At 43.4% G+C, this 268,431-nt stretch overlaps 3 protein-coding genes, 1 non-coding gene and 2 pseudogenes across 4 annotated transcripts; 5 read left to right on the plus strand and 1 right to left on the minus strand.

Moving 5' to 3' along the window:
• Window positions 1-303: 303 nt before the first annotated feature.
• MYO5C (myosin VC) lies at window positions 304-118,772 on the plus strand. The gene is made up of 41 exons (XM_027553992.1): window positions 304-506; window positions 17,974-18,084; window positions 20,761-20,926; window positions 21,472-21,616; window positions 24,947-25,103; window positions 27,241-27,384; window positions 28,087-28,168; window positions 29,628-29,735; window positions 39,675-39,781; window positions 43,183-43,448; window positions 47,578-47,659; window positions 49,835-49,975; window positions 51,862-51,987; window positions 55,435-55,518; window positions 57,763-57,897; window positions 58,732-58,829; window positions 60,429-60,515; window positions 60,977-61,088; window positions 64,114-64,325; window positions 66,799-66,964; window positions 68,228-68,374; window positions 71,558-71,722; window positions 72,971-73,064; window positions 73,880-73,943; window positions 77,790-77,970; window positions 82,205-82,298; window positions 82,586-82,649; window positions 82,731-82,811; window positions 84,244-84,424; window positions 86,603-86,696; window positions 87,452-87,515; window positions 89,303-89,471; window positions 93,035-93,122; window positions 96,558-96,656; window positions 97,928-98,082; window positions 100,622-100,711; window positions 103,596-103,746; window positions 104,798-105,080; window positions 115,461-115,635; window positions 116,131-116,211; window positions 117,407-118,772. The coding sequence occupies exons 1-41, from the start codon at window positions 480-482 to the stop codon at window positions 117,557-117,559; spliced, it is 5,229 nt and encodes a 1,742-aa protein (XP_027409793.1). The 5' UTR covers window positions 304-479; the 3' UTR covers window positions 117,560-118,772.
• An 11,841-nt stretch (window positions 118,773-130,613) lies between these two features.
• GNB5 (G protein subunit beta 5) lies at window positions 130,614-164,834 on the plus strand. Its single transcript, XM_027553993.1, has 11 exons — window positions 130,614-130,919; window positions 140,273-140,409; window positions 144,292-144,333; window positions 147,127-147,203; window positions 150,803-150,935; window positions 154,117-154,260; window positions 156,058-156,149; window positions 158,426-158,474; window positions 160,081-160,177; window positions 161,063-161,229; window positions 162,557-164,834. The coding sequence occupies exons 1-11, from the start codon at window positions 130,808-130,810 to the stop codon at window positions 162,566-162,568; spliced, it is 1,062 nt and encodes a 353-aa protein (XP_027409794.1). The 5' UTR covers window positions 130,614-130,807; the 3' UTR covers window positions 162,569-164,834.
• A 6,743-nt stretch (window positions 164,835-171,577) lies between these two features.
• On the plus strand, window positions 171,578-176,216 carry BCL2L10 (BCL2 like 10). The gene is made up of 3 exons (XM_027553994.1): window positions 171,578-172,039; window positions 173,763-173,881; window positions 175,582-176,216. Exons 1-3 carry the CDS (start codon window positions 171,605-171,607, stop codon window positions 175,652-175,654), a joined length of 627 nt encoding a protein of 208 aa, XP_027409795.1. The 5' UTR covers window positions 171,578-171,604; the 3' UTR covers window positions 175,655-176,216.
• Window positions 175,680-178,336, plus strand: LOC113899635 (annotated as a pseudogene).
• A 7,824-nt stretch (window positions 178,337-186,160) lies between these two features.
• Window positions 186,161-187,796, minus strand: LOC113899518 (annotated as a pseudogene).
• A 4,081-nt stretch (window positions 187,797-191,877) lies between these two features.
• LOC113900573 lies at window positions 191,878-191,984 on the plus strand. Its single transcript, XR_003513203.1, has one exon. It is a non-coding gene; the product is annotated as a U6 spliceosomal RNA (small nuclear RNA).
• Window positions 191,985-268,431: the final 76,447 nt, after the last annotated feature.

Here is a 268,431-nt window from a genome sequence, read left to right on the forward strand (position 1 = left end):
GTTCTCCTGGATTTTCTATGCAAATAGTTATATCCTATGCTCTTTCCACTAAGCACGCAGAGACCTAAAGAAGCTAAAACTTGGTCGGGAACGCTTTGGAACACACCTTTTTCCTGCTTTGAGAGCCCGCGAATCCCCAGCGGACTAGTTCTTGGCTGAGCGCTCTCTGACCCCGCCAGGTGGACCCACTTAACCGCGGGAACCTGCCGGGCGGCGGGGCGCCCCGCCCGCAGCCCCCGTCCCGCCAATCACAGCGAGGCCTCGCCAGGTGGGCCGGGAAGGGCCAATCCGGGACTCCTTTCCTCCCCCGCCGCCAGCACTCGGGAAAGTTTCTCGGCTGCTGGAAAACTTCTCCCACAGCAGGATCCGGTCGTAATTTGTTGGGCCTGCAGGACGGTTGCCTTCCGCTGGGCCGCGGAGCCGCCCGCCCAGCCCCCGAGCCTCTCATCTCCGCAGCCCTCGAGCTGCCCTGTCTGCCCATGGCGGTAGCCGAGCTATACACAAAGGTAGGCGGGAGGACCAGACCTAAGGGAGGGCGCGTGGGAGGGCAGCGGGCAGGCGCTAGTGCTGACTGTACCTGGCGGCCGGGCCAAACCTGTGCACCTGGCGTTCTCGCCTCGGGGAGGGGCTGCGGAGGAACTGCGGGTCCGGGGAGCGTCGCCCCCTCGAGAGCTCCGGCCCCTGACCGTGGGGAAGGCCCTCTCTTCCCCACCCCTCCCCCGGCAGCCAGAGTCCCCTCGGGCTGGGAAGACCGAGTGCGAGAGGCTGCTGCTCCGGACCCTAGCTTCTCGGTTTCCGGGGGGTCGCGTGTCCTGTTCCTGCGCCTCTCTGCCCCTCCTCCTGAGCCACAGGTGGAATCAGAGTTGCCCATGGAGACTTAGAAACCTCAGACATGGGCAAATAATAACATCCATAATCTTTCCTCTTGGGAGCCCCTCTGAGCACGTTGGCACAGAAGCTGGAACTGCAGCATTCAGGATGTTTTCTAGAATTCCTGCATTCTGACTCTGGGAATCACTCCAGAGCATTCCTCTGAAACCTCCTCTTCGCCACCAGAGGGTTCCCCCCCTACCCCTCCCCGCAACCCCACCCCAGTCTAGGAAGGCCAACATACCCACACGGTGCCCAGAATCTTCTGAGATGAGCTTGGTTAAATACTAGGATAAAAAGTGTGAAAGTGTTGGCCCTTCTGAAAAAAATCCATTCTAATCGCTATAAAGCCATCCCCTACCCCAGTGGAGGAAATCTGTGGTCCCTGGTCCCCAGTATTCAAATGGAAAAGACTAGAATTCAACAATTTCCCCTGACATGTGCCCTAGATTTATGTTTAAAAAGACACTTTTGCTGTAGAAATAAGCACTGGCTGTAAATTTGTTTTAGTTGTTTAAGCAACTTTTTTTCTTCTACTTTGTTTAGTTAATAGTAAAAATATAAATTAACCAAACTATTTCCCCCTCTAATGCATTTCCATTAACCAGAATTCTAAATGGCAGTGTTGGAATAGTTTTACCTGGGAGAATGTGAGTCATCAGATCTTCAAACATGCTACTTAGGGCTTCAACTTATTGAAGGTAAAAGAAAATTCTTGAACAAAAGTATTCTTGGAAGCTACTTTGGAGGACAGAGAAAAAAATTTTGATTCATCCATTTGTAGTAATTTTTCTTGAAGCAAAAATACAGGGATGTGAGGACACCTGTCATCAAGTACCTCACACTAGAAATATTTATTAAATACCAACTACTAGGTACCTTGCCTGGAGAGTCCCAGGGACAGGGAGCTTGGTGGGCTGCTGTCTATGGGGTCGCACAGAGTCGGACACGACTGAAGCGACTTAGCAGCAGCAGCGGCAGCAGGTACCAGGCACAGTGTAGAAAAACTACTATGGACGAGTTTTCTAGAGGTGAGCTTGGATGGACAAAGACTGAGACTCCCAGAGCCGAAGGGCACCTTGATGGCCATCTCCACCCATTTTGTGTCCAAGTAAGTCCTGTGTCCGTAAGCTGCTACCTTTCTTCCCGGTAGCCAGTCAGCCTCCACTTTGTCAGTTTCAGAGCTACCCATCTGTGAAGCTCCCTGTTTAGGTTTTAGTGAACTTGCTTTGTTAAAGAGTTCTTCTTTAAACTGAGACAAAAGCTTACACTCTCTCCCTTGCTTCCCTATCACTCCCTCCCTCCACCTTCCTGCTTGGGGGTGGGGGGCGGGTAGAAAAAAATTTTAAGTGATAGTCTTGCCTCCAGGAGGTTTCTTTTTTAATTTAATTTATATATTTTTGGCTGCACTGGGTCTTCATTGCTGTGTGCGGGCTTTCTCTAGATGCAGTGAGCAGGGGCTACCCTTCATTGTGCTGCTCAGGCTTCTCATTGAGGTGGCTTCTCTTATTGCAAAGAAGAGGTTCTAGGCACTCAGGCTTCAGTAGCTGCAGCATGCGGGCTCAGTAGTTGGGGCTCCCAGGCTCTAGAGCACAGGCTCAGTAGTTGTGGCGCATGGGTTTAGTTGCTCCTTGGTATGTAGAATCTTTCTGGATCGGGATCAAACCCATGTCCCCTGCATCACCAGATTCTTATCCACTGCACCACCAGGAAATCCCAGAAATTTTCTGGTTAATGAGATGTGAGTACTGTCGAGGAATTCAATTTGCTGAGGCCTGGAAAGCCTGCTCAAGGGTAGGGCTGAGAAGCGGAAAATCTTGACTGCCAAAGAGTTAAGTCAGGGCTTCATACTCCAATGAAGATTTTGAATGGGGTGTTTTAGGAAGTCAGATATGCCAGCACTGACCATGGGACTCTGTGCCTGTGGGAGAGAGGCTGGAGTCAGGTAGCTGAGTTCTCAGGTCATCCTAAATGTCCGGGAAAGAATCAGGGCTGCAGTATTAGAAGTGAAGGATGCAAGCTGATTCCAGAGAGCTTAAGATAGATAAAGAAGAGAGACTGAGCTAGGGCCTCTGAGTGGGAGGGGTGAGCCAAGAACGACGTGAGATTAGAGTCTGGATGATGGAAGCAGGATGGTGCTGTTGACGCAGGGACTTCAAGAGGAGGAGACGTTAGGGGAGTTACGAGGCAAGGTTTGTATCTGCAGAGGCTGAGGTGTTTGAGGGGGCTTCCTGGGAGCATTGCCCTGGCTGATTGGAGCCTGGTGTAGAGGATGGGCCAGGAGTTTCTGCCCAGAGGTAGCCACTGAAGCCCAGGCAGTGAGGGCCTCAGCAAGATGTGAAAGAGAGCCAAGACAGGACACTAGGGCTGCATCCCCTCAGAAAGGGAGAGGAGGCTGAGGGGAGGCAGATGGAGCCACTGCAGGGAGGAGGACACAAGAGACCTGGCGTGGGAACCACAGGAAGAGGTTCTGAGAAAGGAGACTCCTGCGAGGCAAAGTGTTGAGAGTAGTTGCTGACAGTTGGAGTGTAAAATGACCCACCCCTTTTCAAAATCTGTTTGGCAATATGCCTTAGAAATGTTCAAAGCGGTTGCTGTTCAGCAGCTCCACTATTTGAAATCTCTCTGAGAAAAACCGGTCCGGCCATCCTCTACTTGAGCCACTCTGGGGGCCCTTGTCACTTTCAGACTCAGCAACCAGCCACAAGCCCCCCCACCCCCACCCCAACCCCCGCATCGTCAGGAGCCACCTGCCAGCTCCTACCTTGGCTCATGCTTTGCCAGGCTTCCTGCTGCCCTGCAGTGCGTTCCTGCAGCTTCACCACTCTGTGCCCTGGTACAGTATCTGTCTGTGCTGCTCACCGGAGCCTTACCTTTACAAATGCAATTTGAGCAGTGCCGCATCGCTCTCTCTCTTTTTAATCGAAGTACAGTTGATTTACAATATTGTATTCGTTTCAGGTGTACAGCAAAGTTACTCAGTTATATATCTTTTTTCAGATTATTTTCCTTGATAGACAAGTGCAAGATATTGAATGTTGTTCCCTGTGTTATACAGTAAACCCTTTTTGCTTATCTATCTTATCTATAGTAGTTTGGATCTGTTGATCCCGTGCTCCTAGTTTATCTCTCCCTCCTCCACTCCTTTCCCCCGTTGGTAACCATACGTTTGTTTCCCGTGTGAGTCTGTTCTGTATATAGATCCATTTGTATTATTTTTTTGATTATACATGTAAAGGTATAATATTTGTCTTTCTCCAACTTAATGTGATATTCTCTAGGTCCATCTGTGTTGCTGCAAATGGAAGTATTTCATTCTTTTTTTATGGCTGAATGTGTGTGTGTGTGTGTATGAGAAACACATCTTCTTAAGCCAGTCATCTGTTGATGGGCACTGGATTGTCTCCATGTCTTGGCTATTATGAATAGGGCTGCTATGAACATTGCAGGGCATGTATCCTTTTGAATTAGAGTTTTCATCTTTTTCGGATATAGGACGAGGATTGGGATTGCTGAATAATACGGTAGTGCTATTTTTAGTTTTTTAAGGAACCTCCATACTGTTTTCCATAGTGACCATCAATTTATATTCCTACCAACAGTATCAGAAGGTTTTTTTTTCCACACCCACTCCTGCATTTATTAGTTGTAGACATTTTGATGATGGGCAGTATGGTCACTATGAGGCGATACTTCATTATGGTTTTAATTTGCATTTCTATAATAATAATTAATTATTATTAGTTGTTGTTTAGTAGCTAAGTTGTGTCCAACTCTTGTGACCCCATGGGCGGTGGCCTGCCAGGCTCCTCTGTCCATGGGATTTCCCAGGCAAGAATACTAAAGTGAGTTGCCATTTCCTCCGAGGCATCTTCCCAGCCCAGGGATTGAAACCACATCTCCTCTGTCTCCTGCATTGGCAGACAGATTCTTTACCATTGAGCCAACCAGGGAAGCCCAATCATTATTAATTAATTGCTAATAATTAGCAGCATCAAGCATCTTTTCATGTGCCCATTGCCCATCTGTATGTATTCTTTGGACAAATGTCTATTGATGTCTTCTGCCCATTTTTTCATTGGGTTGTTTATTTTATTTTGAGTTGTATGGGGTACTTGTGTATTTTGGATATTAACCTCTTGTTGAGGTTAATTCACATTGTTGAGCAGTGCCTCTTCTGAGAAATTTTTGCAGCCAGTCCCTCCATCCAGGCACATTTCATGATGATGTAGCAGCTCCTTAACTCTTTCTCCCCTGTTGACCAAGAGTTTCTAGAGAACAGGGAGCAGTAAGGACTCAGTAAATGTTTGATGTGTGCATGCATGAATGAGTTTTTCTGCTTTCAGAAAGAGCTATGGGCATGACAAAGATGGTGTGGATCATGGTTACTTTTATCTTATAGTCACTGACTACTTCTTATGTGCCAGATGCCATCCTCAGAGGTTTGTGAACTTTATCCTCAGAGCATCTTTCATTTAATCTGAATGCACTGGTCATAACAAACACCCTCTTCCAACAACACAAGAGAAGACTCTATACATGGACATCAAAAGATGGTCAACACCAAAATCAGATTGATTATATTCTTTGCAGCCAAAGATGGAGAAGCTCTATACAGTCAGCAAAAACAAGACCAGGAGCTGACTGTGGCTCAGACCATGAACTCCTTATTGCCAAATTCAGACTGAAATTGAAGAAAGTAGGGAAAACCACTAGACCATTCAGGTATGACCTAAATCAAATCCCTTATGATTATACGGTGGAAGTGAGAAATAGATTTAAGGGCCTAGATCTGATAGATAGAGTGCCTGATGAACTATGGAATGAGGTTCGTGACACTGTACAGGAGACATGGATCAAGATCATCCCCATGGAAAAGAAATGCAAAAAAGCAAAATGGCTGTCTGGGGAGGCCTTACAAATAGCTGTGAAAAGAAGAGAAGCGAAAAGCAAAGGAGAAAAGGAAAGATATAAGCATCTGAATGCAGAGTTCCAAAGAATAGCAAGAAGAGATAAGAAAGCCTTCTTCAGCGATCAATGCAAGAAATAGAGGAAAACAACAGAATGGGAAAGACTAGGGATCTCTTCAAGAAAATCAGAGATACCAAAGGAACATTTCATGCAAAGATGAGCTTGATAAAGGACAGAAATGGTATGGACCTAACAGAAGCAGAAGATATTAAGAAGAGATGGCAAGAATACACAGAAGAACTGTACAAAAAAGATCTTCACGACCCAGATAATCACAATGGTGTGATCACTGACCTAGAGCCAGACATCGTGGAATGTGAAGTCAAGTGGGCCTTAGAAAGCATCACTACGAACAAAGCTAGTGGAGGTGATGGAATTCCAGTGGAGCTATTCCAAATCCTGAAAGATGATGCTGTGAAAGTGCTGCACTCAATATGCCAGCAAATTTGGAAAACTCAGCAGTGGCCACAGGACTGCAAAAGGTCAGTTTTCATTCCAATCCCAAAGAAAGGCAATGCCAAAGAATGCTCAAACTACCACACAATTGCACTCATCTCACACACTAGTAAAGTAATGCTCAAAATTCTCCAAGCCAGGCTTCAGCAATATGTGAACCGTGAACTTCCTGATGTTCAAGCTGGTTTTAGAAAAGGCAAAGGAACCAGAAATCAAATTTCCAACATCTGGTGGATCATCGAAAAAGCAAGAGAGTTCCAGGAAAACATCTATCCCTGCTTTATTGACTATGCCAAAGCCTTGGACTGTGTGGATCACAATAAACTGTGGAAAATTCTGAAAGAGATGGGAATACCAGACCACCTGATCTGCCTCTTGAGGCAGGTCAGGAAGCAACAGTTAGAACTGGACATGGAACAACAGACTGGTTCCAAATAGGAAACGGAGTTCGTCAAGGCTGTATATTGTCACCCTGTTTATTTAACTTCTATGCAGAGTACATCATGAGAAACGCTGGACTGGAAGAAACACAAACTGGAATCAAGATTGCCAGGAGAAATATCAATAATCTCAGATATGCAGATGACACCACCCTTATGGCAGAAAGTGAAGAGGAACTCAAAAGCCTCTTGATGAAAGTGAAAGTGGAGAGTGAAAAAGTTGGCTTAAAGCTCAACATTCAGAAAACGAAGATCATGGCATCCGGTCCCACCACTTCATGGGAAATAGATGGGGAAACAGTGAAAACAGTGTCCGACTTTATTTTTCTGGGCTCCAAAATCACTTCAGATGGTGATTGCAGTCATGAAATTAAAAGACGCTTACTCCTTGGAAGGAAAGTTATGACCAACCTAGATAGCATATTCAAAAGCAGAGACATTACTTTGCCAACAAAGGTTCGTCTAGTCAAGGCTGTGGTTTTTCCTGTGGTCATGTATGGATGTGAGAGTTGGACTGTGAAGAAGGCTGAGTGCCGAAGAATTGATGCTTTTGAACTGTGGTGTTGGAGAATACTCTTGAGAGTCCCTTGGACTGCAAGGAGATCCAACCAGTCCATTCTGAAGGAGATCAGCCCTGGGATTTCTTGGGAAGGAATGATGCTAAGGCTGAAACTCCAGTACTTTGGCCACCTCATGTGAAGAGTTGACTCATTGGAAAAGACTCTGATGCTGGGAGGGATTGGGGGCAGAAGGAGAAGGGGACGACAGAGGATGAGATGGCTGGATGGCATCGCTGACTCGATGAACGTGAGTCTGAGTGAACTCCGGGAGTTGGTGATGGACAGGGAGGCCTGGCGTGCTGCGATTCATGGGGTCGCAAAGAGTCGGACACGACTGAGCGACTGATCTGGTCTGATCTGATCTGATGTGTTAGATATTGCTATCCAATTTTTACAAATCACTCAAACTTTCATGCATTGGAGAAGGAAATGGCAACCCACTCCAGTGTTCTTGCCTGGAGAATCCCAGGGACTGGGGAGCCTGGTGGGCTGCGGTCTATGGGGTCGCACAGAGTCGGACACGACTGAAGCGACTTAGCAGTAGCATCAAGTAAGTTGCCTAAGGTTCCATAGAAGCAATCAAACTAGGATTAAAAGCCTGTCTTCTTAATACATCCTACTGTTACCACCTATTCAACCGCCTTCATCATCTTCAGTTTCTTCAAGGGATCTGACCTTTCTCCCCACAACACAGAGGAGTTTTGGAAAGTCCATCCATTTCATGGCTACCTCCTCCAACATCTGGTTATTTATCAGATCAAATAACCTTCTAATAACTAATTAGTTATTCTAATTACTTCTGGTAACTAAAATGGAACCAATCCCAATGTCCAGCATAGGGCTAGAGTTAAGTGAATTACAGAAAAAAGAATAGTATGAAGCCATTGAAAATGCTACTTATGAAGAGTTCGTAACAACATGGTAAAATGAAGACACAAGAATGTATCCGCTGTGTGATCATAAACAAAATATGCAAAGTATGGAGACCATGTATATCAGTAACAATTCGGCAGTCAGTTCTCTAGCTGCAGAGGAGTCAAGGAGAATGAAGGCTGAGGAAGTATCTTTAGGTTCGGCCTCCAGGATGTCCTTGGCATTGCTTCTCTTTTAGTAAAACTGTGAGGGCAAGAGGGGACACCTGGGCATGATCACAGACTGAAGGTATGGAACTGGTAGAAGACTGAAATTTGAAGATATAAGAAAGGCACCAGGCATGGAATAGCTTCAGAAGGGACTGGTGGACCTGAGGCAGGGTGGCAGGAGTTGAGACATGGAACTCTTTAGAATGAGGTGTGGGCAGGACTGAGAGAGCGTGAGCAGAGTGACACTGCTACCAAACTCTTTCTTACAGTGTCATTCCAGACCTGTCACCATCAAGGCCACCTTCCTCTGGAACATTTTCAATTTCTTGATGCCCATCTTAGTGGCACAGCTCTCCAGGTCTGGCCTGCTCAGCCAGAGGACTGTGGAACTCGTAGGGCTGCAGCCTCTGTGAGCAGCCCTCTGTGCAGGCGAGCATTAAGTCGTGTTCTGTTGGTTTTAAGCAGAGCTGCTGTGTGCTGCTCCTGGAACGCACTGACAAGGTGACTGGGTTAAGTCTTGGCTCCGCTGCTTCCTAACTGGATGACATTGACCAAGTTACTTAACTTCGCTGAGTTTCCACACCCATAGAACGGATTTAAGTCTTGACAGTCATTTTCATTGATTTTTACACAAGTCAATAAATAACTTATATAAAATCCCTAGCACAATACCTGACACATAATGCTTAATAGAGGTTAGTTTTTTTTTTTTTAATATTAATCCTATTGTAATACAGTTAATTTTTGGTACCTAACCATTGGATGTTACATTTATTCCTGTTTAATTTTCCATCTTGTTGTTCAGTGTTCTGCAGCTTATCAAAACCTTTTTGAATCTTAAAAAAAATTTTTTTTTAATCTTGATCATCTTTAGCTCATCATTTAATGTGCATATTTGATACACGTGTTCTGGTTTTTTTATCTAAGATATTGGTGACAGTGATGAATGCAGGGTGCAGCAGTAGAGCTTTATAGCATGCTTCTAAAGACCTTAAATTGCTCTTTCTAATTAATCAGGACTCAGGTCTTAGCCGCAGATTCACAAGTTACATTATCCTTTACCCATCTCTTTCTCTTTTTTGAGCTTGAGGAATTCACAAGGCATCTTCACAGAAGTTCTGCTGAGACTCAGATATGCAAGGTCAAGAGAAATGCAGCCCAGGGCCTCAGTCTAAAATAAGGTCAAAACTGAGTTGAGTAATTTCCATTTGGGTATTCTAAACAGTTTTAGACTTCTATATATCATTAACCACTCTGGAAAATTAGATTTATCTATCATATTATATTTATCTATTGTATTATATATGAACAGTTTAGGGATTTCCTTGGCAGTCCAGTGGTTAGGAGTCCACGCTCCCGATACGGGCGGTGTGGGTTCAATCCCTGGTTGGGAAACTAAGGTCCTGCATATTGCATGGCGTGGCCAAAAAAGAAAAAATTAAATTATATATGAGTAGTTCAAAAGAGTATAAAAAGGAGGGTGTAAAGACTAAAATACCAAGTTTATTTGTGCAAACTACTTGGAATTTGAATTTTTGTTCATAAATTTTTATGTTTTACACTAGCTATGGGGAGATCACTGTACTGAGTTCCAGGGCACAGAGACAAGGCTCCTGAAGCTCACATGCCAGTGGTGGAGAAGGGAAGCTACCAGAAACCTGGGGAAGGGGCAGAGAGAGCTCTGAATAGGAAGCATCCAGTCCTGCCTGGGTGGAAGGTATAGTGGGGGGTCGGGGGGAGCTACCACATGTGGGAGTCTTGAACTGACTCCGACTGCTCAGAGCAGTTGCTCACTGCAGGGGGGACGACGGGTGACACTGTGGGTGGAGGAACAGAAAGTGCACAGCAAAGAGCCAGAAGAGTTTGGCATGTTCCACAGTCTGCTCGTGGTTCTCGTGGCAGCAAGCAGGGGATGGACTGAAAATGAAGGTGAGTGAGGCCTGAGTAGGAGAACTGGCTTGACAGTGGTTCCCAGGCCTGATGTGTACCACCATCCATCAGGGGGCACTTCTAGTCTTCATCTTGCTGGGCCCCACTCATGGAAATTCAGGTGTGGGGAAAGGACTCTGTGTGTCCACAGAAACCCTGCGTTCAGCCTGGTGGAGGAAGCACTCAGCAGGCTGTGGGACCCGTCGGGAGAGTGGTGGGGGCAGCACAGGGGAAGCGATTGGTGGCCGTGGCATGGGGGAGTGGATGGGGCACACAGGTGAGCCCTGTTTAAGACGTAGGCCTTCTAGCACCTGGTGTCCACTAGATTGTTAGGGGGGAAGGGAAGGCAGGTGGGGGTGCCCAGCAGTGTCCCAGGTTTCTGATTTGAGGAGTAAGAGAACTGAGGAGGAAGATCGCATTTGAGGCTGGTGTAGTGATCACTTGAGCCCGGCAGTTGTGTGTCAGAAGACATTTAAGGGGTGACGTATGGGAGACAGGTGGAAATGTGGTCTAGACCCACTGAGAGACCTGGGCTGGAAGAACTCCATGGTGCCGGGGGTGGAAGCTGTGGGCATGGCTGAAAGGCTCCAGAAACAGTCTGTCTTGAGGAGAGGCCACAAGGACCTTGGGAGACACGGGAGGAGGCTGGGGAGCTGAAAGGAGCCTGGAGGAATGGCTGAGGTGGAGGAGGAGAGGAGAGGGAGTATGGGGCCACTGCTCTGGCCTGGCTGACCGAGAGTGGGAGACCCCCTTCCAGTTCAGAGAGTGGCGAGGAAGAAGACCCCCAGCACCCTACATGCCGAGTAAAGTCTCCAAGCCATTCAGTGCCTGATGCTGGTAGATCCCTTACATGGGCAGGAGGCATGAGCAGGTGGGGGGAAGGATGCAGCCTGTCCCTGGGGACGTGTCACTTCCTGAGGGTCAGGACTCCTGAAGCCTTTGCCTCCTTCCCCAGCCTCCTGGGCTGGCTGCTGCTAAGTCACTTCAGTCATGTCTGACTCTGTGCGACCCCATAGATGGCAGCCCACCAGGCTCCCCCGTCCCTGGGATTCTTCAGGCAAGAACACTGGAGTGGGTTGCCATTTCCTTCTCCAATGTGTGAAAGTGAAGTCGCTCAGTCGTGTCCAACTCTTAGCGACCCCATGGACTGCAGCCTACCAGGCTCCTCCATCCATGGGATTTTCCAGGCAAGAGTACTGGAGTGGGTTGCCATTGCCTTCTCTCTGGGCTGGGGCACAGCATGATTTCCCTCTGCGGGAGGTAGGCCTCTCCTCTCTCCCGGCCCCACTGCAGGTGGCCCTGGAGGGCTTGGCAGGTGCCTGAGTCCGGGGGCACCTGCCCTAATAGGAAGGAGCCATCCTGAGGAGATCATATGAGAGCTAGTCACAGTGTTTGTCCAAACGCTGCAAAGGTAGCTCTCCTGCTTTGAAGTGTGGCCTTGTGGGTCGAGGAATGTGCGGCAGGAGGGCGGGACCTAATGGGTGTAACTGAGGTGGAACTGGGTAAACTTGGGCTGTTTACTTACCAGGTTGGGTCTCAGCTGCGGGGCTCTAAACAGCTGATAGCCTTGCCGGCGGAGACACCAGGCTTGGTGGGGTGTGGGCAGCCCGGGGGTCCGGGGCTGAGGAGGACATTTGTGTTCTTGCTGGAGAAAAACAGACTTTGGTTTCACGCGACCTGTTACATTTCATGCTACTTTGAGCTAAAACAAACCAGCCTGTGCACTCTCAAGGAGACGGTTGCGTTGAGAGTTCAGGATTATTTTCTAGGCAGGCTCATTTAATTAACAAGTAGTTCAAAGAAGGAGTCCCAAGCTTTGGCTCCCTGGAGTCCTGGCCTTTGAGATGCTCTGTGTGGTATTTGGCGAGTTACTGACCTCTCTGGGCTGGAGTTTGGGAATCAGTTAAACAAAGGGCTTGGGTTGGTTTAGTGATTTTTGCATCACTTCTCAGAGCCCAAGGATTCCATGGAAAGGCCTGGGGGACCTCAGCTGCAGAACATGGTAGGCTACCACCATTTCGTTTGAAGCGATCTCTAAAAAGAACTTTGACTGACAACTTGGAAAAGACAATCTCCCGGGACCCTTTCAGCTATAAAATTCTATAGTGGCCAACTCTTGATAAATGGGATAGTCTCAAATTATTTTTATCATAAAAATATTAGTGATTTATTTTATAATAAAAAAATTTTATTATAAAAATTTCAGTTTTATAAAGTTAGTAATAATGTTTTCGATAGCAGATCTGATGTGAAAAACAGTAGCCCATGGCTACAAGTATGTGTGGAGTGTGGGTGTGGGTGTCTGCTTGTGAGGCTTCTGTCCACCTGTTTGCCTGGGTGTGTATTTCAAGTGTGTGTCATCACCTGCCAGGTCATTCTTTTTTAATATTTGTTTATTTATTTGTCTGTGCTGGGTCTTAGTTGCAGCATATGGTATGTAGTTCCCTAATCAGGGATGGAACCCCAGCCCCCTGTATTGGGTGCATGGAGTCTTAACCACTGGACCACCAGGGAAGTCCCTGCCAAGTCATTCTTTCTTTCTCTTTAATATTTAGTTATTTATTTGGCTGCACTGGGTCTTATCTGTGGCATGTAGCATCTTCGATCTTTGTTGCAGCACTGGAATCCTTTAGTTCTGGCATGTGAACTCTTAGTTGTGGCATGTGGGATCTAGTTCCCTGACCCCCAGCCCCCTGCGTTGGGAGTGTGGAATTGCTAGCCACTGGACCGCCAGGGAAGTCCCTGCTGGGTCATTCTTCCATTTTCTCTCTCTCTCTGTTTCCCTCCCACCCACCCCACCCCACTCACAAATATTACTCACCCCATGCCACATTTCAGCAAGCTCCTACTCTTAGCTAGCTGTCAAGAATTAAAGCAACCCAGACAACTTAGGGAGTCATGATTGATATCAAATCAATGATATACATACATTTTTGTTTGATAAGTGAGGTAGCTTATATTAACTAATAGATTAATAAATGTGCTTCTCAGCCAGCTTTGTCCTAATCTAGTCCTAGTACCTGAAACTTTGTTTTATACTTATTCTTTATTTCCCTCAACAACTTATTATGAAAATTTAAAGTATATAAAAGAGTTGAAAAAACTTTACAGTCAGCCTCTGTCCCACCACCTAGATTGCAGTATGAATATTTGACTGTATTTGTTGTAATGCATCTGTGCATCTTTTTATACTTCTGTCCACTCCTCAGCCCATCTTATTTTGGGAAGCATTTTAGGGTAATTGCATACATCAGTATGTGTCCTCCTCAATATTCCAGTATGCACATTGTTCAGAGTTGCATATTCAGGTTTTGGGTTTTGGCCACACCACATGGTTTGCAGCGTCTTAGTTCTCCGACCAGGGATTAAACCTGAGTGATGGCAACGAAAGTGCCAAGTCCTAACCACTGGACCACCAGGGAATTTCCAAGAGTTCCATATTTGTTTAGTTCTTCATGTAAAATTTCCAGACAACAAAATGTACCAATCTTAAGTGTACATCCTCTGAGGTTTGAAAAGTGGTAACACCTATTAACCAAAACCCCTTCAAGGTACAAAATGTTGCCATTGCCCACAAGAGTACCTCCCTGGACCCACCATACCTGGAGGCGACTATTGTTCTCAGTTTTTCTCCACATTATATTTGTTTTACTTGTTCTAATACTACATTTAAAGGAGTCATACAGAATGTACTCATTTGTGTACAGCTTCTTTAACTCAGTCTAACACTTGGAGATTCACTCATGTTCTTGCTTATATCAGTAGTTAAGTATTTTTATTGGTAAGTAGTAGCCAATTGTATGAAGATACCACAGTTTTATGTTTTTTTATTCTCATGGACACAGAGTGGACACAGAGTCTAATTTTCAGCAGTTATGAATAAAGTTACTATGAAATGTTCACGTACAAGTCTTTTTGTAAACATATTTTTAATTTTTGCCTTGTTTTGTTTTGGCCATGATGCACACATGCAGGACCTTAGTTGCTTGACCAGGGGTCGAACCTGCCCCTTGCAGAAGTCTTACACACTGCCAGGGAAGTCCCATATTTGCCTTTAAAGATGATATATTCTGATTTATATTACTTATAAAAGTAAAATATGCAAAAACAGAGAATATATAAAATCATAGTGAAGAAGAATGAAAAGTCATAATTATTGCCCAGAATTTTATATAACTGAAATAAGTATGATCTCTCAACCTAAGGAAATATTTCCCCATGGTGGAAAGGCACCAGCAGACCATGGGCCACGTGTTCAGACCAAGCCATCGTTTGGTCATGACATTTGCCTTCTCAGCTGTCCAGAAGCAGAGGTTCACAGAGGACAGTGTCTTGTGCGTGACTGTCCCCAGAGTCAAGGGTGGTGCCAGTGCCAGTTCAGTGACCAGGGACTATACTCAGCAGGATGGCAGGCACTTAGGCAAAAGTGCCTTGACTTTTTCTCCTACAGGCACAAACATTGCCTGTTACAAGAATTTACACACTTGACAATTACCTTCAGACAGTCCATCTGTCCTGGTGAGGGACAATGCCAGAGGACCAGCATTCCTTTGGCCTGTGAGTATAAGGAGGTAGAACAGGGTGCCACTGTAGGCACCAGCCTGAACTGGTTGCTCATCTCAGGTCTGCTTCTGGGGAACCTGGAGTCCCTGAGGCTAGTTTTCTCTGGGAAATGAGGGTTAGATGCTGGATGGCCTATTAGGCTTCATCTAGATCTGGGATGGGTTATGAGCTATCCAGCTTCTGGATTCAGGAATTTTTCTAAGTGCTGCTTCATGTCTCCATGTGAGTGCTTCCCAATTCTTGTTCCCTTTGGCCTGGTTATGTCTCAGGGTAGAGGGGTATCCCGTAGGGGTACCCCATTGCTAGAAACCACTGATATGTGAGCAGAGAGATGCAAATATACACATATGCACATACAGCTCTAGGTTAGAGATTGGCTGAGTTAGCAAAAAAAACCATGTTGACAAACCAGCACTGTGCCAGACACATACATGATAGTTGCCTAGGTGTTGAATCTGTAAATTAATGGCTAGATAGATGAATGAACAATAGAGTAAAGAACAAATAAATGAATGGATGACCACAGAAGAATGTGAGATGTGGGGTCCCGGTCAGAGCAAAAGCAGTCAGTGTATGATGCTGACAGCACGCATGGAGGAGAGAGACGAATGGCTCGTAGAGTCCTATCACAGCTGCCTGGTAGGGACATGGCAGTCACTTTGTGTTTATCTCAAGCAGCATTCAGGAACCACTGGTGAATTCTGGCGAGTGAGGCTGCCTGCTTCCCAATTTATGAGTGTGAATTGTTACATTGTGATAACATACCATAGACTGGGTGTTTCAGCAACAGAGGTGTATTAATATTTTCTCACAGTTCAGGAAGCTGGACAGCCCCCGATCAAGGTGTTGGCAGGGTTGGTGTCTGGTGAGGGTCTTCTGTTTGGTGCAGACAGCTGTCTTCTCACTGTGAACTCCCATAACCTTTCTTTTTGTGCATGCAGGTAGAGAGAGTGTGTTTGCAAACTCTGTTGTATCCCTTCTTCTTATGACATTAATCCTATCAGACCAGGGCGTTGTTACCTCATTTAGCCTTAATTATACCTCTTAAAGACCCTGTCTCCAACTACACTCACATATGGTTTAAGGCTTCAACATATGAAGTCTGGGGAGTGGGAACAATTCAGTACATAGCAGTGTGGTTCAAAAGCCTAAGGACTTGTACATCAGCACAGAGCCAGGTGGGAAACTGAGCTTGGAACTTCTGCACTTCCCATGGAGGGAATCCCTGGCTGCTGACCAGTGCAGTAAGACTGTGGTAACACCGCTGTAACAAGACTTCCACAGCATTTTACAAAGTGCCATCAACTACACAGCTACACAGTCTTATTTAATTTTCCTGGCAAACCTATGAAGTAGGTCTTGTGCCCATTTTGCAGATGAGAAAAGTGAGCAGGAAAAGTGTCTGGCCCAGAGCCACATAGTCCATTAGTGATGAAACAAATCCCTCTGCTCCAATTCATGTCACAGTGCTCAGATCTTCCCACTGAGGGACTCACGGATTTCCCCTCCCAGGCTTTCCTTTTCTTTTCAAGATATATTCAGGAGGCTTTGGGAATTCTGGTACTTGTGACATGAAGCAGCTAGACCTGGTGCGTTGCAGATACACTAAAAATTACCTCAGGGGCTTTCCTGGCAGCTCAGTGGTAAAGAATCTGCCTGCCAGTGCAGGAGACACGGGTTTGATCCCTGATCCGGGAAGATCCCGCATGCTGCAGAGCAGCTAGGCTCATGCACCACAACTATTGAGCCTGTGCTTTAGAGTCCAGGAGCTGCAACTACTGTAGTCTGAGTGCCCTAGAGCCTGTGCTCTGCAGCAAGAGAAACCACCACACTGAGAAACCTGTGCACTGCAGCTAGAGAGTAGCCCCTGCCCTCCACAGTTACAGAAAAGCCCACATGGCAATGAAGACCCAGCACAGCCAATAAATACATTTTAAAAGTTCAGCTGGTGAAGAATCTGCCTGCAATGTGGGAGACCTGGGCTTGATTTCTGGATTGGGAAGGTCCCTTGGAGAAGGGAAAAGCTGCCCACTCCTGTATTCTGGCCAGGAGAATTCCATAGACTGTATCGTCCATGGGATTGCAAAGAGTTGGACACAACTGAGCAACTTTCACTTTCAAAAATTACATCACAAGCAAAAATTAGGTAAAAGTATTTCTAATGAACTTTGGTTCAATTCAGTCACTCAGTCATATCTGACTCTGCGACCCCATGGACTGCAGCATGCCAGGCTTTCCTGTCCATCACCAACTCCCAGAGTTTACTCAAACTCATGTTCATTGAGTCGGTGATGCCATCCAACCATCTCATCCTCTGTTGTTCCCTTCTCCTCTCGCCTTCAATCTTTCCCAGCATCAGAGTCTTTTCCAATGAGTCAACTCTTCACATGAGGTGGCCAAAGTACTGGAGTTTCAGCTTTAGCATCATTCCTTCCAAAGAAATCCCAGGGCTGATCCTTCAGAATGGACTGGTTGGATCTCCTTGCAGTCCAAGGGACTCTCAACAGTCTTCTCCAACACTACAGTTCAAAAGCATCAATTCTTTCGTGCTCAGCTTTCTTTGTGGTCCAACTCTCACATCCATACATGACCAATGGAAAAACCATAGCTTTGACTAGATGGACCTTTGTTGGCAAAGTAATGTCTCTGCTTTTGAATATGATGTCTAGGTTGGTCCTAACTTTTCTTCCAAGGAGCAAATGTCTTCTAATTTCATGGTTGAAGTCACCATCTGGAGCCCCAAAAATAAAATCTGCCACTGTTTTCACTGTTTCGCCATATATTTGCCATGAAGTGATGGGACCAGATGCCATGATCTTCGTTTTCTGAATGTTGAGCTTTAAGCCAACTTTTTCACTCTCCTCTTTCACTTTCATCAAGAGGCTCTTTAGTTCTTCACTTTCTACCATAAGGGTGGTGTCATCTGCATATCTGAGGTTATTGATATTTCTCCCAGCAATCTTGATTCCAGCTTGTGCTTCATCCAGCCCAACATTACTGACATAAGTGAACAGAGAAAACTTTCCCTGAGTCTAGTCATCTAACAATTTGTATTTTGCTTTTAAAGTGCTGAAATTAAACCTGTCTTATTCTCTTGGTCAGTACAACAGGGTTTGGATTCCTGATTCTGAAGAAGTTTGGAAGTCTGCTGAAATAGCAAAGGACTATAGAGTTGGTGACAAAGTTTTGCAACTCCTGCTGGAGGATGGAACGGTGAGGGTCCTTGGTCCTGGCTACCTGTATGTATAAAAGCGGAGCTGTGGGTGTGTACAGGAGGGACAGGCAAATGTTGCTGTGGGTGCAGCCCATGGGTGGGCACGTGAGGGGCAGCTGCTGCTGTGGATCCAGCTGTGTTCTTATGCCCCTCCCGCCTGCCCTGCCCCCACCCCACACTACCTTAAGATATCAAGTTTCCTACATCAGCTGAGTCTCTCTCTGGAGTGAGAAACAGTGGATAGGTCTGTGTTCTGTGCTGCCTTTCTGGGGATTCAGCAATGTTGGGAGGATGCTGAAATACGATTTTATTTTGGTTTTATGAGTCTCAGCAGAGAGACTGGGTGAAGATGAGAAACTTGGAGAGGAAGTTATTTGAGTTGTTGAGCTATAAAGACATCTTACTAGATTCACAGCTAGGCTGACCTTAGGTTTTTAGAATCAAGTCTTTGGGTGCAGAGCTGGACAAAGGATTTTCATGATCTATCTGGATGTGGGAGTTAGTCTGGGGAATATCACGTGAATATTAAAGTGGATTTCCAAGGTATGGAAATGTCTCTTAAGAGACAGAACACGATATTGCCCATCAGTCAGATGGACCTGGATTCGGGGGTCATTTCCTGAGATTCTGGGAAGGGAGACAAAGCAGTTTAAAAAGGGCACATGCTCTATAATCAGACTATCTGGATTCAAGTCCTACCACAGCCACTCACTAAGTCTGTGCCCGTGACTCCTCACCTTCGTCATGTGTCAGCTGAAGTTAGCAGCAGCGGGACCTCACAGGGCTGCTGGAGATCAGGTGAGATCATGCTTGGGGGCATATGCAGGTGCAGGGGATGAGGCTGAGATGCTGTTCTTTCCACTTAGCCTTCCCATTCCCAGCAGATACTCCTGGGGGGCAGTTGTTGAGTCTCAGTCATCTGATTAGGGATCAGATGGCTTTGGAGAGAAAAATCTCAGGGCGGCAGCTGCAGTGGCAGTGTGCTGCTTTAGTAACATGAGCAGGGCTTCAGGTGGCCACATTCCTGGCCCTGAACCAGCTGCCCGGATGGAGGAGGAGGGGGAGAGGCAGGTAAGGTAATAGGCGGCCACACTGTGCTTTATTTAACCCATTGTCTACACCATGAAGGACAAAGCCTGCTTTGTGTAAGAAAATGTCACCTCTGTCTCCATTCTCCATGTTCTTCACATTCACATTTCCCCCCTCCCCCAAAGACTGTCTGTTCCATTTGTCTTTCCCTCTCTGTTTCTTTTACACATAAAATGTACACGTGTGCACACACACAGTGGCTGAACTGGAAAAGGAGGTTGTTGATTTAAAATAGAAAACAGAAAAACTCAGGAAAAGTAAAAAATTATAAACGAGTAGCACTTTTCTTTATCTTATTCTTGAAAGTGTGTAGGTTAAGAATAGCCTGCTTGGGGCAGGTCCATAACATAACTGCACTGATAATGAGCAGGCAGCTGCTCTGGGGCCCTGTGCCCAGTCGTCCTGGAGTGCTCCGAGCTGCTCTCCTTATGGAAAACGGCCCAACAAGTCAAACCCCCTGCCAGCACTGACTGGAGGCATCACGACACAGGCCTCAGAGTCAGCCAGACGCATGTTAACTGAGTGACCTTGGACAAGGATCTTTACCCCTCTGAATCTGTCTCCTTAAGTCTTGGTTTGGGATGCCAAGCCCTCCTTGGAGAGCAGTTTTGAGAATCAAGGGGAAACCAGTGCAGAGTACTTGGCCCAGGGGCTGCAGAGCAGGTTCTTGCTAAGGGGCAGCTGGCTCGCCTTTTCACCTTGTGCCTTTCTGGGAAGGAAGGCAGCCCGGGAAGGTGGAAGAGAAGCAAGCCTGCTGGGTGACTTTGCTCAAGTCCCTTCCCAAAACTGAGAAATGAAAGTACAGGAAGGTAGAACAGGTGGTGAAAAGGGCCCTTAATGCTCTGACACCTACAAGACCCACAAGACCTTTATTCTGCTCAGGCAGTTACTTCCAGAATACACACTGGTGAAATCCCACAGAAGAGGGGCCATCCTGAGCCGGTTACTCGGCCCAGGGCTGAGGTTGATAGAAACAGGCAGCCCTGCAGCAGGAGACGTGTGCCCCTGGGAACACAGGCAGCTGCAGACAGGAGTCACCTGCACAGGGAGCTGCCCACAGACAGACTCACCCACATCAGCTCCTTTGGACACTCCTCACCACCAAGAATGTCAACTTCATACAGAGATGCAGTAACCTTAGAGCTTCAAGGGCCCTTAGATCACTGAGTCATTTAGCAACAAAACCTTGTTTTCAAATGAAAGTTTTTGTGGTACCCAGCAGCTGAATCACATACAAATAGAGCCCCTGTGTCAGAAATTGGACAGGGTACCCAGGTCCCTGGCCATATGGCTTCTCTGTCACCCCTCATTGAGGGTTCTGTAGCTCTGAGGATCCCCAATCCAGTCCAGCGCATCTTTTCACAGATGAAAGAAGAGAGACCCAGAGAGGATAAGTGATACACCCTAGGGCACACAGTCAATACCTTGATCCCCTGGCTCCCAAAAGTCAGATTATTTTCTCACTGCTATACATACATTTGTTTTCCAGAGTGCCAAAGAGGGGTAGATAGGAAAGAGGACAGTGATTCAACAGAAACACTCCAAACCTTTTACTTCCAGAACTTTAATTTCATCTTTGTCCAAAGGAGCTGGATTATTCCATTGATCCTGAATGTCTGCCTCCACTTCGAAATCCTGACATCCTCGTGGGTGAGAATGACCTCACAGCTCTCAGCTATCTCCATGAGCCTGCAGTGCTCCACAATCTCAGAATCCGTTTTGCAGAATCCAAACTCATTTACACCTACAGCGGTAAGGAAAGCAATTCCAGGAGAGCAGGAACGCTTGCTGTCTAGAGCATCCTGATTACGTTTTAGATTATGTTTATATTAGAAATGTTGACTTCTGTCAAAATGCGTAATCACACCTAAACATTTGCCCAGATTGCTATCTAAAAGGTACAGACATCTGAACTTAGAGAATCTGTTATAAAATGAACTATCTCGGTGGGAAGAGTCTTCAACAAATACTAAGCTTGGAGTACCAAGAAAAATGTATGTAGGTAAAGCTTGTGTTTGAGTTTCTATTGGCTATAATAAGTTTATTACTGGAGCAATATTATCATTGTGTTTACGCTGAGGATGGTAAGAGCCTCTCAGTTTTAGTGCATTGCCATCTGTCATCTTGTCTAACCTTAAGGGTGGCCTAGAAATGTAGGTGACATCAGCAGGGAACGGAGATTCAGAGCATAAAGTGACCTACCCAGACTCGCACAGCAGGTTTAATAAGTGGCTGATCTGAAAGTTTCTCAAAAGACCCAAAGAGGTGACATCACTGCATCCAACATCTTTCCTCAGGAATCATCTTGGTGGCCATGAATCCTTACAAGCAGCTGCCAATATATGGAGATCCCATCATCCATGCCTACAGCGGGCAGAACATGGGCGACATGGACCCACACATATTTGCCGTGGCGGAAGAGGCATACAAGCAGATGGCCAGGTGGGGCTTCCTCTGATTCTCCCAGTGCTCCTACATCTGCTGGGCCTCATAGTGGCAGGGAGACAGCTGGCCCAGTCTCATTAAAAGTGACCCTCAGGGACTTCCCCGATGGCCCAGTGGTTAAGAATCTACCTTGCAATGCAGGGAATGTGGGTATGATCCCTGGTCTAGGAACTAGACATGCTGCAGAACAACCAAGCCCACTGCTACAACCAGGGAGTCCATGCGCCACAAAGTTCCTGCGTGCTGTTCCTAAGACCAACAGCTAAATAAATAATTATTTTTAAGTGACCATCAGGCTGGAGGGGGTGCTTGGTAGAGCAGACTGGCTTGTACCGAATAGCAAATGTTGGATATAGCTGACCTGTCTCCACCAAGCCTCCTGGTTTTACTCCTAGATAGTCCTGTCGGTCCTACCAACCTGGGAATAGTCAATGCTTTTCTTGCAATGTGTTTGGTTGGAAGAAAACTGATTTTTTTCTCCACTGTGAGATGTTTAGGCTTTTTTGCCCAGCCAAGGCAGAAGATTCTGATGATAGATGAGCACAGGTTTTAGCTGTAGGATATTTGAAGTTTTATGCTAATATTGCCTCCTCTTTCTTGTGTGGTATGTGAAGTTCTTATTTTGTTAGCACCGGACAAGGCACTGTGCACACACTCCCACACATCACCCTGAGTGCCCTCAAAAGAGCCCATGATGAGGATGCCCAGGCAGTGGTCAGATGACTGAGATTTGAAGCCATCCACCCAAGGTCACTCAGCAAGAGAAAGGCAGAGCTTGGATTTTCCCTCAGATTTCTAGATTCCATGTGTAATTTTTTTTCCTTATAACTATTCTGTTTTGTCTTCAACATCCTGATCTGCAAAAGGATCTTTGTAGATCCTTACAGTTTGCAAAAGAACTTTCATAGACAGCGGTCTAGTTTGAGTCTGGAAACACCTCTGTGAAGTCTTCTGAGCTGCCATCATTTCCTTATTTCCAGATCAAGACTTGAGACACAGGACCTGAATCTGCTACTGTTTACTGCATAACCCTGGACACAGCCCTGAGCTCCCTGAGCTTCAGGGTCCTCATCCGTGAGCTGGATGCTCAGTGACTTAAGCAAGATAGAAATGCATGATTCTCTCATGCAGAAAAGTCTGCTGGGCAGTCCAGGACCAGCATGCCACCTCTACCAAGTCATCAGGGACCCAGTACTTCCCAGCATCCTGATCCTTGGGGCAGGATGCACATCCTCAGAGCCAAGCTAGTGCTCAGCTCTCTTCTCTCTTTTCTAGGCTAGAGTGTTCCAGGGAAAGAGTGTGTCCCTCCTGGTTAAGGAGCCCTCCCAGAAGCCCCACAGAGCACTTCTGCTTATAGCTTATTGGTCAGGATCTACTCACATGACTGTCCCAGCTGCAAGGGAGGCTGGGATATGTAGTCTTTTGTATGGGCAGCAACATGCCCACTAAGAACTGGAGCTTAGACCCTAAGAAGCATGGGGAGGATGACTGTTGGGTCTAGAATTATCAATTAATAACCAATCACCTGGGACACCTGAACCCCATGTCCTCAAGCTCAGCAGGTGTCCTCCATGTTCCAGTCAGGCCATGAGGGACTCTGTGACTCCCTCTTCTTTGAAACACATCAGAGGCAGGGAGACAGGCCAGCTTTGCTTTTGAGGACACCAGTTGGCCCCGAACCTGCCATCCCTACTCAGGTGCTGTGACAAATGATGTGAATTCTCCTCCTTTCCTGAGCCCTGGTGGTAGCATGGAGACTCATGAGCAGAGGGCAGCCAAGCCTGACAGTGCCAGAAAATAAAAGATCTTGAAGGTTCCCCCCAAAGTTGCCAATTACCTTGGCTTTTGCTGCAGCAAGTTTCCTTTCAATCCTAAAACACCATGGATCTAGGATTTACCTTGGCCCCTGCAGGTCTCCAGGGCATCTGCAAGATTAGAATCTGTGTGCCTCAGAGCATACAGGACTACTCCTGGGTGTCAACAGCATGAGCTTATTGGAGCTTCAGAGCTGAGCCAGGTTCAAGCTTGAAGAGCCAGTTTCCTCTGGAGGCCTGTCTAACTGCAATAGCAGAATTGAACATAAAGCAGGCTCTTCTTGGACTTGTGGATACTATACTGGGAATCAGGAGAGCTGGCTTCAGTAACCCCAGGGTGTCATTCATGTCCTCAGCATCTTAGCATCCTCTGTGGAACCAGGGACTCTCGCTAATGTCCTCTCCAGAGTTCCCAGAGAGGCTGTGTGTTCTGTGCATCACCGGGTCACTGTTATGTTCATCTGTAAAATGGATATACAGTATGTGGTGTAGGATTTGTGTGAGGTTTAAATGAGAATCCTTGTAAATTATTCACCAAGAACCTCACACACAAGCAGTGCTAGGATGGCACTGTAAAAAGGTTCCACCATCATCATCTTATGATATGGAAAGTTTAGTGCATTTTTTTAAGATCTCCATGTTATATAACAGAGTATGTTGGCTTATGGAGCACAAGTTTCCAGGCACATCTCAAGTAATTGCTCTCAAATAATGTCTTAAAAATGTTTTTATATTGAAGTGAAAGGAGAAAGGAGGTGACATAGGCCTGAGACTGCTGTCCTTAGAGACTTACGTGCAAGTTTGGCCCATGGTGAGCCTCTGGGAACTTGGATTTCAGGAGGGTTCATAGAACTTCCTAATTGCTGAGTAACAATTGTGAGTGGCTCACTATACCTAAACTGTTTGTGTAAACAAGGTGGTTCAGGCTGAACATCCGCTCTCCTCCTGGGCATCTGGAATTTTGGTATGTGATAGGAGAGGATATGTGACCAGACCCCAATAAAAACCCTGGACACAGTCTCTGTTGAGCATCCTGGGTAAACAGTGTTTCCCATGTGTTGTCATAATTCATTGCTGGAGGAAGTAAGTGCATCCTGTGTGACCCCCCGGGAAAGGACTCTTGGAAGTTCACACCTGGCCTCCTCTGGACTCGGCCCACATGCCATTGACCCTCGCTGATTTGCTGTCTCCTTCTGGTGTAGTAAGTCTTGGCCATGAGTACAAACGTGTACTGAGACCTGTGAGTCCTCCCAGTGGATCACTGGTCTGGGACTGGCCTTGGGAACTCTCAATACAGGGGACACAGCAGGAGACAGAGTTGTGTGTTCAGCAGGATCACAGAGAAAAAGACTAGAAGGAAATTCACTGGCATGTTAAAAAAGTTCCTTTAGCATGATAAACCAAGTCCCTTCTGACTTATCTGCATTTTTATTAGTGCGCATATATTGCCTTTTTAATGGAAAGAAATGAACATTTTAAAAGGATTTTTTAAAAATCCTTCTGTTTGCCTTAGAAACAATAAAAACCAGTCAATAATTGTAAGTGGGGAGTCGGGTGCTGGAAAGACAGTGTCTGCTCGCTATGCCATGAGGTACTTTGCCACCGTCAGCAAGTCCAGCAGTAACACTCACGTGGAAGACAAGGTCCTCGCATCAAACCCCATAACCGAGGTGGGTACCCTGTGGGCATGGGGAGCGGGGGCAGAGGCGTGTATATGGAGAGGTGGGCTGGTTCATGTATACAGGTGTACCTTGTTTTACCGTGCTTTGCTTGATTGTGCTTTACAGATATTTCTTTTTGTTTTTTTAAAAAAACTAACTGAAGATTTATGGCAACTCTGTGTCAAGCAAGCCTACGAGCTCATTTTTCCAACAGCCTTTGCTTATTTTTTGTCTCTGTGTCCTGTTTTGATAACTCTCACGGTGTTTCAAACCCTCCACTAGCAAAAAGATTACAGCTTGTTAAAGGGTCAGATGATGGTTAGCATTTTTTTTTAGCAAAAAAAAATTTTTAATGTGTGTGCATTGTTTTTTAGATACAATGCTATTTCACAGTTAATACACTATATAGTATAGTGCAAACATAACTTTTATCTGCACTGGGTAACCAGAAAATTCATGTGACTTTTATTGTGACATATGCTTTATTCCAGTGGTCTGGAACCAAAACCATAGTATCTTCAAGGTATGCCTGTATGTGGTCCTTTAAAGACCAAAGAAGTAAGAGCAGGAAAGAGCCAGGAAGTCTGTTCCCTAGTGGGATTTGTAGGAGACTGGAGCACGGATTGCTGGTTCCAAAGCTTCTCTGCTCTACCTGCTGGGCTAGAAGTTCTACCATCAGGATTTTAGGAGTCCCCTGTTTACATTTATATCCCAGGGGAAAATTCCTCAACCGCAGACACAACTGGCACACTGAGACCAGCAGTGTTCTCTAGCCAACCAATACCAGCTTTCATAAGCTGATTTTTAAATATTCAGGACTTTTTTTGCAAGTTGTTGTTAAAGCCTTGGTAGTTTGAAATCAGTCATGGTGGAAGTATTTATACCTTTCAAATTGGCAAATGTCACATATCCAGGCTCTTCCTCCTCCCTTCCCCAAGACTGACTCATTAGCACACCACTGACTTGGGCAAACATATGGGCAAGGCCACCCATGATGGCACCAAGGAGTTAAGGAAACAGCCCTCAAGGAAGAAAGAGCATCTGACAGCTCAGGGGAGAGGGAAATGAATCGATTTGGATTTATTTGGAAGCGTAGCAAATAGTTAAGACTGTTGGATTCTTAGACCTTTTCTTTCTGCTCTCTCGAATCAAAATCCTCAATGAATATTTATCAGACCACCTATTTTGTTCAAGTCACTATGCCTGATAATACAGGAAGTAAGGAAAAGATTAAGGTCCAATCCCCAAGTTTAAAGACTCCTCTAACATATTTTAAACTTAAATAGAAAGATAAATCACAACCCAAGATAGCTATAAAAAGGTGTCAAGAAACACTGCGCTGTTAAATGCCCGCAGGATAATATTGTGTGGCTGTTTCTTTAGGGTTGGTCTCACCTGCAGTTATAAGCTCCGTGAAGGCGGGACCGTGTTCCCTTGGTCCATCTTCACCTACCGAGCATGTGGCCCACGGCAGGTGCTGAGCAAACATATGTTGTCTGAAAGTGTAATGACCTGGACAGGAGCGCAGTAGTTGTGCATAGGAAAGGCACTTTGATATGGAGGGTGCTCAGGAAGGGAGAGGGCAAGAGGAGAGACAGAAGTCAAGAGCAGAAGTAAAAAGCAAAAGTCATCCTCAGCATGGGAGGGATGGGAGAGGGCTGTTTTTTGGTTGAGTAGAAAGTTTGAGTAGGGAAGTGATAAGGACAAAAATAAAGGTTGAATGAAGGAAGTGGACTTTAAGCATCTCTAATATTTTAGGCATAGATGAGTTGAGGCACTTTATATTGATACTATCTCATTTAATCCTCCCAACTCTGTAAGATGCATGCTTATATTACAGATAGAGAAATTGAGGCTTAGAAAGATGCTTGCTAGCATCACCCAGATAGTAAAAATGAACCTGGGGCCATAAAACATCAGAACCCATGCTTTCCCTCATCCTGCTCAGTGTCTACCAGTAAGATTGAGGAGAGCCTTGAAGTAAGATTGAGGAGAGCTAAGGATATGTTTCATTCTCTGCAAGCCCCTGCCTTCCAGCCTCCCTCTCTAATCAGATCTTCCCCTAGCATACAGGATTGGATTTTACTATAACTGCTCCAAGAATATGGATGCAAAGGTTTTTTAATGTTGTTGCTATGTTTTGTAGGCTGTTGGAAATGCCAAGACCACCCGCAATGACAACAGCAGTCGGTTTGGGAAATACACGGAAATTAGTTTTGATGAGAGAAATCAAATTATAGGAGCGAACATGAGAACTTACCTGCTAGAGAAATCCAGAGTTGTCTTTCAAGTAAGGATAAAAATATTAGTTAAATTTCCTTTTTCCCGACTTTTATAGTATGGCTCACATTTATGTATTCATTACACAACCTATGTTGTTTGGTGACTTGAGGTAGAATTTTCCTATCTTTCATTTGCAATGTGGGTTATTTTTTTCTGTTTCTTAAAAATGAAAATTGATGATAGGTACAGTATCAATAGAATTTCACAATCAAGGGAAAAGTTTATGACTTTCAATTTTAGGCACTTTAAAAATTCTTAGCATTTAAAGATCGTTTGTCTTTCTAGAACACAAAAACTATTTAAAATAAACGAAGTTGTTTTTTTTGTATTAGGAAGAGAATGGGATCAGAGCTAGTGAGGTGGGGTTTAAGAGAAAGATTCTTCTGTCCATAAAATGGAGAAAATTATCTTCATTTTGACGCAGAAGGAGAGAAAGTAAGCCTTGTATTGCAAGGAGTTTCTTTAAAATTTCAACTAGTACAAATTACATTATTCCCATTTCGTAGCATGTTTTCATTTAATATCATTTTCTCTGAGGGTGGTTATTTGGAAGGCGATCTTGGACCACCAGGTTGGGTCACAGCAAAAACACAGGTAGATGTCCATATCTGTGAGATCAGATTAGCCATCTAAGACCCTCTTATGGAAAACCTCACATTTTCATTTGATAAGGTCTGGTGTGATTTCAGGATTCCTCTTTATTTTACAGTCAGAAAATGAACGAAATTACCACATTTTCTATCAGCTTTGTGCATCCGCAGAGCAGTCGGAATTTAAACATCTTAAATTAGGTACGTAATGCATGGTGTGTAGAAGAGTCTCTTTTTTTGTGTAAGAATTTAAATTCTAGGTTAATCTCTTCTTCTTATAATAACATCACTTTAAAAAAGTATTCTGTCCAAAAACATAAGATCCTTCAGTTCCAGGAGTGGAATTGATGCATTTAACTAAGCAGGTAGATTAGTTAGGGGCAGGTTGGTCCAGGAATCAGGTACCCTTCAACCCCAGGGTTCTTTTCAAAGCTCCAGAGCAATGGAGATCATCCATCTAGAATCACCTGAAGAAGGCTTCTGACTGCTAGGACTTACTGATTTAAGTCCTTAAATTTTATTTTTATCTGAATTTCCTTGGATGGTCATTTTTCTAAGGTATGACATATTTCCCTTTCTCCTGAGACAGAGTATCTATATATATCATAATTTGAACATCCTTGAAGATTCAAAATCATTATTAATTGTAATCATAGTTAACGAGCCACTTTTCCTTCAGTGCAAACAGCCCAGCTCCTGTGGTACCTTAGCTCTCCTGTCTTGGTCACCCGGGCTGAGTTGGTAGATAGAATTGTCTAGTGTATTGGAGTTGAATATACACTCTCTGCTGCTAAGTCACTTCAGTCGTGTCTGACTCTGCGCAACCCCATAGACGGCAGCTCACCAGGCTCCCCCGTCCCTGGGATTCTCCAGGCAAGAACACTGGAGTGGGTTGCTATTTCCTTCTCCAATGCATGAAAGTGAAAAGTGAAAGTGAAGTCGCTCAGCCGTGTCTGACTCTTAGCGACCCCATGGACTGCAGCCCACCAGGCTCCTCCATCCATGGGATTTTCCAGGCAAGAGTACTGGAGTAGGGTGCCATCGCCTTCTCCGACACATACTCTAATCCTGAAGAATTTGTTTGCACTTGTAGAATCTGTTTCTTCAGATGTTATATAATGATAGTATCCATGCCTTATCTGCCAAACAGAATGCAGATAGTGAATGTGGAAGGGCTTTCTGAAGCATCACTTACTATTCAAATTTAGGTGCACATCTGGGCTGCCGTCTATGGGGTCACACGGAGTCGGACACGACTGAAGCGACTTAGCAGCCGCTGGTTATTATCTTGACCATGGTGATGTTTTTGTAACAGTATATGTATGTCAAAACTCATCAAGTTTTCTACAGTTCATCATACATTCAATGAACCTCAGTAAAGCTATATGAAATTGTTAGCTGTGGGAACAAAAACCATGTGCTCTGGAGTCACGCCTGCATTTTACTTCTCGCTCTGCCACAGTCACTTACTGTGAGCGGGCCATTTCACTTTTCTGAGCCTCAACTTCCGAGTCAGCAACGTAGAATTCTAAGGAGTCAGTGGAAAAACATTTGTGAAGTGCTTAATATAGCACATTAAGTGTGAACTGCTCTTCTTGCTTCTGATAAACATGTATGTTCACCTTCTTGTGTCACAAACATCATGATCTTTTGATTTCAGGGAGTGCAGAAGAATTTAATTATACGCGAATGGGGGGCAGCACGGTCCTTGAGGGTGTGAATGACAGAGCCGACATGATAGAGACTCAGAAGACCTTCACACTGCTGGGTGAGCGAAAACATCCTGTCCCAGGAGTGGCCGTCTTCTCTAAGAACACGGGGATGCCCAGCATGCGTGTGTTCTGAAGACATCGAATCAATTCTAAGTTTAGGATGTTGTTGTTGTGTTAGTTGCTCAGTCATGCCCAACTCTTTGTGACCCCATGGACTGTAAGCCACCAGGCTCCTCTGTCCATGGGATTCTCCAGGCAACTGGAATGGGTTGCCATTCCTTTCTCCAGGGGATCTTCCCAACCCAGGAATCAAACTCAGGTCGCCTGCTTTGCAGGTTGAATCTTTTACCATCTGAGCCACCAGGGAAGCCCAATTTTAGGATGAGTCAATCAAAAAACATATTTAGAGGCCAAATGATCTAGATTGTGCGTTTCCCTTGACAGATCTAGAAATCAACTCCTTTGCACTCAGGCTCACTGGCTTGCTGTGAGAAGCATGAGCCATAAACCCTGTGGATGCTCATTAGCTCTTCCAGGCTGACTACAGAGAAGACAGGTGAAAGGAAAGGTCTGAATCAGTTTAGAGGTGTGATGTTGAGCCTACTTGGCCTTGACAGGTATCCTGATGATCATGGTAAAATAAGGGACACCTATATGGAGTTCAGTATGCACCAAGCACCATTCTAAATACTTTGTTGCCTGTATTAATTCATTTAAACCTTATAACCACCTTATGAGGTAGCTGCTTTTTTTTTTTTTTTTGCATTTACAATAGGAAAACTGAGGCATGGAGACAGTAAGTGATTTACCCAACGTTGGGGTGGCTAGTAAAGAGCAGAACTGGAATTTATACCCAGGGTCTTTAGACATCTCATTTGTATACAGAAAACCTGATCTTTAATTGCTAGGATGCTGACCCAGGTGAAGTAGGTACTCTTCAGTTTTTTCCCACCTTGCCTTTCCCAAATGGAGCTCAAGTTTGAAAAGACTACAAGTGATATTTATAAAAATAGTCATTCACTTTCCCATTTTGTGTTAGTCTAGACATACATACAAAACTGCCAAAGCTTCTGATCAATGTGAGACTATAGACCATTTTTACATCTTACAGAAAATGTTTATCTCTTATTAGCCCTAGCTGTTTTCATTGTTGTGGCCTAGCTGATGATATTTGAATGCAAAAGGCAAAGAACTTGAGGTTAAATATATCAGAGTAATAGGTGAGATGAGCACAGTTGTGTAATCAAGAATGAACACAAGATGGTTTCCTAAGCACAATTTCCATCCAGTTCTGCTCCTTCAAAACTGCTTTAGGATTCCCCTGGCGGTCCAGTGATTAAGACTGCCTGCCAATGCAGAGAATGAGGGTTCAATCCCTGGTTGGGGAGTTAAGATCCCACTTTCCTCGCAGCCAAAAAAACAAAATATAAAATGGAAGCAGTATTGCAACAAGTTCAATAAAGACTTGGTCCTTACCCTTTGGGTCCTTACCCAAGTTAAATAAAATGGTCCACATGAAAAAAAAACCTTAAAAGTGACTGCTTTAAGAAGGGCAATTTAGACAGTGTCTAATAATGTGATAAGCAGTTCTGGTGCTTATTAACATTTTCTTAAAATAATAATCATGATTTCAATCTCTGTGTAACGTGCTCCATTGAGAGGCAGCATGAGGAGGGGACAGGCAGCCTAGCTCTAGCAGGGCTCCCAGGGGACCTGTCCTTCCTTCCCACCTCTAATGGCACCTCACAGTGAAATGATGCAACAAGAGGAGGCTTTGCAATCAAATAAGCAAGAATTAAAAGCCAAGCTGGCAGGACTCTGGAGGTTACCCTCTCTAAGACTCAGCCTCTTGATCTGTAGAATGGCTGTATTCCTTACCCACAGGACACTCAAGACAACTGGTAGGGAAATGCACGCAGCACCAGGCTGAGCACACAGCAGATACTTGCTAAATGTTCCTGCCTGCTTTCTGTCTCTATGAACTATACCCTGTCGTCAAAGTCCTAACCATCCTTTGAACAAAACCATCCCCTCCTCCAGGAAACCCTCCCTAATTACTGGAAGTAGCAGCAGCAATTTTCTTCCAGTTTATCACATACATTAGATCATTTTACAAATGTCCACGCCAGCAAGGCCAGGACTAGCATGGGACAAGAGAGGCAACTGGGGTGCAGAGTTTAAGGAGTGCTTGCTCTCACCATGGCATAAGTGCAGAGCTGGCGCTGGGCACCTTGCTTGTGTTACCATGACCCCAGCCCTGCACACCGGGCCAAGATGTTTTAGGCAAAGCCCCCAAATTTTGTGGGGAATAAGGATAGCAGTCCGCTGCCTCCGATGGCTGATAAAGGTGATGGCTGCCCACTGTGCTGTGCGAGGGGGGGCTGGGAAGAAAGAGGCAGAGCTGTCCTGCTTCAGTCCTTCCCGGGATTTGTCTCAGAGAGTGACTGGGTGTGGCTGGCAGGGCAACCGTAGAATCTGTACCTGCTTACTTCCCACCAAGTCTTATTATTTAAAAACACTAGCTTGGTGACCTCCTCTCCTCTGATGGCCTGCGCTTGCCCATTAGACCTCAAAGTTTAGCCCTTAACTATCTATTGTCATGAATTTGCTCAGGCTTTTCCCCATGCCTCATAGAATAGGTCTGTGGCCTCGCACGTGTGTGTGTGCTAAATCGCTTCACTCATGTCCGACTCTGCGACATGGACTGCAGGTAGACCTCCAGGCTTTTCTGTCCTTGGGATTCTCCAAGCAAGAATTCTGGAGTGGGTTGCCGTTTCCTCCTCCAAGGTATCTTCCCCACCCAGAGATCGAACCCACGTCTCTTGCGTATCCTACATTGGCAGGCAGGTTCTTTACCACTAGCACCACCTGGCACAGGTCAGTTATTATCTCTGGGCATCAGTTTCCCCATCTGTACACTGGGGCAGCAATGAAAATACTCAGTCATTTCAGTTATCTATTGCTGTACTCCAAATCTTGGTAGCTTAAAATGACTATTTTTGATAACATATGACATAATTTATCATAATGTTCCTCTATTACAAACATTCAGGTTATTACTGGATTATTGTCATTAAGATGAAACTTTAATGAACAATTAATTCCATTTAACAAATAACCATTAAAATTGCAAACAATCCAGCACTGTTTTAAATGATCTTAACTATGAGTGCTACTCTTTGAGAAAGTGACTTATGCCAGTGGCTCTCAATACTGGAATATCAGGTCACCTGAGACTTTTCTTTTAAACATATCTAACATCTAGATATCACCCCAGACCAACTAAATCTGAATGAGAATATCTGCAAATAATGATATATCTGAAAGAGAAAAAAATAATCATGCAGAAGCTTCTCATTCTAATCTATGAACTGTGTGAAAACTTCGAGATAGACATTTCCAATTAAAAATATCTAACTCTGGGCTTCTTTCCATCAGGAATTTATGAACTAACATTCAATTTCTAACCTAGTCAATGGTTCTAACAAAACTTCTCATTTTAAAAAGATCAGGGACTTTCCTGGCGATCCAGTGGTTAACACTTCACCTTCCAATGCAGGGAGTGCAATTTCAATCCCTAGTCAGGGAGCTGATATCCACCTGCCTCATGGCCAAAATAAAAAAACATAAAACAGAAGCAGTATTGTGACAAATTCAGTAAAGACTTTAAAATGGCCCACATTTTAAAAAATCTTTTAAAAAGTACCACTCCTTAAAAAAATCAAAAATTTTTTTGCTACAAAATTTTATTTTCCAAAGTTCACTTAAACTCAACAAAAGAAAATCGTTATAGAGAAATATACAGTTCTTAATGTTTCTCCACATGCATGCATTGGAGATGGCTGTGAGTCCTCTAAGAATAAGAACTTTATCAATAAGCCAGATATAAAATAATAAATATTGTATGATTCCTCTTATATGAGGTACCAATAATAGGCAAATTCATAGAGACAGAAAATAGAAGAGAGGTTACCAAGAGCTAAGGAGCGGGAGGAATAGGGAGTCATTCAATAATGACTACAGAATTTCTGTTTGGAATGATTTTCTTTAAAAGTATGGAAATGGATAGTTGCACCATATTGTGAATGCAGTTTAACTGCATTGAATTAGGCACTTTTAATTGGTAAAAAATATAAATAAGTAATATGACAATTTATCATTGTCTCTTGTGACTCTGGGCTGACTGGGCTCAGCTGGGCACTTCTCACGTGGGGACTCTTGTCTGGTGGTGGCAGGGGCTCGATCAGCTGAAGACTTCTTCTGTTACATGGGCTGGGGTGACTGGAACTACTGGGCGCAGGGCAGGCATTTCTCTCTCTCCGTGTGGCCTTCCTCACGCATGCTGGTCTCAGGGTAGATGGACTGCACACGAGCTGGCTTCTCCCAGAGCCAGTTCCAATAGGCTCAGGTAGACTCTGTGGGTCTTTTTATGAACCAGCTTCAGAAGCAGTGCAGCATCACTACTGCTTATGTGCTTATAATCAAAAGCAAGGCATAGGATCAGCTGAGTCATGACCCTCAGGGAGGGAACCACAGAGGGTATGAACAATTGGAGGGTGATGCATTGTGGGGGGGGTCATCATTGGTAGCCACCATAGTAGCTGTTAGGGATGATGTGGGAATTAAGAGAGAATGTCTTAAATGGTTTGTGAACTGTGGTATGCTCTGTCTGTAAGAGATCAGTATACGTTTAATGAAAGCGTGACCTCAGTGCATGAATCACTAAAAAAATGTCTTTGGTCAGAGGTTGGCAGATTACAGCCTTTTTTTATAAATAAAGTTTTATTGGAACACAGAGACACTTTTTAACTATGATCTATGGCTGTTTTCATGCTTGATGCTAGAATTGAGTTCTTGTGACAACCTCTACAGCCTGCAAAGCCTAGTAAGAAAACATTTGTTGAACCTTGTCCCAGGTGATAGAGTGAGCATAGTTGATGGGTTCCTTTGACTTTTATTGAAATTTGTGAAAGGACTTGTGGGTGGAGTCATGAGCCTAGCTTCAACCCCAGTGTATCTAAAACATGGACATCTCCTGAGGGCCCCTGACCAGGCAAAGAAGTTTCAGCAGTCTTTGGAGACCTGTTTCCTGCTGTGGAGTGGATTCACATATGGAACTCACTGTAACTTTGAGATTGCCATCATCCTGTGACCCCCACAGCCAATAATCTCATGCTTTGTGTCAATTTCATGGTCTGTGAACCTTCCTTGTCCAACTCAGTAAGCACTAGCCACAGATGATTGTCTATGTTAGTTAAAATGAGATAAATTTTAAAATTCAGTTCTCAGTTGCACTAGGTGTGTTTTGAGTGCTCATAACCATATGTAGCTAATAGCTGCCATGTAGTTCAACACAGATAAAGAACCTTTCATCCCCAAGGAAAGTTCTGTCCAACAGCACATCTCCAACAATGTGAATACCTCGTGTACACTACTTAGCCCATAGGTCGTGTCCTCTTGTTTGTGTCTCAGTGTTTTCTGTCTTAGATGTTGATTCCCTCATGAGCAGACTACCCAGTGTGAATCATACATAGGCTTATAACACATTTGGGCAGATACCTTTCTTAAAATGTCATTGCTAAATAGGTACTTGCTGATTGATTTGTCCATTGCTGTGATTTGTTATGGAGACAGTTTGGAGAGACAGGCAAGGTTAGCAGTGAGGTCATCCAGCTCAGTACCCAGATCCACTTCACAGCACACCCAGTAAACAGACCTCTGGAGTCTGCTCACACTTCTTTGCCTGGTGTGGGGTTGTCAGGAGAGCATCACATTTAGATACACTGGGGTGACCTAGGGCAGCTTTGTGATTCCATGGGTCTTTTCATACACTGCAGCGGTCACTGGCAGTAAATTGCTTAGCCATGACACATGCAGTGTGATTGTGACCTTGGCAAGTTCACTAGACTTTCTGTGCTTTAGTTTCCCCCTCTGTAAAATGGAAACAGTTCAGTTCAGTTTAGTTCAGTCACTCAGTTGTGTCAGACTCTTTGTGACTCCATGAACGGCAGCAGGCCAGGGTTCCCTGTCCATCACAAACTCCTGGAGCCTACTCAAACTCATGTCCATCATGTTGGTGATGCCATCCAACCATCTCATCCTCTGTCATCCCCTTTTCCTCCCACCTTCAATCTTTGCCAGCATCAGGGTCTTTTCCAATGAGTTGGTTTTTCGATCCAGGTAGCCAAGTATTGGAGTTTCAGCTTCAACATCAGTCTGCCAGTGAATATTCAGGACTGATTTCCTTTAGCATGGACTGGTTGGATCTCCTTGCAGTCCAGGGGACTCTCAAGAGTCTTCTCTATAAAAAAAAAAAAAAAGTCTTCTCCAACACCACAGTTCAAAAGCATCAATTCTTTGGCACTCAGCTTTCTTTATAGTCCAATTCTCACATCCATACATGACTACTGGAAAAACTATAGCTTTGACTAGACAGACCTTTGTTGGTAAAGTAATGTCTCTGCTTTTTAATATGCTATCTAGGTTGGTCATAACTGTTCTTCCAAAGAGCAAGCATGTTTTAATTTCATGGCTGCAGTCACCATTTGCAGTGATTTTGGAGCCTAAAAAAATACTAGTACTTTATATAGTTGTAAGGATTAGATGAGGTGACATGTGGAAAGTACTCAGGATAATGCTTGATGCAGAGTTTCATGCTCTTTCTCTTCTGGCTCTGTTTCTGACGTGCTAAAATGATTCTGGTACCCAATTCCAGTGTGTTGCTGGGACGGGGGTCTCCCATACCGCGCTATTCCCTGGACACCAGCCGAGTGTCCTATAGTTCAACTCAGTGCTGACGTTGTCTGCCTGGAGAAAGCATCCGATCTCACAGGTTGAGGGCTCAGCCCCGCCCCTGGCCATGTCAGGTGCCAGCCTCCTGTCCAGGTTGTTACTTGTGCTCCTGACTGAAGGGCTGTAAATCAGAGGTTCCCTTAACCACCTCCTTGAATTCAACCAATTTGCTAAAGCAGCTCACAGAACTCAGGGAAACATTTTACTTAGTATATCACCAGTTTATTATGAAAGAATATAAAGCTCAAGAAAAGCCCATTGGAACAGATACATAGGAGCAAGTATGTGGGAAGGAGCAAAAACTTCTGTGCTGAGTGTATCACTCTCCCCAGTCCCATGGGTTCACTCCAGGGCTCTCCAAACCTTGTCCTTTTGGGGTTAATGGAGACTTCAGTACAGGTACACTGATTAAATCATTGGCCATTGGCAGTCAGTCCAACTTGCAGTGCCTCTCTGCTCCCCGAAGGTTGAGGGGTGAGACTGAAAGTTCCCACTCTCATCGCAGGGTTGCTTCCCCTGGCAACCAGGCCCCATCCACACATGACCCAGGGGGCATTCCAAAATTGCCTCATTACCAAAAGACAGAAGTCTCTCTCACCACTTAGGAAGTTCCCAGGCTTTTAGAAGTTCTGTGCCAGAAACTAGATGAAGGCCAATTTATATATTTCTTAATACAAACCACAATATCTCAAGGAACTTAGCAGACCACAAGTTACCCCCTGAGGGAGCAGAATGGGGTGCATTTTGATCAAGAGCTTACTTCCTTTGTTCTTCTGCTGACTCTCATTTAATTTATCCTTTGATCTCTGCCTGACCATTAAGATCTCTGTCAGAAAGAAAACTCTGGAAACAGATCTTTCCTGGACCTCAGGTTCAAGGAACTTGACCACTGTGTTTCTTGTTGAAACCCACTTCAAGCCATCAGTGCTTTTGCAAGGATTTTATCTCACTGAAGAGAATTACTTAACTAAGGTCTTAAGTTCTTTCTTTGAGTCATTGCTTTGGAGTTGTTATTTCAGTTTTGTCAGTTCTGGAAGGCATGGGCTTAGTCATGGATTATGCAGAGAGTGGGAGTGCCAGAGCAGATTCTCCAAGTTTGCATTTTTAGTTGCTTTTCCTCATCACTTACCTGTCATTTATCATGGTGTTGCCCTGGAGGTTATTTCTTTTAGAATCTGCTGTCCTTCAGGTGGAAATGTTAGCTTGAAATGGGGTGACTGCAAATGTCTGGACTCTGCTTGAACTGGAGGCATCTATGTAATTTTGGTTTGAAATCATATCTGACTTTTTAAAATATTTGTTTATTTTTAATTGAAGGATAACGGCTTTAGAATATTGATTTGGTTTCTGCCATACATCATCAACATGGATCACACATAGTTGTACATATGCCCCTCTCTCCCACCTCCCACCCTTTCCCATACCTCTAGCATGTTACAGAGCCCCAGTTTGAACTCCCTGAGTCATATAGCAAATGAAATCATATGTGACTTTGATTTTGTGTGATCTTTGAAGGAGAGAAGACTCTCCAGGTTTTGAAATTCTTTTGGAACATGACCTAGCTGCTATTGAGATATTCCAGGTATCTTCAAGTCGGAAGCAGCAGTGACCACAATGGCTCTTTCTGGGCATTGAGGGCCTGCTGCTTTTTTGCTGGAGTAAGTGAGGGTCTCCTGTTGGCTGAAAAAAAATACACAACCTTAAAACTGAAAATTATGTTTTATTCAGTAGACAAAGCAGGGCTTGAGCCCAGGATGCAGCCTCTCAGACAGCTCTGAGGGACTGCTCTGAAGAGGTAAGGGAGGAGCCAGGATATATAGGAGTCTTACAGCAAAGACCAGGTAGTCAGAACATCAAAATATTACTGTTAGTTAAAGAAAACCAGGTATCTCAAATTAAGGAATTCAGCGCTTTTCTATCATATATATGGGAAGGTGCAACAGTCTGGGCTCAGTGAAATCATTCCTTTGATAGGCACCTTAGCTACCTAGGACCAGTATTCTGCTTTTCTCCATCCTGAGTCCCCTCAGGGTGCACCCCTGGGGGCAGTGATAGTGGCTGAGAGCTTGATGGCCACAGCATCCATTGTTTGCTGATACGGCAGGCAACTCTTTTCATTCACAAGTGATAATTCCACCTGTATTGGTCAAGGTCCCATGCAAGGAACATGGGGCACATTTAAATAAGATAAAAGGAGGAGAGTTTATTTACCAAGGGAGCAAATACAAATTGCAAATTGTGTGGGGCTGAGAGGGCTGCAAGAAGCAGTAGGGACCTGGAAATAACAACTCTTTCTGTTTGGGCACAGGGGTGTTAGTTGAGCCTGAAAGGAGGGTTGGGAAAAGTCAGCACCAGATCTGGAATAGATACCTCCTGCACAGCCAGCCTGAGGCAACTTCAAGGAAAGAGATGGGGAGATGTACCAATACCTTCTCCTCCTGTCCTCTGATCTCCTGACAGGGTACCAGTTGGCCAGACCCAACCAGAGGGCATGAAAACCCATCACCTTGGTCCAAACAGACCAGCCCCCTGGGTCAGAGAGCAGGGTGCAGAGCTGGAGGGGCAAATGGAGTCCTTCCAGCACCACCATAAAAAGCATTTGGGGAGCTTGTGAACAAAAAAGAAAAAAACATACCAGTAAAAAAAGCACAGCAGGGACTTCCTTGGCAGTTCAGTGGTTAAGAGTTTGCCTTCCAAAGCAGAAGCTTGAGTTTGGTTGGGTAGCTAAGATCCCACATATCTTGCAGCCAAAAAAAAAAAAAAAAACATAAAATAGAAGCAATATTGTAATAAAGTCAATAAAGACTTCTAAAAAAATGGTCCACATTAAAAAAAAAAGTTTAAAATTTTATTTATTTAAAAAAGTAAGCACAACATACAGAATAAATGACAGCCAATTCTCCCAGGAACCTGACATGAAATAGTTTCTCAGATATTAATTTCTGGGTTGAACTTCCTAGCAGCCACCACAGAGGGGAAGCCTGGTGGGCCGAACAGTTTACATTGCGTGTCTGCACACGTCACACTAGAGAGACAAACTAGTGAGCCAGATTCTCCCTGGGGTCCACTCCCTTGTACCCTGTCCCATCTCTTGGCACTGACGGTATTAGAGGGTCCTGAAAGAATTCACGTGCTTATCTTACTAGTGATTATGCAAGAGAAGAAATGGAATATTCCTAATTTGGGAAACATTTTGTTTTCAGGTTTCAAGGAAGATTTTCAGATGGACGTTTTTAAGGTTCTGGCGGCCATCCTACATCTGGGCAATGTACGGATTGCAGCAGTGGGCAACGAGAGATCAGTGATCAGCGTAAGATACGTGTTTGTTTCCCCCATCCTGTGCTGGGAGGATGATCAGCAGAAGCTCTCAGGGTTACCCTGCTTTTGTATTTCAGCACCAGGCACACTGGACCTACTAGGGAGACTAGTTTAACAGGAACAAGGAAGATTGGGGTTTCCATGCGTTACCTTCAAAGAGGAAAGCTTCTGCCCCTTGCAACAGCAGAGAAGGGGGAAACACAACCCCTGTGTGGTTTCCTTTTATTCAACAGATTTTTACTGAAAGCCTGCTATGTGCCAGACACTGTTGTAGGCTCTGGAGAAACATCAGTGAACTAAACAAAATCAGAAGGCCTTCATGAAGCTTTTGATCAAGGGGAGAAAATGGAGGTGAGGAGACACAGTAAAAGTTATAGGCGCTGGCAGCTGGCAATAACCATTAAAAATGAAAATAGGGGGCTTCCCTGGTGGCTCAGTGGTAAAGAATCCACTTGCCAATGCAGGAGACGCAGGTTCAATCCCTGGTCAGGGAGGATCCCACATGCTGCAGAACAACTAAGCCCATGGACCACAACTGTTGAGTCTGCTCTAGAGTCCAGGAACCACAACTGCTGAGCCTGAGTAGCACAGCTACTGACGCCCACACTCCCTAGAGCCTATGTTCCTCACCAAGAGAAGACACCTCACTGAGAAGCCTGCACACCGCGACTAGAGAGCAGCCCCTACTCACCACAGCTAGAGAAAAGCCTGCACAGCAACAAAGACTGAGCACAGCTCAAAATAAAAATAAATACAAATTATTTTTTTAAAAGAAGGAAAATAGGGACTTCTCTGGTAGTCCAGTGGTTAAGACTCCACACTTCCAATGCAGGGAGTGTGGGTTGACTCTCTGGTCAGGAAGCTAAGATCCCACATGCCACAGGACATGGCCGAAAATTTAAAAAAGGAAAGTATAGCAGAATAGGTGGGGACAGGCTATGCCTTTTGAATAGGGCATCCAGAGAAAGCCTTTCTAATTCAGTAAGCAAGTGAAATTGTGTCTATATCTGGAGGAGGAATATTCCAAGTAGAGGGAACAGCAGGTACAAAGGCCCTTGGGCAGGAAGTGTTATTGAAAAAATAGCCAAAAGGTTGGTAAATGCAAAGACAGTGAGAGAAAGGAGAAGTGGCGGGTGAGGTCAGAAACTGTGTATGGGGGAGGGGCACAGATCATGAAGAACCTCAAGGGCTCTGGAGGTGTCTTACCTCCTGACACGTGCCTGAATGAAACCCCAATGGTGCTGGCTTCCTCTCTGGAAATAGGCTTCCCTGTAAGTTTTGTGACCGATTTCATCGTTTCATGGACACAAGATAAGTTTCTGTATATGTGTGTTAGGCAACAAATGCTATGTTTTGGTGTGAGGTATGTGGTTATCCTCAGCAATATCCATGTAACGAGGACAGTCACATGTTAACAATGTTTCTGTGAAATGCAAAATCTCCTTGCTGTTAAAGCTTTGTACTAACAATGTGTGTCTTGGTCAATTCCAGTTGTCATAACAAAATATCACAGGCCGGGTGGCTTAACAACAGAAATCTATTTTCTCACAGTCCTAGAGTCTGGAAGTTCACAATCAAGGTACCAACACAGTTGAGTTCTCAAGATGCTGGCTTGCAGACAGCTGCCCTCTTGCTGTGTCCTCACAGGGCAGAGAAAAGCCAAGCTCTATTCTCTTTCCTCCTCTTATAAGAACACTAATCCCATCAAGGGACCCCATCCTCATCTAAACCTCATTACCTCCCTAAGGCCCCACTTCCAGGTTAAGACTTCAACACATGAATTTTTCATATGACTGAGACATTCAGTCTTACAACAATGCCTCCAGAACAACCGATGAGAACAATTGTTAATTTTGTACACCTGTTCATTTCTCAGCTCTGGTACCTACGGTTTAAGGGGAGAGAGCGCTGAGCAGATGTGGAGGATGTGTTTTTTGGCTCAGTGCATCAGTCCTGTTGCCCTGTAACTAGGAAGTAATTCTTCAGATTATCACACTAAGTGCCTTGCCCCATCCCCACCAGTATCCAGTCCTTGCAGAGTCAGTTCACAAAGGACTGGGAAGTTTGGAGGAGGTGATGACAGCCCTGGAAGATGTGCGGGGTAGTTCTCCCACTGGGTCCTGGCTCATTTACCTCAGAAATGGGCTTCTGCACTTTTTCTTCTGAAACTCACATAGACTGAAGATACGACTTTCAAATACCCTGGCTTTGAACTCTGTTCTGTGAAGTTTGTTGTGAAGGTAGCATTTTGGAGAAGGAATTAAAATTGATAGACTAAAAATCCTTTGTCTATCAATCTTAGAAGACAAATCCCACACACAAAAAATGTCAGATCTTTGTAGAAAATAATTTTCATTCATTTGCATCAAGAATGTGAAATATTGGGCAAATTCAATCTGAATGAAGCCATCTTACATTTTAAAACTTGCTGCCCCTTTGCATTTCCCCCTATAGCTGGGTGTTTTTGTCTCAGAAGGTTGGGTTCCTGCTTAGAAGGAAGGAAACCAATGGCTCAACCAAACCTCATAGTCCTGACATGCTTTATTTTATTGTGATATTGGTCAGAAGGGATGTGGGTGGGCAGTAGGGAGGTGGTAGGACTTTTTAGGTTGTTAGAGCCACTATAACCTGATGCTTTTTAAATGCAGTCATGTGATTTTCCCAATTGACTGAGATGCTGTCTACAGATGAGCCCATCTGGGAAGTTTTCCCTGCCCAAGAGGAATGGTGGTATGCAGTCACATGGGATTGCATCTCCTTGCCTAGTGACAGGAACCCCTAGTTCCTGCTGCCTAAAGCAGGAGCAGACCTTTCCTCGTCTGCTGGCCAGTGGGGCAGCTCTCATGCCCAGGCTTGGGAGAGAAACAAGATTCACTTTGTACATCCAGAAGTCCCCCACCACAGCCCTCACGTTGGCTGGAAAACCACTTCAGTTCAGGGAGCCCACCACGTTCTCCCTGACAACACGCTGAGGTCCCTCCTGGGCCAGACCCCACGCTGGGCAGACCCCAGCTACACAAAGAGTTACAGGGCAAGTGTTGGCTCTGACAGGTGGCCTGGGTGTGATACAAAAGGGCAGAGAGAGGCCTTAAGGCTGTGTCCACAAGCACGGGAGAGGGGGAGGATTGCTTCTGTGGCCTAAACATCACTACTGACATTCTTTGGCCAGAAGGAAAATCTGGGTAGGACACAGCCTGGGATCTCCTGGCATCACCACAGCGGTGCCCAGCCTAGGACCAGGTGCAGGCTCCATGCCCCCACGGGCCCTCCTGCTTCACTCCCAGCCCTGGCTCTGTGTTGTGAGGCCTGATCGTGCCTAGGTCGAGGGGCACAGCTGAGTGGGCCAGTGCCAGTTTAGATGGCCTGATGGGGCTGTGTCTTTTGTTTCTGAAGGAGGATGATGATCACCTGGAGGTGTTCTGTGAGCTCCTGGGCCTGGAGAGTGGCAGAGTCGCTCAGTGGCTGTGTAATCGCAAGATCGTCACAACCTCCGAGACAGTGGTGAAGCCCATGACCAGGCCCCAGGCTGTCAATGCCAGGGATGCACTGGCCAAAAAGATCTACGCTCACCTGTTTGACTACATTGTGGAGAGAATTAACCAAGCCTTGCAGTTTTCAGGCAAGCAGCACACTTTTATTGGTGTTTTGGACATTTATGGGTAAGATTCTCTTCGGTGAGCTTGTCTTTCCTCATTTAAATGTCAAATGCCTGTTATCTTTAGGTCGTTTTTAGTCTGGTTGTTCTTTTGTGTTTCACATGATCAGGAAGATGGTGTTCTCTGGTTTTGCGTCTATGGATGTTAAGTATAGTCTCCTGGGCTACAGTGTCTTTTGTGGAGGGTGCATTAAAAAAATTCTAAATCAGGAATGGCCAACATGAAGAGTGCATGCCAACTACCATGCTGAGTGGTTTCCATGCACTTTTTTATTCCTTAAACAACCTTATAATTGTCCCCATTTTACAGATAAAACAACCAAGGCTTAGGAAGACTCATTCACGGTTGCGCTGCTGGTGGGAGAACCCAGTACCACGTGAAGATTGCACCCACCTCTGTTTTCCTGCAGAGGCCACATGAAGTGTAGAACCCTGACATGCCTCTCCCACTTGACAGCCCCACAGGCCCTGCACCTTGCCCACGAGCACAGGGCCAGAGGCAGGCTCAGACCCGAGCCTTTTACCAACCAGGCCCCTCATGCCTACATCCTCTTCCATTCTTGGATCATAGGGGTCATGTGTTTGCCCCATTCTCCATGAATTCTGATATATTTGGTGGATCAAGCTACCACACTGGAGGGTTTTTTCTAGCTTCTTTTCTTTGCCCAGTCCTGCTTTTCTGGGTCAGACTCATCCTAAAGACACTTAAAGAATAGAGTAGCCAGAGAGAGTGAGGGAGGGAAGCCCGGCCAGCATGGTGGCCAGCTCTGAGAGGAGTTAGCACTTGGGCTTTTGTTTGTTAGAGGCTGGCCTCAAGCGCCTAACCCCTTCCCCTCCCAGGACCAACCCTGGTTTCTCAGAGCGGGAGGGCAGATTTTCCCAGGGAAGGCATCACGGAGTATTCCACCTGGATTGGCGAGTAGCCCCTCACACCCTGGAGAAAGCAACTCACCCTCCTCCCTTCCCATATGGAGGGGCGAGCTAGCTCTGCTGGCCAGCTGCTACCTGCTGCAGGGTGAGGCAGGCAGAATTTCTACCCAAATATAGAGAAATAGTTATTTTGTATGAAATAGACTCAGGGGTGTTACCTGTTTAACACGGTGGTGGTTTGGTGGTTTAGTCACTAAGTCTTGTCAGACTCTCACAACCCCATGGACTGTAGCCCGCCAGGCTCCTCTGTCCATGGGATTTTCCAGGCAAGAGTACTGGAATGGGTTGCCATCTGGGTTCTAAGTTAATACATGTGACTCCCAATTAATAGTATCTGTCAACAGTTATAAAACTCTTACATTGCTGGGGTAGTCTAGTAAATTATTTACCTTAAAAGTAAGGATTTGAGCAGCCAGTAATCATCTAAGTAGACTTTTACATGGAAATAGTCCTGCTTAATAACAGTCTCTCTCATTGTGATGGAAATAAGTGATTGTTATATTTTTCTCTGTTCTTTTCTGTGTTTTCAAAAATAAATAGCCCTTTATTTTTAAGAATATATTATCTCATTCAAGAACACATATTCATGTGCCAGGAACTGTGTCAGGTGTGATGGGTGAACAGAACAGACATCTGGCCCCTGCCCTGTTGGGACTTAAATTTTAGTGGAGGAAGAGGCCATCAGAGATTGGGGTGGCTCCTGGGAAAGGAATAAGTGGATGGATGTGCCACTGGTTAACCAGGCACCAGGAAGAGAGGGGGCAGCTGAGAATTAGGAGTCAGGAGAACAGCAGGCAGGCATCCACAAAGCTGATAGACCACGGTAATCAGGAATTTGAATTTTTGGCTAAGTGGGCTAACTTTAGACAGGAGGAACTGTAAATTTTTAAGAACTTGTTAGAGTATGTTTTAAATTTAAATTTTAAAATTAAACCCCTCTCTAAACATTTAAACGGTAACATGCTCACTTGTCACCCATGAATTCATTTCACCCTCCAAAAAAGTAAGCTCTCCCCTTTAAATAAGAGTGGTACTGTCTGGAGTGAATCCTTTCATGCCTTTCTCCAGTATGCTCATGGGTGGATTAGCCCTCATTCCTGCACACCTGGAGCTGCTGCGAGAGCTGAGCTCAGGGTGAGCTGGGAATAAGGTGGCCTGAAAGGGAAAGTTACCCTGCATGAAGACAATGAAAGCCCAAGCTGTGAGCCTTGAGATTTCAGCTCCGGACGTCATGGAGGCTTGTGGTTCCCTAGCCAGGCAGGTGTTTATGTTCTCTGGACGCCTAGCTGGAAGGGCTTGGGGCCAGGAGTCACACCCCAGGGAGTAAGCACTGCACCACACCCGTTGTGTGGCCTGGAGGGTGTCACTGAACCTCATTTTCTGTGTCTGTAAGATGGGGCCTCTCTCGCAGGGATATCACCAAGGTCAAATGGAAGAAATTGTGAATGCGTCTTTACAAACCATAAGGATTATTCCGATGTGAACAGGAAAAGGAATGTCACTGATGTTTGACATCCCGCCTCTACCCTAGGAAGTCCTGCCTTTGACCCCAGCTGTGGGCTTCAGGGCACAGTGAGGCCCTTCTGCCTCCCCTCCAGGCCCAGCTGTGGCCTGTCTGCAGTGTCCAGCCGGCCGAGCCTCTTGATCACACAGGGCACTAGTGGAATGGGGCTGTCAGGGCTCTGGGTTCTCCTCTTGCTCCATGGACAGTCTGGGACCTTAACCTCCCCAGAAATTCTGTACTGAGCCAAATGGGCTCAGCCACGTGAGACTCCCAGGGGACCCGTGGTTGAAGCTGGCAGGAACCTCTCAGGATTAGAGCGATTAAGAACTAAGGCTTTAGAGTCACCACGAGCTGGGGTCAGATTTCGCGTGTCTGGCACCACTCTGTGATGGTCACCATCTCTTCTGACCGTCATGTGTAACAGTGGGGTGAGGGCAACCCCTCACCTAGGGTGGTGTTAGGGTTAAGTGTGGTGATGGGCATCAGCACCAACACCTAAAGTGCTCGGATTCCTCCTGGCAGGAACGCTCCTCTGCCCAGGTGGTGGATCGGGTGCCCCAGTTCTGTTCAGCCTACATCGTGTTTTACTGCTGCTGCTGCTAAGTCACTTCAGTCGTGTCCGACTCTGTGCAACCCCATAGATGGCAGCCCACCAGGTTCCCCCATCCCTGGGATTCCCCAGGCAAGAACACTGGAGTGGGTTGCTGTTTCCTCCTCCAATGCATAAAAGTGAAAAGTGAAAGGGAAGTCACTCTGTCGTGTCCGACTCTTTGCGACCCCATGGACTGCAGCCTACCAGGCTCCTCCATCCATGGGATTTTCCAGGCAAGAGTACTGGAGTGGGGTGCCATCGCCTTCTCTGACATCGTGTTTTACAGAGTGGGGTAATTCACATAAAAGTCCAGGTTTCTGGATTCTTTGAGAGTCAGGTGACCAGACATCCTGATCTGATTAAGCCATGGCCACAGCTGGCTCGAGCTGAGCAGCAACCATCCTGTAGGGCAGACCTGGTTATCACGGGTCCCACACAGTTCCAGCCACTCTCCATGCTGTTATCTCCTGGCCTTCTCAGCTCCTGGGTCTGCAACTCCAGCGGCAGCCATTGAAAAGTCTGAAGACGGAGGTGGGGCCATGTCTTCCTTGGGCCTGAAGGGGTCTGCTGGGCTGTGACCTTGCTCTTTTCCTCTGAGGACTATGAAAGCGCCCCTCTGGGAGGCAAAACTGTGCTGCCTCTGCCTTCAGCAAGGAGTCGGGGCACAGGAGACAATGTTGCTGTTTTCACTGGGAGCAGAAGTGCTACAGTCAGGTGGACTCATAGCTAAGTCTGACACTGACTGTGTGACCCAGACACATTTTTGAACTTCTCAGTCTTGTTTCCTCATCTGTGAACTGAGGATAATAAGGCTGATGTCAGTGTTGTTGTACAGATTATGTGATATGCCATATTGTGCACATGCCTGCGTTAGTGCCTGCCTCAAGTAGGTGTGTTGTACACACCAGATTCCTTCCTGGGGCAGCCTGGAAAAACGAGACTTACAAGCTGACTGCTAGGATGGTTAAAACAAGAATTGAAGCATGTTTAAAACTCACAGAAAACATAAAAAACAGTTACACTATTAAAGTTGTGAAGAATACTAACCTATAAGCAAGTATGTATGTCCTTCAAGTTATGTCTTAACTAGTTTAAATTGTATTTCAGTTTTGAAACCTTTGATGTGAACAGCTTTGAACAGTTTTGCATAAATTATGCTAATGAAAAGCTGCAACAGCAGTTTAACCTGGTAGGTGACTTTTTTGCCTTCTTGAAACTTGCTCTCAGCTGTGTCTGTCTGTCTGTCTGTCTGAACAGGGAGCGAGTCCGAGTCTGGCTCTTGTCCTCCTCAAATCTCACCAGCATTAAAGAGTCACATGCTGGCTCACTGCACCATCTTGTGGCTGTTTCTTGAAACTGCACCTTCCCATCCGATGTCATTTTTGTGGAGGCACCTGCCAACGTTTGTTTCAGTTCATCACCTGCCATTCTTGGATACAGACCCATTCCAGCCAGACCAAGTCACTTAGTTTCCTGCAGGCTCCGGTCCTTGTGAGCCTCGGTATCTGCACATACTCTCTGCCACAACCCCCCTGCCCCTGTCCTTTCCCATCCCTTCCTCTTCACCTGGAGAACTCCTGCTTGTCTTTGAAATTCAGCTTCTCCCACACAACTCATGAGGCAAAGATAGTGTGACATCATAGAGAGCATGAGCTTTTGCTGAAACGGAAGTGGATTTGAGTCTCAGATTTACCACCTCCTTCCTCTGGGGCCTTGGGTTCTCTGAGCCTCAGTTTTCTCATTTTGAAAATGAGCCAGTTGTATTTTCCTAGTATTCTTGTGAGGAGAAGACTTAATATTGAATAATATTCAGTAAATGCTTCTTTTCTTTCTTATTCCTTGCTCCAGAGTTAATCCATGTATAAGCATTAAATTTCACCCCACATTTGTACTCTGTTATCATTCTCATGGATTCCCTGGAAGTTTAGCATTTAAAACTGAAACTAAGATTTATTCCAAGTGGATATGCTGCATAACTCACCTGAAGTCAAATAGTACATGTGGATCCTGCCCCTCTCCGGACTCCAGGGCCACCTTGCTTCCCAACACACACATTCACCGCAACCTTAGAATGATAAATATGCGAGACACTCTGAAAATAACACATCAGAGGCTGAAATTCCATTCTTTTCTTTTTTTATTCTGCCTTTCCTCCTCTTCCACTAAATCCTTATTTTTCCCCCTTTGATGTTGTTAGAGTCATCTATCAATAGGCAGATCCTCCTGGGAGGGGTAATGACTTAAAATATAAGTATAAGCCCTAGTGAGTTCTCTCCTGGCTCCTGTCCCATAAATCTGGCCTCTGCTGGACCCCTGCATCTGAGTAGCCTCTGGGAGGTAAGCCATGACAAAGGGACCCTGCCACCTTCCTCTTTTGGCCTCGGTGTCGTCTATGCTCCCTTCTGTGGTTAAAGCCCCACCCCTGACCCGGTGTCCTGAGCCTTGCATTCACCCAGCCTCTTTGCTCTTACTCCCCTTCCTTGCAGTGTCCGGCCTCTGAGGAGCCCTGGGCTGAGTCCTGTCTAGGCTCTCCCCTCCAGTACTGGCCTCTTCAAAGCCATTCCCACCCCCAAACTGAGTTACCTTTCCAGAACCTAAGTCTCGACATGAACTCCATGGGTGCTCACTGCCCCCAGGAAAAGGCCACAGGACTGAGATTCTCTGGGGGTTCTCCACGAATCTGGTCTGGCATGATTTCCCCTCTGCCGTCCTCCGCAGCCCCATCTATTACTCCAGCCATTACCATTGTGTGTTCTCTCTCTCTTTCTAGCTTGTGTGGGCACTGTCCAGTTCCCAGCCACCTGTTGGGCTTCCTGCAGTTCCCAGTGGGATTCTCCCATGGGAGCCTTTCTCCTCGCAACCCCTCCCCCTTCTGCCACCTGCAGCCAGGATGAGCCTGAGCCAGCCCTCTGGGAAGCCTTTCCTGTACCCCTGTGGCTCAAACAAGTAATGCACAAAGCTCTTCAAGTTGTTAGCCTCTCACACTGGCCCCACAGCCAGCCCTCTTGGGTGGGCTTGCTCTTAACCCAATCAAAGAGACTGGCTCCATGTTTGACAGCAGCAGTGGCTGAGCAGGGAGAGGCTCCAGGACCGCCTTGAGTGCCAAAGGTGGCAGGCTGGCCCAGAGTTTACACCCCAGGATGTGGGGACCCACTCAGCCTGGGCAGCAAGATGACAACTAGACCCAGGTTAGGACCCCAGCAGCATTGATTGTGGGAAAGGGGAGTGACATGCACCTCAAAGGCTTCCATAAACATTACAAATCAAGTCATGTGCCTACATTTTCCAAATGTTTATGTCCTGTTCTTCAGAAGCACACTCTAATACTCTCTTTTACTTTCTATATTAACTTGTGGGTTTCCAGCATGTCTTTAAACTTGAACAAGAAGAGTATATGAAGGAAGACATTCCTTGGACTCTGATAGACTTTTATGACAACCAACCAGTCATTGACCTGATTGAAGCAAAAATGGGCATTTTGGAGTTACTGGATGAAGAATGCTTGGTAACTTTTAAAAATAATTTTCTTTAACTTCAGAGCAATAATAGATGAGCCTATTTCCAAATAGAATTTTTAAAAATCTACATGTAAATTCCTGATTGATCAATTACCAGTTGATTGGCTGTTAATTCTGGGACAGCAATCCATAGCAGGAACCCCAGGAGGCCGGGTAAATCTCCCACCCTCAGCATGTATAGCCCACCCATGGGTAACATGCATGACCTCTTAGGTCATGTCCAGCAGGGAGGAGCCCTTTGAAGCTGTCTCTGGGTGTGTATATAGAGTAGACATGGAAACAGCAAGTGACCACACTCCAGTTGTTAATGACTAACAGGAATTGAGTTTTCTCTTACTTCCTGATTCCATGAGTCATCCACTGGGAGGTACAGCTGAAAAATCAACATCATACAATTGAGAAAAGAGTCTCTAGGAATTTTCCTATTGTTATTACCCTCTGGGAGGAACAACTTTATAGTGAGTCAGCCTAGCAGTGGCCTTCATGGGGCCATAGGAAAAAATAACCCTTAGGACGATATTTGGTCTTTTTGGTTGGAAATTGATATTTTAATGTTTAAACACATTTTTTTTCCAAAGATTTATCACCCCCTTCCATGCTCAGATGGTAAAGCGTCTTGCTTACAATGTGGAAGACCTGGGTTCAATCCCTGAATCAGGAAGATCCTCTGGAGAAGGAAATGGCAACCCACTCCAGTACTCTTGCCTGGAAAATCCCTTGGACAGAGAAGCGTGGTAGGCTACAGTCCCTGGGGTTGCAAAGAATCAGACACGACTGAACGACTTCACTTGTCCATGATTATAATGTTGAAGACGTACTGGTATTTTCTCCCTATAATTCTCAATTCCATGGTTCTTCTCACAAACCATCCTTTCTGATGCCACCTATGTTTTAGTCCCTGCAGTGATGTAAGATTAAAAGGCAAGCACCAAGGCCAAACATTCTGGGATGATCTACTGGAGGCAGGGTTCAGAGGCCAGTGTGGGCTCTAGGAATATTTGTACCAAATCTACAGAGCTTCCCTGTTGACTCAGATGGTAAAGAATCTCCCTGCAACACAGGAGACCTGTGTTGCATCCCTGGGTTGGGAAGATCCCCTGGAGGAGAAAATGGCTGCCCACTCCAGTATTCTTGCCTGAAGAATCCCATGGACAGGAGGAGCCTGGTGGGCGACAGTCCCTAACATCGCAAAGAGTTGGATTCAACTGAGTGACTAACACTACAGAGATAGTCCCTAGGTGACCAGTGTCACAAAGAAGTTTGCAGATGTCATTTGGACACTATGTAGTATTAGATTCACAGAGTTCAGGCTGAATATAGCTGGTGATAGCTTCAAAATCACCAGTATCAAGAACAAGTTCTGCAACTAGCTTAGTTCAAGGAGGGAGTTATTAACTAGGCAGTAAAACAAAAGAAAAATTCTTCCTGAGGCAGGAGATGGAAAGGACTACATTTCGGTGCCAACCTTTCTCCATTCAACCAAGAATAAAAATTGTTTTCACCTAATGGAATTTATGCTACTTTTTCCTGAATCTTTAGACTACTTTGGGAAAAAATATTAAAATACTGCCAGTTTTGCAGAAATAAAATCCTTCATCCTTATATGATTATATCACTGTTTCCTTTTCATTGGTAACATCTTGTTCTTCTAAAAGAGCAGTGATAAAATGTCTATTGAAATATCACTCTAAAGAATAAGATCAAAGACAGACTCTTGCCTCTATTGCTGTTAAAAAAGGAGCCTCCCGTGTCGAGCAGTCCACTTGGAAGTGCAGCTCATCTTGGTTTCTTAGAATTAGCACTTTTCCTCCCCTTGGTTAATCTTTTGTCTCTAGTTGTCTTACTTGCTATTTGGTTTGCTTTTCTCTTCCAGTTACCACATGGGACTGATGAAAACTGGCTTCAAAAGCTGTATAATAATTTTGTCAACAAAAACTCTTTGTTTGAAAAACCCAGAATGTCAAACACCTCCTTTATCATCCAGCACTTTGCAGATAAGGTACAGTGAGAGTCTGGAGCAGAGCTGTCTGCCCACGGCTGTCTAGCTGTCCCCTGGGATGAGCAGGCAAGCCAGGGGCTTTTCTGGTCAGAATTGTCACACTTAGCGTGTGGCTGTGATGAGGAATACTTGTGTGTACGCAAGTGTGTGTGTGTGTGTGTGTGAGAGAGACAGTTCTCAATTTGGCTTTATCACATAATACATGAGTTTCGATTATATTTTTTAAAGATAAACGTATTGCCAGTGGACCTCATTTCTGATTTGGGGCTTATCGTAAGTTCATTAACCATTTATCAGTTTATTTTCTCTATGAAATTGTTCTAATCAAGACTGGATAGGGACCTCCCCGGTGGTCCAGTGGCTAAAACTCCATGCTCCCAGTGCGGGGGCCTGGGTTCAGCCCCTGGTCAGGGAACTAGATCTCACATGCCACACATAGAGTTTGTGTGCCACAACTAAGACCCAGCACAGCCAAAATACATTAAACTTTTAAAAAAGACAGAGTAGTTGTTTCCTACACTGAAAGCTATGTCTTGTTTTTGACCCTTTGCTTTTCTATTGTCATAATTTATTTATTACTTTGGTAACATAGATTGACTCAAGATGATGGGTTTTCTAGGTGATCTTTGTTTTCTTTGTATGTCTCCAATTTCTTATGGAAAAATGTTACTTTAATTTCAAAAATTATTTAAAAAAATCAAATTAAAGAAAGCTTAGAAGATGGAAGGATAAGAAGACAATTCACCATAGCCACCTGCCTAAACATGCTTCCTCATCTTACTTTCCTTCCTCAAGAAAACTCCTGCTGTCTGCTTTATTACCCAGCTGGGTGTTACTCCTGTGGCTTGGCCTGCACCTTGGGATTGTGGGGACAGCCTGGGCTTGTGTGTCCTAGCCACTGATGCTGTGGGTCAGTCTGCTGGTCGTGCCTGGGTGCCCACAGGGGCAGTGGAGGGGACAGCCAGCTGCTCAGCTGTAATAACCTGTGTGGGCGAGAGGAGCGCTGTTAAACATGATCGCCTTTTAGTGCTTTAGTTTTTCACATAGGCTCCTGAAGAGATGCTCATGAAACAAGTGTTGATGTAGCAAGTTATATTTTCTAGCTGTCCTTTATAATTTCAGTTGTGATCCCAAGTTTAAAAAAAAAAAGCTATCAGACTTCCTGCAAAGCACATATATGGGATTTACTTCAAGAGACCCTGTCTATAGTACATGATTTCTGTACATTTAATTCTTGTCATTTGGTACTTCTAAGAGGATCCTCTTAAGAGAGCTAACAACGCTGCATTTTGTGTGGACTGTGGATTGGAGGGAAGAAACCACACATGCCATAGCGTTAGCTTACGTTCTCAATTTAATTAGCCAGGAAAATAAAATTGTTTTCAGAACAAGGCAGCTGTGCTTAGATACAGTACGTCAGCACACTTTGCTGTGGTCTTCAGAGCCCAGACAGAGACACTCAGCTGCCTGGGACACAGTCCCTGCAGACAGTCTCCTGGGAAAGCTCTCTATTTATTACACCATTGCTTGTTTATCTAGTGGCTCACACACCAGCCTGGAAGAACTTACACAACAGTGCTCGTGCTTTATTCACACGGGTGTGTTTACAGCCAGCCAGCGTTCCTGGTTCCTAACCCAACTGTGCACCAGTAAGGATACTTTCCTCCCCATGGGACAAAGCAGAGTCCTTGTCAGGGGTCCCTGAACACCCTCTCTGCCTCCACATTCCAGCACCCCAAGAGCCTGTTTGTTCACAATTTTTAAAATGTTTTTTTATTTATGAAGAATATCACATTTTAAAATAACAGTCCAGAAATTTGACTATTGTAAATAGTGCTGCAATGAACAACAGGGGTGCAAATATCTTTTTGAATTAGTGTTTTGGTTTTCTTGAGATATATATATACACACACACACACACACACCCCCCAGGAGTGGAATTGTTGGATCAAATGGTAATTCTATTTTTAATTTTTTGAGTAAACTCCATACTGTTTTCCATAGTGGCTGCACCAATCTGCATGCCCACTGACAGTACACGAGTGTTCTCTTTTCCCCACATCCTTACCAACACTTGTTATTTGTTGTCCTTTCAATGATAGCTATGCTGACAGGTGTGAGGTTTATCTCACTGTGGCTTTGATTTGGATTTCTCCAGTGATTAGTAGCCCTGAGTATCTTTTCATGTGCCTGGTGACCATCTGTTTGTCTTTGAAAAAATATCTATTCAGATTCTCTGCTCATTTTTGAAATAGGATTCTTTTTTTGTAGTTGAGTTATCTAAGTTCTTGTATTTTGGATATTAATCCCTTTTCAGATATATCATTCACAAATAACTTCTCCATTCTGTAGGTGGCCTTTTTGTTTTGTTGATAGTTTCCTTTGCTGTGTAAAAACTTCTTAGTTTGGTGTAGCCCGATTTATTTTTGCTTTTGTTTCCCTGGTCTGAGGAAACATATCCCCCAAAGTATTACTAAGACCAATGTCAAAGAGCATGCTACCTGTGTTCTCTTTTACAAGTTTTATGTTTTCAGGTCTTACATTTAAATTTTAATCCATTTTGAATTTATTTTTGTGCATGATGTGGGAGTAGTCCAGTTTGATTATTTTACATGTAGCTGTCCAGTTTCCCCAACACCACTTACCGGAGAGGCTGTCTTTTCCCCACCGTATGCTCTTGCCTCCTTTGTCATAGATTAATTGTCCATAAAAGTGTGGGTTCATTTCTGGGCTCTCTGCTCTGTTATATTGATTTATGTGTCTGTCTTTATGCCAGTGCCATACTGTTTTGATGACTGTAGCTTTGTCACTAACTAGAGATTTGAATATTTAAGGAGCCACTCTGGCTATTTTGTTGTTACAGATTCAAGAAGCCTTATGAATCAGAAAGGGCTTCATGGAGGGTTTTTCTAAACCAAACTCTAACCCACTGTAAATCTGACTCTAAGGGTTTTGTGCCTTGGAAAGCTGTGTGGTCAGCTGGTCAGTTTTTCTTTTCTTTCTACCACATTAATGCTGATTCAGGAAGACATTTCTGTTTGAACTCAGAGGATACCACTGAGCTTTTCTGCTCCTCCTGGTGACTTCAAAGGCAAAGAGAACCCTAAGTGAGGTCTTCGTTTATTAATTGCACATATAACAGGGAACAGTCACCCACCTGTGGCCAGTGGAAACTAACAGGTGAGTGTAGGTGAGTGTAGAGTGGCCAGTGAGAAGTCCAGGCAGTGGGAGAACACAGTGCTTCCCATCAGATGACACAGCCCCAGCTTTCCAAGATTTCTATAATATAATGAGGTTGCTGAGACAAACAGAAACTGGATCTCTTTTTAAAACATTGCTTTTATAGCCCCTTCATTAATCTTTCTTAAAAAAAAAAAAAAAGAAACTTGTGGTACTTAGATGCTTTCAGCTTTTGCCTCTTTGGAAATAACGCCTTTGTTTGCATAGGTAGAGTATAAATGTGAAGGTTTCCTTGAGAAGAACAGAGATACCGTCTATGACATGCTGGTTGAAATCCTGAGAGCAAGCAAGGTTTGTAAAGTACTAAAGGGTAATTGATGTTATTCATTGTGTACTTGACATGGACCTAGATGTGTATCAAGAGAAAGAAACATGTGCATGTTATCTGTCTTGTAACAATAAATTGTAGCTTCTACATACAAAAAATCATCCTCATTAGTATAGTGATGAGTATTTTATTTTGTTTTATTTTTATTTTTAGAGAGCTTTTTAAATTATAATTTAAAACTATTTTGTGCCAGTACAGTATATTAATTTTACAAATCTAAAATTTTATCTACTCTTTAAGTATTTGCAAAAACCATACATCCTTCTTCAGCTTTATTGCACACTATAAGAAAATACTAATTTTTAAATTAGAAAATATAAAAATGCTTTCAATATAGAAGAGACAATCTAATTTTAAAGACAATACTGTATAAGAATGTCTACCCAGAAAACAAAAAACTTTCACAGGATACCAAGCTGGCCAGATGCTTCAGAAGATCCAGTACTAGTCCAAGATACTTAATCCCAACTGTATTGTCCTTCTTCATTAGAAATCTAGATGCCACTCAAGGTGGTTTCATATACAAACAAAAAATGACCATTTTAGAATTGGCACTAAAATATGCTTCTAGCTTCTGAAAGCATTCAAATTTTTACTACATGCAAAATCAAAAATCAAATGTGCCGATGATAGAGAGGAAGGACAGTGAAGAAGATCATTTAAAAAGTCATTCACACTTTATACCTTCACTCACAGATATTTATAGGGCACCTACCATACACCAAGCACGGTCCTAGACTCTGGGGAAACAGCAGTAACAAGACAGATAGGGTTCCTGACCTCAAGGAGCTCACATTGCACAGGGAGCAACCTACCTCCCAGATGAGAGCAATTCGTGGAAGGCAGTGCTAAGTAAGTGCTCAAGGAAACCAAAGCAAGGCAGGATGCTGCTCTGCGAACGTGGGCTCCTTGAATCCATGGTACCATGTGCTGAAGTGTCACCGTAAGAGTAACTTCTGGCTTTTTCTTTTCCTCCTTAAACATTTTTCTCAATTTAAGAATTTTAAGAACTCAAATTCTTAAAGTTTGAGAATAAGGATGTTTCATCCACAGTCCTTCATTTTTTGTGAAGATTTGATTATCATACTTATTTTCCTTGTTTTTGAAGGTCTCTTGTCCTTTGTTAATGCTCAGGTGTTTTGACAGTTTCCCAAATAAGCCTGAGCACTTCCCCTAATGGTCATAAATAAATCACAGGCCATGGAAACTTCAGTTATTAACATTGATCTATGACAGAGAATTCAATGTAGAAATAGTCTGTATTTTGTGTACCAAATTAGTTGACGTAATTCACCGATTGTATGTATACTCACCCCAGGCCAGCTTGGGGTCCAGCATGCTGAATTCCTCAAGAGGGATTCAGATTGCCATGAAGCACAGATGGGTCTCTCCACTAAACCCACAAGCTATCAGAGGCCTGGGAATTTCGCATTTACTTGTTCCATGGGGGCTACAGGATACATCAGGCAAGAACTCTCCCCCAAAGGAGATTCTCAATGTCTGATTTAAAAGAAGAAAACATAAGGTCTTCTCTAAGAGATAAGGCATTTAAAGGAAAAAGTGATGCAGAGTAGAAAGTAGTGTCTTAAAAAAAGGTACAGATTAAAGATTAAGATAACTCAGAGGAAGTTGGAATTAATACATGCTGGGATACCAGGAAAGGTATTCTGAAGGGAGTGGGGCTGAAAATATTATAATAGAACCTTAAATAATGGGTAGGGTTTAGATAGCATCACCAACTCATTGGACATGAATTTGAGCAAATTCTAGGAGACGGTGGAAGACAGAGGAACCTGGCAGGCTGCAGTCCATGTGGTCACAAAGAGTCCAGCACAACTTAGTGACTGAACAACAGTTAAATCTGTGGGGCTGAGAATGTGAGGTTAGGAGGGAAGAGGTTCCAAGTGCAGAAGCAACATGAGCCAAGGCACAGAAGGAGGAAGATTATCTCGTTTTCTGACTGGTGGAGCGATACCCACATACAGATATTCACATGGTTTCCTTCCTGCTCTCATTCCTGGGAAAGAAACCATCAGGCATCCCCAGTGAGGGCGGTCCCCTTGTGGAACTGAGATTTGGCCCGGATTGTTACTTTACCCACCACTGGTTTAGACAGGTTGGGATTATGTTGACCTTTTCCTCGATTATACCAGCTGAGGACTGTGGGCAAACACTTTTGACATTAAAACCCTCTCTGTTCTTCCTAGTTTCATCTCTGTGCCAACTTTTTTCAAGAAAATCCAGTTCCTTCTTCCCCATTTGGTTCAGCAATCACAGTGAAATCTGCAAAGCCAGTCATCAAGCCAAACAACAAGCATTTCCGGAGCACCGTGGGGAGCAAGGTACCCAGAGAGTGGCTGAAGGCCCAGCCAGGCTGAGGGCAGGATCAGGGCTGGGTGGGACCATTCTGGGCCTGGACACTGTGCTGTGCTCAGTTGTATCTGATTCTTTGTGACCCTTTGGACTATAGCCTGCTAGGCTCCTCTCTCCATGAGATTCTCCAGGCAAGAATACTGGCGTGGGTTGCCACACCCTCCTCCTGGGGATCTTCCAGACCCAGGGATCGAACCCATGTCTCTTATGTCTCCCGCACTGGCAGGCAGATTCTTTACCATTGCATTACCTAGGAAGCCATGGACATGGACACTGGCACTGGGCTTCTTCAAACCTAATATAAATGCAAAGAAGAGTAGTAGTTCATCGTCATGGTGCCTCCACCTCTGAGCAAACTGTATGTTTGCACAATAACCTGCCTCACTAAGCCCTTGGCTGTTGGGGAGTATTGGACAGAGAACTCCTCTGTCCGTAAAAGCAGGATATGCTGAGATAAACCCAGTCATAGACTAAAACCTTTCATAATAGATGTTTATGCATGAATTTCATTTTTCCTCTTCTTGAGTAACTTATCAAGGTTGAACCTCTTTTTTTAACTTTCTATTTTATACTGGAGTATGGCTGATTAACAATGTTGTGATAGTTTCAGATGAACAGCAAGGGGACCCAGCCATACATATACATGTATCCATTCTCCCCCAAACTCCCCTCCCATCCAGACTGCCACGGGACATTGAGCAGAGTTCCCTGTGCTATACAGTAGAGGCCCTTTTTTTCTTTTAACCTTCATCTGAGCGTTATTATATTCAGGGCAATGTTTGTCGCCTGACCTTGTTTCCTAGTTCCGCAGCTCTCTGTACTTGCTCATGGAGACACTCAACGCCACCACTCCCCACTATGTCCGATGCATTAAGCCAAATGATGAGAAACTGCCCTTTGAGTAAGTGTTCTGCAACAGAGGAGGGTGGGGGCAAACACCGAGAAAGCCGTCTCTGTCATGATGTTGGAGAATTTGCTTATAATTGTCTAGAACTTTACTATTTCTGGGTTTTTAAATGATTCAAAACAAGTCTGCCCTCTACATCTAGTATTAGTTCAACCCCTCTGGCTAAGCCGGCTCATCTCCGGGATTAAGCAAAGGGGCTAGATCTGAAAGAATTATTCTACGGCTAGGGCTTATGCAACTGAGAAAGCCAGAACATTTTCCTTGATGGTGAGAATTTGTATGTGTTTGCAGGAGAAAGGCTGTAGAGGGGTCTGAAGTTTTGCCTTCAAACCTGGCATGAGGTCTTAGGCTTGTTCTCTGGGGCCCCAAGAGGAAGACCCGAACCCACGAGTAGAAGTTACAGAGGGTCTCTTAGGTGACTCGAGCTGAGAGGCACCTTAGGGGCTGCACTGTCCTGTGTCTGGGGTCCTCAGAGGGTCAGACCTAGGCCAGAGGGCCACCTGGGGAGTGTCTTGTACAGGGAACATAGCAACGTGTAGGTGCTAGGATGGGGAACTTGGATGTTTCTCTCACTCTGGTTGTCGTTTCCCCACAAAGCTGCTCCTGCCATCTTGGTCAGAATCAGCTGCTCCCAGAGGAGATGCTTTCAGTTCTTCCCAGTTGAGAATAATGTTTGCTGGGGGTTTATCATACAGGGCCTTTATTATGTGGAAGTAGGTTCCCTCTTTACCACTTTCTGGAGAATTTTTATAATAAATGAATGTTGAATTTTGTTGAAAGCCTTTTCTGCATCTGTTAGGATTAGCATATGGTTTTTTGGAGCCCTCTAAATGATCATACTATAAAGAGTAAAACAGATGTTAAAAAGTTAGTTTGAGGTAAATATTTTGAAAGTCAAATTACTGGAATTAAGTTACTGTGTATCTACCAAAAACTTTTAAACATTTATTCATTTGAATCTAAAAACTGAAGCAGATTTCCATGATCTATTTCTCCTAAATGTTGGTTATTTATTAATTGTTTTCTTACAATAATTTAACGTTTTTTATCAAGACATAAAATATTTTTAAAATGTTGTGGTTCAAAATTGTAGTAAGTACAGAACAACAGTTTGGATGTAGACCTAGGGCATACATTCCTCTTAGTCCAAGTGATGGCATACCATCATAACGAAGAATGGTAGATTAAAGAAGTTATATATTTATGCAAGTATATATATTCTGCTTCATATTTATTATTTTAATAACCTAAATTTCAATAGTTTACTTTTAATTGGAACTATTCTCAAATATCATACATTCTTCAACTATTAATTCACACTGGATAGTCTTTAGAAAGCTGATTTGAAACTCCAAAAAAAAAGAAACAATCAACTGGTCCTTTCCGTGTCCTCAGTGTGGCTTCTGAACTGTTCCACAGAGGTGCTACCCTCAATGACATCCAACACGTATTTATCAAGTATCTGCTGGGTTTGGGGGTCAGACAGGCAGATCCTGGTCCCCAGGAGCTCACATTCGGGGCAGGTCTGCTACACTGTTTATGGGCCTGTTTGTCAACTATGATGATTTAATACATGATCAAATCGTCCTTAAGGTTTGACTCCAAAAGAATTGTTCAGCAGCTGCGAGCCTGTGGCGTCTTAGAAACGATTCGCATTAGTGCCCAGAGCTACCCTTCTAGGTATGTTGTCAGCTCCTCATTTGGGGGGAAGAGTGCCCAACTTCAGGTCTGTGCTGAGAACCAAGGGAGGAACTGCCTTGTGTTCCGGCAGATCTGTCCATAAGATATCCCACCATGCCGTGGGAAGGTCAGAGAGGGTGATAGACGGGCAGCATGGTAGACAGAGGCCACCGTCCCCACCTGCCACCCCATCTGTCCTAGTGAGGGTCACCTGCTGCCCCCCCAGGGCTCCTGGGACAGCGGTCTGGAGGGGGTGGGGGAGACAGTTGTTGAAGTGGAGCATTAACAGAAGTCATCCGGGGAGCACACAAGTGTGCTCAGGTGAGGCTTGGGCGGTGTCCCAGCATCTCTGGGTCAAAGGTCAAGGCCCCCCAAACAGTGGCAAGTAAGCCTGTGGGGTCCACAGACAGCATGTGCGCTTTCCTCCAGCCTGCCTCCTCAGGTCTGCCTTGGTTTTCCAGGTGGACATACATTGAGTTCTACAGCCGCTATGGGGTCCTCATGACCAAGCAGGAGCTTTCATTCAGCGATAAGAAGGAAGTGTGCAAATTGGTCTTACACCGGCTCATCCAGGTCAGTCCTCCTTCCTGGAATCAAGGGCTCCCAAGCACTTGCCTCATCTTTGCCTGTGTCTTGGGGCCATAAATGTCATGAATGCCTGGGAAGAAAGAAGATGTGCCCGAGTGTCTGTGTGCTAAGGAGGTCAGAGCAGACTTACTCATGGAGCATCATCTCCCAACAGCAGGACTCATCTTCAGGGTCCCTCCCCTACCCCACCAAGTCCTCCTGTCCTGCTGGACTCTCCTGCAACCCAGCGACTTCTGTGGGCCTAACTTATGTTACACATTCAGCTACACAGTCATTAAGCCAGGTCGTGGCTCTCAGTGTGGATTTAGAAGGTTGCTGAAGCCATGAGTTTTGACAGAAAAGAGATGGGGAAAGTAGCTCTGATGGCCAGGAGAGGAGTGGTATCCAGTGCAGTTCAGTCACTCAGTTGTGCCTGAAAATGGACTGCAACATGCCAGTCCTCCCTGTTCATCACCAACTCCTGGAGTTTACCCAAACCCATGTCCATTGAGTCGGTGATGCCATCCAACCATCTCATCCTCTGTCGTCCCCTCCTCCTGCCCTCAATCCCTCCCAGCAGCAGGGTCTTTTCCAAAGAGTCAGCTCTTTGCATCAGGTGGCCAAAGTATTGGAGTTTCAGTTTCATCATCAGTCCTTCCAATGAATACCCAGTACTGATCTCCTTTAGGATGGACTGGTTAGATCTCCTTGCAGTCCAAGGGAGTCTCAAGAGTCTTCTCCAACACCACAGTTCAAAAGCATCAATTCTTTGGTGCTCAGCTTTCTTTGTACTCCAACTCTCACATCCATACATGACCACTGGAAAAACCATAGCCTTGACTAGACGGACCTTTGTTGACAAAGCAATGTCTCTGCTTTTCAATATGCTATCTAGGTTGGTCATAACTTTCCTTCCAAGGAGTAAACGTCTTTTAATTTCATGGCTGCAGTCACCATTTGCAGTGATTTTGGAGCCCCAAAAAATAAAGTCTGACACTGTTTCCACTGTTTCCCCATCTATTTGCCGTGAAATGATGGGACCAGATGCCATGATCTTCGTTTTCTGAATGTTGAGCTTTAAGCCAACTTTTTCACTCTCCTCTTTCACTTTCATCAACAGGCTCTTTAGTTCTTCTTCACTTTCTGCCATAAGGGTGGTGTCATCTGCATATCTGAGGTTATTGATATTTCTCCCGGCAATCTTGATTCCAGCTTGTGCTTCCTCCAGCCCAGCGTTTCTCATGATGTACTCTGCATAGAAGTTAAATAAGCAGCGTGACAATATACAGCCTTGATGTACTCCTTTTCCTATTTGGAACCAATCTGTTGTTCCATGTCCAGTTCTAACTGTTGCTTCCTGACCTGCATAGAGGTTTCTCAAGAGGCAGATTAGGTGGTCTGGTATTCCCATCTCTTTCAGAATTTTCCACAGTTTATTGTGATCCACACAGTCAAAGGCTTTGGCATAGTCAATAAAGCAGGAATAGATGTTTTTCTGGAACTCTCTTGCTTTTTCGATGATCCACCAGATGTTGTAAATTTGATCTCTGGTTCCTCTGTCTTTTCTAAGACCAGCTTAAATATCTGGAAGTTCACGGTTCACGTATTGCTGAAGCCTGGCTTGGAGAATTTTGAGCATTACTTTGCTAGCATGTGAGATGAGTGCAATTGTGTGGTAGTTTGAGCATTCTTTGGCATTGCCTTTCTTTGGGATTGGAATGAAAACTAACCTTTTGCAGTCCTGTGGCCACTGCTGAGTTTTCCAAATTTGCTGGCATATTGAGTGCAGCACTTTCACAGCATCATCTTTCAGAATTAGGAAAGCTCAACTGGAATTTCATCACCTCCACTAGCTTTGTTCGTAGTGATGCTTTCTAAGGCCCACTTGACTTCACATTCCAGGATGTCTGGCTCTAGGTCAGTGATCACTCTATCGTGATTATCTGGGTCATGAAGATCTTTTTTGTACAGTTCTTCTGTGTATTCTTGCCACCTGTTTTTAATATCATCTGCTTCTGTTAGGTCCATACCATTTCTGTCCTTTATCAAGCCCATCTTTGCATGAAATGTTCCCTTAGTATCTCTAATTTTCTTGAAGAGATCTCTAGTCTTTCCCATTCTATTGTTTTCCTCTATTTCTTTGCAGTGATCACTGAGGAAGGCTTTCTTATCTCTTCTTGCCATTCTTTGGAACTCTGCATTCAAATGGATATATCTTTGCTTTTCTCCTTTGCTTCTCTTCTTTTCACAGCTATTTGTAAGGCCTCCCCAGACAGCCATTTTGCTTTTTTGCATTTCTTTTTCATGGCGATGGTCTTGATCCCTGTCTCCTGTACAATGTCACGAACCTCTGTCCATAGTTCATCAGGCAGTCTGTCTATCAGATCTAATCCCTTAAATCTATTTCTTCCAGTGTATAGTCATAAGGGATTTGATTTAGGTCATACCTGAATGGTCTAGTGTTTTCACCATTTTCTTCAACTTTAGTCTGAATTTGGCAATAAGGAGTTCATGATCTGAGCCACAGTCAGCTCCTGGTCTTGTTTTTGCTGACTGTATAGAGCTTCTCCATCTTTGGCTGCAAAAATCAGTCTGACTTCGGTGTTGGCCATCTGGCGATGTCCATGTAGAGACTCTTCTCTCGTTTTGTTGGAAGATTGATGAAGAGACGCCAAATGAAGACAGAAATGAAGCCTTTCCAGGCACCTCTGCCCTTCTGTGAAAACCACCTATAAGTGGCTGGAGCTCCCCAGCAGCCCAGTTGAAAATCACCCACAATAATAACATCCCCTCTCACCCTCACCCCACAGACACAACCCTCACCCTCCTGTCCACTTCTTCTTCCGAAGAGTCTTTAAACAAAAAAGGCAAAACATAAACTTCCAGGTCACAATCAGTTTTCCTCTTTATGTCAAAGAACAGAGATGTCAAAATAACAATATTGGTGGTGTGTTTGGATCTCTAAACATCTTTTCCAAATACTGTAGAAAATTTGACAGTTTGTTCTGATTATGTCATTTTTCTCTTCCAGGATTCTAATCAGTACCAGTTTGGTAAAACCAAAATTTTCTTCAGAGCAGGGCAAGTGGCTTATTTAGAAAAACTCCGGTTGGATAAACTGAGGCAGGGTTGTATTGTGATACAAAAGCACATCCGTGGCTGGCTCCAGAGAAAAAAATTCCTCAGAGAGAGACAAGCGGCCCTGATCATCCAGCAGTACTTCCGGGGTCAGAAAACCGTGAGGTATGTTGAAACCAGGAGTGAAAATTGGGTAAGTGTTAGTCGCTCAGTCATGTCCAACTCATTGAGACCCCATGATCTGTAGCCTGCCAGGCTCCTCTGTCCATGGAATTCTTCAGGCAATTGGAAATTGGATAGCTATTCCCTTCTCCAGATCTGCCAGACCCAGGGATCAAACCTGGCTCTCCTGCATTGCAGGCAGATTCTTTACCCTCGGAATTGGAATCAAGAAAACTTGAGCAACTGTACGAGTTTCTTCCCTATCACCCCCAGGGCCTCTTTTCTCCCAGGACCCAGGTGCAGATGTGTGTGTGGGTACACAGGTGGCTGTGAGCCTCAAGAGCAGACGGGTGTGTCCTTGGGGGCAGGTGGTGCTGACTCTGCGTACTGTCCCCACATGGCAGAGGTGGCAACCAAGACCTTGATGAGAGAAAGCCCCGATCAGGGTGTTGCTGAAGAGGGCCAGAATTCCTGGTGAGACCAGGTAGAGAGGCTGAGCCGCTAGTCCTTGGGAACTTAAAACGCCTAAGGGTGATCAGGGTCCAAGTGAAGCTTGTGAATAAGGGCACCACTGACCAACCTAACTTGCAGGTAGTGGGGCCAGACCATGCCTGAGAGATCGTGGCAAGGCTCTGCCCACAAGCAATGAGTGCCCTGGGTAGGGCTGCCCGAGTGGAGGACACAGCCATCCCACCCCTCTGTGAGCGCTCCCAAGAGGCCGTCCTGGGATGGCCAGCGAGACGAGCATCCTTCCTGGATAGCACTGTGAGCATCTCCGTGTCTGCCCAGCCTCCCTCCTTCCCTTGCTGTGACAGTAGTAGGAGAGCCAGGTTTTTAAAGATAGGCTGTGTAGCTCAGGTTCCCTCATCCTGAGCCTTATGCCTGACCTCCAGCAGTATCTGGGCTCCTCCACGTGACTGACACACCACAGCCTTCATCTCAGCCCACCCCAAACTGGGCTTGCCATTCCACCACCCTGCCCCTACCTCCTGGCCCACGTTCCCCTAGGCAACCATCTTACATACACTTACAGTCAGTCTCGCTTTCCCTCTCAAGCCTCTGGTTTCAGTTAATTGCAGGAGTCCCCAGGGCAGGAAAGTCCAGAGTTACTGTCTTCCCCAAACTCATGCTTCCTCCATTTGCCTCCTGTGTCTGTCCTGCTTATTTCATTCCCACACCCCTGCCCTGCATGGAGCCTTCATTATCATTTGTGTTTCACTCTGTAGCACAGCCCTCTACCCGCTGCCTCTCCTTCCTGACTTCTAAAGCAGTGCCTCATAGAGCCCCTGCTCCTGCCTCTCATGCTTGCAGTGGCCCCTGTTTCCCAGAGAAGGGCACTCAGCCTTTGACATGGTACTCATGGGTCCCCATGGCTTGGATGGAGCCATAAGCACAGACGCTCTGAGAGGACAGGGATGATACTTGCCTGGTTGCCTCTGCATCCATATCTAGGACCCAGCACAGTGAGTGGCACATAGTACATGTTCAGTAAGTACATATTTTGATAACAAACAGTCCCCATCTATTTTTTCTCACCTCACTAACTACCAGTTTTCTCCATGTATCTTATATTCTGGCAACTCCAGACAAATTCTCTTTTTCTGAATGTTTCAGGCACTGCTAGGCCTCCGTGTCTTCACCTGTCCCTTAGTCTGAAATGCCTTTTCCAGCCTTTACTGTCTTCAGAAATCCTACTTTTCTGTCAAGCCTGGCTGACATGTCAGTTCTTCCCAAGCAGAATGATAGTTCAGTAAGATCTCTCTTACAGATCTTTTAGTAGTAATTTTATTTTTCTTCTTATCCCACTTGACCATTTCTAAGTCTGTTTTACGAGGTTGTGAACTCTGCAAGTAAGAACTTTCTCCTCACCTCCAGGCCATCATATAGGAGTTGACAAACTTTTTCTGTAAGGGCCAAATGTTTGGGCTTTTGGGGGTCTTGTGGTTTCTCTCACAACTATTAAACTCTACCTTTGTAGCATGAAATCAGCCATGGGCTATATGTAAATAATAAGTGTGGCTATGTTACAACAAAATGTGACAATAGCAGGTGGGAAGGTGCAGCTGTGGCCCCAAGGCCATAGTTTTTCAACCCCTGATCTGGAGGTGCCAGCATGATCTCCCACATGAATGACTAGATGAATGAGCAAGCGCAAAGCCAAAGCACAGTTGTGTTGTCACAGCCTCTGTGGGTATGTGAGTGATGGTGGGGTGATCGGCCTGAATGTGAAGAGTGGGATAGTTCCCCTGTGGTGCCTCATTCCTGGAACAGATCCATGTTCGAATCAGGATGGAAAGAAGAAGTAATAACACTGATCTTGACTAGACATTAGCGTAAACCATTCCAACGTTAAATGCATAATTTGCAGAACTTTGGAATATGCCTCAGTTAAGAAGTATTGTGCAAGCTGGTTGCTCTGGGGTGGAAGTCAGTGCCCCATTGGCAACAGGTTTACTCTGCATTCTTTTTAACCAAGGAAAGCTGTTACTGCCACTGCCTTAAAAGAAGCATGGGCAGCCATTGTCATTCAGAAGTACTGTCGAGCGTATCTCGTCCGCAACTTGTACCAGCTGATTCGTGTGGCCACTATCACCATCCAGGCCTACACCCGAGGATTCCTGGCAAGGAGGAGGTATCAAAAGGTGTGGCTTTCTGGGATATGAATGTCTGTTCATATGTGTCTGCTGCAGCCAGGATTTGGTTATTGTTTCCAAAGTCTAGGTAGGAGAAAATATCTGCAAGTAATGCTACCAACAAAGGATTAATTTCCAAAATATGCAAATAGCTTATACTACTAAACATAACCCAGTCAAAAAATGGGCAGAAGACCTAAATAGACATTTCTCCAAACAAGACATGCAGATGGCCAAGAGGCACATGAAAGATTCTCAGCATCACTAATTATTTAGAGAAATGCAAGTCAGAACTACAGTGAGGTAGCATCTCACACCAGTCAGATTGGCCATCATCAAAAAATCTACTAATAATAAACGCTGGAAAGGTTATGGAAAAAAGGGAGCACTCCTACATTTTTGGTGGGAATGTAAATTGGTGTAGCCACTATGCAGAACATATGGAGGTTGCTTAAAAAGCTAAAAATAAAATTACCATATGATCCTGCAATCCTGCTCCTGGGCATATATCTAGAACAGATTCTAATTTGAAAAGATCCACCCACCTCTATGTTCATAGCAGTGCTGTTTACAGTAGCCAGGACCTGGAAACAACCTCAATGTCTATTCACAGATGAATGGATAAACAAGATGTGGTACATACATACCACATACACACCGGAATGTTATTCAGCCATTAAAAAAGTGTGAAATAATGTCATTTGCAGCAACATGGTTGAGGCTTGAAATTATCATAGTAAGTGAAGTAAATCAGAGAAAGACAAATATCATGTGCCATCACTTATATGTGGAATCTTTTAAAATGATGCAAATGAACTTATTTATGGAACAGAAATAGATTCACAGACATCGAAAACAAACATAGGGTTAGTTACCAAGAGGATAGTGGGAGGGGAGTAGAAAAACTAAGACTTTGGGATTAACATATATGCACTACTATATATGAAACAGATAAACTACAAAGACTATACACAGGGAACTATATCTTGTAATAACCTATAGTGAAAAAATCTGAGAAAGAATATATATATAGGTATAGCTGAATCACTGTGCGGTACACTTGAAACTCATACAACATTGTAAGTAAACTAGAGTTCAATTTTTAAAAATCTGAAAAAAAAATAGGTAAACAGAATTGTGTGGGTTGATTACAAAAAATTAGTATTTCACCCTGTAGGAGTATTCTGGTAGTTACATCTCTCAACACTGAAAGAGTTGATGAGAAAAAACAGTGGAGACCCATTTTGCATTTCCCAAAATCTTCTTTTAAAGATGCTGAAGGAACACAAGGCTGTGATCCTACAGAAATATGCCCGGGCATGGCTGGCCAGACGCAGATTTCAGAATATCCGACGATTCGTGCTCAACATTCAGCTCACTTACAGAGTTCAGCGTTTGCAGAAAAAGTTAGAAGACCAGGTAAGTGTTCATTATGCATCCTTCATATTTACTCTTTCTAACAGATTTATTTTAGTTCCAGACTAGTTCCTTAACTATGCTGTTGATGAAATAAAGTTATTTTAAGGCAAGACAAGAAAAATTGAACATAAAATTTTCTCTGCCCTTTGAGCCACAATGTTATCCCCGTTAGTGGACGTTGTGCATCTGCGCTATACGACAGCTGGATCCCCTTAGAGGACACAGAAATGTCTGTTTAACACCCCGCCCCCACCCCACAAAAGAAAGCAATTTCCTTCAGGTCGCTGCCGGGGTCCAGCCCCGGTGGATCCAGGGAATTCGAAGCGGGGACGGCATCGGCGAGGATCAGGAAACAACTGCCTAATTAAATGTTAATTAAGGATATAAAGAGTAATAGAATAAGGATAGTTCAGTAGGAAAATTCAGTGAAGAAAAGAGACTAAAATAAGGATAGCTCAGTGAGGAAATTCAGTGGAGAAAAGAGGCTGAATAATTCAGCCAGAAGGTGAGAGAAAGAACGACATGGGGAGACCAAGTTTCGGTGAACAAGGCCCACACTTTATTTTCCAAAGTAGTTTTTATACCTTAAATTATGCATTGAGGATAATGGGGGAAGGGGTAGAGTCATGCAGCAAGCCAGGCTTTCTTCCTGCAGACTTATCATATGCAAAAGCTTAGGTGATTTGCATCATCTTCTGGCCCGGAGGCCTGTTAACATTTTAAGACCCTTTCTTCAGAAAACTTATTTTTCTCTAAAGGTGATTGGTCAGGAGCCACCCTCCAAAAGCATTAGATAAAGTTTCATTCCTACAGAGCAAAGGTGTGGTGGGCTATAATAAGAAAAAGAATTAACTCAAGGGTCCCAGGTTATAAACATTAAAGCTACTACTTACACCAATTATATTAATCAATACACTGCCAGGGACACAGCAGGTAAGGGATATGGAGACTTAGCAGCAAACATTAGCCCAACAAGTGAAAAACCCTTCACCAATACAATTTCAAATCAATCTTTTAACTACTCAAAGGAATCTGTGTTTAGACAGTTTAGAACATCTCCTGCCTCTCACAGTTGGGAGGCTCTGAGCGATCACATGTGGCTGGAAAAACCTATTCAGGCAGGCTAGAGGACTTCCAAAGGAGTTTGTAGGTTGAAACACTATCACACCCAGAAACTTTATTAACTGGAGCTATAAGTTAACTCTTGTTTCAGAGAGAGGTAGTGGGGGACAGCCCCCTCTGTAAAGTCAGAGGTGTAGGTGAGAACACAAAGCAGAAAGTAGGCAGACTCTGGTTTTGGGGGTAGATGCTTGAGAATTTCCAGGGGGATTCCTGAGGCTCGATCCCGCCTTTGCGTATGCCAAGCCTCCTTCCTCATGACCTTTGTCATGGGTGGAGCTCCTCGTGCTGGCTCCCGGCAGTGATAGACTTCTAGTTGAGCTATTCCAGATCCTGAAAGATTATGCTGTGAAGGTGCTGCACTCAATATGCAATATGCACTCAATATGCAATATGCCGGCTCCCGGCAGGTCCCAACTAGCAAGGTAGCCCCTTAAGAGATAAGAGTCTGCTCAAATCCTCTAAGAGGTCACAGTGATTTGCTATTTGCCTTGTTGGACTGTGTAAAATATCAATATTTTACTTTGATGTATAGCCCTTTGTCTCAAAAGCTTATATACCTGTGTTTTGACCTCTAACAGGTGGAACAGTCACCAGTTTTCTGAAAAACTGTCTCCTGGGTTATAATCCTCAGGTTGACTCAAATAAAATACTTTATTTCTTTCTTATATTGACTATTGATTAATTAATTTTTTGTCAACACTGAAGATTTATGCCCATGTTAGGAGGTTTAAGCAGTTTATATGGACTACCTGAGCTAGGAAGCAGAAGTACACTGTAAAGGGCTGATACACACGAGTGTGTAGGTTGCACACTGCACAAGGGCACCTGCCCAAGAAAGGAGAGGGAGCTGAAATCCAGTGTGACTTCACTTGCCATGTGTCTTGGTGTAGAGTTGTACTGCCTTGAGGCAAGAGTGTCTTTTTCTAATTTGCACAAAGATGCTACCTTCATGCCAAGCCATGCTCCTTCAGAGCTGCATTGGCCCAGAGGAGTTGCCATTTTTTACTTCCCCAAAGGTCAATGTGGTCTGACTACAGCCCTGCCTAGTTAGGGAAGATTCCCCATTCCATTCCTACTGATAGGAAAAAAAAAAAAAAACCCAAACTCTATACACCCTCAGTCAGTGTGGGAAGGCTGTGTCCAGGAATGTGTCCAGATCTATAAAACTCACTCCTACATCTGTCTCAAGTAATAATCAGATTCTCCTCTGATAAACTTTAAAGGTAGTGCTAAGCTGTATCATAGGAGTCCTTGGTGAGTGGGTGAATGTGCAAACCAAAAACTTGAGGTTTTGATACAGTTCCCCCTCCCTGTGTTGTGCAGCAGTCCTGCACATTATGTCGCTGGTATGGAACAGCCCTGAAAAACAGCCCTGACCACTGGCAGCGGGGCCTGTGGGAGACCCCACACTGCCTGAGCTGCATTCCAGATATTCATGTACTAGGGCTGCCGTGATAAGCCAGCACAGGCAGGGCAGCTTAAACAACAGGTATTTATTTTCTCACGGTGCAGGAAGCTGAAAGTCTAGGATCAAGATGTTGGCATCTTTGGTCTCTTCCAAGGTGTCTTTCCTTGGCTTATACACGGCCTTCTTCCCCATGTGTCTTCACGTCGTCTCCCCTCCCCTCACATCTGTCCTAATCCCTTCTTATAAAGACACCAGTCATACTGAATCAGGGTCCACCCATGTGACCTCGTTTTACCTTAGTTACGTCTTTTAAGACCAAATCTCCAAATACAGTGACATCCTGAGGTACTGGGGACTAGGACTTCAACATGTGGATTTGGGGAGATGAAGAAGACCCAGTTCAACTCACAGAACTAGGGTTGTCCTGGAGCTCCAGGGTTTGGACCAAAAGATCCCCCAACTCAGGAAAGCATTTGCCTGACCAGCTCTGCCTCCTTATTCTCACCGGGTGAAGATGCTTACGGGCCATTGTGATGATAATCATGGTCAGTGTAAAAAAAACCTCCCACTTAGATGAGAAGTTGCAAGAAGCTAATGGAACAGCTTCTTTATTTTGGATAAACCCCTGAGTATCTGATGTTTCTTTCCTCCAGAACAAAGAGAACCATGGGCTGGTGGAGAAGCTGACCAGCCTGGCTGCCCTTCGGGCCGGTGACGTGGAGAAGATTCAGAAACTGGAATCTGAACTGGACAGAGCAGCCGCCCACAGGCAGAATTATGAGGAGAAGGGGATGAGATACAGGGCTTCCGTGGAAGAGGTCTGTGCTGGAAATGACTGTGCACGTAGCTTGTGAGTCTTTCTGTGGAAGAGATCATGGTGCAGCATTTCCCACAGAGATGACTTCTGCACAGAAATCAGATTTTGCTGTTGGCTTTCATTACCAGAGAAAGCCTGCGTTTTAGAGAAGGGAGATCTGAGGCCCAGAGTCTGGAGGGGAAAGGGGTAAGGGGAAGAGGAGACCTGTGCTTCAAGAAGCACACTGTAAGGTTTTCACTGCCTTCCACTTGTGTGGAGTGATGGAAGGCCTGAGAAAGGGCCCTAGGCAATGTCTCCCTCTCATCCAGCATGACCTTGGTCTGCTGTCACTTGTCCACCTGGCGTGCACCCTGGAAGCATCATCCCCAGGGCAGCAGTGCAAAGCGTGGGCAGGTCTGCATCTCGTGTCATAGTAAAAAGAGCAGTAGATGTAAAAACCAGATGTCCCAGGTTGAGATCTTCTCTGTCTGGGAAACTTGGACAAGTCGCTTACCCTCTCTGAATTTTAGTTTCCTCATATGGAAGATGGGAATAACAAAAAGGGACTGACAGAATTACTGTGACGATAAAATTGTCACATGAAATAGTTCAGCCAAGTGACTCATAGCCCTGCAAAAGCGTGAGCTGATATTTTCAAACCCATTATTTATTACCATCCATTCTGCACCTTCTAAAGTCCCACAACACCCAGAGTGGTGACAGCTTGGGGTACTAGGGCATCCCTCTGCCCTTCCGATGACCAAGTGCCCGGCTGCACTAACACAGAGGCTAGCATCTCCCACACTGCCAGTCACCAGTCACCAGCACCCAGGGGCCCCCAGCTGCCAGCCCAGCAGAGACTTTGCTGGAGAACTACTGTGATCATACATCCTTCCTGAGTCATAAGACTCTCGAAGTGTGAATCCACTTTATATCATAAATTTCCTACATTTAATGTATGAATACCCTGGCTATTTTTAGCCAATAAAAAGACAGAGGAGTTGCCTTGACTTTGGGAAGACCTTGGATTTGGTTCTTTCTCCTTGATTTCAGCCCTTGTTGGATGGGGCTGGGAACTAGTGTCTATTGAAGTCACATGGAGCCCTTGCATGTGGAGCTAAACACAGCATCTCGCAGTGGGCTGCTGCCAGCTGTTACCTATGGACGGGCGCCGAGACCGAAAAATAACTAATTTAAAAATATGCAGGCAATGGTGATGAAACTCAAAGCAAGGTTTTCAAAAAACCATTTTTTCCCTTCCCTTTGCTAGAAACTGGCAAAGCTTCAGAAGCATAATTCAGAATTGGAAATACAGAAAGAACAAATACAGCTGAAGCTTCAAGAGAAGACTGAAGAGTTGAAAGGTAAAGCCCGAGGTGGCCCGATGCACATTCACCGGTTCACAGGCCTAGTCCTTCAGGAAATAGGCACTGGGCAGGAATCGAGTTTCAGGCTGAACCAGACGCCTCTGGTGTAATGAGAACACTTTCACTCCACAGAAAATAACTGTATTTAAATTGTGGCAACTGTACCCTGCAGGGTCACCTGGCTTGTTTCCAACTTTTATCAGAGCACAGTAGTCCCTGTCTGTGCCTCAGAATCTCCTGGGCCATTTGCAAAGTACAGATGGGTGGGCCGTAAGCCTGGAGCTGTTATATCAGAAGATGGGGAGGGGGTGATGACTGTGGGTAGTGGTAACAGGGATCATTCAGAATCTCATTTTTTAAAAATTTTATAGCCATCCTTGTGCATTGTCAGGGCAAAGCTGGGATAATGTTTCTGGCTTGCCAAGGATTTGCACTCAAATTTTAGCTCTGGCCAAGTTACCCAGTGTAAGTGGTACCCAGTCCTGTCCCTGAACAAAGACGCCTCCTTAGCACTGAGCCGCGTCAGCCCTGGGCTGTCACGTGCAGACCCTTGGGACCAGCAGCGTCAGTTTCCTTTGGCGTGTGGAGCAGCCATCCGCAGCCTAGCTTGTCCATCTGTACTTGTCCAATTCAGATTCTAATTGCAGAATTCTAATTTATAAAAGATGACAATTACACTCTCATCTTAAGTCCCATTAATAATAAATACCACCCGATTGTTCTTACATTCTTACTTTGTTAAATGTGGCATGAAACAATCAAGGCATTGCTTTTCACACCTATTTCAAAGAGCATTCATTCTCTTTTCACAGAAAAAATGGATAACCTCACCAAGCAGCTCTTTGATGATGTGCGAAAAGAAGAACAACAAAGAGTGTATGAAATCTCGTTTGCTTTAAAGCCACTGCTTCCTTCTCTCTCTGCTGTTTTCTAATTTGCTTCTCAGCTTGCAGGTTGCAGATCACAGATACAGGAGAGCACAGCACGGATATTTTTAGGAAGTGAGAGACAGCTTTGTGAGAGCTACGTCCCCAAGGGTGCACATTTCAGACACTGCACAGGTTCTGGAGTTATGGGCTCAGTGGACCACTGGGCATGTCTTGCTTTCTCTTTATCACCAAGACAGTGACAAGTTCAGAGACTGCCACGTTTTTCAGCTTTCAAGTCCAAGGGTGAAAATTATTGCCTCTTAAACCGTCCTTCTTTGCCCCCTACCCTCACATTGTATCTGTAAACTTGACTCTTGTCCCAGACAGTAAGGCGTGTAACTCACCTCACATAAATTAAGGCAGGTCCAATAGCTCATGTAGCTCAATATAAAAAAAGCAACCCAATAAAAAAAAATGGTTGGAAGATCTGAATAGACATTTCTCCAAATAAGACATACAGATGACCAAGAGGCACATGAAAAGATGCTCAATATCACTAATTATTAGAAAGATAAAAATCAAAACTACAATGAGGTATCACCTCACAGCATTCAGAATGGCGATCATCAGAAAATTTACAAACAATAAATGCTAGAGAGGGTGTGGAGAAAAGGGAACCCTCTGCACTGTTCGTGGGAATAAAAATTAGTGTAGCCATTATGGAAGACAGTATGGAGGTTCCTTAAAAAACTAAAATTAGAGCTACCATATGATCCAGAAATCCCATTCCTGGGCGTATATCTAGAGAAAACCATAATTCAAAATATTATATGCACCCCAGTGTTCATAGCAGCACTGCTTACAATAGCCAGAACATGGAAGCAAGCTAAATATTCACCACAGAGGAGTGGACAAAGAAGATGGACATATATATTAATCAATGGCATATTGTTACTCTGCCACAAACAAAAACAAAATAATGTCATTTGCAGTGACATGGATGGGCCTAAAGATTGTCATACTGAGTGGAGTCAGACAAAGACATATAATATGTGATGGTGCTTTCATGAGGAATCTAAAAGAATGATACAAGTGACCTTATTTATGAAACAGAAATAGAGTCACAGATTTAGAAAACAAATTTATAGTTACCAAGGGAGAAAGGGATAAATCAGGAGATTGGGATTGACATATACCCACCACTGTATCTAAAATAGATAACTAATAAGGATCTACTGTATGGCACAGGGAACTCAGTGCTCTGTAATGATCTATATGGGAGTAGAATTTGAAAAAGAGCAGATATGTATAACTGGTGCACTTTGTTGTACAGCAGAAACTACCAGAACATTGTAAATCAACTATACTCCAATAAAAATTAGTTAAAAAGACAGGTCCCCATAACCTTGAATTGTACCAGCCCCATGTTTCCTGTCTCAACAAACGCTTTGCTAAGATCTAAAGGCTCCAGTCTGTGTCTCTCTCTCTTAAGGGGTAAATTCACAGGTCTTTAGATCTCCAGATAGGGCTGCATGGCAGAGTGCTGGGAAGAGATGGAACATTCTTGGCGTCTCTGTTGGAGGCTAGATGGCACAGTGCTGCCTTGGTGGCAGCATATACAACTTTCCTGTGAAGTTAGTTAGCGGAAGAACCTGGGTCTGGATGAGGGGGCCAGGATGCCAAGAAGTCAGGGGAGAGAGTGTCACTGAAGAACTCCAAGAGTTAATGTATACATACAGTGTTTCATGATCCTACATCAGTTTTTTTTCTTTTGATGTATGTGTGTGCATATGTGAAAGTGGCTCAGTCCTGTCTGACTCTTTGCAATGCTTTGGACTGTAGCCTGCCAGGCTCCTCTATTCAAGGAATTTTCTAGGCAAGAATACTGGAGTGGATAGCCATTCCCTTCTCCAGAGGATCTTCCCAACCCAGGGATCAAACCCAGGTCTTCTACATTGCAGGCAGATTCTTTACTGTATGAACCACCAGGGAAGTCCTTTTGATGTGCAGTTGATTTATAATACTATATTAGCTTCAGGTGTACGACATAGTGGTTCAAAATGTTTATACATTATGCTCCATTTGTAGTTATTATAAAATGTTAGCTATATTCCCTGTGTTATGCAATATATCCTAGCAGCTTATTTATATCATACACAGTAGTCTGTACCTTTTAATCTCCTTCCCCTTTCTTGCTTCTCCACCTTCCCTCTCCCCACTGGTAACCACTAGTTTGTTTTTTATGAGTCTGTTTGCCTTGCTATATTCATTTGTGGTTTTTTTTTTTTTAATGTTCCACCTATAAAACACAGTGTCTTTTTCTGTCTGACTTATTTCACTGTGCATAAGATCCCTCAGTTTCATCCATGTTGTTGCAAATGGAAATTTTTCTTTCTTATGCCTGAGTAGCATTCCATTGTATATATGTACCACATCTTCTTTATCCATTCATCTGGTGATGGACCCTTAGGTGGCTTCCATATCTTGACTATTGTAAATAGTGCTACTATGAACACTGGGGTGCATGTATTCTTTTAAAATAGTGTTTTCTTTTTCTTTGCATATATACCTAGGAGTGGAATTGCTGCATCATATTTACATCAGGTTTTAAATAGGACTAGTTAACTTTTTACCTTGAAAAGTCTGTTTTTCCATGAATTCTTAACTTTAGAAGAGAGGAGCTCAGCTCTTGGCATCTCCTGGTCATCTGAGGCCACTTAAGAGCGATCATTTCAAGCAGGGGCTAGAGAGCCAGCCTGAGCTCTTTACAGTCCTCTTCAGCACTCACCCACAGCTCAGTCTGGTCCCTGGTCAGCTGACTGGGAAAGACTTGTCCCATCACAACCCTCTGGAAGCTCAAGGGTCCCACAGTCAGTGGGCACACTCCTGGTCAGCTTCCAAGTCTTAGACTACAAGTCTTAAGATTCTCTTTACATAAGATTTCTGGTTGCAATTTGCTTCTTCAAATGTATTTTCCTGGACTCTTAGGAACACTGTAGTTTTTGTTTTGTTTTGTTTTGTTTTTAATCTGAAAACAAAGTTTAAATGTTTGTTGATATTTATAAGAAGAAAAGAAACAAAATCCTATTGGGAGTATGACTCTTCCTCAGGATTTTCCCCTCTGTACTATAAAAGCAAGTCATAAAATGGACTGAGTTGACAGCCCAGCAGGTGGGAAAATGATTTAATAAACTCACAGAGCTCCTTGGACAGCTTCAATTCTGACTGGGCCCCTGTGGGCTGCGTGGGGCTGGTCTAGGTTCTGTATCTGTCTGGGGTTATTTTCTTGGGCACTTACCCTGTATTTAATTGTGCAATCTTCTTACAAGGTATTGGCTTTCTGTGGCCTTTGGGGTACCTGGATTTGCTGCAGTTTATTCTAAAATGTTTGACAAGCTGGACCCTTTTCCTTATTAAATGGCCATATTAACTTGTTTAGGACTAAGCCAGGCTGTTCCAGGATCCTTGATTCTAGGCAGGAGACAGGACTTGGCAGAATGTGCCAAGGTCTTTGCTGAGTGAAGCGGTCCCTTTAGGGGACTATGTGGAACCAGGGTGGCTTGGGGGCTATAGTACCCCAACAACCATTGAGTCTTTAAGTTCAGCCTCCCTCTCCTGTGTTCCCTGTGTGTGATCACTGTAGAGCCACACTTCTCTGATTCTGAAGAGGTAAGAAGCTGCCTTAACCTAAGGGGACATAAAAACAGTCTTCTAAAAATAAGGCCACCGTCCTCACAATAGGTCTTCACTTGGCTCTTCCTTTCTGAGTCTCCTCTTATTTCCAAAATGATGTGTAGTTCTAATTAAGGGTAAAGACCTTAGAAATGGTTCAAATTTTTCTTTTGATGCTTAGACTTCTTGAAAAAAGTTTTGAACTGAAAACACAAGACTATGAGAAGCAGATCCGGTCCTTGAAAGAAGAAATTAAAGCTCTCAAGGATGAGAAGATGCAACTACAGCATCAGCTAGAAGAAGAGCGGGTCACCTCTGATGACCTGAAAGGAGAAGTGGCCTGGCTGAGCAAGCAGGCAAAGGTAAGACTCCTCGATCATCCACGAGCTCTTGGCTGATTTGTCTGCACAAGAGAGAGCGGCTTCACGTCCCCTCGGCTCTGCTGCTAAGTCGCGTCAGTCATGTCCGACTCTGTGCAACCCCACCGACGGCAGCCCACAGGATCAGCTAAAAGCATCCAAGCTTGTTTCTCCCTCCATTCTTCAATGCAAACCATTTTAGTGAGATTGGAAAATTTTTAAGCTTCCACTAGATACGTGAAACACATGTTAGTAGAATAGTTGTTACAATTACACAAATATCCTCTGTAATCATCATGGAATAGCCATGCATAGTTTAGAAGATATGTCGTGGACTCATACCTGAATTTCTTAGCAGAACTGCCCATGTTCAGACTCTGGGTTCTGATTTCCTACTGTTGAAAATAGTAGATTGGACTGTGGAATCCAGAAGGACCACATATACCTGTGAGCCCTTCATCCTTAGCAGCCACGTAAGACTGATGTCAATCTGGGAGTCACATCATCTGGCTGCAGTTTGTATTTCATGAGATTATGTGGCTGCCCTTGGGGTGAAGTGAGTGAGAGGAAACCACTCACTCCCTCTCTGGTAGCTAAAACTATGATCTAAACTCTTCAGTGTGGTATATTAAGGAGATTAGTCTGATTTTCAAAGAAAATAAACCCATTATCATCATTTATACATGTTATAATAAGCCTATAGGTAAATACCTATACCTAAATAAGGGCTTCCCTGGTGGCTCAGTGGTAAAGAATCTGCCTGCCAGTGCAAGAGATGCAGGTTCAATCACTGGGTCTGGAAGATCCCTTTGAGAAGCAAGCCACTCTAGTATTCTTGCCTGGAAAATCCCGTGGACAGAGGAGCCTGATAGGCTACAGTCTATGGGTTGCAAAGAGTTGGACACGACCGAGCAACTAAATAGCAATAGGTAAATACAGATAAGACTTGGAACATTTACTTTAACAATACAGAGAGTGGAGCTTGAGGATGGATAGTCCTAGGTCCTGATAGCTCGCCCTGTGACCCTAAACAATGCATGTTACACTTTTGCATCTTCAGTTTTCTAGTCATTCTACTCACTTCATAGGCATGTTACAGGGGTGAGGTCATATATGTAAAATGATCAAAACATGCCAACTTGATCTCCTATTTTACCCACTGTGGAAACAAAAGCTGTATAACCTTTAAACACTTAGGCTAACTTAGAAAATATCCAGAGATGTGAGGGGAGTTCGGGGGAGCATGGATACAAGTGTGCGTATGGCTGAGTCCCTTTGCTGTTCACCTGAAACTATCACAACATTGTTAATTGGCTATCAGATCAGATCAGATCAGTCACTCAGTCGTGTCCGACTCTCTGCAACCCCATGAATCGCAGCACGCCAGGCCTCCCTGTCCATCACCAACTCCCGGAGTTCACTCAGACTCACGTCCATCGAGTCAGTGATGCCATCCAGCCATCTCATCCTCTGTCGTCCCCTTCTCCTCCTGCCCCCAGTCCCTCCCAGCATCAGAGTCTTTTCCAATGAGTCAACTCTTCGCATGAGGTGCCCAAAGTACTGGAGTTTCAGCTTTAGCATCATTCCTTCCAAAGAAATCCCAGGGCTGATCTTCTTCAGAATGGACTGGTTGGATCTCCTTGCAGTCCAAGGGACTCTCAAGAGTCTTCTCCAACACCACACTTCAAAAGCATCAAATCTTCGGGGCTCAGCCTTCTTCACAGTCCAACTCTCACATCCATACATGACCACAGGAAAAACCATAGCCTTGACTAGACGAACCTTTGTTGGCAAAGTAATGTCTCTGCTTTTGAATATGCTATTTAGGTTGGTCATTACTTTCCTTCCAAAGAGTAAGCGTCTTTTAATTTCATGGCTGCAGTCACCATCTGTAGTGATTTTGGAGCCCAGAAAAATAAAGTCTGACACTGTTTCTACTGTTTCCCCATCTATTTCCCATGAAGTGATGGGACCAGATGCCATGATCTTCGTTTTCTGAATGTTGAGCTTTAAGCCAACTTTTTCACTCTCCACTTTCACCTTCATCAAGAGGCTTTTGAGTTCCTGTTCACTTTCTGCCATAAGGGTGGTGTCATCTGCATATCTGAGGTTATTGATATTTCTCCTGACAATCTTGATTCCAGCTTGTGTTTCTTCCAGTCCAGCGTTTCTCATGATGTACTCTGCATATAAGTTAAATAAACAGGGTGACAATATACAGCCTTGACGTACTCCTTTTCCTATTTGGAACCAGTCTGTTGTTCCATGTCCAGTTCTAACTGTTGCTTCCTGACCTGCACACAAATTTCTCGAGGCAGATCAGGTGGTCTGGTATTCCCATCTCTTTCAGAATTTTCCACAGTTAATTGGCTATACCCCAATACAAAATGGGCTTGCCTGGTGGCTCAGGTGGTAAAGAATCTGTCTGCAACGCAGGAGACACAGGTTCAGTCCCTGGGTCGGGAAGATCACCTGGCGAAGGGCATGATAACCCACTCCAGTATTCTTTCCTGGAGAATTTCATGGACAGAGGAGTGTGGTGGGCTACAGTCCATAGTGTCACAAAAAGTTGGACATGACTGATCTTAATGACTAGACAATGTAAAATTAAAAAAAAAAAATTTAATGGCCACACAAAAATTCACCAGTTTTGATGTTTTGTTTTTTTTTTTAATTTCACAGGCAAAATTTTATCTGTCCCAAACACTGTTACACCACACTTCAGTAACAGAAGCTGCAGGTTATAGTCTGCACATATATTTTCTCCTTGTTTTTTAATTAAAAACAATAGTAGCAATCTAGACACATGGCTTTCCTGTTTCAATCCCCACCCTCCTTTGTCATGAGTTACAACTCCATGAATGGGTAACATAAATGGAAGGGTTCCATTGTTCAGTGATGCTTCTGTGAGGTGCTTACTTTCACAGATAAGGTGTATACCCTTTTCTCTTCCACTTCCATTTCTCTATCTGCCACCTGGGATGTGGGTGGGAGACTGGGATTCCAGCAGATATTTTGAACCATAAGAACAGGAGCTGCTGAAAGGCATGGTGGAGTAATTGAGCTGGAAATTGCCTGGGACTGTTCTCTCAGTCTTGGATTTTCTATCTCTGTGTTTTAATCAATAACAAAAAAAGGGCACATCTCATTTTTATATTAGCCAAACCTAATCTCAATTGATAAGCCTTCTTAAGAATTACTATCAGTTTAGGGAGATCATATATATAAACATCTGGCCTTACATCAGTTCCAGCTCATCTCTGAAAATTGTACCTGAAAATTGAGTCATATAAACTAAAAATACTTTGACTATGTTTTCTGTTAAATGCTTGATTTTTAAAGCACATCCCTCCCCATTTTTAAGGCAAGCTGCATATTCAGCTCTGTTCATAAGTACATTTTAAGGAAAAGTAATTTAAAAGCTTTTGTGTTTAATGATACAAATAAATAGCAATCACTTTTTAAAGATGTTGTGAGAGCCAGTTGGACATGACTGAGTTCAATGACTAGATAATGCAAAATAAAAAAAATTTTTTTAAATGGCCACACAAAAATTCACCAGTATTGATAAAGTTTTTTTTTGTTTTAATACACACTGATATGACAACTCACAAAAACAGAAAAGAATATCCAGGAGGGGTTATTCATCTCTGTACAGCTCCCACATCTACACAAGTACAAACCTGAGCTCACAGGTGAATACAGGCAGAATGCAGCCTTCTCCCCACAAGCAGCCTCGCCCCCCTCCTGGACTCAGGTCATGCCCTCCCTGCCAACTCCCACAGACCCAGGGCGCACCCTGGCCCTGCCACTCAGTCCCATCTAAGACTAGCTGCAGCCCAAACCCTAAATAGGTGATGACTTTGCCCACTTCTTTGTGTGCAAGATTCCATCATAGAGTGAGAGAGAACTTGGCCCTTGTGCCTGGACTTCTCTCAGCTCCCTCACCTCCCCATCCCCACCCCAGGTAGTAAGGACTTACTTTTTCCCTTTATATAGTAGTGGGGCTAACTCGGTTGATACAACCAAGTACATGTGAGAATAACAGTAGCTCAGATAGTTAAACAATACTTTATGGCCAAACTTTATGAGCAGTGAGGGCTTAACAAGATTTTAACTGAGAAACTGGTGAGGACAACTTGCGTAGATAAATACACAGTACTAGTGTTCCCTTTGTCTGCTGTAAATTGTGACAGCTGTTTTTTCTTCACATGGTTCTGTCATTGCTGGGATTCAGACGATCTCTGAGTTTGAAAAGGAGATAGAGTTACTTCAGACACAGAAGATAGACGTGGAAAAACATGTGCAGTCCCAGAAAAGGGAAATGAGAGGTAATGAAAATATGAGTCACTGAGTCCATGGCAGGCAGGCTGAAGGCATCATAGGTGTCTCCACTCGGGCAGTGTGTCCTTTGATCTGAGGCTGGTTGGTTGGGTATATGGAAGGTTGAATAGTTGGTTGGCTTCATGATTGGTTGGTTAGATAGCTGGTAAGTTAGCTGATGAGATGGTTAGCTAGAGAGTCTGTAGGGCTAGAGGACCGGGCCCTAAAAAAGGAAATGGGAAAATAGAAATTATGCAAAAATGTAATTTATTCCAGTTCTGCCTTTTCCCCTCAGAAAAGATGTCAGAGATCACCAGACAACTTCTTGAGAGCTATGACATTGAAGATGTAAGAAACAGGTAATCATTTTTGCATGAACAAGTATTTAGAAACACATAATACATGAGAGAAATGATTCTCTCACCCTCTTCATGTTTCAGGCTCTCTCTGGAAGATTTGGAACATTTAAATGAGGATGGAGAACTTTGGTTTGCTTATGAAGGACTAAAGAAAGCAACACGGTGAGAAATTTCCCTCAGGATTTTTCATGGTTTTTCAGAGACAAAATACTATTGCAAAGTCAAAAATTTACCTTTCATAGATTTGATTGACAAAGTAAATTCCTTACAGAATGGTCTCATAATTCCTGGGATGATTTCTTCAAGGATTGAGCAGTTAGTTTAATAATGAAGAACAATCTCTTTGTGGGATAACTGGCCAAGTAGTAAAACACATAACCTGTTAAATGAAAACTGATAGCAAACAAGTTAGCCAGTGTTGCTATAGATATATTGTTGTTATTGTTTAGTCACAAGCCATGTCTGACTCTTTGTGACCCTGTGGACTGCAGCATGCCAGGCTTTCCTGTCCTTCACTGTCTCCCGGAGTTCGCTCAAACTCATGTCCATTGAGTCAGTGATGCCATCCAACCATTTCAACCTATGTCACCCTCTTATCCTCCTGCCCTCAATCTTTTCCAGCATCAGTGTCTTTTCCAACGTGTTGGCTCTTCGCATCAGGTGGCCAAAGTATTGGAGCCTCAGCTCAACATCCGTCCTTCCAATGAATATCCAGGGTTGATTTCCTTTAGGATTGACTGGTTTGATCTCCTTGCAGTCCAAGGGACTCTCAAGAGTCTTCTCAGCACCACAATTCAAAAGCATCAATTCTTCAGCATTCAGCCTTCAGCAGTGCAGGAGACCCAGGTTCAATTCCTGGGTTGGAAAGATCCCCTGGAGAAGGAAAGGGCCACCCACTCCAGTATTCTTGCCTGGAGAAGCCCATGGTCAGAGAAGCCTGGCAGGCTACAGTCCATGGGGTCGGTAGAGTACAACGCAACTTAGTGACTTCACCACCAGCCTTCTTTATGGACCAACTCTCACTTTCACTTTCCTAGATATATAGATGTGTTTAAATTTAATATGTTTGCTTTCTTAAAATTAATAAACTATTTTTAGAGCACTTTTAGGTTCACAGAAAGTACAGAGATTCTTAATATACCTCCTACCCCTACACACACACAGCCATCAACATGTGTCACCAGAGGGTACATCTGTTAGAGCCGATGAACCTACACTGACACACCATTATCACCCAGAGTCAATAGTTTACACTCTTGATGTTGTACATACTATGGGTTTTGAAAAATGTGTAGTGACATGTGTCTTTATCATTGTTGCATCAAACAGAGGGTACTTTTAATTATTAGAATAGAAACATAATTTTTTAAATGTCTAAAAATTTTTTTATCATCCACTACCTGTTAATACCACATAACATCACATAGCTGAAGTTTGTAATTATACATTACTAATTCTATAGCCTGTAACCTTTTGGACACAGGTGAACTTTATGTGCTTAGCACCTGGCGCTGATTGTGGGTTTTCATAACTGCTGAGAGTTGTCATCAGGATAAAGACCATGTGGTTAATTTCTTGACCATTCCTCTGACAGCGTTTTGGAGAACCATTTCCAGTCCCAGAAGGACTGCTATGAAAAGGAGATTGAAGCTCTGAACTTCAAAGTGGTGCATCTAAGTCAGGAAATCAACCACCTGCAGAAATTATTTAGAGAAGAGAATGACATCAATGAAAGTATCCGTCATGAAGTTACCAGGCTAACATCGGAAAACATGGTATGATCTCAGCCTTTATTCTAGAGATGTTATGCTTTAGTGAAGTAAAGTTCAGTGTCTCAGCTGGAAAACAAATTACATTTTCCAGGAGTGAAAGAACTGGTTCAGAAGATAAAACTATAAAATTACACCAGCCTAGAAAGCATTTTGAAAGTGTGTACCATGGGATGAGTCCGAGTTCTGTGATTTGTGTGTGCTTTTAAATTTATATATGTTAAATCTAGCCCCAACCCCTTGGAAAGTCACAAAAAGCATAAAGATAAAAAGGTACCTCTTGAGAGGGGCTTGCATGCGGAAGGTCAGTTGCCCTCTTCTAGCTCTTCATCTCACTGTTTCAACAACTTCCTTCTTCCATGATGCCTGCTCTTCTCCACTGCATTTGTCTAATTCTTCCTTCTCACTTTTATCTACTGGTATGAAGGAATGCCTTAGGAATCTAATTATCAAAAACATGCCTTTCTTAACCCCATACCCCCTGCAGCCACCTCCCCATTTCTCTGGGGGACTTGGCCATACTTCTCCATGCCATCTGGCTGTGATAGCTCCACTCATCTCCTGTTTGTGGCCACCCCATGCTGCGGTGTGTTCCTCCCTCTAACTGAATCTGCCTGCACAGAACTGAACACAAAGATTCCTTTTCACCCTGGTCTTAATCTCTCTGCAGCATTTGGTAATTTTTTTTTCTTTTATATATATATATATATATATTTTTTTTTAAATTTAAAAAAAATTATACATGTGTTCCCCATCCTGAACCCTCCTCCCTCCTCCCTCCCCATACCATCCCTCTGGGTCATCCCAGTGCACCAGCCCCAAGCATCCAGCATCGTGCATTGAACCTGGACTGGCATCTCGTTTCATACATGACATTTCACATGTTTCAATGCCATTCTCCCAAATCTTCCCACCCTCTCCCTCTCCCACAGAGTCCATAAGCCTGTTCTATACATCAGTGTCTCTTTTGCTGTCTCATATACAGGGTTATCGTTACCATCTTTCTAAATTCCATATATATGCGTTAGTATACTGTATTGGTGTTTGTCCTTCTGGCTTACTTCACTCTGTATAATAGGCTCCAGTTTGTTTTTAATCACTCCCTCTTCCTCTTTATTGTTCTCTTGGCTTCCAGGACACCATGCTCTCCTGGGTTTCTTATCCCACCCCACTGGTTGCTCCTTCTCAACTTCTTTACTGGCTTTTCCTCCTCTGCCTAACCTGGGAGTATTAGGAAATCTCAAGGATGTGTCAGCAGGTGAGGAGAAATGACCCTGGGCACAGCAGATGTGTGAAACAGTAGTTAAGGACCTGCACATTTTTATTTACTACTTGGCTGAAACTTTAATGAGGAGTTTACAGTAAGATCTGATTGCACAATCAAACAAGTATTTTTCATCTTAACTTCAGAGGCACAGGTGTTTTCATAAACATGTACAGTTGAAAAAAAACTCTCCTTACCTGACTGTGCTCAGCTGGTAAAGAATATGCCTGCAATGTGGGAGACCTGGGTTCGATCTCTGGGTTGGGAAGATCCCCTGGAGAAGGGAAAGGCTACCCACTCCAGTATTCTGGCCTGGAGAATTCCATGGACTGTATAGTGCATGAGGTCGCAAAGAGTTGGACATGACTAAGCGACTTTCACTTGCACCTGACTACAAGTAGAAATGGTGGACGTTTAAACAAGCATACAGCTAGACAAGGACAGAGGATTATGAAACTTATTGGATCGTTCCAGACCTCTGATAAGAAAGCAGTGCATGGCCTGGAATTCACAGGGCACAGCAGGACCCCTTTGAGATGATTCTCCTATTTCTGATGAGGAGATGATGTCTCTGAACCAAAGAGACTGGTTGTCATTCTTCCCATCTCCCTCCCTCAGCTCAGCAGAGAATTCCCATAAATCCTCCCAGATGGTGCCCCTCCAGGAGCCCTCCAGGATGTGGAGGGTGGAGCTGGGTGAGAACCACACACTCTGAGCATGCTGGTATTTCTTGTGACAGTATAGGTCTTGAGGTAAAAAACATGATTTCATCCAGTCTAATACCTTGGCTAGCTGTCTTACATAACTATTCTAGACGTATGTTCCATGGGGTTAAAGATCTAGGCAGTTTAGTTTGCTTCTGAGCAGCTCTGGGATTTCAAAGTGTTTCATATTCTAATATTTCCAATTCTTCTCTGAAGATGATCCCAGACTTTAAACAACAAATTTCAGAACTGGAAAAACAGAAGCGAGATCTCGAAATCCGCCTGAATGAACAAACTGAAACCATGAAAGGTAACTGGAACCCTCATGAACCTGCTTTTAGAAAATGGTTTCCTGTTGGGGGAAAAGGTGGTTAGGGAGTTGAGGATGACATGTGCACACTGCTGTATTTAAAATAGGTAACCAACAGGGACCTACTGTACAGCACATGGAACTCTGCTCAATGTTACGTGGCAACCTGGATGGGAGGGGAGATTGGGGGAGAATGGATACATGTATATGTATGGCTGAGTCCCTTTGCTATCCACCTGAAACTGTCACAACATTGTTAATTGGCTCTACTCCAATATAAAATAGAAAGTTTAAAAAAAAAAAAAAATAGAAAGTTTTTTTAAAAAGAAAATGGTTTCCTGTATCCAAGAAATGACCAAAAGGTCATTGTCAAACTGATTCTCCAAGGACTTAGGTGACATAAATGTGAAAGTGGGATGTGTGGACAGTACAGTAAGATTCATAGGCATTTGAAGGCAGCAGCTGCCTCCAAGCAAGCCCTGTTGACTTTTGCTGACTAAGATCTCGGGCTCCAGTGTTGCTTGATATTCCTATTTTTAAAGAAAAAATAGAAATCCAGGTTTTTATGTGAAATATCACAATTTTTAAATAATGGCTTATGAAGTTTTTAAACATTGTTCAGATCAAATAAAACCTCATCTCTAGCTGGGTGCATTTTAGGACTCCTGATAACTGAAAATATGAAATATGATCAAACCCAAATCAGAATGCAGTGGTATGACCCCCCAAAGGACTGATAGCTCTTCTTGTCTTAGGAAAACTAGAAGAATTGTCAAATCAGTCGAATCACAATCAAGAAGAAGAAGGAACACAGAGCAAGTAAGTGTCAACCTGCATGTACCTCAAGCCCACACTCATGCAATGCTTTGCTTTTCTGAAATTGTGGGAGATACCAAAGAAGGTTATTAAGCCACAAAAGCAAGATATTCTTCAGGTGTAAAAATAAATGCTTGTGTACACACACACCCTCCTCTGGGATAATGTACAAGAAATGAAACCAACAAAACATTGGTTGCCTGCAGGAAGGGTAACTGGGTGACTGGTGCCCGGAAGATGGAAGAGACTTGCTTTTCACTGTGTACCCGTTTATGCCCTTAGAACATTATGCCATATGCATAAATTATATCTTCAAAAAACTGATAAAATAATATCGTATGAGAGAGGACAGTGTTTCTCTCAGCAGGCCACTTAGGGTGAGGCTTAAAATCCATTTTGATAGAGAATCTTCATTTGATAACTGCTCCCCCAAATTACATCCTGACCAACAGAGCCCCTGGTGGAACCTTGTGAGAAAAATGTTTTGTGAGCTTGTTGAGATACTTTGTGTAAAATTTTTTTGATGATGATCAAAAATTATTTTAATAGAAATTTTAACCATTTCTCTGGAGAAGCAGATAAAAGAATAATCAGTGGTGTTTTAATTCATTTAAAACGCACATTGAGCTTTGACAAATACATGAAGGTGCGAAGGTGAGTGAGGCATTTGCCCAAACCCTCAATTTCCTCAGTGTCTTGTGTTCCAAGATCCTTACCTGTGTAATTTACTTCCACTCATCACTGAACTTCTTCCAGTCAATCAGAGTGGTGAATTCCCTTAGTCATATTCATGTACAGACACACAGTGCATGGGTTCTTCCCTCTCTCTTAGAAATATAGAAAGATTATGCATTTCCTGCTGACTTGTCCATCATGGAGAAGTTGACAAACCTTCATAGAATCACTGGATCATAACTGTAAAACATTTTTAAAGCTTTATTTTGATTCAATTCTTTCATAATAAAATCTAGATTAAATTATTTATGTGTAACTCAAGTTAGAATTGCAATTTTAGAGCTTTACATTCATTAATAGGGTACCATTTTATATCCTAGTGTTTTTCCATACCACATAACATTGCTCATATCAAATAATATTTTTATAGCTTAGATTAGATTGTGCTTTTGTATGGTAAAAATATTTTGGAAAATTTTATAATCTTTAGAAAAGTCAGTTACCCTGACTTCTTCACTGTGAATTTTATTCACAATCATTTTGTTATCCTAATCAGATTAAAATCGACTCTCATATTATTATTTATCATCAGAGGAATAGATGTCAAACTTGTCATTCAGGTTCCATTCCAATTTAAAAATCCTCAAGATACTTAATTTCAAGAAAAATAAATAAACACTCTACATCCCAGAGAGAATTTCTTCATTGGGAGGGTAGGGGCCAGGTGTAGGAAAGTGGTGGGCATCATTTTGGGACTCTGGATGGGGTCCCTTTTCTTCTCTCTCTGATCCCTGGATTTTTGAGTATCTGATCCCAGGCTTTTCACAAAGGATATAATGACTGGGCTTTTGGTCATAAGGGTATGAGTGGGTATGGATATCTTACGGGAGCCATCAAGGGGTGTGGGCGGGTGAGGATGAGAAATTTTTATCAGATTAAGAGGCTGAAGCAGCTGTGGACTTCTATACCCCACTAACCCTGGTCTCTTCCCCCACACTGTGAGCACTCCCCTATTCAGGTACAATTTGTTTTACACGTAAGGTGGCCAAACTATTTTTCCACTGATTTTTCATGATGATCAAATTTATACCAAAACTTCCTAATCCTTTCCTCAGGACCATAGAAGCCCAAAATGAAATACATACCAAAGAGAAAGAGAAGCTGATGGATAAGATTCAAGAAATTCAGGAGGCCAGTGAGCACTTGAGGAAACAATCTGAAACTGAAAATGAAGTCAAGAGTAGTTTCCAGCAGGAAGCATCTCGTCTCACTATGGAGAAGAGGGTGAGAAGTTTTCTAACCTGTTGATAAATGACTGCCTATGTCCAGGTATCACTGAAAGGGGGGACAGGCCACCCCAAGCATCTGATGAGTAGCATCCACCTCTCACTAGAGCAATCTGTTTCTTTTTCTCAAAAGACAGGTGGCCTCTGAGGTTATGGCCATTGCAGGGGAGCCAGGGGGTTTACGCAGGCTGAGAGAGGACCAGTGGAAGGTCCTGAGCATTGTCCCATGGGCAGTGCTTGTCTGAGATGACAACAGCCTTGCCTGGAGTATGTTGAGGATGCCAGGCTGATGTGTGACCTTCTCTGAACAAAGCTTACTCCATCCAAGACCCCCGCTTGCTTCTGGGGAAATGCTCTTCCCATAATTTTCAGAGTCAAAGTGTTCTTCTATGAAATGATCAAAATAATAGGTGGCTAACTTTTTAAACTATGAAAGTATTCATCCAGTTATAAATGCCCCTGTCAAAATGGCATTTGGCAACTCTGTTAGCTCCCAGAAATGCTTCTGAAATTGTATTGGTGTGTGAAACCCACAAGGATGAGAAGCGCCAGAGTAGCAGATGGAGTAGTTTCCTGGGAGGTGGATGCTCTCAGGCGCCTTCCTGGCCTGGCAGCCTCCAAGACCATGACCAGGTAAGGGCTCACCCAGCCAGTGGTCAGGCTGCACGTGCCCACTGGCTCTGCTCCTCCTCATCAGGCCCCCCCATTTCCTATCTCACAAGAAAAACATGATAGGGTAAAATCATATTTTGCAGTGTCAGAACTTAACTTAAAAGGGTAGTTATATATATAAAAAGAGGAATGCAGAGAGTTTAACATTTAATAGGAAATAATACATTCTAGTCAGATGATCCCTGGAAAATCCCATGGACAGAGGAGCCTGGAGGGCTGCAGTCCATGGGGTTGCTGAGGGTTGGACATGACTGAGCGGCTTCACTTTCACTTTTCATTTTCATTCATTGGAGAAGGAAATGGCAACCGACTCCAGTGTTCTTGCCTGGAGAATCCCAGGGACGGGGGAGCCTGGTGGGCTGCCGCCTATGGGGTCGCACAGAGTCGGACACGACTGAAGTGACTTAGCAGTAGCAGCAGCAGTCAGATGATCCAGATCATCACTTGGGTGATGACCATCTTTTTTGAGAGGGGTATGCCTTTCTCAGAGAATAGGTTTCTCAAGTCACACCATAAGGATAGTCTTATTGAATTTAGGACCCATCCTGATCCAGTGTGACCTCACATTGATCCTTGGTTTAATTGCAACTGCAGAGACCTTATTTCTAGTAAGGTCACATTCTGTGGTTCTAAGTGGATATGAAGGGTTTTTAACTTTCTATTTTATATTGGAGTATAGCCAGTTAACAATTTTGTGATAGTTTCAGGTGAACACTGAAGGGGCTCAGCCACATATGTACGTATATTCATTCTCCCCCAAATCCCCCTCCCATGTAAGCTGCCACACAACATTGAGCAGAGTTCCCTGGGCTATAAAGTAGGTCCTTTTGGTTATCCATTTTAAATAAAGCAGTGTGTACATGTCCATCTAAATGGATGTGAATTTCAAGGAGACACTGTTCAGCCCACTGCATGAGCCTCTGAGTCAAAGAAAATCATTTATTTAAAGTTGGAAAGAAAAGTTTAAGCGATCTTCTATTTATCAAAGAAATACCAAATTAAAGCTAGGTATTTTTTTGATTCTCAAATAATGGAGATCTTATGGTGCTGGTGAGAACACCCTGAAGTGCACCCAGCCACACATGATTTCAGGGGATAGAAATTGGTGTCAACTTTCTTAGGGGCAGTTTGGAGGCAAATGTCAGGAACCTCTGAAAGTGCATTCCCTTTGACTCAGTGATGCAACTTCTGAGATTCTGTCCTAAGTAGATAATTAAATATGTGAACAAGGATTTTCATCTAGAATGGTCAGCATAGTATTATTAGACACAGCAAAAAAAGAAAGGATGCCCAGCTGTAGTGGGTAGATTAAATTATTGTATATCAGATGACAGTTTGGTATATTATCAATGATGGGGGAAATATCTACGGTATAATGAGAAACAGAATTTAAAACTTTATAAGCAGTATGACCCAATTTTATAAAATGGATATATGCCATATTAGGAGGAAAAAAAATGAAATAAAACATAAACAGTGATTTCCTCAGGTTCTGGATTGATGGGTGACTTTTTAATTATTAGATGTATTGTAAAATAGGCTCAAATAGGAGGAAAGAAACTGCGCCCACAGTCCCACATGTGAGGCCAGATAAAGCTCCTAATGTGTTTAGCCAGGAACATGACTGTAGTAGGGAGAGGTAGCCATGAGTGGAAACAGCACAACTTCCCTGGGCTCTGAGAGTCCCCAGAGGGCCCATCCATGGCTGCAGGGACTGATTGCGAGGTGGGAATTGCTGGATCAGAGAAGCCTGAATCCTTTCTGTGTCAAAGCCCTTGGAGTTCAGGGAGAACCTGAATACTCTCTGCCCTTTATAGGAAATATTTATAGGTGTCCAAGACTCTTCTGGTTCTTGAGCCAAATTCAGCATAGGCAGGGCCACCCCCTTTATCAGGAAGGAGAGGCAAAGCCGGGACCCAAATCTCTGAAGCCTCTCTGCCTTCAGCTTCTGACATCAAGAGAGCACATTTTCACACCTGCGTGTGAAAATTTTTAAACTCTCTACGATGGGCATGGCTTTATCAAGGAAAAATTAGATCAAGATAAATGTGGTATACCCATACAATAGGATAGTATAGTATTCAGTCAAAAAAAAAAGGAGTGAAGTACTGGGAATTCCCTGGTGGTCCAGTGGTCATGTGGAGAAGGCAATGGCACCCCACTCCAGTACTTTTGCCTGGAAAATCCCATGGATGGAGGAGCCTGGAGGGCTGCAGTCCATGGGGTCGCAAAGAGTCGGACACGACTGAACGACTTCACTTTCACTTTTCACTTTCATGCATTGGAGAAGGAAATGGCAACCCACTCTAGTGTTCTTGCCTGGAGAACCCCAGGGACAGGGGAGCCTGGTGGGCTGCCGTCCATGGGGTCGCACAGAGTCGGACACGACTGAAGCGACTTAGCAGCAGCAACAGCAGCCAGTAGTCAGGACTCAGTGCTTTCACTGATTGGAGGAAACTAAGATCCCACAGCCAAAAGAACAATGAAGTACTGATACCTGCTGCAGCACAGATAAACCTGGAAAGCGTTATTCCAAATGAAAGAAGCCAGACACAAAAGGCCACATGTTCTATGATTTAATTTATATTAAATATTTAGAATAGGCGAATATGTAGAGACAGTAGGTAGATTAGTGGTTGTCCAGGGCTGGGAAGGAATAGGAGGGCAAAGAGGTGCCAGCTAAAAGTTATATGTTTGTTTTTAATGTGATGAAAATATTCTGGAATCAGATGGTGGTGATGGTTGCACAACCAACTATACTGAAAATCATGAGTGTACACTAAGTGGGTGAATTGTGTGGTATGTGAATTACAGCTCAGCAAAGTTCTTACCAAATAATAGAATTAAGATGCTTCTGAGCTAACATCCTCTTTCTTTTGATTTTTGTAGGATCTTGAAGAAGAGTTAGACATGAAGGAAAGAGTGATTAAAAAGTTACAAGATCAAGTGAAGACTCTTACCAAGACAATTGAAAAAGGTAGAAAAACAACATCCATGTTCCAATTTTTTGAACTTTCAGCTACAGTTTACATGTGTTGACATATTACTTCCTGATGTGGTCCAAAGAATTTGAAAACTAAAGAAATGAGTCTCCACTGGTGTGTTTGGGGCCCAGTGATGGGCTAGTGGAGATCCTTAAAGGCAGGCAGGTGGCTCACCACCTCTCAGGTGATACCAGATGTGCTCATGTAATTGTAAGGGGTACCCTGAAAGGAATGCTTTTAACCTCTTTCTCTGTTAACTCTCTCGTTGTTAAAATGGAATTGTGAAAACGTTTCAGATTTAACTGCTTTAAAGTTTATTTCCTCTCTGTTACATGGGGTCAATATCCTACTTTCTATTAGAAGAAAAGATACTAGATAGCTAATTAGATATCTATTAGATAGCTAAGAAGCCAGACTGAAGTCCTCAACATGAACTGAATTGCACACTGAGTGTCCTTATAAGTTCCAGGGAAAAAGATTCTCTGCCTTTCTTTCGTTCGCCTGATTCTGTGTCACTGAATTTTTCTTTTTTTTAAATTGATTTTTAATTGGAAGATAATTGCTTTACGATGCTATGCTGGTTTCTGCCATACAACAGTGTGAATCAACCATAAGTACACATACGTCCCCTCCCTCTTCAGCCTCCCTCCCACCCCCCATCCCACCCCTCCAGGTTGTCACAGAGTGTCCATAGGTTGAGTTTCCTATGTTGTGCATAGCTTCCCACTGGCCGTCTGTTTTACATATGGTAATATATATGTCCAGTGCTTCTCTCGAATTCACCCCACCCTCTCCTTCCCCTGCTGTGTCCACACGTCTGGTCTCTATGTCTGTGTCTCTATTCCTGCCCTGCAAATAGTCACTGAAACGTTCTGACTTTTCTCATCTAACTCTTTACTCATTTGTTCAATATTGCTGCTTTCTCCCAATCTCTGTCACTAAGGTTGTATCTGCAACTCTCTGTTCCTTTTACTATCCTCATTTCTTTGAAGAACTCCTTTATTGGTTTTTTTTTTCAACTTTTCATCAGACTTTAAGTTTCCAAAACCAAAATGAGGCTCTTTTCCTTTCCATAATTATTGATAAAGGTCATCTGCCCCATGAGGGAAGAGACCATGTCTGTCCTTCCCATTACCCCATGGTATCCCCATTGTGGGAAAGAATGAATCAACTGCCGTCTCTGCGTAAGGACTTCCAAAATCCACCTGCCGTTCCTCACTTTTCCTGAGTCCTACTCCCTTTTTGCCTCTAAGATTACTCCTTCACCTTTCTATTATCACCTCCAGCCCAACTTGTTTTAAGTGGAATGCATCAGCTTCCATTCCTGTATCAGGTATCTATTGATCATATAACAAACTACTCCCAAATTTAGTAGCTTAAAATGACAAACACTTAACAGTGCAATTTCTGAAGGTCGAGAATCTATAAGCAGCTCAGCTGGCTGGTTCTAGCTGAGTCACAGTAGAGTAGTCAGCAAGGATGCTGACATCTGAAGGCTTAGCTGGAGCTGGAGTACTTGCTTCCAGGCTCACTCACATGACTGTTGTCAGGAAAAGCCAGTACCTCTAGGACACTCTTTAGGTGGCACTAGCTCCCAAGAAACATGCTCAGATACAAGTCACCACACTTAAGAATACCCAAAATAGGATGTCCTTATCAGGTGCTTCTGCATCATTTATTGGTTTTCCCGGTCTAGATGGAGTTCAGCAATCAGTGGTCCTTCTTACCATAAACAGGTTGCTTAGTAAAATAGTTAACATTCTACCTTTATCAGTCTTCAAGGGAACAGGGCTGGTAAATCACAGAACAAACTCTCATGCAGTAGAAGAGAGTTCTGTTAATTCTTTACCTGTATTATCTTCTTTCTCACCCATCAGAGCCTACTCACTTTTCTTGGCCCAGCTGGAGTGCTACCTCCTTCAAGAACCATTTTTCAACAGTTCTTACTTACCTCTGCATAAATTCTTATGTCCTCTGTATTTATTTTTATGGCTGCTTAGCAAATCACCGTGAAATTAGTGGCTTAATAGAACATGAAACTTACAGTTCTGGATGTCAGAAGTTCAAAATGGTGTTCACTGGCTTAAAATCAACACGTCAGCAGGGCTTCTGGAGGCTTTAGGAGGAGATTCTATTCCCTTGCCTTTTCCAGCTTCTAGAGGCCACCCACTTTTCCTGACTTGTGGGCCTCTTTCACCATCTTCAAATTTGGCAGCATAAAATCTTTGGAATCATTCTGACATTCTAACTTGTACTTCTATAAGTCACATCTCCTCTCAGAGTGGACATGAGTCTTTGGGGACCAGAAGGCAGACTGTGGCCCACCCAAAGATGTCCACATCCCAATCCCCAGAACCTATGAATATATGACTCTACATGGCAGAGGGATTTTGTATATGTGAGTATGTGAGTATTTTTTTTTTAATTATTTGTTTGGCTGCCTCAGGTCTTAGCTGTGGCAAGCCGGATCTTCATTCATCATCTTTTGTTGTGGTGCACTAACTCTAGTTGTGGACATGGGCTCCAGAGCACATGGGCTCAATAGCTGTGGTACACAGGCTTAGTTGCTCCATGGTATGTGGAATCTTAGGACCCCGACCAAGGATTGAACCCATGTCCCCTGCATTGAAGGGGGATTCTTAACCACTGGACCACCAAGGGGAGTCCCTACGTGAAGGATCTTGAGATGAGGAGATCTACTTGGATCATCCAAGTAGATCCAATATAATCACAAGAGACTTTGTAAGAAAGAGACAGGAATGACAGAGTGAGGGAAGGTGATGGAAGCAGAGAGAGAGAAAGAAGTGATGATAGAAGCAGAGGTCAGAGTGATGTGGCCAGAGCCAAAGAATGTGGTCAGCCTCTAGAAACTGGAAAAGGCAAGGAATGAATTCTCCACTAGAGCCTCCAGAAGAAAAACAGCTCTGCTGACATTTCGATTTTTGTACTGTAAGATCTGTTTTAGTCTATGAACTCCAGAACTGTAAGATTTTTTAAATTGTAGTTTAAAAAATTTTTGTTTTATGCCACTGTAACAGTGGCATAAAACAGCACATAGGAAACTAGTCCAGCCACCTTGGGATCATGCTGTTTGGTGACTGCACACTACATGTTTTGTGAATCTCGTTTTTTTTTTTTTAACTGTAATAAGGCAGAAGCAATATCCTGTATTGCTTTCATATCCCTACTGCACTCATTATATACCAGGTGACCATGAGAAAATACACTGGCAGCTATACTCATGGATATACTCATAGATAAGAATTGCTACCAGAAGAAATTCTTCAGGCTTCAATAAAGTTTGCATTTATCAGAAAGCCAGAGCATTTCATGGGCAAATCAGCCAGAATGGGATGGAAAGAGATGGAGTAGTCTCATTATAATGCTTGTTATTGTGTATTTAGCTGATTATTTGCCTCTGCCTACAGCCAATGACGTGCACCTGTCCTCAGGACCCAAGGAGTACCTTGGAATGCTGGAATACAAGAGAGAAGATGAGGCCAAGCTCATTCAAAACCTCATTCTTGGTAATGAAACCTGGGACTCTGAATTTTTGCTTAATTTTTGAGAACTTGAGCCTTAGTCATTGCCACGGTCTTGGGCAGGGATGATAGTTCCTCTTTTTCCTCCACTGCTTCTTCCCCTAGCACAGAGCTTCTCAGCCTCATTTTTGACCATGTGATTCTTTGTTTCGGGTGGATAGGGGCTTTGTATTGTAGGATATTGAGCAGTATCATTGGCTTCTATTCTCTAGAATCCAGTGGCAACCCCTAATCATGACAATAAAAAAAAAATGCTGTCAGACATTGCCACATGCCTTCTGGCATCTGCTACCTTGCCTTCAGTTGAGATGCACTACCCTAACCTCTTCCCAAGTCTCATCACATGGTCAGGGTAGAAGACACACCTCCTCATCTTTGTGGTTTAGCACAGGAGTCTTGGGAGAAGTAACCGTGGCTCCCTTGTTCCATTTGCCTTCTGCTGAGAAATTCGTTTGTGTGGCAGGGCCTTCTCAGCCATGGCTATTACAGGAATCTCCCGATTGGCATGCTCTATGGTTGGCAGTCTTAGAACCAGTGCTACTAGCCTGCCTGTCGTCACCATGGAAACCACATAGTCTTCTAGGGAGAAGGAGAAAAACTGCCTCCCTATCAGCTGGTCCCAGGATCTCAAAGCAGAAAGCCCATGTATAGCCTTACTCCTCTTCTCCTAAGTGACCCTCCCCAGAGCACAGGAGCCGCCTACCCATTCTTTTCCACCCCGCACTGGTACACAGCTGCGGGGCCTCTTTGTTCCCCTGTCCTAATGCAGACATGGAGAGGTCTTTGTTTGCTTTTCTTAACTTGTTCTATAAAGTTTCTCTCTACATCCCTACTCCGACTTCCAGCCATTCTCTTCTCCTCAAGGCCAACTGATCCTCCTCTGCAGGACTGTTGTACACCTGTTTTCTCTATTCATGGCAGAGGCATGTGATTGCTAAGATCATTCCATCCTCATCATAGAGGCTGAAGTGGGGGTGCATGGACTGGGGTTCCTCTCTTACCTTGGAGATATGAAATTCTGTCTTTTATTCAACCTTGGAAAAGAGAAAATACTTTGCAAATGAGAAGTAAGAGAAGCAGGTGGCACCTGCATGTATATTTTTGCTAAGAAAAAAAGCCAGCCTTAATTCCTCAAAGGGAAAAAACATCTCTGGGTATTCAGGCACTGCATCAAGTACAGAAAAGCAGACACCCCCACCCATACATAGGTTTCTTATCGGGGGAGCTGCAGTCCTCACCGACTCTCTCTGCTCCAGACCTGAAGCCCCGCGGTGTGGTGGTGAACATGATCCCCGGGCTGCCGGCTCATATCCTGTTCATGTGTGTACGCTACGCAGACTCTCTAAATGACGCTGACATGCTCAAGTCCCTCATGAACAGCACCATTAATGGCATCAAGCAGGTGGTTAAGGTAGGAACTACTTTTCTGACATTGGACCTTGGTATTAGGGCTACTTTAGGAACTTTTGTGGAAATGACCAGATGCCCAGACTTTTCCCAACCTACACCTCCAGTGTTTGGTCAACTACATGCTTCTTCAAGCCAGTCAGAGGCCCAGTGAAAGACGCCAATCTAATTAGGAAAAGACAGCTTAGGTCAGACAGCCCTAAGGGTGGGACACGGCCAGTTACACCTCAAGTCCTTACCTGTAAGACTACAACCTGATGGTCACCACCCCATCACGTCTGTCCCCTCAGGTGTGAGATTCTTGACTGTAGGGAGTATGTGTCTATCCACGTAACAAGTTTGAATGCCAAGGAATAGGAATAGCCGAAAAATACTCATCTCTTCCCTTGGCACTTACATAATTCTCCTTTATAAAACCACAGTATATACTTTTATTCTTAGCCCAGACATGAAGATAAGGTATATGTAAGGGACCAGTAAAATATAGATCCATTATCCTTTATTCCCCTTCCAAAGAAGAAGTGATGTTTGATTATGAGATGTATTTAAAATGTGTAGTTGGGAAAGGCCTATCTTACTTTTAGTAAAATATGTGTTCTAGAAAAGTCATGAGCAATCAAACCCTATCTTAAATACTCTTGGAAAAGAGAAGAAATAAAAGCAGTGAGTGCATCAGGAAATGGGTAATTCTCCCACCGTCCACCCTGCCCAATTTTGTACTAAGAATTCATTATTCATCAGGAGTTAGGAGTAGAAAGCTGACATTGATTTGGTGCTTTACAGTCAGTCTTCATGGGAACCACCCATGTGTTCTTAGAAGAGACTGCCATAAATCATGTTTTCCCTGTCCCTATTTTCCTAAGTTGGGTTTTCTGCAGACACACTCGCATTACGTTCCAGGCTGTAGGCACACGGTGTTTGCCCCTTGTTGCTGCTCTGGAATGTTTAAATACTTTGAAAGTGAAGGGTACATAGCATAAGGAGTATGAAGCCTTTCTTGTGAGCATCTTCCACCTCAGCTTCTTCAACGGCTCCGTGATCCTCCCACTCCAGTGCATAGCACGTTAAAGCAGCCCTCACTTGTTCCACATACCCCCTTGACCACTGGGCCTTTTTCTCACACACCCCCTCCTGGCTGCCAGAGCACTTAAAATACTTGTCTCCACCAACTATTTTTCCCTCTTTGCAGCCTGGCTTCTACCCACATTACTCCACAGAAAGATCACCAGTAATTCCTCTTGCTAAATCCAATGGTATTTTATTAACTTATTCTCTTTAAATGGATTAAACAGTAGCAGCACCTCTTTGAAACTCTCTGACATTGTTTTTTAAAACCCAGGGCTCTCCCAGTTTTCTTCTTATCTCTCTGGTCTTCATTACTTCTGACTCCTTTGCTCATTCCTCTCCTTCCTGTCCCATAAGTTGGAATGTTCTTGCCAGCAGAGTCCTTGATCCTGAGCTCTTGTCTGGCCACCCTTTTCCTTCAAGGAGGCTATCCTTCTGCCTCTCTCCTGTGGTTTTCTCAGCTGCCTTGGTTCCCCATCATTTCTGCATCCTCTGAGTTTTTGTAGCACCGCCTATGCCTACCATGTAAGCTGTCAGCCACCTATTTAACTGTGTCCTACATATGTCGTGTCTGTCTTCCCAGCCAGAATGTGACATTTGGAGGCCAAGGACTGAGACTTTTCTCAGGCATTCCTACAGTGCCTGCTTCAAGTGTCATAACAGATGATATAACCTGTACAGAAGTACTTTGCAAACCATAACCTGCTAAATAAATACGGCTTTATTTTCATGTTGTTGTTCAGTTGCTCAGTCGTATCTGACTCTTTGCAACCCCATGAACTGCAGCACGCCAGGCTTCCCTGTCCTTCACCATCTCCCAGAGCTTGCTCAAACTCATGTCCATTGAGTCAGTGATGCCATCCAACCATCTCAGCCTCTGTTGTCCCCTTCTCCTCTTGCCTTCAATCTTTCCCAGCATCAGGAGGTCTTTTCCAATGAATTTCTCTTCATATCAGGTGCCCAAGTATTAGAGCTTCAGCTTCAGCATCAGTCCTTCCAATGAATATTCAGGGTTGATTTCCTTTCCTTTAGTCAAATCCTTGACTGATTTGATCTCCTTGCAGTCCAAGGGACTCTCAAGAGTCTTCTCTAGCACTGCAGTTCAAAAGCATCATTGTCCAACTCTCACATCCATACATGACTAGTGGAAAAACCATAGCTTTGACTATATGGACCTTTGTAGGCAAAGTAATGTCTCTGCTTTTTAATATGCTGTCTAGATTTGTCATTGCTTTTTTTTCCAAGGAGCAAGTGTCTGTCTTTTAATTTCATGGCTGCAGTCACCATCCTCAGTGATTTTGAAGCCCAAGAAAATAAAATTCTTTTTATAGTGTAAATTTAATAAAGTCTTTAATTAATAAAAGAAGAATTATTTTTGGTCAAAAGCCACCAGCTAGAAAAACAAGTAAGATATGTCTGTTCTTGGCTCAGAACAATAACAAAATCCAACTTTGTCTTTTCTTGGTTTTTTTTTTAAGGAACATTTAGAAGACTTTGAGATGCTGTCCTTTTGGCTTTCCAATACCTGTCATTTCCTCAATTGCCTGAAGCAGTACAGTGGAGAAGAGGTAGGGACGCCTGCTGCTCCATGCTGTGTACTGACTGCCAGTCTGCGACCTCCTTGTGGGCCCGAGCTCGCCGGAGTAATTAGGAATCAGACTGCCCAGCCCAGGAACATCCTCTGCTCCAGCTGGCCTCCTGGCTTCCTTCTTCCCCAGGAGACCAGCTTCACATCACCAGCTGAATGGAGGTCACAGGCAAAAAGACTTCCAGAAGGAGGTTTAGACCCCGGGCATGATACTAAGCCTCAGTGTCCTTGACTTTCAAATTACATGAGGTGGATTCTTCCCTGGTGGTCCACTGGTTGAGACTTCATCTTTCAAGGAGAGGGTGTGGGTTCAATCCCTGGTTGGGGAGCTGAGATCCCACATACCTTGCAGTCAAAAAAAAAAAAACAAAACATAAAACAGAAGTAATGTTGTAACTTAAAAGTCTTTATTGAACCAGTTCAATAAAGACTTTTAAAACGGTTCACATCAAAAAATCTTTTTAAAAAATTCATGAGATAGATTCAGAGATTTTTCATTTTCCTTCTGGCTGTAAAATTCTGGAGTTGTTAATGTTATCACTCTAAAACACAGCCTTTAGTTCAACCTGCCTACGTTTTCATAGCTGTTATCACTACAAGATTTTGGTTATTCCTCCATCATCTGTAAATCCTTTGCCATTCTGACTCTGCTTTCAAGGGGCTAACATTATATTGAAGTTCTTCACCATCAAATACTCACAGAGCATTATTTCACTGACCTAAAAGAACAAAAATGACTGGGATTTTCAATGCTCTGCAAAATGGGTATACCATTCTATAGTCCTATCAGTAGTATATAAAGTTCTAGCGTGTCATACCTTTGCCAACACTAGGTATTGACAGATGTTTTATTGCTTATCAGTCTCATGGCTATAAGATGATACTCTGTTGACTTAAATTGTAATTGCTTGATCACTAGCAAGGTCAAGCATCATTTCATATGCTTACTCATCAGTTGGTTTGTTTTTTAAATTGCCTAGTCACATCCATTACCCGTTTTTCTTAGGGGTGATTCTTTTTTCTTATTGATTTATAGGAGGTCTTTACATAGATTGTGGCCTATCATTAACTTTTCTTTATGGAGTCGTTTGTCATCCACAAGTTTTGAATTTTGATGTACTTAAATCTATCTGTCCTCTTCTTTTATGATACATGATTCAGTGTCCTGTTCAAGAAATTCTTCCCTACCCTGAGATCATGAAGTTCTTTTTTCTTCTAACTTTATAATTCAAATTTAGAGTTCATAATTATGCTTTTATCCATAATTGATGTGATTATTTATCCCAAATTGACATGTGAAGTAATGATCACATATCTTCTTTCAGGAGAGAAAATAAAATATGAGTAATCCTACTAGTATTAAAGAACAAAAGGAGAAATAGGTAAAGAAAATCCAACTTCTAACCAAAAGGAACGTTGGAGCTAAGAGGGGCACAGACCAGTCCTTTAAGATAACCTGGCATCTGTGTGGCTTTAATGGGAGGCATATCATCATCATTTTTAAAAATTTTATTTTTAATTGCATCACCATTATTTAAATCCTTTCTTTACCCACTTTAACCATGTATACAAGGTTTTTTTCCTTGTCTGAAGATTCTTTATTTACTATTTTTTATTTCTAAAATTCCAATGGTTCTTTTTTACCTCTGCCTTTTACAATGTCCTATTCTTATCTTAAATTTTTTTTTTAATTTTACTTCTTTGAACATTGTAAATGTATTACCATGTTCAGGCTGGGCTGCTGTAACAGAATACCACAGACTAGGTGGCCTGAACAACAGAAATTTATTTTCTCACAGTTCTGGAGAATGGAAACCTGAGATCAGGGTGCAAGCATTGGGTCACTGGTGAAAGTTCACTTCTGGACTTGAAGATAGCCACCTTCTCCCTGTGTACTCACATGGCCTTTCCTCAGTGCATGGGATCTCTCTAGTGTCTCCTTTTATAAGAACACTAATCCTATCAGGTCAGGACTCCCACCCTTGTGACCTTGTTTAACCTTAATAACATGGAGACAGAGACCCCATCTCCAAAGCTAGCCACAATGGAGATTATGGCTTCAACATATAAATTTGAGAGGGAAACAAATACTCAGTCCATAACATCCATATTAAAGCATTTCAGATTGGTCTATACTCTGTAAAGTTATGAATCTCATTTATTGCATCTATCAACCTTTTACAGCAGTTTACTTCCTTGAATGCTTCACTGTTTTTCCTATGAGCTTCCATGGGGGAACAGTAATATTTACAGATCCTTAGATTCAATCAATTATAGATCATGTAGTACTATATAATACATAACTTAGTGAAAAAGGTCCACGTGTAAGTGGACCTTTTTAAGACCTTACACATGTAAGACCTATGTAGTTCAAACACATATCATTTAAGGGTCAAGTGTAGTTAGTTATAGAAAATAAATGCTATCCCAAACACTAAGAATTTGATACAGATCAGACATTAAGTATAGGAGTTATGCTGCTGCTGCTGCTGCTAAGTCTCGTCAGTCATATCTGACTCTGTGCGACCCCATAGATGGCAGCCCACCAGGCTCCCCCATCCCTGGGATTCTCCAGGCAAGAACACTGGAGTGGGTTGCCATTTCCTTCTCCAATGCATGAAAGTGAAAAGTGAAAGTGAAGCCGCTCAGTCGTGTCCAACTCCTAGCGATCCCATGGACTGCAGCGCACCAGGCTCCTCCGTCCATGGGATTTTCCAGGCAAGAGTACTGGAGTGGGGTGCCATTGCTTCTCCATAGGAGTTATAGTATAAACTTATTGTAATATCATTAGATACAGAGATAGTATTTTAATATCCTATGTGTCTACATTATTCTAATATTTATATGTTCAAAATTACTTTCAGGAATTCATGAAGCATAATAGTCCACATCAGAATAAGAATTGCTTGAACAATTTTGACCTTTCAGAATACAGACAGATTCTTAGTGATGTGGCTATACGAATATATCATCAGTTCGTTATCGTAATGGAAAATAACATTCAACCAATAATAGGTAAGAAAAGAATTGATGACTAAGAAATATTTATAATGATGTTGAGACCTTAAAAAATAAATCTGCATGGAATGTGTAATTGAAAAGAATATAATTTTTTTTAAGCAAATAGTAAAATAATGTATTGGTTTAGTCTTATCCTTTTCTGCCCCACCCTTCCCCCAAAGAAAACAACTAAGTCATGTTGACATAAGTGGTTTTAGTCACTAGGGTGATAGTACTCATAGTAGCAGAAAATGCCAGTGTGGTGTTGACAATCCAAATCGTGACTTGGTCATGTTTCCAGTGGTATAAGCAAACGTTCACACAAAAACCTCTACATCTCCCAAAAACAAGCATTAATTTTCAGAGGTGGTACAGCCATGATACTCAGAAAGGAAGAGAACCATTTTTTCCTCAAGTAATACTATTTTTAGAGATTTTCCCTAACCACAATGCAAATAAGAGATTCACAGTATCACCTTACATAAGTATGCTTCTCTACTGTAGCTTCAAAGAACATAATTTTAGAACAAGAAACTTTACTAATATAAATGCCCACTATTTAATTCTCTGATTGCCTAAAGTGATTACATATATAAAAGTACATGGGTCATAGTTTTCTTTCTGTAAGGGGGATCCATCCTGTAGGGAAAGATTTGGGAGAACCGCTGCTCCTTATGTGGCTAACACTGGTTCTGAGCCAAGTATTTTTGAAATCCTAGAGCTCCACTCAATTTCTTGTATACTTTCTTCAGTTTTCTGAAATTGAAATACTGTAGGCTTTAAGTAGTTCCAGACCATGAGTTGTCATGCTAACCAGCTCTCTCTCCTGTCAAGTTGAAAGAAGAGGAACTGTTCCCCTCCTGTAGATGGTGGTGCATTCCCATCCACCCCTTACAGCCTGGTGTTCCCCAACCCTCCATCCTTCTGCTTTCTCTGCTACAGCTGTATCCACACTAACTCTTGTGAAAATTGTCCCACTCCCTGAAACAGACACACGAGAGCAGGGGAAATGTCCTCTGGGCGTCCCCACTGCATGTGCAAGAAAAGCTTCCATTTTTCTCCGTAGTGCCAGGCATGCTGGAGTACGAGAGTCTGCAGGGCATTTCTGGCCTGAAGCCCACAGGCTTCCGGAAGCGGTCCTCCAGCATAGATGACACGGATGCCTACACGATGACCTCCGTCCTGCAGCAGCTGAGCTACTTCTACAGCACCATGTGCCAGAATGGCCTGGACCCTGAGATCATGAGGCAGGCAGTGAAGCAGCTCTTCTTCTTGATCGGGGCGGTGACCCTGAACAGCCTCTTCCTGCGCAAGGACATGTGCTCCTGTAGAAAAGGGATGCAGATAAGGTAAGATCCATAAGCCACCACTAACCCTGGAGAGGCTGGCTGGAAAGGATGCTCCTGAAGTCCGAGACTGCATGCTCTGCCCGCCCTCCCTCCACAAGAGCGGCACTGCTGGAGGGTGTGCAAAATGACTCTTAGAGCCAAGGAGATCTCAGCCATATGATGCCAGGCCCTCCTCCCATCACTCTACCTATGCTAACTTGACACCCTGGCAGAGTGGCTTCAACTAAGAACTAACTGTGTATTTTAAATTTTGGCCCTCTGTGGTTATCATATATACAGCCAGTACTTGTTGACCACCACCTCTGTGATTAGCACTGGTGGGGGACACAGGAAACAAAGGAAAGGGTGATTTGATCCCTGCTGTTGAGAAGCTAAATGATGATTCAAGACCACTATAATTAAGTCATAAATAAGTGGTACAGGAAGTGCTTCAGAGAGGAGAGATGATTGTGGCCAGAAAAGTTAAAGAAGCCTGAAAACTGTTTGTGAGTAATCAAAAATGGAAGAACATTCCAGGCAAGGGAATGAGTGGGCAAAGCCATAGTGGTAGGACCGAGTGAGGACCCCTCCTCATGCAGGAGTAAATATTAATAGCTCTGTCTAGATTAAGTGCAGAGAAGGAAATGGCACCGACTCCAGTATTCTTGCCTGGAAACTCCCATGGACGGAAGAGCCTGGTAGGCTGCAGTCCATGGGGTTGCTAAGGGTCGGACACGACTGAGTGACTTCATTTTCACTTTTCACTTTCATGCATTAGAGAAGGAAATGGCAACCCACTCCAGTGTTCTTGCCTGGAGAATCCCAGGGACGGGGAAGCCTGATGGGCTGCCGTCTTTGGGGTCGCACAGAGTTGAACATGACTGAAGCAACTTAGCAGCAGCAGCAGCAGCTAAATTAAGTGAAGGCTTATGTCAGGATCTACAGGGCTATAGTAGAGTGGTAAGCTGAACCTAGATTGGGAGGGCGTAAAATGCCAGGCCAAGCATTGAGAGTTCATCCTGCAGACATGGTTATCCAGTTTGTTTGTTTTTTTAAATTTCTTTTTGTGTACTTATTTTTGGCTGTGCTCTCTGTTGCTTTTCAAGGGCTTTCTCTAGTTACTTCTTATGGGGCTATTCTTTGCAGTGTGAAAGCCTCTCATTACAGCGGCTTCTCTAGTTGCAGAGCACGGGCTCTAGAGCACAGGCTAAGTAGTCATGGCATGTGGGATTAGTTGCCTGGTGTTATGCAAGATCTTCTCGGACCAGAGGTTGAACCTGTGTCTCCTGCTTTGGCAGGCAGATTCTTATCCATTGTGCCACCTGGAAGTCTAGTTATCCAGTTTTGAAGTGTGTCAGCTTCTGTCTCTAAACCAAGAAAACACAGATCATTAGCTATTGTTTGAATTAACAGTCACATGATTAGAAACCAAATAATATGGGGTAGGTATTTAAGATTTTTTAATATGCACACAGATTTGATACCTGTAGGTGACAGGAGGATGTAGGGTGGTGGTGATGGCAGTGACACAATGAAAAGTGACCTAAAAAGTTTATTAAGCCAAGTAGTACACAAGAGGCATCCATTACACCTTAGCGTTGGTGAAGCTTGGACATCTCTACAAAGCAGTGTGTGAAATTCCCATGACCCCAGGTTGTGGTTTTCAGATACAAGGGAGTATTCAGGAGGGCTGGGCTTTGTGGGTCTTTTCTTCTTCACTGAGAGGAAAGGCTTCTGTTTATTTCCCAGGCTCTGAACAGATGCCCTGAAGTCCTCTGGGGCAGGCCTCAGGCTTATTTAAAGTCAAGTCATAAACCTACACATGTCACCAAAGTCTTTGCTAAACAACTCTTATTCCACCAGGAGGTCCCCAAGCTCAGTGAACATTTGTCCCCATAGGTGCCCAGCACTCTTTCCTCTCACCAATTGGAAGTGCTATTAGGGAGGTACTGCCTTTCCAGTGTGTTGCTCTGAGTGAACAGCATATACATCTTAGAGACATTTGTTCATTCAGATATTGATTCAGCTTCTGCCATAAACAAGGTACTTCAGGATTGGCAGTGATTTTGCCATGACAACACAAGCACTGCAATGGCAAAACATGAACACAAGTGGAAAATCAAACTCTAAGAAAGGAAAAATTAACAGTGGACAGAGTAGCTTGAAAACAGGCACTGGGCTTTCTGACTGCCAGGAGAAAAAAGCAAAACATCAGTAGCTCTCTGGTCTCATCTGGCATGGTGAAGCAGACCAGTTCCTGGGAAAATGTAAAAATTTTCCTAGTACGTAGTTCTTTTTTTTGTTCCTAGTGGGCTGCCGTCTACGGAGTCTCACAGAATCGGACACAACTGAAGCGACTTAGCAGCAGCAGTCATAAATTTATAAGAAATATTATCTCACGTGGAACTTTATCTCACCATCTCCACAATAGCATTTTTATTGCAAGTTCCATTGTGGTTATTTTGCCCAGGCATTTTATATATATATATATATATATACACATATATATATATATATACACACATAATATATATTTTAAATGTTTTTTAATTAAATTAATTAAAATAATTAATGTTTTGCTATTGCAATTTTATATATATATATTTATATATATAAATATATATATATATATTTTGGTTCTGCTGGATCTTCATTGCTGTGCAAATCTCTAATTGCAGCAAGTGGGGGCTACTCTAGTTGCAACGTGCAGGCTTCACACTGCAGCAGCTTCTCTTGCTGCTGAGCATGGGCTCCAGGTGCAGGGGCTTCAGTAATTGTGGCTCGTGGTTTCAGTAGTTGCAGCTTCCAGGCTCTAGAGCACAGGCTCGACAGTTGTGGTGCATGGGCTTAGATGTTCCACGGCAAGTGGGATGTTCTCGGATCAGAGATTGAACCTGTGTCTCCTGAATTGGCAGGTGGATTCTTTACCACTGAGCCTTCAAGGAAGGCCGCCCAGGGTTCTTTGATAAGAACCTAGGTAGGGCCTGTGGAGACAGTTCTGTTAGGAACCAGAATGATGTGGCCCAAGTACAGACATTGCTTGTTGTCCTGAGGGAATCTGGGGAGAATACAAAAGGCATTGACTTGGGTCTTAGAGGACGAGAAGGATTTCAGCCCAAGAACTAGAGAATTGAGCACAGGCCTCAGTGAAGGAATGCTTAGGGCAGGGTATGAATAGCCCTCCTTGAAAGGAGAACCAGAGTGATATGTGGATCTAGAAAGATGAGTTACGGAGACAGAGCGGAGTGCCAGCATGAGAAATGCATGCTTTAGTCCCTCGGGAATGGCAGCAACCTCAGAGATTTTTCTTTTTCAGAAGGCTTTAAACTATGGATTTTTTTTTTTTTTTTAGTAGTTGTGGGATTATTCGGGTTATAGATTTCATCTTAGGTGAGTCTGGTAGTTTTTGGTTTTCAAGGAATTAGCCCGCTTCATCACAGTTGAGGTAAAGTGTATATCACTGTTCAGAATATTCCTTTATTATTCTTTTAATTTCTGCAGAATTTGTAGCAACAGCCCCCATCCACTTCTCTGTGGGTAATTTGTCTTCTCTTCTCCTTGGTCAGTCTTGCTACAGGTATATCAATTTTATGATCTTTTCAAAGAACCAAGTTTTGATTTCATTGATTTTTGTCTTATTTTTTAAATTTAATGGACTTCTGTTCCTGTCTTTCTTCATTCCTTCTGCCTACTTTGCATTTAGTTTTCTTTTCTTCTAGGTTCCTAAAGTAGAAGCCTGGATTATTAGCTCTGAGACTTTCTTTTCTAACATAAGCATTTAATGCTATACATTTCTCTCCCAGCACTACTTTAACTCTATCCCCCAACACACAGTTTTGACGTATGTTGTTCAGTTCATTTTTGTTCAATTCAAAATATTTTTTAATTTCCCTCAAGTCTTACTCTTTGACTCTTGGATGGTATAGAAGTGTGTGTTGTTTAATTTCCAAGTGTTTAGAGACTCTCTTGTTACCTTTCTGTTATTGATTTTAGTTTAATTTTGTTGTGCTTAAAGAATATACTTTGTCAGTCGGACTGTTAGAAACAGAAGGTAGAATGGTGGTTGCCTGAAGCTGATGAGAGAGAGAGAGAAAGGGAGTTGTTGTTCCGTGGATGTACAGTTTCAGTTTTACAAAATGTTCTGGGAGCTTAGTTTCACAACATGGTGCATATAGTGAAGGCTACTATGCTATCCTATACACTTACAATGGTTAACATGGTAATATTTTCTACCACAATTTTTAAAAAGATCCCTAGATGCACACAGGTTAACATACACTGTAGGTTATGATGCTAGAGTTCCCAACCATCCCACTTTGTCTTAGACTTTCCCAGATTTATTTTTAAAACACAAACTTATAAATACTTTTACATTGAAAAAAACAAACTTTATATTTGTTATTGTTGGTCAGTCATTAAGTCATGGCTCTTTGCAACCCCATGAACTGCAGCACACCAGGCTTCCCTGTCCTTCACCATCTCCCAGAGCTTGCTCAAACTCATGACCATTGAGTTGGTGATGCCATCCAACCATCTCATCCTCTGTCATCCCCTTCTCCTCCTGCCTTCAATCTTTCCCAGCATCAGGGTCTTTTCTAATGAGTTGGCTCTTTGCATCAGGCGGCCAAGTATTGGAACTTCAGCTTCAGCATCAGTCCTTCCAATGAATATTCAAGGTTGTTTTCCTTCAAGATTGACTGGTTTGATCTCCTTGCAGTCCAAGGGACTCTCAAGAGTCTTCTCCATCACCACAGTTCAAAAGCATCAATTCTTTGGTGTTCAGCTTTCTTTATGGTCCAACTCTCACATCCGTACATGACTACTGGAAAAGCCATAGCTTTGATTAGACGGACCTTTGTCAGCAAAGTAATGTCTCTGCTTTTTAATATGCTGTCTAGGTTGGTCATAGGTTTTCTTCCAAAGAGCAAGCATCTTTTAATTTCATGGCTGCAGTCACCATCTGCAGTGATTTTGGAGCCCAAGAAAATAAAGTCTGTCACTGTTTCCACTGTTTCCCCATCTATTTGCCATGAAGTGATGAGAAAATTTATATGATTTCAGTTATTTTTAAATTTGTTAATACTTGCTTTTATGACCCAGAATACAGTCTACTTTTGTGAATATTCCAAATGCAGTTGAAAAGAATGTACATTCTTCTGTTGTTGGGTAGAATATTCTATAAATGTCAGTCAGACCCAATTTGTCGATGGTATTTTTTGGGGCTTCCCTGGTGACTCAGACAGTAATAATCTGCCTGCCATGCAGGAGACCTGGGTTCGATCCCTGGGTCAGGAAGATCCCCTGGAGAAGGGAATGGCAATCCACTCCAGTATTCTTGCCTGGAGAATTCCATGGACAGAGGAGTGACTAAGACTTTGACTTTCACTTTCATTTTTCAGTTCTTCTGTATCCTTGCTGATTTTCTGTCTACTAATTCAATTGACTACTGAGAGGTGTATTGAAGTCTTCAACTGTAATTATGAATGTATCTATTCTTTCAATCTGTCAGTTTTTGCATTATGTATTCTGAAGCTGTGTTTTTCTTACACTCTGAGTAAGGTGCATACACATTAAACATTGTTATGTCATCTTGGTGAACTGACCCTCCTATCATTATGTGGGGGTCTCTCTTTATCCCATCCTGTTAATTTTCTCTGCTTTGACGTCTACTTTATGGACTTCCCTGGTGGCTCAGACGGTAAAGTGTCTGTCTACAACGCAGGAGACCCAGCTTCGATCCCTGGGTTGGGAAGATCCCCTGGAGAAGGAAATGGCAATCCACTCCAGTACTATTGCCTGGAAAATCCCATGGAAAGAGGAGCCTGGTAGGCTACAGTCCATAGGGTCACAAAGAGTCGGACATGACTGAGCTAAATGAGTCAGTCATATCTTGTCTGAAAGTCTACTTTTTAATTGGATCAGTGTTTTCATAGTATACCTTTTCCCATCCTTTTATTGTAAACTTATTTGTGTAATATTTGAAGTGTAGGCAGCATATATTTGGGTCCTTTTTTTTTTAATCCAGTCTGACAATCTCTGTTTCTTGTTATATTTAAACCATTTTAATTTAATGTACTTATTGATATATGACATATTTAGATATAAGCCTACATTTTTGTTATTTTCTATTTGTTCCTTCTGGTTTTTATTTCTTTGATTTCCTGTTTCTGTCTTATTTGGGGTTCTTTGAATATTTTTGGCATCGTTTTTAAATTTCCCTATTGTATTTTCTCTATATCTCTCTGTATCTTTTTTAATGGTTGTTCTAGAAATTATAGTATCATACTTACCTTTTTCAATCTATTTGGAATCAATATCTTTTATTTTTAAATTGGATTTTTAAAAAGCTGTTTATTTGGATTTTTTAGTCACACTGCATGGCATGCATGGTATTGGTTCCCCAACAAGGGATTGAACCCATGCCCCCTTCACTGAAAGTTTGGAGCCCCAACCATTTATCACATTAAGTCTACTTGGGCTTTACTTAACTCACTATGTGCTACACTCCCAGCAAATGTCCCCATCTGGGGCCAGGTGGTGGGAGGACAGAGCTAGAGGCATTCACCCCCATCCCCTTGAGCTGCAGTTCCTCCAGCTGAAGAAGTTCCCCTCTCTGATTTAGTTTGCTGCTGGAGCCTGCTGCCACCACCATAGGACTGTTTGGGGCTTGCGCATAACAGAGTGAAGAAAAAGAAAGAAAAGGAGAAATAAGAAAAACAGAATTTCTACCCTCTCTCAGAGTATTAGGACACCCCCTTTTCAGCACCTCAAACCAGAACTGGAGGGTTCCTCCTAGAGCTCTTAGTTATCAGCAATGCCCACTGCTGAATTTCAGGCTGCTTTGAGTTCAAACCAGTGACTAGCCAAGGGGAAGATACTGGTAAACTCAGTATTAATTGGGAGATACTTCAGATTCTGGTCTTCTTCCCCACACCACCTGCTACTGTTTACTTTTCAAAGTCCTCAAATAGTTGTTCCAGGCATTCCATCCAGGTTTTATAACTGCATTCCGTGGGAGACACAAAATGGAGTGCTTATTCCATCTTACCAAGAACTAGAGCTCCCAATACAGATTTTTGAGTAGGAGGATTAAGATGCTCAAAATTCAGATTTAGAAAAACTGTGGCAGAGTTGAATAGGATGGATTAGAAGGGATGAGATGGGAGGCCCATTAGGAATCTACTGTAATAAGAACTTAAACTAGTGGGACAAAATTGAGAATGACAGTGTCGGGGTGGGGGTGGGGTGCTTATCAGAGCAAGAGAAGTCATTTCACATTTATTACCTCCTTATGGAATACATTAACTCAGCATTATTGTCCCAGTGATATAACCCATGGGGAGTTGCTAATCTGGAAGGTCAGAGCTAGAGCTGACCTTAAAGATCACCTAGTTCACTCAATTTCTTAAACAGCTTCATTGATATATAATCTCCATGCCATACAGTTCACTTGTTTAAAGTGTAGAGTCAATGAAGTTTGGTATATTTACAGAATTATGTAACCATCACCATAATGTAATTTTAGAAAAGCTTCATCACTCCAAAAAGAAACCTTAAACCCAGTTATCAGCCACTCTTATCCCCTACCCACATCCCACTGAGTCCCCTCCTCCTCACCTCAGTTCAGTTCAGTTCAGTCGCTCAGTCATGTCCGACTCTTTGTGACCCCATGGACACCAGGCCTCCCTGTCCATCACCAACTCCCAGAGTTTACTCAAATTCATGTCCATTGAGTTGGTGATGCCATCCAACCATCTCATCCTCTGTCGTCCCCTTCTCCTCCTGCCTTCAATCTTTCCCAGCATCAGGGTCTTTTCCAATGAGTCAGTTCTTTGCATCAGGTGGCCTTAATATGGGAACTTCAGCATCATTCCTTCCAATGAACACCCAGGACTGATCTCCTTTAGGATGGACTGGTTGGATCTCCTTGCAGTCCAAGGGACTCTCAAGAGTCTTCTCCAAAATCACAGTTCAAAAGCATCAATTCTTCAGTGCTCAGCTTTCTTTATGGTCCAACTCTCACATCAGTACCTGACTATTGGAGAAACCATAGCTTTGACTATACAGACCTTTGCTGACAAAGTAATGTCTCTGCTTTTTAATATGGTGTCTAGGTTGGTCATAGCTTCTCTTCCAAGGAACAAGTGTCTTAATTTCATGGCAGCCATCACCATCTGCAGTGATTTTGGAGCCCAAGAGAATAAAGTCTGTCACTGTTTCCATTGTTTCCCCATCTATTTGCCATGAAGTGATGGGACCGGATGCCTTGATCTTATTTTTTGAATGTTGAGTTTTAAGCCAGCTTTTTTTTTTTTTAAGCCAGCTTTTTCACTGTAGTCTTTCACTTTCATCAAGAGACTCTTTAGTTCCTCTTCGCTTTCTGCCATAAGGTTGCATATCTAAGGTTATTGATGTTTCTCCCAGCAATCTTGATTCCAGCTTGTGCTTCATGCAGCCCAGCATTTCACATGATGTACTTTGCATATAAGTTAAATAAGCAGGGTGATGATATACAACCTTGATGTACTCCTTTCCCAATTTTGAACCAGGCCATTGTTCCATATCTGGTTCTGTTGCTTCTTGACCTTTATACAGATTTCTCAGGAGCCAGGTAAGGTGATCTGGTATTCCCATGTCTTTCCATACATCAACATGCATCCGCCACGTTTACACCCGTGGCGGATGCATGTTGATGTATGGCAAAACCAATACAATATTGTAAAGTAAAAAAATAATAATAATAATTAAAAAATTAAAAAAAATTTTTCCACAGTTTGTTGTGATCCACACAGTCAAAGGCTTTAGTGTAGTCAATGAAGCAGCAGTAGATGTTTTTCTGGAATTCTCTTGCTTTTTCTTTGATCCAATGACAACATCAAATATATTTTCTTCCTCTACAGATTTGCTTATAATAAATGAAACCATAAAATACATTGTCTTTTGTGAGTAGCTTCATTCACTTAGTGTAATGTTTTCATATTTCACCCATGTAGTAGCATGTGTCAGTATCTCACTCATTTTTATTGTTGAATAACATCTTATTGTATAGATAGACCACAATTTATTTATCTGCCCACCAATTGGTAAGCATTAGGGTTGTTTTCATTTTTTGACTATAATGATTAATGCTCCTGTGAACATTTGTGTATGATTTTTTTGTGTGGACCTTTCAATTCGGAGTTGCTGGGTCAGATGGTAGTTCTATGTCTAACATTTTGAGGAAATGCTTGTTTTCCTTAGCAGCTGTACTATTTACATTCTCCCTAGCAATGTGTGAGTGTTCTCAACACCCTGATTTACCAAGAGAGGTAGAGTAACTTTCCAGGCTCACAAAACAGATTGGTGAGATTAAAACCCATGCCTCTTAACTTATAAACCTATGATAGTAAGTGACAGAAACTAGAATAGAAACCCCAGTGAACTTAGAAAACCTTCTACCAGTTGAAAATTTTCTGATACTTTAGGAAAAGAGTTCAAACAGTTTTTATACCAGTGTAAATCCCCTCTTGGAAGGAAAGTTATGACCAACATAGACAGCATATTAAAAAGCAGAGACATTACTTTGCCAACAAAGGTCCATCTAGTCAAGGCTATGGTTTTTCCTGTGGTCATGTATGGATGTGAGACTTGGACTGTGAAGAAGGCTGAGTGCCGAAGAATTGATGCTTTTGAACTGTGGTGTTGGAGAAGATTCTTGAGAGTCCCTTGGACTGCAAGGAGGTCCAACCAGTCCATCCTAAAGGAGATCAGTCCTGGGTGTTCATTGGAAGGACTGATGTTGAAGCTGAAACTCCAATACTTTGGCCACCTCATGCAAAGAGTTGACTCATTGGAAAAGACCCTGATGCTGGGAGGGATTGGGGGCAGGAGAAGGGGACAACAGAGGATGAGATGGTTGGATGGCATCACTGACTCAATGGACATGAGTTCGAGTGAACTCCGGGAGTTGGTGATGGAAGGGAGGCCTGGCGTGCTATGATTCATGGGGTCGCTAAGAGTCGGACACGACTGAGCGACTGAACTGAACTGAATTGAAGTCCCCCCTTCAAATATCACTATGAGGTTTTCCTTTAAGATATTTTCAAATCTATTATTAAAGGTACATTAATAGATTGTTTTATAAATTATTGTAGTCACTGTTCTTTGCTCAGATTTTCTCCAAAGTTTATTGCTATTATGACCACTCACCCTAGACCATCCTGATCCTTAGAATCATGGATGAGAGCTGATCACCTGGCCCAACCCCCTCTTGTTACAAATGAAGAAACTGCTGGACGTGGTCCTGAGGATCTTAGTGAACACTGGTACCATGCTGGGACATGCTTAGGGACTCTACACCTTCCCCTAAAGTGTTCTAAATGGATCACCCACTATTCTCTGCTCCTCTGGCTTTTACTCCAGGTGCAACATCAGTTACTTAGAAGAATGGCTTAAAGATAAGAATTTACAGAACAACTTGGCCAAGGAAACTTTGGAGCCTCTCTCACAGGCAGCATGGTTGCTTCAGGTGAAGAAGACCACCGACAGTGATGCCAAGGAGATCTACGAACGCTGTACCTCCCTGTCTGCTGTGCAGGTAATCAGGTTTGTTCAGTGTCTCCCTGATCTTCACCAGTGATCATGTGACTGGCATCCCCTTTCCTGGCTTAGCTGGCATGGGGTGCATCTGCATCTCTGTGTGCTCTTTGGCCTACCCACTTATCTAACAAGCATTTATTAAATAGTAACTCTAGACCTTGAAAACCTAAAAGTTCGTATGGCACATTCCCTGCCCACAAAACCACAGATGTGTGTGTGTGTGGGGAGAGGATGTAGGACTGGAGAAGGAGGCTGGAAATGGGGAATTGTCTCACAGTCATCTAATTATATGATGTCCTTGCTCCCATCTATGCTCTTCTCAGTTTGTTTTCTCTCTTCTTGGGGAAAAAAATAACACATGGTTCCTAGAGCCAGATTACAGTATTAAAGAACCACTTGTGGTTCCCAACTGTTCCCAGACCACTGGAACAATCATTTCATGGACAGAGTTATCCTTTTCGTGGCCTTATACTATCTTATGCATTGTTTGCAGATCATAAAGATTCTTAATTCATACACACCTATAGATGACTTTGAAAAAAGAGTGACTCCATCCTTCGTTCGCAAAGTGCAGGTGAGATGCTTAAGATGTGCCTTTTAATTTTTAGTATGAGACAGTGATATTTAATTACCACTATAGAAGTTCAGAATTAAAGTACATGTAACAAATATACAAAGGAAATGCCCACAGGAAAAGTGGCAGAAATCTTCCCTGTCAAATTCCCCCTGTTTTCAGAAGCCATTTTAGCCCTGGTGGCAAGGGACTGAAAACACCAAAACCATGACTCTCAGTCTACAGTCCTTCAGCATGTCTTGTTTCTCATCAGTCTTTGAGCATAGACAAGGGAACAGAGGCTGAATAGAAACAGAGAACCTACGTACTCATTTTTTCTTATTTTAATCCCTAAAGTTTCTTTCCCAATGCCTTAGGGCAGCAGTTCTCAAAAGTTGCATTCAAGAGTCTTTGGTGAGGTGGGGAGGAGTGGATCCTTGAGATAATTTCAGAGAGTCTGCAAAGTCTTCCTTTTTCCAAATATATACCTGTGTGAGGCAGACTTTTCTTCACACACTTCAACCAGAATAGCAAATCACTACAGGTGAATGCAGAAGCAGATACAAGATTCCACCTGTCACATTAAGTCAGTCATTAAAAATTTACAAAATTATAAAAAATAATACTACTTCCCAGTAGTTTTTTTTAAAATTTTCTTTCAAATTTGAGTTATTTTTCAATAAAAATATGTTAACATGTCTTGGGCTTTTCTTGTTATAAGTAGTTTAAATTATTGTTTTATTACTAATATGATAAATATCCATAGCTCTAACCACATGCACGAAAGCTGTTTAGGGTCCTCAGTAATTTAAGATTTTAAAGGGGTCCTGAGACCAAAAAGTTTGCAAACCACTGAACTAAAAATAATTATGAATGCAATAAAAATTTAATACTGAGCTCCACTCATGAGCTGAGAATTATGCCATGAGAATAGGTAAGAATAGAAACTAGATCGATTTACAGTCAGCCCATCCTGGGGGAAATTAACTTCTGAAGTGAAAAAGAGCAAGTAGGTCTTCATGAGAGCTGGCCTGGAAGACCCAAACAGACCATTTCACCTTGTGCTGTGCTGTCGAAAAGCCCCTTTGTGTGTTATCTCACAAGATTTTGAAAGGAGTTTTTCACTGTTGTGTTTTCCTTGCTCTTGACTTCCAGACAGCAACACAGCAGAGCGCGCTGGTTTCCTTATTCATCTTCCCCCTGGTTCTCATTTCAGGCTCTCCTCAACAGCCGAGAGGATTCATCACACCTGATGTTGGACACCAAACACCTCTTTCAAGTCACATTTCCTTTTACTCCCTCTCCACATGCCCTGGAAATGATCCAGATCCCCAGCAGTTTTAAGCTTGGCTTTCTCAATAGGTTATAGCAGGAGAAAAGGGCATAAGTGCACTTTTCTTTCAAAAGCTCAGTGAAGCTCAAATAAGAGGGAGGTGGCTTACACCTGATTGGAACTGGAGATGCTTTGGAATGTGATTTAATGAAGAAAATAAGAATTCTCCCAAATGGGCCACATCTCCTCTTGCTCATGGTGATGGTGCTGCCGCCGTCATCTTGTAAGAATTCACACACACCAGTTGAGATTGGAAAGCCCACATCTACCTTTGGAATCTCAGCCAAATTTTACTAGAATTCCTTCAATACTCATATTTTCTGCCTGGTGCCTCTATCTTATGACAAGGGTCCACCCAGTGGGAGTGAGACTCTCGGGACACAGCTTATCCTGTTTTCTAAGGTTCATGTGAAGCCCAGATATTTATGAAGCCACAAATGGGTTCCAGGATTGTCTTTCAAATAATCCCATTTGACCATGACCCATCAGAAATTCTCTCACCCACACGCTTGCTTGATGAGAGTGGGGGTGCTTCACCAACTCTTTTTACTGAAGATGCTTCTGCATTAAAAAATATTTATTTCAGGCCCCTCTAATTTTTAAGAGAATATTCAATCTGAAATAAATCATGAAGTATTTTTATGTAAATATTCATTTAAAACTAACATATCATTCAAGTCTAACTCCCACATCATTTATCATCTCCTCCAAAAGAACACGTCATTAAATTTTCTCTGCCAACATATTTGCCATAACTTGTCATTGTTTAATATCTTTCATACAATGACTTAAAAAACTAGTTTGAAAAGGCAACCTAAATGATTTTTTCTGTCTTATCAGCATTCAAATATGTTTTAAGATTTCCTCATAAAAATAACTGAAAAATTATGTCAGTTCCTTCTTTTGAGAAATCTCCCAAGTTTTCTGGGAACTGACTATTCCTTGTTCCTCCAGGTTTCCTTATTTCTTCTTTTCAGAGCAGAAAATGTGACTTGATAAGCACTCCTGGCCTGTGGACTCAGTGTTCTTCCATACCTCCCCAGAGTCACAGGCCATGGCTGACTCTAATATGGGCATATACCTTAGGAGTAGAGATAATCCATGATGATGAATTAACGTCACCCTTCCAATATGTAATAATGTCTTTTCATATCATAAATGATTTAATTTAGTTCACTCGGATATATTGTATATGAAGACATGAGGAGTAGAACTTTGTAATATTTTAATCAATAAAATTACCACGTGATCTGGGTCAAATTCTTTTATTTGCCAGGAGATTACATTTTTCCTAAGTGCACAAGGTTTATGCTTTGCTTTAAGGGTCATACTTAAAGATGCTGGAAATGTTACAGATTCATAACACCTCATAAAACATATATAAAATTTTTTAGCAAGGAAGTAAATATGCCCTCTTTGGCTATATCTCCATGTAGCTCCCAGACTGTGCCAGCATTAGGGGCTACTTGGCAGAGAGTTGGCTGGGTTTTGATTCACATGGATTGCCTTCTTCCTGCCCCTTCCAGGTCTCCCCGACACCACAAAGAGCCCATCACTCTTCCTTTTTGGCTCCCATAACTCAAGCTTCCTGTCTGTTTTATAGCACCCATCATGGGCTATAGGACAGTAACATTGGCTGTTCCCTCTGGTACCCTGTGAGCTCCTGGAGAAAAGGTCATCTCAATGCTAGCAAGTGGAACTTCAGGAGCAGAGTCCTACTGGAGGCAGCAGGGTTTGTAGGGGGTCAGTCTTGGGAAGGAGTAGATCTTGCTTGAAGACAAGGGGACCTGCAGAGCCTGAAGAGCATACACATGGAGAAAGGGGCAGGGAAGCACTCACCGCACTGTCTGGATCCATTCTACAAAGACGAAGGTGGAAAGAGTGGCCAAAACCATGAGGTACTGATGGGGTGAGGACTGTGAAAAGGCAGGAGCTGCTGCTAACCTTCAATAACAGGTAAATGTCGGGGCCACTCAGTGAAGCAGGGTGTGAATTCATAGGGGTCAAACCTGCCAAACTCTGCTTCCTGCAGAGAGCAGAGAACTGCACTCTAAAAACTGGTCCACGGGGTTTCTGAGGGAACCTGGCGGTATGGAGGCCTAGGGGGTGAGTGAGTGATGCAACCTGCAGTGAGTGCCCCAGCTGTGAACACAGAGCGGAGGTGGGAAGGAAGAGAGCCGCTGAGCTGTGAAGTCCAGATAAGGAGATTACTTAGACGGATGCAGTTGCCTTAGCACCTTGAAGCTGCAGCTCTAACTTCTCCACATTCTGCTGATCGGTTCCAAGTGTTGACTCTCTGGAAGGTATGTATGTGTTAACATTAGAGTACTCAGACTTCCTTAAATGCTCAGAAAAGTGTTCAGGTGTGTGCATACCAAGTTGTTGACAGGGGTCTTTCTGGGCAGTGAGAGTATAGGTAAAGGAAGTTATGGTAGTTAATCTGTATGTTCTAATTTTTCCACATTTCACATGCATTTCTTCTGAGATAGATAGGTGCTTTGTTTTAAGAATATATTTAGTATTGACATCAGGGGCAAATTAAGCATCTTTACAATTTAATAAGTTTTAAAAACTGACCCACATAACACTTCACATGTCAACGTAAATCTTGAAGTGCAGCATATAGAATAGAAAGAGGCTTCTAACACTAAACATTACATAGTTTTAATGCCTGTGAGACTCACCCATTCATTGTCATGTGTATCAGCAGTTTATTCATTTTTATTAGATGATAATTTATGTATCTATCTAAATTGACGAATATTTGGGTTTTTCCAGCTTGGGGCTATTATAAATTAAACTATTATGACATTCATGGTTTTTTTGAGGATGTAAGTCTTCATTTCTGTTGAGTATATATCAAGGAGTAAAATGATATGTTTGCATAGCTTTAGTGGCTCCTATCAATTAGTTTTCTGGTGTGGTTGTACCAGTTTATTCTCTCACCAGCTGAAGGGGTCCACTTCTCTACATTCTCACCCACACTTCACGCCATCAGTCTTTACTCTTAGGTGTTCTGGTGGGTAAGTAGTGGATTCACAGTGTCTTTTAACTTGCATTTCATTGACACCTAATGATGTTGAGCACCTCTTTATCTGTTTATTGACTGTATGAATATCTGCATTTGTTAAGTGTCCAAGTTTTTGCCCACTTAAAAATAATCTGTACTGAGATACAACTGCACACAACATAAAACTCACTGTTTTATAGCATACATTTCAGTGGTTTTTAGTAAATTCACAAGCAAATTACATTATCTAATTCTAGAGAATTTCCATCACTCCTAAAAATAAACCCCATACTCGTTAAGCAGTCACTCCAACCCCCTACCTCCCACCTGTTGCCAACCTCTAATCTTTCTGTCTCTGTGCATTTGCCTATCCTGGATGTATTGTATAAATGCAATCACAATCTGTGGCCTTTTGCATCTTACTTACTTCACTTAGCGTAAAGTTTTCAAGGTTCATCCATGTTGTAGCACATCAGACTTCATCCTTTTTTTAATTGCCAAATAAGAGTCTACTGGATGAACAGACCACATTTTCTTTATTCATTCCTCAGTTGCTGGACATGTTAGTTGTTTCCACTTCTTTGGCTTAAATGCTGCTACAGATATTCATGTGTAGATTTTTATGTGCACATATGTATTTGATGGTCTTGGAATATGCCCAGGAGTAAATCTGCTTGGTCATTTGGTAGCAACCATGTTTAACTTCTTGAGTAACTGCCAAGCTGTTTTCTACAGAGGCAGCAACATTTTACATTCCCACTGGCAAAGTATGAGGGTAATTTTGCCCATTTTTAATTGGGTCAATGAAGCACAATTTTAAAAGTGAAAACTGGGGGTACCCTATATATCCTACAGTAGGATGTTGGCTTATTAAATTGTGATACTCCATCACTCCATAGTATAAAATAATACTAAAGCTATTACCAAAAAACAGATAGCTCTGTAAGCAGTAACAGAATAAGTTAGGTAAAAAAGCAAGTGGCTAACAATTCCATTTATGTAACTAACAAACTTTTATCTATGGCATCAGAAAACTCTGGAAGAATAGCCTCCAAACTCAGGGAACTGAGTGTAGGGCAGGTAATGGGGATTTTCACTTTTGACTTTCTATCCTTGGCACTGACTTTTTAAAAAAATAATCATGGGGTAGTAGGTGATTTGGTAATTTTTTTTTTTTTTGGAAATGTATATTTAAGTGAAACATTTCAAAGAAATTTTGTGCTTGGCTTAGGGTTAGGTAACTCCTACTGCAGAGCAATCTCATGTCAGAATTTGTTAAAATGGGGTATTTTTATTTTTTTCTTGTCAAAGTGCCCACTGAAGCTTTTGCTCTAGCTGTGAAAAGTTCCCTCATCATAAAAATGATTATTTTCAATAAGTACAATAGACTGTACTAAAATTAAATTTAGCCCATGTTATAAAAACTAAATGGAAAATACCAGGATGTAAAGAGTGCACACGAACAGTATGACTTCTGGTCCTAAAAGTCTATTCCTGCATAGCTAAAATGTGAAGTGGAGTCTCTGGGCAATGGGTTATGGGTGACTGTTTTCTTCCTTATACCTTTCTGATTTTTCCAAATTTTCCACAATGAGCATGTATAACGTTTATAGTTTTAAAATGCTATAATCTTCCAAATTTACTTTGTTGCTTGCTCATGTTCAACCAACCGGATCTAAAATGCTAGCTATACAATATAATTTACGGTGGATATGACTCAAGACTTGTGGTCTCCATTTAAAAATTGGTGTTTTCCAAGAATATGCAATGACATGTGAAGATGAAAACGCTATTATGCAAAAAACCAAAGTTCAAAATTGCATATGGCATGTAATTCCAATTTTTTTAATGTGTATTCATAGATGCCTATGGAGATATTAGAATAAAACATAAAATGCTAACAGAGGTCAGTTACTTGTTAGGACAAGGCATGTAGATGACAGATTTTCCTTTTTCGTGTCCTTCTATTTCCAATTATATATAATGAACATGTACATCTTTTATAATGTGAAAAAAATATAAAATTCAGTATGGGAAAAGTCTTTATCCAGATTTGGAATATTGGAAATTTTTAAAAATTTTTATTGGAGTATAGCTAATTTATAATTTTGTGTTTCAAGTGTACACCAAAGTGAATCAGTTATACAAATACATATATCCACTCTTTTTTTAGATTCTTTCCCCTATAGATCATTACAGAGTACAGAGTTCCCTGTGCTATATAGTAGGTACTTATTCATTACCTATTTTATATACAGTAGTATGTATATGTCAATCCCAATCTCCCAATGTATCTTCCCCCCCATCCCCCAGTAACCATGTTTGTTTTCTACATCCGTGACTCTGCTTTTGTTTTATAAATAAGTTTGTTTGTTCCTTTAAAAAAAATATTCCACATATAAGTGATATCATATGATATTTGTCTTTCTGTGTGGCAATTTTTCTACTTCTCTCTTGGTGGGAGTCGATCTCCCATAATTCCTAGTCGTCCTTCTATTCCTTCTGCATTTAGTTCCTGGGGTTCCTCTCACCTTCCACTCCTGCAGCTACTACTCTGTCCAGAGCATATTTCCTCTTCTCCAGTACTTGATAACAGTCTCTTAACCTAATTGATTTTCCTGCTGTACACTCTCTCTCTGACCTACTTGCAGAAGTGCAAATGCTGGAATAATCCACTTGAATGACGTCACTCCCTGCTGAAAACCCATGGCTCACCTTCCTAATGCTATTACTCGGAGTCCTGAGCACGACCTTGTGACTGGCCACCTTGGCAGGTTTGGGCAGTGGCAGGGGGTGGGGGAGGCGGGGGCAGCATTACCAGGCCTCCACCCCAGGCCAGTCCCTGGTGGGCAGGCCCTTTCCCATTCTTTAACTCTCTTTTTGTGACAAAGCAGAACAGCGTGATGGTGCTGGCTCTGTGGTAAGGGTCGTGGACTTCCTCTGCATACAGATTCAGGCTCCATCACTGACCTTTCCGTTGTTAAACCCTCAGTATCTCCCTTGTGGTAACACAGATGTCCTGCTTCCCTCCCTGGGTGGCTGTGAGAGGTCAGGGCCTCTCACAGGCCCTCTCATGAGTTCCCCAGTCTCTCCCCAGCCCCATGGTTACCCCTGCGTGGTAGACATCCCCCCCAGGGGTGTCCCCACTGCCACCTGCCCCACAAATACATCCTTCTCAATTTGGACTCTGTTCAAACATTCAGGCTAGTGCTCCCAAAGCTCTTTATACTCAGGGGATTTCTTCTTTGAACCTTGACATGGCCCACCCTTTGGAACATGTATTAAATTGGCGTGGCTACGATGACTGTCCCCTCCCACCTTCACCCCCTGGTCCTCATTCTCCAACAGTGGTGCCCCGACCCCTCAGCCTTCCAACAGAAACCTAAGAGACATCCTAGACATCTCCCTCCCCTCTTCCCCAAACATCACCAAGTCCAGTTCCCTCTCCTTTGGAAGCATGGTCCAAGTCCATCCCACAGCATTGCCATAGTACAGGATTCATCTCGTCTAAACTGTGGCCATAGACTCCCCTCTGCTTTTTCCTCACCTCCAGCCTCATCCCCACTCCCCTCCTTTCTCCCGCTGCCACAGCTTCTGCTGTTGTAGCCACTCACAGGGCAGCATAACATCCATGGAGCACTCACTGTATTCCAGCCTTGAGCTAAATACTTCATGTGCTATCTCTCATAATTCCCCTGACACCGCAGATGCTAAGATCCCCATTTGACAGATGAGCAAAGATGCAGAGAGGTGAAGTCACTTGCCCAAGTAGTGGGGCCAGGATTGGGTCAGTCAGCACCCCACCCTTTAGCACAAATGCTTGTTTCCTCAAGGTTGCCTTCCCTTCGGTGACCTGGGCCTGTCTATTGACTTTGGTGGACAGGCAGTGACCCCTGGATCTGTGACTGGCAAATGTTTCATAAATGAGGTGTGTTCCTTACAGGGAACCAATACCACATTTACTTGGTTGGGGTCAGGCTCCAGGTTTTCTGGCTCAATCTTTACTCCAAAAGTTCATCTGGAGGGGAGAAATTTTTTTAAGTTTTAAATTACAGAATCCACTACAAGGGGCTTCCCTGGTGATTCAGTGGTAAAGAATCCACCTGTCAATGCAGGAGACGTGGGTTCAATCCCTGGGTCGGGAAGATCCCCTGGAGAAGTGAATGACAACCCACTCCAGTATTCTTGCCTGGGAAATCCCATGACAGAGGAGCCTGGCGGGCTACAGTCCATGGGGTCACAAACAAGTTGACACGACCTACAGACTAAAGAACAACAACAACATTGTAAGGCCCCACAGGATTAAAATACTGTACTGCAAAGATCAATTGTGTCCATGTCTGTTCTGAAAGTCTATTGTCTGACACTTTCTTACTGATTAAATAAATGAGCTGGTGTTGACCCATCATCTTGTAATAAAGTAAAGGTTACAAATTAACTGCATAGACTTTATTTGCATGTATAGGTCTGAGCAACTACCATGATAACGAGAAGATGAGTTGATGTTTTTTTGCCACACCTCACGGTATGCAGGATCCTAGTTCCCTGACCAGGAATCAAACCCAAGTCCCCTGCAGTGGAAGAGCAAAGCTTCAACCACTGGACCGCCAAGGAAGTCCCAAGATGAGGTTTTAAAAAGCTGTTTCCATTGGCTTTTCTCATACATACACACACACCCCTTCTCCCCTTTTCTCTCTATCTCTTTTTCTTTCTTTTTTTAAAAAAAGTCAACAAAAACATGTATTGTGGAATTCCCTTGCAGTCCAGTGGTTAAGACTACATGGTTCCAATGCTGGGGGTGAGGGTTTGATCCCTGGTTGGGATATTAAGATCCCACATGCCACACGTATGGCCAAGAAAACAAGAAAGAAAGGAGGAAAAAAGGAAAGAAAGAAAAGAGAAGCTGCATGGGAGGGTGACGCATGCTTTGTCTAACAAGTCACTTTATCTAGCTCTCTGCTCTGCTTTCAGCTCAAGAAGTTGATTTTACATCTATGCTAACTACCATGTTAATACAAAGCTTATTAAAGTCTAATACAAAGTTTCTTTTATGAACAAACAGTAGAAAGTAAAAATTTGCAAACCATTATAAAATATTTTTCATACTGTTCATGGGGTTCTCAAGGCAAGAATAATGAAGTGGTTTGCCATTCCCTTCTCCAGTGGACCTCATTCTGTCAGACCTCTCCACCATGACCCACCCGTCTTGGGTGGCCCCACACAGCATGGCTTAGTTTCATTGAGTTAGACAAGGCTGTGGTCCTATGTGATTAGATTGACTAGTTTCTGTGAGTATGGTTTCAGTGTGTTTGCCCTCTGATGCCCTCTTGCAACACCTACCATCTTACGTGGGTTTCTCTTACCTTGGATGTGGGGTATCTCTTCACGGCTGCTCCAGCAAAGCGCAGCCGCTGCTCCTTACCTTGGACGAGGGGTATCTCCTCACCGCCGCCCCTCCTGACCTTCAATGTGGGATAGCTCCTCTAGGCCCTCAATGCTGAAGCTGAAACTCCAGTACTTTGGCCACCACATGCGAAGAGTTGACTCACTGGAAAAGACTCTGATGCTGGGAGGGATTGGGGGCAGGAGGAGAAGGGGACGACAGAGGATGAGATAGCTGGATGGCATCACTGACTTGATGGACGTGAGTCTGAGTGAACTCCGGAAGATGGTGATGGACGGGGAGGCCTGGTGTGCTGTGATTCATGGGGTCGCAAAGGGTCAGACACGACTGAGCAACTGAACTGAACCGATAAAATATTTAGGACTGTTTCATAATACTTTCAGTTTTTATGAAATGCCCAAGAAATCAGAGAAATGAGACTAAAGAGCTTGTTAAAGGTTGTTTCTTAATTTGTGAAACTTTTCTCATACACACACCTCCCTTTTTTTCTCTCCCTCTTTTCCAGCGTCAGCTGGGGTAAAATATGGATCAGACCTTTTTAGTTAACGTATTTGGCTCCTGTGACAGATGCTTCAAACAACGGGCTCTGAGACCAGTTTTCAAGAAATCTGAACAGCTCAACTACTGTTCACTATGTGTAGAAATTGTAAGTACTGCTTTTTAAAAAAACATTTATGTCATTACCTGTCTTTAAATAATGTCTAATGTGAGGGTCTTGTGACTGGTGGGTTGCCATAGAATCAGGGTACACACACGAACATTTGCATCACACCCAGGCTGAGTGAGACAGTACAGTGTGAGGCTTTAGGATGTGAGCTTTGGTGTCTGATGGGCTGGCTTCAATTCCCAGTTATGTTCCTCGGGGGCCTTGTGCCAGTGGATCTCAGCTCTGCCAAGAGATCTGTTTTCCCATCAGAAAACAACAATATTGCATCTATCTCAGGGTTTAGGGAGGAAGAAGAATGAGTTTATTTTATAAAGTGTTTAATACTCAGCAGAGAAAGCACTCAATAAATGTTTCAGCTTATTATTTTTTAGAGCGAATGCTTTTTCCTTCTGTCTTCTCCTAGTTGGCTTGGCAAACAAGCAAGCTAAAAGGGACTCTGGTAAATAAACAGCCAGGGAGCACCTTCCCAAAGGCTTTGTGCCAGCTGTCCCTAGGAACAGCTCTGTTGAAGACTGAAGCACATAGGCCTCAGTTATGAGCAAAATCAAGCTCAAGGAAAACTGTTCCTTGGACCTAAGCCTTCAGCCAGGGTAGGGACCGAACCAAAAACCTGGCACTTTTCAGAGTATACAAATCAGTCTTCACCAGAGATGGCTTTGCACAGGCTTCAAATCCTGTAGCAGCAATGTCCACAGTCTGGCTGAGGCTCTAGGAATGAGTCCTGTCTCAGAGGATTTGCAAAGCTGTCCTCAGCAGCGCAGCTCAGTGGAGCCCCCACCTGGTCACAAGTGGTAAAGCACACTTTCCCACAGGCTCCGTAGGAAATCTCCATCGTGGACACAATGAGAAAACAAAAACCGAGACACTTAGCTAAGTGGGGAAAGATAACTTTCACATTTTATCCAACTGAAGGGAAAACCGTATTCATCCTTTTGGTCACATTATAACTCCTAACAGTGAACACATTTTAAAAAATTATTCCTGTAAAGCAAATGGCAGATAAGCAGCCTAAGGGGGCACACAGGGTTTGGTGCAGTATAGTAATCCTGATGTCACAGGATTCAGGTTCATTGTGATGGGCTTCTACCTGCAGCACATTTTGTTCTAAACTTGGATCTGCACACTGCAAGCTGAGGACACTCAGTTCCTAAACCTGCTTTCTGGTGGCCCTACCATCCTGGAGCAGTACTATGTGTTAATCTTTCTCTACTTGAAACTACATTCCCTGGACAGATTGGAGCCCAGAATCCCAGATGTCAGGTTCTCTGTAGCATCACAGATTCTTCCCAGGTCAGAACCCTGCCTGCAGATGTTCTTCAGAGGATTGTCATCTGCTCCACCACGAGCACTTGGAAGGTTCCCAAATATTCAGACAGATTCTTTTGACTGTAGAGACCTCCAAATGACTAACAGCTAACTTTTTAATCCGGGTGTTTGGGATTGTGTAGACATAGCCCCCAGTGGGTACTTTTCATGGATGGGGCAACCCTCTAACTCCACCACTGCTGAAATGTAGCAGATAACTTTTCTGACTTACACTTTAAAAAAGCAGTGCACAGCAAAGTAATGGAAGGCACTTAGCAAACTTTGAAAGTGAAAGTCACATCCAACTCTTTGCAACCCATGGACTATACAGTCCATGGAATTCTCCAGGCCAGAATACTGGAGTAGGTAGCCTTTCCCTTCTCTAGGGGATCTTCCTGACCCAGGAACCCAAGTGAGGTCTCCTGCATTGCATGCGGATTCTTTACCAACTGAGCTATGAGGGAAGCCCTTGCAAACCTTGCCAGACATTAAAGCATTCCTTGGCTTCTTCTCCAGATGGTAAACTCCCTAGATTGGAGGATGTTTGGGGGTTATTTTACACAGAACCTTCAGAAGAGGGCACACTCCAGTATGAAGCTCCACTCACCCCAGGTCTTCACGAACACGCAGACCCTGAGTCAGGCACACGTATCCCGCGGTGGGCCATGAAGTCCTGAAGAGGTGATACGAGGATGCTGCTTTTCCCAGGCTTTCTGAGATGGCCTTGTGAGAGGTGTCCCCATGACCCCCGGTCTCATACTTCCTGTTAATTGCTCACATGTACCAGGTAGCCTTCATAATATCAAGGAGCACATAACTGTGTGCCACGCTTTGCTCTGAATGCTCTACGCAGTCACTCCTTATGAGGATTCTATGAGGAAGGTGTTCTCCCCATTTACAGATGAGGAGCCTGAGACACAGAGAAACTGAGTAAGCCACTCAAGGCCGAACAGCACAACCAGGATTCACCCCCAGGCAGTGGAATGTAGACAGAGCCTGTGTTCTTAATATTTTGTTCTAAGGACTCTGAAATTGTTTCTGGGAGAGTGAACCAAGCAAATCATCTCACTTTTCTGTGCCTCTTTTGTAAAACAGAGGTGACAACAGTGCTCATTCAGGGTGACTGTCGTGAGTTACTAATGTAAAGCAGTGGAACAGTGCCTGGCACGAAAGGGACTGGGAAGCGCAGATGCTTGAGTTTGCCACAAAGTCATTAATTTGCTTCCTTGAGGGAACTGCAGCAGCCCTTCATTCTAAGGTGGAGTGACCCGTCATAAGCGACCGGTCTGAGATCACTGATCAGGGGCTCCGAAGCCCTGAGTCTGGGTCCTTGTGAGTCCCTGACCCCATCATCACTTCCTTTGACTGCCCCCCAGGACAGGGACTTGATTCTGTAGTGAATAAGAGAAGAGCAAAACCAAGAACGGGCAAAGACCCCAGAGCTTTTCAGAAGCCAGAACTAGCTTTATTTTTGTATCAGTTCAGTTGAGCTCAATCTCTCAGTCATGTCCAATTCTTTGTGACCTCATGGACTGCAGCCAGGCCTCCCTGTCCATCACCAACTCCTGGAGCTTACTCAAACTCACATCCATCGAGTTGGTGATACCATCCAACCATCTCATCTTCTGTGGTCCCCTTCTTCTCCTCCCTTCAGTCTTTCCCAGCAACAGGGTCACTTCAAATGTGTCACTTCTTCATATCAGGTGGCCAAAGTATTGGAGTTTCAACTTCAGTATCAGTCCTTCCAATGAATATTCAGGACTGATCTCCTTTAGGATGGACTGGTTGGATCTCCTTGCAGTCCAATGGACTCTCAAGAGTCTTCTCCAACACCACAGTTCAAAAGGATCAATTCTTTGGCATTCAAATTTTGTTATAGTCCAACTCTCACATCCGTACATGACTACTGGAAAAACCATAGCCTTGACTAGATGGACCTTTGTTGGCAAAGTAATGTCTCTGCTTTTGAATATGCTATCTAGGTTGGTCATAACTTTCCTTCCAAGGAGTAAGCGTCTCATAATTTCATGGCTGCAGTCACCATCTGCAGTGATTTTGGAGCCCCAAAAAATAAAGTCTGACACTGTTTCCACTGTTTCCCCATCTATTTCCCATGAAGTGATGGGACCAGATGCCATGATCTTAGTTTTCTAAATGTTGAGCTTTAAGCTAACTTTTTCACTCTCCTCTGTCACTTTCATCAAGAGGCTTTTTAGTTTCTCTTCACTTTCTGCCATAAGCGTGGTGTCATCTGCATATCTGAGGTTGATATTTCTCCCCGCAATCTTGATTCCAGCTTGTGCCTCTTCCAGCCCAGCGTTTCTCATGATGTACTCTGCATATAAGTTAAATAAGCAGGGTGACAATATACAGTCTTGACGTACTCCTTTTCCTATTTTACCCTCAGGCACACCTAAACATTAAGTCCCAAACAGGGGAGGTGAGAGGAAGGGGCGTTGGAAGGGCTCTACCATTGGGACTTCGCCAAACTCCCAGGAGCAGGAGCAGTCCTGGGTTGGAATCCCAGCCTGGCCTTCACTAACTGCGCATCCTTCAGCAAGTCGCATATCACTTCCGAGCCTTGGTTTTTCCACCAGCAAAATGGGCACAACGTTCCTGCGTGCCGGCAGGCTGTGCGCTAACATTAGCGTCGCCGGGGGCACGGAGCGGGGGCGCGGGGGCGCGGAGGTGGCGCTGTTCTTGCGGCCCGCGGAGAGGGAGGAGGATCGGCCTCCGCAGCCGGGCTCTCAGCGGCGGCGTACGCGCCGGAGGGCGGGGCGCGCTCGGGGAGGCGACTGGAGCTGCGCCGGTGGCGGCTGGGCGCCCGCTAGCCGGCCCGGCCACCGCCGCCTGCTAACTCGCATCCCCGCTTCCCTCCCGCTGCGTCCCCGCGCGAAGATGGCAGCCGACGGGCTGCATGAGAACGAGACGCTGGCGTCGCTCAAGAGCGAGGCCGAGAGCCTCAAGGGCAAACTGGAGGAGGAGCGGGCCAAGCTGCACGACGTGGAGTGTGAGTGCGGGCCGCGGCGGGGGCTGCGCGCCGGGAGGCGGGCGGTGGGAAGGAGACCAGCGGGGCGGGTCCGGGGGCGGGGGCGCAGGATGGAGGAGTCAGGCCCGCGCCGCCGCCCTGGCTGAGGGCCCGGCGCCCCGGCGCCGCTTGAGACGCAGCCCGATCCCCCGGATGCGCTTGTGGGGGGCCGGAGCCGGACCCTCGCGGGCTCCCAGCACCTCTTAGAGCCCCCCGCCCGCTGGCGGAAGCCAGCCCGCCTCTGGGCGGAGCAGCTCCTGGCCGCTGTCCTCCTGACGGGGGATCGTGGGACCAGTTATCGTCATCACCTGCCTGGACGAAGCAAACTGATCTCATTCTTCCCGTTCCCAAGCAGAGCGGGGTGTAGGGGGTTGTCAGGGGAGGCAAGCGCCCCGAGCTCTTGTGGACACGGCCTAGGGGAAACTCCTGGTTTGGGGTTTGGTTTGGGGATTTTTTCGGTTGTCATTTTACTTTCTCCATCACTGTTCTTTTTTCTCAGTTTTGCTTTTGTAAGGAACCAGACTCTGATTTAAAATCTCACTTTTCCAATCTGAGGGTGGAAACAGGGAAAGGAAGCAGAGGGGCTTACCAAACGCAAACATTTCGTTCATTTGAGGTTGTTAAGATGCTTTTGTTTGGATGCGGTGTGGTTGGCATAAAAGAGGAGCAGCAGTCTTAAATAAATTTACATTATTACTCACGACCATAATGCAGAACCAGCTCTGTGATTTTTATGAGTGAGCAATTAAATAGCCCGGTGACATGATTCCTGGCGGAATCGGCTTCCCTTTACTCTGTCGGGGCTTGGGCTAAGGCCAGGCTTGGGGAAGTGGCTTTATCTGCTTCTTGTTCAGCCCTGAGGGTGAGCCGGACCTTTCCAAGGCACCCTCAGGCACATCTAAGCGTTGTGCTCCTGCCATTTTGGTACCACCCTGTCTGCATCCTCTTTGGAAAAAAAAAATGAGGTTAGTGCTAGGTGCTTCAGCACCTGATTCCTTTCTTTGACAAACCTCTTGATAGAAGTAGATGACCTGAATCTCAAACATGTTGTGCCTTTGTAGGGGCCTCCTTTAAATAGGTAAGCTGAGCCCCTATATCTTTTAGAAATATATTCAGTTACAATTAGCTATAATCCCCAAAGTAATTAAGTAAATTGGGAGTTGTTTTTCTTAACAAGAATCAGGGTAGGCAGTCGCCTGCTTTGGTTCAGGTGCCCAGCGTGTCATCAGGAACCCATGCTTCTTTTCTTTCCACTGCTTAAGGCACTCGTGTCTGCCCTGTGATTATGATATAACTGCCACAGCGTCAGCTATCACCTTTGTATCCAGGGCTGGAAGAAGGGGGAATGTGGGCACCAGCCTCTGTTTCTCCTTCTTTTCAGGAAGGCAAAAGTTTTTTTCATAAACCTCCTTTCTCCCCAACATATTTCTCTTTGTACTTCATTGGCCAGAACTAGGTCACATGGCTACAGCAAGGGAGGCTGAGAAAGGAAGTAAGCTGGGCAGGCTGCCATCCCCAAACAAAGTTGGGTTCTGTTATCAGAGAAGTAGGGAATGGCTGATGGGTCTGTCCCATTTCCCTTTGCAAATTCCTATGCTCCACAGACAATAGTGATGATGCCCCGAGCATCATCACCCCGAGGTGTTAGTGCCTCTGGGTCATCTGATGTCTCCATTTTACAGATGAGGAAACTGAGGCATAAAGAGGTGAAAGTGAAGTCGCTCAGTTGTGTCTGACTCTTTGCAACCCCATGGATGGCAACCTACCAGGCTCCGCGGTCCATGGGATTTTCCAGGCAAGAATACTGGAGTGGGCTGCCATTTGCTTCTCCAGGGGATTTTCCCAACCCAGGGATCGAACCCAGATCTCTTGCATTGCAGACAGACGCTTTACCGTCTGAGCCACTAGGGAAGCCCAAAGAGGTGAAAGGATTTACCAAATGATCCCAGCTACTAAGTAGAGGACCCGGGATTCCAGCCCAGCCTCACTTTCAATTTGTTTTATTGTTGTTGTTGTTTGTTTTACCAAATATGTTAGTGCTCAGTGCAGAGGGCATTCTCTAGAAACTCTTTTACTCAACAGTACAGGCTGCCCACTGGGATATTTTTCAGCCTTTTCTGTGAATCTGGTAAATTGCCTGAGACAGAGAGATGGTTACAATGCAGCTTTTCAACGGGGAACCCCTGTCCTGCCCAAAATGCAGGGCTCTCAGAAACCGGGGTCAAATCATGAGCCCACAGCAGAAGGATTTATCCCCACCTGTATATGGCAGAATTTTTGAGTAGAAAAGATCAGAGATCATGTGGCCAGGATCTCATTTATTCCCTCTGCAGCTTCTGGACCACGTCTCTTCACTCTCATGTTAAACCCTTGCTCCACTGAGGCTCTGAGCATTCAGCTGACCTCCCTCTTCCCCTCACCTCTGTTCTACTGTCTCCCGACCTCCCAGCCAGGCTCCCTCCTTTCTTGAGGACTTCGGCACATGGCTCAAGTCCTCCTTTTGACTCTAAGCCCTGTCCCATCCCTGGCGTCTTCAGGATCCACAAGGGTGACCCTCATCAGACACTGGCCCCTCACGCCATCACAGACCCCTGGAATCACAGCACAGCTCCTCTGACCGCAGCCTCTCCCTTAGAGATCTCCTTGATCTTGGGTCGCTGGGCTCTTCCCACTTCCAGTCTCTCAGCCTCTTCCTGAGTGTGTGTGTGTTTGTGTTTTGGTGTTGTTATAGGTGACCCTGTAGCCCCTGTCCTGGTCTGGAAAGGATCTTTAAGCCATAAGCCAAGGTGACCAAGTCATCTTTGCGCGCCTGGGACTCTCGATTTTATAAAATGGAAAGCCTTGCGTTCTGGGAAGACCTTCAGTCCTGGGCAAACTGCAACAGTTGGTCAGCCTTCTGTTTGCTCTACCTTGCCCAAATTCTTGCCTTAAAAAAGTCAATACAACAAAACTAGAGCATAAACATGGAGGAAAGTGAACTTAATTCCAGACTCAGTTCTTCAGCTCCCTTCCCTCTGACCCTCAGACCAGCATCCATACCGCTGGACCCTCATCCCCAGGTCAAAGCCTGGGCCAACTCGTAACTACAGGAAGTGGTTCTTATGGGTGACCTAAGGGCAAGCCAGCCTACATCAAACTCCACAGCCCCACGCCCTGTGCCACTGCCCTGCCTTTCCCCTCACTCCTCCAGCCCCTCCTGCTTCTCCCCATCCTCACCTTCATCACCTTCTCATGACCTTCTGATGACCTTCCCCCCTGAATAGGTGCTTCCTCACCTGATTCTCAGGCATTTTAGAACCGTGAGGTGACAGCTTGTATTAGTTTCATGTTGCTTTTGTACAAATTTCCATAAACACAGTGGCTTAAGACAACATAAATTTATTCTCTTACCAGTTCTGGAGGTGAGAAGTCTAAAAGCGGTGAGAAGGGCTGCGTTCCTTCTAAGGCTTTGTGGCAGAGTCCATTCCTTGTCTTCCCAGCTTCTAGAGGTTGCCTGCATGCCTTGGCTTGTAGCTCCATAAAACTCCAACTCTGCTTCTGTCATCACATCTCTTTCTTTGACTTTGACCCCTTGTCTCCCTCTTATAAGAACCCTTGTAATTAATTACATTGGACCCCCCTGTATGATCCAGGATACTCTTCCCATTTCAAGATCCCTAACTTCATCACATCGTCAAAGTCCCTTTTGCCACAGAAGCTAGCATATTCACAGGTTCTGGGAATTAGGATGTGAACATCTTTGGGGGATGTGGCTATCATACAACTCTTAAAACTACAGGGGTCACTTGCTTCAACCTCAGTCTTCAAGCACAAAAAGTTTTCTTCCCGTCCCAACACCTCTCCCCTTTCCTTGTGAATGAAGAAGCAGCCGAAGGCTTAGGGCTTTCCCAGAGATTATCCAGCTACTCTCAGAGAACATGCAGAGTAGACACCAGGCTCCTAGTAGCTCTCCTTCTCACCATGCTAGGCCATCTCTCAGAAAGCTGAAATTCACATTAAAAAGGGGAAAGGAAACTAAGTCTGTGTGTATATTGAAAGTTGTCAATATTAAGTAAGTAAACCAAAGTGCCCAACAGTGTATACAACATGGTCTTATTAACTTAAACAAGAGATGCTTGTATATGCATTAAATGTGTGGCAGGACGCATGGGAGATGTTATCTCCAGAGAGGGGAGTAGAGGGGGATGTAGAGGTACTCTTAACTTTATACCCATTGGTGTATTTACTGCTTTTGTCATCAAAAGTGAATACTGGAATGAGAGTTAAGATCAAGGGGAAAAAAAGGAGAGAGTTCAACTCTAAAGAGTTCTTAATTTGAAATTAAAGTGACAAATGATCTGGAAGACAGGCTGAAAGCAGACAGCCAGAGGGAGGCTGTGTTCGTTTCAGCCTACATGTGTGAAGGTCTCGTGGGCCTGTGTGGGGGTTCCATGCAGGTTTCCAGCCCCTTAAGGGAAGATTCTATTTTTGTCTAGGAACAGAGTAACTCAAAAAAAGAGACTTATGTAACATCTCTAGGTACAAATCCAGGCAAAATATGGGAAACCACAGGGTTTATCACCCAGTGCTATTCCCTTTTCTATCTGTTCTAAATACAACATTGTGAAAGGTTTTATCTCAAAAGCTCTATGGCTGTAGTCTTGGACTATTCTGATGTTCCCATGTTAGGAAAACCATATTTCTGGATTAGTCTGAAGCAAATTTATTGGTTGACTTTTTCCATGTTCTGAGGAAATATGCTATGTATACTGAGTTTTAAAAAAGTGAGTTTCCCAGCAGAGTAATCTGCTTCTGGCTCTTGTGTGTGTGGCCTATTAGGTCAGAAGGAGCAGAAAGCAAACCTGCCTTTCATTTCCCCACCCCTTCCTCTTGCTAGAAGACTGTCATCATAAGCTCATGCCACTGTGGCAGATTCAGAAATACAGAGAAACACATCATCCGTAAGCCCACCACCCAGAGGTAACCACGTTTAGTATCTTGTGTTTTATAGCTTATGTTTTCACTTTGTGTATATATTTATAAGCATGCTTGGAATTGTCCGAGGTACAGTTTGAGTTGGTTTTTCGTTTGAGCCTAGTTTTAATTGAACCCAGTGAATTGACTAGCCCCATGTATCATTTTTATAGTTCTTTTTAATGTCAGTATTTAAAAGTATGATTTAAAATCACATATTATTCCATCATAAAGGCTCTACCATACGTAATTTGACCCTTCCAGCTTCTAATTCGGGATTTGAGAGGAGGTTTTTTGTCTGTGGCTAATACATGGTTTTGTTGTTGTTTAGTCACTAAGTCGTATCAGACTCTCTTGCAATGCCATGAACCCTATGTAGCCAGCCAGGCTTCTCTGTCCGTGGGATTTCCCAGGCAACAATCCTGGAGTGGGTTACCGTTTCCTTCTTCAGGGGAGCTTCCTGACCCAGGGATCAATCCCATGTCTCCTGCATTGCAGGCAGATTCTTTACCATGTGAGCCACCAGAGAAGCCCAATTTATGGTTTGGGGGCAATTAGAAAATCTCTTACAAACATAAGTGAGGTAAGTGATTGTAAATATTTTCCTTCCATCCAGGTGTTTGAGGGTTTTGTATACATCCCACCCCATTTTGCCTTGGGGTGGGATGACAGAATGAGTTTTTACAAATTAGCTTTGTTTAAGTTTTCTTGCTTGATTCCTTTCATCTTCTACCAAATTGTGGCCATCACAGAAACTGTATATTGGTGCAAAATTTAGAAAGTTAATCAAGATCATTTAAAAAATAATTCTGTTTTCCTGTTTAAGACCTCTCATTCATTTTAAACTTATGTTCTATATTAATAATTGATTTCACAGTGTTTGTTTTCAAGGATATTTTAAGTGTGCTTCCTTTGTGCCTGACTGGAATAGTCTTGCCAACAACCCCATGAGGAAAATGAGGTTGCAGGAAGGCGAGCCCCTGCTCATGGATGTGGAGCAGCTGCACGGGGCTGTGACCTAGAGCCCAGGCTCCTGATGGCTCTGCTCCAGTGCATGCTCCAAGGAGATCCAAGCAGAAAGCTCCCCATCCTCCTGCCACTTACCTTCTAGAGGAATTTCTTCACAGGTTATCATTATATTCTAGAAGTTCTTATTATAGAAACCAGCTGGTTGTCTTTATCATTTCTTTTCTTTTTTGTTTTTCAAGAAAAAGTTAAATCCTTCTGAAGGGGTAGTTCATCAGAAGGCAAAGGAGAAACCCCATCTGCCCTGAACCAAGCTCCCACAAAAAAGATTTACAGGACATATTCAGCTCATTTCCAGGTTTTTGTTTTTAATGTCATTAAAAAATTTTTTTTTAAACTCGAATTTAGTGAATGTGAGATTTGGCAGATAGAAGCAGGATAGAGTGGGTTGGGAGTGAATCTGTGTATAGGAAGAGAAAATGTCATGAGAAAAAATAATTAATAAGTTGGAATGTGTTCAAATTCATGTTATGTAAGGAGACCCCATTTTGCTTGGTGAGTCTTTTTTGGTAAGAGGGACATTGAATGGCTAGGATTGCCCTAATGCTGAACGGAGGGAAGCAGCGCTAGTACAGATACGAAGTTTCAAAGTGAAATACCAACTAGGATATGCTCACAGCTCTGGGGCAAGCTTGTGTAAAAGGCTTGTAAAAAAGTAGAAAACTTCTGTCTGCTTTTAAATTGCATTCTGTATGTTTTTGTGAAGAACATTGCCATAAAAGACTAATGTGCTGTTTATGGCAATAAAAAATGTGGTGTTTTAACAGAAGCAATGGTGTTTTATTTGCCCATTCATGTAGCATTTTATAGTTTAGCAAGCACTTTTAACAACTTGGGTTTTCACAAAGACTTTTAACCTGTGTACTCTTTTCTTTCATCATAAAAAATGGGACAACTAAAAGAAACCAAGACTTCTTGGAGAAGTGGCTGCTTCTGGGGCCAGGGCATGGAGGGGACATGAGCCTGCCAGAAGATGCTCTCAGAGGATGATGTGGTTGTGTGGGAAGGTCTCTGCTGCTTGATGGGGCTCCCACTGAGCAAATCAGGGCCCAGTTGGGCATCCAAATAAATAGTAGCAAAGGATTATAACCTCTTGAATTAAGTGAGAATCCATGAGTTCCCCACTAATGTAAATAAATGAATAAATACACTGGGGAAGAGGGAACCTTCCTCTGTATACTAGAAGGCCAACTGAAAACTTCAGAAGGAACAATTTAGAAAAGTCACCACTTGCCAGCCATTGTAATAATCAGATTCAAGCAAGAATCATTAATGGATATTAAAAGTGGGATATTCAAGTTTGAGGGGTAACATGATATGTATGTGCTCTCAGAGTACATCCCCACAAAGTACTTTTTCATGACAAAAGGCACAATGGTAACTGTACAGTGGAGCACCATGGCAGATGCCACCTTGACCAGGTGATCAGAGTAAGCACCGCTGGGGAGGGACCAGCAGACAGCAGACGCCTCCCGGTGGGGCAGATGCACGGGGAGGACCTCATCTCTGGTCCGCAGTGTTCCTGCCAATGTCCTTTACCCAAAGCTCATTTGGAAGAAGCGTCAGACAAGCCCAGCTGGGGAACAAAATCACTGGAGACAAAAGAAAATGACCACTGAAGGCAACATGTGATCTTAGGTTTTCTTTTGCTATAGTGATATCGTTGGGACAATGGAGAACGTCTCAGTAAGGTCTATAGATTAGACATAGGGTTGTGTCTGTTCTCTGATCATTATACAGTAGTTATGTAAGAAAGTTCCTTGTTTTGGGGAACTATACACGAAAGTGTTTAGAGAGAAAGAAGGGAAGAGGGGAAGGAAGAAGGAAGGGTTTCCCAAGAAGGGGCACTGTTGTCACAGGGCTTACTGCAGGGTCAGCCCCTCGGTCCGGGCTTCCCGGGAGGGAGGTGGGCACTTCCCCAGTGAGGAAGGAAGGGGCCAGTGCCTTGTCCCTCTCCACCCCAGATGCTTTGTCTGTACCAAGACCCTACAGCTTTCCTGGGGCTGACCCCTGGCTTAGAATGCCCCCTTCTGTCCTCCCCACCTGCCTGAAAAAAGGCCCAGCTGAGAGGTGTGGAGGAAAGAGCGACAGAGATGAGGTGAGGAGCCCAGGCACAGCCTCTAACCTGGAAGGGGGAGGCAAGCGCAGCAAGGGGCAGATGCCATGTGATTCCCCCACCACCTCGATGACTGGATGGACCGGATGGCTTCTGGGGCCCTTTCTGCTGTTTCATGTGAACTTGTCTCCTTTTAAGACTCGTCAGTTGACTGCATTTCTAAAAACCCCTCAGAAGCTCTCCCTAAACCTCATGATAAAGGCTGTGGTCCCAGCCCCTGAAGGATTGATTTTTGGAGCATCTTCCTGGTGTACATACTTCCTGCACCTCATGGGTTCAGACCCATAGAATGTTGCCTTGATCTCTGCCGGCACTGTAAGCTTTCAGTAAATCCATGGGGTACTGTTTGCTGGGTTGGTCAATTCGTTCTTTCCAACAGCATGTGGAGGGGACACCAGCCACATCCCAGGCCTGAGCCAGGCGTGGGGGGACCAGAGAGGACACACGGGCCTGCTGTTGAGCACGTGGAGGCACATCCCGGCACCCGATGGGGCAGTTTCTGTAAGGTCATTTGTCCTTGTGACTGGAAAGGAGTCGGTGAGAGAGCCACAAGCCCCTTCTTCGCTCCCAGTTAGTTGTATGAACTGGTATTAGCCGGATAACCTCTGTGAGCCTCAGCCTCCTCACCCATCGGTGGGAGTAGCGACCTCATTCCACTGCCTGCCCCTGAATTGCAGAGCTGTGGCCTTTCAGTGGGAGGATTCTGTGTCAAGCTTTGCAGATAGCAGGCAGTCCTTTCCTCAGGCCCTCAGCATGCATATATGGATGCAAGCGCCTTGAAACACATAGGGTCTTTTTTGATGAAGCATAGTTGATATATGATATTACGTAAGTTATAAACATAGAGTCTGAAGCCCACGGAAAATGACAACATGTCTCTACCTTCTGTGTTTTGTGTGTGCTTAGTTGCTCAGTTATGTCCAACTCTTTGTGACCCTTTGGACTGTAGCCTGCCAGGCTCCTCTGTCCATGGGATTCTCCAGTGAAGAATACTGGAATGGGTTGCCATTTCCTCCTCCAGGGGATCTTCCCGACCCAGGGATGGAACCTGCATCTGCCGTGTCTCCTGCAATGCAGGCAGATTCTTCACCCGCTGAGCTATGGGGGCTGAGCCTGAAAGAGAGAGCATCTCGAGTCCTGAGGGTAAAGTGCAGGAGGAAGAGCCCTGACAGCCTCCTGTTCAGTGTGTGGCTCAGACCTGGTCCTTGGTCACGGGATTGAGCGCACCTTGTCCTTGCAGTGCACCAGGTGGCTGAGCGCGTGGAGGCCCTGGGACAGTTTGTCATGAAGACCAGAAGGACCCTCAAAGGCCACGGGAACAAGGTTCTGTGCATGGACTGGTGCAAGGATAAGAGGAGGCTCGTGAGCTCCTCTCAGGTATGTCACACCCATCGGGTGATGGTGGGCATGCTTCTGGTTGTAAAGCTGAAGGGAAGGAGCCATCCTTTTCAAAAACCCTCTTAGGACATTATGACTCTGCCTGTTTGCCAAAGGGCACCAGTTACCTCGTTAAGAATTCTCTGGCATGCTTGAGAACTTAACTAATTTGGGTAGATTTGCAATTGGCAGTAACTAAAATATTATAAACTCTGTTTGACAAACCATTCAAAAGTTTTTCTTCCTGAGCATATTTCATGGTCTTATTTGTAAGGGAAAGCATTTTTAAATTAGGATGTTTTTCTCCCCCAAGCTGAGGGCATAAGTGAAGTGCCACCTTGGCTACTTTCAGCTTAAGAGTTTAGCAATTTTTACACCTTAAGTAACACATTTAAACTGTGTATTTTGTGAAATATAATTTTTGTCAGTCAGCTTATATAGGTCACATCATTGATTTTGCAGCCTATGTATTACTTATTAAACTGCTGCATGACAAGTTTCCCCCAAGTTTAGCAACTTAATCAGTGGATATTTGGTATCTTACATGGTTTCTGAGAGTGAGGAATCAGGGGCAGCTCAGCGGGATGGTTCTGGCTCAGGGTGTCTCACAAGGTTCCAGTCAATACATTGGTCGGGGATGCAGTCATTTGACAGCTCGGCTAAGGCAGAAGTTCATTTCCAAGATGGCTCGCTCACTTGGCTCTTGGCTGGAGGCCTTAGCTCCTCACTGTGTGGACATCTCCATTGGTCTGCTCATGACGCGGTAGCTGGCCTCCCACAGCAACAGAAGGAGACAGAAGAAGAAGCCATGCTGTGTTTGATGACCTGGCCTCAGCAGTGACATCCCCTCCCTTCTGCTGTATACCACTGGTCCCACAGACCAACCCTGATATAATGAGGGAGGGGCCTGGACAAGGACGTGTCTTTCAGGAGGCTGACTACACTGCTTAGTCCTTTTTATGTCTATATTGGTGTTACACGCATTGAACCACACACTGAGGTCATATATTTTTTTGGCTGATTTAGCTTCTGGCTCCTGCCGCTTCCTTTAGTCCAGCTTTTTCAAAGGAAAATTTGATTTTTGTTTATAGCCCTTATAAATATTAAAACTGGGGCGGGGGGGAAGTGAAAGTGTTAGTCAGTCAGTCATTGTCTGACTCTTTTCGACCCTATGGACTATAGCCCGTCAGGTTCCTCTGTCCAGGCAAGAATACTGGAGTGGGTAGCCATTCCCATTTTCCAGGGGATCTTTCCAACCCAGGGATCTAATCTGGGTCTCCTGCATTGCAGGCAGGTTCTTTACCATCTGAACCACCAGGGAGGTACATATTCTAAATAATCCATGAGCTCTAATATCCATGTCAGTACAGTATAGGACAGGTGTTATTAATCTCCTTTATTACCTACAGATCTAGTATATCACATTGCATGTGCTTTTTAATTTATTGGTTATGTATTTTACTGGAAATGAGAGCAAAGAGAAGTTTTTACTCCTACCACCCTGTCATAGTCAGTATTATTTTAGAGCATTTCTTTCTAGGCTTATTTTTCCCAAATGCTCCATCTTACAAAGAGGTTGTTCAGATGTCTGTGTTGCTGCCTAGTCTTTTAGACTTTTTTTAATCCTTGAAAGAACACCATATGTTGGGTTTCTGTCGCTCTGTACCGCTCTTACTAGAGAGGGAGGGAGGGAAGGAGGGCTGCATCGGCACCGCTGACTCACGCCATCCATCCACCCGGACTGCAGAGGGCATCTGGAGGTGGGTGGAGGTGTGAGGAAGGTGGGGAGCAGCAGAAGGGCCCTGGAACAGACTCTGAGTGACTCAGAGCAGCCTTTCTCCCCTAAAAGGCAGATTAATCCACCTGACTGTGTGGGTGGGGTTGGGGTAGGCTCAATCTCTCCAGGTACATAGGCCCCTGGTGTATACATCTGTGCTCATGGAGGGACCACATTTAGCTCTGAGACTGATTTTAGCCTCACGGGTGCCTCTGTCTCTCCAGAGCACACAGTGGGTGGGTGGTGGGGCCAGGCAGTCCACCTGTGCGCTGGAGGAAGCCTCTGAAGGGAGCGCTGACTTGGGCGATGCACCGAGTCTCTACCCCCACCCCAGCAAGCAGGAGCTCCAGACCCCACCCCACCCCCAGCTCTCTTCTCTGCTCTGTATCTAATCCACCCAAATTTTGTGTTTGGGCCTTTAGTCAGAGAAATTAGACTAGAAGAACTAATGTGCTTAGGAGTCTTAAAAGACTCCGAGCTGCCGGCTTTGACCTTGACCATGACTCCTCAGGCCCACGCAGCATGATCTCAGCATCAGATGAAGTGAAGCAAGCTGCTGTGTCACTTTAGTTCATCAGACCTTGCTGGTGTCCCTAAGTGGCATCCGCCTCACTTACCAGATTTGGCTCCAGATGGCTTGAGTGATTAATAAAAAATCCAGCCCACCATAGAGGCTGCAGATTCTCCATCCCTGAGGATTGCACATCCTCCACCCACGTGCTGGAGGAAATCTACTCGGCCATTCTCCTCCACTGCTGGCCGGAGCCTGGGGGCCTGGACCACCCGCACACCACGTTCTGGGCAGATGACTGCCCTGTAGGGACTGCAGCTCATGTGGGTTTATCTCTGGTGAGTTTGTATTAAATGGATGAGATCATAGCCCCTCCCCACACCCCCAGTGAGGGCTGCAGCAGTGACTGCAGTGAACATGGCCACGTTGTCCGTGGCATCGCCAGCCCAGAGGTCTGTGGAAGTGCTCTGCGTTTCCTGAACAGCTGCCCACGGGGGTCCCCACCATCATAGGTGTGAGTCCCATGTTTGTAGCATAGGTGTGGTAGGTGTGAAACGTCAGGGTAGGGGATGTTCCTGAGCACCTGGAGAAGTCAGACTGATCTCAGAACTGCTCCACAGCTTCCACACAGGGTGGGGAGACCAGGAGTGGTGTGAGGCTCTTATACATTCCTACAGGGAATGTGGACTCCAAGGTGAGTGGTAGAGAGGAGAGACTGGTGGGGAGGGTGAGGAGACGGAGACTGTTAGTGGCTGTTAGGCATCTGAAGGTCATTTCAGGATTACCTCATCCTAGTGAACTCACTGACATTCGGGGTATGTTGGTGATGGGAGTTTACCAGCAGTTTGTGCTTGGTTTATAAATGGTAGGAAAAAAGTGTCTGAGCATTGCTTTCTGTCATTGTATCTATGCAAGGAATGCAGGGTTTAGAACTGAGCCTTGCACCAGGCTGGGAAGTGTAGCCTCATCTATTCCTGTTTCCTCAAGGGTGCATTGTAGGGTCTTGATTGTCCAGACACTTGCTCGGGTTTTCCAAGTGGTTCTGAGCAGTTCACCTGTTGTCTTGTTGATGATTCTTAAACTGTTTGCTCTTTTTTGTTTTTGTTTTGTTTCTCTTGTAGTTGATATGCAATATTATGTTACAGGTGTACAGTATAGTGATGTACAGTTTTTAAAGGTTGTATGCTCCATTTATAGTTATTACAAATATTGGCTATATTCTGTATGTTGTACAATATATCATACGTAATGGTTTGTACCTCTTTTTTAAATGTTTTTTTTTTATTGCGGTAAAAGTCACATAATATAAAACATACTATTTTAACCAGATTTAGCTGCATAGTGCAGTGGCACTAAGTACACTCACTCGGTTGTGCAACTCACCCTCATCCATCTCCCAAATTTTTCACTTTCCTAAACTGAAACTTTTCCTGTTAAACACTTAACTGCCCACTCCCCAGCCCACCCCCAGCCCCTGGCATCTAGCAGTGTAACAGTTTGTACCTCTCCCTCCCCGCCCCTATGCTGCGCCTGCCCCCACCATCTCCCCAGTGGTGATCACTAGTTTGTTGAACTCTTTACTCTTTTCCTCCAGGATGGGAAAGTGATCGTGTGGGATTCCTTCACCACTAACAAGGTAAGGCATTGTCCCCGGCGGATTGAGGCACTCCAGAATCCCAGTCCTGTCCTCATCCTCTCCAAGCATCACCCTAGTGGTTTCCCTGCCCCTCAGGAGCCTACTTGGGGGTGTAAACTCCACAAAAGCCCATCTGTGTTCAGATGGCTCAGCAGCCCACTGTAGCATTCATTCCTCTCAAATCCAGCCCTTGGCCCGGAGAAGAGCATGAGGAGGCTGACATGGAAACAGGAAAGAGTGTGGCCCAGAAACTTGTCCCATTCACACTTGCTACTGTGTTGATGATTTTTCTTCTGATGGATGAGAAGAGATACCAAATCCCCAGTCTTCTATTCCCTCTCTGTCTCCCACTAGACCCCATGGTAGGTGGGGAGCTGAGACTTCCGTGGGATTAAACTGCACTTCATGGGGGTGCTATGGAGTCTGAGCCCCTTGCAAGTCTGGCATAGACATGCACTGCTCCAAAGGAGGCCTAAGTTTAGACTATTAACTAAACGGAAAGGGCAGAATCTATGTGTAGGTGAGCTTGCGTGCCTGCATTGTGTCGGCATTTACAGTAACAAGTACTGTATGTTAAATATGGACTCCAATAGTTACTTAGAAAGACAGTGTCCCTTTCACTGTGTAAAAAATAAAACCCATATCTGTCTCAACAGCATCCTTATTGTGCACTATTGAACATGTTCACTAAATGTCATAATGGGCAGTTGGTGTGGTCAAGAACCATCTTTTTTTTTTATTTTTTATTTTTTAATTTTTAAACTTTACATAATTGTATTAGTTTTGCCAAATATCAAAATTAATCCGCCACAGGTATACATGTGTTCGCCTGAACCCTCCTCCCTCCTCCCTCCCCATACCATCCCTCTGGGTCGTCTCAGTGCACCAGCCCCAAGCATCCAGTATCGTGCATCGAACCTGGACTGGCATCTCGTTACATACATGATATTTTACATGTTTCAATGTCATTCTCCCAAATCTTCCCACCCTCTCCCTCTCCCACACAGTCCATAAGACTGTTCTATACATCAGTGTCTCTTTTGCTGTCTCGTACACAGGGTTATTGCTACCATCTTTCTAAATTCCATATATATGCGTTAGTATACTATATTGGTGTTTTTCCTTCTGGCTTACTTCACTCTGTATAATAGGCTCCAGTTTCATCCACCTCATTAGAACTGATTAAAATGTATTCTTTTTAATGGCTGAGTAATACTCCATTGTGTATATGTACCACAGCTTGCTTATCCATTCATCTGCTGATGGACATCTAGGTTGCTTCCGTGTCCTGGCTATTATAAACAGTGCTGCGATGAACATTGGGGTACACGTGTCTCTTTCCCTTCTGGTTTCCTCAGTGTGTATGCCCAGCAGTGGGATTGCTGGATCATAAGGCAGTTCTATTTCCAGTTTTTTAAGGAATCTCCACACTGTTCTCCATAGTGGCTGTACTAGTTTGCATTCCCACCAACAGTGTAAGAGGGTTCCCTTTTCTCCACACCCTCTCCAGCATTTATTATTTGTAGATTTTTGGATCGCAGCTATTCAAGAACCATCTTGTAGAGCAAAGTCCTAAATGGTCAACGCCCCTGGGGAATGACAGAGATGACAGTAGAGCAGCTTGCAGAGGGCTTCCCTGTATGTGCCCTGCCTCTCCCAGCACTCCTCAGCATCCTCAGGAGTGGGGAGTGGGGACCCTTCCCCGGAGGCCTTAGCATGGTGGGAAGCACACGCTGCCTGGTTTCTGGGGAGTTGCAGTGTTGCCACTGGAGGCCCCTGGCAGGGTGTCATCACTGCTGGTCAGCAGGAGGGCTGCATGCCCTGTGCTGAGAGTGGCCACCTCACCTCCTTCGTGACACCCTGAGGCTATTCATGGTGTCCAAAGGGCTGCTAGACTGGGAGTGACAGCAGAATCTTGACAGGAGTATCAGGGCCAATGTCTCCCCACAAAAACACAGAGGATCATAACAGGAAAGAAGACCAGCGCTCGAATGTGCTTTAGAAACCGTCTAGTCCCATCTTCCGCCTCGCCGGGTGGAGAGGGAAACTGAGGTGGATCCGACGGCCAGCCTGTGTGGCCGCACGTATCGCTGGTGTTGGGACCGGGACCAGGGCCCAGGGCTCCCAGGGAAGTAAGGCCACAGAAGTTTTTTAAGTGTGCCTTGGTTGCCTATCTGTGTAGGCAGGAGAATACGGGTGACTCAGACCCCAGCCAGAATCCGAGGACTTTCATGTCCTCTTAGTGCTTCCATTTTACTGGTTCCCTTTTCTCCCTCCACTCCCCCTCCCCACCCTCACCCACACTCCTGCCTGGAATGGTTTAGGACCCACAGGGGACAGAGGCTATCATATACTCACTCGCAAGTAAACAAACTTACACATATAAAAAGTCAAGAGTATGTTTTAAAAATAGCATCTGAGTAAATAAGATGAAGTGTGTGTGTGTGTGTATATATATACACACATACACACACACATATATATCTGAAATGAAATTTGGATAGTCTTTTCAAAGAAAATGAGCCCCAGTATTCATTCAGAACAACAGGGGGAGTATAGCAGTAAGAAAGAAGATGTTAAGGATACTTTTTTGCTCTGTGAGATTTTTCACTCATAGAATATATGATATAAGGTTTGGATGATTATTGGAGAGCTGAGTCTCCTCACCAGTCTCAACCCCTTTGCAACTGGAATGTAATTTGGTAGATGCCTCAGCCATTTTCCTTGTTAAAAGCTGACACTTGTGTAGAAGCGCCCTCATTTGTTCTGAGCACGGTGTGTGCTGTGTTTCAGGAGCACGCAGTCACGATGCCCTGCACGTGGGTGATGGCATGTGCGTACGCCCCATCGGGATGTGCCATTGCATGTGGGTGAGTAGGGGAGACAGCAGCCTTTCATGTGTCCTGTTAGCCATAAAACACTGTTCTATAAACAAAACATACAGATAAGAACTTGTAATTTTTGTTGATTACTTAAGCATTGTGTAATCCTCCTTGAATTTTACCAAGGAAAAAGAAACTGCAGAATGTCTTTCATAATTGATTTTCATTACAGATTGACATTAGTATAAGTTTAAAATCTATTCTCTCTGCTCTCAGATGCTGTTGGCAGGGACCACAAATTTGTGCAGATACTTCGGAAAGCATGTTGGTAATACGTATTCAAAGCCTTGAAAAATTTATGACCATTGATCTAGTGATTCCACGTCTAAGAACTTGTTTGAAAGAAAGAAATATAGAAAAAAAATGAGCAATAACATTTATTGTATTGTTATTTAAAATAAAGCAAAAAAGGGGAAACAATATGCCCACCAAAGGAAATTAAGTGAATGGTGGTACATGAATTGAATGGAATATTATATACTGTTAAAAAGGAGATTCTTAATGACAGTAAGTGAAAAGAGCATCAAGAGTAATAGAAATATTGTGCCTTAATCTGTTTTTCTTGTGCTCAGTTTAACAGAGTTGGCAGTGAGAATTGCAACCACTATAATTCCCTGTCCTTGTGTTAATTCTGGACCATTCAAAGTATTTCTATAGTAGGAGCTCAGCCATATTTAGAGAAGAAGCGTCAGCATAAAGGCTGCAATGAAGTACACCAAAATGCAATTGTAGTTCTCCTGGATGTTGAGACTATGGATGTTTTTCTCTTTGTCACAATTTTGTCTATTTTCAGTTTTTTTTAAGCATATGTTATTTTTATAATCAAGAGAAAAGGGTTTTATTTCAAATATGAAAATACTGGACCTCCAAGCAAAAACTTTGAAGCCTTCTCCAGCCAGGGTCACCCTAGCCATCACTCCCCACATCTTCTCTGTCTAGACCGTTGTTTTAGGGCAACTTCCCACTCTCTCCACTTGCTGAGATCCCTCTGGAGACCCTGCTTATATACATGCATTTCATATTTTCCCACTTTTTAATAACTCAAAAGTATATTGTATCATTTTATAACTGGATGGCAATATTTATGTAAACTGTATATCAATGTACTTCCTAAAAGGATATGAAGGGACAATAAAAGATAAAGGTATAAATATAGATGTGAACACACATGTTTAACACATTTATATACATATGACACAGTTACAAGGTAGGTGTGAAGGAGTTCAGACAGCTCAGCAGTTACACAGCATAACCCCCACTAGACTCTCCTCAACTTCACATAGGCACAGGGTCATGCCCCAAAATTACCATCAGGCTCAGTAATTAACTAGAACTCAGGAAAGTGCTATACTTAACGCTCACAGTTTCATCACAGTGAAAGGATACAAATTAGAACCAGCCAGAGGAGGAGATGCACAGGGCACAGTCCAGGAGGGGTCTAAATGTGGAGCGCCCAGTCATCCCCTCCCTGTGAAGTCACGTGGCCTTCCTTCTTCTTGCATCACACTGCAGGACTTGTGTGCTTCGCATAGCATTACAACTAATCCTAAGTGTGAGTATCCCAACAGAGCTACAGCGATGACCCTGAAGCTTCAGAATAGGAGAACATATTTCACCTCGAGGGTTAGGGAAGCCCAGTCTGGAGCATGCTTGTCCATTGTCACAGCCAAGTGCCAATCGTTCTCACCCACATGATCTATAAACAAGCTTGCCAAGGCCAGTCACTGGTCATAAACTAGCCAGGCCTACACCTGTACCTCCAAGCAATTAGAAAGGCACAGGGCCTCAGAAGAGAGTACCCCTCCCAAATGTCATTCCCCACTAAATAGAAGCAGGGCTCCTTGGAGTCGGTCTGGGCAGGAAGAGAATAAAGCAAGCTGAAGGTGTTTCCTCGTTCCAGGAAGCAAGGGAACATTCAGTCATATCAGTGGAGTCATATCAAATGGAAAACAAGACCCGCTTGAAGGGGCTCCCAGTGTCCAAATTTGGGATAATTTCAGCATATCATGAAATGATGATAGTAATGAATCTTAACACTTTTGACATGCCTTCCTCACTAAGTTTGATCATTTCTGGCCTTTGATTTAGTGAGAGACTTGCGACGGTTCCTTTCACTTAAACACTTGGAGGCCATTGTAGGGTTAATAATTGGCCTAATTTCATTTTTGTTGTGTCTCAGAAAATAGGCAGGCCTGAGGGGAGGAAGAGAGATGGAGGAACAGCTGAGCGGTGGAGCAGTCAGAACACATGCAGCATTTATCGATTAAGTTCACCATTGTAAATGGGCACAGTTTGTGGCATTCCTAAACCATTACAGTAGTAACATCAGAGATCGCTGATCACTATAAAACATGTAATAACAATGAAAAGGTTTGTAATATTGTGAGAATTACCAAAACGTGACACAGAGACATGAAGTGAGCAGATTGCTGTTGGAAAACTTACACTGATAGACTTGCTTGAGGCAGGGTCGCCACAAACCTTCAATTTGTAAAAAATGCAAAATGCAGTAGAACAAGGTATGCTTGTAATCACCAGCAAGTCACCCTTACTGTGGAAAGATCTTGTGGTCCCCACTCTGACCAAGTAATCAAAGTTGGCACCACCAATCTTGGACTGAGAGGCATGGCAAGCCTCCTAAAGTGAAGCAGTAGGAAAGAAATGCACAAAAATGTCACATTTGTGTTATTGCTAGAAATGTTATACTTAAATGTAACATTAATAAAAGTGAAAGTGTTAGTGGCTCTGTCGTGTCCAGCTCTTTGTGTCTCCAAGGACTGTAGCCCACCAGCCTCCTCTGTCCATAGAATTCTCCAGGCAAGAATACTGGAGTGGGTAGCCATTCTGAACACGACAAATCCAGACTGTGTGACATTCTCTAAGACAACTGACCTAATGAAGTCTCTCATTATAAACAGTCAAAAACTGTGTCTGTCCTGCGTTAAAAGATCTTGTTGTTGTTGTTTAGTCGCTCAGTTGTGTCCAACTCTTTGCAACCCCATGGACTGCAGGCCCCCAGGCTCCTCTGTCCCTGGGATTCTCCAGGCAAGAATACTGCAGTGGATTGCCATTTCCTTCTCCATTAAAAAATCTGAAAAAGATATAAAAACAGAATGTAATGTGTAGACCTATTTGGGCTCTGGATCCTTGAGACAGTTGGGAAATTGAATATGGATGGCTTACTACATGGTGTTACGGAATTTTTGTTAGTTTTCTCAGACGTGATAATGAGTTAGTGATTATAAAGGAATGGTCTTATTTTTAGGAGATGTAATTTGCAGACTGAAGTATTTAGATGTAGTATGTCATATCTGCAACTTGCATTCAAATGGTTCAGAATTTGCTCCCACAAATGCAACAAAATGTTAAGTTAGCGAATCCACATGAAGGGATCTGGGAGTTTGTTGTACTACTTTTCTTTCAGTTTTACTATTCATTTTAAAATATTCAAAGTAAAAGTTTAGGGATAGGTTACAACATATAATACCGCCAAAGGAAAACATTTTGAAAGTGTGTGTCAATGAGAAAGTATACACATGTTCTATTGCCCTGTATTAACATTTGACACTTCTGTCTTTCCCTGCTAGTGGTTTGGATAATAAATGTTCTGTGTATCCACTGACGTTCGACAAAAATGAAAACATGGCTGCCAAAAAGAAGTCTGTTGCTATGCACACCAACTACCTGTCGGCCTGCAGCTTCACCAACTCTGACATGCAGGTAAATCAGGGGCCTGCGTGATGGTGGGCCAGCCTGCAGGGGGAGCAAGTTCAGTCGTGGAGAACTAAAGAGGGGGTGCAGGTGAGGAAACTGTTCCAGTGTCCCTCTTTACAGGAGAATGTGTATGCTCCAGCAGTTGGCCCTAAGAGGAAGCTCCTGTTGCTTCTCACTGGTTTTATCTGTACTATAATTTATATATATATATATATATATATATATAATTTTATATAGAAGACTAAGTCACTTTAGTTGACTCTTTGCAACCCTGTGATCATATCCCACCAGACTCCTCTATCCATGGGATTCTCCAGGCAAGAATGCTAGAGTGGGTTGCCATGCCCACCTCCAGGGGATCTTCCAAACCCAGGGTTAAAACCCACATCTACTACATTGGTAGGCGAGTTCTTTACCACTAGTGTCACCTGGAAAGCCCAAGTATAATATATATGTGTGTGTGTGTATATATATATATATTATAATTTTGACCATACCACATGGCTTGCCGAATCTCAGTTCCCCAACAAGGGATTGAACCCAGATCACAATGATGAAAGTGTGGAATCCAAACCACTAGCCCATCAGGGAACTCCTAGTTACATTATTATTTTTAATAAGATCAGAAATGGGTAGAGTCGGGGCTGTTAATTGTTGGTACAGTTGAAATAATTCCCTGCCATATCAAACCTCCTCCTCTAATTGAGTTGGTAGGGGTGGGAGTGGATCAGGGAATCTTCTGGGGTGGTAGAAATTCCTATCTTGAGTGGGAGAAGTGGTCCCAAGGTCCTTCTGGGTGCTGACTTTCAGAGTTGTGTACTTGACACACCTCATTGTACCTATATTAGACTTCTGTTTTAACAAATGTGAAAAAAGAAGGCTTCATATAGAAAATCTGTACCCTACTTTGAATAAGCCACAAAGTGGAGGTAATACATAGGCTCCATTTTCTTTCAGAATCCTAAACATCCTACACTGCCCTTGTCACTTCTCTCCAACAAACCCTCGTAGATGCCACCACCCACATGGCCAGCTACCAGTGGTGGCTGCACAGCGGGGAGGCTGGGAGCCTGGAGCAGGAGTTGGGGGTCATAAACATGCCTTGAGAGGCTGCCTTGGAGGACTGTGTTGCCAGTGAGGTGTGAGGGGAGCACTGTGGGAGGCAGGCAGCCTGAGAGGTAGGAGGGTAGGTTACGTGCCCTGCATGGCGGAGCTGACCCTACAGACGGTGGGCGGCCATTGCAGGGGCTGGGGCAGGTTGGGTTTATTTGAAGGAGGAGATTGTCTGAGTCAGACTAAAGCCCGTTCTGGTTTCAGCTGACTGATGTCAGGAGGCGGGCCAGTAAGGGCAGTGGCCGGGAGACCTGTGATGGGGAACTGTTCGGTTGCCGTCTGGGGGCCGTGTTCTGACTGGGAGGGCAGTGTTTGCCCCTGTTGTTCGCCACCAGGAGTCTCGCGTGTCTGTGCAGTAGGGGGCACGGTAGCCCTGGCTGCTGCCGTGGCCATTCCTCACGTCTTTGGGTGTGAGGAGCAGCCAAAGCAACAGAAGATGTTCTAAACCAGGTTTTATTATCCTGTGTTTCGTTTTTCTCACCTACAGGTGAGAATGGTAGTATATTCCTCCCTCATGAGGTTTTCTGAGGGTTAAATGAGATGATTCATGTAAAATACTTGGTGGTGTTGCTTAGTAACTAAATTGTGTCTGACTCTTTTGCAACCCTATGAACTGTAGCCCACCAGGCTCCTCTGTCCGTAGGATTTCCCAGGCAAGAATCCTGCAGTGGGTTGCCATTTCCTTCTCCAGAAGTACTTGGTATAAACCCTGGTAAATATCAATAAATGCTAGCTCTTATTATTTTATTATTAACACAAAGCTTCACAGGTAATTCAGATGCATGGCCTTTGCTGGGTACCACTGAACTCATGAACTAAGCCTCCTTCCAGCCCTGGGATCTAAGGTGAAAAATGAAAACCTCAAAAGGCTGGTATAAGACCTGCAAGTTCTATACAATCCAAAATAAATGAGTGACAGTGGAGTTAGAGGATCTGTTTAGTGCATTTATCATAATGAATGTTTGATTTAAAAATTTTATTTTTACTTATAATGAAGAGCACAAATATTTAAAATATTTTAAAGATTAAGAATTTACTGTTAACTTTTAAAAACTATTCATTTCTTTGATCAAAGAGTATGCCAGGAAAATTTTCCATTAAAGAGCTAGACTGAGGACTTCCCTGGTGGCTCAGACGATAAAGAATCCGCCTGCAATGAAGGAGACCTAGGCTCAATCCCTGGGTCAGGAAGATTCCCTGGAGAAGGGAATGGCAACCTACTCCAGTATTCTTGCCTGGAGAAACCCATGGAAAGAGGAGCCTGGTGGGGTATGGTCCATGGAGTCACAAAGAATCAGACATGACTAAAGTGACTTAGCACAGCACACTCTGTTTCATTAATTTTTTACAAAGCTATTAGTCCTGCTAATAAGTTGTTTAGTTAGTTCAGAGTCTTTATCTCACAGGATCAGGTTATTTCCTGGAGCAAGCAGCTAGTTTATTTTTACTTGGTCTCAGTATTGTCTAATGCAGCACTGGGAAAGTGTGGCTTGCCCTGGAATTGATTAACACGGGGACAGGGAGTTAGATGGGCTTCCTGCCAATCCTGTTAACAGAGCTCCAGGAGAGCAGCGACCAAGGCACAGTCTTTCTGCAACCCTGCCACCTAGTGGAGGGCCTGGACGTGGTTAGCACACAGCAAAGGCCTTGGCCCTGTACGTGTGTGTCCGCACCACTCAGTGGCCCAGGGAGCCTCTGGGTGTGGGGTGCATGCTAATGTCTGGGAAGCTCAGTGGTAGGCTTGGCTGCCTGTGGAACCCGCTGGGGGTTCTGTTCAGCAGGTGTTCACAGAGTGCTTCCTACGTGTCAGGCAGGCAGGTACTGCAGGAAGGCCTCCAGATTTCATCCTCTGCAAGAGGACAGGAATGTAAACAGCTCACGACAGCAAGGGTGTCAAAAATGGACTGTCTTTCTTTCTCAGTACTGGAGAAAGAGTTCTGTGCTAGAGTCCAGATTCAGCAGGGGTGTGTGTGTGTGTATGTGTGAGGAGCCTTCTCTTCCCTGTGGAACTGCAAGCATCTGCTTGGCTTCCCAGAGGGCCTAATGACACCCTTCCTGTCCTTTCCTGCGGCAGATCCTGACGGCGAGCGGTGACGGCACATGTGCCCTGTGGGATGTGGAGAGCGGGCAGTTGCTGCAGAGCTTCCATGGGCATGGGGCCGACGTGCTCTGCCTGGACCTGGCCCCATCAGAAACCGGGAACACCTTCGTGTCTGGGGTAAAGATCCCAGGAAGATCTCTAGGAGCCCCCTGTCCCCCAGGGAGCCTCAGGGTGGCACTTCCTGTCAATTTGTGGGACTAGATGGGACACCCCTGGAGCAGGGCTGAGACTCCTTGGCTGAGTAGCAGAGAGTTGGCATCCAAGAGCAGTAGAGACAGCAGCCAGGACACCAGGCGGCTCAGGTAGAAACAGCAGTGAGGCATAGCTGTGGTGTGATCAGGGCTTTGGCATCAGTGGGACACTCTCCCACCCCACCCCTGCCAGCCTCCAGCCCCTCCAACTCCCAGGCACAGGGAACAGTGTGTCTGAAGGCTCAGAGTCGGCAGGCAGGCCACCATGGCAAAGGAGCACCAGACGAGTTAGGACACCCGGGACCCACCTTTGCTGCCTGACTCCACATTTCATCCTTTGTAAATTGTGCAGAAGGCACAAAAGCACTTGCCCCCCACCTCCGCATATATTCTACTGTATTATGAATAGTAGAGGGAAGAGTTTCCAGTGTGTTATGCAAGTAGGAGAGGCAAGTATTTCTAGGACATCTGGGAATAAGTGTGGAGAACTGAGCTGGCTGACCTGACCCTGGTCCTGTCTCATCTCTGTCAAGAGACAGTGGTGGGAGGGGACAGAGATGCAGACACCATCTAATGATGTTTGCAACTGGAAGACATAAAGGCCCTTTGTTCCAAGCTGCCCACCTCTTGGTTCTGGACCTCAGGTGAGGGTTGTGAAGCCTCTAATTGGCAGGGACACTGATTCTCTTCTTGAATATTTGGCCCCATCTGTGTAAGTTTAATTCCCGTGTCTTTGTATAACTGTATTTATCTCCAATCAACTACACTGTTTTTTCAGATTGTTGATATCATTATAGATCATATTCTCTCTTTCAGAGTATTAAACTTCATGATTTAGGGTCCTCCAAAGATTTGAAGACACTCTGATTCCTTTGTCCGCATTCTCAGTAAAGATGTTGGAGAGTTGAATCCCCATTGCAGGTCTTTCTGAAACATCAGTATGGTACCTCACCCACCCCTTCCTCTGAGTTGAAACCAACAATCTAATTTTAACCCATGTTTCCTTCTGTTTGTCCTTTGAGACTCTAATTATATAGCTCATGCTTAATCACAGACTGCTCTGCAAAAATTTATCAAAATGCTTCTAGAAGCAGGATAGTATGCATAAACTTGGTGTTTTTGATTCTCTGGGTCATGTTAGCTACCCAGAGAGGGTTCATTTTATAGGTGTTGAGGCCGAGACCCAGGGAGGTGACTTGCCTGAGCCACCCAGCTGACTATGGGCAGCCCCCTGACTGGGCTGCTGGGCTGCAGCTGGCCAGGAGCACCTGGCTGTCCACCTGTCTTCAGGCTGCCCCACACACCTGAGGCAAGCCTGGGGGCTCCCACCATACCCACTGTCCACTTGCCCTCCCCTCTGGCCTTATAGAAGCAGAGATAAAGAGGAGGGGGAAACATGAAGAGAAATGCCTAGGAGGAAAGGAAGAAGGAGGCCCTGGAGAACTTGCAGCCATTTAGAAAGATGGCAGAGAAGAAAACATGCTAAAAAGGGTGTCTGGGTACTTTCTTTTGCTCCCCCTACCCTAGGACCTAGCTCTGACCTCCTGAGGTCAGAGGGAAGTGGCCTTAAAGAAAGCTAGTCTTAGAAAAAAAAAAAAAAAGCATGTTGTCAGAGCCCTTTACTAATGGGAACTGAACGATCTCTGTGATATAACCAGAACTCATACCTGTCTGTGGGCAGTCCTTGCAGTAGTCATAACTCGGGGTAACTTTACGTTTGCAGGGATGTGACAAGAAAGCCATGGTGTGGGACATGCGCTCTGGACAGTGCGTGCAGGCCTTTGAAACACACGAATCTGACATCAATAGTGTCCGGTCCGTGAGTAGAATGTTCTCATTGCTTCTCTATTTTCTGCTGTCTCCTAGCCTGGGCTAATGCTTAGCCTCCAGCCTCAATTTACTTTGCTGAGAGAGGCTTTTCCAGCAATAACAGCTGATGTGTGGTGAGACCGAACAATACTCCAGATTTCTTGGAGCATTTCAATGTAATTTCACCAGGAGCAATGGCTATTTCCTGTCTAAAGGAAGTCAGTGTTTTTTGTTCATTCATTCAACCAATATTTATTAAGTACTTATCTGTTGAACATTATTCCAGGAACTGGGAATATTGTTTTAAACAAGATAAAAATTTTCTACTTTCCTATAGGAGACAAATAAGACAAAGCACAGATAAATGTACAGTATACAAAGATACTGATAAGTTCCATTGAAAAGTAAAACAGGGAACTGTGATGGAGATAGGTTATTTCTTTGACTGGTCAGGCATCTCTGAGAAATTGATGTTTAAATTGATACCAGGATAGTGAAGGAGCCAGGCTTTCAAAGAGCTGGGAGGAGGATCAGGGAGATGAGATGCTCAGGGACCTAACAAAAGGCCAGGTGACCACTTGAGGTGGCTAACATGATACAAGTTTTGTCTTTAAAAGATCACTCTGGCTGCTGTATGGAGAATGCATTGTAGGGGAATGAGAATGGAAGTATTATAGCCAGTTAGAAGGCTGTTGTGTGAGTTCCAGATAGAAGTGATGGTGGCTGAAACTAAAGAAGACACAGTGAGGATAGAAATGTCTAGAATTGGGAAGGATTTGAGATTTTACCCTGATTGCAGGCTATCAAGTAAGGCTTCCAGAGTTTCATGGGTGCTGGTAAAAGGCATAAGATTCCTGGGTTAGAGATGAAGGATAGTTGATTACTAATAGTGATGGTGGTAGCTATGCTAGTTATCCAAGCTCCAGTATCACAGGGTGACATGAAAAGGACTAAATGACACCTGCACATTCAAGGGGTTGCATTTCAGGAGGAGAATCCTGAGCTCAGGGAACCTGAATCTGTTATAAGGGACATAAACCCTGATCCATTTGCTAAATCCAGGAGGGTTGGAAGCAGTGCAGGGAGAAGGCAATGGTTGCACATGGATTCTGGAGTTCTGTCTTGGGCTAGCCAAGCTTGAGATGCTATTGTATGACCAAGTGGAGACGTCAAGTAGGTAGCCGGATCTGGGAACTGGATTCCAAGAGAGAGGTCAGGAGTTAACATATACATTTGGAAGATGGCACCATCAGGACAGCATTTAAAGTGTAACCACTGAAGAATCTTCATTATACTTAGAGGAAAGCACTAGACTTATTCCCCTTAAAAGCTAGAACACAGTAAGAATAATTACTTTATTAGTAGAAATGTTAATAAGAATTTTCTAGCTCACTGACCTTAAATGTAGGAAGGGGAAAAAACTATCATTTTTTGCAGATGTGTAGAGAGTACCTAGAAAATCCAAGGAAATAATTTGAGAAATTACTACAGTAAGTGAAGTTATTAAGATACAAGATAGACTATAAAGCTACAAAAATAAATTCCTATATATTCATGAAATAACAGCTTAAAATTGCATATTCTCTCACCCATGCTGTCCCCTCAACCCAGAACCCTCTTCTAATATTCATCAGGTCTCAACTTACAGTACCCTCTCTCCAGAGGCCTGATTATTGAGGAGAGGATGACTGTAACAGTAATCATATCATTAATTGCATTCATTTTATCTGGCCCCATGCCATTTTTTTGTGTGTATACTGTCTTATTCAGTCTTTACAATAGGAAGTGTGCATTATCCTCCTCACTTTTCAGATGAAGAAACTGAGGCTGGGCCAGTCGAAGTCGCTTGCCAAAAGTACCCCCTGTAGTGAGTGGCCAGTGTAGTCCCCTTTCATCCAATTGCAGCGTCTGTGTTTGTAAGCACTGTCTTATCCCTGACCTCTGGCCAAGCCTTTGGAATGGGGTGTGTGATCAAGGGAAAGTAAGGATATAGGCATCTGCCTGTGTTCAGTGTCAGATACAAATAGACATATTGTCTCATTTATCCTCACCAACACTCTGCAAGGCCAGTGTCACTGTCCCCTGTTTACAGAGAAGAAACTAAGGTAGGCCAGTGGGGCCTCCCTGCTGAGCCTCCGTTTCTGGTCTCTGTAATGAGTAGTCCTTGTGTCCCTAGAGTCCGAGGGCCCAGCGTGGGCCGGCCTTCCAAGAGGCTTCTGATGGTCACCCAGGATTGGGAATCACGGCTCTAAGTGCCTTCTCCCCACACTTCCTCTCTGCAGGTACTACCCAAGTGGAGATGCCTTTGCTTCAGGATCAGATGATGCTACGGTATGTTTAAGTCCTCAAGAGCTTTTCCTATTTGAAGGAGAGATATGCTGACTTAATTTTATGTTTCAAAAATAATTGTTTTCCTGATTACAGAACTGATATGACTTCTATAAAGAAAACTTAGGGGGAAAAAACTAAATTTTGTTAATCATTCTATACAAGAAAAATCACAGTTGAGTAAATTCCTTTCTGTCTTTTTAGTTTTTAAACAAATGCTGTTTTATAATTTGCTTTTTGCACTTAGCAATAGATTGTGAACATTTTCTCATGCCAATAAATACTTTCCTACATTATATATTCTTAATGATTGAATAGTTTTCCATATTATGGATATGTCATCATTTACTAACCAATCTTCAATCTGGGGACATTTAGGTTTTTTTTTAGGGTTTTTTTTCCCTGTTAAAAACTCTGCTATAAGCAAGTATTTTTGGTACCTCTCTTATTGTTTCCTTAGGATGAATTCTCATACATAAACTTGATGAGTCAAAAACTGGCCTAATTTTAAGTCTTTTGATACTAGTTGCAAAATAATGTTGACCTGTTTTTCAGTAGGCACAACCTTACTATGCTCTCAAAATAGCAAATATCTTATTAAATAATGAATTTCACCTTAGTTTGCTATTGTGAAAGAAATGACAAGGAATAGACTGAGAGTTTGTTAATAATGAAAATTTAAAACTTCTGTATGCCAAAGAATATTTAACAAAATATAAGGGCATAGATTTTGGGAATTTTAAAAGCTTTCCTTATCCTTTGTAATTTCTTGGAAACAATTCTAAGGATTCCATTCCTTAGCTATTCTGAGAAAATATTAAAGATACGTATAAAGATTTTGATAGCAGAATGATCATGGCTTCCTCATAATTTTATTTATAAAAGAGAAAAATTAGACACAATCAAGACACTTAGCAGAGTATGGCTAAGTAGATTCTGATCTATCCACATGAGGAATATAACAACCACGTTAATCCTATTTTTTGAAGATTATTATTGAAGCAATAATGAAACAGCCACCCCATTTAAATCCACACGTAAAATAGATTAAGACTGGGACTTCCCTGATGGTCCAGTAGCTAAGACTCCGAGCTCCCAATGCAGGGGTCGCAGGTTTGATCCCTGATAAAGGAACTAGATCTCACGTGTTTCAATTAAAGATGCTACATGCCACAATAAAGACTGAAGACCCTGTGCGTGCCACAACTAAGCTGTTGCAGCCAAATAAGTAATTTTTTTAAAGTAGATTAAAACTGAAGGAAATAGCCAGGTGTTAGTAAATATCTCTAGGATTTCCTTCTTTATGCATTTCTGAGATTTTCTGAATTTTCTACAATGAACACATATTCCTTATCAGAAAAAAAGAAGGCTTACATTTTGTTTTTTGTACTAAAGAAATCTGCATTTGCTGTTTCTTCGAGTCTCCAGTGCTTCATGGGGATATAATAAGAATTGGGATTGAGGAAGAAAACACTGAGAGAAAGAGAAAGGTTTTCCCCCTGACCCTCAAACCACACAAGCTACCGGCACCTGCCTGTAGCTCTGTGATCACTGATGCACCAAACAGGACCCAGAAACAAGTGCCTCTTTGTCCTCTTTGTCACCCCAGTGTCGCCTCTATGACCTCCGGGCAGACAGGGAGGTCGCCATCTATTCCAAAGAGAGCATCATCTTTGGAGCTTCCAGCGTGGACTTCTCCCTCAGTGGTAAGGTTTTCCTGGGACTGTGAAACGGGACCTCAGAGAATCCGTCAGGCTTCCCCTCAGCTGAACTTCCTATGGCTCCACCTGCTGAGAGTCTAGCCTGCACTGGTTTTCCTCCAATGCATTTTTGACACCACATTTTGCCCAGCCTGAAGCAGCTTCCCCAGTCCATACATGAAGGCTGGGCCCATCTAACACTCTTCTTCAGAACAATGATATATCAGAACTCCATCTGCTATGCCTTTAGGCATTTCCTCTCCAGCCTTCCATTTCCCCCTTGACACTTGAAAAGGGACTTTTTTCAGAGGTGGAAGGAGTGAAGCGAGAGTCCCCTTCTTGTTGCCCCGAAGCTCACGTCGCCTCTGCCTTCGCAGCTGGAGAGGCTACCAGGGAAAGTCAGGGCAGCACTGGCACATTGTGTCCGTGGACCATTCAGTTCTCCCAGACACCTTCCAGTCATGCAGCTGTGCCTTTGTGCTGCTGCTGCTCCCTGGAACATCATCTTCCCTCCCTTCTCTGCATGGCAAACTCCTATTCAACTCTCCCAGGCCAACTCAGATAGTGCTTCTCCCATAGTATCCTCTTTGATCCCCTTGCCTCTGTGATCACATAGCACTTAACACATAGCTGAGCACTTCCATTACAGCCCCTTCCACACAGCGTGCAATGATACATGAGTCAGCCCGCCCACCATCACCCTCCACAGGGGCCAGCAACTGTGCTTTCTCCTCTTTGAATCCCCAGGGCAAACCACAATGCCTGGTATACAGTGGGCACTAAAGCACTGTTTATTGAATGAATGAGTGAACGAGCACATGAATGAGCGTCATGAAAAGAAAATCAAAAGGAAGGAGCTGGTTGAGTAACCATGTTACCTCTTGCTTTAAGGTCGCCTGCTGTTTGCTGGATACAATGATTATACCATCAACGTCTGGGATGTCCTCAAGGGGTCTCGAGTCTCCATCTTGTTTGGACATGAAAACCGTGTTAGTACTCTACGAGTTTCCCCTGATGGGACTGCCTTTTGCTCAGGATCATGGGATCATACCCTCAGAGTAAGAGAAGCTTTTTCTACATTACTGTGTGTGTGAGAGCAGGCGGGATTGGTCTTCTTGAAAGCAGAGAGGTCAGAGTAAGCTAGGATGGGCCTGGGCAGCCAAAAGAGAGCTCTAATTTCAAGTCTGTAGCCACAGAGGAATGATTTGCCTTGGGAGGTAGTGAGTTTCCCATCAATGCAGGTATTCCAACACAGATACCCTAAAAGTCTGATTCCAGCCTGTGACAAATCCAATTTCCAATCTCACCTCCCAGGAGCACCAGGATCCTTATCCCAGTCACAGACCCCTGTGAAGTTCACACAGAGGCTTCAGGAGACCTATGAAGTCTGTGCAGTTACATGCTAAATTGTGTATATGTGTGCATTTTTCCAGGAATAGTGTCCATATGGCTTTATTAGATTCTCAAAGAGCTCCATGACTGTGTCAGGTGTTAGCTCCCTAGAAATGCCACCAAAATAACTGTTCAGCAAGCAAAACTTACTTCACTGTGGAAGATCACAAGCTTGACAGTCATCTTAGCATTTCAGAAGGAGAGAGCAAAGGCAGATATTTATCTGCCAAAGGTTTTAGGGGTCTGATTGAAGGTAAATCTTTTGATGGAGGGACTTAAGTAGGATTGAACAAATTTGGGACATAGCTTAAGATTGTTTGCTGGACACAGGGTCAGGGGAGGGAGAGAATTTCAAAGACTGTCTAGAAAAGTAGCTGGTCATTTGATGCTGCATATTATCCTAAGAAGTGTATGTCATTTCTAAAATGAGTAATTGAATAGTCCAGTCTTAGGATAAATGGATTTTTTTCAAAATTCATGAAATAAACAGTGAAGTTGTGATTCCATCATCCTGGGCAAGAGTTTGATAAATTAATAAAGCCATGTCAGTATACCCAGAGAGCTGGATGCGTACAGAGAATTCCAGTTGTCAGTCTAAGAATTACCATTCCTTAGCAAGGGGGCCTGGAGAAGGAAATGGCAACCCACTCCAGTGTTCTTGCCTGGAGAATCCCAGGGACGGGGGAGCCTGGTGGGCTGCCATTTATGGGGTCGCACAGAGTCGGACACGACTGAAGCGATTTAGCAGCAGCAGCAAGGGGGCCACAGATGCCCTTCAGACAGTTAACTAAGGGAGAGGGAAGGCGAGGGCCAAAGAAGCGCGTTTGAGTCGCTAGGAATGAAGTATTATCCTTCTGAGACATGTGAGTGCTCTATTTTGGATGCAGTGTGTATGTTTGTGTATTAAAAATTTTGATTTTCTGTCTTTAAACTCAGGTTTTACAAATGTCAACTGGAAAACAGACTGAATATTGTCTGTCTGTGTCTTTGCAGGTCTGGGCTTAATCACAGTGCACATGGGCACCTGAAAATAGAACCTGAACTCATCACATGTAAATAGATCTTACTTCTAGAGGGTCTGAGAGTTTCTTGCAACTTAGCTTCAAGTGAGCAGCTCCGTGACTGACAGTTCACCAAACGCCTCCAACATTACTATTAAAACCATCACCCTGGAAAGATCCCGGTGTGAACCTCCAACACTATGAAAACACCTTCCAGCACAGTGTTTTTCATTTTGAACATTTTTGCAAATATATCTGTTTTTAAGATTATTATAAATTATACTAGTCTCAACTCATTCTCTATTCCTGGTAGAATTCTACTATTCCCAGTAGAATTGACCATTTACTATATCCCGTTTTGTTTCCTGGAATCAAGATTTTTTTTTTGGAGCACTTTAAAAGCTGATTTTTCTTAGTGTGCATTCTGACATTTGAAACCTTCCCCAGGAACTGCTGATTTTAATGGACTATGTGAGGACCACGTTACTTGGTCTTAGAAGAAAATTCCAATTCCAAATGTAATAAGACAAAATCAGTTCTTTTACATGTGTTTTTATTGTGAAAGTATCCTTTTCAGCCTTGCTTCCTCTTGTCTTTTTTTTTCAGGTAAAACATTTCCGTGTCACAAATGAAGCAGAGATATGGGTAGAATAGACAGGTTTGATCTGTGTTTCTTGTGATGGTGGCTTGTATCGGGAGGACGGGACATTTTCTGTCATTAGAGGGAAAAGCTGAGTGCTGTTTGGGACACAAACGCTTCTCAGAGGAACCAAAACCGTTCTATGTGGGAACAGAGGACAGTAAACTTATTTAAAAACCTATTTGTGGTATTAGATGTATTAGGATTAGTAGCATCTACTCAAGCTAAAGTGAATCTTGTCCATATCAATTATACTCATATTTATTGCATTGCAAGTGTAATTACATACACAGATTGTTAGCTCTTGAATGATGATGTCTTTGCTTCACTTATATGGAGGAAAAAAACATAATATCCTGCCTTTATTTAAAATTCAGCAGATCCTTCTGGAAGATACCAAGTGCTTTAGTTGTAGGATCCCTTATTTTCAAGTGTAGAAGCTTATCCTTTGTTTTAGAAAATTCCTCATTCATAAAGACGGGATTCATCACTTAGGGAAATAAAAGGTCACCTCAAACCAAAAACCATTCCTGGGTGAGGCTTGCCCTCTGGGTGGTTGGGTCTGCCGGGCCATGTCCTTGTGTTGTCTGAGGGCTGTGTGTGCTGAGTCCCCCAGATCCTCGGTCCCCTCTCATGGCTCTGCTGCAGCCTGGCCCTTCTCCTTCTCTTCCCTTCTCTCTTCTGGCTTTGCAGGCCCAGCCCCAGGTTCTGCTGCTTGCAGAGGCCCTTCCAGACCTGGAGCCATCTGATAGGCCTGTAAACCTCAGGGGGTGCACCAGGCCCACCGACAAAACTACTCATTCAGATATCAAAATGAGTCAGAAATTCCCCAGGCCAGCTTTTCCATAAACTCTTAAAATAAACATAATGGTTATATTCAATCATTTGCCAAGAAAACATTTACTAAGGGTTTTACTACACAGTAGGTCCTGGAGTAGAGAGAGACCATGTGAAAGGCTCCTACTCACCTCCCCCAACCTGCACCCACTCCATCTCTGCTGCTCTACCCACCTTGAGAACAAGACAGAAGATGGGCCAGAGCATAGCCCAGAGGGACACCTTTCAGCACCTTCTCCATTTAGCAGACTCCATTCTGATCAGGGGCTCAGGGAAATGGGCAGCAGGTCCACCCAGTTCCTGCCAGCTGCTGAAGTGCTGGCCCCACAACGTGTCCTGTGAAATCCCCAAGCTCCGCTCCCAGAAGGTTCTCCCGAGTTTGTTCCTGGGCTCCTCATTATGGTACTTCCTTCCCGGTCTCCCACAGACCCTTCCATGTGTCTGCACTCTGACCTCGACCTCCCAGAAGTGAAGGAAGACAGGGCAAAGGAGAAGTCACTCAGATGCAAGCAAATTCAATGTATATTTGGAGAGGTGGGAGGTATCGTCAGTATATGTGCAAAGTAGTCCCTAACTTTACAATCAGAAAAGTGACTTTCAGGGCCCTAAGAAAGTATTCCCTCCAACACTCACCCCCATGGGCAGTAAGCCACCTCCCCTATAAGTATTTAGTCTCACTTGGGTGTTGTTCAGTAGTATTATTGATGAAATACGTGGTTGGGAATATACAGACTACATGGAGATTCAGGGATTAAACTTTAGGTAATAAATTGTATTTTGCATATTGAAAATAGTACTGAGTGGAGTTTGTTAATCAGGCTTTCTTTTTTTTTTAGAAGACTAGGAGGCAAAGGTCCTAAACCATTGTGGTGAAGGGGCCAAACAGATGTGCCCACTGGTGTGCACAGCCTTGGACACCCCCTTTCCAGCCAGCGAAGAGAAAGGTTAGGCAGAGAAGGGGTTTAACAAGGAGGTGTGTGATGACAGGTGGTGTGGGAAATACCTGTGCACTAAAACCAAGGCAGCTGCTTTGAGGGAGCGGGCGGCTGGCCTCCCAGAAGGGGGTCTGGGTTCGGGGTTCTGCAGTGAGCCCGGGGCCAGAGCAGGCACCCATTATCCACTTCCCTCTTCCTATCCTGGGCCTCCTCCACACCCTTCCCTGCATTGTAAGTGACTTTAAAAGAGCACAAGATGTAAGGGCCGTTGCAACCTGGCCTCCTAGTTGCTTGGCCATCTGGCTAGAAGGTGATCCTGCTAACCCTTGATTGATCTTAAGAGGGGGACAGCATAGGGACAAAGGTTTAGACCGAGCTTTTCCACTTTTACAGGATATATAATATCTAAATGCCTCTCAGCCTCAGTTTCCTCATCTAGGAAATGGGAGAGCTCTAAAGTTCCTTCCCTCTTACCTTTGCTGTTCTCATCCTCTCCCTTCCAACTCCTCCTGTCCCTTCTCCCACATTCTTCCCCTTGTCCTCCCATCTCCCCCCTCCTCTCTCTCCTTATTTCCCCTCTTTCCTTGTCTCTCTCCTCCTCCTCCTCCCTCTCCCCCTCCTCCTCCTCCCTCTCCCCCTCCTCCCTACTCTCCTCCTTTTTCATTCTTTCCTCTCCTCTCACCCCTACAGTCCCTACTCATGTATCAAAATAGTAATTATTAAAGATTCATCTAGGCTAGTGGTTCTCAATGTTTTCATCTAAAGATATCTCTACACTCTTAAAAATTATTGAGGACCCAAAGAGCTTCTTGTTTATGTGGCTTATATCTATCAATATTTATCATATTAGAAATGAAAACTGAGAAAAATGATGAAACACAGGATTCCAGAAGCACATATTCTACCACCCATCAGTAGCTCTTGAAAACTCCTGAGAAAATCAGAGTTTTAAAAGCCACACGTACAAAAAAGGAGTCAGTATTATTGTGAAAATAGTTTTGACTTTGGAGAGTCCCCTGGAAAGACTCCCAGGGTCATACTGACTTTGAAAGCAGCATACCTGGGCACAGAGAGGCAGTGGGCAAGGCAAGAGACCAGCGGGGGCTGTCTCTTTGACAGTCTTTTCAAAGGAAGACCCTTGGGATTCTGGGGTAAGCCCAACTGCTGAGTTCAAAGATTAACTGGCACTGGGATTGGAGCTTCCCTCCAAGCCTAGGATTGCTGACTGAGCAGGCATTTGTAGATCTGCGTTCCCCACATGTGCCCACTGGCTCAACAGCAAGTTGAACACACAGACCCTAAGGCCCCTCCCTGGAGATCAGGATAAGGCAGGACTGAAGTGGGCTGGGAATTCTGATGAGGGGGCAAGCTGGGGAAGGGTCTCAGTGAATCTTCTTGTCTGTAGATCCTTTGGGAGCACGTGCTCTCTCACCAGTGAGAGGGGAGAATCAGATCAGTCTTCAGAGCATCTGCCAACGCCTTTTTCTCTAACCAGGGCTTGGTGCTAGCTAGGCTGGCCTTCAGGACTGGTCAGTCTCCACGGTGCGTGGACTTACAGTAATTCTGGTGAAAGAAGTGAAATGAATATGTTTCTGTAGTTGCGAAAAGGATGCAGACCCTCCAGGGAGGAGATGGGATCAGAAATAATGTGCTGGTTGATTTAACCACATACATAAGAAAAACTCAGTGCAAATATGGTATGAACATTTATGCAAAGACTGTGACAACAAAAATTGCCTATCTTTGAACCCCAGGTTATCTGACCAACACACCACTGGGGAATGCTTAACATTTGCCTGGTTACTCATGTAAACCAGGAACCAGAAGTCGCTGTCTGTGTTCCCCAGTAATAGGTGGCCTTCCCCTCCTAGGCGTGTACCTGAGGGAAATGAAAACATGTCCACACAGAAACTTGAGCACAAATGTTCAGAGCAGCTCAAAGTGGAGCAATTCAAAGGTTCAACTGCTGATGAATGGATAGCCAAAATGTGGTCTATCTATACAATGGGATATTTTTTAGCAATACAAAGGAATTAAGTACTGATTCAAGCTCCAACATGGATGAGCTTTGAAAACATACCAGGTAAAAGAAGCCGGGCACACAGGACCCCATAGTGAATGATTCCATTTACACGAAATGTGCCACTTTCATGATAGGCAGATCCATAGCGACAGAAAGTAGATCAGTGGTTACTGAGGAGATTGGATATCCTTTGAGATAATGAAATTACACAGTGGTAATGGTTGCACTACTGGGAATATACTACAACCCACTGAAATCTATAAAAGGGAATTTTGTGGTATTATGAATTATATCACAATAAAGCTGTTAAAATGTATATGAAAAAATAGTAGGTGGTCTCTAGCTACTTTCAGTATTTTAAAATCAAAACCAGAAACTGTATAGGTAAGACTCACCAAAAATGTCACAAATTGCATTTGGGTTAGAAGTGGTGCTAGTGAGCCTGGTAACCTTGATCAATTCATATTAATAATATAAGCTCCTCTGTAAAGAGCTTTTACTATGTGCCAAGCAGTATGCTAAAGCCTTTGTACATACCAACTCATGTAACCCTTGTAACAACCTATGATGCAGACAGTTCATCACATTCATTTCTTACATTAGGAAATTGAGGCCGGGAGAGCTGAAAAACTTTTTTCACAGTTGCACAGCTTCCAAGTGGCAGAGCGGAGATTATAGCCAAGTCTGACTGCAAACTGGATAAGAAGTTCTGTGTGGAGGTTATTTATTCATTTGTTTGATTCAGCTGATATTAACCAATGGCAGGGCCAGAAGATTTACTACTAACACCCAGGCTACTCCAAATCTAAGAAACAACTGTGCTTGCTGCTAAAATAAAAAGTTCAAAAATGTAAAATCATGACTCCCGTGAAAATAAAACATGAACCTATATCAAAACATTTAACTTAATAAGGGAACTCATAAGATGTCCCAACCAGCTCAGTTTGACAAGGTTTATATTCCCTTCTGGCAAAATTCATTTCTCACCACATCAGAATCGCTGGCACTTGCAGATCAGGCCCTCGAGAGGGAGTTCTGTTATGGCCACATCCTCTGTCTCTGCTGCATGGCCTCTTCATTCATGGGCATTCATAGAGCAGGCACCATGGCAGCTGTGTAAAGAAGCTCTCTGATAGCCACATAGCACAGAATTTTGTCTACTTGATTAGTGAGATCCTCTATAGTGGCCACCCTTTGGAGGCATTGACATGGGAGACAACTGTCTTCAATCTGCACCTGTTTAGAGGGGTTCACCCACATATCTGTGTCCAAGATTTCCTTGTCACCAGTCTTCAAGGTCCTGACCATTCAGCCAAACCAGCAGCAGCTGCCCAAGTATCAGTGTAGGTCTCTACTCTAGCCATCTCTCACCCCAGACTTAGGGTAAAGTCATATATCCTGCTTCAATTTCTAACCAGTGGGAGGATTTTCCTTCACCACTGTCTTCACAAGCCCCCGGACCCTGAGCAGAGCTATAAGGCTCTAGCCATCCACTTTCATGTGGTACCAGCATATCATATACACCTATCTACAATATATCAATAACCTCAGATATGCAGATGACACCACCCTAACGGTAGAAAGCAAAGCGGAACTAAAGAGCCTCTTGATGAAGGTGAAAGAGAAGAGTGAAAAAGCTGGCTTGAAACTCAACATTCAAAAAACTAAGACCATAGCATCTGGTCCCATCACTTCATGGCAAATAGATGGGGAAAAAATGGAAACAATGACAGACTTAATTTTATTGTGCTCCAAAATCACTGTGGGCAGTGACTTCAGCCATGAAATTAAAAGACACTTGCTCCTTGGAAAAAAAGCCATGACAAACCTAGGCAGTGTAGTAAAAAGCAGAGACATCACTTTGCTGACAAAGGTCTGTATAACCAAAGCTGTGGTGTTTCCACCACATGTAGTCATGTATAGATATGAGAGTTGGACCATAAAAAAGGCTGAGTGCTGAAGATTGATGCTTTCAAACTGTGGTGCTGGAGAAGACTCTTGAGAGTCCCTTGAACAGCAAGGAGATGAAACCAGTCAATCCCAAAGGAAATCAACCCTGCACATTCATTGGAAGGACTGATGCTGGAGCTGAAGCTCCAATATTTTGGGCACCTGATGTGAAGGCCTAACTCATTGGAAAAGACCCTGATGCTGGGAAAGATTGGGGGCAGAAGGACAAGGGGGTGACAGAGGATGAGATGGTTGGATGGCATCATCGACTCAGTGGACATGAGTTTGAGCAAACTCTGGGAGATTATGAAGGACAGTGAAGCCTGGTATGCTGCTGTTCATGAGGTCGGACATGACTGAGCAACTAAACAACAACACAACATCTACAATCCAGGCTTGAGTTCTTGTCCCTCAGTCAACTTGTCATAAGCAACTCCCTGGAGGCCATAGGCATGGAATGAGGGGGCAAAGCAACAGGAGTTGGTGTTGCAATGATCTGAGCCACCTACCTATACAATCCTACGTCAAGGACCTGAGTTCAGTCTCTTACATACCATTTCTATGATAGATTGCTACTGGGCATGCCTAACTTTATAACCAGATAGGTCCAACAGCATCCATATTATGATGAGATCTCAAACTTCATGATCACCTCATTCAGCTTCTACCAAGACTGAGTAGCAAGCCAGAACCTGCTTCTCAAAAGGAGAATGCTGCTGCTGCTGCTAAGTCGCTTCAGTCGTGTCCGACTCTGTGCGACCCCACAGACAGCAGCCCACCAGGCTCCCCCCATCCCTGGGATTCTCCAGGTAAGAACACTGGAGTGGGTTGCCATTTCCTTCTCCAATGTGTGAAAGTGAAAAGTGGAAGTGAAGTCCCTCAGTCGTGTCTGACTCCTAGCGACCCCGTGGACTGCAGCCTACCAGGCTCCTCCGCCCATGGGATTTTCCAGGCAAGAGTACTGGAGTGGGGTGCCATTGCCTTCTCCCCAAAAGGAGAATAGTTACTGGCAAAAGAGGACATAGATTTGCTTTAAAATCCTACAGGTCTGCACTGCAATGCTACTGGTGCTCGTCAGAGATTCCATCCAGCTTCCCTGTTTGACACTTCAAGTATCATTGGATCTGTTGGATCATAAGACCCAAGTAGTACAGCAGCTTGTTGTTGCCGATTAGTCACCCCATGGACTGTAGCCCACCAGGCTCCTCTGTCCATGGGCTTTCCCCGGCAAGAATACTGCATTGGGTTGCCATTTCCGTCTCCAAGGTATCTTCCCAGCCCAGGGACTGAACTCACATCTCCTGCATTGCAGGCAGATCCTTTACCACTGCACCACCTGGGAAATCAGCTCGTGCTGCAGCCTGAACAGCTGCAGAGCCTTCTCTTGTTTTACTCCTAAGTCCACCAGCCTGTAGATGCGTTGAGGTTGCATACTCAGATGTGTATGTTCCCTCCAAAGTGACCTACCAAGTTCGTGCCTCTTTCTTTTTGTAGGTGATACAAGTTACAGCTATTCATCTTTCACCCTGGTGGGGATATTTCAAACTGCTCCAGACCAATGAACCCTCTCAAATTTCACAGCTGATACCAATTCTGTGTCTGCCTGAGTCCATTCAGGAGAAAGAAGCCATGGAGTAACATGAACAGAGAAAGATTAAGTATAAGAAGTACATTAACTATAATAGGGGAGTGGAGTAATGAGGGATTGGCTAGTAAAAAGTGGAGAATTTTAAGTAATATAAGGATGTAGCTATAAGAAACAGCCAAAAGCTGAATAATTCTATTATAGCCACAGTTTAACTGTGCTGGGATTGGCCGTTTCTTTGTCCCATCACTTAGACTGTAGGGTCCTTAAGACCACATGCCGTGTTCTCCATTGTATCTCCAGTGCTAAGGGGGAGACCTAGCACCCCAAAGGCTAGGAGTAAATGAGTGAATGAATGAATGCACGAAAGTAGATAATATTGGTACTCTAGTAGCAACATGCAGGAGAATTATCCTGTTTCCTGTCCCGTATGGCCAGATTCCAACACACACCTGGATGCTTCCATCCAATCGGAGAAAATGCTGATAATACTTTCAAGGGAGTCACCAGTGGAGGGCTGTGTGTAGCCTTTGTCAACCTCTCCTAGTATGAAAGAAAGTGTTGGTGGCTCACTCATGTTCGGCTCATGAACTATAGGCCCCTAGGCTCCTCTGTCCATGGAATTCTTCAGGCAAGAATACTGGAGTGGGTAGCCATTCCCTTCTCCAGGGTACGTTCCCCACCTAGGGATCAAACCCTGGTCTCCTGGATTGCAGGCAGATTCTTTACCATCTGAGCCACCAGGGAACCTCTCCTAAAGGAGAGACAAGTCTAGCCCAGCTGCCCAGACTGTCCCCTCCGGGTTCTTAGTCCCCAAGCCGAAAGCTAAAAACAATAACCCCCAAAGAGTCCCACTCTGGCCCTGACTTCTATGTGAATCCATGCACACCACGGGGCCTCGGCTGTTCGGACCGGAACAAGTGTAGATGGGATTCCCATCAAAGGCGCCTCTCCAGACCTGGGAAAGCAACTGCCTGGGGGCGGGCTGAGCCGAGCCAATGCGAGAAGGGGCGGGGCGCCGGCAGGCCCAGAAAACAGGCCGGGGTCGGACCCCCGGTAGAGGCGGAGCCATGGTGGACCCGTTTAGGGAGCGCACCGCCCGGCTGCTGATGGACTACCTGGAGTTCTGCGCCCGGGAGCCGGGCACTCCAGCTCCTGCGCCGTCCACGCCTGAGGCTGCCGTGCTGCGCCACGTGGCCGCACGTATCCAGGAAGCAAATCGAAACGTCTTGCCCCTATACCGCCGCTGCCGCAGGCACCGCGTCGAGCTGGTGGCCAGGATGGCGCAGAGGCTACTCGACGAAGACCCTGGCCCCAGCTGGGGCCGCGTGGCCTCACTCGTAACCTTCGCGGGGTCGCTGCTGGAGAGGCCACCGCAGACGACCCGACGGCAGGAGAAGAGAGACGACGACGGCGTTAGCAGGGACTGTCGGCTCCTGGTGGCCCTTCTGTGTGCTCAGTTCTGCGAAAGGCACCGCGCCTGGCTGATGACTAACGGCGGCTGGGTGAGCGCGAAGGACGCGGGGCTGGTGGGCAGCCTGGGACGCGCCCACGCTGCCGGCTAGCAGAGGGACTCCAAGACGCCAGTCCTGTAGGGCATTCGTTTCAGCAGGACTGGGAAGTTTGGGGTGAAGTCTGACTTTCTGTACTGGTAGAGTCAGTTACCGAAACAGGCCTAGCTAGACAGCTCGCATACGAAACCATTCTGAAAAAGCATCAGGCCCTTCCCTTGACCACCTTTCGGTTTTAGGATGTGCTCGTGTTAGGTCTGGATGCTTTGTTTAGTTAAGTAGATCCCATAGTGATGAAGTCCGCAATGGGGTGACCTGGGCCAGATGGATTCTTTATACAGAACTTTTAGATGCAGCTTTGTTTATGGAGCCCACAGCTCTGCAGGTCAGAGCACCCCAGCCTAAAACATGAGAATGAAAAAGCAGCCCCTGGTCCGTCCCCACATCTCTCAGGAAGCGCTAAGGCGGAGGTGTCTGGGGGGTGGGGTGTGCACGTGCGCCCTGTGGTGGTGCTGACCTGAGGTTCCTTAACTTCTAATTTACTGCACTTAGCCTTCAATTGTGAGATCGCCTGTCGCCCTGGCTCTCAGCTGTAAGTCATTGATCACTGTGGTCTAGGCTGGAGCAGGAGTTTCACTGCTGCTCCATAACGAAGCCGATGATCAAGCAGAATCTGGCCAGCCTGCAGTAAGAGGGTAGAATGCCCTGCTGGGTTCTGAGCGAGACCCCTGCTTCTTTCTTCTCTTCCTTACTGGACTTGAAGCAATGACTGTAGTGACCCAAGTTACAGAAGAAATGCAGCCAAATTATTAAAACCAGCAATTAAAAACATGATCTAAAAAGCAATTGAAACATAATCGAAAAATAATCTAGGGAAGACACTGCACTGTTTGCAATTTCCTGACAGACCTGTATCGATGAATTGGGTTCCTTTTGTGGAGGAAGGATAGTACTGAGTCAGAACCTTGACCTTATACGAACAGTTTAAGGTGTTAGCATTAATGGCATCCTTTTGAGGGGATGGGGGCGTAGGTCTTCAAACTCTCCAGGCCTGTGAATTATCAGAAACTCACCTGAGCCATTAGTCTTAACAAGGCATTTGGCCCCCAAGGGCCTTCCACACGAAAGAGGAAGTTGATGGGGAGGTGGTGTTTTTTTTTTTTCTCAACTTTTGGCTAATCACCATTGAGTAAGAAACAATCTTTTAATATCAAAATGCAGAAACTCTCCAATTGGGTAAAGAAGACGTGCCCACATCTCTCTCAGCTGCAGTTAAAATGCCACAGTCTGGATTTCAGGTCCCTTCCTGCCCATTTTTCTGAATGGAACTACTTGCTTTATTGTCTCAGGAGATACCTTTCAAGTTAGTAATTTGTCATTTTCCCAGATAGCATCTGTTTTGTGATCAGGAAAAAACAGGCTATAGTATTCTACTTTCTTCTTGGGTTTTGAAAGAAGTGAGTGAAAAGATGAGGATTCCCGCTCTAAGTGACAAAATCACGTCCTCTACGTTCTTCTACCTCCTGTGTTAGACAACTTCTTACAAACCCTAACTGAAAGATTCCTAATTACAAGTAACCTACTGGTCAGGACTTTTTTTTAACTTTTTAAATCCAGGAATTGTCTTAGTGTTTCGTCCAGAAGCACTGTGTGTTTAATTGAGTACAGGTTTTGAGTATTATGAAACAATCTAATTCTCTTCTCCCTCCCCTTTTAGGATGGATTTTGTCTCTTCTTCAGCCACTCATTCCAGCCATCTTGGGAAAGACAGCTGGTCTGGTTTTTCCTCTCATACTGGACAGCAATAATCATAATCTACTTCTGGATAAAATTATCGTGAGTTCTAAAATTCTTATTTCTACCTGCCTAACTCTGAGCAACCAAGCAAAATTGAAATGTGAAAGACCAAATCAGAGTAAACCACCTTCCGAGACATTTTTATCTGCATTCATGTAAGGTCGCAAGAGTCGGACACGACTGAGCGACTGATCTGACCTGATGTAAGGAGTCCTGCAGTGTTTCAGCCAGCGTTTTAACTCCTGACAACCCAGTATATTGGGACAAAGGCCCAAGTGGCTCTTTTTAAAATGGGGGACACAGGGGTCGAAAGGCTTATTGCTCCAAAGAATTACAGAAGAAACTGCTTACCATTAACTACGCAATATGGTGCTATTTGCTACATTTGGATAAGAGTGGATATGCGTCTCTCATCTATCCATGATTTCATGTGCTACTGCTGAGTGATTTGTCAAGGCAGTGTGTCTGGGGTGTAAAAGGATACCACAAGTTCCCTGAGTCACAGTCTGACAAAGAATGTAATAGTAAATCTTTTTAAAGGAATCCTTTCTAAATTCTTCTTGGTTTCTAGAGTTAATGTATTGAAATTTATTAAATTTTATTTTTTATTTCAATAAATTTTTAAATCTTAAGTTTTAATAAATTTATGCATCTTTTTCAAAAATGTAGTTGGTGTTGCTTGGGATTCAATAAGCCTTTATTCTTAGCAGTAACTTGACAGTTTCCTTTTATTGTCTCTTTAAATATAGCACAAACAATCATTTTAAACATTTAATCAATACACAAGTGCTTAGCAAGTCCTTATCTTTCACCTTCCATTCTGAATTCAGTTCATCAGTTGAAGTTGATGGAAAGAGAAAACTTGAAGCCTCTTAGATACTGTACCTGAGGCCTGTGAATTTAGAAGACAAAAGATAGAAAACAGGAGGAAAACATACATATTTTATTTGTTGCTGTTTTTTACAGGGGACTTTATAGAAAACAAGTGAAAAAGAAACATACTTGGGCTTTGTATACCGTTTTAGCAGAGAATGGAATGACTAAACAAGGGATTCCCAGGTGGCTCAGTGGTAGAGAATCTACCTGCCAATGCAGGAAATGCAGGAGATGATGGTTTAATCCCTGTTTGGGGAAGATCCCCTGGAGTAGAAAATGGCAGCCTGCTCCAGTATTCTCACCTGGAAAATTCCATGGACAGAGGAGTGAGTCCATGGGGTCTCAAAAGAGTCCAGCACGACTGAGGCACACAAGCATGACTAAACAAAGGGAAGGGGTTGGGCTCTCAGGGGTCGTTTTGCATTGGCCAGAAAGTTTGTTTGGGTTTTTCTGTAACATCTTATGAAAAAACCCAAACGCACTTTTTGGCCAACACAATATATTGTGAGACAGTGACTAGGAAATAAATGGGGGAAGCAAATGGAAGATGAGGATTATTTTAGTAAAATTAATGCAGATTCATCTTGGTATTAACTCCCATTGCCAGTAATAGAAGTGTTCTCCCCTTCCTGGTACAAAAAGGCACCTTTCTCACAGGAAATTTATGCCCTCCTTTTAGGCAGGAAGAGGGAGAATAGAGAGCCCTTCCTATATATGCTATTTCTCAGTTTTCTTCAGCTCAAATTAATCAATATGTCAAAGTGGCATATTTGGGGGTAACATATTCTGATCTGTTTCAGTGGTTAACTGTGAGCATAGTTATCCTGCTGCCCACTGGAATCTGTGTCCATATGTCCTTTTAGAGCCAACATGGACCCAGCCAAGCTTGTCAGCAGCCAGGGGAATAACATCTGTGTGGATAAAAAGCCAGCCTAGATCTGCTTCAGCGATGTCTTCATAGATGAAGCTGTTGCTGATGCTGTTAGAACAAGACTTCGACCAAAAGGAATGGATAAAATGGTTCAAGATGGGAGAGGTAATGAGACCATTACAAACGGTGCTTCCATTCTGAAACAAACACGAATGTTATATCCAGCCGCCAGAATGCTGGGAGCTACGGCTCAAGAGAACCAGGGAAGTGGCGCCACATCAGCGGTCGTTGTTTCTGGCTCACACTCTCTCTCCAATTGCTAAAACAACTTTTTTCAGAAATGGATTTATTATTTCTGAGTCATCCTTGAAGGATTTGGAAAAGGGTATTAAAGTCTTGACGTGCCTTGACCTGTGGAACCAAGTGACAGAGGAAAGTTGTTAGCAGTGCAACCGCTTCGTTGAACTCAACCATTGTCTCTCAGTATCAAGTGTAAATGCAGGGAGGAGAGCAACAGACCCACCACAGCTGCTGGCGTAGATCTTAGAGATGTCAGAAGCGCTAAGAAACCTGCTAATCCCCTCGAGGGTGTAATGCTAAGTGAAATAAATCAGACAGACAGACAAATATCGTGTGATCTCTCTTACAGATGGAATCTAAAAAATAATAAAGAACCAAGCTTATATATAGAATAAGTTGGTGGTTGCCGGAGGTAGGGGGTGGAGGGTGAGAGAAATAGGTAAACTGTCATTTTAAAAAAGAGGCGGGGGCGGGGGGAAAACTTGCTGGGACTGTTCATTGTGAGTTGGTGCAAGGGCCGGTTCTCAACCAAAATGTGGCCAATTCTGACATAAGCAGAATTGAAAAGCCTAAGATTGGGCTTAAAAGCAAATCAGGATAATCAGTGTCTGTTGTGCCCAGATGGACCAAGCCCTGAGGGAAGACAGTCTATGTTCTAAGTGAAGCAAATTTTAAAGATGGATAGAAGTCTCTTCTTAAGACATGATTGTAGTGATCTTAAATTAAGTTTCCTGATCAAAATGAACATTGCAGTAGTTAAGGATATTGAAAGAAACTGGAACCAAGCCACTTGCTCATACTGACCAACTTACTGCTGACATGCTGGGTTTGGGTGAGTGAGCCGAGGGGATCAGTTTACATGATCCTGGCAAACTGCTCCAGGTTACAGGCTGTATAAGCCTAGGAAAAGGTTCCGGTTGTGGTTCCTGGTCCTAACAAACCAGTGCTTGAAGAAGCTGAGCCCTTGATTCATGATGCCCTATGTGTGATTCGTTTTTGAGTGAAGCAGAGAGTTCTTCTTGCAGGAGGGCGTGCTCCAGAAATAGTGGGCCCCATGGTTAACTGGATATGCATGAACGTTGAGTGGTATGAGATCCTACTGCGTTTGTGCCTTTACAGATGTTGAGGCGGTCATTTCATCTACGCTAGCTAAAACTGCTGGGCTGAATCCCATCCCTACAGTAACAGAACAAAAAACAAGCGAAAAACTGGTGTGCCCAAGGAGAAAACGGTAGGCATTAGTGTCCAAAAGGGTGGTATTTCCAGGGCTTTGGAGGAACTGATGGTTCAGCCTTTGTTGGCTTCAGTCAGTGTACTGATACTAGCAACTGAAACTGTCTGGAGCATCCTGCACCTTGATGATGTAAATGCTCAGTGATCTGGATGGTGCTGGCTGGCCCCGTCACGGCCACTGACAGTGTGGCTGGAGTGGACCGCTGCCTTGGTGTCCCTTCTTGTTTGTGAGATTGTTTCCTCTTTACATTCCTGGGCTTGGTCTTCCACTTGGCATTTGCTTGAAATTGTCTTGACACAATGAAAATATTAACTAATTGGTTATAAAATTAAAAAACTGCAGTGTCCCCCCAGGCCTTCCTGGCCATTACTTTACTTGCATTTTACAAACAATTGGACCTGCTTTGTTGCCTCATCTTATGAGCCTTTTCTCTTCAGAACATGCAGTTCTGCTTTCTGTTCTGACTTGTTCAGTATGGCAGGATAAGCTGATTTAACTTTCCATTGCCTTGTGTTTTAGGGTGTTTCTCCCTTTATGGGCTATTGGAAACAATATTGCATGGATTTTGTATATGTGCATAGCCCTGCATTATTATGTCTACAGAAAATAATTCTAGAAAAAGATTGAGTCACAGTTGATGTGTATTAAAATTTAGCTGCTGCCAAATTACTTTTCAAAAGAGGTTCTACCAATCCAAACTTACACCAGGTCAGGGAATGCTTAGCTCTTCACACTCCTGCCAGTGTTAAATCATCCTAAGCTTTTGCCTGTATAGCTTGTGATATCTGTCACCTTTAGGAAAGTCATTCTTGTCCCAGGACTACAAAGAAAGTATTTTATGTCCTTGGTCATTGATCCATTCTGGAATCCTTTTTAATGTAGTATGTGATAGGGAAGAACAAATCTGACTCCATGCTTGATCTGTTCCTTTTACTAACATTTGTGCTTTGTTGCCAATGCTTAGTCATGCTGCCTCTGCACTTCTTGTAAAAGGGTGTTGCCTACTGTCTGAAATATACAGGATAGCCTATTCTCAGGGCTCTGACTTTTAAGAGTCTATTTATATATAGATAAAAAGTTGCAAGACAGAGAATAATATCTGTCTTGTTGGAGGTTTACAGGACCATCATGACCTGACCTATGTGGGAAGCTGCAAGAACAAAGGCTTCCCACACCAAGAAGTTTGCAACAACTAACCTAGCCCCTCCCTCACCTTGCCTTCAAAAGTGCTTTGATGAAACTCTGAGAAGTTCCAGGCTTGAGGATAGGAGCCACCTGTCTCCTTGTAGAGCTCTGCAATAAGTCTTTCTGTGCTCCACACTCTGTCATTTCGATTTGTCTGGCTTCACTGTGTGTGGGGCACTTGAACTTGCATTTGGTAGCAGCATGAAGTAGGACATAGTCCTTCCAAAAGAAGAGTTGGGGTAGTATTTCAGCCTTGTTTATAGATGGTCCATTTTTTCCTAGCTAATTTGAATGTATTATCTAGTTTGTAGACTTATCTTTTTCTTTACTAACAGCGCTGTCTCAATTACTATGTGTTTATAGCATATTTGAACATCTGGTTTTATAGTTTAATCTCCTCCACCATTCTTCTTTAAAAAAAAATCTTTGGCTATTTTTGTGAATTAAGATAAATTCTAAAAACCAGTTAATAAAGAATCCACTAAGACTTCTCTTTAGGATTTTGAATAGAATGGGATTAGATTATAAATCAATTTGGAAATAAGTAATATGTTTACAATATTGCATTTTCCCTTCTAAGAACATGAACTTCTGTTCCATTTATTTAGGTCTTTTACAGTTTTCTTCACATAGGTCCTGTGTTCTTGCCAGACGTATTCCAGCTCTTTGACTTACATCACCATTGGGAATAGAATGTGGAGAGAATGTTTTGCCTTCCCACAGAGAAGAGGTCACAGAACAGAGGTCAGAGATTGGGGGCGGGATGGAGTGTGGAGAAATAGTTTTGATGACATGACTGAAATCGCATAATTTGAGTGTGCCTAAAGCTACTTGGGGCTTGATAAATTTCCTTTTTGGCTTAAACTGATTTTTTTCTAATTTTTTTAACTTTTTATTTCTTTTTGGCGTTTACTTGATAAACAATGTTGTGTTAGTCTCAGATGTACAGCAAAGTGATTCGGCTAGCATAAATATGTGTCTATTCTTCAAATTCTTTTCCCATCTAGCTTATTAAATATTATTGAGCAGAGTTCCTTATTATTGAGCAGTAGGTCCTTATTGTTTATTGATTTTATATATAGTAATATGTGTATGTTAATCACAAACTCCCTAACTATCCTTCCCATCCCCCCTACCCCCCACGGCCCACACCCTCACCCATTCCCCTCCGGTAACCAAAAGCTTGTTCTCTAAGACTGTGAATCTGTTTCTGTTTTGTAAATTCATTTGTGTCATTTTTTAGATTCCCCATATAAGCGACATTACATATTTGTCTTTGTCTGACTTCACTCAGTATGACAATCTGTAGGTCCGTCACTGTTGCTGCAGATGGCATTGTTTCATTCTTTTTTTAAAGATTTTTTAAAAAGTGAATCCTTTTTAAAGTATTTATTGAATTTGTTACAATATTGCTTCTGTTTTATGTTTTAGTTTTTTGGCCTCAAGGCGTATGGGGTCTTAGCTCCCTGACTAGGGATTGAACTTTGACCTCCTGCATTTGAAGGCAAAATCGTAACCACTGGACCACCAGAGAAGTCACTATTCCATTCTTTCTAATGGCTGAGTAATATTCCGTGGAATATATGTGCCACATAGTCTATCCATTCTTCTGTCAGTGGACGTTTAGGGTGCTTCCATGTTTGGGCTATTTTAAACAGTGCTGCAGTGAACACTGGGGTGCATGTGTCCTTTCAGATCATGTTTTTCTCCAGATGTGTGCCCATGAATGGGATTGCAGAATCGTACAGCAACTGTTTTTAGTTTTTTAAGCATAATTTTTTAGAATTTATTTTTAATTGGAGGAAAATTGCTTTACAGTGTTGTGTTGATTTCTGCCATACAACAGCATGAATCAGCCATAAATATACATATATCCCCTCTTTCTCAACCTGCACCCCCACCAGCTCCGCAGCCCACCCTGCTAAGTCATCACAGAGCACTGGGCTGAGCTCCCTGTGTTGTACAGCAGCTTCCCACTAGCTAGCTATTTTACACACGGTAATGTATATGTTTCAGTACTACTCACTCAGTCTGTCCCACCCTTCCCTTAGCCAGCAGTGTTCACAAGTCCATTCTCTACATCTGCTTCCTATTCCTGACTCGCAAATAGGCTCATCAGTACCATTTTTCTAGATTCCATCAGTCAGTTCAGTTCAGTCACTCAGTCATGTCTGACTCTTTGCAACCCCTTGAATCCCAGCACGCCAGGCCTCCCTGTCCATCACCAACTCCCAGAGATCACTCAGACTCACCTCCATCGAGTCAGTGATGCCATCAGCCATCTCATCCTCTGTTGTCCCCTTCTCCTCCTGCCCCCAATCCCTCCCAGCATCAGAATCTTTTCCAGTGAGTCAACTCTTCACATGAGGTGACCAAAGTACTGAAGTTTCAGCTTTAGCATCATTCTTTCCAAAGAAATCCCAGGGCTGATCTCCTTCAGAATGGACTGGTTGGATCTCCTTGCAGTCCATGGGACTCTCAAGAGTCTTCTCCAACACCACACTTCAAAAGCATCAATTCTTTGGCACTCAGCTTTCTTCACAGTCCAACTCTTACATCCATACATGACTACGGAAAAACCATAGCCTTGACTAGACGGACCTTTGTTGGCAAAGTAATGTCTCTGCTTTTCAATATGCTATCTAGGTTGGTCATAACTTTCCTTCCAAGGAGTAAGCATCTTTTAATTTCATGGCTGCAATCACCATCTGCAGTGATTTGGATCCCAGAAAAATAAAGTCTGACACTGTTTCCCCATCTATTTCCCATGAAGTGATGGGACCAGATGCCATGATCTTCGTTTTCTGAATGTTGAGCTTTAAGCCAACTTTTTCACTCTCCTCTTTCACTTTCATCAAGAGGCTTTTTAGTTCCTCTTCACTTTCTGCCATAAGGGTGGTGTCATCTGCATATCTGAGGTTATTGATATTTCTCCTGGCAGTCTTGATTCCAGCTTGTGCTTCTTCCAGCTCAGCGTTTCTCATGATGTACTCTGCATAGAAGTTAAACAAGCAGGGTGACGATATACAGCCTTGACGTACTCCTTTTCCTATTTCAAACCAGTCTGTTGTTCCATGTCCAGTTCTAACTGTTGCTTCCTGACCTGCATACAAATTTCTCAAGAGGCAGGTCAGATGGTCTGGTATTCCCACCTCTTTCAGAATTTTCCACAGTTTATTGTGATCCACACAGTCAAAGGCTTTGGCATAGTCAATAAAGCAGAAATAGGTGTTTTTCTGGAACTCTCTTGGTTTTTCCATGATGCAGCGGATGTTGGCAATTGGTCTCTGGTTCCTCTGCCTTTTCTAAAACCAGCTTGAACATCTGGAAGTTCACAGTTCACGTATTGCTGAAGCCTGGCTTGGAGAATTTTGAGCATTACTTTACTAGTAATTTGTGTCCATTGAGTCACTGATGCCATCCAACCATCTCATCCTCTGTCATCCCCTTCTCCTCCTGCCTTCAATCCTTCCCAGCATCAGCATCTTTTCAAATGAGTCAGCCCTTCGCATCAGGTTGCCAAAGTATTGGAGCTTCAGATTCAGCATCAGTCCTTCCAGTGAACATTCAGGACTGATTTCCTTTAGGATGGACTGGTTGTATCTTCTTGCAGTTCAAGGGACTCTCAAGAGTCTTCTCCAACACCACAGTTCAAAAGCATCAATGCTTTGGTGCTCAGCCTTCTGTATAGTCCAATTCTCACATCCATACATGACCACTGGAAAAACCATAGCCTTGACTAGATGGACCTTTGTTGGCAAAGTAATGTCTCTGCTTTTTAATATGCTATCTGTTACTGCTGCTAAGGTGCTTCAGTCGTGTCCGACTCTGTGCGACCCCATAGACGGCAGCCCACCAGGCTCTGCCCTCCCTGGGATTCTCCAGGCAAGAACATTGGAGTGTGTTGCCATTTCCTTCTCCAATGCGTGAAAAGTGAAAGTGAAGTCGCTCAGTGGTGTCCGACTCTATGCGACCCCATGGACTGCAGGCCACCAGGCTCCTCTGTCCATAGGATTTTCCAGGCAAGAATACTGGAGTGGGTTGCCATTGCCTTCTCCAATATGCTATCTAGGTTGGTCATAACTTTCCTTCCAAGGAGCAAGCGTCTTTTAATTTCATGACTGCAGTTACCATCTGCAGTGATTTTGGAGCCAAAAAAAAAAATAAATTCAGCCACTGTGTTGACTGTTTCCCCATCTATTTGCCATGAAGTGATGGAACCAGATGCCATGATCTTAGTTTTCTGAATGTTGAACTTTAAGCCAACTTTTTCATTCTCCTGTTTCACTATTATCAAGAGACTCTTTAGTTCTTCACTTTCTGCCATAAGGGTGGTGTCATCTGCATATCTGACGTTATTGATATTTCTCCTGGCAATCTTGATTCCAGGTTGTGCTTCTTCCAGCGCATCATTTCTCATTATGTACTCTGCATATAAGTTAAATAAGGAAGGTGACAATATACAGCCTTGAGGTACTCCTTTTCCTATTTGGAACCAGTCTGTTGTTCCATGTCCAGTTCTAACTGTTGCTTCCTGACCTGCATACAGATTTCTCAGGAAGCAGGTCAGGTGATCTGGTATGCCCATCTCTTTCAGAATTTTCCACAGTTTATTGTGATCCACATAGTCAAAGACTTTGGCATAGTCAATAAAGCAGAAATAGGTGTTTTTCTGGAACTCGCTTGCTTTTTTCGATGATCCAGCAGATGTTGGCAATTTGATCTCTGGTTCCTCTGCCTTTTTCTAAAACCAGCTTGAACATCTGGAAGTTCACAGTTCATGTATTGCTGAAACCTGGCTTGGAGAATTTTAAGCATTACTTTACTAGCGTGTGAGATGAGTGCAATTGTGTGGTAGTTTGAGCATTCTTTGGCATTGCCTTTCTTTGGGATTGGAATGAAAACGGACCTTTTCCAGTCCTGTGGCCACTGCCGAGTTTTCCAAATTTGCTGGCCTATTGAGTGCAGCAGTTTCACAGCATCATCTTCCAGGATTTGTAATAGCTCAACTGGAATTCCATCACCTCCACTAGCTTTGTTCGTAGTGATGCTTTCTAAGGCCCACTTGACTTCACATTCCAGGATGTATGGCTCTAGGTGAGTGATCACACCATCATGATTATCTTGGTCATGAAGATCTTTTTTGTACAGTTCTTCTGTGTATTCTTGCCACCTCTTCTTAATATCTTCTGCTTCTGTTAGGTCCATATCATTTCTGTCCTTTATCGAGCCCATCTTTGCCTGAAATGTTCCCTTGGTATCTCTAATTTTCTTGAAGAGATCTCTAGTCTTTCCCATTCTGTTGTTTTCCTCTATTTCTTTGCATTGATCACTGAGGAAGGCTTTCTTATCTCTTCTTGCTAGTCTTTGGAACTCTGCATTCAGATGCTTATATCTTTCCTTTTCTCCTTTGCTTTTCGCTTCTCTCCTTTTCACAGCTATTTGTAAGGCCTCCTCAGACAGCCATTTTGCTTTTTTTGCATTTCTTTTCCATGAGAACGGTCTTGATCCCTGTCTCCTGTACAATGTCACAAACTTCCGTCCATAGTTCATCAGGCACTCTGTCTATCAGATCTAGTCCCTTAGATCTATTTCTCACTTCCACTGTATAGTCATGAGGGATTTGATTTAGGTCATACCTGAATGGTCTAGTGGTTTTTCTCCACTTTCTTCAACTTAAGTCTGAATTTGGCATAAGGAGTTCATGATCTGAGCCACAATCAGCTCCCAGTCTTGTTTTTGCTGACTGTATAGAGCTTCTCCATCTTTGGCTGCAAAGAATATAATCAATCTGATTTCGGTGTTGACCATCTGGTGATGTCCATGTGTAGAGTCTTCTCTTGTGTTTTTGGAAGAGGGTGTTTGCTATGACCAGTGCATTCTCTTGGCAGAACTCTATTCGCTTTTGCCCTGCTTCATTCTATACTCCAAAGCCAAATTTGCCTGTTACTCCAGGTGTTTCTTGACTTCCTACTTTTGCATTCCAGTCCCCTATAATGAAAAGGACATCTTTTTTGGGTGTTAGTTCTAGAGATATAATTGGAATATAACATCAGTTTTAGGTGTACAACATAGTGATTACATATATATTAATATGTGTATAATATATATAATGCAAAATGATTATCACAATAAGTTTAGTTAACTTCCATCACCTCATAAAGTTAACAGATTTTTTCCTATGATGAAAAATTTTAAGACCTACTCTCTTAGCAGCTTACAGTTCTGCAATGCAGTGTTATCAATTATACTCAGATACATTACATCCTCAGGACTTACTGTACAACTGGAAGTTTGTACCTTTTCACCACCTTCTATTTTCCCCACCAATAGCCACCTCCTCTGACTACTACCAGTTCTCTGTATCTATGAGTTTTGGATTTTTATTTATTTTTTATTAATTTTTTTTGATGTTTGTGACCTTTTTATTCCAAATCTACCTTGCTTAACAAACTTCCCCCATCCCAAATAAGGTGACACATAGAAACAGTCTTGATATCAACCTATGTTATAGATTCGCTTTGCTATTTCTGTGGTTTGAGAAGATATTGGGGCTTACATTTGGAAAAATAAATGAAAGGATAAACTGAAAGAACTATTACATTTTATTTAAAGGTTTTAAAAGATACGGAGCAGAGCTCACAAAAGTTACCTGAATCATTAAAAACCATAAAGTTGGAGAACGGTTTTTTTTTTTTTTTAATATAAATTTATTTATTTTCACAATGGACTTTATTATTATTTTTTTAATGAGAACAGTTTTTTAAAAGAGTAGATACCAAAATAGCTTTAAGGAAGAGGATAACCTGTAAGTATTTTAAATTGCTGAAGAAAGCAAAAGAAGACTTAAGATCTGAAGGATAAAAGTAACATTTATAAACATGCTAAAGAATACATTAAAAGAAATAAAAAAGAATGAAGAAACTATACTGTGTCTTAATCCTATTATACATGAACATCGTTTTCATGGGACTCTACAGTCCACTTCAGCAATATTCATACAACAAAAACAATGACTGAGAGAGCTTCAACACTCTTTGGAGCTGGCTATTATAGAATTCATCCTGTATATAGGGTATGCATGAAAAACATCCTGGAAACTCAGAATATCTGCACACAAAATTGCACTTCTTGGTGTTAAATCTGGTAGAGTTGGGGTCAGCTACAACTTGAAGCTTACCATTGTGGGATGGGAGAGCAATTTGAACTCAAGGGGCACTTTGCTATAGTTAAATATTCTATAAGCTTCTCTCAATGCCACATATCTACTGAGAATTAAAGAGTAAATGAAATTTTCTAACCAGTTACAAGAATCCATGTAATAAAGGGTAACGCTACAGGATTTATACATACTCAGTTTTCTTAAAGCCATAGACTTTATTATAGAAAGTAGAAAGAAAATGGCATTAATAGATCAAGCACATGAATTCCAGAATACTGAATTCCTTTTCCTCTTTTTTTTTTTAATTTCTTTTCCTCTTGCTTAACAACCAGTTAAATCCATGGATTGTAAAATTACATCCATGACAAAAATTTTAGTGTTTTGCGTATTGTCAAAGACCACTATCTCTACCTGAGTGTCCCATTAACTTTAACCTAGAGCTATTTTTTAACTGTCTATAAAGTTTCTTTTCAAATAATTTATTAATTATAACAACTGGGAAGAGCCGTGTGAGGACCTGAATACTTCAGCCAAGCAGTGCAGACAACAAACTTCCTTCAAACCTGCTCTCCTGCCGGGATTTTTATATACTTAAATAACCATTCTCCCTCACTTCTGCAGGGCTACCAGAAGACAGTGGCATTTCTTGGCCATCACAAGTCTTAGGTAGAATCTTCTCTGTTCCTCGATGTTTGGACAAAGGGTTCTGGACATGAAGTTCATGCCTCTGGTAACTCAGTAATGTTCTCAATAAGAGAGATCTCCAATTCGGGTAAAAGTCACTGAAAGACATCCAGCATGTAGGAAGCACTGTTTGATGCCTCTAGTGATTAGTGGATTAAGGACATCACCCTTTTCCTTACCCCCAGCAGCTGTTAGGCGGGTGATGAACTCTTTAGACAGAGAGGACAGCTCTTGACACAACAAAACTGTCATCTGGCAAAGGGCTCTTCTCCTTTCTATGGTTGTTACTTCCTGCTTCTAGCCATGCAGAACCAGAGCAGCTGTTTTGTGAAGCAGTTCAATTGAGCAGGCAGGCAGTTCTGCTAGGCTCCAGATTGCAAATGTATGGATATCCTCTATTGAATTGTTATTGATTTGCTCAGATTTTTCTGCTTCCAACTGTTTTTTCTTCTTCTTCCTCTCTTCCACTTGTTTGGCCAGGGATGTCCTGATCCATTCATAGGCTGTATTTCTTGCCCTGGCAAGTTTCTCTTGTTTGGAGGAGACATGCAGCTGAGAAAATAGCTCTGTTCTCTCTTTGGTAAAGTCTTCATTCCCTTTCTTCTCTTCCTCCTCTTCCTCATAGAACTCTGCTAGGGAAAATGCTTCTTTGAGTTGCTCCAGTTCAAGTTTTAGAGTCTCTAATTTTTCTCAGATAATTAAGAATAGATTTCACCTTTATTTCACTTTCTCAAGAGGGCATCTCCAGAGCTTCTATATGTGAAAGGCCTTGAAATTCATCAAAGGGTAGCCCATAATGAATTTTCTTGTCTGTTTCCATGGTAACCTCATTGGAAGTCTGTAGCTCTTCTTTCTCCTTTGCCTCTTGTAAAACCTGAGACAGTGTAGATCAGAAGTCTGGTTCATCAGGCCCTTGGTTCTTTAAATCCAGGATCCCCTTCTGCTATTACATCCCTTGTCTTTTTCCCAATGAATTCTAAGGCATCCAAACTCCCAGTGATAACACTCTTTCCTGTTCTCTGAACAGCAGTAGAGATGGTCGAGAATACCCCAAATGGCCCACTCATTGGAGAGGACTTTCCATTCTCTTTGGCATTTGTCTCTCCTATTGCATACTGGACTTCAGTTGAAATTTCACTGGGACTAGGGATTCCAAGGGAGGCCTCTGCCTTCTCAATGACATTTGAAATACCTTGTCCTATCTGAGGCTGAGGAGAGCAAGGACTTGCCCCAGCTGCCCCAGTAGCCCCATCCAGACTTGGGTACATCTTTGGAAACAGTCTCTTGGCCTGCAGCTTGTGATGCCTGAATAGGGAGAACTTCTGTCTCAAGGTCACTGGAACATTTGGATTCTGGTCTTTTCTGAGTAGAAGCTATAGATTCTGATTTACTCTGACTTGACACTAGTCAACTGACTCAAAAGTCTTGGCTGAAGTTGAGAAGATGATAAGTTCTCATCTTCATGGATGGGAGTTGCTTCAGTTATCACTGCAGTCTCAAGATCATCTTTATCTGACATGATTAGATCATTGCCCAGGCCACCTCCTCCCTCACCACAGCCACAGCCGCCTCCTCGGAGCTGCTCCTACTTATTTTTTATTAAATTTTAATGCAGTATAATTGCTTTACAGTGTTTTAGTCTCTGTTGTACAGAAAGTGAATCAGCTACATGTTTATATATGTCCCCTGTCATTGGATTTCCTTCCATTTAGGTCACCATAGACCATTGAGTAGAGTTCCCTGAGCATTTCACTAGATTCTCATTATTTATGTATTTTATGCATAGTACCAATAGTACACATATGTCAATCCCAATTTCACAGTTCATTCCACCCCACCTCCTCCATCTTGGTGTCCATACGTTTGTTCTCTGTGTGTGTATGAGTGCAAATAGGATCATCTATACCATTTTCCTAGATTCCATGTCCATGAGTTAGTATACGATATTTGCTTTTCTCTTTCTGACATACTGAACTCTATATGACTGTCTGTAGGTCCATTCATGTCTCTGCAAATGACACAGTTTCCCTCCTTTTTCTAACTAAGTAATATTCCATTGTGTATTTGTACCACATCTTCTTTATCTATTCCTCTGTTAATGGAAATTTACCTTGCTCCCCTCTCCTAGATATTGTAAATAGTGCTGCAGTGAACAATGGTGTGGATGTATCTTTTGAATTATGGTTTTCATTGTGTATTTGCCCAGAAGTGGGATTGCAGGGTTATATGGTAGTTATATATATATATTTTTGCATAAAAACAGCACATTTATTTTTAACTGAAAGCAAAAGATAATAAAAGAATGATAAATATTCCATAGATTTGAATTTACCAAATGAAAATGCTTGATTCTTTTAGCAAATGTTTAGGGTATTTATCTCACCTCTGTGAGCATTATTCTAATTAGCATTTTAAATCTTGGAAAAAGAGCTAAAATCAACACAGGGAATTTAACAGAGTTAAGTGAAAGTTACACATTCATAAAGCAAATAAATTCCAGGATTAGGTAACTCAAAAAAAAAATATCAACTATAGGAAGGTGTGAGCTGAGTCAGACAACTCAGTAATAATTCATTTGAAAAGATCTAAGAACTTAGGCAATAAGTTCAAGGTAAGAGAAAAAGGTGTGGTAAATATGTTTTCAATACATATACTTTAACCTAATTAATTAACACTTGGGGATTAATCTACAATTGAGTGTTGACATCTACATATTATATTTAAAAATGAGTATCACCTCAATGGCAAAATCTTTGCTAGATACTACAGAGAATGAAAAGCAAGGAAAAACGTATATTCTCTAGAAGAATAATCATTGTGGGAGGTCGTAGGAAAGTTGAGTGAAGTGTCAAGTACACTAATAGTAAAAATACAAAGTCGATTCAGAAGTGAGAAAAATGCATTCAAAAGAATGTTTAGATAAGCCAGCTTGAAGTGTATCAACATATTATATATAGGAAATATTATATATAGAAAGTCTGAGCTCAGAACTCACTTCTTATTTGAATAGGTTATAGAAAAAAAGGCTAGTTTGCAAAGCAATATAAAAGAAAACAAAAGGAAATTGATAGGTTGGAAGAAAGCAAAAGAATAAAATTACTGAATGTTTGATTCCTAGAACATTAAGGAAACAGAAAAGTCATGAATTAAACAAGGAGATTTTCCAAAAGAAAAATATAGGTTTGGAATTCAAGAGATTATCTCCACAGCTTTTGATAATTAAAGTTTTAAAGGTAAAGTTAAGGGAGAGAATTAAAATATGCACAGACACACACACACACTCAAAATCTAGCCAAGAGCATACTCTTAAGTAATAATCTCATATAGGAGAAGGAGAAATAAAAGGAACTGGCAGAGGACAATTTATGGAGATGGGAAGGGAACCAACATACTTCAGTATTACGAAGAGAGAGTACAAGGAGGTATTCCTCAGGGGTGGAGTGAACTGTGGAAGTTATTTGGGCTTTTCACAAATGTTTGGTTCTTTCCTAGTCACATAAGATTATTCTTCCTGCCTGTGCCTCACCTCTCCCCAACTTAATTCAGGAATGGCCAAGTGGCTTAGTTGACCAATAAAATATAAATGGAAGTACCTGTCTATTCAAGGCTGTGGTTTTTCCCGTGGTCATGTATGGATGTGAGAGTTGGACTGTGAAGAAAGCTGAGCGCCAAAGAATTGATGCTTTTGAACTGTGGTGTTGGAGAAGACTCTTGAGAGTCCCTTGGACTGCAAGGAGATCAGCCCTGGGTGTTCTTTGGAAGGAATGATGCTAACGCTGAAACTCCAGTGCTTTGGCCACCTCATGCGAAGAGTTGACTCATTGGAAAAGACTCTGATGCTGGGAGGGATTGGGGGCAGGAGGAGAAGGGGACGACAGAGGATGAGATGGCTGGATGGCATCACTGACTCGATGGACGTGAGTCTGGGTGAACTCCGGGAGTTGGTGATGGACAGGGAGGCCTGGCGTGCTGTGATTCATGGGGTCGCAAAGAGTCAGACATGACTGAGCAACTGAACTGAACTGAACTGAACCTGTGTCACTCCCAGATGAACCTTTGAATGCCAGAGCATCCAGTCACAGGCAGCATTCCGGAAAGTTCTGCTCTACAGGTTAGCATTCCAGGAGTGAGGATAACATAGATCTTCTAGATGATTCTCACCGGACATGTATTGTGACAATCATAGTTTTTAAAATCTTTTGTTTTACTTTTTTAAGTTATGAAATTATAACACATTTATAAGAGACTTGGAAAATACAGAACAAAGTTACATATGGTTCACTATATGTGACAATTGTTTAAGTAGATAAATTAAGATTTTTAGTTGGAGTTTTAATATCAAACTCAGAAATTAACTGAATGAATGTTCATAAAAGTAAAATAATATAGTAGACCTGAAAAGCATTATGAACCAATTCAACATGATTAAGGTTTATACAATTTGCACACAACAGTAGGATACAAATTCTATTCAAGTTCCCATAGACTATAAACTAGGAGACACTGAAACATCCAGAAGACCAGGTACAGAAATGTCATGGTCTAAAGGTATTGAAATAAAACAGATCTGTTCTCTTACTACTGTGGAATTATGTTACAGACCAATATCAAAAGGTATTTGAAAATAACCTACATATTTTCAAGTGCCATGTGACATTTACCAAGAGAGATCTTTGAGTTAGCTGTTGAAACTCTTGATAAAGTTCAAAGACTGAAAAAACATGGAGGGTGATTACAAAGAGTAAAGGATTTAAGTGGGAATTTAGTATCAAAATGAGAAATAATAACAAAGATCTTTTAAAAATCCCATGTATTTAGAAATTAAATGTCCAGTTTTAGATGAGGGTATATCTAAGAAGCCATAACAAGGAAAATTAGAAAATATTTGTAATAAAATAAAAATGAAAAGAGAATTTACCAAAATGTGCTGCATGTAGCTGAAGCTGCTCAATGCAATAAAAGGTGGAGTCTTGAATAAGGTATGAAAACAATAATAGAAACATGATTAACCTAACAGAATTTTTGCAGTTAGATACCATGAAGGCAATGGCACCCCACTCCAGTACTCTTGCCTGGAAAATCCCATGGATGGAGGAGCCTGGTAGGCTGCAGTCCATGGGGTCGCAAAGAGTCGGACACGACTGAGCGACTTCACTTTCACTTTTCACTTTCATGCATTGGAGAAGGAAATGGCAACCCACTCCAGTATTCTTGCCTGGAGAATCCCAGGGACGGGAGAGCCTGGTGGGCTGCCGTCTATGGGGTCTCACAGAGTCGGACACGACTGAAGCAACGTAGCAGCAGCAGCAGAATGATGTGGTAAGTGGAAAGGTACACATGCATATGTTTTCATTGACCCAGCCAGTCTCTATCTTTTGGTTAATGCATTTAATCCATTTCCATTTAAGGTAATTATCAATATGTATGATCCTATTATCATTTTCTTAATTGTTTTAGATTTATTCTGTGTAAGTCTCTTCTTTCTCTTGTGTTTCCTGCTTAGAGATGTTCCTTTAGCATTCATTGTAAAGCTGGTTTGGGGGTGCTGAACTCTTAACTTTTGTTTATCTGGAAAGCTTTTGATTTCTCCATCAAACCTGAATGAGAATCTTGCTGGGTAGACTATTCTTGGTTATAGGTTCTTCTCTTTTATCCCTTTAAATATATCATGCCATTTCCTTCTAGCTTCCCTGGTAGCTCAGTTGGTAAAGAATCTGCCTGCAGTGCTTGCTTCGGCAGCACATATACTAAAATTGGAACGATACAGAAAAGATTAGCATGGCCCCTGTGCAAGGATGACATGCAAATTCGTGAAGCGTTCCATATTTTTAAAACATCAAGAAAAAAAAAATCAACTGAAAAAAAAAAAAAAAAGAAGAATCTGCCTGCAATGCAGGAGACCCTGGTTCAATTCCTGGGATAGGAAGATCCCCTGGAGAAGGGATAGGCTGCTCACTCCAGTATTCTTGGGCTTCCCTCATGGCTCAGCTGGTAAAGAATCTGCCCGCAATGCAGGAGACCTGGGTTTGATCCCCAAATTGGGAAGATCCCCTGGAGAAGGGAAAGGCTACCTACTCCAGTATTCTGGCCTGGAGAATTCCACGGACTATACAGAGTCACAAAGAGTCAGACACAACTGAGCCACTTTCACTTTTCACTTTCTAGAGTTTCTGTTGCGAAATAAGCTGATAACCTTATGGGAGTTCCCTCATATGCTATTTGTTGTTTTTCCATTGTTGCTTTTAGTATATTTTCTTTGTCTTTAATTTTTACTATATGTCTCAGTGTGTTCCTCCTTGGGTTTATCCTGTCTGAGTCATGCCTCTGGACTTCATAGACTGTTTCCTTTCCCATGTTAGGGAAGTTTTCAAGCTATTATCTCTTCAAATATTTTCTCAGGTCCTTTCTCTCTCCTCCTTCTGGGATGCCTATAATGCAAATGTCAGTGCCTTTCTTGTTGTCCCAGAGATCTCTTTAAAGTGAAAGGCCCCAGTCGTGTCCGACTCGTCAGGACCCCATGGACTATACAGTCCATGGAATTCTCCAGGCCAGAATACTGGAGTGGGTTAGGCTGCCTCATTTTTGTCATTATTTTTTCTATATTCTGTTCTGTGGCAGTGATTTTCACCATTCTGTCCTTCATGTCATTGGTCTCTTCTGCCTCAGTCATTCTGCTATTGATTCCTTCGAGTGTATTATTCATCTGTTTGTTTGTTCTTTAGTTCTTATAGGTCTTTAAACATTTCTTGCATCTTCTTCATTATTTTCCCAAGATCCTGGGTCATCTTCACTGTCATTATCATGAATTCTTTTTCTGGAAGGTTGCCTATCTCCACTTCATTTAGTTGTTTTTCTGGGGTTTTATCTTGTCCCTACATCTGAGATATAACTTTCTGCATTTTCTTCTGATTAACTTTCTGTAATGTGATTTTTGTTCTAGCCAGCTGTGGAACTGTAGATCTTCCTGCTGCTTCTTTCTGCCCTCTGATGGAGTAGGCTAAGAGGCTTGTGTAAGCTTCCTAATGGGAGGGACTGGCGGTGGGAAAAAGTGGGTCTTGCTCTGGCGGGCACGGTGTGCTCAGTAAACTTTAATCAAATTGTCTACTAATGGATGTGATTGTGTTCCCTCCCTGTTAGTTGTTTAGCCTGAAGTGACCTGCCCTGGGGTCTATGGGCTCTATGGTAGGGTTAGTGGTGACCTTCAAGAGGACTTACACCAAGGGTCCCCTTCCAGGACTGCTGCTGCCAGAGCCTGTGTCCCTGCTGCAAGCTGCTGCTGACACATGCCTCCGCATCAGACTCCCCAACACCAGCAGGAAGGTCTTATCCAGTCTCTTGTGGGGTCATTGCTCCTTTCCACTCTGGGTCTTGGTGCACTCAAGATTTTGTTTGTGCCCTCCAAGGGTGGAGTCTGTTTCCCCCAGTCCTGAGTAAGTCTTGTAGTCAAATCCTACCAGCCCATAGAATCAGACTCACTAGGTATTCCCAGTCCCTTTGTTGGATCCCCTGGCTGGGAAGACTGATGTGGGTCTCAGAACCTTCACAACAGTGGGAGAACTTTTTTTGGTATTGTTCTCCAGTTTGTGGGTCGCCCATCCAGCAGGTATAGGATTTTACTTTATCGTGATTGCACCCCTCCTGCGGTCTTGTTACAGCTTCGTCTTTGTCTTTGGACATGGGGTACATTTTTTTGGTGGGTTCCACTGTCCTCCTGTCCATGGTTGTTCAACAGCTAGTTGCAATTTTGGTGTTCTCGCAGGAGGAGATGAACGTACTTCTTCCTCTCCGCCATCTTCAACCAGCAACAACATTTATTCTTAGCTTTTTAAGGAACCTCTATACTTTTCTCCATAGTGGCTATATCAGTTTACATTCCCACCAGCAGTGTAGTAATATTCCTTTTCCTTCACACTCTGTGCAGCATTTATGGGTTGTAGATGTTTTCTTATCCTGAAATTGGACAATAGTGCTTTATAGTGTTGTACTGGTTTCTGCTGTACAGCAGCATGACTCAGCTATAAGTATACATATATTCCCTTCCTCTTGAGCCTTCCTCCAACCCACACCATCTGACCTGTAAGATCATCACAGACCACTGCACAAATTGTACTGTGCTACAGAGCTGCTGCATGCTAGCTTTCTGTTTTACACATGGTAGTGTATATATGTCAGTGATACTCTGTTAATTCATCTTACCCTCTCCATCCTCCACAAGTCCTTCCATTGTCCACCAGTCCATTTCTACATCTCAGTCTCTATTCCTCCCCTGCAAGTATGCCCATCAGTACCATTTTTCTGGATTCCATATATATGCATTAGTATATGGTATTTGTTTATCTCTTTCTGACTGACTTCATTTTGTATGACAGGCTCTAGGTTCATCCCCCTGACTACAACTGACTCAATCTCATTTCTTTTTATGACTGAGTAACATTCCATTGTGTGTAAATACATATCACAACTTCTTTATCTGCACATCTGTGGATGGAATCTAGGTTGCTTCCCTGTCCTAGCTGTTGGAAGTAGTGCTGCTGTGAACATTAGGGTACATGTATCTTTTGCAGTTATGGTTTTCTCTGCATATATGCCCAGTAGTGGTATTGCCAGGTCATATGGTACTTTTATTCTGAGGTTTTTACGGACTCTCTGTACTCTTCTCCATAGTGGCTCTATCAATATACATTGCCACCAACAGAGTAGGAAAGTTCTCTTTTCTCCACGCTCTCCCCTGAAGTTATTGTCTGTAGACTGTTTTATGATGGCCATTCTGACTGGTATGAGGTGATACCTCATTGTACTTTTGATTTGTATTTCTCCAATAATTGGACTTCCTTGGTGGCTCAGCGTTAAGAATCCACTGCAGTCCCGGAAACACAAGTTGGATCCCTGGACCAGGTAGATCCCCTCAAGAAGGAAATGGCAACCACACCAGTATTCTTACCTTGAAAATTTCAGGGACAGAGGAGCCTAGCAGGCTAAGTCCGTTGGGTCACAAAGGGTCTGACATGACTGAGCAACTCTCTACATACAGCACAAACATTCTCTTCCTTACTGCAGCCCGTCACAGGTGGGGATTGTCAAATTATCTCCCTGTGAGCTGAACAAAGGAAACTTAGACCAACAGTCAGGCAGAGGGGCTGGGTTTTCGGAGGCATGGCCTTATATATGATTATGATAACAACAACAGGAAAAGAAGTCAAAGAAATAGTTCCAACATGAAGTCAGATTTGCTTCTTCTCTGCCATGTTTACGTGGTATATCTTTTCCATCCATTTACTTTTAATCTGTGGATATCATATTAAAGTATTTTTTTGTAAGCAGCATATATTTAAGTCATGCTTTCCCCCAAGTCTGCTCCTGCTTTGTTCTTTTTAGTTGTTTACTTTTTAAAGTATTTTTATATTTTTAAGTTTGCTTATTTTTAATTGGAGGCTATTGCTTTACAATACTGTGTTGGTCTGTCATGTATCAACATAACCCTCCCTCTTGAACCTCCTTCCTTCATACTACTCCATCTCACCCCTGTAGGTTGCCATAGACCTCCTGATTTGAGCTCCCTGCATTACACAGCAAATTTCTACTGATTATTTAATTTTACATATGGGTAACGTATATGTTTCAATACTACTGTCTCAATTGGCCCCACCCTCTCCTTCCCCTACTATGTCCACAAGTCTGTTTTCTAAATCTGTGTCTCCATTGCTCTCCTGCAAATAGGTTCATCAGTACTATCTTTCTAGATTCCATATATATGCATTCATTAATATACAGTATTTCTTTTTCTCTCTGTCTTACTTCACTCTGTGTAATAGGCTCTAGGTTCATCCACCTCATTAAAACTGAATCAAGTGCCTTGCTTCTTCAGTTCATTTCAGTCGCTCAGTTGTGTCCAATGCACTGTACCATGCCAGGCTTCCCTGTCCATCACCATCTCCCAGAGCTTGCTCAAACTCATGTTCATTGAATCAGTGATACCATCTAACCATCTCATCCTCTGTCGACCCTTCTCCTCCTGCCTTTAATCTTTCCCAGCATCAGGGTCTTTTCCAGTGAGTCAGTTCTTTGCATTAGTGAAAGTGAAAGTGAAGTCGCTCAGTCATGTCTGACTCTTAGCGACCCCATGGACTACAGCCCACCAGGCCCTCCGTCCATGGGATTTTCCAGGCAAGAGTACTGGAGTGGGGTGCCATTGCCTTCTCCATTAACAGCAGCAATACATATTATATTAACTTGGAGCTGGTATACTTGGTGACAGCCTTAGTGCCCTCAGACACGGCGTCCTTGGCCAGCTCCCCAGGTAGCAGCAAGCGCACGGCAGTCTGGATCTTACTGGAGCTTCAGCTTCAGCATCAGTGAATGTTCAGGATTGATTTTCTTCCAGCGAATATTCAGGATTGATTTCCTTTAGGATGGACTGGTTTGATCCCCTTGCAGTCCAAGGGACTCTCAAGAGTCTTCTCCAAACCAGTTCAAAAGCATCAGTTCTTTGGCACTCAGCTTTCTTTATAGTCCAACTATCACATCCATACATGACTACTGGAAAACCGTAGCTTTGACTAGATGGGCCTTTATCAGCAAAGTAATGTCTCTGCTTTTTAAGATGCTGTCTACGTTTGTCATAGCTTTTCTTCTAAGGAGCAAGCGTCTTTCAATTTCATGGCTGCAGTCACCATATACAGTGATTTTGGAGCCCAAGAAAATGAAGTCTGTCATTTTTTTTCATTGTTTCCCCATCTATTTGCCATGAAGTGATGGGACAAGATGCCATGATATTCGGTTTTTGAATGTTGAGTTTTAAGCCAGCTTTTTCACTCTCCTCTTTCATTTTCATCAAGAGACTCTTCAGTTTCTCTTCACTTTTTCCCATAAGGATGGTGTCATCTGCATATTGATGTTTTTGATATTATGAGGTTATTGATATTTCTCCCGGCAATCTTGATTCCAGCTTGCACTTCATCCAGCCCAGCATTTTGCATGATGTACTCTGAATATAAGTTAAAAAAGCAGTGTGACAATATATAGCCTTGATGTATTCCTTTCCCAATTTGGAACCAGTCCACTGTTCCATGTCCATTTCTAACTGTTGCTTCTTGACCTGCCTACAGATTTCTTAGGAAGCAGCTCAGGTGGTCTGGTATTCCCATCTCTCTAGAATTTTCCACAGTTTGTTGTGATCCACACAGTCAAAGCTTTGGCATTGTCAATGAAGCAAAAATAGATGTTTTTCTGGAATTCTCTTCCTCTTTCTATGATCTAGTAGATATTGACAATTTCATCTCTGGTTCCTCTGCCTTTTCTAAATCCAGCTTGAACACCTGGAAGTTCTTGGTTCACATATTGTTGAAGCCTGGTTGGAGAATTTTGAGCATTACTTTACTAGCATGTGAGATGAGTGCAATTGTGCGGTAGTTTGAGCATTCTTTGGCATTGCCTTTCTTTGGGATTGGAATGAAAACTGACCTTTTCCAGTCCTGTTGACCACTGCTGAGTTTTCCAGATTTTCTGGCATATTGAGTGCAGCACTTTCACAGCATCTTAGGATTTGAAAAAGCTCAACTAGAATTCCATCACCTCCACTAGCTTTGTTTGTAGTGATGCTTCCTAAGGCCCCTTGACTTCGCATTCCAGGATGTCTGGCTCTAGGCTCCTTTTTATGGCTGAGTAATATTCCATTGTGTATGTACAACTTCTTTAGCCACTCATATGTCAGTGGACATTTAGGTTGCTTCCATATCCTAGCTATTGTAAATAGTGCTGTGATGAACATCGGGGTACATATGTCTTTTTCAGTTATGGTTTCCTTGGAGTATATGCCTAGTAGTGGGATTCTTGAGTCATATGGTAGTTTTATTCCTAGTTTTTTAAGGAATCTCCATATTCTTTTTAGTGGTTTTATCAATTTGCATTCCCACCAGCAGTGCAAGAGGGTTCCCTTTTCTCCACACCCTGTCCAGCATTTATGTTCATTGATGTTTTTATGATGACCATTCTGATAGGTGGAAGTGATTCTTCATTTTAGTTTTGATTTGTGTTTCTCTAATAATTGAACTTCCCTGGTGGATCAGCAATAGAGAATCTACTGCAATACAGGAGATGTGAGTTTGATCCCTGGGTGGGGAAGATCCGCTCAAGTAGAAAATTACAACCCACTCCAATATTTTTCCTTTGAAAACTTCATGGACAGAGGAGTATAGCAGGCTAAAGTCTATGGTTGCAAAGAGTTGACACAACTGAGTAACTGTTCACACACAGAAGTCTATTCCTTCTTGTATCCAGTTGCAGGTGAGAAGTGTCAGATGTGAACTGAATAAAGGCACTTTAGTCCAACACTAAGGCAGAGGGGCTGGGTTTACTGAGACAGGGCCTTATGTATGATAATTACAGCAGCATGAAAGACAAGTCAAAGAAGCTGTTCCAACATGGAGTCAGAATTGCTTCTTGGAAACATTAGCATGGTATATCATTTTTTATCCTTTTACTTTTAATCTGTAGGTATCATATTAAAATATATTTTGTAGGCAGCAAAAATATTTAGGTCATGTTTTTCCCCCAGTATACTTTTTCCTTGATTACTGTGATGCTGAATGGTTTACCTGTGAAACGAACTGAGATCATTCTGTCATTTTTAAGATTGCACCTAAGTACTGCATTTCTAACTTTTTTTTTTTTTTTGACTATCAGGGCTACTGCATTTCTCCTAAGGGATTCTTGCCTACAGTAGTAGATATACTGGTCATATGAATTAAATTTGCCCATTCCCATCCATTTTAGCTCACTGATTTTGAAGATGTCAGTGTCCTCTCTTGCCATCGCCTGCTTGACCATGTCCAATTTACCTTGATTCATGGGCTTAACATTATGCAATATTGTTCTTTATAGCATCAGACTTTATTTACACTGTTAGTGTATAGAAATGCAGCAGATTTCTGCATATTAATTTTATAACCTGCAACTTTCCCACATTCATTGATGAGCTCTAGTAGTTTTCTGGTAGCATCTTTAGGATTTTCTATATGTAGTATCATGTCATTTGCAAACAGTGACAGCTTAACTTCTTGTTTTCCAATTTCAATTCCTTTTATTTCTTTCTCTTCTCTGAATGCCATAGCTAAGAATTGTAAAAATACATTGAATAAAAGTGGCAAGAGTGAATATTCTCACCTTGTTCCTACTTCGAGAGGAGATGCTTTCAGCTTTTCACTGTTGAATATGATGTTAGCTATAGGTTTGTCATTTATGGCCTTTATTATTGATGTAGGTTGAGATGGTTAGATAGAGTCACCAACTTAATGGACAAAATTTTGAGCAACTCTGTCTCCGAGAGATGTATATATGGCCTTTATCATTGGCCTTTATTGTTGAGGTAGGTTCCCTCTGTACCTACTCTCTGGAGAGTTTTTATCATAAATGGGTGCTGAATTTTGTCAAAACTTCTTCATCTATTGAGATAATCACATGGCTTCCATTCTGCCAACTAAAGTGTTATAGTTCTTGCTTCTACTGTCTGCCTTCTAGTGAATGAGACTAAGAGGCTTATGTAGACTTCCTTGTAGGAGGGGCTAGTTCCTGCCCAGTGGTGGGTGGAGCTGGGTCTTGTCTTTCTGGTGGGCAGTCCATGCTTCAGTTCAGTTCAGTCACTCAGTCATGTCAGACTCTTTGCAACCTCATGAATTGCAGCATGCCAGGCCTCCCTGTCCATCACCAACTCCAGAGTTCACCCAAACTCTTGTCCATCCAGTCGGTGATGCCCTCCAGCAATCTCATCCTCTATGGTCCCCTTCTCTTCCTCCCCGCAATCCCTCCCAGCATCAGAGTCTTTTCCAATGAGTCAACTCTTCGCATGAGGTGGCCAAAGTATTGGAGTTTCAGCTTTAGCATCATTCCTTTCAAAGAACACCCAGGACTGATCTCCTTCAGAATGGACTGGTTGGATCTCCTTGCAGTCCAAGGGACTCTAAACAGTCTTCTCCAACACCACAGTTCAAAAGCATCAATTCTTCGGTGCTCAGCTTTCTTCACAGTCCAACTCTTGCATCCATTCATGACCACCGGAAAAACCAAAGCCTTGACTAGACGGACCTTTGTTGGCAAAGTAATGTCTCTGCTTTCAATATGCTATCTAGGTTGGTCATAACTTTCCTTCCAAGGAGTAAGCATCTTTTAATTTCATGGCTGCAATCACTATCTGCAGTGATTTTGGAGCCCCCCAAAAATAAAGTCTGACACTGTTTCCACTGTTTCTCCATCTATTTCCCATGAAGTGATGGGACCAGATGCCATGATTTTAGTTTTCTGAATGTTGAGCTGTAAGCCAACTTTTTCACTCTCCACTTTCACTTTCATCAAGAGGCTTTTTAGTTCCTCTTCACTTTCTGCCATAAGGGTGGTGTCCTCTGCATTATCTGAGGTTATTGATGTTTCTCCCAGCAATCTTGATTCCAGCTTGTGCTTCTTCCAGCCCAGCATTTCTCATGATGTACTCTGCATATAAGTTAAATAAGCAGGGTGACAATATACAGCCTTGATGTACTCCTTTTCCTATTTGGAATCAGTCTGTTGTTGATGTCCAGTTCTAACTGTTGCTTCCTGACCTGCATACAAATTTCTCAAGAGGCAGGTCAGGTGGTCTGGTATTCCCATCTCTTGAAGAATTTTCCACAGTTTATTGTGATCCACACAGTCAAAGGCTTTGGCATAGTCAATAAAGCAGAAATAGATGTTTTTCTGGAACTCGCTTGCTTTTTCGATGATCCAGTGGATGTTGGCAATTTGATCTCTGGTTCCTCTGCCTTTTCTAAAACCAGCTTGAACATCAGGAAGTTCATGGTTCACGTATTGCTGAAGCCTGGCTTGGAGAATTTTGAGCATTACTCTACTAGCGTGTGAGATGAATGCAATTGTGTGGTAGTTTGAGCATTCTTTGGCATTGCCTTTCTTTGGGATTGGAATGAAAATGGACCTTTTCCAGTCCTGTAGCCACTGCTGAGTTTTCCAGATTTTCTGGCATATTGAGTGCAGCACTTTCACAGCATCATCTTCCAGGATTTGAAATAGCTCAACTGGAATTCTATCACTTCCACTAGCTTTGTTCATAGTGATGCTTTCTAAGGCCCACTTAACTTCACATTCCAGGATGTCTGGCTCTAGGTCAGTGATCACACCATCGTGATTATCTGGGTCATTAAGATCTTTTTTGTACAGTTCTTCTGTGTATTCTTGCCACTTCTTCTTAATATCTTCTGCTTCTGTTAGGTCCATACCATTTCTGTCCTTTATCGAGCCCATCTTTGCCTAAAATGTTCCCTTGGTATCTCTAATTTTCTTGAAGAGATCTCTAGTCTTTCCCATTCTGTTGTTTTCCTCTATTTCTTTGCAGTGATCGCTGAGAAAGGCTTTCTTATCTCTCCTTGCTATTCTTTGGAACTCTGCATTCAAATAGGAATATCTTTCCGTTTCTCCTTTGCTTTTCACTTCTCTCCTCTTCACAGCTATTTGTAAGGCCTCCCCAGACAGCTATTTTGCTTTTTTGCATTTTGTTTCCATGGGGATGATCTCGATCCCTGTCTCCTGTACAATTTCACGAATTTCCGTCCATAGTTCAACAGGCACTCTATCAGATCTAGTCCCTTAAATCTATTTCTCACTTCTACTGTATAATCATAAGGGATTTGATTTAGGTCATACCTGAATAGTCTAGTGGTTTTCCCTACTTTCTTCAATTTAAGTATGAATTTGGCAATAAGGAGTTCATGATCTGAGCCACAATTAGCTCCTGGTCTTGTTTTTGTTGACTGTATAGAACTTCTCCATCTTTGGCTGCAAAGAATATAATCAGTCTGATTTCAGTGTTGACCATCTGGTGATGTCCATGTGTAGAATCTTCTCTTGTGTTGTTGGAAGAGGGTGTTTGCTATGACCAGTGCATTTTCTTGGCAAAAGTCTATTAGTCTTTGCCCTGCTTCATTCCACATTCCAAGGCCAAATTTGCCTGTTACTCCAGGTGTTTCTTGACTTACTACTTTTGCATTCCAGTCCCCTATAATGAAAAGGACATCTTTTTTGGGTGTTAGTTCTAGAAGGTCTTGGAGGTCTTCATAGAATCATTCAACTTCAGCTTCTTCAGCATTACTGGTTGGGGCATAGACTTGGATTACTGTTATATTGAATGGTATGCCTTGGAAACGAACAGAGATCATTCTGTCGTTTTTGAGATTGCATCCAAGTACTGCATTTCAGACTCTTTTGTTGACCACTCCTGCCCACCGTAGTAGATATAATGGTCATCTGAGTTAAATTCACCCATTCCAGTCCATTTTAGTTCACTGATTCCTAGAATGTCAACATTCACCAGTATACTGCATTATAAATTAATAAAAAATAAAATAAACCCTCCAAACTCACAGAACTGATTGGTGGTAGCCAGAAGAGGTGACTGATGGTAGGGGAAGTAGAAGATGGTGGTGAAAAGGGCCACCCTGTGGAGATGATGTTTGAGTCCGAGGAGGAGTGGGGAGAGCCTTTGGGAAAGGGAAGAGAAGAGGGCAAAGAAAAGGAGGAAAATAGGAGTGTAATAGCAACCAAGAGGAGGTGGCCCTTGAAGTCAGGACTCCTTAACATCACATGACAGAACCTACAGCGGTAATTTAGGGCTGAATTGCTTTCTGACTGACCCACATGGATTTTGCCTGGCATGGAGGTCTTCATTTTCCTCCCTCTGGATTCTGGGGGTGAGGGAGGTCACAGTATTTTTTTTTCAGTTTTACTGAGGTGTAATTGACATTTATCACTATATAGGTTGAAGGTATACATCTTAATGGCTTAACTTATATTGTGAAATGATTACTACTATAAAAAGAAAATTATTTTTCCTCTAAGGAGAACTAAGGATCTAATAGTTTTCTTAATAACATTCCTGTCTATCATACAGCATTGTTAATTATAGTCATCGTTTGTACATTATATCCCTGCTGCTGCTAAGTCGCTTCAGTCGTGTCCAACTCTGTGCAACCCCATAGACGGCAGGCCATCAGGCTCCCCCATCCCTGGGATTCTCCAGGCAAGAACACTGGAGTGGGCTGCCATTTCCTTCTCCAATGCATGAAAGTGAAAAGTGAAAGTGAAGTCACTCAGTCGTGTCTGACTCCTCACGACCCCATGGACCACAGCCCACCAGGCTCCTCCGTCCATGGGATTTCCAGGCAAGAGTACTGGAGTGGGATGCCATCGCCTTCTCCAACATTATATCCCTAGTAGGTATTTATCTTATAACTGAAAGTTTGTACATTTTGACTACTTTCATCCAGTTCTCCTTCCCCCAACCCCTACTCTTGGTAACTGCAAATCTGACCTTTTTTTTATGATTTGCTTTATTTTTAGATTCCATGTATATGTGAGATGATACAGTATGTCTTTCTTAGATTTATTTTAGTTCACATAATGTCTTACAGGGCTTCCCCAGTGGCTCAGCCAGTAAAGAATCCACCTGCCAATTCAGGAGATGCAGGTTTGATCCCTGGGTTGGGAAGATTCCCTGGAGAAGGAAATAGCAACCCACTCTAGTATTCTTGTCTGGAAAATTACATGGACAGAGGAGCCTGGCTGGCTATAGTTCATGTGGTTGCAAAGAGTTGGACAGGACTGAGCACACATGCCTAGTGCCTAATGTCTTAGAGGTCCATGCATGTTGTTGCAAATGGCAGGATTTCCATGCTGTTGTTATGGCTGAATAATATTCCTGTGTGTGTCTGTGGGTGTGTATGTAGAAGACTCTTAAGTCTCCACCTAATAATAATTAAAATTAATAAATGAGTTCAGCAAAATTGCAGGATACAATATACAGAACTCTGTTGCTTTTCTATACACTAATATTGAATTAGCATACATACACCATAGCTTCCTTTTCCACTCATTGATTGATAAACACCTAAGTTGTTTCCATGTCTTGGGTAATTGTAAATAATGCTGCTGTAAACACGAGAGTGCACATATATTTTTGAGTTAATATTTTCATTTCTTTTGGATATATTTCCAGAAGTCAAGCTGCTAAATTATATGGTATTTGTGTTTTTAATTTTTGAGCACTTAAGCAATGAGTTGTTTCTTGAGGAAGGCCTGTATCATTATAAACTTCCCTCTTAGAACTGCTTTTGCTGTGTCCCACAGATTTGGGAGTGTTGTGTTTCCATTTTCATTTGTCTCAAGATATTTTCTGATTTCTTTTTTGATTTCTTCATTAACCCATTGATTTTTTAGTAGCATGTTTGTTGTTTTCCCATTTTTCTTTCTGTAACAGATTTCTAGTTTCATACCATTGTGTTCAAAAAATATTTGATATAATATCTATCCTCTTAAATTTGTTGAGAATTATTTTCTGGCCTAGGATGTGATCTGTCCTGGAAAACATTCCATGTGTATCTGAACAGAATATATTCTGTTGCTTTGGAATGGAATGTCCTATAGATATCTACAAGTCCAGCTAGTCTGTTGTATCATTTAAGACCACTGTTGCCTTAGTGATTTTCTGAAGTTTCCATTAATGTCAGTGAGGTGTTAAAGTCCTCTGCTATTATTGTATTATTGTCAGTTTCTCCTGTTATGTCTGTTAGTATTTGCTATATGAACATAATATCAGGTGCTCCTGTATAGGGTGTGTAAATGTTAACGAGTGTAATAATCTCTTCTTGTACTGATCATTTTATCATTATATAATACCTTGATGTGAGTATTGCTAGCCCCGCTTTCTTATTGTTTTCATTTGCAAGAAATATCTTTTTCTGTCCCTTCACTTTCAGTTTTTGTGTATTTAGCTGTGATGTGAGTCTCTTATAGGAAGCATATGGAAGGGTCTTGGTTTTTCATCCAATAAGCCAAGCTATGTTTTGACTCGAGCATTTAGTCCATTGACATTCAAAGAAATTGTTGATAAGTATGTACTTATTCCCATTTTATTGTTTCCCAGGATGGGGGATGGAAGTTATAGTTATTCTTTCTTCGCTTTTGTTCCGTTGTGGTTTGATGATTTTCCTTAGAATATGCTTGCTTTCCTTTCTTTTTTAGTTTTTGTGTATCTGTTGTACATATTTGATTTGTGGTTACCATGTGGATAATACCATGTTGACCTAACTATATCTATTTGTGTTAAACTAGTACTCATGTAAGTTCAGAGACATCTAAGAGATCTACGTTTTTTTTTTACTCTCCTTGATCACATTTTTCGTGTTTGATGTCATATTTTACATCATGTTTATCCCTTGAGTGTTTAGTTATAATTGCTTCTACAGTTTCATGTCTTTCTGTCTTCAGACTGCCTTACTTAAGTGACTGATCTTCAGTCACTTTTATATATTTGCCTTTCCTTTGGTGATTTTCCCTTTCCTCTGAATTCTTACTTCTTTTCTATGTAGAGAAGAACCTTTAACATTTCTTTTACGGTAAGTTTAATATTAATAAACTCTTTTAGTTTTTGCTTGTCTGAGTTTTTTTCCTCTATTACTGAATGATTATTTTGCTGTAGAGTATCCTCAGTTGCAGATTTTTACCTTTCTGCACTTGGAATGTATTATGCCACTCCCTTCTGGGCTGCAGTCTTCTTTTACATAATCAGCTGATAGCTTTCTGGGGAAGAGTTCCTTGGTATATGACTTTGTTTTTCTCTTGCTGCCTTTAAAATTGTCTTTTTAACTTTTGCCATTTTAATTATATGTCTTACTGTGTGTCCATTTGGGTTCATGTTGTTTGGGATCCTATCTGTTTCCTATCCCTGGGTATCTATTTCCTTCTTCAACTTTGGTAAGTTTTTAGCCATAATTTCCTCAACTATATTTTCAATACTCTTCTTGCTCTCTTTTCCTTCTGGGACCCTTATTATACAAATTATAATATGCTTTATGTTATCCCAAAAATCTCTTAAATTGTTTTCATTTTTTAAATTTTCTTTTTGTTGTTCTGATAGGGTGATTTCCATTATGCATACTTCTGAGTCACTTAGTGTGCTGTTCATTCCTTTCTGTGTATTTTTTATTTCCGCTATTGACTTCACCATTTCTGATTCTTTATATTTTCTAGCTCCTTGTTAAATCTTCCACTATGTACATATATTCTTTCCTCTAATTCAGTTGACATTTGTATTACCAATGCTTTGAATTCTTTATATGATAAATTGTTTATTTCTGTTTCATTACTTTTTCAGAGGTCTTCTCTTGCTCTTTTAATTGAGAGCAGTTCCTGTGCATTTCCATTTTGCTTGACTTTTCTCTGCCTCTGTGAACTTAGGTAAAACAGTTAGGATTGCCTCTTGTAGGGGTGTTATTATGTGGGAGTGTCCCTGTACAGACTGTGTGCCCAGTGCCTTTGATGGGAGAGCTGGATTCGAATGGACACATCCACATCTTGCCTCAGGGTGTGCTGGCAGCCATCACCTTGGTAGGGGGTGGGGCTGGAGATGGAGGGGCTGGAGCTAGAGCTGAGTGTGAGGGGGGACTTCTGCTCTTCTCAGCGGCTGTCATCTTCCTATCAGGGGCAGGGTCTGGTCCCAAGTAGCTGGAGCAGAAGCTCCAAGGTTCGGGCTGACCTGCCCTTTAAGCGTGTGTTTTCCCTTCTCCCCAGAGCAAGGACATTCTGAAGCATATGGGGCCCCTGTGGGCTCTTGGCTCATGTTGGTGTAGACAGAGGTCCAAGCTGTCTCTGATGCACTCTGTGCAGGCACCTGCAGCTTTCTTTCCCTCCACGCAGATGCAGCCTTAGATACAAGTGTCGCTTGTCTGTCACAGCTAGTCAGTGCCCCCAGCCTCTGCTGCCCATGCCCTGTTTTGGATCCACACTACAGGGCAGGAGGGGCCCACATGGACTCTGAACATGTATCACGGGTTGAGCTGTGGAGGAGCAACACCATCAGAATCTGGGCTGCTTCTGGTATGTGCTTGAGAAAGCTCCACCAGTGGCCACCACTGCCCCACCCAGGCTCCACCACAGAACCAGGTCACCTCTCTATCCCACAGTCAAGTCTCCTCCCTGCTGATGGCCACCCCAAATCCAGTGCTGACCATTCACTTGACTCAGGGTAGGGTGTGCAGGGTGTGCAGGAAACCCAGCAGCTGCTAAAGCAGACCTCTGTCTGCCCTGCCTCAGGGGCAGCCCGCACATGGGTGCTTGTTTCAAGTGGACTCCAGGCTTCCCAGAGCCCTGCTGTTACTCCCAGCAATCCTCCAATGAGCCGTGTAGGCTCTTCTTTTCCTTCTGGTGTGGGATACCAGGACTGTGATGCTCAATCTGTGGCCCTGACCAGTCACTCCCTAAGGTGGGTGTCCACCCATGTAATCTCCCTTTTTCTCTGAATTCCCTCCCAGGGGCATAGATCCATACCTAATTTCTATTCTTCCTTTCCTACTTGATCTTTCTTACATCCTTGGTTGTACAGGAGTCCTCCTGCCACTTTCTTGATAGTTTTCAGTGAGAATTGTTCCACATGTAGATGTATTTTTTATGCGTTCATGGGGGGAAGGTGAACTCCATGTCCTCTTATTCCACACCTTGATTGATCCACACACACACACCTGTAATAGATATATATGTATTCTGCAATGTCTCGGTTATCTAACACTCATTTGATTATTGTGCTCAGCCTTCATGGATTATGGCCTTTGTTCATGATTACTATTTACATCTAGGACTTAGAGTAACCACTTGTATTCTTCTTCTTGGGCTGCCATAACAAAACACCATAGACTGGGTGTCTTCAACAACAGAAATTGACTTCTCACAGCTCTGGAGGCTTTAAGTCCAAGATCAAGGTGTTGGCTGCATTGGTTTCTCAGCTTGCAGATGGCCATCTTCTCATGTCCTCACATGGACTTTTCTCTGCACAGGCATTCTTGGTATCTCCCTTCTTATATTATACCACTAATTACCTCTTAAAGACCCTGTCTCCAAATACAATCACACTGAGGGGTAGAATTTCAACTTACAAATTTTGTAGGGGCCAGTTAAGTCCATAACAACTGTCAATTTCCCATCCTCTTCAAACTAAAACCTAAGAAGCTCAACCCTACTGAAAGTTTTCCATCTTTCCAGCCAGAAAGCTTTCTTACAAAGCCAGACTGTTAGTAGCGAGCCTCCCAGCTTTCACAGTTTACATTATCTAAATTAATCCATAAGGGTCTAAGCCATTGGCATCTTGCTCAGTTCTGACTTCATATCCTATTGAGTACAAGCCACCCCAGCTGATGCTCTGACCCTTTTTCACCATTCTCCTGTCCCCTCTCCACCATTTTCCTTCCTTATGGAAGTGATTATAGCTTGCAAACTTAGATTTTTTTCCTGTGGGCTTCTATCTGCTCTTCTATTATCTATATTCTTTATGCAGTTGAATCTTACTTGTTCAAGACTCAGTGTAAGTATCTCCTCTTCTAGAAGCCTCTTGACAGGACACTTCTCTGCACAGCATTCTATCTTGTGTGCATATTTATAGCTCCGATTGTGCCTCTTGGTGTGTCTCACCCCATCTGAACCATAACCTCCTTGAGGGCAGGGACTATGTCCTTGTTATTCCATTTGTATTCCCAGCCCTTGGCACAATGCCTAGGATGTCTAGAAGAAGAAATCCATGGAACTAATTTTTTTTTAGAGTTCCTTGTGCTATACAGTAAGTTCTCATTAGTTATCTATTTTATACATAGTAGTGTGTATATGTCAATCCCAATCTCCCAGTTCATCCCACCCCACCCCCCATTGGTGTCCATATGTTTGTTCTCTAAATCTTTGTATTTCTGTTTGCAAATAGGTTCATCTGTACCATTTTTCTAGATTCATACAGATGCATCAATAAATGATACTTGTTTTTCACTGTCTGACTTACTTCCCTTTGTATAAGTTTCTAGGTATATCCACATCTCTGCAAATGGCCCTATTTTCTTCCTTTTTATGGCTGAGTAATATTCTGTTGTAAGTATATACCATTTCTTCTTTATTTATTGCTCTGTTGATAGACATTTAGGTTGCTTCTGTGACCCTGGTATTGTAAGTAGTGCTACAGTGTACATTGGGGTGCATGTATCTTTTTGAATTATCTTTTCTCCAGGTAAATGCCCAGGAGTGGGATTTCTGGATTATATAGTGGTTCTATTTTTAGTTTCTTGAGAAACCTCTGTACTGTTCTCCATAGTGGCTGTACCAATTTACCTTCCCACCAACAGTGCAGGAGAGTTTTTTCTCCTTCTCTCATTCCATCTTCTAAGCAAATGGCACTGTTCGTGGCCATTGTGGATTCCTATTACGATGATCACGGGGGCATCCTTTCTCACTGATTATGCTGATATATTACTAGCTGGCCCTGGTTTATAAGCTATCTTGTTAATGGTCCCCACAAAGAACTAGAAAAAAAAAAACTAATCCCATAATTAGCAGAAGGAAGGAAATAAAGATCAGAGAGAAAGAAATGGAAACTAGATAAAAATAGGAAGAATCAACAAAACTAAGAACTAGTTCTTTGAAAAGATAGCTAGACTATATATGTGCATATTGCTATAAACTTTCAGAACTTCTTTCACTGCATCTCACAAGATCTGAAATGGTATATTTACATGTTCGTTTCAGTAACTTTTAATTGCAGTTTCTTCTTTAACCGTTGGTGGTGTTTAAAAGTGTATTGTTTAGTTTTCACTTGTATAGATCTCACTATAAAACATGTGAAAGGTGTATTGACCCCTTTGTCATTATACAGTGACTATATTTGTCACTTATTTTTTATTTCAAGTCTACTCTGACTGATATAAATATTGCTAAACCCACTTTCTTTTTGCTTCTGATTGCTTGGAATATCTTTTCCAAGGCCTATACTTGGAGCCTATATATGTCTTTACAGTTGAAATGTGTCTCCTTAGGCAGCATTCGGTTCGGTCTTTTTTGCAATCCAGCCAGCCACTCTGTACCTTTTGATTGCTGAGTTCAATCCCTTTATATTTTATATTTTGCTTTCTGGCTACTTGTCTTTCCACTGGTTTTGTTCCTTCTGTTTCTACCGTTGTAAATTGTTTCTTTTCATGGTGATTTGTTCATTATCCCCTTTTTTTATGTTTTGTGTCTCTGATCTTGGTTTTTACTTTGTGGTTACCATGAAGTTTACATATATCATCTCATATATAAATTGCTATCAACAGAAAAGGGACAATTTTATCTTCTTTTAAATTTATTTTTATTGAAGTGTCGTTGATTTACTATGTGTTAATTTCTGCTATACAGAAAATTGACTCAGTTACCTATTTTGTATATTCTTTTCCATTATGCTTTCTAACAGGATACTGAACATAGTTCTCTGTGCTATCTAGTAGTAGGACCTTGTTGTTTATCCATTCTGTATATTATTACTTATATCTGCTAACCCCAAAATCACAATTCATCCCTCCCTCAAACCCTTCTGCCTTGGCACCAAGTGTGTTCTCTATTTCTGAGTCTGTTTTCCTTTTGTAGATAAGTTCATTTGTGTCCTATTTTAGATGCCATATAAGTGATATCATATTTGTCTTACTTCAGTTAATATGATAGTCTCCAGATCTATTCATGTTGCTGCGAATGGCAATATTTCATCCCTTTTATAGCTAAGTAGTACCCCATTGTTTATATGTACCACATCTTCTTTCTTCATTCATCTCTTGATGGACATTTAGGCTGTTTCCGTGTCTTGGTTATTGTGCATAGTGCTGCTATGAACATAGGGATGCAAGTATCTTTTTGCATTAGAATTTTGTCGAGGTATATGCCCAGGAGTGGGATTGCTAGATCATATGTTCCTTCTATTTTTAGTTTCCTGTAGGACCTCCATACTGTTTTCCACAGTGGCTGCACAAACTTACATTCCCACCAACAGAAGGGTTCCCTTGGCTCCACACCTTTTACAGGATTTATTTGTAGACTTTTTAATGATGACCATTCCGCTCGGTGTGAGGTGGCACCTTACTATAGTTAGGTTTGCATATCTCTAATAATTAGTGATGTTGAGCCTCTTTTCACATGCTTATTGGCCATCTGTATTTCTGCCTTGGGAAATGTCTCTTTAAGTCTTCTGCCCATTTTTCAATTGCATTGTTTGTTGTTGAGTTATATAATCTGTCTCATCAGTCACATCATTGGCAAGTATTTTCTCCCATTCTCTAGGTTGTCTTTTTATTTCTTTTTATGATTTCCTTTGCTATGCAAAAGCCTGTAAGTTTGATTGTTTTTGTTCAGTTGCCAAGTCATGTTCAACTCTTTGCAACTCCCTGGACTGCAGCATGGCAGGCTTCCCTGACCCTCATCATCTCCTGAAGTTTGCCCAAGTCCATGTGCATTGAATCAATGATGCCATCCAACCATTTCATCCTCTGTTACCCTCTGCCTTCAATCTTACCCAGCATCCAGGTCTTCACCAGTGAATCAGCTGTTCACATTAGGTGGCCAAAGTATTGGAGCTTCAGCATCAGTCCTTCCAAAGAGTATTCAGGGCTGATTTCCTTTGAAATTGACTGGTTTGATCTACTTGCTTTTCAGGGGACTGAGTCTTCTCCAGCACCACAGATTGAAAGCATCAATTCTCTGGTGCTCTGCCTTCTTTATTGTCCAACTCTCACATCTGCACATGACTACTGGAAAGACCACAGCCTTAACTATACAGACCTTTGTCAGCAAAAACAAGACCTGAAGCTGACTGTGGCTCAGATCATCAGCTCCTCATAGCAAAATTCAAGCTTCAACTAAAGAAAGCTAGGAAACCCACTAGGCCAGTCAGGTACAACTTAAATCCCCTATGAATATACAGTAGAGTGACAAATAGATTCAAGGGATTGGATCTAGTGAACAGACTGCCAAAGAACTATGGACAGAGGTCCATAATATTTGACAGGAGGCAGCAAACAAAACTATCCCAAAGAAAAAGAAATCCAAGAAGGCAAAGTGGTTGTCCGAGGAGGCTTTACAAATAGCTGAGGAAAGAAGAGAAGCAAAAAGCAAGGGAGTACACCCAACTAAATGCAGAGATCCAGAGAAGAGCAGGGAGAGACAAGAAAGCCTTCTTCAAAGAACAAAGCAAAGAAATAGAGGAAAATTTGATTAGGTACCATTTATCCTTGTTTTATTTCTATGGCTTTGGGAGACTTCTCTAAGAAAACATTGGTACAGTGTACATCAGAGAATGTTTTGCCTATGATCTCTTTTGGGAGTTTTATGGTGTCATGTCTTATGTTTAAGTCTTTAAGCCACTTTGAGTTTACTTTCCTGTAAGGCGAGAGGGTGTGTTGTAACCATTGACTTATGTCCAGCTTTCCCAACATAGCTTGCTGAAGAGACTGTCTTTTTCCCAGTGTATATTCTTGCCTCCTTGGTCAAAGATTAATTGACTGTAGGTGTATGGGTTTATTTCTGGGCACTCTGTTGTATTTCACTGACCTATGTGTGTCTGTGGTGGTACTGCACTGTTTTGATGCCTGTGGCTTTGTAGTCTTATCTTGTGTGGAGGTTGCTGGCTGGCAGGAGGGGGTGGCGAGGCTACAGTGGAACCCGGCTCCAGTCTTCTTGTAGCTGGTGTCTGCCCCCTGGTAAATGAGACTGGGAACTGGGGTCTCTGGCTAGAGGGCTCTGGATGCTTCAGGTCTAGTACACGCTGGTATGTGAGCCTGGGTCATGAGCCCTCTCGTGGACAGGGCCATGTCCAGAGGCACTGGTGGGCTCAGAGGGTCTCATGGCAGCCTCTCTGCTGGAGGGTGGGGCTGGAGCCACACCCAGTTACCTGCTTGACCCGAAGCATCCCAGCAATGGTGCCCACAGGCCAGTTCAAGGCGGCTCCTGGGGCTGAGGAACTAGAGGGAGGGCTCCATCCATGAAGGCACTTGCCCACACAGTGTCCACAGAAGGGGCTCCCCAGAATAACTGCTGTCGGTACCTGTATCTCCAGGGTGGGCTGCAGGTGCTTCTTGCTTCTCAAGAAGACTCTCCAGCATCAGCAGGAGGTCTGACCCAGGCTTCTGTCAAATCACTGCTTCTCCCTGGGTCCTGGAGTGCGTGAGATTTTGTGCACACTCTGAGTGAAGTCTCTCTTTCCTACAGCCCTCTGGGAACCCTGACAGTCAGTACTGCTGGCCTTCAAACCTACATGCTCTAGGAGCTCATCTCTCTGGTGTAGAACCCCCAGGCTAGGGAGCCCTACATGGAGCTTGGACCTCTCACTATTTGGGGAGAACCTCTGCAATTGTAATTATTTTCCCATTTGTGGGTTGCCAACCAGTGGGCAGGGGACTTGACTATATTAGCACTCTGCCTCTCCTACCTGTTGTGGCTCCTCCTTTGTGTCTTTAGTTATAGATGTTTTTTGGTTTTTTTCATCAATGGTTGTTCTGCAGATAGCTTTTATTTGGGTATGCCTGTGAGAAAATGTGAGCTCAGGATCTTTCTATTCCACCATCTTGACGGATTTCCTCCCCTAAATCATTTCCAAATTCTTACACTCTGACTTGCTAATTCTCTCTTCCATCCGATCTGCTCTGTTTTTCAGTGTTTGTAATGCAGTCTTCATCTCACTTCTTGGGCTTCCCAGGTGGCGCAGTGGTAAAGAATCTGCCTACCAATGCAGAAGATGCAAGAGATATGAGCTCAATCCCTGGGTCAGGAAGATCCCCTTGAGGAGGAAAATTCCATGGACAGAGGAGCCTAGCTATAGTCCATAGGGTGGCAAAGAGTCAGACATTTCTGAGCATGCATGCAGTTTTGGTCAAGTATTCCTTCTGTTTACTGATTTTCTTAGTTCATTGAATTGCCAAGTTTTCTTATATATAGCTTGAATTTCTCCATGACAACTCTTTTGAATTCTTTATAAGGTAAATCATAGTATTCTGTGTCTTTGAGTTCAATTGCTGGAAATGGTAATTTTATTTTGGGGATACCGTATTACCATGATTTTTTCATACTATTTGATGAAATGTACCTCTGCACATCTTCATTTGAAATAATGAATGCCTTTCTTATTTAGGTAAGGTTTTGTTTGTGTGTGCACATTCAGTCATGTCCAGTTCTGCAGCCCCATGGACTGTAGCCCACCAGTCTCCTCTATCCATGGGATTTTCCAGGCAAGAATACTGGAGTGGGTTGCCATGCCCTTCTCCAGGGCATCTTCCCAACCCAGAGACCAAACCTGCATCTCCTGCATTGGCAGGCAGATTCTATACCACTGTGTCACCTGAGTGATTCAAGGCTTTTTTACTTCGCTTCTAATATTTCAACAGGCTGGCAATAAAATGCCTTTTTTTTTTTTTTTGCTTTCCAGAAGGTGGCACTATAGCACAAGATTCTGATTTATTCTACTGGTGCTAAATAGGGAAGACGTGCATGTGCCTGGAAAATTCCATAGACATAGTAGCCTGATGGGCTACAGTCCATGCATGGGGTCGAAAATAGTTGGGTTGAACACACACACATATGCATAAGAAACCTAGTGTTAAAAAAAGGATGGTGATGGAGTTGGGGTGGGGGAGGTATACAGTAAGCACTTGGCACTTTGAGTGTGCCCATGGCCCAGTAGGGGAGTCCTCTACTAAGGGAATGCCAGCAGAGAGAGGTCAGGGTGGGGAGGACATGTCTCAGTGGAATTCTGGGACAAACAGCAGGAAGTCCACACCTTCAGTTGTCCTTGGCTGCCTTCTTTCCTTTCCATCCTCCCAGTCACAGAGGTCTCTCTTCAGGACTCAGGGTGTTGCTGAGGACTCCAGCTGCGCCATCACCAGCTGGATGTTCACTCACCTTTTTCCCTTTCCACCTGCTCTGCCAGAGAAACTGATGCCACTGGCTGCCACCTTCACCGCAACTCCCTTGGTGTGGCCTTCTCCAGGGTGCAGTCCACCCACGTTCAGATACACAGATGGGTGCATCTCTAGGTGTCTTGGTGTGTGTGCAGAGGCACTTTCGTTACAGATGTCTAATTAGTTGTAGGTTGAAGGGGAGAGAAAAAAGGAACACTTCATGCCACCATGATGCTGCCCTCAGTCCCAGCCTCACTCTTGTGATCAACTGCCAACATTTACATTGTGCCCTGAAACACATCCTTTTCTTGTATGTAATTAACAACAGGTGGAAATCAAATCCTTTCAGAAGCCATTTATTATTCAGAGATAACATGTGTGCGTGCTAAGTCATGTTGGACTCTGTGACCTTGTGGACTGTAGCCCGCCAGGCTCCTCTGTCCATGGGATTTTCCAGGCAAGAATACTGGAGTGGGTTGCCATTTTCTCCTCCAGGGGATCTTCCAGCCCCAGGAATTGAACCCACATCTCCTGCATCACATGCACATTCTTTACCACTAAGCCACCAGGGAAGCCCATGGGATTAACAAGACAAGAATGATACCTGTATCCATAGTATTGACAACTGCATGTCCCCCACTGGTTGTAGTCCTGGAAGTCTAGTGGAGAGCATTTCAAGGAGGAAGGAGTAATCAGCTATCAAATGGGTAATGTAGGAGAAATGACCCCTGGATTAACAATGTGGATGTCATTAGTGGTCTTAAGCAATTTTGCTGAAATGGTAAGGGGGAAAAACCTGAATGAAGGAAGAAAAAAAATCAGTCAGTGAATATACTATTTCAGGGAGTACTATCCTAAAGAGAAGCAAATAATGTAATAGCTGGAGAGGAAGCAGAATTGAGATGATTTTTTTTAACCTTTTCCATGTATATTTTTCAAACATACATAAGAATAGAGGGGAAAAGTAACATGAACCTACATGTTCTCGTTACCCAATTTCAATACCTATTGATATTTTGAAAACTGTGCTTCATCTACAACATTTTGATTGGAATATTTTTAAGAACCATTGTTTCACCTCTGATAACTTTAGTGTATATCATTTTCAGATGAGAACTTAAAACTTATCAAAATAGCATTATTAACAAGAGTGCCTTAACATAATATCATAACTCATCGGTGTTTATCTTTTTTTAATAGAAGAGAGGATTTTTAAAGGGAAAATTAACAGCATGTGTGTATACTGATGGGACTGATCAAAGAGATGGAAAGGACAAGAGGTGATGGAGGGAGCAGTGGCTTTACCCAGGTGCAGAGTGGTCGCCTGCGCGAGAGGAGAGAAGGCAGAGTGTGCACACAGATGCACAGCATGGGGGAAATGTGGTGGAGATGGTGTGTGGTGGTTCTATGTAGATGCTTCCATTTTCCCGGTGAAATAAGCAGCAGTATCCTCATCCGGGGTCAGGATGGAAGAGAAAGAACTGGAGGTTTGAGGAGGAGAAAGTGTGCAATAGCAGAGGCCAGGCACTACTTGGCATCCTTAAGAGGAGCAGGAGTAGAAAGCCAAGTCACTTTGCGTGGCCACCACTAAAAACACAATTCAAAGGGAGCATGTAAAGTAACTGGTGCAGAAGCAAAACTTCATCATTTCCAGGTTCAGGAATTTATATCCAAATCTATCTGTATGCCAAGTGACTGGACGTTCTAGTTTTGAAGACTGTTAATGAGTGGTCCATTTCAAGGCCCAATGAGGTGGTCACTGTAGAACAGAAAAAATTCTAATCCCGAAAGAGAAACTGCTGCTGTCCCCACCTTCCATTTTATCTCTCAGCTTCTGCTTTCTGATTTGAAAGTTTGCATTATCAATTGGGAATTTCTCTCAGCTTTTTCAGGGCTAATTGCAAATTTAAAAATTATTCGAACTATATTATGACATTCCTCGCCTTTACATTTATCTAAACTCTCCTCTGTAAATTCACTCCTGTCTGCTTTCACAGATCTCTGAAATTATAATGGCTAATTAACATTTATTCAGTATGCACTCTATGCTTTATACTCATTTGAAGAAACGGACTTTTTTTAAGTGACTCGCGCAAAGACACATAACTGGTAAAGGACCAGTTCTTAAACTAAGGTCATATGACTTCCAAGACCTCTGTCCCAGCCACAATACTTCTCCCCCTTGGCTATCACGCAGAGAGGTCCCCCCCTCTCCCCCATTAGCACAGTGACATGCTGAAAAGCAAACTCAGACCACAGGCTGGACTCCTGACCCTGCCTGCTCTAATCTCAGTTCCACCACTTCCTAACTAAATGACATATTAGCCTTTAGTAACATACATTACCCCATTAGTGTGGAAAAATGCCTGTTAATAGATTTACAACATAAGGTTGTTTTGAAGATTGAATGGGAGCATTACTTAACTCAGGGCCTGCCGCATAATGAGTATTAACTAAATGTTACCTAACAACACTGTTCTTACCACTCATCAGCTTTGGGCAAGTGACTGCACATCTCTGAATATCATGTTCCACTCCCCTGATTTGCTTTGATAGAGTTCTGGGAATCACTGAATAATGTAAGGTATACCTTAGGTGACCATGTTCCTGCTTTTGCCCTGGTAGAATCATAAGGACATCTAATTCTTCAGTTCTCTGATCATCCCATGAAACTCTTTTCACGCAGTGACTGTATTTGTTCTGGGAAGCTGTTATATCCTATCTGCCTATTATTTATTTGGAACTACAGTACAGAGACTTTTATATTTTCATCAGTGCTAATTTCCCACAGAAAAATTGTAAAATTAGGTCACACAAAAATGGTAAAAACAAAGTATTTTTCAGTAGATAATATTTAGTTCTCCAGAGATTAAAAACCTAAGAGGTTCATTAGCACTCAATTCTGCCCAGTAGTCAGATGGGCAGAGACTGGAAGGGCTTTAGGTTCGGGGTGAGAGGATTGGTCTAAAGTCAGTTCTTTTGCAATGAGGTACACCTCCCACCAGTCAGAATGGCCATAGTGAAAAAACTCTACAAATAACAAATACTGGAGAAGGTGTGGAGAAAAGGGAATACTCCTACACTATTGGTGGGAATGGAAAACAGTACGGAGGTTCCTCAAAAACTATATAAATACAGAGTTGCCATATAATCCTATAATCTTACTATTGGGCATATACCCAGAGAAAACTCTTAATTTAAAAAGATACATGCATCCCTATGTTCACAGCAGCACTATTTACAACAGCCAAGACATGGAAGCAAGCTAAATGTGTGTGTTGCGTGCTGTGCTTAGTCACTCAGATTTGTCTGTCCGTGAGGATTCTCCAGTAAAGAACACTGGACTGAGTTGCCATGCCCTCCTCCAGGGGATCTTCCCAACCCAGAGATCAAACCCAGGTCTCCCGCATTGCAGGCGGATTCTTTACCAGCTGAGCCACCAGGGAAGCCCAAGAATACTGGAGTGGGTAGCCTGTTCATTCTTTGAGAATCTTCCCAACCCAGGAATGATTCTACCCAGGAATCTAATCGGGGTCGCCTGCATACCTAAATGTCTACTGACAGATAAATGGATAAAAAAGATGTGATGTGTGTATATATACATATACACACAATGTAGTATTACTCAGCCGTAAAAAACAATGCAATCTGCAGCAACATGGATGGACCTACAGATTGTCCTACTGAGTGGAATAAGTCAGAAAGAGAAATACCATATGACATACCTTATATGTGGAATCTAAAAAGAAATGATGGGGCTTCTCGGGCCGCACAGTGGCAAAGAACCCGCCTGCTAGTGCAGGAGATATGGTTTCAATCCCTTGGTCTGGAAGATCCCCTGAAGGAGGAAATGGCAACCCACTTCAGTATTCTTGCCTGGGAAATCCCATGGATAGAGGAGCTTGGCTGGTTACAGTTCGTTGGGTCACAGTCTGAACACACCCAAAAAGAAATGACACAAATGAAAGAAAGTAAAAGTCGCTCAGTTATGTCCGCCTCTTTGCGACCCCATGAACTATACAATCCATGGAATTCTCCAGGCCAGAATACTGGAGTGGGTAGCCTTTCCCTTCTCTAGGGGATCGTCCCAACCCAGGGATCAAACCCAGGTCTCCCACATTGCAGGCGGATTCTTTACCAGCTGAGCCACAAGGGAAGCCCAAATACAAATGAACTTATTTAAAAAACAGAAACAGACTTATAGAACAAACAGGGTTGGGAAGGCAGTGGCACCCCACTCCAGTACTCTTGCCTGGAAAATCCCATGGACGGAGAAGCCTGGTAGCCTGCAGTCCATAGGGTCTCTAAGAGTCGGACACGACTGAGCGACTTCACTTTCACTTTTCACTTTCATGCATTGGAGAAGGAAATGGCAACCCACTCCAGTGTTCTTGCCTGGAGAATCCCAAGGACGGGGGAGCCTGCTGGGCTGCCATCTATGGGGTCTCATGGAGTCGGACACGACTGAAGAGACTTAGCAGCAGCACGGTTGGGGTACAGGGGTTGGGGGAGAAGATTGGGGGGAAGGGATAGTTAGGAAGTTTGAGATGAACATTATGGCTAACCAACAAGGACCTACTGTATAGCACAGGGAACTCTGCTCAGTGTTATGCGGCAGCCTGGATGGGAGGGGCGTCTGGGGGAGAATGGATACATGTATGTGTATGACTGAATCCATTCCCTGTTCACCTGAAACTATCACAACATTGTTAATTGGCTATACCCCAATACAAAAGAAAAAGTTTAAAGAAAAAAAAAGATATATATATATATATTCAATAGAGTATTACTCAGCTGTAAAAAAAAAAAAAAAGCCTTTTGCAGCAACACGGATGGACCTAGAGATCATACTAAGTTAACGTCAGTCAGAAAGAGAAAGATAAATGCCGTATGGGATCATTTATTTGTGGAATCTGAACTATGACACAAATGAACCTATCTACAAAATGGAAACAGACTCACAGAGAAGAGACTCATGGTGGCCAAGGGAGAGGGGCTGTGAGGGTGGGATGGGTTGTGAGTTTGGGATTAGCAGATGCAAACTGTTAATATCATATATAGAATGGATAAACAACAAGGTCCTACTGTATAGCACAGAGAACTATATATATTCAGTATCCTGGGATAAACCATAACGAAAAAAATATGAAAAATAATATATGTATAGCTGAATCACTTTGCTGTACAGCAGAAATTAACACAATATTGTAAATCAACCATACTTCAATAAAGTTCTCACTGACGTTAAAATTTATTTTGGAAGAGTTGTGGTATCTATCTTTAGTCACCTTGCACAAAGCCTTTCTGGTATTTAAAAGTGCTCAGATTTTTGTTTTAGAGGTATATCTGTATCATTCCAAAATTGAAATGTTACATTTAAGTCAAAAGTATGCAATGGTGTGGTTCTTCTGAGGAAAATGTACAGACAGAATTAATGGTCTTCATCAGTCCCTGACCCCTTCCCCAAGTCTTGCAATTTGTAATGCCTACATTCATTGGAACTCAGTTTCCTCACTGGTGGTTAAGTTAAAAGAAGCCCATTTAAGAAAGTACAGTATGTTGACAGTCTCTACATTTATGCTGTAGCAAACAGGCCGAAACTCCCTAAGAAAATTGTTTCCCTTCATTCAAGTATCATCAGGCATGATCCAACAATGGCTCAGGCAACTTGGTCATTAGCAGTTTTTTAAAAAAATAATTGTTCTTTTATTTCTTATGTATTTATTCCGGGATATTTCATTTAGACTTATAAATATTGAGAGCACAATGCTTAAGGATATAATTATAACCAGTACAGTCTTAAAGGTCCTTAGTTGATGGATTCCAAGTTCACAGTTCTGTTGTCTTCCTCTTTATTAATTTTTTCTCTAAGAGGCATCCACTGGCAAAATTGGGGACAACTTGAGCATCAATTAATAAAGATAAGACATGATTAGAACCCATTGAATAATGGGTAAAATACCAAAGCCCATACTGATAAAAAACAGATACCAAGAAGGGAAAGTCATTTCTCCAAGAAAACCTGGTTCCTTTTAGCAGCAGATGGTATTTACATGCTGAATTGCATTTTACACTAAGATTTTACATCTGTATTCATCTGACTCTTAAATTTTTTATTTTGTTAGGAAGACTAGGTTTGATGGGCTGAAACAGCTTTTTATCCTTTTATGTTTCTGCTATCATTTTTAATCACAAATTACTTGCAAGTGTCCATACTGATAATAGAAAATCAACTAAATATATATTAATCTCCTCCTTTCTTCTCAAAGACTACTGGAAAGACACTACAGTAATCAACAGAAAATTGGGATGGTGTCTTCAGCAGTATGGAGTTTCCAGATTTAATGTCAATGGGAACACATTGACAGAGGAATCCAGCAGAACTGAGAGATTTTTCACAGCCCACTTCAGGCAATAAAGTGTATCTCCAAAAATTGAACTTTCTCTCCCAGAAAACTATGAAATAATGCCAAGATCAGAAGCTGCAAAAGAGGGAGTAGTACCTGGAAGTTGGCTGGGCATCAAATAAACAGTGAAGCACCAGGTCCAGTCTCAAACCCCAGACTTCTGACTCTAGCTTTTTCCCAGTGGATAAAAGCACAATTACATTTTTAATAAATTAGAGTTCTGGCAAGGGAGCCATCAAAGTTAGAATAGAAGCAAGAGGAGCAGCAGAGCCGCAGTCACAAAATACCTGCGAGCCTTCCTGGACCCCTCTCGAGCTGTTGTTCTTCTCAACCCCACCCTCCACAACACCTAAGGTAGACATAAATAGAGTTTCCTGGCCCCACACAATCTCCTAAGATGGAGTTTCCATAGTCTCTACATTCACCAAGGAGGAATTTCCTGAAGTCCCACAGGCTCCTGAGCCCACACATCTGACTCTTCTTTCCTGGCAAAAACTTAGCCAATGAAAACCCATGGCTCCTGTTTACTCTAGCTCTCCCGAATTCCTTTTCGCCTCTATAAGAGTTCTCATGCCTAACCGTGTGGGGACATGCAAGTAACTCCACATGGTTGCAGATCTTGAATTTTAATTCTCTGCAGATTCTGGATACATCCATTCTTGCGAAAGAAACATAGAACAAGCTTGTGATAAGCATAACAACCCTAATTACACCTTAGAATCAGAGAATCTAAGTAACATTAGAAATCATCTAACCCATGAGGATTTCTTTTTTTTTTTTCAGCTTCACTGCAGGACATGTGGAATCTTATTTCCCCCACAGGGATGGAATCAGCACCCCCTTAGATAGGTAGAGTTCTGTTCTTTCTTATAATCCACTAACACAGATGTTTCTGGCTCCCCAAAATATCCTAAAGGAGAGTTTTGTAGGCCTCAGAAATCCCATAAGGTGTAGTTTCTTGGGGCCCACAGTGAAATGAGGTAGAGTTTTGGGCATCTCAATCATTTAAGCCACTAAGAGTTTTCCTGAGCCTTCACAATCACCTAAGCTACACTTGGATGGGCCCCCAAAATTAACTAAGGTACCTAAGACAAACCTAGACACCATAGCAGAGACATCACTTGGCCAACAAAGGTCCATTCCAGTCAAAGCTATGGATTTTCCAGTAGTCATGTACAGATTGGATCAGAGAGCTGGACCACAAAGAAGGCTGAGCACCAAAGACTTGATGCTTTTGAACTGTGGTGCTGGAGAAGACTCTCAAGAGACCCTTGGACAGCAAGGAGATCAAACCAGTCCATCCTAAAGGAAATCAACCCTGAATGTTCATGGGAAGGACTCATGCTGAGGTTCCAAACTTGGGCCACCAGATTCAAAGAGCCAACTCACTGGAAAAGACCCCCATTCTGGGAGAGACTGAGGGCAGGAGGAAAAGGGGACAACAGAGGAGTAGATAGGTAGAGGGCATCACCGGCTCAACACACATGAGTTTGAGCAAACCTATTGAAGGACTGGGCTGTGTGCTGCGGTTTATGGGGTTGCAGAGAGTCAGACATGACTGAGCAACTGAACAACAAGAGTTCCTTGGGCTCCCGCCATCACCCAGGATTTGTTTCCTGGGCCACCCAAATTCCATGAGTTAGAGATGTGGGTCCAGAAAAAACACTGATGAAGAGTTTCCTGGCCCCCACAAACACACACTAGTTTCCTGGTCTACCACCATCACCCCAAGTATTATTTCATGGGCCCCCACAATCACCTAATCAAGTTCCTAATTCCCCAAATCACCTATGATAGAGTTTTTCCATGCTCCTGGCAATGGCACCCCACTCCAGTACTCTTGCCTGGAAAAATCCCATGGGTGGAGGAGCCCAGTAGGCTGCAGTCCATGGGGTCGCAAGGAGTCGGACACGACTGAGCGATTTCACTTTCACTTTTCACTTTCATGCATTGGAGAAGGAAATGGCAACCCACTCCAGTGTTCTTGCCTGGAGAATCCCAGGGACGGGGGAACCTGGTGGGCTGCCGTCTATGGGGTCACACAGAGTCGGACACGACTGAAGCGACTTAGCAGCAGCAGCAACATTACCTAACATAGAGTTGCTTGCGTGCATGCCTCCATGCGAGCCCATTTGTGTCTGAGTCTTTGTGGCCCCATGGACTTTGGCTGCCAGGCTCCCCTTTCCATGGGATTTGCCAGGCAAGAATAATGGATTGTGTTGCCATTTGCTCCTCCTGGAAACCTTCCCAACCCAGAGACCAGACCAGAGTCTCCTGCATCTCCTGCCTTGGCAGGCAGATCCTTTACCACTGTACCACCTAGGAAGCCCATGCAGTCCCCTAATTTAGGGTGTCCTGTAGCCCCACAATCACCTTAGGTAGAGTTTAAGCCACAGTCACCTACTATAGAACTTCTGAGGCCCACAACACCGAAGGGAGAGTTTTTCCAGCCACCATAGTCCCCTAAGTTCGAATAGCCCAGCCCCATCATTAGTTCAGCTAGACTTTTCCTTGCCCCCACAATCACCTACACAGAATTTTCTAAGCCACCCTCCTCACCTAAGATATACTTTCCTGAATTCAGGAAAATACTTAAGTTTTCAAGCCCCACAATGCTCTAAAGGGAGATTTCACTGGGCTTCCACATCACTTATACAGAATTTCTAGGCTCCCAGTTCACCTAGATAGCATTCCCCAGCTAGACTTTCCTGAGGCCACTATCACCTAAAGTAATTAAATTTTGGACCCCACAATCTCTTAAGAGATGATTTCCTGGCCTCCACACTCACATAAGCTAGAGTTTCCTGAACACCAACAATCACCTAAGGTAGAGTATTCTGGCCCTACAACCACCTACCTTAGATTTTTCTTGGCTGCCTCCCCACCCACCCAATCAACCAAGGTAAGTTCGCTGTGCCCCACAATCACCTCAGCTAAGTTCCAGGGCCACCAAAAAAGCCTACGTTAGAGTTACCCAAACCAGCATGATTACCTATGGTCGAATGTTGGAGGCCCACTCAATCACCTAGACCATCCTGGGTACCACAGTTTCCCAAGTATGAGTATCCTGGACTCACTGTCACTAAAAGGTAGAGTTCCTATCCCCACTGGGCCCCCAAATTCATCTAACGGAATAATGTCTGGCCCCCAAAATAACATAAGGTAGAGATTCCTGTGCCCTCACATCACTGTAAGAAAACCTTCTGGGCCATCACAATCACAAGAGATTTTCCAGGATCCCCACAGTTACCTAAGGTACTATGACCTTTGCCCCCAGAAATCACCAAAGGAAGAGTTTCCTAGGTCCACAATCACTGGAGCCAGTGCTTCCTAGGCCCTCAGTCCCTGGAGCTTAAGATTCCCAGCCCCACCAAAATCACCCAAGGTAGGATTTCCTAGGCCTCCAACATCTCAGGGAGTGTTTCCTGGGCCCTCACTATCATCTATGGTATTTACCTGGCTCCACAATCTCCTAGGGAGACATTCTTGGAAATTAGAGTTTCTTAGGCCCACTGTCACCGAACGTAGAGTTTCTGGCCCAACACATCCATCTTGGTCAAGTCTGGGACACAATCACCTACTTCAGAGTTTCCTGGACCCCCATAATCATCTAAGTGAAAGTGAAGTGAAAGTGAAAGTCGCTCAGTCGTGTCCGACTCTTTGTGACCCCATAGACTATACAGTCCATGGAATTCTCCAGGCCAGAATACTGGAGTGGGTAGCCTTTCCCTTCTCCAGCGGATCTTCCCAACCCAGGAATCGAATCAGGGTCTCCTGCATTGCAGGTGGATTCTTTACCAGCTGAGCCACAAAGGAAACCCAAGAATACTGGAGTGGGTAGCCTATCCCTTCTCCAGCGGATCTTCCCAACCCAGGAATCAAATCAGGGTCTCCTGCATTGCAGGTGGATTCTTTACCAGCTGAGCTATCAGGGAAGCCCAAAGTCAAATGCAAAAGTAGGAAGTCAAGAGATATCTCGAGTAACAGGCAAGTTTGTCCTTGGGGTACAAATGAACCAGGGCAAAATCTAACAGATTTTTGCTAAGAGAACGCACTAGTCATAGCAAACATTCTCTTCCAACAACACAAGAGATGACTCTACACAATGACATCACCAGATGGCCAAAATCATATAATTGTATTCTTTGCAGCCGAGGATGAATAGCTCTATACCATCAGCAAAAACAGGACCTGTAGCTCAGATTATGAGCTCCTTATTGAAAAATTCAATCTTAAAATTGAAGAAAGTAGGGAAAACCACAAGGTCATTCAGGTATGACTTAAATCCTTCATGATTATATAGTCTAAGTGACAATTAGATTCACAGGATTAGATCTGATAGAGTGCCTGAAAAACTATGGACAGAGGTTTACAACTTTGTACACGATGTGGTGATTAAAACCATCCTACAGTAAAATGAAAGCAAGAAGGCAAAATAATTGTCTGAGGAGGCCTTACGAATACCTGAGGAAAGAAGAAAATCAAAAGGCAAAGGAGAAAGGGAAAAATATACTCATCTGAATGCAGAGTTCCAGAGAATAACAAGGAGAGATAAGCAAGCCTTCTAAAGTGAACAATGCAAGGAAATAGAGGAAAACAATAGAATTGGAAAGACTAGAGGTCTCTTCCGGAGAAGGCAATGGCAACCCACTCCAGTATTCTTGCCTGGAAAATCCCATGGATGGAGGAGCCTGATAGGCTGCAGTCCATGGGGTCGCTAGGAGTCGGACATGACTGAGTGACTTCACTTTCACTTTTCACTTTCATGCATTGGAGAAGGAAATGGCAACCCACTCCAGTGTTCTTGCCTGGAGAATCCCAGGGACGGTGGAGCCTGGTGGGCTGCCATCTCTGGGGTTGCACAGAGTCGGACATGACTGAAGCGACTTAGCAGCAGTAGCAGCAGCAGAGGTCTCTTCAGGAAAACTGGAGATACCCAAGGAACATTTCATGCAAAAATGGACACAATAAAGGACAAAACCACAAGGACTTAACAGAAGCAGAAGATATTAAGAAGAGGTGGCAAGAATATGCAGAAGAACTGTACAAAAAAGGTCTTAATGACCAAGATAACCACCATGGTGTGGTCATTCATGTAGAGCCAGACATCCTGGAGTATGAAGTCAAGTTGGCCTTAGGAAGCATTACTACAAACAAAGGTAGTGGAGGTGATGGAAGTCCAGCTGAACTATTTCAGATCCTAGAAGATGATGCTGTTAAAGTGTTTAACTCAATATGCCAGCAAATTTGGAAAACTCAGCAGTGGCCACAGGACTGGAAAAGGTCAGTTTTCATTCCAATCCCAAAGAAGGGCAATGCCAAAGAATATTCAGACTACCATACAATTGCACTCATTTCACAGGCTAGCAAAGTAGTGTTCAAAATCCTTCAAGCTAGGCTTCAGCAGTATGTGAACCTAGGACTTCCAGACTTACAAGCTGAATTTAGAAAAGGCAGAAAACCAGAGATCAAATTGCCAACATCTGCTGAGTCATAAAAAAAAGCAAGGGAATTTCAAAAAGACATCTACTTCTGCTTCATTGACTACACTAAAGCTTCTGACTGTGTGGATCACAACAAACTTTGGGAAATTCTTTAAGAGATGGGAATACCAGACCACCTTACCTATCTCCTGAGAATCCTGTATGCCAGTCAAGAAACAGCAGTTAGAATCGTGCAGGAACAACTAACTCTAAACTGGGAACAAGTGGTTCTAAACTGGGAAAGGAGTACGTGTTGGGAAAGGCTGTATATTATTACCCTGCTTACTTAACTTAAATGCAGAGTACATCATGTGAAATGCCAGGCTGGATGAATCACAAGCTGGTATCAAGATTTCCAGGAGAAATGTCAATAACCTCAGATATGCAGATGACACCATCCTAATGGCAGAAAGTGAAGAGGAACTAAAGAGCCTCTTGATGAAGGTAAAAGAGGAGAGTGAAAAAGATGTCTTAAACCTCAACATTCAGAAAACTAAGATCATGGCAGTCAGTCCCATGACTTCATGGCAAATAGATAGGGAGAAAAATGGAAACCATGACAGATTTTATTTTCTTCAGCTCAAAAATCACTGTGGACAGAGACTGCAGCCTTGAAATTAAAACATCCTTGTTCCTTGGAAGAAAAGCTATGACAAATCTAGACAGCATATTAAAAAGCAGAGACATCACTTTGCCGACAAATGTCTCTATATTCAAAGCTGTGGTTTTTCCAGTAGTCATGTATAGCTGTGAGAGCTGGACCATAAAGAAGGCTGAGCACCAAAAAATTGATGCTTTCAAATTGTGGTGCTGGAGAAGACTCTTGAAAATCCCTTGGACTGCAAGGAGATCCAACCAGTCAGTCCTAAAGGAAATCAACCCTGAATATTCATTGGAAGGACTGATACTGAAGCTCCAATATTTTGGCTACCTGATGCAAACAGCTGACTCATTGGAAAAAGACTCGGATCTTAGGAAAGATTGAAGGCAAGAGGAGAAGGCAATAACAGAGGATGAGATGGTTGAATGGCATCACTGACTCAATGGGCATGAGTTTGAGTAAACTATGGGAGTTGGTGATGGACAGGGAGGCCTGGCATGCTGCAGTCCATGGGGTTGCAAAGAGTCAACACAACTTAGTGACTGAACAACAGAATTTCCTGGACCCCTACAATCACTAAGCTAGATTTACCTGAGTCCCCACGATCACCTAAGCTAGAGTTTCCTTTGCCCAATGAAGGAAAGTTACATGGTTCAAAATAGCCTGGAGTTAAAACTCCTCTCCGGGTTCTCCCCACCACTCTATGCAAAACAAAGAATTCTCTCACCCGAAAAAAAAAAAAATGGACATTAAGGTTGATTATGTCCAGCTCCCAGCCAGTCCAGCCTGTAAAGTGCCGGTCTCCCTCTTTTTCTGAACCTCGCCTTCTCTAACTCCCTTACCCTACACTTTTTGGTGCCAAAACCCAGGAGGTTGAGATTCCTTCTCCTTCTCCTTCTCCACGGCCAGCTCCTTCTCCTTCTCCACAGCCAGCTCTTTGGCTAGCTCTTGGAAGCCTGCCAAGCCCACTTTCCCGCCCGGGCTTTCAAGACCTCCTCGACAGGACACCCTATGCCTTCGTGAACAGTACAAGTCCTGTGTAAGGGCTTTATTGGTTTTCCACATAACCCAAGGAATACTGGCCTCTCTCTCTCTCTCTTCCTCTTTTCTCTATACTTTCTTTTCCATGAGACCGACCAACTCCAGGACAGAGGCCTTTTGCCATTCGACCTCCCTCCATCCACCACGAATTCTCACCTGACCCAGTAGCCCAGGTAAGCTCGGACAGTACGCTAGGGTGCCATAGACTACTATCATCCTTCCCATGTTCCGGGGGAACCCTCAGGCCAAAAGGCCCTCTGGAGAGGTTCTTGGGGGACACCCCTCCCTCCTTCATAGTCTCTCTCTCTCTCTTTGCCCAGTCAAAAGATGACCTATTCTCTCGACCAGACAGTCGCTAGCATTTGCTATGGGGGCAAACCAGTCTGTCCCATGGGACTCTCTCTTAGCCTGTGAAAACGAAACCTCAAACCTCTACTCTTGACCGATCTCAAGGTTCATAAACTCGAGTCACTTTGCACTCAAATTTGGCCTCAGTACAAACTGGATAACCAAAACCACTAGCCTGAGTTAGGACTTTTGATTTCAATATTTTATCAGATCTCACTAACTTCCTCAAACGGAATGGCAAATGGTCGGAGGTCCCCTATATTCAAGCCTTCTGGGACCTTAGAAGCCATCCTTCTCTCTGCAAGGCCTGTTCTACCTATGAAATCCTCCTCTGCTCTCTCCCCCTCCCCCATTACAAAAGAATCCAAATCTAAAGCCCCTAAAAGGCCTCCTAAACCCTCAGCCCCCTATTTTGACCCAGCAGATGAGCCTCCTCCCTACAGTCCAGGAGAGAAAGCTTCCGGAGACGGGACCCCATCCTCTAGCGCTTCCTCCTGCAAAACAGGAAACCCCGAAAGAGTTTTCCACCCCCGCTCCATCGGCCAGGACCTGAAGCAAATACATTTCCTCTCAGAGAGGTAGCGGGACCGAGGGCCCTACACGGGTTCATGTGCCTTTCTCAATTTCTGATATGAGCCAAACTGAAGAAAAATTGGGATCCTTTTCAGAAAATCCTACTAGATATAGAAAAGAATTCCTCCACCTCACACAAGCATATCATTTAACCTGGAATGACCTTTATTAAAGTTAAATGCCACTTTAACCCCTGAAGAAAAGGAACGGATATGGCAGGCAGCCTGGACCCATGCTGATCAGCTCTATAACCAAGATAGGACTAATGCGGTGGCTGATGATGCAGTCCCTTTAACTGAGCCACGGTGGACATATCAAGCAGGTGATGCCGACATCCAGTACCTACGTCATATGATTACCTGTTACTTAGAAGGAATGCTAAAAAGCTCTCACATTCATGTTAACTACGACAAGATTAGGGAAGTGACTCAAAAAAAAAAGATGAAAATCCTGCCCTTTTTCTTTCACAGCTTACTGAGGCAATCCAAAAATACACTAGATATTTCCACCCCTGCCGGACTTCTGTACCTACATGTCCAGTTCATAAGCCAGTCATCCCCCAATATTCGCGGAAAACTACGCCAGTTAGAGAAGGGCCCTCAAACCCCTCAGCGAGATCTCCTAGAAATAGCCCTTAAAGTTTTCAACAATAGGGAGGAAGAAGCGAAAAAAGGAAAGAAAAGAAAGGCCAAACATGCTTTATACAGCAGCTATCCAAGGAGAAAATTCAACCCCTTTGGCCCATCAACCTCGGCCCAACCGTATGAGACCTAACCCTCCAGGCCCCTGCTTCAGATGTAACCAAACGAGACACTGGGCTAAGTCCTGTCCAAATCCCCGGCCACCCACCAAACCCTGCCCCACCTGCAAACACCTCAGACACTACCCACCAAATCTCGGGGTCCACCCCAGGCCCAACAACAATGGGCCAGGAACCAGACTCAGGGAGGCCCTGGCACCCCAGACCATGGTTCCTCGGATGAGGTGAGAGATGATCCAATTGTGCCTGAGTTACTCCAGTGACGGAGCCCAAGCTCCAGACCCCAAGTCTGCCCCATACAGATGGACTCAGAGCTTCAAGTAATTGGCATAGTGGTCAGACACAAAGTCTCGTTTCTAATAGACATTGGAGCAGCCTTTTCACTTTTAACCTCCTCTAAGGGCCCTCTCCCAGAGAAGGCAATGGCACCCCACTCCAGTACTCTTACCTGGAAAATCCCATGGACGGAGGGGCCTGGTGGGCTGCAGTCCATGGGGTCGCTGCGACTTCACTTTCACTTTTCACTTTCATGCATTAGAGAAGGAAATGGCAACCCACTCCAGTGTTCTTGCCTGGAGAATCCCAGGGACGGGGGAGCCTGTTTGGCTGCCATCTCTGGGGTCGCACAGAGCCGGACATGACTGAAGTGACTTAGCAGCAGCAGCAGCAGCAAGGGCCCTCTCCAACCTTCAGAAGTGGCCATCGAAGGGGTCTCAGACATCCCTTTTTATCCCAAAATAACCCCTCCTTCTCCTTTGTTCCTTTGGCAAAGCAACACTAACACATTCTTTTATAGTAGTTCCTCAATGCCCAATGACGTTGATGGGACGTGATCTTCTGGCTAAGCTACAAACTTCTATAAACCTCCCATTCTTAGATCCCATATCAATTCTTTGCATCCAAATGGCACCTGAACCATTGGCCAGCCCTCATTCCCAAAACCTGCCCCGATCTTCCCCAGATAGATCCTCAGGTCTGGAACACTGAAGCCCCCATCAGTAGCTAGACACCATTCCCCCGTGTGGTTCTTTCTTAAAAATCCCTCTCAAGTAATAACCCAAACTCAATATACCCTGACCACAGAATCCCGACAAGGACTTAAACCAATAATCTACTGACTGCTCAAAGCCGGCTTTTTGCAGCCTATCTGTTCTATTCATAATACTCCTATCCTGGCAGTTAAAAAGGGACCCCACTCCTGGTGTCTAGTCCACGATCTTCACAAGATTAATGAGGCCATAATACCTGTACACCCCGTGGTCACTAACCCTACACCCTTATCTCGCATATTCCCCCTGACACACTCTATTTCACGGTATTAGCCCTCAAAGATGCTTTCTTTACTATACCTCTACACCACTCCTCACAGCCCCTATCTGCCTTCACCTGGATGGATCCAGACACATATCAATCTCAACAATTAACTTAGACCGTTTTACCACAAGGGTTTAAAGATAGCCCTCATTTTTTCCGTCAAGCCCTTCAAAGAAACCTACAAACTTTAGACCTAGGCTCTACTACCTTACTCTAATATATGGATGATTTACTGTTACATAGTTCCTCTCGCCATAACTGCCTAGTCCACACTGTGATGGTATTAAATGCCCTCGGCAACTGGGGCTACAGAGTCTCGTCCTCCAAAGCACAAATAGCTTCTACCACTGTCAATTACATGGGACTGCTTCTCACTCCCACATCCAAAATAATCCCAGCTCAGAGACTGCGAGCCTTGACACAGACCCCCAGGCCCCAAACCAAGAGGGAACTTCTTTCTCTATTACGTCCATTAAACTTCTTCCAAATATGGGTCCCAAATTTTGCTCTCTATGCAAAACCTCTCTACCAAGCTACTCGAGGAAACTTAGATGAACCCTTATTGGCCCCCACCTTTCTCCACACCCCAACACAGACTCTTATCAAACATTTACTACAGGCCCCTTCTCTTTACTTACCTGATTACACCAATCCTTTTTCCCTTTTTGTACATTCTCAACAAGGACATGCCTTAGGGATTCTGTGCCAAAAAAGGGAGGACATATGGGGCCCTCTGGCTTACTTATCTAAACAACTCAATCTCATCACGCTCGGATGGCCACCTTGTCTCTAGGCCTTAGCTGCAACCACCCTCTTAATACCTGAAGCCCAAAAACTAACCCGAAATGCTCCTCTAAATGTATGCTCACCTCATTCCTTCAAAGATTTACTCTCTCATCAGGCTTTCCTTTCTCTGCCCGCTGCTTGACTACAGATCCTCCAGCACACCTCCTCGACCCATCCCTTTCTTTTATGCCTTGTAAACCTCTGAATCCTGCTAGCTTACTCCCTATACCAGATCCAGAAGCAGAACATCTATCTCATGACAGTGTTCAGACCTTAGATATGACACTTAATCCCTTTGAACATTTAACTGATCAGCCCCTTACTGACCCCAAAGTCTCATCCTGCTTCATAGATGGCAGTGCCCAGAAACAAGCCCCATTTGGGGCTGGATATGCTATAGTTCAGGGACAGTCCAACAAAGTTATCCCCCCTCACCTCATCAAGTCAGCCACACTCCCAGCTCACACATCCTCACAACAGGCTGAACTGATAGCTCTTACACAAGTCTTGACCCTAGCCAAAGACCAAAAGATAAACATTTACATTGATTCCAAATATGTCTATAACATATTACATTCTAACATTATAATCTGGAGGGAGAGGGGATTCCTGACTCAGAAGGGCACACCTGTTTCTCAATGCTTCTTTTTATTTCTGAACTCCTCCATGTGGCTCAGCTCCCAAAACAAGCTGCTGTAATACATTGCTGGGGACATCAGGGACATAGTCCTATCTCCTTTTATAACAATATAGCAGATCACGAAGCAAAGTGACAGGCTGCCTCTGTTAGTCCTGTCTTTACTATAGCCCAAATTGACGAGCCTAACATCCGCACATTACTTTCATATTTACATTCCCTTTTCCACCCCTCTGCAAAAGTACTTAAGGCATTCCTTAAGAACTTTATTGAACTAAGGACGATATGATTTATTTAAATAATCTGACTCAAACTGTACCATTTGTCGTCTGCAGACAAATCCTAATTCTAACATTCGTGCCCCCCCACCCCCACCCCGCCTCGTTTCCCCACCCACCAAATTCACGGACATCTTCCCGCACAAGACTGGCAGGTAGATTTCACCCACATGCTATCTGTAAAAAGGGTTAAATTTCTCCTAGTCTTTGTAGATACATTTTCTGGATGGATTGAAGCTTTCCCGACTACTAACAAATGAGCCCCTTCTGTGGCTCAGCTTATTCTTAATGAAATCCTCCCAAGGTTTGGAATGCCTTCCTCCCTCCAGTCTGACAACGGACCTGAATTCGCATCCCAGATCACCCAAAATATTGCACGAGCCCTTCAAGTTCCTTGGAGGTTTAACATTCCTTATCATTCCTGGTCTTCCGGTAAGGTTGAGATAGCCAACCGAGTCCTAAAAGAAATTCTGACCAAATTAACGATCGAACTTCATTAAGACTGGACTAAACTTCTCCCTTTAGCCCTCTTAAAGGTCTGGGCCTTACCAAAAAAAAAAAAACCCTTAAATATCAGTCCATTCGAGGCCACGTATGGGAGGCCCATAATACTCTGGGTCTTCCCCCGTCCCAGGACAGTCCCAAATTTCCTTCCCACCTTCCTTTTCCTTTAATTGCCCAGATACAAGATGCCCTTTGGCAACATATGGATAACTTACTCCCTCGACGACACCACAATCTTCCATACCCATCCCTTCAGGTAGGAGACAAAGTCTATATGACAGTTCAGTCCCACTCAGATCTAACCCCAAAATGACAAGGTCCCTACATGGTAATTCTGCTGACTCCTACCACCGCAAAATTAAAAGAAATCATCCCTTGGGTACACATCACTCGTTTAAAAAAGTTTATGCAGCCCAATGATGAAAATGCTTGCCAGACTAATACTTATCAAGTTTCTCACACAGTCCCTACAACTCTACAGCTCTCACGGCTTCTCCTGGCCCCAACTGGCAACAGATGAGCCTGTCGTTTTCATGGCTGCAATTATTCCTGGAACAACTTCTGGCAGATATCTAGGTCTTGAGTCCTCAAGGATCCATGTTTGAACACGTTGAAGATTACATCTCCACCCTGTGGGTACAAGAAACCTTTTATAACTTTTACCCCTTTGAAATCCAATTCTTTTCTATCTTATACTCACTTCCCTAAATGTTGTTTAACATCTTCTTATCCTCCCTTCCTCCTCTGACCCACAAACTCCTTCAAAATCCTAACCTCAACTATCTATTCCAGACCCTTAATTTAACCCATACCCTTCTCAATGCTTCTAACCCACAATTGGCTAAAGACTGCTGGATATGTTTATCCATAACTCCTCTGGGAGATTCAGCCCTCCCCACATCCATCCTCGACTGGACCACAGGTAACATGTCCCTACACCACTCATATCGTGGAGAGCCTTTATTCATCTTATATCTTAAATATCTTCACACTAGTGACAAAATCAGAAATTCAGACATACTCTTAGAATCTTTATTCACCAAACTTCCCTCCTTCAACAAAAAACCTCCAATAGGAGGCCCTATTGCCCAGAGAGTAACACTGTTACAACCAGCTCCTTTTTGCATATCCAGAAATTCCCAAACCAGTTCAAATGACCAACCACCATGGGCACAATCCCTAACTCCATGTGCAACCATACCTCCACCTTACTCTTTGCCACTGGAAAGGCTATATATAATGTTTCTGGTCCTACAGGACACTCTTTAACCTTTACAGGGCAGTTTCCCTCAGCATATTCCTCCACCTCTCCCATCGTTGGGGCCACCTTAGCAGGATCTCTGAGTGTCCTTGAACGAATGATCAAGACCCCGCCTCGACTCCTTTTCACCATTGACTTCAGCTGTTGTATTATGACACCTGGCCTATTTTTCCTGTGTGGAACATCCACATACCTCCGTCTACCTACTAATTAGACCGGGACCTCCACCCTTGTATTCTCCAGTCCAAACATTTTAATAGCCCCCAATGATCAGTTCACTCACTCAGTCATGCCCGACTCTTTGTGACCCCACGAACCACAGCTTGCCTATTCCTCTCATCCACAATCGAATAAGACAAGCCATTCATTTCATTCCCCTCTTAGTAGGACTAGAAATAGTGGCTGAAATTGGAACAGGAACCGCCAGCTTAACCACCTCCAACCAAAACTATCAGACACTATCTAAAGACCTATCAGACAGCCTCCATGAAATAACTCAAGGCCTAATAACTATCCAAAATCAACTTGATTCCTTGGCAGCCGTAGTATTACAAAATAGAAGATTAGATCTATTCACTGCAGAGAAGGGAGGTCTGTGTCTTTTTCTAGACAAATCCTGCTGTTTCTATGCCAACCAGTCCAATATTGTCCAAGGAGCTGCAAAAAACCTTACAGATCAAGCCTCATGAATCCGCCAGAGATTAAGCAACTCCTGGCAGTCATGGTTAACTGATTGGAACTGGATGCCTTGGGTTTTACCCCTTCTCGGACCATTTATTTTTATCATCCTCCTACTCACCTTTGGGCCTTGTTTTTTTAATCTTTTCAGGGATTCCTCCAAGACCGAATCCAAGCCATTTCCTGAGACCAAGTCAAGACTATTCTTTTACTTGAGACCCTGACGGCTAGAATAGAAAATCAACACTACGGGCCTTAGACTTCCTTCCTCCCAGACCACAAACCCCTGACTCTCATTTATCAGCACAAAGAAGCCCTGAACATTAATGGCACCCATCTCTCTTTATCTTTTTGTATATATTTCTTAGGGTCTGGAATGAAGGAAAGTTACATGGCTCAAAATAGCCTGGAGTTAAAACTCCCCTCCAGGTCCTCCCCACCATTCTATGCAAAGCAAAGAACTCTCTCTCCTGGAAGGAAAAAAAAAAAAAAAAAAAGGACATTAAGGTTGATTACACCCAGGTCCCAGCTGGTCCAGCCTCTGACCAATCTCCAGAATTCTTTGCCCCAGCCGTTTAAGAGATAACTACTCCAAAACACCTTGCAGAAGAACAGGCCCCCTTAAGATAGTAGCTTTCCACATATATGCCTATATATACTTACTCTTTTCTTGGGTTAGTGCAGCAGCTCACTAATCTGACTGCTGCCCTTTCTCGCCTCATTAAAGGTGATCTGTTCCTGTAAAGCGCCTGTCTCGTTCTTTTTCTAAACCTCACCTTCTCTAACTCCCTTACCCTACACCCACCTTCCAACCAAGGGAGAGTTCCTGGGCCACTGCACCACGTAAGTTAGACTTTTCCAACTCCTCAAAATCACTTTAGGTAGACCTTTCTAGGCCCCCACCATCAATTATAGTAAACTGTGCTTGAACTACACTCACCTAAAGTACAGTCCCCAAAAGCCCCAGAATCACCTAAGCAATTGTTTTTGGCTCTCATAATTACCTAAGGGCGAGACTTCTGGACCCCCATAACCACTTATGGTAGAAGTTCCTCATCCCCCACAATCACATAAGTTAGTACCTTTGCTCCTGCAATCACCAAAATTTCCTTAGACCAAAAGCAATGAAGACAGTTTCCTGGCATCCCCAAATCACCTGAAATAAAGATTTCTGGTCCCTCATGATCACCTTAAGTAGACTTTCCTGAGCCCAAATCAACAAAGGTAACTATCTAGTCCCAACAATCACTAAGGTAGACGTTCTAGGCAGTTTACCTACAGTTACCTAAGCCAGAGTCTCCTGGGCCTCCCACAACCACCTAAGCTAGAATTTCTAGGGTCCCACAATCACCTAAGCTAGGGTTTCCCAAACTCCCACAATCACATGAGGTAGAATTGCTGGCCCCCTATAATCACCTAACATAGGGTATCACGAGCCTGCAAGAATTACATAAGCTAGAGTTTTGGGCCTCCTAAATCACCTAACATAAGATTTCCTGGGGCACCAAAGTCACTGCTATATTTTCATATACCTAAATTACCTAAGATTCCTGAGTCCAAAATCACCTAATGTAATGTTACCAGGGTCATTAATTTCACCTTAGGTAGAATTTCCAGGGCCCCCAGTTGCTAATAGTACCTTCTCCCCCATGAGGAACTAAGGTTGATTCCTGAGTACCCACAATCTCCTGTTTTCTGGTTACACAATCACCCAAGATAGAGTTTCCTAGAATTAAATGACCTAAGGTAGATTTTCCTGGCCTCCATAATAGCATAATTACAGCTGCAGTTTCCTGTTCCCCTACAATTGCCGAAGGTACAATTTCCTGGGCCCCAGGTATCACCTGAGCTAGAGATTCCGGGCCTCCCACAATCCCCTTCATTAAACTTTCCTGGTCTCCCAAAATACTCTAAGGAAGGTGTCCTGAGTATCAAAATCACCTAAGGTAGAGGTCATGTGTGCTCAGTTGCTCAGTTGTGTCCAGCTCTTTGTGACCCTACGCACGACAGCCTGCCAGGCTCCTCTGACAATGGAATTCTCCAGGCAAGGATACTAGAGAAGGGTGCCATTTCCTCCTCCAGGGATCTTCATGATCCAGGGATCCAACCCTCATCTCTTGTGTCTCCTGCAATGGCAGGTGGTTTCTTTACCACTGCACCACCTGGGAAGCCCCAAGGTAGAGATCACAGACCCCAAATCACCCAAGACCCACAGTCACCTAAGATTGAGTTTCATTGACCCACAATCACCCTCTCTCTACAACTTCCTGCTGCTGCTGCTGCTGCTAAGTCGCTTCAGTCGTGTCCAACTCTGTGCAACCCCATAGACGGCAGCCAACCAGGCTTCGTGGTCCCTGGGATTCTCCAGGCAAGAACACTGGAGTGGGTTGCCATTGCCTTCTCCAATGCATGAAAGTTAAAAGTGAAAGTCAAGTCTCTCAGTCGTGTCAGACTCTTCGAGACCCCATGGACTGCAGCCTACCAGGCTCCTCCGCCCATAGGATTTTCCAGGCAAGGGAGAGGGTGGGAAGATTTGGGAGAGTGACATTGAAACATGTAGAATATCATGTAAGAAACGAGTTGCCAGTCCAGGTTCGATGCGCGATACTGGATGCTTGGGGCTGGTGCACTGGGACGACCCAGAGGGATGGTGTGGGGAGGGAAGAGGGAGGAGGGTTCAGGATGGGGAACACATGTATACCTGTGGCGGATTCATTTTGATATTTGGCAAAACTAATACAATTATGTAAAGTTTAAAAATAAAATAAAATTAAAAAAAAATAAAATAAAAACCAACTTAAAAAAAAAAAAAAAAAAAGAGTACTGGAGTGGGGTGCCATTGCCTTCTCCGCTACAACTTCCTGGGCCTCAACAATCACCTAGAGTAGAGGCCACAGCCCACCACATTGATCTAAGTAAAGTGTGGGCCACAATCACCTACTTTAGGGTTACCTGGACCCCTGCAACAACCTAAGGCAGAATTTTCCTGGACCCCTACAATCAGTAAAATAGAATGATTGGCCCCCACAAAGTAATAAGTAGATTTTCCTAGGCACCCACAGTCATTTAAGGTACATTCCCCTAGAGCAGAGCTCCCCAACCTCCGGGCCATGGACTGGTACCTCCTGTCAGATCAGCGGCAGCATTAGATCAGAAATAAAGTGCACTGGGCTTCCCCAGTAGCTCAGTGGTAAAAGAAACTGCCTGCCAATGCAGAAGACACAGGTTTTACCCCTGATCCGGGAAGATCCCGCATGCCATGGAGCCAATTAAGCCCACGCACCACAACTATTAAGCCTGTGCTCTAGTGCCCAGGAGCCAAAGCTACTGAGCCCACATGCTCTAGAGCCCTTGCTCCACAACAAGAGAAGCCACTGCAATGAGAATGCCACACACTCCAACTAGAGCAAAACCCATGCAGCAACAAAGACCCAGCACACCCCAAAATAAATAAAATTTTAAAAAAATCAATTTAATGAAAAAGAAAGAAATTGGAGAATAAATGTAATGCATTTGAATCATCCCAAAACTATCTCCTGAGCCCTAGTCCACGGAAAAATTGTATTCAATGAAATCGGTCCCTGGTGCCAAATTGGGGACCACTGCCCTAGAGCCCCACAGTCACCTATGGTTAAGATTCCTGGGCCCCCACAATCACTTATGGCTTATTTCTCCAGGCACCCACAATCACCTAAAGCACAATTAGCTAAGGCAGAGTTTTCTGGGACCATCATCACCTAAAATAGAGTTTCCTGGGCCCTCACAGCACCTATCTAGTAACCTGAGATTACCAGCCTCCTACAATCACCTAAATGAGGGATTCCCGGGCCCACATAACCTATGCTGAGAGTTGTCATGCCCCCACGACCACCTAAGGTAGAGTTTCTTGGGCCCACACTATTACTATCACCTAAAGTAAGTTTCTACCAGGGAACAGGGCTTAGAATTGGACAGAGCCAGCACATCAGTTAATCTAGATTAGAAACTCTCAACTCCAACTGTATAGAGAATCACCGAGGGGATCTGACACCAATGCCCAGGGATCCCCCTACCTCCCCTGAAAATTCTGATATAGTTGGTCTACACACCAACTGCAGCATTCCCAGGTGATTCTAATCAGTAGCAAGAATTAGATGAGATTTAGACCCTCATCAATAACCATTAACCCCCAAGGTTCACAAAAGAGAACTCCAACTGCATAGCAGAAGCAACAACATGGCAGAAAGAAAATTTCCAAGGGAGCAGAAGCAAAGAAGAAACTAGAATACAACATCAGTGCCTCAGATTTGGAAGCCTTTTAACAATCTTCCTGCGATAAAGTTCTTGGAAATGAGAAACATTACTGAGATAAATTTGCTGGGCCTTCCACTAATTTTTGCAATTTTTACATAAAATTCACCATTTTACCAATGTAAATTGTACAATTCAGTGTATTTACAATGTTATGCAACCATTGCCATTATCTAATTCCAGACATTTCCAGCTCCTATAAAGGAAACCCCACATCCATTAGGCAGTCACTCCCAATTCTCCCTCCCCCAACCCCTCACCACCAGCAATGTACTTCCCATCTCTGGCTTTGCCTATTCTGGCTGGTCATTTCATACAAATGGAATTATACAACAAGTGGCCTTTAGAGTCTGACTTCTTGCATTCAGAATTATATTTTCAAGGTTTATCCATGTTCTAGCATATGTCAGTATTTCATTCCTATTTATGGCTGAGTAATACTTCATTGTATGGCTGTATCCACTTTGTTTATCCATTCATCTGTTGATGGACATCTGGGTTGTTTGCTGTTCTTGGTTATCATGAATAATGCTGCTATGAACATTCTTTTATAAGGTGTTTGTGTGGACATATACTTTCAAGGTATATTCCTTGGCGTTCAATTACTGGGTCATAAGGTAGTTTTAGGTTTAACATCCTGGGGAAATGCCAAACTGTTTCCCAGAGCAATTGTTCTATTTAACATGCCCATCAGCAGCACAGGAGAGTTTCAGCTTCTTCAACTTTCCAACCTCAGGGTTTCAAAGGGGGAAAGGAAAGAGCTGCCTGGGCACAACCTGAGGAAAATACATCTTGTGCCTTTAAAATGCAGAGAGGACTCATGACTTGTGCCCCCTACCCCTTCACGTTTCCAGTGCCACATGGCCACCCATCCTGACGTACCAGCCCCAAAACTGACTGACAGACAGGGCACCTCTCCTAGACAAGGTAGGAGATCAGCCACTGACTCCTCTGTCTGCCCCACACAAAGTCAAAGGTGCTTCCCCCACAACACTTGGCCACTTTTGCCCCGTGGCCTCCATTCTGCTTTGTCTGCCACTCAGCTGTCACTACAAGTTCTGCTCAAGAAGACCCCTTCTGCTCAAGGGGTCCGACTCTGTGCGACCCCTTAGATAGCAGCCCATTAGGCTACTCTGTCCCTGGGATTCTCCAGGCAAGAACACTGGAGTGGGTTACCATTTCCTTCTCCAGTGCATGAAAGTGAAAAGTGAAAGTGAAGTCGCTCAGTCGTGGCCGACTCTTAGCGACCCCATGGACTGCAGCCTACCAGGCTCCTCCATCCATGGGATTTTCCAGGCAAGAGTACTGGAGTGGGGTGCCATTGCCTTCTCCGATGACTTACTGCTACACCTCTCCAATTCTGGTCACCAGGTTAATGACCCTGAACTTGAACACTGGGATCCAGACAGCGTCTACCTCGGCAAAGCTCGCGCATTTTCTGAGCTCCTACGGAGATCTAATTCACGTACTGCTGAAGCCTGGCTTGGAGAATTTTGAGCATTACTTTGCTAGCCTGTGAGATGAGTGCAATTGTGCAGTAGTTTTAGCATTCTTTGGCATTGCCTTTCTTTGGGATTGGAATGAAAACTGACCTTTTCCAGGCCTGTGGCCACTGCTGAGTTTTCCAAATTTGCTGACATATTGAGTGCAGCACTTTCATAGCATCATCTTTTCAGTTCAGTTCAGTCGCTCAGTCAAGTCCAACTCTTTGTGATCCCATGGACTGCAGCACGCCAGGCTTCTCTGTCCCTCACCAACTCCCGGAGTTTACTCAAACTCATGTCCATTGAGTCAGTGATGCCATCCAACCATCTCATTCTCTGTCGTCCCCTTCTCCTCCCGCCTTCAATCTTTCCCAGCTCAGGGTCTTTTCCAATGAGTCAGTTCTTTGCATCAGGTGGCCAAAGTATTGGAGTTTCAGCTTCAACATCAGTCCTTCCAATGAATATTGAGGACTGATTTCCTTTAGGATGGACTGGTTGTATCTCCTAGCAGTCCAAGGGTCTCTCAAGAGCCTTCTCCAACACCACAGTTCAAAAGCATCAATTCTTCAATGCTCAGCTTTCTTTATAGTCCAACTCTCACATCCATACATGACTACTGGAAAAACCATAGCCTTGACTAGACGGACCTTTGTTGGCAAAGTAATGTCTCTGCTTTTTAACATTCTGTCTAGGTTGCTCATAGATTTTCTTCCAAGGAGCAAATCTCTTTTAATTTCATGGCTGCAATCACCATTTGCAGTTTTTGGAGCCCCCCAAAATAAAGTCAGCCACTGTTTCCATTGTTTCCCCATCTATTTGTCATGAAGTAATGGGACCAGATGCCGTGATTTTAGTTTTCTGAATGTTGAGTTTTAAGCCAACTTTTTCACTCTCCTCTTTCACTTTCATCAAGAGGCTCTTTAATTCTTCTTCACTTTCTGCCATAAGGGTGGTATGACCTGTGTATCTGAGGTTATTGATATTTCTCCCAGCAATCTTGCTTCCAGTTTGTGCTTTATCCAGCCCAGCGTTTTTCATGATGTACTCTGCATATAAGTTAAATAAGCAGGGTGACAACATACAGCCTTGACATACTCCTTTCCCTATTTGGCACCAGTCTGTTGTTCCATGTCCAGTTCTAACTGTTGTTTCCTGACCTGATTTCTCAAGAGGCAGGTCAGGTGGTCTGGTATTCCCATCATCTTTTAGGATTTGAAATAGCTCAACTGGAATTCCATCACCTCCACTAGCTTTGTTCGTTGTGATGCTTCCTAAGGCCCACTTGACTTTGCATTCCAGGATGTCTGGCTCTAGGTGAGTGATCATACCATCGTGGTTATCTGGGTCATGAAGATCTTTTTTGTACAGTTCTTCTATGTATTCTTGTCACTCTTCTTAATATCTTCTGCCTCTGTTAGGTCCATACCATTTCTGTCCTTTATTGTGCCCATCTTTGCATGAAATGTTCCTTTAGTATCTCTACTTTTCTTGAAGAGATCTCTAGTCTTTCCCATTCTATTGTTTTCCTCTATTTCTTTGCTTTGATCACTTAGGAAGGCTTTCTTATCTCTCCTTGCTATTCTTTGGAACTCTGCATTCAAATGGGTATATCTTTCCTTTTCTCCTTTGCCTTTCACTTCTCTTCTTTTCTCAGCTATTTTTAAGGCTTCCTCCCACAACAATTTTGCCTTAAACTCAAATATGCAGAAGACACATTCAGATATACAGATAAGACCACCCTTATGGCAGAAAGTGAAGAAGAACTAAATAGTCTCTTGATGAGAGTGAAAAAGTTGGCTTAACACTCAACATTCAGAAAACTAAGATCATGGCATCCAGTCCTATCACTTCATGGCAAATAGACAGGGAAACAATGGAAACAGTGGCTGACTTTATGTTTTTGGGCTCCAAAATCACTGCAGATGGTGACTGCAGCCATGAAATTAAAAGACGATTGCTCCTTGGAAGGAAAGCTATGACCAACCTAGGCAGCATATTAAAAAGCAGAGACATTACTTTGTCAACAAAGGTACGTCTAGTTGTCAGGCGAGTGTATCGTCAGTTCTGTCTTCGTCTCAACAAAAATTTGAAGCGACGGACATTAGAGCCCTCAGCATGTCATAGCTCTCAGACAGACCGTGTTATAGCTCTCAGGTCTCGAACAGACTGTGTTATAGCTCTTAGATCAGTGTTACAGCTCCGTGTTATAGCTCAATTTTATTTAGAAAATAGCAGGAAAATACATCCTCGAGGAGTGAGGGCATGCCAACCCTAAGACGCGAAGAGAAGAGAGGAGCCCCTGCCCTTCGGTTCCTCTTTTTATATGTTTGTTTTTTTTTTTTTCTCCCCCTGGGCCTGCCCTTTATAAACTGGGCTAGCCAGGAGTGCTGTTTGTTCTACCTGAGGTCCTCACTCTGGTCCTCGGACCTTCCTTTGTTCTATTTTCACAGGCTTTTCCCTTCCTTGTCTTTTAGCCACCGCCATTCTGGACTCCTGTTTCCTATTCTAACTACCTAACATAGTCAAAGTTATGGTTTCTCCAGTAGTCATGTATGGATATGAGAGTTGGACTATAAAGAAAGCTGAGCATTGAAGAATCGATGCTTTTGAACTGTGGTGTTGGAAAAGGCTCTTAAGAGTCCCTTGGACTGCAAGGAGACCCAACCTATCTATCCTAAAGGAAATCAGTCCTGAATATTCATTGGAAGGTCTGATGCTGAAGCTGAAACTCCAATACTTTGGCCACCTGATGCAAAGAGCTGAGTCATTTGAAAAGACCCTGATGCTGGGAAAGATTGAAGGCAAGAGGAAAAGGGGATGACAGAGGATGAAATGGTTGGATGGTATCACCAACTCAATGGACATGAGTTTGAGCAAGCTCCAGGAGTTGGTTATGGACAGGGAAGCCTGGCATGCTGCAGTCCATGGGATTGCAAAGAGTTAGACACGACTCAGCGACTGAACTGAACGGAGACTCGAGGCTCTGCAAAGCGGTGGCTGAGAGCGCACCTCTTCACACAAGCGCTTTGCCTGTGACCCAGGTGTGCTCCTCTTCCTAGTTGGCTGCCTGGGGACCTCAGCACTGGAGCGATGCCTGGTGCTTCACACTACCCCCTAATCAGTCATAAACATCAGGCCAGAGGTGTGTGCTAACGCTGAAGCACTGCAGGCCCTCCCTAGCCCCTGTGTTTTTCCCAGGAAGAGGATGATGGGCCAAGCAGCAGAGATGAGCTGGGATGGGAAGGTTGAATGAAAGCGGAAAGAGAAGCCATGAACAGGGGTGCCACTTGGTACCAGCATCACCTCTACCTTCTGCCGCCTCGAAGCAGCCCTCCTGGCTGCTTCTCTGGAGTCCCTTTTGCCTGGATATTTAACCTAGCCCTGTCCCAAACTTGAGCCTTCCACTTTGAATTTTGACTCTTTTTGTAATTACCTTAAATCCTTCCCTGGTGGCTCAGTGGTGAAGAACCCATCTGCAATCCAGGAGATGTGGGTTCAATCCCTGGGTCGGGAAGATCCCCTGTAGGAGGAAATGGCAACCCACTCCAGTATTCTTGCCTGGGAAATCCTGTGGACAGAGGAGCCTGGTGGGCTACAGTCTATGAGGTCACAAAAGAGTCAGACACGACTTAGCGGCTAAACAACAACAAAACTCTTGAACACTCCAGTGATGATTATATGCACAAAGCATTTAGAACACTTCTATTATAGGACCTCCCTGGCAGTCCAGTGGTTAAGACTCCGGGCTTCCATTGCAAGGGGTGCAGGTTCCATCCCTGGTCAGGGACCTAAGATCCCACATGCCAAGGGGCAAAGCGAAAAAAAAAAAATCCACTGCTGTTATAACTGCATTCCTGATCCCAGAGCCAGCCTGAGAGAGATCTAGCAAAGCCTAGAGACAAGGGCAGAGATGGGGGATAGGTCATGTTTCAGGGAGTGGGACTCCCCATTTTGCTTACAAGCCAGTTTCCGCCCTAGGCCTCAGGTAAAGAGACCCCATAACTGCCGAAATTATATCCTAAGAGGTAAGACACAATGAGCCCATTCCTCTTGACTTGGATTATAATGATAGTGACTTTTGATTTCCTGATAGAGTCCTGGATCTCCTGGCACAGTCTTTCTTCCAAGTGTTTTCTGCATTCAATTAATGAAGAATGCCAAGTGGGGAAGACATTTCTGCTCATCTAATGCTTATCCATAAAACATATTTTAAAAAATAAGATTCAAACCTGATGAGTCATGAAGTCATCTTGCCTCAAGACTAATAAAAGACAGTCTGGTAGCCCAAAGGGATGTACAGGATCATAAAGAGACCATTGGTTTGCATGTATCAGTTTGCAAAATGTAAGCATTTTGAGAGCTTGATTTTATGTGTTTCTGCTTTCAGAGGTCACTGGCTACCTTGTGCTCTAATCACCTGATGAAGAGGAACCCTCTGAGTATCTGGCTTTCAGAAGCTGAAAATGCAAAAAGAAAGGATAAAGTTAAGAAATCTGTGATCTGAACCCTGCACCCTTATCCTGTGTTGAAACCATGGAGGCCACTGCTCTCCTGATGTTAGGATTGTAGTGACACTGACCTTGACTTCTCCATACAGCCTAGATACCCTGGTCCAAAGCTGCCTCCATGCTGGGCCAGCATGTCAGCCTTCACTTATATCTTCACATCACCTATTCTTCTGGGAACGGGGTCAAACTCTTTATTATTTTCTAGTCACTATTTAAGTATCCTATGAGCTTTATTTAAAGGAATTAGGGTAGGACTTCCATGGTGGTACACTGGATAAGAATCTGCCTGCCAGTGCAGCAGACATGGATTCAATCCCTGATCCAGGAAGATTCCATACACTGTGGAGTAACTGAACCTGGGATCTAAAACTAGTGAGCCCATGAACTGCAACTATGAAAGCCCATGTACCCTAAAGCCTGTGCTCCACAAGAGAAGCCATCACAACGAGAAGCCAGCAAACCACAACGAAGAGTAGCCCTGGCACGTCACTACTAGAGAAAGCCCTTGCACAGAAACAAAGACCCAGTGCAGACAAAAATAAAATAAATGAATAAGTTGTTTTTAAAAATAAAATAAAGGGAAGCAGGTAAATTGTAAAATATGTTCCTCAGTTTGTTTTTAGACCTGTGGGTCTCAGTCTTGATATACATCAGAATCACCTCAAGTACTTTTAAAACTATGGATGCCTTTGCCAGCTCTGGAATCTCAATTTGATTGACTTGTGTGGGGCACAGCTTGAACAGGTTCTAGAAGATTCTACCATGCAAACAGAGTTGCACAGCCAGAGTTGAGAACCACCTCATTAAATGCTTACCCGATAGTTAACCTTTCATGATAATACATTTCCTCTTGAGCCCAATCAAACTAATTGATCCAGTAAAGATTTCAGTTAAATCTCAAGATAGTTAAAGATTTCCACTTAAATCATTGTCAAATTTCTTGTTTTCTTTTTTACTTTTTTTGAAGTAATATGTAGTCATAAATTAAAGAGTCTAATGGTTCAGTAAGATCTGTTGGATAAGTTCTTAGACCCTCTCCTGCCATTTCCCAGCCCCAGAGACAACTCCTTTCAATGCTTTTAACTGATTCTTTTGGATTTGCCTCTATATCTTTAAACAGAATTTTTGGATTATTATTCCTTGATTATCAGTGTGGCATGTTATCTATTGTCTTCACACCATGATAGTGAAGACTTATCTTTTTTATCCCCTCAACTCCTGCCACACAAATTTCTGTCCCTCTACTCCCACCCAATATATTTATATCATGATTTTGCTTAAATAAATATTAATTTTTTACATTATTTTGATTTTGTACACCATTCAGAGCTGAGCCATGTAACAAACTATGATTACTTCTCCTTTCATGTACATTTCTCTTATTTCCTTGAGTTAATATCTGCCTTAATTTTCACTTGATTAGGTTTTTTTAAGTGAATATTTTTATTTTTAATCAATTTATTTTTTTGCTGCACCTGGAGGCTTGTGGGATCTTTAAACTCCAACCAGGGACTGCACCTGAGCCCTCGGCAGTGAAAGCTCAGAGTCCTAACCACAGGACCTGAGGAGAATTTCCCACTTGATTAGTTTTTTTTTATTAGTTTTCTATGAACTTTTCAGTAATCCATCCTTAAATTCTCCAACAGTTGTTTAAATCTCTTCTCAAGACATTTTTCAAATTCTAAGTTCCCACAAGCCTTTAGGGTGCAGCAAAAAAATAATTAAAAATAAAAATACTCACTTAAAAACCTAATCAAGTGAAAATTAAGGCAGGTATTAACTCAAGGAAGTTAGTTAATATCAGGTATTTCATACATTTCATCTTCCTGAAGAACTGTCTCTCAGAGCTTTCTGACCTGCTCAAATCTGTGCTGGTTGCCATCTGTACCTGGTACACAATTATTATCCTGCAACATCCATTCAGTATCATCATCCTGGGATTGCCTTAGCTTTTATTGCCTGTAAGATCTCCTGTTTCTTTTTTCTAAAACTTTACATATTTATTTTAATTTTTGGCTGTGTCAGATCTTTGTTGCAGCACGTGGGCTTCTCTCTAGTTGTGCCACACAGGGTCCAGAGTTTGAGGACTCAGTAGTTCAAACATGCTGGGCTTAGTTGCCCCCTGGCATGAGGGATTTTAGTTCCCCTACCAGGGACTGAAACCACCTCCCCTGCATTGGAAGGTAGATTCTTAACCACTGAACCACAAAGGCAGTCCCAGATCTCCTGTTTCAGTACCCCAGTCTTTTCTCTTTCTTGGTTGACTCCATCGTTTTGCTGAAATACATCCTCCACTAACTTCTTGAAAAAGAGTATGTGGGAGGTAAAAAAAACTGAAGCCCTTGCATGTCTGAAAATGTCTTAGTCCCACCTTCACAGTTGATTAATATTTTTAGTATCAAATTCTAGATTGTAAATCATTTTCCTTCAGTATTTTAGATCCATTTCTTCATTTTCTTCTAGTTCAGTGTTAAAGGCAATCTTCCATGTTTTTTTAGCTTGCAGTGTTGACTCCTGATCCTTTTTTGGTGGCTCATTTTTTTCTCTCCAGAAGCCTTTAGGATCTTCTCTATGACCCTAGAGTTCTGAAATTTCACAATGATATATGGGTATGTTTTCATCCATTGTTCTGGGCACTTAGGTGAGCCCTTTCAACCTGAAAACTGTGTCCTTCAGTTGTGGAAGTTGTTTCCCAGCTGCCTTTGCAGCTAGAAGTGTCCATGTGACATGGTCTGGCCAATGAGGTGTTAGCAAAAGTCTGTCAGGAGGTTCTGGGAAATCTTTTGCTTCCCTAATATTGAGACACAGAAAAGTGCTAGTATGGCCTCTTCTTCTCCTTCCCTTGAATATGGATTCATATGGATAAAAATGGAACTGTAAGAGTTATCTTGAACCCATGGGAGATAGGCAAAATAATCACAGATGTCATCCCTGATAATTTTTACCACTGATGCAGTATCAGAATCTGAGTGTCTCCTGAATTTTTCACATGAGAAAAATGAATCTGTTTTTTGTGTGTTTTTTTTTTAAATAAACTCTGTAGGTTGGATTTTCTGTTACTTGCAGCCAATTATTCCTGATAGATTCCTGCTTACTGTAGATGCTTGATAAACATTTATTTGGCTGAATGCTATAGAGAGGATGAAAGATTTGAGCTCATAGATGTCTTACACGAAATTGTGTCTTCTCTAAGGGAGAAAACTGAGAAAGAAAAGTGCCCAGGTTGGGATGTCCCTGGCAATTCAGACTCTGCACTTCCAATGCAGGGGGCACAGGTTCAATCCCTGATTGGGGAACTAAGATTCCACATGCTGTTTAGCATGGCCATAAATAAATAAAATTTTAAAAAATGTATCCAGGTCTTTTTCTTGGTGTCTTCAAAAAACCTCTACATAAAAGAGGAACTTGATCAAAGCACCCGAAGATACCAAAGGTGCTTGGGGGAACTGAAAAGAGATCAGTGTCATGGCTATGAGACAGCATTTAAAACCCCACTGCACACACTTCACAAGCTTAGAGAATTATAGTATTTGGAGAGTAAGGGGTGGCATTTCTTAAATTAGCAAGAGGGGAAAAAAGACCTAAAAGGTCTGGCAGGGGAATGCTTGGTTTTATCAAAAGTACTGGCATACCCATTGATGCATCTTACCTATAATATATATTGAACCTAAATAATAATTACACTGCAATCTGTGTTCCTGGGCTTCCCAGTGGCACTAGTGGTAAAGAACTTACCTGCCAATGCAGGAGACATAAGAGACACAGTCTTGATCCCTGGGTTGGGAAGATCCACTGGAGAAGGAAATGACAACCCACTCCAGTATTCTTGCCTGGAGAATCCCATGGACAGAGGAGCCTGGCAGGCTATAGTCTGTAGGGTCGCAAAGAGTTGGACATGACTGAAGTGACTTAGCACAGCACACAATCTGTGTTCACAAAGTAGACCAGTCCAGAATCAGAGTTTTAACAAGGAGCAAATGAATGGCTTAAGAAATAAAGCTCATTTCATCCTAAAAACCAGACACTGAAACTTTCTAGAAACAAACGCATTTCAGCATGATTGTAATTGTATGTTTCCACCACACTAAAAAATCAAGCAGCTACAGCAAGAGTAAATTTTGTTTAAAAGACATGTATTAAGCACCAATTGCACATCCAGAAAAGGCTTAATTTGGCTATGAAACTGACTTCCTGCTAAAAAGTCAGACAAGGTCAGATAAAAGGGACTTAGCATCATGGTCGACCACAGGATCTGGTATACCTTTGGGAACAAGAGTTGCCCCCACAGCTGGAGACCAGGGTAGCTATTCAAGGGGAGAAGCCTATTTCTCAGAAATCAGTTTTCAGGAAAGAGAAGTTGGGTTTTCTGTGGTTTGACAGCTCTGACCAGTCTTTACTGCAGCTATTTATATTTTTAAAGCTGCTTTCCAGTAACTGTGAGCAGCCCTCGAGTTGGCAACTGTCCTAGGAGGGTGGTGACCAGGGCCTGCTCCATGAGGAGGTAGGGGGGAGGGGAGAAGGGGAAGGGATGTGACGACTGAATAAAACAAGGGGCCCAGAAATAGCAAGTGGCATTGCAGTGAGGTGAGGGAAGGGCACCTGGTGGGCTAAGGGCAGCAGGTGACCTCGTGCTGACTGAGCCACTGGGCGAGCTGGCACCTAGGCTGCATGAGGGGAGTACTTGGATACAGCGCTACTCTCTGCTGGTCTCCCAACATGACCATCTTCATGGTCACTGAAGAGATGAGGAGAGGCTCTTAAACAGTAATTCTTAGTAATCCTGGCTCTTCTCTTTATTGGAGGTTTCAGAGGGTCCCCTGGCCACCAGTGAGGTGGAGGGATGCAGGCCCTGGCTGTGCCCAGGCAGGAGGAAGGTCACACTCCCCTCTAGGCTCGTGGGGAAGGCTTGGGTCTTCGAGGGTCCCAAGATGCTTGGTTTGCCTCTTTTCTGCTCCCAGAGGGGAGAATAAATGAGCACCGATGTACATGCATACCAGAATTGCCAGTGTGATTCGTTCAACTTCCTTTGAAGAGAATTGAAATTCTCTCTTAACCTTAGCTCCTTACCTGTTGAAGCTAGTTTTTTGTTTGTTTTATGGTGGTGCCATGGAGCTTGTGGGATCCTAGTTCCCTGACCAGGGATCAAACCTGAGTCCTCAGTAGCAAAAGCTGAGAGTCGTAACCACTGCACCACCAGGGAATTCCTGAATCTAGATTTTTAAATTGTTTATTCAATTGTGTGTTCGTGTGTGCATGTGTGCTCGGTTATGTCCGACTCTTGGCGACCCCATGGACTGCAGGCCCGCCAGGCTCCTCTGTCCATGGAATTTCCCAGGCAAGAATACTGGAGTGGATTGCCATTTCCTCCTCGAGGGGATCTTCCCAACCCAGGGATCCAACCTGTATCTCCTGAATCTCCTGCACTGGCAGGTGGATTCTTTACCACTGAGCTACCTGGGAAGCCTTTATTCAACTTTAGGAACAATTTTTTTTTACATCTTGGTCCTTTTTACGTGGCACAGACACCTTTTTTATTATTTTTAAACTTCTATTATGGACAATTTCAAAAATACAAATTTAGATGAAACAACGTAGTGATTCCTCACATTCTACAAATCCAGCCTAAACTGTTATCAACTCACAGCCAACCTTTTTCATCTTTTATATGCTTCCTTACAACCTATCACTTCAAAAAGCAAATCCCAACCACTCGAGGCAAGCTTCTGAGTTCTTTGACCTGCACATAGCGGTCCTCAAGTGGTCCTCCTTTCTGGTATGACAAAATGTTCCAGGTTCATCCTGTACTTATACTGTTCCAGTAGAATTAGCCATTTCCTTAAATAAGAAACAGTATTTCGAGAATGCAGTCTGGGTTCCCAGGGTGCTGTTGCATCAGCTGATCACCGTTTCTAGGATACAGTGCCTACTTGGGCATTCTTTTCAGGCTCTAGTAAACATTTGGACTCACATCACTACAATAGGCCACACTTGGCATTGACTTCACTTAGAATAAGGATACAGGACAAGAAACAGCCCACCAACAGGGGAGTGGCAGGCCTTTGTCTAGGTACCCCCATTCCTTACCCCTTGAAGGAGGTCATCAAAAGGACGTGACTGCCGGTTGATCCATGAGCTGGACCCAGGCAGTCAGAGGTTCCTCATCCACTACTCGCTCCTTGGAATGCATGTTCTGCCCTGTGTTCCCACAGTGGGAGCTGTTCCAAGGATGCAGCCTTGAGTAAGGTGTTATTGAGACCACCTGGACAGTATACATAACTGAACCCAGTTAAGGCAATCAACCCTCTGTATCCACAGGTTCCACATCCTTGAATTCAACCAACCTCAGATGGAAGAGTCAAAAATAAATTCCAACGGCTTCTGAAAAGCAAAAGTTGAATTTACCAGTGGACCAGTAACCACATGGCATTTACGTTGTATTTACACCTACTTACATAGTATTTACATTGTATTAGGCATTGTGTGTAATCTAAAGATGATTTAAAGCATAGGGAAAATATTCATATACATTATATGCAAGTACTATGCCATTTTATGTAGGGGGCTTGAGCATCCACGGATTTTAGTATCCATGGGGGTCCTGAAACCAATCCCCTGAGGATACCAAGGGAGGATGACTGTTTGAACTTTTCATTAAGCTTCTAGCAGGCAGGTGCTGGAGGGCGCCAGAAATCCTTTCATCTTTCGGCATCCTAGGACAAGCCTTGTATGTAAGTTGCTTTGTTTGTTAAAGCCTGCCACCTACCAACCTTGAGTGGGCTGCCTCTTTCTTCAGTCTCTCCTCCTTGCCCTCCCTGTACAGGAGCCAGTTTGCAAACTGATACCACCTCCCCCCCAAAATTACCAGATAAAGTATAGGATGCTTAGTTACACTTGAATTTCAGATAAACAATGAATATAATCCTCATATATAATCCTCATATAATCCAACTAGAAACTAATATTCTAATATTAGCAATATTTTTATGGGACTAGCTTGCTTCCCTGTTCCCTCAAGGGATATGTCCAATTCCAAGAGTCATACTTCTCAGGAAACTGCAAAGCCACAGCTTTCCACCATGTCTTTCTAATTCATTCACTGTCCTCATTGTCCAGATATAGTAGGTCATTTTTACCATAAACAATGTTGCTTAGTAACGTAGCTGACATTCTACCTTCCTCAGCTTTTCAAAAGAAGAGAACTATAAAACGTAAACTTCACAGAGAATGAGAAATGATTTTTTTTTTAGCCCTATGCAAACAGAGGCCTTTTCAGCGGTCAGAGCTAGATCAAAGTAGAAATAGATGATAAAGGAAAAACTCAATTTTCCACCTGAGCCAGGAAAACCCCAGTGTTTTCCTACTGTGTCTTCTTTACTACTCACACAAAACACTTCACTTCTGACACTCCTGATCCCCAAATGTCTGGAAGTTTTCCCCTACACCAAGCAGAAACAAAGGAGAGGCAGTCAAGAGACAGCAGCGCAGTGTGCGGCAGGCTTCTGCTTTCCTCAGAGAACATATTCAACAAAACACCGTTGAGATCTTCTGTGAGACCTTAAGCTCCGCCCAGCCCGAGGACGTTAACTTCAGGCTTTGCGCGAGGTTCCTGGAACACCACCCTGTTACCTCACCACCAACCAATCAGGAGAAAGTATGCAGACTGTGGAAGACCTCAAAGACTCTGACCCCCGCCCCCCAGGTGTTTCTCCCTTCAAACACTATCATGGCCCCTGCAGAATCTTCAGAGCTGGTTTTTGGACATGAGTTCACCTTCTCCCCAAGTTGCCAACCTCCTGAATAAAACAACTTTTCTTTTCTAATCAACACTCACTCTTGTGTATTGGCTTTTAAGTGGCAAACAGCTGAACCTGAGTTTAGTTACAGTACACTTTTTTTTTCTTTACTAGTAATACATATGCTTATAACTTTTAGTAATGAAAAATGGAAGACATATAGTGTTGAGTTATCTGTCCACAGGGGTTATTTAGTACCTACTATATGGTTGGGGCTTCCCTGGTGGCTCAGAGGATAAAGCGTCTGCCTGCAATGAATGCAGGACACCTGGGTTCAATCCCTGGGTTGGGAAGATCCCCTGGAGAAGGAAATGGCAATCCACTCCAGTATCCTTGCCTGGAGAATCCCATGGAGAGAGGAGCCTGGCGGGCTACAGTCCACGGGGTCACAAAGAGTCGGACACGACTGAGCGACTTCACACACACACACACACACACACACACACACACACACACACACACACACACATACATATGGTTGGCACTGCTCTAGGCATTTGGGATACATTATTGAACAAAACTGACAAGGTCCTGCCTTCTGGGAGCTTACATTGAGTGGATGAGGGAGACACACAACAACCAGTTAGCATAAGAAATAAGAAAATTGCTTAATAAGTAAGAGATGAGAAGTGTTAAGAAAACAAAAGTAGAGGAGGATGGGGAACTGGAATGCTGAGGGGTGGGGCAAGGGTTGGCTGCAGGGCTAAACAGAGGCACAAAGGCTCCAAGACAAAGGGCTTAGTCCACAAGACTATCAAGAGAAGAACACCTATATGCAAAAGTACATCTATGACCTCACCTGTTAAATTTATGCTTTAACAACTATACTATATATATATCCATGTGGTTTCTTTACATATCTTGTATTTTCATAGAAAAAAAGTACAAAATATCTACAGTGGCTATCTGTGGAAGAATATGGTGATTTTTTTATTTAATTTTTTTTTTTTTTTATAGTTTAGTGTATTTGCTATGTTTTGTAGCTCAGTTGGTTAAAAATCTGCCTGCAGTGCAGGAGACCCGGGTTCGATCCCTGGGTCAGGGAAGATCCCCTGGAGAAAGAAATGGCAACCCACTCCAGTATTCTTGCTTGGAAAATCTCATGGACACAGGAGCCTGGTGGGCGGCAGTCCATGGGGTTGCAAAGAGTCAGGCACGACTGAGCAACTAACACTTATAACGTCAAATAGACCTAGTTTATTATCAGAAGTAAAACAATATATAACATTACATGTTTTAAAAAGCAGAGCTATTTTACCTTTCAACCCCAGGAAAGGTGTTCTTAAAGGGGCAAGGAGGTGTGGTTTGACAGCAGTAAGGGGTCTGACCTTTCTGAGGAGACTGTATTCTTCCTCAGGTGGGAGCTTTACCTTTAAATAAGGAGGCAGCTGAGTCACGAGTCAGGAGTTGGATTTCAAGGGAGCCATGTGTAAAGGGTAAATTTTTCAAAAGTCCACCTCCACACCTAAAGAACCATGCTCAGAGTGGCTGGAATGCTTCTGACACTCTAATCCTGCCTCTCTGGTCAGTAATAATACAAAAGTCCATTTCTGGAAATAAAAACAAAAAATAAATGGGACCTAATTAAACTTATAAGATTTTGCACAAGGAAGGAAACTATGAGCAAGGTGAAAAGGCAGCCTTCAGAATGGGAGAAAATAATAGCAGATGAGACAACTGACAAAGAATTGCTTTCCAAAATATACAAGCAGCTCACTCAGCTCAATACCAGAAAAATGAACAACCCAATCAAAAAGTGGGCTGAAGGACTAAACAGACATTTCTCCAAAGATGACATGCAGATGGCTAATAAACACGTGAAAAGATGCTCCACATCACTCATTATTAGAGAAGTGGAAATCAAAATCACAAATGAAGCATCATTTCATGCCGCTCAGAATGGCCGCCATCAAAAAGTCTACAAACAATAAATGCTGGAAAGGATGTGGAGAAAAGGGAACCTTCTTACATTGTCGGTAGGAATGCAAACTGGTACAGCCACTATGGAAAACAGTGTGGAGGTTCCTTAAAACACTAGAAATAGAACTGCCATATGACCCAGAAATGCCACTGCTGGGCATACACACCAAGGAATCCAGAATTAAAAGAGACACATGTACCCCAAGGTTCACTGAAGCGCTGTTTACAATAACTAGGACATAGAAGCAACTTAGATGTCCATCATCAGACGAATGGACAAGGAAGTCGTGGTACGTATACACAATGGAATATTACTCAGCTATATATTAAAAAAAAAAAAACACATTTGAATCAGTTCTAATGAGGTGGATGAAACTGAAGCCTATTATACAAAGTGAAGTAAGTCAGAAAGAGAAACACCAACACAGTATATTAACACATATACATGGAATTTAGGAAGACAGTAATGACGACCCTATATATGCAAGACAGCATGAGACACAGATGTAAAGAACAGACTTTTGGACTATGTGGGAGAAGACGAGGGTGGGATAATTTGAGAGAATAGTATTGAAACATGTGTATTACCACATGTAAAATAGATGACCAGTGCAAGTTCAATGTGTGAAGCAGGGCACTCAAAGCTGCTGCTCTGAGACAACCCAGAGGGATGGGGTGGGGAGGGAGGGGGGAGGTGGATGCAGGATGGGGGGAAACATGTGCACCCGTGGCTGATTCACGCTGATGTGTGGCAAAAACCACCACAGTATTGTAAAGTAATTATCTTCCAATTAAAATAAATAAACTAATTTTTTAAAGTCCATTTTCCTTGAAATCAGTTAGCAAGTACAGTTTAGCAAAACTTGGACTCAACAAATACAAGAAGGAAGAATATGCTCCTCGACCTTAGGGAATTAACAGTTCAACAAGAGATTACCCTTCCACTGGGAAAGGAGGAAGAGACCTGTGGGGCAAGGGAAGATTTGGCAGAGATTCATCAATGCAGAAGCAAATGTGAATCAGCAGGATGTTATCAGATGCTTGAAAGATGGGTACATAGAGGAGGGAAGGGCTCCAGGGGAGGAGGGCAGGTGGAGAAGCAGAAAGAGGCAGAGGCCAGCAAGTCCATACTGGAGGCACAGGTAGTGCTGTGAAAAGCCTGTGACCTGAACTGATACTGGGGATTTTGCAACCTCATGACCCCGAGGAAGGGGTCACCAGGAATTGCACTCCTGGCCATGGGTCTCTTAGCAAACCTGACCCACATGAAACCAAAGAGCAAAGAAACACTTGTGGTTCGTGATGCTGAAGCAGCCATCCCACTGCTGCCAACCAACTTGACTCTCAAGTGTTTACTTACCTGGTCAGAGGGAAGCTGGGTGCAATCCCGCTTTCATCGCTGAGGCTTGTTTCCCTGCATGCTTGGAAATATGGTGGGGCAGGTCCTGGCCAGAGGATGAGAGAATGAAGGGGGACTAGGCATGCTCCTGGGAGAAAATGTATCTTTCTCATCCCAATACATGATGTGCTGGGAAAAGAGAAGAAGACCAGCTATCCCAACCTGGGGGTCAGGGAAGGCTTCCTGGAGGAGACAGTACTTAAACTGGATGGGAAGAGCATGTGGGAGTCTAAGAGGAGAGGGTTCCAGGCAGAGGGAGCAGCACAGGAGAGGGAATGGGGCATCTCTTTATGCAGTAACCTCAGCCTGGCTGGAGTCTGACATTGAGTGCGTGGACAAGGTAAGGGGCGATGCTGGAGTGGAGGCCACTTTCTCTGCAGGGCGACGGGAAGCTTTGAGGGTTTTAAACAATGGAGTTAGCTGATGATTGATACCGAAGTTTACTAAAGTCACCAATGACCCTTGTGTTGCCGAATCCATTTTGTACTTTTCAATCTAACGTGAATTCTCAAGGTAGCGTTTGGTCCCACTGCCCTCTCCCTCCATCCTAGAGCATTCTCATGTCTTGACTTCTCAGTCACCACATTCTCCTGGTTTTCTGTCCACATCCCTGGTCACTCGTCTCAGCTTCTACTTCTCTCACTGGGCTCTGAATGTTGGTATTTGACAGGGTGTGTCTTGGCACCTTCTCACCATTCACTCTTGCTCTCAACCACCTCATTTATTCCCATGGCTTCACATGCATCTATTACACATAATAGAATTAGGGGAGAGGAGAGGACTCAGAATCAAGTCAAATCAAGCATAGGGTCCTGCTTCCGGGGTGTCATGGCTGAGTCTGCATGTTCATACTGAACCATCAACAATTGTGGGATGAGTCAGAGTGGAGAGGGTCAGAATGAGTAGTTCAGAGATCAGTAGAGGCATGTAATAAGGTGGGGGGCGGGGAAGAGGAGAGTTGCAGATTAGTATAGTTAGTGTCCTGGATTAGAAAGAAAGCAGAGAACACAACTCACTGTTCCCAAGCATGGAAGGAGTGGTGAACACTGATGCACATTAAAAGACCAAGTCCAAGGTCATAGAAAAATGTGATTGCAGAGAGGTTCAGGAAAGACGCATAGGCCCATCTGATTCCAAAGTCCAGGAAATCATCCAAGGCAGGGATCCAGACCACAAGAGCAAGGCCAGCAGACTGGTGGCCCTGGCCTGGCTTGAACTTCTGCTGTGGTGTGGGCAGGCAGGCAGGCATCCAAGGATATGCTCCCAGACGAGGACAAAGGCTTGGGGGTGTTGGTGGACTCTGTGTGCAGTCCAGACCACACTGACACATTCATGGTGAGACAGGGAAATCATGAGCCATTCCTGGTCCCTTATGGTTTCCAACCTTACATGCCCCAGGACAAAGAATTTAGCCACTGATAAAGCAAATTCCTTTTGTACTTCATTAGGAGTAAGGCTGCAAACAAGATCCAAACATGGTCTAAAGAAATTTTTGTGGCATTTACAATCAGCAGGAAAAGGCAGATTATTCAGTAAATGATGTTAGAACAATTGACTATCTATTTAGAAAAAACTAAGTTAGAGTCTTACCTTAAAATCAAGAACAAAAATAAATCTAATAATTAGTAGTTGATTTTAAAACTTTCCAGAAAGAAAAGCCTAGGTTCCAATGACTTCATTGATGAATTCTATCAAACATTCAAAGAAGAACTAATACTAATCTTTCACAAACTCTCCCCCAAAATAGAAGAAAGAATATTTTCTAATTCATTATTTGAAAAGACAACCCCCTGAATGGGAGAAAATATTTGCAAATCATATATCTGTTAAGGGATTTGTACAGAGAACACATAAAGAACTCTCACAACTCAGTAATAAAAAGACAACCCAATTTAAAAATGGGCAAAGATCCAGGTAGATATTTCTCCAGTGAAGATATACAAATACCCAATAAACACATGAAAATATCTCAGCATCATTAGTCATTAGGGGAATGGAAATCAAAATCACAATAAACAGACATAGAGAACAAACTTATGGCTATCAAGGGGAGAAGAGGGAGTGGGATGGATTGGAAGGTCACAATTGGTGTATACATACTTCGTTGTTGTTTAGTAGCTAAATCGTGTCCAACTCTTTTGAGAAGCCATAGACTGAAGCCCACCAGGCTCCTCTGTCCATGGGATTTCCCAGGCAAGAATACTGGAGTGGGTTGCCACCAGTCGGATTGAACCCATGTCTCCTGCATTGACGGCAGATTCTTTACCACTGCGCCATATGGGACCTGCAATACATTTTCATGTCTGAGTGAGAAGCTGAGAATAACCAGCCTTCCACCTTGAGGCAGCAGGCTAAAAGTAAGCCCTGGGGGATCTTTGAAATGTTCAGTGTAAGGAGAATTTTGACCCAGCATTTCTACTTCTAGAATTGTATCCTCAGAAATGTTTCAAAGACACCCAAAGAATGTTTACTACAGCTATGTCTGTCAGTCAGTCAGTCAGTTCAGTCACTCAGTCGTGTCTGACTCTTTGCAACCCCATGAATTGTAGCACGCCAGGCCTCCCTGTCCATCACCAACTCCCGGAGTTCACTCAAACTCACATCCATCGAGTCGGTGATACCATCCAGCCATCTCATCCTCTGTCATCCCCTTTTCTTCCTGCCCCCAATCCCTCCCAGCATCAGGGTCTTTTCCAATGAGTCAACTCTTCGCATGAGGTAGCCAAAGTACTGGAGTTTCAGCTTTAGCATCATTCCTTCCAAAGAACACCCAGGACTGATCTCCTTTAGAATGGACTGGTTGGATCTCTTTGCAGTCCAAGGGACTCTCAGGAGTCTTCTCCAACACCACAGTTCAAAAGCATCAATTCTTCGGTGCTCAGCTTTCTTCACAGAAGTAGTAAACAATTAATGTCCATTCATAGGAAACTAGCTACAAATGATGAATCCTTACCATTAGACACTAAATGGCCATTTAAAAAAAAACTCAATTACTGATGACATAGAAAGATGCTTGAAATGCATTGTTAGAGAAGAAAAATAAGTTACAGAACAGTATGTCTAATGTGATCCCAATTTTGAAAAAGTAATGGTATAGATGTTTGCATATGCATAGAAAAAATTCTGGATAAGTACACAATGAACTATAACAGCAGTTACCTGTGAGGACTGGATATTTAGAAGAGAGAGAGTATGGGGGGTGGGGGGAGGAAATTTTCTTTGTATACCTTTGAATCATTTTTATACTTTGATAAATATGGAAAAATAAAGCAATTACCTTAGGAGAAAACCAGGAAGGAAGCAGAGAAGGTGAGAGGGAAGGTATAATATAGGAATAGTAATTAACATTGATTTTTACCTAGGTGATGGAGTTTTGGAGAATTTTTCCCATTTGCCTATCTGCATTTTCTAATTTTTCAATGAGTTTTTATTAGTTGTTGAAAAAAATAGTTAGAAATAAAATAACGTCCTAATGCCTTTCTGTTCACCAGTTAAACAGATAAGGAAAGACTCGGTGACACAGGTACAAAAGGATTTAGTTTCCAAACAATGAAGCCATTTAGAAGAGAATGTTAAGAGAAATGGTGCTGGAAACACATATAGAAATGAAATCCTGGTGCTTCCCTGGTGGTCCAGTAGTTAAGATTCCACGATTACAATGCAAGGGGCATGGGTTCGATCCCTGGTTGGGAAACTAAGATCCCACATGCCACCTGGTACAGTACAGGGAAAAAAAAGAATGAAATCCTAAGTCAAATACTTAGTAATCATGAAAATGTCTCTCTGAGGCATCAGAACTTCAAAATTTTAAGGTATTTTTGGTGCAACATGGACTTGAAACTTGAAAGTTCTATTATGCTAATTGATCATTATGGACTACAGTACTCAACTGACATGTGTGAGTCCATATAGTAAATAAGGTAACATTTTAATTTGTTAGAAGTCTTAGAACTCCTTTTGTCTTTTCTCCCATTGGTAAGTAAATAATCGAGTCAGGCAGGTTCCGTATCTTAAAGCAAGATAGACAAGGAAGTTTATTCCAACAATATGACATTTTTGAAAACCAATCATTTTTTAAACGTTAAAAGTATATTTGCATATGTGTGAATATGGTGTGTATATCTATCTATCTGTCTATATATACTATAAGTATGCTATGTTAGGATACATGTGATTACCAGGCACGTATGGTGGGGATTTCTGAGAGGGAGTAGACAACTGGGGAGAAACAAGCAAAGAGAGTAAAATGCACTAAAAATGTATGAAATTACCTTTATGTATTTGTGTTAAATAAAAAACAGATTCAACAAACATTTGAGGATTTACTATATGCAGGCCCTCTTCTAGGTGTTGAAGTAGGTCATCAGTGAACAACTCTGACAAAGATCTCTACCCTCAAGAAGCTTACACTCCAGAAGATAATAAACTTTAGACATAACATGTTAGTAAATCATAACCTACATTAACTGTGATGATATGTAAGGAAATAAGACAAAATATTCAATGAATGAGTAGAAAACCAACACTTCTCCTGTGTCTTTGCCCTACTACTACTACCGTACTCACAACATTCTGACACTACATGTTGAGGGTGTTTTCCAATTCTGCAGTTGGGTCTGCAATTGGGAGACCAGCTGGGTCTCCCACAAATTAACTCAGTTCTGACACTGTCTTTCAGGACATAGCATCAGATCCCACGTTAAGGGGATCTGAGGCTGCCCCCACTTCAGATGCCAATCACAAGCAGTCCCAGGTTACCTGCAACTTTTAACTTGGCTACAAATTGAGGGTTCCCACAGCCTCTTCCCCTTTGGATTTGATTATTTTCCAGAACAGCTCATAAAACTCAGGAAAATGTCTACTTAACGCTTAAAAGTTTATGCTGTGAAATAAAGGATGTGATGAAGGATGCAGATAAACAGGCAAATGAAGAGATACAGGTGAAACCTGGGAGGATCCTGAGCACAAGAGTTTCTTCCCCATGTAGTTGGGTGAATCACCTTCCCAGAATACACATGTTTTCATCAATCTGGAAACTCTGAATTCCATACTTTTAGGATTTTTATGAAGGCTTCATCACATTAATAGGATTGGTCATAAATCCCATTTCTAGCCCCTCTTCCATCCCTGGAGAATGGAGAAAGGGGCTGAAAACATCAAGCTTCTAATCATAGTTGGTCTTTCTGGTCACCAGTCCCCATCTAGAAGCCTACCAGGTGTCACTTCTTTGGAACAAAAGGCACTGCTAACACCCGGGAAATTCCAAGGGATTTAGGAATTCCGTGTCAGAACTGGAGTCAAAGACCAAATATTAGAACATAAGATGCTTCTAGTGGTCTTATCACTTAAGAAATTACAAGGATTTTAAAAACTCTGTGCCAGGAACCAGGGGCAAGGACCAATATATTTCTACTATCTCACAATGAATAAATATAATTTTTAAGAATTATAATTAATGACAATTAAGTGATAGATACATGCTGCTGCTGTCACTTCAGTCGTGTCCGACTCTGTGCGACCCCATAGACGGCAGCCCACCAGGCTTCCCCCGTCCCTGGGATTCTCCAGGCAAGAACACTGGAGTGGGTTGCCATTTCCTTCTCCAATGCATGAAAGTGAAAAGTGAAAGGGAAGTCGCTCAGTCGTGTCCAACTCTTAGCGACCACATGGACTGCAGCCTACCAGGCTCCTCCGTCCATGGGATTTTCCAGGCAAGAGTACTGAAGTGGAGTGCCATTGCCTTCTCCAGATAGATACATAAAAATTAAATTAAAAGAATCTATACACATATTTTTAAATTAAAAATAAAAAATTCCTTTATCAGTAATTGGTTATTTAATACCACCAACAGAGAAATATACTGGTGTGACACTTTCAGTTCAGTTCAGTCGCTCAGTCATGTCTGACTCTTTGCGACCCCATGAATCGCAGCACACCAGGCCTCCCTGTCCATCACCAACTCCCGGAGTTTACCCAAACTCATGTCCATTGAGTCAGTGATGCCATTTAACCATCTCATCCTCTGTCGTCCCCTTCTCCTCCCACCCTCAATCTTTCCCAGCATCAGGGTCTTTTCAAATAAGTCACTTAGCAGACATTAAAGGAAATTTTTATTCTAATTAAAAAACCTGAAAAAGCACCTAAGAATTAGGTGGCCTGAATTCTAGTCCTGATTCCACCACTGCCCAAACCTGGGGTAGTTACTTATTTCTCTATCTGTATCCTTAAACTTGCAGTTGGGGATAATAATATATGGTCTACTTGACTTCATAGGGTTATTGTGAAACTCACATGAAGTATATTAGTATGCTCTAAACGTCATCAAACAGGGACTCCCCTGGTGGTCCAGTGGTTAAGAATCTGCCTTCCAATGTGGGGGATGTGGGTTCCATCCTTGGTCGGAGAAGTAGATCCCACACGCCACAGAACAACCAAGCTGGCTCACAGCACCAAAGTGCCTGCCACCACAATAAAAATCCAGTGCAGACAAAAAAAAAAAAAAAAATCCTCAAACACTATATACAAATCAAAGAATTGTGATTGATGAAGCTACAGATTGTTCTGATAAACCCAACAAGAGACAAGCCAGTGGAATCAATGCCTGGAAGACCCCGTGGGGTCCAGTTGCAAAAGCATTGTCCTTCAAAATGATCGAGGAAAGAGAGTTTATCACCATGTGTCGCAGGCACACTGGGGACAGCCATCTAAAAACAACCCCTCTACCTGCCTTCCACTCTCCACTAAAAGGGCTGACTTCCAGCAGCAGTGTTTCCTCAACACAACCCAGTCACTGGTAATAGTTAAACACAGGTGGGCCAATATGATTTTCTTCCAGAGAAGCTTTGACTTAGGAGAGGGAAACAGAGAGATGCACACCTAGACAGAAGCATTCTGTACATCCGGAAGTTACACTTGAAGTTGGAGCTGTGAGCAGCCATCTTTGGGCCAGGAAGCCCGGTTGGTCTAGAAAGAATGAGGCAGGGTTGAGAAACAGCCCTCCTTGTGCTGCTGGTGCCCTCCAGCCTGGTTCTGGTTCTTCTTGAGGCCCAGTTCTTGGGCTCCATGAGTCCCCTGTTGAATCCCAACAAATTTTCAAAGGTTAGCATGGTTTCTGTTGCCAAAGTTCCTGAACTAAACATACAGTCTAGGCCTGGCTCATTTGGCAGGGTTACGATTAACAGGAATAGCACAGAGGCAGTTAAAAAATAAACCACCTCGTCCTGGCTTAACTGGGTCATGAACATATTGTGCAACCCTGACAGGTATAGTCATTCCAACAAAGAGAACAGGAAAATAGGCAAGCAGCTGAGTCAGGAGCAAAGACTGTCATTAACCTAAACTGCACCCACTTTTGGAAATGCAATTCAGGAAAATGAACCTGCTGGACCAGATGACATTTTTTTGAGAATTTCTAACTGCTCTTGAGACTGCAATTTAGAGCTTCTTAGTTATGGAGAGTCACACCTAAGGAACGCCAAAGTTATTCCTTCCCCACTGCAAATCATAGAAAGGCTGGAGAACCATGAACACTATAATTTAACCTCAAAACTATTTAGCAAATAGAAAAGTCAATGCTGCTGCTATTGCTGCTAAGTTGCTTCAGTCGTGTCTGACTCTGTGCGACCCCATAGACGGAAGCCCACCAGGCTCCCCTGTCCCTGGGATTCTCCAGGCAAGAACACTGGAGTGGGTTGCCATTTCCTTCTCCAATGCATGAAAGTGAAAAGTGAAAGGGAAGTCGCTCAGTCGTGTCCGACTCTTAGCGACCCCATGGACTACAGCCTACCAGGCTCCTCCATCCATGGGATTTTCCAAGCAAGAGTACTGGAGTGGGGTGCCATTGCCTTCTTCGAGAAAAGTCAATAGAGCCTCACTAGCCCTGAGCCCCGTCAATCCAAAAGGAAATTTAGAAAACAGCAGTCATCATTCATTTCCTTCATGCCTTCATTCAACAAATATTGAGTGTCTACTATGTGCCAAGTACTGCGTTAGGGGTTGGGGATACAGCTGTGAAAAAAACTGATGAGGTCCTTGTCTCAAGGAACTTATGGTCTAAGTGGAGAGAGACAGACAATATAAAATGGGGATATTATGTGTTTGTGTATTTGCTGGAAAAAAATCAACCAGCGCAGGTGTACAGGAGTAATAGATGTGTGTTACCTCACATGCACTGGTCAGGGACAGCCTCTGTGATAAGTTGATGTTTGAACAGAGACTTCTAAGAAGGGAGGGAGGAAGGGATGCTGCACTCTGGGTCGAGCTTTCTAGGCCGAGGGAAGAGCTAGTACACAGCCTAAGGTGGGGGCCGGTGGGAGCCAAGGTGGCTGTTCATCCCTCTCTCACTTTCCCTCTCCTACGTCAAAATGTTTCATGAACTTGGCAAGGAGTTGTGGATGGGTGCCTTGTAGGCCTCAGTCAAAACCTTCACATTTATTCTGAGGAGGGCAGTCATTGAGATTTTGAGTAATTGGAGGAGAGACATGATCTGATTTATGATTTAAAAGGATCATTCTGGCTGCTGTACAGAGAATAAACTGTAGGGGATCCAGGGAGACCAGAAAGGAGACTATGGCCATAGTCCAGCAGACAGATGGTGGGTTAGATCACGTAGCAGCGATGGAGATGGTGAGAAGTGGTCAGACTCCAGATATTGCCATAGACTCACTGAGGGATTGGTTGTGGGTTTTCAGAGGAAGGAACACCGAGTGACTCCTAGGCTTCTGACTTTCAAATGAAGACACTTGTTCTCCAGGGAGACAAAAAGCAACGCAGACTATTTACAGCAAACACAGAAAGTGGACATGAACTGTTTAGTCTTCATAGATCTGAGAGCTGCCTGTGCTGGAGTAGTTCAGGCCAGGGTTTGGGCTGAGGAAGGATCAAAACCTGGAGGCAGGAGTTGGGCAGAGCTGATGAGCAGTATGCCTAGAACAAAATGCCATCTGTATGTCAAGGCCAGAAGTTATGATACTTAGATAAGGGGAAGCGATAATGAAAGCAAAGTCAAGGTCAGAGTTCAGAGTTTCAGTCCAATTGGGGAGGGAAAGGCAACAACGGAAACAGGACAAGAGCAAGGATAGTTTATGATATATGACACATTCTGCTAAAGAGTTTGAATACATTTCATTTAATCCTTACAAAACCCCATGAGTTAGGTGTCATTAGCCTTATCTTACGGATAAGGAAAAGCAAGAGGATGAATAACCCACATATGGCTGGTAGGCAGTAGAACACAGTATTAAGCCTGGTTTGGATCTGACTCTGAAGCTTGTGTGCTTAAAGACTGCACAATACTGCAAGTTTCAATGTCTCAGTAGGCAGCTGAAGTCATCTCAAGTTATGTGGGTGTGGGAGTGGTAAGCTCAAGTGGAAGCAGAGTCCAAGTACACAGACAAATTTGGATCCAAATTTGTGGTTTTAAGCTGGACGTGAAGAAACAGGCTTGGGCTGGAGTCTGAAATCAGAAGCCCAGGATCCGGCAAAGCAACCGTCATCCTACTCCAGCAGCACCGAGCTATAAGGAAGGCATTGTACATGCAGACATACCCCAAGGTAAGTATCCTGTTTAGCTAGACTTGTAACACTATCACTGTGCTGTATCAAGACAGCAAGGGTTAGCATACAAATCCAGTGGAATTTGTTAGATCTCCGCATTGGAACTGAGATGATGTTCCAACATGGGTAATCAAACATCCATCTTTTCTGTAAGATACTTATTACACACTAAGCTTTGGAAGAGCTTGTAAAGATCCTTCTCTTCACCTGGTTTATTTAAGGAGCATGCCCCAGGCACTATGAAGAAAGAGGTTGGTGAGTTCACAATGCTCTTTCAAAGGTAAACAACTTTGGACTTTGAATACTTTTGTTTCTGGCAAGGTTGCACTGAACACAAAGTTTCATTCTTATTCTGCTTCAGGGTCATTAATTTACTCAGCCCAGTGCATCTATTACAGAAATAAGACCTAGAAGGAATATATACTGGTAAAGGTTAAACATCATGGCTATTATAGTGGGTTAGAATTCAAAAGGTGTCCCATTCAGAGTTGTCCCAGGTAGGCTGTATTATTAGGCTCAAGTAATCTGTATCACCTAAATTAACAAGAACCTTAGGTCCAAAGAGTAAGTGCCACCCAATGAGAAGATGAGTTAATGGTGAAAGTGGATCCAAAACTTGGATCTCCCAATTTGTCCTTTCTCCTCTCAAGCCAGATTTCAAAATATTAAATAGTAAGAAACCCTAATATTAAGAGGCAAACTATTAATTATTAATATTTATTAATAGTAGATACACGATAAACCCATTTAGGGTAGAGTCTTTGCTTGTTTTGAATTCAACAGTAAATGGAAACTGAAAAGGCCAGGATTAGGAGGTGAGCAATTCAAAGAACAAAACCAGCCCACTAAATGTGCTACAGAAAACAGTACTTCTAAATAATTTCGAAAGGAATAATACTGTGCAGAACCTAGTAAAATACATTATTTTAACCTAGAAGTAAAGGTGATACCATATTGGATTTTATTTTAAAAGTTTGGTTTACTCCCTAGATGTAGGCCCAAGTATAAATTTATAAAATTGACTCACCTGTCCCCAAGCTACAGCAACTGCAGTGAGAAATAAGCAAGACTATCTCATCATCATTGAAGCAACTGCACAAAAATCCCTAAGGTGTAGTCTTAACTTTGTCGTGAAGTTGTTTGGAATTAGAAATTTCGATTTCTACAACTCCAATACTTTGGCCACCTGATGCTAAGAACTGACTCATCTTGAAAAGACCCTGATGCTGGAAAAGAGTGAGGGTAGGAGGAGAAGGGGACGACAGAGGATGAGATGGTTGGATGACATCACCGACTCAATGGACGTGGGTTTGGGTGAACTCCGGGAGTTGGTGATGGACAGGGAGACCTGGCATGCTACGGTTCATGGGGTCGCAGAGTCGGACACGACTGAGCAACTGAACTGAACTGTACTTCAAGTAAACACACCGAGCCTGGTAGGGTTAACTGAGTAGAAGAGTTGGTTTCTTCTTTGGGAGGATGTGATTAACAGAAACTTTCATACACTTGGACAGCAATGTAGCATCTCACAGACTTGAAGATATGTTTTCTCTGTGATCTAGCAATTGTACTATATATTACCCAAAAGACACTCTTATATGTGTTTACAAGAATTCTCACTGCAAATGTGTTTGTAGCAGCAAAATTTTAAAAACAAGTGTCATTTCAAAAATGGATACACTGCAAAACAGCAATTAAAATGGAATTAGGAGGCCTACACACACCAACATAAACTTCAGACATGTTGAATGAAAAACCTAAGTTGAAAAAATATGCCATGATTTTAACATGCAACATTACATATACAAAAACTGTGCAAAGAATGATAAACCAAATTCAGAAAGCGTCTACCTCTGAGGACAGAGGCAGGGAAATGAGATGTGGGAGGGCTGAGAGGGATTCA

The sequence above is a fragment of the Bos indicus x Bos taurus genome, chromosome 10 (assembly GCF_003369695.1).
Source record: "Bos indicus x Bos taurus breed Angus x Brahman F1 hybrid chromosome 10, Bos_hybrid_MaternalHap_v2.0, whole genome shotgun sequence".
Taxonomy (NCBI): domain Eukaryota; kingdom Metazoa; phylum Chordata; class Mammalia; order Artiodactyla; family Bovidae; genus Bos; species Bos indicus x Bos taurus.

Bases quoted from the DNA above. Each gene is read 5' to 3' on its own strand.
- BCL2L10 (XM_027553994.1), top strand. From the start codon at position 171,605: ATGGTGGACCCGTTTAGGGAGCGCACCGCCCGGCTGCTGATGGACTAC. The intron at 172,040-173,762 runs GTGAGCGCGAAG...CTCCCCTTTTAG, and splicing joins TGATGACTAACGGCGGCTGG to GATGGATTTTGTCTCTTCTT. The intron at 173,882-175,581 runs GTGAGTTCTAAA...ATGTCCTTTTAG, and splicing joins TACTTCTGGATAAAATTATC to AGCCAACATGGACCCAGCCA.
- GNB5 (XM_027553993.1), top strand. From the start codon at position 130,808: ATGGCAGCCGACGGGCTGCATGAGAACGAGACGCTGGCGTCGCTCAAG. The intron at 144,334-147,126 runs GTAAGGCATTGT...GCTGTGTTTCAG, and splicing joins ATTCCTTCACCACTAACAAG to GAGCACGCAGTCACGATGCC. The intron at 160,178-161,062 runs GTAAGGTTTTCC...TCTTGCTTTAAG, and splicing joins CGTGGACTTCTCCCTCAGTG to GTCGCCTGCTGTTTGCTGGA.
- MYO5C (XM_027553992.1), top strand. From the start codon at position 480: ATGGCGGTAGCCGAGCTATACACAAAG. The intron at 84,425-86,602 runs GTATGATCTCAG...TCTTCTCTGAAG, and splicing joins GGCTAACATCGGAAAACATG to ATGATCCCAGACTTTAAACA. The intron at 116,212-117,406 runs GTGAGATGCTTA...TTCTCATTTCAG, and splicing joins CCTTCGTTCGCAAAGTGCAG to GCTCTCCTCAACAGCCGAGA.